Here is a 288358-nt window from a genome sequence, read left to right on the forward strand (position 1 = left end):
TGTAGGTAAAATTCTTGAAGATTGTCACATCATTCCTTCAGTTTTACAGTGGACTGTGGTATACCAATTCAACAAAAGGTAATTATAAGGGTCTTTTACATATTGTAAAACTGGATGTAATTGACTTGTGAATAGGCACTATTTATTCCATTTCCTGACGCTAACAACATTAAGGTTTTAAAATAAAATAATTGGGAAAGAAGGTAGATCAGGTATTATTCTGTGAACAGAGATATACCTAACCAACAGATTTGTATTGTCCTTTGACATAATTGAAATGTAACACATGTACTTTGTGTGTCTTCTCTTAATTTAAGGCAGGGCTAAAGGAGTGTTTTCTCTTGTTATCGTGTATGTAATTCTATATTGCTTAGGATATTAAAGTAGAACACTCAAGTGTGAGTTTTGGTGTATTGAGGATTTGTTTGGATTTCAAATTATGGTTGTATACTGGATGTTACAGACTTATAACAGCATAATGAACGGTAAGACTAGTGCAAAACATTTATTTTTGAAAATTAAAGGCCATTATTGCTGCCAAATCAATGTGATTGTTTTAACTTTAAACAAAGTGTCATTAGTGATCAGTTAGCTGTCTTCTGCTTTTCATTTTTCAAGTGGATTGTTCTCTTAATTTATATACAAACTTTTTGTCTAAATTTTACATAGTCTTTTTTAATAAACCATTCTCCTGTATGAAATTTGGGATAGTGTTAAAATACAACTAATGTGGACTTAAATGCAGACTTCACAATTTTCTAATCTTCACCCTGTGGTGAAATAACACAAACCATTTGAATTTTAACATTAATTATTTATTTGTGTAATGGCTTTACATGTGAATATTAGTAGTGTAAACATACCACATATAACCACCAAGATATCTTAATTAGAATTTATAGGACTAGAATGATAGGACTAGATTCATATGGCTTAATTACATTTTTAACAATTTCTGAAAAAACTTTGCCAAGAAAATATTACTCATTAAAAAATTAGCAAATTGAGTCTAACAATGTTCAAGTGGGATTTATCTCAGGTATGCAAGGTTGGTTCAACACTTGAAAATCAATTAATGTAACTCATCACAACAGATAAAAGGGGAAAAATCATAAGATCATATCAATAGATGCAAAAAAAAGTGATAAAATCTATCATCAATTCATGATAAAAGCTCTTAGCAAATGAGGAATAAGGGGGAACATCTACAACTTGATAAAGAACAGCTATAAGCCAGGTGTGGTGGTGTGTGCTTGTAGTCCCACCCACTCGGGATCAATTGAGCCTGGGAGGTGGAGGTTGCTGTGAGCAGAGATCATACCACTGCTCTCTAATGTGGGTGACAGAGTGAGACCCTTGTCTCAAACACACACACACACACACACACACACCACAGCTACAAAAAACTTATAGCTAACAACATACTTATGGTGAGAAACTTATTGTCAAAGGATAGACAAAGAGATCATGGGCAAGAATAGAAAGCCCAGAAATAGACCCACATAAATATAGTCAAAAGGAGCAAAGGCAAGACAATGGAGCTGTTAGGATTATTAGTTTAATATCCTAAATTAAATATCCTATAATACAATATAAAGACAGTCTTTATAAGAAATGATGCTGGAGCAACTGGACACCTACATGGATAAAAATTAATCTAGACCGAGATTTTATATCCTTTACAAAAATTAACTCAAGATGGATAATTTAAAGTGCAAAACTATAAAACTCCTAGAAGATAACATAGGAGAAAATTTAGATGACCTTTGGTATGACACTGACTTTTTAGATTCAACCAAAGACATGACCCATTAAAGAAGTAATTGATAAGGTGAATTTCATTAAAATTAAAAACTCTTTCAAGAGATAATGTCAAGAGAATAAGAAGCCCAGGAGAAAATATTTGCAAAAGACACATCTGATTAAAAAAAACCCACTATTGTCCAAAATATACAAAGAACTCTTAAAACTCAACAATAAGCAAATGAACAACCCAATTAAAAAATGGGCAGAAGCCCTATACAGATACCTGTCCAAAGGAGATGTACAGAGATGGCAAGTAAGCATATGAAAAGATGTTCAATATCATGTTATCAGGAAAATGCAAATGAAAATGACACTGAGTCCAGGCACAGTGGCTCATGTCTGCAATCCTAGCAATTTAGGAGGCCAGAGCAGGTGGATTGCTTGAGCCCAGGAGTTTGAGACCAGCCTGGGAAACATGGTGGAACCCTGTCTCTACAAAAAATACAAAAATTAGCCAGGTGTGGTGACATGTGCCCGTAGTCCCAGCTACTAGGGAGGCTGAGGTGGGAGGATTGCTTGAGCCTGGGAGGTCGAGGCTGCAGTGAGCTGTGATTGTGCCACTGCACTCCAGCCTGGGTGACAGAGTAAGATGCTGTCTCAAAAAAGAAAAGAAAAAAAATGACAATGAGACACCACCATACTCCTATTAGAATGGCCAACATCCAAAACACTGACACCAAGTGCTGGTGAGGATGTGGAGAACAGGAACTCTGATTCATTGCTGGCGGGAATGCAAAATGGTGCAGCCACTTTGGAAGGCAGTTTGGTACTTTTTTTTTTTTTGAGACGGAGTCTTGCTCTCTTGCCCAGGCTGGAGTGCAGTGGTGCGATCTCGGCTCACTGCAAGCTCCACCTCCCGGGTTCATGCCATTCTCCTGCCTCAGCCTCCCGAGTAGCTAGGACTACAGGCGCCCGCCACCACGCCTGGCTAATTTTTTGTATATTTAGTAGAGACGGGGTTTCACCGTGTTAGCCAGGATGGTCTCCATCTTCTGACCTCGTGATCCGCCCACGTCGGCCTCCCAAAGTGCTGGGATTACAGGCATGAGCCACCACGCCCGGCTAACTTTTTGTGGTTTTAGTAGAGACGGGGTTTCACCGTGTTATCCCAGATGCTCTTGAGCTCCTGACCTCGTGATCCGCCCGCCTCGGCCTCCCAAAGTGCTGGGATTACAGGCGTGAGCCACTGCGCCTGGCCTGGTACTTTTTTATAAAACCAAACATACTCTTACCATATGATCCAGCAATCATACTCATTGATGTTTGCCCAAATAAACTGAAAACTCAGGTCCACACAAAAACCTGCACATGGATGTTTACAGCAGCTTTATTCATAATTGCCAAAATTTGAAAGCAACTGAGATATCCTCCCGTAGGTGAATGGATAAACTGTGGTACATCCAGACAATGGAATATTACTCAATGCTTTAAAAAATAAAAAGAACCATGAAAAGACACGAAGGAAATGCATAAATGCATAATACTGAGTGAAAGAAGCCAGTATGAAAAGGCTACATACTGTATGATTCCGACTATATGACATTTTGGAAGAACGTAAAAACTATGAGACAAAACTACAGAGACAGTGAAAAAGATCAGTGGTTTTCAGGGGCTATGGGGAGGGAGGGATGAACAGGCAAAGCACAGAGGATTTTTAGGGCAGTGAAACTATTCTGTATGATACTACAATGGTGAGTTCATGTCATTAAAAATTTGTCAAAACTCAAAGAATGAACAAACCAAGAGTGAACCCTGATGTAAACTATGGACTTTAGTGATAATGATGTATCAATGTAGGTTCATTAATTTTAACAAGTGTACTACTCTGGTATGGGATGTTGGTAGTGGAGATTGGGTCGGGGATGGGGGGGTGTATGGGAATTCTTCTGCACTTTCACTCAGTTTTGCTGTGATCCTAAAACTCCTCTGAAAAATGAAGTTTTTTTTTTTAATCCTATACTTTATTTTAGTGAAAAGCCAGGGTAGATACATGCCATCTTTGCCAGTTAGTTTCCCTGGCCAGGCTACATGGCTCTCAGAGAAATTCTTGGAACCACACTGGTACCTGACCTTATTTGACTTGGATACCATATCAGATGTCTAAGGTAGCATCTTCATGCTTTATTGAGGAATGCAGAAAATGAAAAAATATCTTTCTTGCTAAAACAAATAAATAATGCACCCAGCATTTACTCTTATCAACTTAACATAGAACAGTTGTTCCAACAATTCAACTTCTAATAATTTAGTATGATAAAATAAGCATTTAAAGATGTTGAGTACAGCATTATTTATAATAGTAAAAACAGGAGTCAATTTAAATATTAACCAGTAGGGAATCAGCTATATAAAACAAAGTGAATATATACTACTCGACAAAGAAAAATGTTGAAGCGGATCATATTTATTGGCATATAAAGCTGTCCACACCACGCTATTGCAGGAAAATAACAGGTTAAAAACCATATTGATAACTGTGTGTGTTCATAAGTAGTATCTCTAGGTGGTAAGATTTGGAGCGTGTGCCAGTTATCAATGTATTGCCTCTCAGCTCCCAATTCATCCTTCATTACTTGCTCTCCAAAAATGGAGCTGATCTCTTTCTACATTTTCCCTTTGCCAGCTGGCACATATGTTAAGATTTGTCAGTACGGGGAGCTGGAGTTGGGAGCCAGAGTTACCTTGCAGAAGGACTGGGTTTTCCTCCCTGGTTCCAGTGTGCCATCTTGGCAAGGCTCCTATGGCCAGACATTTCTCAAACACCCTGACCTGTCAGTTGGTTTTGTAGCAGGATGTCTCTGGTGAGTCACCTGCCAGTGAACAGTGTTCCCTAGCATCCTAGAGAACAGATTTTAAGCAAGTTTTAACATCACAGCAGCACAGCAGCACAGTAGCATGGTAACTTCCCTGCCAGCTACTAAACCACAGCTGTACCATCTCCAACATCTAGATCTGAGCTCTGAGAGGGCTTCTTCCTGGGTAATTGATCTCAGACGTAGGGGTTGTGGCTGCTCATACCTGCCATTCTCAGATTCTTTGGCATTCTGTTTACTTTTAACTAGCCAACTCCTTGTTTCTCTGTTGCCCTGTTACAGTCAATAATTCTTTACATTAAACTTTTCCTGCTCAAAAAGAAAAAAATATATAGATAAAATTACCTATAATCCTACTCTCCTTGTGATAACCACTATTTACATCTTGGTTTATATGCTTTAAGTCTTTTTTTTTTTTTTTTGAGACAGGGTCTTGCTCTGTCACCCAGGCTGGAATGTAGTGGCGCCATCTCAGCTCACTGCAACTTCCGCCTCCTAGGTTCAAGTGATTCTCCTGCCTCAGCCTCCCCGGTAGCTGAGATTTTGGATGTGCGCCACCATGCCTGGCTCATTTTTTGTATTTTTAGTAGAGTTGGAGTTTCTCCATGTTGGTCAGGCTGGTCTCAAACTCCTGACCTCAGCCCACCTTGGCCTCCCAAAGTTCTGGGATTACAGGCATGAGCCACCGTGCCTGGCCGTACTTTAAGTCTTTTTTTCTTATGAATGTGTGTGCATTTATTGTGTATGTATGTAAATACATAGAAAAACACATATCTATATACATACATACTATTTTAAGAAAAGGTAAATCACATTATACAGTTTTGTGAGCTTTTCTGCATCAATATTTGGAATGGTTGCATAGCACTTCACTTGGTATATATACCTTAAATTGTTTATATTTCCTTCTAGTTTGGGATTATTTCCAATGTTATGTTATTATAAACAGTGCTCCATGAACATCTTTATGCCAGATCTCTCTTGTTCATTCCTCCATATCCACTTTCTACCCTTTTCCTTCTTTCTCTCGGCTCTACTCTTCTTCAGGGATTACATTAACTGGTTCCTTTGCCCTCTGACTTCCGGTCAGCTTCAGGCAATACCTCTCCCCAGCAGGAGATTGGAGGGAGGAGGGCGAGATCAGAGTGTCAGTCCCCTGGTTCTTTCCTTATGAGGGCTCCTAGAGCTGGCTGTACTCCTCGACTGAAGAGCACTCTTCTCAAGGTGGCCACCTCCATACAATACTTCCTTCCCAGTTCTCAGAACCCATCCCTTTCTTTTGGGCCTAAGGGTGGCAATAGCTTTGCTGCTGCTGCTAGCCCTGGGCACCTGCACTATCCCTTGCAGTTTTTCTACAACTCCTCCACATCTTTATGAATGAACACCACTCTAATTATCTTGGTTTGAATGTGCTAGTTATTTTCTGACTGATACAACCATTGCACCTAAATGTTTATGTATGTCTTTAATTATCTTCTTCAAGTAAATTTCTAGATGGAGAATTTGCTTGAACATTGGGTACACTTGTTTTTAAGATGTGTAACACATGCATTGGCATTCATTTTAGATGGACTGTCTATAGTCTTGGTGATACAGAGAGTCACCCTTAAAAAATGTGCCTGGGCTGGGGGCAGTGGCTCATGTCTGTAATCCCAGCACTTTGGGAGGCTGAGGCGGGCAGATCACGAGGTCAGGAGATCAAGACCATCCTGGCTAACACGGTGAAACCCCGTCTCTGCTAAAAATACAAAAACAAAATTAGCTGGGCGTGGTGGTGGGCACCTGTAGTCCCAGCTACTGGGGAGGCTGAGGCAAGAGAATGGCGTGAACCCGGGAAGGGGAGCTTACAGTGAGCCAAGATTGCACCACTGCACTCCAGCCTGGGTGACAGAGCGAGACTGTTTCAAGAAAAAAAAAAAGTAACTGTTCTCTGTAGCCAACCAGATGAGACTATACCTAAACATTTAGTGAGGATGAAGAAATTGGCAGGAATGCAGCCTACCATTTACTTTGATCCTTGAAAATTTCTGGAAAGCTCTAATATTGCTGAGCTTTTTAATAAACCTATTTTGTGACGGAGTATTACTGGGATTCAGTTAGAAATTGGACTAAAGAAAGGAAATCTAATCAGTTGATGTTGGTTTATAGGGTGAATAAGTAAGACTTCCACATGTCAGTTGTTATCTAGGCTTCAGAGCTATCATTCATCAAATTTCTAACACAGGTAGCCATGTTCCCAAATTTGTCTTTAGTTTTCAATTTAAGGAGAGAAAGTCTTGATGAAGATTTCTTATATTTGAGCTTTTCTAAGACAGTGAAAAATTTAAAGCAGGTGTGGCAACTATGAATGTTTTCTGCGAACTTGGGAGGTACATGAAATATTGCACCTTTTATAGGTTGAACAACATCAATTTGATGTTTTTGCATGTCAAAAATTGTCAGATATCAGCAATTTTATATGCTTTACCCTAGTGATTTTCTCTAAATCAATTTAATTCCATTTTGAACTTTTATCTTACCATATTGGCATAAAGTTAAGCTTAGTCATTTGCAAGATTTCTCCATACCTCCACCTTCTTCTGTCCCTATTCTCCCTTCAACCTCCCCCTTGCGTGGAAATACCTCAAAGTTCCAGATAGAAGAGGATTAGGGGAAGGGGCCAACATCTGCTTGAATTCACACTGTCTCTTTCACTGACCCCTGTCTGCCTCTGTTCTTTCTGTGCTGTTCTGGGAGCATGGGAGCCTCAAGACAGGCTGCCTAAGGATCAGCACTGGTCAGTGGTTTCTTCTCTGGGGTCTTACTGCCTCCATAATAAGTACAACCAAGAGTGCAAAAGGATTTCCAGATGACCATGCCAAAGCTTACCGTAAAGCAAATGGATCACTGTACATAATGCCCAGAATATCATAGGCACTCAGTAAGTATTGATTAAAGGAATAAATAAATGATCTGAAGTGGTCAATCTAAGCACAATAAGCAGTGAGTGGAAAAATAGCAATAGCAAACACTCATAGGGCTTTTAATGTGACAGGCATTGTTCTACATGCTTTACATACATTAACTCATGCAGTCCCCAAAATGACTCTTGGAGGTATGAAACAGAGCAGAGCTAAAGTAACTTCTCAGGTTGCTGGAAGGCCCCTGTAGTCTGACTCAAGAGCCTGTATTATATTTAAGCACTAGTTCATATGGCAGCTCAGACATAGACTCAAGGATGATTTCTAACTTCGTAGACAAAGAGCTGGGCCTTAGATGTCCTTAGATATTGCAAGTTGACTTCACACAAGGTTTCACCAGCGGCATTTATCCATGGTGCTTAAGAGCACTAACAAATTCCAGGCAACATCCTGGCATGCAGCCAGCCCACTGGCATTCCTGTCTGGCACACTTTGCAGGACTGGTCATGTGAGAAAGACAGCTAACAGCAACAATTGCTGGGTGATGAATAGCCAGAAGGAGGGCAGCTTGAAGCATGACAGGGACAAGGAATGCAATCAGGAAAGGCTGACCTGGAACTTGGAGCGGGGGTAAGTTAGGCTGTGATGGATGGAAGGCAGCAGCTGCATGTACAGCATGCTGGCAGGCACAGTCTGAGAAACACTGCTTAATTTGAATCGAATGGGCAGCTTAAGAGGCAGAGAGGCAAGCAGTGACCAAAGCCACAAACCGAAACACAAACCTTTCATTAATCTTTCCAACCATACTCACACTCTTGGCAACACAACTTTTCAATGAGTTGAACATAACTCATTGTTGTTCCGCATCATTTTTAATTAATTATTTTATTTATTTATTTTTGAGACAGAGTCTCGCTCTGTCGCCCAGGCTAGAGTGTAGTGGCATGATCTCGGCTCACTGCAACCTCTGCCTCCCAGGTTCAAGCAATTCTTCTGCCTCAGCCTCCTGAGTAGCTGGGACTACAGGCGTTCGCCACCACGCCTGGCTAATTTTTGTATTTTTTTTTAGTAGAGATGGGGTTTCATCATGTTGGCCAGGCTGGTCTTGAACTCCTGACCTCAAATGATCCACCCGCCTTGGCTTCCCAAAGTGCTGGGATTACAGGCATGAGCCACCATGCCCGGCCTGCATCATTTTTCCATATGATACAGGGCTGTGGGTCCAGGACCATGCCTTATGAGACTTACTATAAAAACAGGGAGGAACTGGCAGAAGAGGCTTCAAGCTAAGATCTAATGAGAACATCTGAGCCAATCTCTGGACAAAGGTTCCTATTTAACTTTTTGAAATGAAAGTTCTGGAGTACACCGAGGTGCTCATGAGTAGGCACAGAGTATTGTTGGTTCTCCTTTATTTCACATCTCAAAGTCATGGGCTCCTTCTCTTATTTTCCTCTCTCCCCACTGTGCTTGTGGCTTTTGCATCTCAGCCTGGGTGAGAGCTCTGGGATTCTGGTGGCCAGGAGACTCAACCCGGCAGAAACAGATCTGTAACCGTCAGTGTGATGCTGGGTTTTATGTTGTTGTGGATCCATTTGCCCATCTTGCAAGAGGAAGACACTTTGTGGGTCAGTGACTTTTGATTCCAGTGACTTTTGATTCTCCACAAATGAGATGTAAAAGTGATGATTAAAGGTAAGAAGAAGAATCTTATTCAACTTTAAAACTTCCTAAGGATCTTCATAAAGTCAATCTCTGAAACAAAAGTGTAATTCAACTCATAGTAGCTTCACATTTACAAAAGCAATTCCAGATCCAAGTGTAAAAGATTTGTAATTTCCTTTCTAAATAAGGTCATATGAGCTCTTAGATGATTTACTATGGGTCTAGTAATTTATATAATCATACCACTGTAGACCTGGAAGAAATTTCAGAGATGATCTAGTAAAATCCTTTGGTTTAGAAAAGATGATAATGGATAGAGGGATTAATGGACTCATCCAACGTCACGCATCTGAGGAGCGGAAAAAACCAGTGATGCGGGAACATCTTTCCCCAGTTCCTAGTTGCAGCTGACCATACTCCTGGTCCCTTTCTGTCCCTGGGGTGTCAAAGTGACTTGCCCTGGCTTGCTTGCTTCAGCTTTATCTCCTTCCTCTTCCCCTCCAGGGACTCTGCCTCTAAGGATGATGTCTGCCTTGGCCTGCCATGCCTGGAATTCCAATTCATCTTTACTGGTTCTAAAGGTGATACTTTGGCCTCAGTGTGCTTCACATTTGCTTTTTATTTCTCAAATTGTTCAGAATCCAGGCTGGGAAGAGGAATGCTATAATGAGGTTCCCCTAGAGACTTCAATACCTCACGGAGTCTTTACTCCCAAATCTCCTTTCATTACAATTCACTGCTCTCTGCAAAGCTTCAGAAGGAAAATAGCAGAGGTCGTCCTATCAGAGTATAAGCAGAATTTGTCTTCTTTCTTCTTCATATTCCCTTCAGTGTCACATGAAGCTAAGTGCATAGTTGTAACTCAATCTACTTATTGAATGGAACAAGCCCAGTTCTGGAAAACTTTCTTTAAAATGCAAGTTTTTTGGCTGAGCACAGTGGCTCACACCTGTAATCCCAGCACTTTGGGAGGCTGAGGCTGGCGGATTACTTGAGGTCAGGAGTTCAAGACCAGCCTGGCTAACATGGTGAAACTCCATCTCTACTAAGATTACAAAAATTAGCTGGGCGTGGTGGCATGTGCCTGTAATCCCAGCTACTCGGGAGGCTGAGGCATGAGAATTGCTTGAACCCAGAAAGCGGAGGTTGCAGTGAGCTGAGATCACACCATAGCACTTCAGCCTGGCAACAGAGCGAGACTCTTTCTAGAAAAAAAAGCAAGTTTTAAAAGTAGAGAACAATGAAGAGAAGATGTTTTGTGAGCATTAACCACATGATTATGATAGCTGCATTCTCTCGTAAATCTATTTCACTTACTCTTTGCAATAGCCCTGAGTGGTAACTTTCATTCCCCTCCTTTTTACATATGAGGAACTTGAGTTCCAGAGATGTCAGCAAAGCGGCCCAAGGTTGTACAACAATTGGGCTCAGAGCTTGGTTTTGAGCCCTGGTAGGTCAGATTCCTGTGCATTTTATACAGCACCTGGCTGATTCCAGTAAAGGAGAGCCCAGGCTCTGTTATGAAGATGAGATGCATTTCACTCAGCTGCTTGCTACAGTGCTCGTCTGTACTTGATGGCGGCCTGGTGTCTGTTCTCTCTTTCTCTGGTAACATTACTCCAGTTTTCCTTTGGGCAATAACCTCTTTCCCACTTTTAGTCCATATGACACAGAAGGGAGCTGACCCCATCACTGGCTTCAGGAGTACGTATGTAGTTGGAGCCTCAGAAACTGACATAGTCCTTCCTCCTAAAACCACAGTGGTTTTTCAGAGGTCGGCATGTGACCAAAGCTCAACCAAATTCAAATCAACCCCAGACTTTTGCTAGAACTATTGGAAAGAGATCTCCCCCTTTAGCTAGGGTTACTAATCTCATAGGGTGAAAGCCTAAATCTATTGGTGGAAACTCCCAAAGAAAGCCTTCCAGAGAATGACGCTGACAGAGGAAAGCAGGGCCATGGGTGGGAGCAAGAGTGAGGGATTCCTGAGTCTCTGGATCTTGCTGTGCCTGAAGCCAAACTCTCCTTGGACTTTTCTGTGACATCAAGCAATAAATTAGTCCCTTCTTTGTTCAAGGAATTTGAGTTTTGTTTCTGTCATCGCTGAGACAGTCCTTCCTTGGTTCTACTGTAAATGGACATTTGACTAATATTAAGTGGCATAGTTATTCACTCTAAGCTTTACTTTTGTTTATTCTGTTAGTCAAGAATACACTACCTAAGGTCTCCTTTTTAATTACACAATATGGGTTGAAAATTTGTTTGACCTGGGGGAGTAAATTCTAGTCAATTAAACTATTTACTGAACACTCACTATGTTCAAGAAACTACTAAGTCATGGAGAGAAAAAAAGATGAACATGACTGTTTTAGGGCACAGGTAGGTCATTGAGCCCAATCGGATGACCATGAATTAATACTGCAGCAGCTGATTCCAATTAAGTAGTAGACTCCCCCACCCACCAAGCTCTGTTCCGAAGGTGAGATGCAGTTTATTTAGTTGCATGCTGTGGTACTCACCTGTTGTTCTGGGAAGGCTTGCATCCATTTCCTCTTCTTTTGGTGATGGTGCCCCAGGCATAAATCAATTTGTCTCTATAGGCAAATCAATAGAGACAGAAAGTAGATTAGTCATTTCCAAGTAAGGAGACTGGGGTAAAATGAGGATTGACTGCTAATAGGTATGAGATTTCTTTTTGTGATGATAAAAATATTCATAAATTGTGGTGATGGTTGCACAACTCATACTAAAATCATTGGATTGTACACTTCAAAAGGGGTGAATTGTATGGTTTGTGAATTATATCTCAATTAAGCACACATGTGTGTAGTAGTCTCATTGTCTGTGGAGGATACAATTCAAGACTTCCAGTGGACACCTGAAACTGCAAATAGTATTAAACCCTATATATACAGCTGACCCTTCAACAATGTGAAGGGTAGAGGTGCCCATTCCCCTGCACAGTCAAAAATCCACATATGGTCAGGCACGGTGGCTCACACCTGTAATCCTAGCACTTTGGGAGGCCAAGGCAGGTGGATCACCTGAGGTCAGGAGTTCGAGACCAGCCTGACCAAGATGAAACCCCATTTCTACTAAAAATACAAAAATTAACTGGGCGTGGTGGTGTGTGCCTACTGTAATCCTAGCTATTTGGAAGGCTGAGGCAGGAGAATCGCTTGAACCCAGGAGGCGGAGGTTGTAGTGAGCCGAGATTGCACCACTACACTCCAGCCTGGGTGACAGAGCGAGACTCTGTCTCAAAAAAAAAAAAAAAAATATATATATATATATATATATACACACACACACACACATATAACTTGACTCCTCTAAAATTTAACTTACTGATAACATGAACTACCTATTAAGATGCATTGTTTTAGGTTTATATATATATATTATATACTGTATTCTTAGTAAGTTAGAGAAAAAATGTTATTAAGAAAATCACAAAAACTGGAAAATATATTTACTATTCATTAAGTGGTAATGGATCATAAAAGAAGTCTTCACCCTCACCTTCTTCATATTGAGTAGGCTAAGGAGGAAGGGGAGGAGGATGAGAAGGGGTTGGTCTTGCTGTCTGAGGGGTGTGGGAGGCAGAAGAAAATCCACGTGTAAGTGGACCCATACATTTCAAACCCATGTTGTTCGAGGGTCAACCAAACTATGTTTTTTCAATCTATTAACCAAGATAGCTACTAAGTGACGAACAGGTGAGGAGTGTATGTGGTGTGGATATGCTGGACAAAGAGATGATTCACATCTTGGGTGAGATGAAGCTGGATGGCATGAGATTTCATAATGCTACTTAGAATGGGGCATGCAATTTAAAACTTATGAATTGTTCATTTCTGGAATTTTCCATTAATATTTCCCAACTGCACATAACTGAAAATGTGGAAAGTGAAACCATGGATAAGGAGGGACTACTGTATATGGAATTATCAGTAAAGGAATAATAATAATATATTAATTTTTAAAAATTTTGTTTTATCCTAAAACATATCAATGTGATTTATTCTCCAAAGGTATGATGTAGGGCCAAGATTTCTTTGGGCATAGGTTTGCTGATTGTAGTTCTACATTTGTCTTTCTGGCATAAACCTGCTTATAAAGCATTATCTATGATTTTCTTTATATTTTCTTTTTTGCTTCCCATACCCCACAGACCCAATGTTATTCTTTACATTTTCTTAAGAGAGGGATGAGAAATTAAAGATATTTGCGAAGTCACTGCAAAGTCTTCTGGATTTTTTGAAAGTTTTTGCAATCTTTTGTAGTTATCTCACCCACAACTAATTTTTTATAACAGCTTTATTAAGATAAAACTCACATACCATAAAATCCACTCCTTTAAACTATACAGTTGAGTGATTTTCATATATTCAGAGTTATATACACACCAAATTTGACATGAAAGTTTCTAGCTATTTGCTTTTACCAACTCTTTGCAAAGTAATTCATATAGTTTTAATGAACAGTTCTTTTTTTGTACTCAGTATTTGACCAAATTATGAAAATACAGTAACAGATATCTGACATGAACAGGTTTATGAGGAATATCACTGATCTTTGGGAAGCCCACTCAATTGTAGGCATAGAAGTGCCTGGGGTACTAGTGTAGCCTATACTTAAAAGTGTTTTGTGTTCCATGTACAAAGTCAGTATGGAGCAGAGAGGAGACAGCCATTTCATTTGGAGAATTAGTTAAGTGGAGGCTAGTTAAGAGAGTTTCTCCTGATGAAGTAAAATGCTTTGGAAGTTCAAAAGAAGAAGAGAGAAAATCTTTCAGCTTTATGGAAAAAGTGGCTTTGAAATGGGCTTATTAGAATGGATAAAAGGGGTTTTTTTAAAAATGGAAATAATTTTTAAATGAGAAAATACAATGAGCCTCCATATACCTATCACCCAACTTCAACATTTACCAACACATGACCAACCTAGTTTCACTTATACCCTTATCTACTTTCCCCACTCTGCCCCTTGGAAAGATGGGTACAATTTTGTTTTTATTTATTACTTTATTTCCAAATTGAAGTATAACTTTGCTATAGCAAAGCACACAAATCTTAGCCATACAGCTCAATAAAATTTTACATATGTATATTCCAGTATATAGTACCACCTAGATCAATATATAGAACATTCCCAGCTTATTAGAGGGCTCCTTCATGTCCCCTCCTAGTCAATGCTGCCCCACTTCTAAAGGTAACTACTATTCTGAACCTCTATCACCACCAATTAGTTTCATCTGTTCTTGAACTTTATCTAAATGGAATGATACAGTATGTGTCCAGCTTCTTTTGCTCAATGTCATGTCCATGAGATTCATCCATGCTGCTTCATGTAACAGTAGTTTGGTTTTTTTTATTGCTGTATAGTATTTCATTATATGAATACACAATATCATTTTTTCATCCATTTTACTGTTGATGAACATACAAGTTGCTTTTAGTTTTTTGCTATGAACCTACCTGTATATGCCTTTTGGTGGATATACACACTAATTTCTGCTGGGTGTAAATACTGAAGTGGAATTTCTGGTTCATAGAGTAAACATGTATTTATCTTTAAGTTACTGCAGGTTTCCTCAATTGTTTTTTTTTTTTTTTGAGATGGAGTCTCGCTCTGTCACCCAGGCTGGAGTGCAGTGGCGAGATCTTGGCTCACTGCAACCTCCGCCTCCCAGCGTCAAGCAGTTCTCTGCCTCAGCCTCCTGAGTAGCTAGGGTTACAGGCGCCCGGCACTACGCCTGGCTTATTTTTGTATTTTTAGTAGAGACGGGGGTTTTGCCATCTCGGCCAGGCTGGTCTTGAACTCCTGGCCTCCAGATCCACCTGCCTCGGCCTCCCAAAGTGCTGAGATTACACCTGTAATCTCACACCTGTAATCGGCAGGTGTGAGCCACTGCGCCGGGCTCCTCAATTGTTTATACCAATATACACTCCCACCAGTAATGGAAGGCAGTTTAGTTGCTCTACATCCTTACCAACATTTAGGGTTGCCAGCCTTTTAGCTGGCACTTTATCATGGAGATAAAGTGGTAATCACTACTCTTTTTGTTTTTCATTTTTATTTATTTTAATCAGACACTTATATTTATTATGTAAGTTCATGATGTCATGAACAGAGACCTAATTTTTTAAAGTCAAGTTTTTTGAGGTGTGTGATGGTTAGTTTTATGTGTCAGCATGACTTGGCTATAGCACTGTTATTTAATTAAATACTAACCTAGGTGTTGTTGTGGAAGTATTTTGTAGATGTGGTTAACATTATCATTCAGCTGACTACAGGTAAAAGAGATTACCCTTAATAACGTGAGTAAGCGTCATCCAGTCAGGTGAAAGGCCTTAGAGCCAAAACTGGTTTCTCAGAGAAGAAACAATTCTGCCTCAAGACTATAGCAGCAACTCCTGCCTGAGTTTCTAGTCTGCTGGTCTGCCCCAAGATTGGCTTTTCTTGGGGCCCCTGGGGTCTTGATAGGGATTGAATTAAACCTGTAAATCCCACTGGGGAGAGTTGCCATCTTAACAATATTAAATTTTCCAATCTGTGAACACAGGATGTGTTTCCATTTATTTAGGTCTTTACTTTCTTTCAGCAAATTTCACAGTTTTCAGTGTACAAGTCTGACATGGTTTGTCTGTGTCCCCACCCAAATCTCATCTCAAATTGTAGCTCCCATAATTCCCGCATGTTGCGGGAGGGACTCTGTGGGAGATAATTGAATCATGGGGGTGGTTTCCCCCATACTATTCTTGTGGTAGAGAATAAATCACACGAGTTCTGATGGTTTTGTAAGGGGAAACCCCTTTCACTTGGCGCTCATTCTCTCGTCTGCTGCTGTGTACGACATGCCTTTTGTCTTCTGCCATGATTGTGAGCCCTCCCAGCCATGTGGAACTGTAAGTCCATTAAACCTTTTTTATTTTATAAGTTACGCAGTCTCGGGTATGTCTTTACTAGCAGTGTGTCAACAGACTAATATAAAATCTTTCATCTACTTTGATAAATTTATTCCTAAGTATTTTATTCTTTTGATGCTATCATAAATACATTTTCTTTTTGGATTGTTCATTGCTAGTGTGTAGAAATATATCTGATTTTTGTACGTTGATTTTGCATCCTGCAAATTTACTGAATTCATTTATTATTTCTAATAATTTTTTGTAGATCCCATAGGACTTTCTATATATAAGTTCATGTTACTTGTGAATACTAGTTTTGCTTCCTCCTTTCCAATTTGGACTGCTGTCTTCAAGACCACTGCTGAGCTGCAGAGGGGTAGAGAGCAAGGGTAAGAAAAATGCCACCAAGCTCTTCTACTGTGTTTCTGTGGCCCTTCTCCTATCTGAGCATTCCCCTTGGACTATCTTCCAGTGTTCTGATTAAAGTTGATTTTGGAAGCTCTTTTGGTGTTTCTGTGGAGGGACAGGTTCTCAGAGTTTTCTACTTTGCCATTCTTGCTGAGAACATGCCAGCACAATGTCTGTGGGATTCATCATGTTGTTTGTTTCAGAAATTCATTCTTTTTTTATTGCTGACTGGTATTCTACTGTATTGATGCACTACGATGTATCTGATTGACAGTTATGGGTGTTCATTGTTTCCAAATTTTGACTATTATGAATAAAGAAGCCCTAAACATTCACCTATAGGTCTCTGTGTGGATATATCCTGTCATTTATCTTTCATTTGCCTAGCAGTGAGATTGCTGGTTGTATGGTTTTATGAATTGTGTCTCCTTCAAATTCCTAGATTGAAGCCTAACCCCTAGTACCCCAAAATGTGGCTATATTTGGAGATAAGGGCTTTAAAGAGGCACTTCAGTTCAAATGGAGTTGTTACGATGGACCCTAATTCAATATATCTGGTGTAGTTATAGGAAAAGATGAGGATACACAGAGAGACACCAGGGCTGTGCATGCACAGAGGAAAGACCACAAGCACACAGCAAGAAGGGGGCTCTCTGAAAATCACGGAAGAAACCAAACCTGGCGGTACCTTGAGATAGCCTCCAGAACTGTGATGATTTGTGTTTTTTTTTTTTTTTGAGACAGACTAGGGTGCAGTGGTACAATCTCAGCTCACTCTAACCTCCTCCTCCCGGGTTCAAGTGATTCTCTTGCCTCAGTCTCCTGAGTAGCTGGTACTACAGGCACATACCACCATGCCCGGCTAATTTTTGTATTTTTAGTAGAGATGGGGTTTCACCATATTGGCTAGCCTGGTCTCGAACTCTTGACTTCTCGTGATCTGCCTGCCTGGGCCTCCCAAAGTGCTAGGATTACAGGGGTGAGCCACTATACCCAGCTGTGTTAAAGGTATTTTTAAATGACAGCCATAGCAAACTACAGGTTGAGTATCCTTTACCTAAAATACTTGGGACCAGAAGTGTTTTGGATTTTGAATTTTTTAAGATTTTGGAGTATTTGCACTATACTTACCAGTTTTCCGTATCAGAAAATCTGAAATCTGAGCATCATCTCAGCACTCTAAAAGTTTCCAATTTTGAAGCATTTCAGATTTTTAATTTTCAGATTAGGGCTGTTCAACCTGTTATATATATATGTGTGTAAATATATATGTGTGTGTGTGTATATATATAGTGTGTGTGTGTGTATTTAGTTTTATAAGAAATTGTCAAGCTATTTTCTAAAGTGGCTGTGACATTTTGCAGTCTCACCAGTAATATATGAGCGTTCCAGTTGCTCTGCATCCTTGTCAGCACTTGGTACTGTCACAATTTTTAATTTTAGTCATTCCAGTAGGTACAGTCATTGTTCAGTGTTCATAGGGAATTGACTTCAAGACCCCCTGCAGATACCAAAATCCGCAGATGTTCAAGTCCCTTATGTAAAATGATGTAGTATTTGTGTAAAACTACACACATCCTTATACTTTAAATCATCTTTAGATTACGTATAGCACCTAATACAATGTAAATGCTAGTAAATAGTTGTTATACTATATTGTTCTTAAATTTGTATTATTTTTATTGTCTTTGTTATTTTATTTATTTTTCAAATATTTTCAATCCAAGGTTGGTTGAATCCACAGATATGGAGAGCTGATTATATGCTGTAGGACTTAAATGTGTTTTAAATTTGTATTTCCCTAATGACTTAATAATATTGAGCATCTTGTATTCTTCTTATTTGCCACTCAATATGGTTTTAATTTGCAATTTTCTGATGATTAGTGATACTGGACACATACTTATTGGCCATTTGTAAGGTGCCTGCTCAAGTCTTTTACCCATTTAAAAAATAAGATGTCAGTCTTTTTCTTTTAGAGTTGTAGCTGTTCTTTACATGTTCTGGATACAAGTACTTTGTTGTGTATCTGTATTGCAAATGTCTTCTTCCAGGATTTAGCTTGCATGTCACTCTCTTAATGGTGTCTTTTCATAAAAAGAATTTTAATGAAGTATTATTTTCAATGTATAGTGTTATGCTTATTTTTAAATCTATGACAAATTTTTGTCTATGTCAAGATTTTAAAGGTATTCTCCTATGTTTTCTTCTAAAACTATTATTTTATTCTTCATACTTAGGTCTATGTCCATTTCAAATTAATTTTTTGTGCATGTATATATGAGATAGGCAGCATATTCCCTTGTCCAATTGATTCACCACTATTTACTAAAAAAAATGCACAAAATTTAACTATGGATAATATTTGCAGAATGGAAGGCAGTGGTATTCCAACATGAGAAAATGGAAGGCATTACCAATGAAATAATATATTTAGGAATGGGTAAGTAGGTCTGTTTGAGGTGGACGTCAATTTATCTTTTTTCTTTTTTTTTTTTTTTGACAGGGTCTTGCTCCGTTGCCCAGACAGGAGTGCAGTGATGCAATCATAGCTCACTGTAGCCTCGAACTCCTGCGCTCAAGCGATCTTTCTGCCTCAGCCTCTTGAGTCGCTGGGACTACAAGGGTATGCAACCATGCCCAGCTAGGATGTCAAATTTTAACGTCTATACGTATTATCTATTATAAATGTTGATTCCTGGATATGCCTCCATTCTTTTCTCTCCCTCCCTACCCCTGCAACATTCAGACCAAGAGGTCTGGTGTGGATCACAATTTGTGAGTTACACTTTGAAAAATGCTGGTAAAATCAGGGTAGGTGCTGTCCTGTCTCTCTTTCTCAGATCAAGCTTATATAATTACCTTAAAAACTCTGTGGACTTCCTGAGTGTCAGTTTATAATCCACCCACCATATAAAAGCCAAGCCCACAAACCTCTTGATATAAGTATCTTCCTGGACTCTCTGAAGTTGTTGTGGGACAATGACCTTACATTCCTGGAGGCCCTGCTGTTTAAACAGAGAAAGTCTGCAAGATAAACTCTTAAAATCCCCAGAAGGCCTTCTTCTGTCTGTCTGCTAGGACCTAGGAGATGCCACCTTAAATTTCCCTGACTTCTTAATAAAAGATCTCACAGCTCTATGCTAGATTTGGTTTTGCTCTGAAGCTATTTGATAATAGTTTCCTGCCTAACATAGACTCCTACCACTGATGGGACAAGAGTAACTAAAAGATTTGTGAAAAGACACTGGAAAAAAAAACTTTAGAAATCATTCAACCTGAAGCTTTGTGTAATGCTTTGGCTGTTAATTTGAACTCCTCCTTCTAATAAAAACTTTCTTTGCAAAATACTTATTTTCTTTTCTCAATAATAAATGACTTTTGACAAAACTATTTAAAGAACTTAGTGGAGCATTGATGCTTGGGTCTGGTCTTTTTAGCACTCTTAATATTATATCCTCTATTGTCAGGCTAGAAGCTGAAAGGTGTTTGTTGCTGCTAATCTTGGTGCTTCTGTAATCTTGGTTTCTTTTCAAACCCCTGAACGAGTGGGAATTGAGATCTCCCATAACGGTCCAAATACACTCAATAGAAGAAAATTAAGTTATAAAATAATAAATTTTAAACCCAAAGAAGGAAAACAGTGGTAAAAAATATTTTTCTTTAGAAATCCCCTTTCTTTCCTGGCAATTTTACAGGAGGTAGACTCTGACAAACTGGAGTGAGTTTCTAAGCATAACGAATATCTCTTGGTTACAATTTAAATGGCGTCACAAATTCTGTTCTTCTTTATTGTTAACCTCAAAAAATTAGAGGACTGATTCATAAGAGCAAAATACAAGACCAGTAGTCAATTTACCCCATTATTTGACTGAGATTAGCACCAGTGGAGGATTTGTGGGATGGTATTGTTTTATCTCAGTTGTTTCTTATATGAAATGAAATAAATCTTAATCTTGGTTTTTGAGTTCTACTCTGTGGTTGGTGCTGTAAGCCAGGTCCATATGGAAGCAGATCTTTTGACAATCACAGACGTTATTACCAAGACACAATAGAAAATGGGACTTAGCAGACCAAGGTCCCTCATCAACAAGCTCTCATTGAGTAGTGATTTTTGATGAGATGCTAGAGAACACTGAGGTTTTGAAACTCAGAATTCACGATCATTATACAAGCAAAAATAAATTACTCACTACATCAAATGTGCAAGTGTAATTTTTGGTCAATTGAGGAAATAAATGCCTGGTGAACATGACAAATCATAAGCTAAAACAAAAATAATGAAGTTCTAATATTAGGGCAGTTGCAGATGAACATGAAATATTTGGGTTTGGGTTAGATGATTTCTATGATCCCTTCTTGAACATAAATTTTCCATGGTGCTGGAAAAATTAGATTGATGAGAGAATTCATTTAAAAAACTAAATATCAAGTAGTACATCATTCTGGGAAAATATGAGTAAAGAACAAAAATGAGCTCAAGTATATGACATGCAGGGTTTTCCCTTCAGCTTGCCAGGGAAGCACTACTCCATCCTCAAAGGCATAGGAGCCACTGAGGATGATGTCTGTGGATAGAAGTAAGCCAGTGAAGGAGCAAGCCAATGCTATCTGCAAACATTTCTCCCTGGGATGCCAAATAAGTTTGCGTGTCATCAAGGATCTACTTTGGGAGGATTGGGATGGATTCTGCTTGGCATAAACAAGATCCACTCTAAAGCAAATGTATTGAGTGTCTACGATGTCCTAGGGAAGTTAGCTGGGTAACCAATTGTCCCAAGCTGCCTAGGACTAAGGGATTTTCCAGCATGTGAGACTTTGAGTGATATAACTGAAAAAGTCTCAGACAAACTGGTATGAGATGGTTAATGCAGTTACAAGAAAATCAAGCAGGGGTCAGATCCCCTTGGTAGTATGGATCCATGATTCCAGTAAGAATAGCATATCCCTTCTCTGTCTGTTCGGTGGCTGGAAAAACACATAAACGACCACCTGGAAGCCTCAACTGTCAGATCAAATAGGATATATTTATCTCCTGATAGAAGTCTTCCTCCCCTGGCATCCAAGACCTCTAAATATGCAGAGATTAATAGGTATAATAATAAGAGCTGGCGGGGCACGGTGGCTCATGCCTGTAATCCCAGCACTTTGGGAGGCTGAGGTGGGCAGATCACCTGAAGTGAGGAGTTCAAAACCAGCCTGGCCAACATGGCGAAACCCTGTCTCTACTAAAAATACAAAAATTATCCCAGTGTGCCGGCACACGCCTATAATCCCAGCTACTCGGAAGGCTGAATCAGGAGAATCACTTGAACCCGGGAGGCTGAGGTTGCAGTGAGTTGAGATTGAGCCACTGCACACCAGCCTGGGAGACAGAGCAAGACTCCACCTCAAAAAAAAAAAAAAAGAAAAAAAAATTAAGAGCCATTCTCACTTCTTCCTTTTGGTTTCTGCACCTATATATTTTGTCTACAGATTTTTTAAAAAGTCATACAGATTTGTAGCTGATTTGGAGCACACATATTGCATCTGGTAGAACAGCACTCTAATGCCTCGGTCTCTGTCTCTCATTTGTCACCAAAGCTGTTTTTTTGATAGCCATTCCAACCATTCTGTAATGTTAGCTGCTGCTTGTGAATTCTTTGCCCATTGTCTCACTCTGCTGTGATTATCAGTTTGTCAGAAGCAATGGTGTGTGGTGTGTCAGAAGAGCCATGTGGATGAGGTTTCGACTGAAGTCAAGGAAAGAGAAGCATTTCAAGAAGTGATCAGTGCTGTCATATGTAACAGAGAGGTTTTACCAGATGAAGACTGAGATGCTTCACTAGAGTTAGCAGCAAGAATGTCATTGGTGACTTTGGTGAGAAGTGTTTCAGAATCTAGTTGTGGGTACAGAAGCATAATATGAGGAGTGAATGTGAGTGAAAATACTCAGTCAAGTAAGTGACTCCTTTTGTTTTTTTTTGAGACGAGGTCTCACTCTATCACCCAGGCTGGAGTGCAGTGGTGTGATCTCAGCTTACTGCAACCTCCACCTCGCGGGCTCAAGTGATCCTTCCACCTCAGACTCTGGAGTAGCTGGCACCACAGGCACACACCACCATACCAAGCTAATTTTTGTATTTTTTGGTAGAGATGGGGTTTTACCATGTTGCCCAGGCTGGTCTCAAACTCCTGAGCTCAAGTGATCCACTCACCTCAGCTTCCCAAAGTGCCGGGATCACAGGTGTGAACCATCACACCCATCCTAAGTAAGTGACTCTTAATTAACCAGTCAGCCAACCAACCAACCAACCAACCAACCAAAAACCTGGCTTTGCAAGAAATGAGGTAGATGGGGTGATCTGGAGTTGGAAGTAACTTTTTTTTTCCCATTTAAGTGGAGAGAGCTCTCAATGCACTAATGACTGACAGAGAGGGAGAGGTTGGAAATACAGACAGAAAGGGCATTGCTGATGGAGTGAGGTCCCTGAGGGGGCTGAAAAGGCTGACATCCAGAGCTCTGTGTCATGAGACTTGGCATCTAGAGAAATTATTCTACAGCCTTCATGGAATAATGATTTGTAACAGAGCTTGGAATCTATTTGCTTTTTCTCATAAATAGAAAATTTCCAAAACAATATACAGAAGTACCAAAAGGTGGCTTTAAAAAAATTGTTGACTCAGAAGAAATTGGTATACTGGAGATGTGGTCAAAAATAAATGGAACAAAGCCTATGAAGGTTAACAGAGCTGTCATGCTACAGGGGGAAAAACACTGGGTAAGGGCTGGCTGGGGTCCAAGTGTTATCACAAAGGAACTGAATAGGAGTCAGTAAACAGGAGCGAGGGTTAAAATGTGAGCACCACTTCAGAGGACAAAAATTTTTGAATGCATGTTTTACATTCAAACACCTAACAGGATGCTATGCACGTTATAAATATTTGCTGACTTGATTTGATTTGTTGCTACTGATCTGCCCTCGCCTGGTCATATTAAGAGTTATTTGGACAGCAGTGGTGATGGTTTATGCTGACATATCGACATTCTCTAGCCTGATTCCTCAGGCCAGGTTTATCCCTGCAACATAGTTGGTCAGGATGAAGGTTGTGCAGGCAGTGAAAGAGAACTTTTTTGTTTTTCTTTTATATGACACATATATGACAGCCTGCTGCCTGTATGTTGACCAAATTTTTTATTTAGGCCTTGTTGAAGAGCTAATACTGATCACCTAAAACTGATCTAACTTTCCAAGCAAATAAAACTTGTCAAGTGAGGACTAAAGAACTACAAAGTAACCTTCCATTACTGGGAGCATTCTTTAGGGATCTTACTAGCAAAAGTGTAGCATTCATTATTAAAGAGAGCCATGGAAAATCTTCCAGAGACTTCCCCAACCACACCCCAACCCCCCAGAGAGGAGGAGAGCACTAGCAGCATAAGATGCATGGGTAATTAGATTAGAGGATAAAGACTGCAAGGCTGATTTTTAATAAACACTTTAAAGTATTTACAAAAAAAGTGACCATCACAAAAGATACAAGGAAAGGTTGCAAACCACTGGGTTTTGCTTTTACATTTTTTTTTCTGCAAATTTTCTACAACAGCCATAGTTTTCTTTTCTTTTCTTTTTTTTTTTGAGACGGAGTCTGGCTCTGTCACCCAGGCTGGAGTGCAGTGGCGCCATCTCAGCTCACTGCAAGCTCCGCCTCCCGGGTTCACACCATTCTCCTGCCTCAGCCTCCCGAGTAGCTGGAACCACGGGCGCCCGCCACCGCGCCCGGCTAATTTTTTGTATCTTTAGTAGAGACGGGGTTTCACCGAGTTGTTAGTCAGGATGGTCTCGACCTCCTGATCTCGTGATCCGCCCTTCTCAGCCTCCCAAACTGCTGGGGTAACAGACGTGAGCCACTGCGCCTGGCCTCAATAGCCATAGTTTTCTTTTGGATTTTTCCCTCAGTATTTTATTGTGAAAATTGGGAAGCATGCAGAAATGTTGAAAAACAGTGCAATGTACACCTGCACACCTACCACTTAGACCGAACAACTGTTGACATTTTTCCATGTTATCTATATATATATTTACTAAATCATTTGAAATGAAAGTAAGTTAGACATCATTAATTTACTCCTAAGTACTTAAATGGGTGTTTCTGAAACACAAGGATATTGTACATAATTCTGTAGTATAAGCACATATATAATCATTCCCAATAAAATTAACAAGTCCTCTAATATTCAATATTCAGTCCATATTCAAATACCTCCCATTTGTACCAAAAACATCTTTTATAACTTTGTTTTTTGTATGAGGATCCAATCAAGGGTAACTTACCATGTTTCTTTGATCCGTCTCTTTGGTCTTTTAAAATATATAATAGTCTTCCCAAATTTATTTGTTAATTTTAAAGTCAGAAAGAAATAGATGTTAAAAAAAACAACAACCCAGGATATTATTTAAAAGTTTTGCATGTGTTACTTCATTTAGTATTTACTAAAACAATTACAATAAAAGTATGCTGGTATTTAAAAAGAAATAAAAATGTTAGGGTTATCTCTAGATATAAAACTATAGGTGATTTTTCAAAACTTCTTTTTATTTTTTTCACAATGAACATGCAATTTAAAACGTTTATAAGATTGAAGCCAGGTGCGGTGGCTCACGCCTGTAATCCCAGCAGTTTGAGAAACCGAGGAGGGTGGATCACTTGAGGTCAGGAGTTGAAGACCAGCCTGGCTAGCATGGTGAAACCCCGTCTCTACTAAAAATACAAAAAATTAGCCGCGTGCAGTGGCAGGCGCCTGTAATCCCAGCTACTCGGGAGGCTGAGGCAGGAGAATCGTTTGAACCCGGGAGGCAGAGGTTGCGGTGAGCCGAGATTGCGCCACTGCATTCCAGCCTGGGCAACGAGAGCAAAACTCCGTCTCAAAAAGAAAAAAAAAGGTTCTAAGATTGAGTTCAGAGTGATAGAAGAATTACATAACTGTGAAGAACATTAAACCTTTAAACACTGGGTAAGTAGCTGCTGAGAAAGGGTGTTGAATTATATGTAAAGCTTTTAAAAATAAAGGTTGGGAACTGTGGCTCGCGCCTGTAATCCCAGCCCATTGGGAGGTTGAGGCGAACAGATCACTTGAGCCCAGGAGTTCGAGACCACCCTGGGCAAAATGGCGAAACCCTGTCTCTACAAAAAATAAAAAATTTAGCCTAGTGTGGTGGCGTGTGCCTGTAGTCCCAGCTATTTGAGGGGGCTGACGTAGGTAGACTGCTTGAGCCCCAGAGGTCAAGGCTGCAGTGAGCTGACATTGCGCCACTGCACTCCAGCCTGGGCATCAGGAGTGAGACATTGTCCTTCCGCCCCTGCAAAAAAGGATTCCCACCTATGTGGTGAGGCTAAGAGTGGTTTGGGCTAAAAGTGAGAAGAAAGAGATCAAATCTCCCTTTTCTCCTGCTGTTCAAGCAGGTTGTAAACTAGCCTGTTGGCATGTAGGGAATAGTTTGGTAGAGAGGAAGGAGCTTGAACTTTAGAGTTTCAGTCCCAGCTCTGCCACTTAGTAGCCATTTGACCTTAGGCAAGTTATTTTATTCATTCTTTCTATTTTTTCCTCCTTTTGCACACTTCTTTGCTGTGAATTATTTCCTTTCCTAAGCCTGCTTTCTCATCTGTAAAGTGAGCATAATTACATCCCATGAGGTTGTTATAATTGGCAATTATATATAGTATATGAAAAGTAGCTACTAGGGTGGTTATTATTATTCAGATACATTATAGGTTAAATAATGCCTATTTATATTTAGACCCTATGAGGTGGTTACTCTGTTATATAGTTATATGCTATTTTGTAGTTTAAAAATATTTTAAAATACATTATCTCATTTATTAATAATTCTCACACTCTTAGAGCTAACTCTTGGCCTCCACTAACTAGTGAGGAAACTAAAGCTCTGGGAAGTGAAGTGACTTGTCCAATGTCTCATTACTAGAAAGGGACAGAACCGGGAGGAAAATCAGGTTTTGTAGTTGCAAATTCAATACCTAAAAAAAATTCTTATAAGGAAGTGTATAAAAAAAAATCACAAAATCAAGCATCCAAGTGGCTTGGATTTTTTCTTTCAATTGCCAGGTGTACTTGGACAAAAATGTACACATTTCAATGCTACATTCTTTCTGTTAGAAAAATTTACATGAAACTGGTTGATAGCCAGTATAATATTGCTGATTTAAAGTTACATATCTATTATTATGCAAGTGACAAAAAACATATCATAAGCAAAAATTGCGTATAAATGAAAATTCACATTTTAATAGTTTGTATACCTGAAGATTTACACCTTGGGAGTCAACATGGTATTGGGGCACGTACATGGGAATCGGAGTCAAAGAGCTCTAGGGTCAAGTAGCAGTTTGTGAGCCTTGTGTCTTTGCACTAGTTAGTTACCCGTGTGAGCCTGATACTACAATATGGGGTTGTTTCGAAGACCACATGAGCTAAGATACGTTAAATACCTGGCACAGTGCATATGCACAAATACTAGTTTCTCTGTCCTCATTTAATCCATTAATTTCCAATTCACTGGCAGCCTTTGAGGATGGGAGACATTAAGGTGGTTTTAATCATGTTAAGTAATGTTACATAATAGCTTTACCTCTCTACCTACTTCTGCCCAAATTTCCCTTGAAAGGCTCCAGGGATGTCTTGAGACTGTATGAACAAAGTAGAAACTTCCTTCTGCTTGAATAAGATTTCTTGCAGCTATTTAAAAGACTGGAAGAAGGCTGTTCCATTTATCTATTACATGACGAATTATAAAAAATTACAAAAATTATTTTATTTGTATGGGGTCAGAATTCTGTGGGGTCAGAAACTCAGGCAGTGCTTGGTTAAGTGATATTTTTGCTCCACATGGTATTAACTGGGGTCGCTTGGTGGCATTTAGCTTGTAGCATGGATGGTCTGGAGTTCAAGAAGGCTTCATTTATATTTCTGTCATCTTGATGGGGACAGTTGGAAGATGGTGCAGCTGAGCCCCTCTCCCACCCAATGTAGTCTCAGGGCCTCTCTACATGGTTTTTCCAGCAGGGTAGATGAACTTTTTACATGGATCTAAGAGACAGTGAGTGGAACTGCCTGTCTCGTATAGCCTGGACCCAGAAGTTGGCAAAGCGTCACTTCTGCCATATTCATTGGTCACAGCAGTCACAGAACCCTCCCAAATTCAAGAGGGAGGTCTACAGATCCCACCTTTCACGCAATGAGTGGCAGATAATTTTCAGTCATCTTTAATCTGTTATGACAGCACATGCTTGAAGACACAGGTCAAAAGAGCACAGTGCAGACCTTTATGAAGCACCTTTCTGTGACAGATACTTTGCTAGAATAGCTAATGACTTCTAGATCTGCAGCTGAAGAAGTTTCGATGAACCTTCCGTCTCCATTACTTGGGTGAAAGTGGACCTGGAATCCTCCAGCTGCTTCCATTATACTTTCATTTCTGCTATCCCTGATCTTGTGGAGTCAAGAGATATAATCTGTTACTCACGCATTACTCAAATCTCTACACAAGTCACCACTTATGGGAAAACTACCCTAGTCAAAACAGGAATAGCCAGCTTGTTCTCCATCTGCAGGGCAGGCATGTATTATTTGTCTTTAAAACTTTCCCCAAACTCAGAAAAAAGAGTTGTTACACGCAAAAAATTCAGAAGACAGTCTTCAGTAAATTGCAATTTTGTTAAATTAAAAAAAAATAGGATGTGTGCTCTTTAGGTAACAGTGTTTAGACTTTATAGTTTTCAATAAAATTTAATTTCTTAGTTGTTGCAACTAGAGGTACCTCAGATGCTGGGTGTGTTGCTAATCCTTTTTAACAAGTTAGTTGTTGGTTTCAGTGACACTGGAGGGTAGTAAATAGCAGCCAAAGTTAATTATATCGTAGGTTAATTATATGTGTTAACTATAGCTAATTATATTATACTACACTTTAAAACCTAGAGGGTTGGTGTTAATTCATAATAGGGCTTGCCTATTATGCATAACACTAGAGAAGCATAGCATTTCTAGTGAATCTTTTTTTTTTTTAAGACAGAGTCTTGCTCTGTTGCCCAGGCTGGAGTGCAGTGGCACCATCTTGGCTCACTGCAACCTCTGCCTCCTGGGTTCAAGCGATCCTCCTGCTCAGCCTCCCCAGTAGCTGGGATTATAGGCACCTGCCACCATGCCCAGCTAAGTTTTGTATTTTTAGTAGAGCTGGGGTTTCACCATGTTGGCCATGGTGGTCTCGAACTCCCGACCTCAGGTGATCCACCCAGCTCGGCCTCCCAAAGTGCTGGGATTACAGGTGTCAGCCACTGCGCCCGGCCTCTAGTAAATCTTTTTGTTTTGATGTGAATAAATAGAAAGCTTATAAAAAATAAAGCATTCAACCACTTCCCTTTCTATAGTCAAAGTTCAAACGCCAGAAAAGCCGAAATAGGTGATACAAAGTCATCCTTTAGTATAAGCAGTAGTATGTTTTGAGAAAATCCTAAACTCCACTCATTGTCTTACTTACAAGTGCACCGAAATATTATTGCCTGTAAATGACATTGCGGTTTTACTGGTCAGGAAAATGAATGATATAAATTTTTAATTCTAACCTAAAACCTGCGTTAGTACTAACCTGAGGAAATAACATGGTTGTTTGTAAGCTAATCAAGAGCCCTTAAACTCCATTACATAAATGATACACTTACCCTTTGTATTAAGGGACTAACGGCTTCGCTTTTCAACAAAGCTGGATCTTCTGGCACACGCTCAGAAGATAGCCAGTACTTCAGAGACAGATTGCTTTGAGGGCACTGGAACCGCTGAGGGGCAGAGTAATCCTAATGAGAAAGAAAAAAGAGGACGCCTCTGGAGTTAAAATAAGACAATGCATCTGTGGAGAACACGGTGACTGAAGACTGGCAGAATTCTCAATATCTCAGGCCACTATACACTGCGCAGTTTTCATTTGTATTTTGGAGGTGCTCTAGAAAACTTAGAAATGATTAGAATAAAAAGTATGGATACTTTTAACCAGCCCATGTACAGGAAATTCTGTTGGTGTAGAAACGGTTCTGCTGTTCATTCCTTAACTGCTTCTGTTCCCACTTTGTCAGATGTAGGGCGAGGTGGTGGTGGTGAGTCCTAATTTTTTCTATCTCTATCCACAGTCTGGAATCGTTAGGATTATTTTAAGCCTTCATAACATTTGCGGACAGCTTGGAGTGTTTTGTACATGTAGTGGGGCAGTGCCTGGCCTCCTGTGAGAGATTGATCATCGGTAAACAATCCACACGAAACTCACTTGCCAGTGGACGGGGAGGATCGCTGCCATCCTTTCAGCAAAGAGCAAACGAATAAGGAGAGATCCGGGCCCATCCCTCCTCGCGCAGCAGTTTCTAGATTTTTACCCCGGCTTCATAAATGGCTACCAGCTGGCAGTCACAACACTTTCATAATGTTTGCACACAACTCATTTGGGTCGCTTTCTTTTCTTTCCTTTTTTTTTTTTTTTTTTTGAGAGAAACGGAGAGTCTTACTCTCTCGCCCAGGCTGGAGTGCAGTGGCGAGATCTCGGCTCACTGCAACCTCCGCCTCCTAGATTCCTGCGATTCTCCTGTCTCAGCTTCCCAAGTAGCTGGGGCTACAGGCGTGCGCCACTATGCCCAGCTAATTTTTTGTACTTTTTTTGGCAGAGACGGGTTTTACTATATGTTGGCCAGGCTGGTCTCGAACTCCTGACCTCAGGTGATCCGCCTGCCTTGGCCTCCCAAAGTACTGGGGTTACAGGCGTGAACCACCGCGCCCGACCATTATTTGGGTCGCTTTCTAATTTCTTTCTCCGTTTGTAGCTAGCGTTGCCCGAAGGAGATTTCAGAGAGATCCCCTGGAGAAAGGGACGGGGGATGTCGTTTTCCAGTAATTTCTGGGGGAAATCTGGGATAGTCAGGGGGTAAATCTAGTGCCGTTTGCTGAAGTTAAAAGGCGTGGGGAGCCAGGTGGTGCCCTGGAGGGAGGGCCGCGCGAGACGAGACCAACCTTCGGGACAGGGGAGAGCGGGGCTACTGAACGCAGGGGATTCCGCTGAGCCTCCAGCCCCTGAGCGTCCACCTTCGGCCCAGCTGGGGGACGCGGTCTCGGGAAGAAAGCCCGGAATCCCGAGCCGGCCAGCCGCGAGCAGCGAGTACCGGAGCGCGTGGGCAGGCGCGCGGAGGCAGAGGCGGGCCGGCGGCTGTCCCTTTAAGGGGCCGGTCTCCCGGCGCCGCCGGCCCAGACGCCAGGACGTGCCGGGTCCGCCCCGCCCCGCCCCGAAGCCGCCCGTTTCCTGCCGAGCGGCGCGACGGCACCTGAGCGACTGCGGCGGCGGCGGCGGCGGCGGCGGCGCCTCGGAGCGGGCGGCCCGGGCTGTAGTGCCGGCGCCGCCGCGTCTTCCCGGTCTCCTTTCCCGGCCGCACAGGGTGAGGGAGAGCAGGCCGCACCGGGACGGGCGCCGGCGGCGGGGAGCGCGGGGGGAGGCGGCGCCGGCCGCGGGGTCCTGGGGCAGGCGGGAGGGCCGCGCCGGGCGGGGGGGCGCGGCCGCGGGGCCCGGACGCCGCCCGCTGGGTAGGCCTCGGGCATCCGGTTGCCGCCGCGGGGCTCTTGTTGGGGCCGGGACGCCGCAGGGGGCGGGCTCGGAGGGACCTCCTCGGCCTCGCGGGGCCGCTCTGGGCCCGACCCCGGCTCTGTCGCGGCACCCGGGGCGCGGCCGAGGGACACCCCCCACCCTCCCCAAGGACGACTCTCCCGAAGGCGAGGTCGACCCGAGCGGGCCCTGGGGTGACCGAGGCACCTATTTTTAGCCAAGCCTGAGGGCCCCCGGGAGGGAAGGCGGATTACCGCCTCCTCGGCCGGTGGACGGAGGCAGCGCGTCTCCGGCGGCGTCCCCGGGCCGGAGCTGGGCCACACTTACGCCATGCTGGAGTTCCAGTCCTCGCCGCTGCCTCCGGCGGTCTGGGCGCTCGCCCCCTTCCCCGGCGCCCCTCCCGCTGCCCTTTGCGAGTCCCCAGGTCAGGGCGGGAGGCGGTTGGGCACGGAAAGCAGCATGAGGGGGGACTTTGGAAAAATCCATGGACCACTCTCGACACCGGCGAAGTTATCCCTTCCTGTCCCCGAGGGGTGTGTCCTAGCGATTCGGCCTGACCCCTTCAGTTTCCAAAAGTGAGATTTTTGGCCTTGGGGACCTCGCCGGAAAACTACGCGGGAAGTCTAGAGAAGTCGTCTGGCTCTCAGCCATACGTCTGGTGTGGGATGTGCAGCCCCGCATGCTGGCGGTGAAGGCGCTGGGTGCACTAGATGTGGGCAGCCCCGGACGCGGGCAGCGGCGTCCCAGCCGGCCCCAGTTGCACCTTGACTAGGTTAGGTTGAAAGTAAGCTGTTCAGTGTTGGCCCTTCTTTCCTGTGGGAGGAAGGAGGAATCTAAATTCAGAACTGTGTTGGCAAACGGATTCCTTAGCCGCTATTTAAGTTAGTAGTGCTTAAAGAGCTACGGTTGAAGTTAACTGTTAAGGTGTGTGTGTGTGTGTGAGTGTGTGTGTGTGATGACTTTGTGGAAAGCCTTGAGTAAAGAGCTACGGTTGAAGTTAACTGTTAAGGTGTGTGTGTGTGTGATGACTTTGTGGAAAGCCTTGAGAAATGTAGACACTCATGGCCAGCCCAGCTAAAGATAAGCATCTTCGGTGAACTAAAGGTTCTGAATTGTATAGGAGTTGACTTAAAGTTAGAATTTTTGCTAAATTAGGTTGCATTTGTTTTCCTTAGCTTACCTAGCAGGCTAATGGCAACAGTGTCTCCAGTTTGGTCCGAAGCAATTGCTGGTGAGACTTGGGATAATGATCCCAAGCTGGTGAGACTTGGGATAATGATCCCAAGAATAACACTAAATTACTCTTGAGTATTTTGGGTAGACATGCCTTGCAGTAGACTTTCATATTTGATGTGCTGCCTGATAAAAAAGGCTCTTTTTTTTTTTCCTTTTTCCTTTTTTTTTAGTTTAAGGATCTAACCTGAAATAGCTGGGTCTGTTCATGAGTTTCCCTCCCACCCCAACATTGAGTTTCAAATGTCTCTTCTAATTTTGTAGCCTTCATCAGACATAACAATACCTTATCAAGTGAGCTTAGAGAATAAGGTGTTCTACTTGATTTACTTGAGGCTGATAATGAATTTGAAAATATAACAAGATCTATTGAAAAATTTTCTTAATACTTGAAAATTATAAAGAATATCAAGTATTTAACTCTTAATGATTCAGCGTCAGCATTATGAAGAGACATTTACGATTTTGTTTCCAATTTAGATCTTTCTGTATTCTTTTAATACCAGTAGTCTCTTCTGTTTGATGTTGTGTTTGTCCCTAAAAATGCCTCACTTCAGTCTCCCTTCTAGTTTATAGGCTTTAATCTGCTTTTGGTAGGGAGATCGTTTTAATAATTATATTTTTAATATCAGTCAATATGGCTTTTTAAAAGAGCCTAAGACGTGAAAACCTTTTTGAGACTTCTAAAGAACCCATATTAAGATTGTCACTGTTCTTAAGTTCTTAACTTGAATGTTAAGTTATGGTTAAAAGTTCTTAATCAGCCTGTCATGGTTAAGATGACACGTAGAATACTGAATCATAATTGTTTTTTTAAAAGTTGAATGTGTCTTATACATTTCCTATGTGTAAGTTAATTTCTTAACTTGAATGGAACATGTGTTTTTAATTGTATGCCTATAATTTTTATAGCAAATGAAGTTTTAACCTGAAAGATCTCCAATACTTTGTTAAAATATTAAATTGTTAATGAACTTAAGTGGTTCTAGGAAGGTTTTGGTTCTCTTGGGAATCTGACCTAATATGTAATAAGGAAATGAGAAAAATCGTGCTTTGCAAGATCGTTCATATATTTGAGAATACACCTTATGACCTGCTTGTTCTCTGTACTGTTTTTAGTGACTTTGAAGGTAAATCCAGAGTATACTTAGAGGATACAAGCAAGTAACTATTTCTCTAGAAGTGACATTGGTGATCACTCATGCTCAAAGAGAATTGCATTTCATTGCTTCCTCTTTCAGTTCCTGTGAACATGACTTTGTCCCAATCAAAAAATGTAATTTATTTTCAAATCACTGGGAAAATATTGGTCTAGATGAGAATATAAGCCTTTTTCCCTCCTCTATAAATAGAAAATTAAACATTAAGGGGAAGAACCTTATGTGCTGTGAACTAAGGGGTTTAATTTAACCTTCTGTATCTGAGGTCTAGAGAAAGAGAAATAATGACAGTTTACAACTGTGTGCCGAGCTGTTGTGCTTAAATGTGTTTTTGACAGAGGTGGCAGTGAAAACTAGGCTATTTTTCTTTTTTAAAAAATGGTACAAGCTTTTAATTGGTTTTATGTAAAAGAAAATAGGCAAGATATACTTTTAATTCTAACAATAGTTTTAGTAGATACTCTGATAGGAAATATAATATTCCTCGGAAATGTAGAAGACATACCCTAAAAAAAGTTATGATTTAGTATTTTACGAATCGTCCTAGCTACTACAGGGAGATTAAGAACTCTTCCGTAACTTAAATCTGGTTTCAGCAAAGTGATTTGTACACTAAATGTAATTTGTTTGCACTCTTCTTCCAGGACATTCTGCTTTTTGGGCTTTCTCCTTCCTAATTGCTTTGTTCATTCTATCTTACATCTTCTACTCTTAAACTTGACATGCTCAGTCCTTGTTTCACTTTTCTTTTTATATTCCTCTGACAATCTTATCCAGTGTCATGGTTTTAAATACCTATATGCTGATGGCTCCCATATTTATATCTCCAACCCAGACTTTCCACATGTGCTGTTAGGCCTATCCACTTGGATGTGCAGTAGTCAACTCCAACTAAATTTCCGTATTTTTCCTCAAACATGTTTGATGTTTGATGTTTCCATCAAACATTCAGGTAAAAAAACGTTGGAGTCATCCCTGACTTATTTCTTTCACACTTGGCATTCTGTGCTCTGTCTTATCTTGAAAATATAACCAGAATCCAATCAGTACTTACTGCTTCCACTGCTCACCAGCCTGGTGCAAGCCATTCTTATCTCTTACCTAGATTTCTGCAATTAGCCTCCTAACTGATCTCCCTGCCTCTGCCCTAACTCCCTGCAGTCTTTCCAACACAACAACTGGATCATATTACTTATCTTCTCAGAATGCTACAGTGACTTTCTCTATGCACAGTGAAAGCTGAAGTTCTTATGTCCTTAAGGCCATGCAGAATCTGGACACTTCCACTCTCCTCATTCCCCCTTACCTCTAAGGTTAGCTACTATCATCCCTCTGCTTACTTCTCTCTGGCTCCAATGGTTTTCCTAAGGGCAGCTACATATCAGACACTGCCCTAAACGCTTAGGCTCCATCAATAAACAAAACAGACGAAAAGCTCTGCCCTGATAGAAGTTGTGTAATAGTGTATGTTTGAGGGCAAGGGGAAGAGATAATAAACACAATCAATGAGGAAATTATATACTGTTTACTTCTCCTGGCAAGAAGGTGACAAGTGCCATGGAGGAAACAGAGCTGTTTTTTACACTGGCTGTTACCCTGTAGATACATGCATGGCTTGTTGTCTCCGTCCAGTCTTTGCTTTTTAAATGTCAGTTTCTTAAAAAGATGTGCCTATTTTATTTAAAACTGCACTCCCCTACGTCTGATTCTTGTACCTTGCTCCGTTTTCTTTATAGCATTTGTCACCTTCTGTCATACTATATAATTTCCTGGTTGTGTTTATTGTCTCTTCCACATAACCCTCAAACACAGTATTACATAGCTTCTATGAGGGTAGGCTTTTTGTCTGTTTTATTGATGACTCTTTAAGAGTTCAGAGCAGTGTCTAGCACATAGCAGGTCCTCAATAAGAATTTGTTGAACACAATAATTAAATCCTGGCTGGGTGTGATGACCCACATCTGTAATGCCAGCACTTTGGGAGGCCAAGGTGTGTGGATTGCTTGAGCCCAGCAGTTTGGGACCAGCCTGGGCAACGTGGCAAAACCCCATCTTTAAAAAGAATATAAAAATAGCCAGGCATGGTAGCGTGTGCCTGTGGTCCCGGCTTCTTGGGAGGCTGAGGTGGGAGGATTGCTTGAGCCAGGGAGGTGGAGGTTGCAGTGAGCTGAGATGGTGCGACTGCACTCCAGCCTGGGTGACAGAGTGAGACTGTGTCTCAAAAAAAAAAAAAAAAAAAAAAAAATCTCACATTCCTTCCTTTGATGGATAACTCATTATTGGATACATGTAGTTTTCAGTTTGCTCCTTTCCTCTTTCAGGGATGGTCAGAGAGTGGAAGAAAGTGGCATGGAGCCTTTGGGAGCTGCTTGGTGGAAGGAATGATGTTAGAGTGTGGTGGAGACCCTCTTACATACTCCACATGATTAGGACCATTTGTTAGTTAATTCAAAAAGTTGGTTAAAGCAAGGAATCAAAATATATGTGCACCTTAAATGTTTTCACTTAAAATATTTGATTTTACTTTTATTTGCCTTTTTATTTTTACTGATTTCTTTTCTTAAAATAAAGGTTATCCTGATTTTCCTTTCATAGATTGTACTCTAAAAGCATTATCTATGATTTCTAGTATTGGTTTCTTTAAAGTGGAATGAAAAGATAGGCACTGGGAAACTCTCCAAGTACAAAATCTTTATAGATTTTTCCAGTTATTCATCAAGGCCTTCCAAAGGATTTAATGTCATTTTTATAGAAATAACACCTTTTGACTCTATTTTCATGTTTGATAGATATATAGAAATAAGTGAGTAGGAGAGTAATTGCTAGCCAGAAACAGCTTTCTGAAGACACCAGCCCATGTATTTTTACAAAGGAGGAGAATGTCAGTTAATCCAGTGAGAGATCCTGTAAGACAGCTTCCACTTTGAATAGGTTCCATAGGGGCCGTAGGATCATAGCAGCCTATAATTACTAGAAGAGAATGTTATTTACCCTTATTTCTTTATTTTGACTCTGAGTAACATCTACAATTAGTTTTCAGAACTTATGTGAATTCAAGTAAGTGTACATTGTCTATCAGGAGACATGATGTTACACTGCATTTTCGCTGGAAAATGTGGGACAATTATTATTCTTATGCATGAGTCATTGAGTTGTTAAGGAAACAATCTGGTCTGGTATAATAAGCTGGAAGTCACTAGTTAGGAGACCTACAGGTCTTAGACCTTATTAACTCTAAGGTTTTATGCAAGTTCTTTATTGTCCAGTTCTTTAATTACATAATGTTCTGTGGGGTAGTGGAAACAGCTTGGGCACTAGGGAGCCTGAAGACCTTGGGCTTGAATTTAGTTTTGCTAGTCAGTACCACTTACTGCATGTGTGATCTTAACCTATATTAACCTGCCTAAGGCTCATTAAGGAATTATCTTACCTCAGTAGTTGCCTCATAAGTGATAGCTAACATTGGAGTACATATTTGCTGTCAAACTCTAAATGCTTTAGGTGCATTATCATATCATATCATATTTAATCTTCTCAACAACCTTATGAGGTAGGTACTATTTGGTGAAAACTAGGGAGACAAATAATTTGTTCAAAGACACAAATATCTTTAGGAGGAGCCTGAATTTTAACTGAGGCATTCTGACTTAGAGCCCATTCTTACCCGTTGAGCTGTTTTATAAGAATGCTTTCTGAAGAAAACAAAACGCTGTCCATGTGCAGCTGTCTAATGTTAGGCATTACAAAGCTAAATTAAGGTTATAAGGATCCCCCTCCCCCCCATAGGAATTAGAAGATTAATTCTTAAAACTAGTGATTTAAATTTAAAGACTTGAAGTTTTTCAAGTGGAGAAAACAGTAAAAGCTACTTAAACCACATGCTATAAAATGTTTTAGTTATATGGAAAGCAGTAGATAGAATGTCGTCCTTTTGTTTCCAAGAAACTTTTCTGTTTCATTTCCTGCATATGTTCATTATAAGTTACTCTTGTGTGATCTTATAGACATTTCTTAATGGTTACCTCGAAAACGCCAACTCTGACCCTACCTAAAAATGCATACCCTCCCTATTCTTTGTCACAGCCTTATTTTTATTCATTGCATTATCAGTCACAACCTGATGTTATAATACGCTTATTTCTTTCTTGGTATCTGCCTCACCTACAAGAATATAAATAATGTGAGGCAGGGACTGTCTTGTTCATCGCTGTGAACTATATGTCTGACACCTAGCTAGTGCTCAATTTGAATGAATGGATGGTCTGATGCTTGAAAATGATTGGGACTCATTGAGTCTTTTGCTTTACTTGCCATCCTTTATTAGCATGGCTAACTGAGTGGTATTTGGTATGCCATATAAAGTGAAACTCTAAGAATAAGGGTTTTAGGTTTACTCTTGGGAGAGTGGAATGGAAAACAATTTGAAACATGAATTTCAGCAAAATGGGTGTGCTTAGTCCCAGTTAATCTTGTTCATCAGTAATGTAAGTGTTCTGAGTGGAATCTGTACATAAATAATTTAGTGAATGCTTGTGTTTAGATCTAATTACCTTTTGAAATAAATTTGGACAAGCTAAGCTGTGCACTGAAAACTCCCTAGTGTTCTGAATGCTATGTTGCAGAACGTTGAAGATGTTGCCTTAAATCTGTAATATCCACACAGGTTGAATTCACTTACGTGCCACCAACCTGTACTTGCCTACTTTATTGGGAAGTCATGTTCATTTGAAATGTTTCCGTAATTACTTTACGTAGTTTTCATAATCTGGGTCTCTTGAGGTTGGCTGAATGTCATGATTTCTGTAAAGGGAATTCCTCAAGCTTGTATTTAGTGCTCTTATTTCTGGGTACAGTTTCAGGTGCTGTGCTGGATAATCTTTGTGCTTGGTACTCTATTGCTGGAGAATCATTTCTTAAATAGCTTCCAGTTTGACTAGATGTTTGCTGTAATTTTAAGTTTAAATTGAATCCTTTTGTAAAAGTGGCTTAATTCTTTCACTCTTTTTTTTCTTTTAGTCTAAATAATTGGATTTAGTTTTAACTTGAAGTATTTCTGAGCTTGAAAATTCTGGAGCACTTTTCAAGTAAAAAATACAGCTGACCTTTGGACAATGTGGGAATTAGGGGCACTAGCACCCTGTACAGTCAGAAATGTTTGTATAACTTTTGACTCTCCAGAAACTTAACTACTAGTACCCTACTTTTGACTGGAAACCTTACCAATTACATAAATAGTCAATTAACATGTATATTGTACGTTATATGTATTATATACTGTATTCTTATAATAAAGCTAAAGAAAAGAAAATGCTACTAAGAAAATCATAAGAGACTGTGTATTTACAATACTGTACTGTTTATTGATACCATAAGTTTATATCATCTGTAAGATGAATCATCTGTCTGAAACAGTGAGCAACTGTAACTGCAGACCTCAGTCTAAGTACATATCAAGTAATTCAACTTTTCCTTGTCATGACTTTTCTCTGCTTCTCGGGAGCACTTCCAGCATTACTAGTGGCACTTGGCATGGGTCTCATGGTGTTATTCAGGGTTTACAGTGTTGTGCTAAAAATGATGAAAAATATGCGAGAACTATGATCACTTTTTACTGTGATACTGTTACTGGAAGGACAGAATGCTCATGTGGAGATAATTAGAGTCATGGATAGGAGTCAGGGATACTTCAGACACTTGAGCTCACAGTAATACCAACAGGAGGTGGCCACAAAATTATTACAGTGGTACAGTATGTACTGCAGTTAATTTTATGCAGTTGTGATTTGGTACTGTATCTTGACCTTTGTTTACATTTCCATCTATTGCAAATGGCACCATGTACAGTAACCATATAGGGTCTGGTTTGTGTAAGTTTTGATAAATTTTAACTTTATTATTTGTGTATATTTTATGGTAGTAAATTATGAAATAGACTGGGATCTACATATATTTTATGCATTCATGACATTTTTCTTAATTTTTTTCAATATTTCTAGGCTGTGGTTTCCCTGTGAGTTTTTTTCATATTGTTGCAGTCTCCAAAAAATTTTCCAATATAGTTACCGAAAAAAAAATCTGCATGAAGTGGACCCACACAGTTTAAACCCATAGTGTTCAAAGGTCAGTTATACATTCAAGATTAGCCTTGGAATTATACATAAAATACAGCCGAGGCATTTACCTTGTCTGAGGTTTTGGGGAGAAAAGAAGTAATTCATAAATATAAGTTAGTTGTAAAGTGATGAAAGCCGAATTTTTGTCTGCTCTTTTAGGATTAATTACCTGGCATAAATTGGTAGTTATATTTCATATCCTTTCAGTGTTATGTAACCTTCATTTAAGCAGAAAGTCCTGGCAGCATTCAAAATAACATACTACTTTTGGTATAAAGAGATTCTTTTTTTTGAAACGGCGTCTCGCTCTGTCACCCAGGCTGGAGTGCAGTGGTACAATCTTGGCTCACTGCAACCTCTGACTCACTGCAACCTCTGCCTCCTGGGCTCAAGCGATTCTACTGCCTCCTGAGTAGCTGGGATTACAGGCACCTGCCACCAAATCTCGCTAATATTTGTATTTTTAGTAGAGATGGGGTTTCATCTTGTTGGCCAAGCTGGTCTCGAACTCCTGAAATCAAGTGATCCACCTGCCTTAGCCTCCCAAAGTGCTGAGATTACAGGCATGAGCCACCATGCTGGGCCAGAGATTCTTTAATTATTATTCTTGGTTACTATATTCATCTGATTTCTTTTTTTTTTTTTTTTTTTTGAGATGGAGTGTCTCTCTGTCGCCCAGGCTGGAGTGCAGTGGCACGATCTCTGCTCACTGCAACCTCCGCCTCCCAGGTTCAAGTGATTCTCCTGCCTCAACCTCTTGAGTAGCTGGGACTACAGGCATGCATCACCACGCCCAGCTAATTTTTGTATTTTTAGTAGAAACGGGGTTTCACCATGTTGGCCAGGATGGTCTCGATCTCTTGACCTTGTGATCTGCCCACCTCAGCCTCCTAAAGTGCTGGGATTACAGGTGTGAGCCACTGCACCCAGCCTTATTTATCTGATTTCTTAAGGTAGCTTTGTAATAAGTAAAAACAAAACAAAACAAAAAAAACCACACATACAAACCTAGATATTTTCTGTAAACATTTTTAATAGATTTCTTATTTTAAAGGACTTTTCTTTTTGGGGAAAATTTCTTCCAAAGTAGGAATAACTTTCTACAATTATTCAGTGCTTTTATTGTAATTGTATAAGTTAAGAAGCAGGGAAGCTTATGCCTGTTTGCTTGTTTGTTTTGATTTACATTTATCTCTTCCTACTTGTCTTTTTATTGTTTTATTGAAAGTTGAAACCACTATTAAATGATTCAGACATATAAGAATGTATAATGTATATGTACAGTTTAAAGATTAAATATAAAATGAACATCTGTGTACTGAACACCTGTGTACCTTTCTCTCAGCTTTAAATTTTTTCTTTTAAAATAAAATACGTATGAGATAATATTTTAAGAGTACGTGTAAGATATAAAGACATAATGAACAGCCTTGTATCTAATACCCAGTTTGAGAACATAATCCTTTTTATTTCTTTATGTCCCTTCCCACACTCTAACCACTACCTTTCTTACCTTTGCTTTTCTTTTAGTTTTGCCAGATCTAGTTGTATCCCTATTTTGTTGTTTTGTTGGTTTTTGAACTCTAAATGGAATCCTTCTGTATGAGTTTATTTGTAACTTCCTGTTTCCCCTCAACCTTGTTATCAGGATATTCTTTTTTTTTTTTTTGAGATGGAGTCTCGCTCTGTTGCCCAGGCTGGAGTGCAGTGGCGCGATCTTGGCTGACTGCAACCGCTGCCTCCTAGGTTCAAGCGATTTTCCTGCATCAGCCTCTTGAGTAGCTGGGATTACAGGCATGCACCACCACGTCCAGCTAATTTTTATATTTTTAGTAGAGACGGGGTTTCACCATGTTGGCAAGGCTGGTCTCGATCTCCTGACCTTGTGATCCACCCGCCTTGGCCTCCCAAAGTGCTGGGATTACAGGCATGAGCCACCATGCCCGGCCCAGGATATTCTTTCACCATGTTGTATGTAGCTCTAACTCATTTGGCTACTTCATGTATGAATATTTTACAACCTGTTTCCTGTTGGACATTGGGTTTCTAGGTATTTTTGTTGTTAGTATACACAGTGCTGCTATGAACACCTTGAATAGCATAGGTCTATTTGTTGCACTTGTGTCTCTAGGATAGTGTTTTTTTTCAAACTTTTTGTTACCACTCACAATAAGAAACACATTTTAAATTATGACTCAGTATATTATCAGGTATACTATTCCATGCTGTTCTGTTTCATTAAAACTAAAAACGCTAGTCAAGACCTAAGTTTTATGCTAATCGCTAGTGAGTTGAGACTAGAGTGTAGATAGTTTTGGGGCTTATGACTAGCTAGAAATAGAATTGCTGGATTGTAGGAGACAAGACATTTTCAACTTTACTAGTTAGTGTAAATTGTTTTCTTTCCAATATAAATGTGCCAGTTTATTCCTGTCACCAGTGTATATGTGTGATGGCTCCACATTCTTCCCTATACATGATAATGGCAAAAACCAGTTAGCCTATTGTGTGTGAATTGATACATTGTATGTCTTGCATTTCTTTCTTTCTCTCTTTCTTTTTTTTTTTTTTTTTTTTTTTTGAGACGGAATTTTGCTCTTGTCGCCCAGGCTGGAGTGCAATGATGCGATCTCTGCTCACTGCAACCTCTGCCTCCCAGGTTCAAGCGATTCTCCTGCCTCAGCTGGGATTACAGGCATGCACCACCACACCTGGCTAATTTTGTATTTTTAGTAGAGATAGGGTTTCTCCATGTTGCTCAGGCTGGTCTCGGACTCCCGACCTCAGGTGATCCGCCCGCCTCGGCCACCCAAAATGCTGTGATTACAGGCGTGAGCCACTGCACCTGGCCTTGCATTTCTGATTAATGAGAGAAAACATATTTTCAGAGTTTGCTGGGCACTAGTTTCCTTTTCTCTGAAATGACTGTTCATTTTTCTGTTGGGTTTATCTTTTTGGGTGGCAAGATTTCTTCATATGTTCTGAATACTAATTATTTGCCAATTATGTGTTATAAATGTCTTCCTACTTTGTGGCTTGTCTTCTGACTTTCTTATGGTGTCTCTATTAAAAGTTAAAAATTTTAATGTAGTTGAATTTATCAGTGTTTTCCTTTTATAATTTGTACTTTGTGTCTAGTTTAAGAAATTCTTCTCTACCTCACGGTTATGAAGATGTTCTTGCATGTTGTCTTAAAAAGTTTTATGTTGTCTCACAGTTCTTTCCCTGGAATTGATTTTTGTTTCTTCCCCTTTATGCTGTTTTCTTTTTTCCAAGATTTCCACTGCTTACCATTTCAGTTTTTAAGGGCTAAAATGTGTTTATTTATAGATGCTTTGAAATAATACTTTGACAGTATGGAGTTGTTTCGAGGATTGCATCTACAACTTACTTTTAGAGTCATAAGAAAATAATTGCAGTTGACCCTTGAACAACATGGGTTTGAACTGCACGGGTCCACTTATACATGGAGCAGGATGGTGAAACCTGAGTAGATGGGCTATGGGACTTGACTATGGGAGATTTTGGTGTACCTGTGTGTGTCCTTAAACCAATTTTTGGCGCATACTGAGGGATGACTGTATGTAGGAGTGTTTTGAAAAAGAAACTTTGGATAGTTATTCAATAAACTTTGAAGTCCCTCCTCCAGTCCCTATTTGACATCCTAAGTGTTTTGTAAATATTTCACAGTGATGCCAGTGTTTGCATGTGGTTTTCTTAAATTGTTTTGCACATATATTGTGAAGTAGATCTTTGTGCTTGGTATTTTGAATATGTATGGACAAACTTCTATGTATACAGCTTGTACTTAGAGTATACTTACAGTATGAGGAATCAAATCTTTAATTTTGAAAAATTCTCACCTCTTTAAATATTGCTTCTTTTATTTTCACTTTTCTCTTTTGCTAGACCTGTCTTGGAGGCTAAGTTTATCCCGTGTTTTTAATTGTTCTATCATTTTTTTCTCTTTTCTGTGCTTCATACTAGGTGAATTCATTACTGTCTAGCAATTTACCATTTTATTTTTCTATTTTGTCTAGAGTGTATTGTATCTGTTGAGTCTATATGCCAGTATCTATAATTTTCATATTTTAAATTTGGAATTGCTTTTTCATAATCACCTGTTTCAATTCTCTTTGTTTGGCAACCCTTTTGCTACTTAGAAAACCTCTATCTCCTTCTTTAACATGTTCAAATTTAAAAATCTTTGTCAGACCATTTCATAAAACATCTGGTGTGAATTCGTGTTTTTATATGATTGTTTTTTCTCATTAAATTTCTTGCTATGTTTTGGATTAAAAAAACTGGTTTTAATGTTGGACAGACTCATTATTTTGACAACTCTTGCATTCAAATCAAAACTCTGAAATTTAATCTTATTTTTGAATTTACTAATTGATCAGAAATAGACACCCCCCCCCCAAAAAAAAAAAAAGAAAACTTGTTAAACACTGTGAGGGTACTATCAACAAAATTCACACTGGGAAACGCGCTAGGACTAGCTGCTTGGTTTTTTTTCCCTTCCCAACTAAAAGTTCTAAGAATTGTAAGAAACTGAAAAATAAAGAGATAGGTATAGTACGTGAAAGGAGACAAGAAATATACCAGTCAAGGAATAACAAAATACTTGCAAAGCACTTGGGGAACGTGAACGAACACTAGCTTTGCATTAAGGAATTACTAATTTTTAATTTGCTATGACATTGGATGTTTTGTTGTCTTTTTTTTTTCTCCAGGCTTGGAGCTTCTGTAAAGTTATAGCTCTGGATTTGCAGTGTCATTGTTTTTCTCCCCTCTCCTCCCCTCTCTTTTTTTACCTTTTTATTTTTTTGAAACCTCTCTTTTTACAAGCTGTGCAAATCTTGACCCCTTGGTGTCAGGCGATGAACCTTGTTCTGTTTTGTTGCTGTTACCTTTAGGAACTGAACTATCCAGCCATCTTCCTGGTTCCTTCTTCCCTCTACTGCACTTAAGATATGGGTTACTGTTTTGAATTTTTATTGCATTTCTCACCCAGTACGATGTTTATCTTAGTTTTGAGTTTAGCCATATCTTTTAAATTTCCTTTTATATTCGTGCAAAAGGTTGGTGCAAAAGTAATATTTCACACTATTACTAAGTATTTGGAGGAGGATCCTTATTGGAAGTCGTTATCTTCATTTCTACCTATCTTAGGCTTACTTGTTTTTTGAATCCCAGCTTATGTATCCTGAGTAGTATTCACAGTGTATCCTGAGTGCTCTAGTTCAGTGATCTGTTCCCTTCCTTTGCACAAATCTTTTAATCTTGTTGAATATTATTCAGCTCTACAGAACACATCTGATATTAGCATCACACTAATTTATGATTATATAATAATTAGTTAGACTCTTTAAGCATTGAAATGTGATTCTTGCTTTTGCTGCTTGATCTCACTCATCCTGTGTTTCTTCGTTCTGTTTTGGAGTTGCTGTTCCCACTCAAGCAGAGTAGAGTTTTTTTTTTTTTTTTTTCATTTTTGAGTTTGGACTGGTATCCATTGTTGTGTGAAATATTTTTGCTTGTTGTCTCCAACTTGAAAATCAAATATCCAATGTTTTGAATTCATTCTTGAAAACCCTGCTGCTAATTTAAAAGCTATTAAATGAAAGCCTATTTCCATTAATTTTAGTAGGGAATTATGATGCGGTATTTCATCCCAAACAGTTTTCACACGTAGGTAAATATTAATCTAACAATGAAGACAAATTTGTGTAGGTATAAACAAGTTGAAAGTAAATACACTTTATACATAAAATATAATGTAGTATAATGAAGGCTAATTGTATTTGCCAAAGGAGAAAGAAGATTTGATAGTGGATGGTAGTGTAGTTGGTAGAGTGTCACTTTTTGGGAAGTCTGTTTCTTCTGTACTGTGTTTTTTCACCAATTCAAGCTTTCTGGAGTTCAGAGTTACCTTGCATTCAGTCTGCACTTAAGTTGTCTGCACAGAAAAGCACCACTAGGGCAATAACAAACACAAGTTGTTCACAACACGGGAAATAGAACACATGCAGAAAAGACGGAGTTGTAGGAGCTGGAAGCTCATTGACTTTCTTGCTCTGCATATGTACACGAAGCATATCTAGGTTCATCCAGTGTACTGTATGTACAGTATAGATCTGTTCCATATGATTTACGCTGATGGGAAATAATTACGTTGAATAAAACATTGAGTCTGAAATCATAAATGTTGAAATTTCACTCTATAGAATATTTTGTGTGTGCTTAGGTAAACAGTCACTAATACCAAAAAAGGTCATTGCTTGAAAAGTGGTAATTTTCAAGAGCCATTTTGATGAAAACCAGTTAAATGAACAGCTCATTATGTGGTTAAGTCTGTAGTAGACTTAGTAATGTGGTGTTCCAGCTTATCTGAACTAGTTGTCAGAATTTCTGCTATTCTAACCAGGTAACTCAGAGTAACACAGGATAATACAAATCTTACGTTCTGAAACCTTTAATTGGTTTGCCCTTTGTTCTCATCCTCATATTCAACACATTTGTAAACTGGCAAGATTATCTTTAATTGATTAAAATGTTAGTAAGGTCAGGCTTAGTTTTTTGGTACATTGTTAAGATACTTTCTAAACCATTAATTGTCAACTTTGGGATATTATTGTTTAACCTTTTAAATATTCTTCAATTTATGCCAGTATTCAGCCATGTTCAGGATTTATCAATCTTGTCTCCAAGGATAGCTTGTTTACTTTATTGACTGTTCTGACAAAATCAGACATTCCATAATGTGTATTGGGTTTTCCTGATTTAGTAACCCTTTTATTTAAAAAGGTATCGGAGTGATTTTTTTTAATAGTGACTGGTTTGGCGGCTGGGCGCGGTGGCTCACGCCTGTAATCCCAATACTTTGGGAGGCCGAGGTGGGCGGATCATGAGGTCAGGAGATCAAGACCATCCTGGCTAACATGGTGAAACCCCGTCTCTACCAAAAATACAAAAAAATTAGCTGGGTGTGGTGGCAGGCGCCTGTAGTCCCAGCTACTCAGGAGGCTGAAGCAGGAGAATGGTGTGAACCTGGGAGGCGGAGCTTACAGTGAGCTGAGATCGTGCCACTGCACTCCAGCATGGGCGACAGAGCAAGACTCAATAGCAAAAAAAAAAAAAAAAAAAGTAAAAATAAAATAAATAAATGGTTTATAGTGGATGGCTTTTGATGTGCCTATATTTTTTAGTAACATTGTCTGGATTTACCTAAAATAAATTCATCAATTTTAATTTGACTACTTTCTATTTTTAGTACATGATATTTAATAGCTTTTACTTTTTTCCCCCTAACTCTTAGGCATTTTCTAATAGTGAGGAAAGCAGAAGCCTTTCATGGAACTTGAAATGTAGGATCATGGCAGCTGTGTCTGTTGAAGGCAACATCTGTCTTTGCATGGCTGTTGAGGTGATTGTGTTGTAAACATGGATTCTAAGGATGACCATAGGATAGGAGCCTCTACTTGTGGCTATATTTTAGGTTCTGATAACTGATCATCTTTCATCCTCTTACCTCATATTTCTGTTGTCTGGAAGGCAGTCTTTGCAATCACAAATTTTGAAGGTTCATGGTGTGCTGTGTTTTAATTATGTTAATTACATAATTGACATACTTAAACCAACTTTCAGTTGGTGAAATCACAAGGACTACTTTTTCTTGGCGTTAGCTCCCTAAGGTTCTTAGTAAGATCGGGTCTCTCACTAATTTTTTGCTTAGGTTTCCTATTATTGCGAGTGATGTCAAAAGAATAGAACCTTTTTTTTTTTTTGACAAAGTTTTTTTTGCCACTGTAGACTTAAACTTTGTTAATATATCAAAGCTACACTTATTTCCAATTCAAGGTAATTATATCTGTACTTTTTGATGTTTTTTCTGTCATAGACTCTTTTTGCAGCTTCAAGAATAGAACGTTATGGTGAAGTCCATATCATGATAAAACATCCTTGATTTTGTGTTTCAGAGTACCAGTGAACACAAATAGGATTAGTATATACTGTATATATGAAGGATTATTTTGAAAAAAAAAATCCAAAGGGAAGAACTCACAAGGACCACCTATATAAAGTTATTTATGTTCAGAGAAGTAAATATTTGACAACATTGTGCGTTGGACTCTGTGTTGGGCTCCCAGATAGATGGGAGAACATGTATTTGAAAAGGGGAGTTACTCATTTGGCTTACACTTTTTGAGTAGTATAAGCTAAACTTTGTGTAATAAGTGAGTAAAAGTCTTCAGGGAATGTTTTCTTAAGCCATAGTTCTTAAGGTACAATTTCAGAGAATGATAAACACATAAGATTGTGAATGTATTAAAGCAAATGCCTCTTAATTTCAGTGAATCAGAATGAACATTTCTTAAGTTTATCGGATTCTTCATTTGTACTTGTTTTTAGATTGTGTGTAAGATTTTGCTGTTTATTCACAATTTTGCTGTTTGCGTAGATGTCGAATCTCTTTGCTGTTTCTTAAATAGCAATGATAGGAATTTCCCTGTGGAATATGAACATTAAAATTGAAATGTAGAAGGGCTGGCATGGTGGTTCATACCTGTAATCCCAGCACTTTGGGAGGCCGAGGCGGGCAGATCACTTGAGGTCAGGAGTTTGAGAACAGCCTGGCCGACATGGTGAAACCCCATCTCTACTAAAAATACAAAAATTAACAAGGCATGGTGGCGGGCACCTGTAATCTCAGCTACTTGGGAGGCTGAGGCCAGAGAATCATTTGAGCCCGGGAGGGGGAGGATGCAGTGAGCTGAGATCGTGCCACTGCATTCCAGTCTAGGCGACAGTCAGACCCTATCTCAAAAAAAAAAAGTAGAAATGTAGGTTGTAGGAATGTAGAAATTAAAATGTAGACTACAGAATAGATTGTAAGGTTTAGAAAAAAAAATTCAGGCTTTCACCATTTAATTGGTGTACTTAACTATCTGTGAAAATTTGTCCTAATTTCATATGGCTTTGTATACGGAAGCTTGGAGTAATTGAGGGGCCAGAGAGGGAAAACTCTTTGCTAGCACTCTTCTTTGTGCATTCCTGAAAAGTTTATTAGAGAAAAGCAAAGGTCAGCTGTAATCCCTAGTGAAATAATAAGAATATTGCTTTCTCGGCAGGGCGCGGTGGCTCACGCCTGTAATCCCAGCACTTTGGGAGGCCGAAGCGGGCGGATCACGAGGTCAGGAGATTGAGACCATCCTGGCTAACATGGTGAAACCCCGTCTCTACTAAATATACAAAAAATTAGCCGGGCGTGTTGGCGGGCGCCTGTAGTCCCAGCTACTCTGGAGGCAGAGGCAGGAGAATGGCGGGAGCCCAGGAGGCGGAGCTTGCAGTGAGCCGAGAACCCGCCACTGCACTCCAGCCTCGGCGACAGAGCGAGACTCCATCTCAAAAAAAAAAAAAAAAAGAATATTGGTTCCTCAATCAGTCATACTCTGGTTGGAAAGAGGTACTGTTCATTAAAAAAAAAAATTACATTCTGGATTAGTAAATTTCATATAAAGTCTGAATTAATTTTTACTAATTATTTACTAATGTTGATCAGTTTTGTTTGTTGCAGAGCTGACAGACTTATTGCTTCTAAAAACTAATATTCCAGTGTTCAGCAGGGTCTAGAATTCTGTGGCAATTAATGGTCATTGTTTCTATGGAGATTTTATTACATTATTCTTTGGCTTCTATTGCTAAGTACTATGTAAGTCTAAATTTTTCGGTACTCTTTTCTGTATTGGTTTCAAGACTTGTTTGAGTTACACAACGTTACAACAAATGTTTAAATATCTTTTATTCTGTTCAAATTTTGTTGCCTTTCCTGAATTGGAAGATCCATAGCTTTCAACAGTTTTTGAAAATTCTCAGCCACTGTGTTTCTTTGTTCTTTCCTCTCCTTGAATTCCCATTGGATTTATTGGACATTCTCATGTATCCTTTATGTCTGTTAATTTTTCTTTCATATTTTCCCTTATGTATAATTTTTTGTGGTACATTGTCAGTTTTTTAATCGTCTGTCTTGTTTGATAATTCAACTTTATATAGTTATCAGGCCATTTAGCTTTTAATTGCTGGGTGTTTGTATGTCTGTGTACATATGTATGTACACATAATTTATAAAATTCAAGTTCTAATTTTTCTGTTTTTTTATGAGTGTTTTCTGTGTTTCTGATTTCTTTTATAACTCTCATGGCTGAAATTTTTGTTTTAATAGTCTTTCACATTCTGTTATCAGTTTTTTGGGATCTACTCCCTGTTTGTATGTGCTACTCTTGTTTATTTTGACTGGAAGTTCACCTCTGGCAGGAGTATATCTGCAAATACTATACTGTACGGACTAGATTGGACAGAGGTAGTTTTTTTCCAGAGAGATTTTTCCTTCCCAAGAGTTTTTCCTGAGTCCCAGGGCTTTTGTGGCCATTGAGCCATTTTTTTTTTCTTTTTTTTGAGACAGAGTCTCGTTCTGTTGCCCAGGGCGGAGTGCAGTGGCGCAATCTTGGCTCACTGCCAACCTCTGCCGCACAGAAGCACAGATTCAAAGCGATTCTCCTGCCTCAGCCTCCGGAGTAGCTGGGATTAACAGGCTCCCGCCACCACGCTCGGCTAATTTTTTGTAGTTTTAGTAGAGACGGGGTTTCGCCATGTTGGCCAGGTGGTTCTCGGAACTCCTGACCTCAGGTGATCCGTGAGCCATTTTTATGTCAATATTTGTGGTAGGAAGGGGGCAGTAGGGGGAATTGGCAGAAACTGTAGATGAGAATTTAAGGTTGTACAATCTTAATGGAGACTTCTGGCCTTTGGAAAAGCAAACAAGCTTTCTCTTGTGTCTTTTTCTCTTTTGTGTCAATACTACTTATTAAATCTATTTTTTTAACTTAGTGATTTGAAATGGCACTGTGATAATATACCAAACTTTTTGTGTGTATATGGGCTATTTTGCCTTTAATTGGGTGTTCTTGGACAAGAATTAAAAATTCTTATTTACATAAGCAAAACTTTTTCAGTAGTCATTTTTGATAGTATTTGATGTTCTAATTTACATTTCATGTTCAGTTTGTGAGATGTTTTAGGTATTATGTCTCTTCTGGGGATAAGCAAGAATATCCCCAGAAGAGACATAATACCTAAAACATCTGATCATTTTAGTACTTCCATTGTTGAGTGACCTAAGGTGATACACCTAAGAGTTATTTTATTAATATTTTATTAATTAACCCATTATGTTCAACTTTAATACCCTAGCTAAACTTTTCCAAAGGATGATAAATTTTTGTGAATGATAAATTTTGAAGTAAGTTTTTCTATTTGCTGCTAAATTTAATTTCATTAAGTTTAAGCATCAGTTATTAAGACTACCCTGTGGTAGTGGGATTGGACAGATTTGTTATGGTTAGGGTAGAGCTAGGACCACTGGGAGAAGTTATAGGATGATGTGATTTTGGATCAAAACTAAAAAGAACTTGTCTTTCCAAAGAATAAAAGGGGTTTATGGGAGGTATTCATCCCTGCTTTTCAAACATAGGCTGGCTGCCTGTTGAGCTGGGTCTAATCTCTGAGTGGCTAGTTGGATTAGATGGCCCTTTCTTACTCAGAAATCTTATGAAAGGAAAAGCAGGTCAAGATGGTAGATTTTAAGGGGAGGAAAGCTTCTGTACATGGTGTAGCTGTTTTACGGTATGAATTTCATGTTGTAGTGTTAATTTTTGAACAGTTTTGATGACATGTTCTTTTGTCTTCAAAAACTGATTTTATGTGATTTGAAAACTGATTTGAAAGACTATTTTAAAAAGTTATTACTTTTTTGGTATTAAAGCTTTCAGTTTGTCTAATTATAAATTAGATTTTTTTTTTTACCGAATAAACTTTTAACCAGATTATTTCCCATGGAAGTGTTTTTAAATGAGCAGTGCCTTTTCCTGAGAAAATGGGCTGGTTTGGGCATGATGAGTAAGCAAAAGTCTAAAAGATACTTTCAGCAGCTATGACCTCTGCAATTCCTTTTCAGTTTCTTGGGAAAGCTGTTCAAATGGATTGATCTATTCTCATATTAAAGGGAAAAAAGTTTGATTAAAAAATAGAAGTCTCATTTGTTGTGACATGATACCTAATGGAGAAATTAAATTTCATTACTCATTTCTGGCATTAGTTGTATTCATTTCACATTGGGTTAGCAGTACTTTAGAATGGATATTGCTGAAGTAAGTGGTGTGTTAATAAGATGTGAGTCATAGAAATAACTGTGTTGCAGTTTAAAAGGAGAAATTGTACCATAGCTTTGAAATTTTAGTGTGGTCTATAAAGTTAATCTTAGAAAAGATACTGTAAATGGGATTCCCATGTTGGGGAATTCCAATGTTTGGATTTCCTGGATTGTTTTGTCTTTTGCTTGCTTTGAATGTTTTTCCTCTTATTTTAAAAGATAATTGTATAATTGCGTTGTGCACTCCGGGGCCATTATACTTTTGGTGTAGTGACTGAGTAGGACAATAGGAATTTAGATGAGTTTTTGCGTTTTGATGGCCGTTTCAGGAAATGGTTAATGCTTTGTCTATTTTTCTCATTGAATTTTTTGTTTTTTCAAAATGATTTGTAGAGTCATTTATTTTTAAAAATTCTTACTGCAAATGGAATATACTTACAAACATTTAAACATATAGAACTATGTAAAATGAGCCTATTTTCTTGTGTTTTGAAGTGCTTTATATTTTTTCTTTTTTTCAGGTAGATTTTCGTTCCGTCACCCAGGCTGGAGTGCAGTGGTGTGACCTTGGCTTGCTGCAACCCTTTGCCTCCTGGGTTCAAGTGATTCTCATTGCCTCAGCCTCCTAAGTAGCTGGGATTACAGGTGCGTGCCACCGCACCCAGCTAAGTTTTGTATTTCGGTAGAGACAGGGTTTTATCATGTTGGCCAGGCTGGTCTTAAACTCCTGCCTCAAGTGATCCACCCGCTGTGGCCTCTGAAGGTGCTGGGAGTACAGGTGTGAGCCACCACGCCCGGCCCTCAAGTGCTTTATATTTTTTCTTATGTTTGAAACTTTATTTGGATGTTTTTAGTTGATTTGAATGATACAGCCTTCTACTGATTAGAAATAACTTAGAGCAAACTAAATTTTTGTATGTATTTAGATTTGTTTTAGATTTTGAGTTCAATTTTATTTTCTTTATCACACTGCAGTATGTTGCTGCCTTGCTATATTAGTTGAAACCATTTACTGTCTCATAGAATTATATGCATGTCTGTGTAAATAGAGAATAAGTGCTCTGGAACTTTAGGAGGAGAACTAGCTGTAGACATGGTACTTGAGCTGGAAGAGTAGAACCATATGGAGGCTCAAGTTAGGATTTTTGCTCTAGTTAGGTTTGTAGATACTATATACTTCCTTTCGCAGTGAGATTATAAATTCATTTAAAGTCGGCAAATTTATTTGTGAACACTGTCAAATACCCTGCATTCAAAAACTTCAGTGGAAGATTAAAGTGAGTGCAACTTACAAAGAATGAAAACTACAGCAATAATTAAAATGTGTTTTATAAGACCTTCAACACTGTCTTTTTTTTTTTTTTGAGAGAGGGTCTCCCTCTGTCGCCCATGTTAGAGTGCAGAGGTGAAATCATGGCTTACTATAGCCTTGAGCTTCTGTGCTCAAGCGATCTTTCTGCCTTATTCTTCCAAGCAGCTGGGACTACAGGTGCATGCCACCACGTCTAGCTAATTTTTTATTGTTTGTAGAGACAGGGTTCTGCTATGTTGCCCAGGATGGTCTTGAACTCTGGGCTCAAGCAGTCCTTTCTCCTTGGCCTCCCAGAGTGCTAGGATTACAGGCATGAGCCACCGTGCCTGGCCACCATCTTTTTTCCACTTATTCTCTGCTTATGACTTTGCTTCTCATTTCGTAAAGAGAATAGTAGCATTAGGAACAGAATTTTCACAAATGTCTATACCGTCTACCTCCTTTCCTGTCCTGGGTCTGTGCTTTTATATTCTTCCTTTATGTTTCTACAGATGAACTGGCTGTGCTACCATCTAAGGCCAGTCACTCTATCTACTTGTCCAAATTCTGTCTTTTCTTGCTATTTGAAAACATTGCCTCTCACTCCTGCATCATTGTTCTTTCCCTTTTTACTGGATCATTTTTTTTTTTGTCAGCATATTATCATGCTGTAATTTCTCCCATCTTTAAAAACCAAACTGTTAACCTCATATTCTCCTCCAAGTTCCATCTTATTTCTCTGCATCCTTTCATAGGAAAGCTGCTTCAAAGAGTTGTCCACACTTGCTAGAGTTCTTCTAACTTTTAAATTCATTTCAATCAGGTTTTGATCACCACTACTCTACTGCTTTGGTCAAAGTCACCAGTAACGTCTGTGTTGCTAAATTCAGAAGTCAATTACTAGTTTTCATTGTATTTTACTTACCAACCCCATTTGACAAAATTGGTCCGTCTCTCCTCCTTAATAGACTTTATTCATCTGGCGTCCGGGACAGCAAACTCCTAGTTTTCTTTATAGCTCTCCTCAGTCTCCCTTGAGAGTTCTTCATTTTCCTGTTGTTGAATTTCAGTGCTTCAGTCTTGAGACCTGGTCTCTATTTATACCCATTTGTTTGGGATTTTATCCAAGTTTATGGCTTTAAATATAGTCCATTTGCTGAATACTTCCAAATTTATATCTCCAGCCTTCACTTGTCATGTGACAACTCTTATTTAGCTGTCTCCTGGACATCTCCACTTACCTAAAACCTAACTCCTTATCTCCAGCCTTAACCATGTCCCTGCCACTTTTCCCCTATCTCAGTAAAGGGCAGCTCCTTTGTTTTTGGCCTAGTCTAAAAGCTTTGGAATTGCCTTTGGCTTTGTTTATTCTCTCGTACCCCACATCCAGTCCATCAACAAATCATCTTGGCTCTACCTTTATAAAGTATCAAAAATTTGACCATCTCACCTGCTACCATCATCTCTAAATTATTTCAGTTGTCACCTAACAGTTCTCCCTGATTTCACTTTCTCCCTACACCCTTCCCTAGTCAGACCCCTCCAGTAGTTTTCCCATATTACTGAGAGTGTTAGCCACAATCCTTTTCCTGTAAGAAACTACATGAATTGTTAACCACATCCCCTCTCCCTTTCAAATTCTCTTTGACCTCATCAGTTTATCCTTTTGTTCATTCTACCCGAACCACGTTGTCCTTACTGCTCTTGCTCATATATAGCAGGTATGTTACTGTCTCATGATCTTTGTGCTTGCTCTTCCCTCATTCACTGTATTTTGCTCTTCACTTAGATATGGATAGCACCATGGCTCTATCTTTAACTTACTTCAGGTCTTTATTGAGATGTCATTTTTTAAAAATGAGATAATCTCTGATCATTCTACTCTAAATTTTAACCATTAGGAGTTTGAGACCAGCCTGGGCAACATGGCAAAACCCTGTCTCTATATTAAATAATTAAAAAAAATTAAATAAAATTTAATGACTGTCCACATCTTCCTGTGCTCCCTATTTCTCTTCCCTCCTTATCACTATTCTTGCTACTTGTTACCCTTTCATATACTGCATACTAATTGTTGGTCTGTCTTACCACTTAGTAGAATGTTAGCTCTGTGAGTGCAGGGTTTGTGGCCCTTTTACTGCTGTTTACTCAGAATGTCCTAGAGCAGTCCTGACATATGGTCAGTGCTAAATAACAAATGAATAATAAAGACTATTGTGGAAGAGAGTTGAAATTACATATTCATAGGTTTGATTTAAGCTGGGTTTTGAAGGATAGGTGGAGATTTCATACAAAGGACATGGCAAAGATTTTTAGATTTGATTGCAGGGATAAGGTGAAGTGCTTTAAATGGAACTTTAGAAGGTGTTTCCTTTGGTTGCCTGATTTAGAATCCATAGTAGCCTCTTACTGCTGATTTTTCCCACTTGGTTGACTGCTGATCTTTTCTAGCTGGTCGTCCCATATTTTCTTCAAAATCTGATCTAGAACTCCCAGATAGGAACCTATTCCTATATTCTTAATCTTGTCAAGGGGTTTCCTCATTTATGGAACCTTCCAGGCATGACATGTTGGAATTGTCTTATTAGTGTCCTCACTCACTTTCAGATAGTTGCGTTTTCTTATTAGTTGTTCCACCCAAGTATTTCTGTGTTGAAATTGATTTATTGTCATTAGATCTACTTAAACTACTGAAAGTCATTTTAATTGGTCTCCTTGCAACTATTTTTAACCTATCCATTTGGTTTTATTTATTTAGTTAGTTATTTGAGACGGAGTATTGCTCTGTCGCCCAGGCTGGAGTGCAGTTGGAGATCTAATTCTTTAGCTCGTTTCTGCTGCCTCTTGTTCATGATGGCTTATCACGTGTTCTGTTATTTTGCGTTGTGGGCTTATATCTGGATAATAATTTTTAAAAACCTTAAGGAGCCTGGCTTGGGGAAGGAGTCCACCAAAGAGGTTATGCATTTGTTTCTGCCACGGGTACTCTGGGCACCACCAGCTGGGGGCCACTTAAATTTTTTGGCTGACATATCCAAGATCATGCAAGTAGTTTGGGCCCTAAAGCCATGTGAGAAGAAACTCATGGATAAAAATTTTTAAGTAAGACTCTGAGTGAAGGCCAAATTGGGACTAAAAGCCAAGACTCTTGCCTTCCATTTTACTGCCTCATTATATTGCTATTCACTAATCTTAAAATAATTTACTTTTGCTCAGGATATATCTGCAATATAACACGCATACTGTATTTGAAGGTTATCAACTACATGATGGCTAATATTTACTTTTAGCAGGAGGAGTTCATTGTATCTAAACCTTTTGCAGAATGGAAATCTAATTAAATGATACTTGGCTACCAATAGTAAACTTTTTATCACTGTAGAGTACTTACCATAAATCATTTTTCTTAAAAAAAGATTAACTTGTCTGTTTAAAAAAAAATAAGATAGTAATGTGGGTTTAAAGAAAGGTAAACATGGTATGAAGAGTGTGGCACGTTTGGAATGCCAAGTATTTAGATTCAGTGTGATCAGATTACAGATAGTTTTTTTTGTTGTTTTTTGTTTTTTTTAACCTATGAACATTATTTTTACAAATAACCTATAATAATAGCTTTCAGCTTAGGCCTCACAGCTACTTCTGTAATATTTTAACTGTATTCAAATAATGAAATAAAGCTCTTATAGGCTACTCTGGAAGCCTGTATATCTTAAAGGTGTATTCATTTAGTTGTCCAGACATTGATTTATACTGGAATTTTTATGAAATTATGCATTCCTGTGTTGAAAATTACCTTTCCCTCAACTTACTGTTTTTGTTTTTTTCAAATGTGTCTGCTTGCTTAGTATGTTTTGTGGTGGAAAAAGATTTTCACTGTGTTCAGATTTCAGTCTTGAATTTTGATTTGTTAAGTTTTTGCTAATGGTTTTTTTGAGCCACCCCAGCTGATAAAATTGTGTCAGTTGAAGGACAGAAATATTGATAAAATTAGTTTTTTTGTGTCATTTGTTTTCATTGTTTTTAATGTGAAGAAAAGGATAGCAGAAGCAAGAGCAACTGAAACACTATAGTAAAAAATATAATTCAAAATTGTTGTATTACTTGAAATTTAATAGTATACTTATCAAACTGCCTCAGTTTTTTCTCATAATGTTAACAATTCTTATGTTTATGTATTTAAGCTTTTAAAAGTTTAGTACTGTGCATTCAGTTTGGTTACTTAAATTATTGTTTCAATGTGCAATTTTAAAAGTTGAACAATTAACCAAACAGTAAAATGTTTGTAATAATCTCCCTTCAAAAAATGTAATGATTCTCATTTTTTAGGTATCATCTATGAGTGTATATAATACTCAACACAAAACTTTTAGTCTTTCTGCTGTGTAATGTATTTTGCTGCATTACAATCTTAATTATTTTAAATGGTTGTGTGATGTGTCTTCACATGTCCCACACTGAAACAGTTTCATTGTTTTATTATATAGACAGTGTGGTGTGTCTTGTATATACATAAATATATTATCCTTTTTGGTTAAGCAGCTCTATTGAAATTCTAATAATTGCCGCCAGATTTTTATATCACTTAAAATTTTAGGTTTCACTTCTTTGTTATATTAATATAAATTGGGTCATTGTGCCTTCTGAGAAGTTTGTAAAATTTAACTCAGTGATGTGTCTCAGGTTTTGTATGAACAAATGTAAGTTATAGGAGAGCGAGTAAATAGAATTTTAAAACTATTTGATTAGTATTTGTAATACGTACTCTGACGAAACACGACTTACATATTATGCGTGTTAACTTATTATAATTTTTTTTTAGTTCTTTTAAGATAGGGCAGGAATGAAAACTCTCAATATAGAGCAGGATTTTAAACCTGGGGCCCGTGCATATTCTTCAGGGAATCCAGAAACCTGGAGATTATATGTAAAACTTAGTGAGTGTGGATACTTTTTTTCTTTGAGAAAGCGGGTCAGTATCTTTATCAGTTTCTTGAAAGATTTATGTCCGAGTGAAAGATAAAAGACAATGGTGTGGAATGTGGTTTTAAAATAGTTTGGACTTGCTTTCCTATTGTTCCATGGATATTTCTCTCCTGGTTCTCTTGACAGAGAAATCCTATTTGCCACCACTGGCTGTTTATTGCATTCAGATTGGAATCTATTATGACTTATGTGTGATGAGGTTAAAGAGGTAACTAATATTAGAAAGGGTAAGCCAGGCTAGGTGGTACATGCCTGTAGTGTAGTTCCAGCCACTTGGGAGGCTGAAGTGGGAAGACCTCTGGAGTTTGATGCTGCAATGCGCTATCATAGGGATTGTGAATAGCCAATGTGGTCCAGCCTGAGCAGTGTATATATAGAGACCCCATTTCTTAAATGTGTAAAAATACTACACATTTTTTGTGAAAACTCGGGTTGTGAGTTAGCAAAAATCACCAGTGTTATTTCTTCCATGTGTGAAAGAACAACATGAGCGTCTACATGTCTCCATGTTTTTCAACTCAACAAACATGTATTGAATTGTATACTGTGGACTTAGAAAATTTTAATGACCTGGTTCTTATTACCCAGAGCTAAATTAACTTTGTCTCAACCTCTTTACTTTTATTTTTCAGTTTTGCCTCCCTGCTTTTAAAACTTTGTCTTTGTTCTTCCCTGAATTTTCCTGTTTCATTCTCAGTTCCTTTTTGTCTCCTCTTTTTTCCTCCTCATGTAATTCTGATGCTCATGGGTAAAATGTGAATTTGAGGTATATTTATTGGTATTGTAGTATTTATTCAATAAACACTCATGTTTTGCCTTTTTAAAATAATATTTTATGAATTTATCATAAACAAAGTTTAAAACTAGAGTATTAAGGCAAATGAGACTGTCCCCATGATTCTGGCACAACTCCTTAGTACTGAACTTGCATACATAAAATGTTTTGATCATATAATTACATATGATTTTGACTTTTTAGCAGCATTGAATTGAATTTAACAAAGTTTTAGTGTTCATGGTTTTAATACCTATACTTTGAGTTGATATTTGCTGATTGAAATCATTCTGATTTTGAATGTTTTATTTCTTAGTTTTTATGTAATATTGCTGTGAACTTTTTTTTTTTTTTTTTGAGACAGAGTCTCGCCCTGTTGCCCAGGCTGGAGTGCAGTGGCGCGATCTCAGCTTACTGTCACTGCAACCTCTGCCTCCTGGGTTCAAGTGATTCTTTTGCATCAGCCTCCTGAGTAGCTGGGATTACAGGCGCGTACCACCACGCCCGGCTGATTTTTGAATTTTTAGTAGAGACGGGGTTTCACCATGTTGATCAGACTGCTCTCGAATTCCTGACCTCAAGTGATCCGCCTGCCTCGGCCTCCCAAAGTGCTGGGATTACAGGCATGAGCCACCATGCCCAGCCTGTGAACATCTTTCTATATGTTTTTTTCTTGCAAATAAATTCCTAGGGATAAAGAATTGGGATTGTTGGGTTAAAGGAATGCAAACATTTTCTTCTTTTTTATTCTTCTAAAAAAAAAAAAACAGGATACATGTGGAGAACGTGCAGGTTTATTACATAGGTATATGTGTGTCATGGTGGTTTGCTGCACCTACTGACCCATCCTGTACGTTCCCTCCTCTCAGCCCCCACCCGCAACAGGCCCTGGTGTGTGTTGTTCCCCTCTCTGTGTCCATATGTTCTCAGTGTTCCACTCCGACTTATGAGTGAGAACATGTGGTGTTTGGTGTTCTGTTCCTGTGGTAGTTTGCTGAGGATGATGGCTTCCACCTTCATCCATGTCCCTGCCGAGGACATGATCTCATTCCTTTTTATGGCTGCAGCAAACATTTTCTTGATTCTTCATCTCTTGGTGTCTAGTTAGGTTCCTCTAAATGCATAGTGAGACTCAGGTGAGCTCAAGTGAAGGTGAATTGAATTGTGTGAAGAGAGACTCCCGTGAAAATCCAGAGACAGAAAGCTTGATTCCTTCACGCCTATATATGGGACCTGGGAAAGGAAACTAGAAAATCATTAAAACATTTGAAGAATCAGTGTTTCAGAATTCTTGTGGTCTCATACCCTCTCTTCTTGAACATTTGCTACTTTTTCTTTCTATACAGGTGAATTTGCTGTGCTTGATCATAATTTCTGCTTTCCTAAAACCTAGGTTTGTACAGGGCTGCAGCTTATTCATTAGGCCTTTTTGACTTTTACCCCTTTTTTCAGCTTCTATTACTGCTGCTAAGTGCCTTAGCGTCTCTTCTTCACCAAAGCAAAAACTCGAAGCATTCCAACTCATTGTTTTGTGTTTTTTCTCCCTCGACTGCCCAGCTTTTGTTGAATAGGCTGTGTATTCTATGGATGCTATGTTTAAAAAAAAATTCTGGGCTCTTTTAAAGCATTCCTGGTTGACGAATCACACTTAATGGAGGCACAGTGAAATGTGTCTAATTTTAAAACCTGGATAGTTCATGTTAATTTGAATTATCAGGGAAACAATTCTGTATGGAGTTTCTTTTAGTATTTTGTTAGCACATGATTCCTTTTCCCCCTTAACTTGTTAAAACCTTGTCTTAGTAAATCTAGGGTATAACTAATACTATTAAAAAATTGCTTATGGAAGTATGAAATGTTACTTCAGTCATATAGATTAATAGCATGCCTGTTGAACAAACGACAGTCATTCCTTGGTATATGCAGGAGATTGGCTTCAGGACCCCTGTGTATACCTAAATCTAAGCATGCTGGAAGTCCTGGAGTACTGTGGAACCTGAGTATACAAAGTTGACCCTCCATATACTTGGGTTTCACGTCCAGCAAATACGTATTTTCAGTAACAATTGGTTAAAAAAAAAATTCATGTGTAAGTGTACCTGTGCAGTTCAAACCCGTGTTGTTACAGTTCTGGCAAAGTCTTATATTCAATAAACTCACATTTATCCAATTTAAAATCAGGTATTTTCTTAGGTGTAAAATAATTCTTAGAATAAGTTACCCGTTTAGGTAGAATTTGGTTTCTTTATCTAATCATGACATATCAAGACTCTCCAAATTGATAATTTAAAAACTTAAAAAATTCTCAGATTTATTTTTACATTAAAAGTGTAGCAATTAACTTTAATTTGCTTTATCCTAAACATGTCCTGATGTTTAATTATATCTGTATTATATACCTTGTCTTTTTCTACAACACATTTGAGATGAATAAGAATACAAGTCACTTTTATGTGGCTTATGCATGTTTGTAAGGAGCATCAATATCTAGAATCTCAACATCAGAATCATTTATACTTTGAGATTTAATTTTAGCAGAAACTACCCTTCACGTAAGTGATATGTATATTCAAGGCAGATGTTGGTAGTCAAATTACATCGCCACCCGCCCCCTTCCCGCCCCGGGCGTACTTACTGAGTCCATCTAAAAGTAGGGCTGATGTTCTGTTGATGAGGCAAAGCCTTTTATTTAGCAATTTCGGTAGGATGTTGATGGCAGCCTCGCTTTTGCTGTATAACTTGTTTTGTGCAGTATGGGGTGCCTTTAAAAAACTGAGATAAGTTCCTAACTTGTAATTTATTTCACTATTTTATTTTTTTGAGACAGAGACTTGCTCTGTTGCCCAGGCTTGGAGTGCAGTGGCAGAGTCACAGGTCACTGAAGCCTCGACTTCAAAGGCTCAGGTGATCCTCTCACCTCAGCCTGCAAGTAGCTGGGACTACAGGCTCACTTAACTACGCCCAGCTAATTTTCTTGTCTTTTTTTTTTTTTTTTTTTGTAAAGGCAGGGTTTCGCCATGTTGCCCAGGGTAGACTGGAACTCCTAGGCTCAAGTGATCCGTCTGCCTCAGCCTCCTAAAGTGGTGGGATTCAGGCATGAGCCACTGCGCTTGGTCTGTAATTTATTTTAATGCAAAATGCCACATCCTAACATTTCAATTTTAATTTTATTAGATTTTTATATCCTTGATAGATCCCACTGCATCATGAGGCTGATAGTCACTGGTGTAAAGATGCAAGCAGTTGGTGACTGGTCTTAATCTGTAAATAAACCACCTCTTTTTGCGTGTGTGTGCATTTCAGAATATGACACTTTTAATGAATGTCCATTGAGTTGGTAATAGTACCTCCTTATTTTCACGTGTAGTAGTTATCAACACTGTACAATAAACAAAAAAGTTAACTACTAATAAAGTACCAAAAGTGGATATTTCGGGAAAAGAAAGTAATGAATATTTAAATTTTTTCTCTTCAATTAGGATATTTTCACATGATTTAGAAATGGAAGGATGTTTTCTACTCCTTCTAGTTACCACTTGTCTTATTTTTCATAGTATATATGAATTGTAGTTGGCAAATAAATCAAGAATGTGATTTAAAGAACTAACCTGTTTAGATTTGTAGGTCAGGTTAGATTTGAAATGCCACTTGAAAGAGCAGCAGTTTTGACTTTAATTTTTATGAGACTGACAGGTTCTTTTTTTTTTTTTGTCCCCACCTTCTTCCCTATTTAGGTTTTATAGGATCACATTGACAAAAGTACCATGGAGTTTTATGAGTCAGCATATTTTATTGTTCTTATTCCTTCAATAGTTATTACAGTAATTTTCCTCTTCTTCTGGCTTTTCATGAAAGAAACATTATATGATGAAGTTCTTGCAAAACAGAAAAGAGAACAAAAGCTTATTCCTACCAAAACAGATAAAAAGAAAGCAGAAAAGAAAAAGAATAAAAAGAAAGAAATCCAGAATGGAAACCTCCATGAATCCGACTCTGAGAGTGTACCTCGAGACTTTAAATTATCAGATGCTTTGGCAGTAGAAGATGATCAAGTTGCACCTGTTCCATTGAATGTCGTTGAAACTTCAAGTAGTGTTAGGGAAAGAAAAAAGAAGGAAAAGAAACAAAAGCCTGTGCTTGAAGAGCAGGTCATCAAAGAAAGTGACGCATCAAAGATTCCTGGCAAAAAAGTAGAACCTGTCCCAGTTACTAAACAGCCCACCCCTCCCTCTGAAGCAGCTGCCTCGAAGAAGAAACCAGGGCAGAAGAAGTCTAAAAATGGAAGCGGTATTGTAATCTATTTAATCTATTTAATTTTATTGTATGATTTGGAGCTTGGAATTGAGATATTCTGTTAGGTACATACACAGAATGTTTAATATTGAATTTGAAACCATGATTATTCATTTCATTATGTGTTTGCTTCATTAACATTAATTGCTGGTAGAAATTAGTATTGATCATAAAATAGCACTTTAAACTTCAGGGCCTGATGCAGTGGCTCATGCCTGTAATCCTAGCACATTGGGAGGCTGAAGTGGGAGGACCCCTTGAGCCCAGGTGTTTGAGACCAGCCTGGGCAACAAAGTGAGACCTCATCTCTACAAGAAATTAAAAGAAAAAAAAAAAACCCCATACATCTTATAAATATCCAACTTTGGCTATTTTACTTAAAACCACTTAGGACCTGTAAATATCAGCAGTTACGAACTTTCTAAATGATATGGTAAGAATTAAAGGTGAAAAGCTAAAATCAGATATCATTTCTCACCCTTGATTGCTTCATTTTGCTAACATTTATCATATATCTGTTTTATGCTAGGCATTATGCTAGGTATTAGGGCTACAGAGATGAATAGTGCGTTTTCGAGGTAGTCGTGTGCTAGCTGTAGACACAGATAGGTCATTATGAAAGATTTAGTGTAATGGTCTAGATATGTCTAAACCAGTGTAGGAATTCTAAGGTAGACCACTTAAAGCAAGTAATGCCAGAAATTTTTAAAGTTTGGTTAAGTACTAGTTAGGTTTTTTGGGTGGATGGGGAGGGGAGGGAGATTCCAGGGAAAGGGGGTTGATAGGTACAATGGAAAAGCCTTGAAAATTGGCGTGGCGATGTGTGAAACTGTAAACAGTTTGTTTTATTTGAAAGGACTTGTATGTACCATTAAGTCATTTGTGTGTCTTAACTTGTAGGAGGTTATATTTGATTTTTTTTTTTTTTTTTTTGAGATGGGAGTCTCACACTCTCACCCAGGCTGGAGTGCAGTGGTGCGATCTTGGCTCAGTGTGTCCTCTGCTGCCCAAGTTCAAGTGATTCTCCTGCCTCAGCCTCCCGAGTAGCTGGAATTATAGGCGTGTATTTTTAGTAGAGATGGGGTTTCACAATATTGGCCAGAGTGGTCTCGAACTCCTGACCTCAAATGATCCGCCTGCCTTGGCCTCACAAAGTGCTGAAATTACAGGCGTGAGCCACCACGCTTGACCCGGTTGTATTGGATTTTAAATATTTGCATGTCAGCTAGGATCAAGGCATAGTAAGAACTACATGTTTTAGTTGGGGAAAAGGACACGTAAGCCAGTAAAAAAAATGTGGTTTATGTAGGAGATAGAGAAAGTATAGAGGAAATATAGAAGCTAAAGCAACTACTGCTTATGCTGGGCTGAAAGGCTTTACAGGGGAGGCAGTTCCTGAGCATTGAATCGCTTCATCAAGCAGATAGTGGGGTCTCATTACTCATTGGCAGAATATCATGTAAAGGCACAGAGCTGCAAGAGTACAGTGTATTATTGAGCCATACAACGTGAGGTATAGAGAGTGGTAGGGAACAGAGCTGAAAAGATAGCAGTGGCTAGATCATGGTGGTTTTTGGATACTGTGCCAGGGAGCTAGGACTTCTTAGGTTAGCCATTGTTGAAGATTTTCAAGCAGTTTAGTTACATGGTCATATTTCTGTTTTAGAAAGATTTTTTTGGCAGAGCTAGCAAGAACAGATTTCATGGGGCAGTATTTGATGCCGGCAGACTAGTTAAGAGGTTATTTTAGTTTTCTAAAATTAAGATGTAGGCCTGAACTATGGTAGTGACAGAAGAAACAAAGTTGAGAAGTATGCAAAGTAAGAATGACACGAATAACCTCACTATATAGAGGTGTGGCAGATAAAGGAGAAGATAGGATTAAAGCTGATCTCCCAAGTTCTGAGTTAGGTTGGGGTTGGCAAACTGCAACCTGTGAGCCGCATGTAGCCCACTTCCTTTTTTTATGCCCATGAACCAAGAACACTTTTTGCATTTTAAATGGTTGGGAAATAGAATAATATTTTGAGAAATGTAAAAATGTAAAAAAAAGTCAAAATCTCAGTACTCATAAAGTGTTTTTATATGCAGCTACATTCATTCACTCATTCATAATATGTTTATGACTGGCTTTCATGCTGCAGTGGCAGACTTGAATAGTTGTACCAGAGACCATATGTCCTATAAGGTCTAAAGTTTTTACTACGTGGCCCTTTGCAGAAAAAGTTTGCCAACTTGTGCTTGGCAGATGGTTGGTAGCACTAAAATAGGTAATACTGGAGAGAGACTAGATGTGAATTGAGAAGAGAACACTTCCAGTTTGTGTTTCCAATGCCTGTGGGGCCATCTACGTAGAGCAACTCAGGATGCAGTAGGGTATGTAAATGTAGAAAAGTAGATTCAGAAGCCTTAAGCGTGAAGGTAGTAGAAGGCATGGGAGTAGATAGCTCATCCAAGGGAAGTATTTTAATTGAAGCCCCAACCCTGAGAACAAGCAGTATTCAGTAGAAGCAGTTCCCAAAGGATACCGCAAAGGAATATTTCAAGTGTAAGAAGAGAATTATCATGGGAACTGATAGGAGATAATTTATTTTATTTATTTTTATTGTGGCAAATTACAGCATGAAATTTACTATTTTAACAACTTTTAAGTGTGTAGTTTTGTGGTGGTAAGTACATTCACATTCTTATATAATCATCACCACTAGCCAAGTCCAGAACTCTTTCATCTTTTCCAAATGAAACTCTGTACGCATTATACACTAATTCCCCATTCTGCCTGCCTCCCCCTTTTCCCCCGTCCCTCCCCCTTCCCCCATATCTTGACAATTACCCTTCTACTTTCTGTCTTTATGAATTTGACTACTCTGGGAATGTCATATAAGTGAAATTATACGATATTTATCTTTTTGTCACTGCCATATTTTACTTAGCATAATGGAGAGGAGATAATTTTAAGAAAGGGGTAGAGACCAAAAGTATAAAATGCCAAAGAGTAGTCAAATAAGGAGTAATGAGTATTTGTAGAATATGGCATTTGGGACACTGGGGGATCTGAGTTAATCCTTTCGTGGAATGAAAGAGATAAAAATCAGGTTGCAATTAGCTGAGGAATGATTGGTAGAAAAGGAACTAAGAGTATTTTGTCAATATGTAAGGAAATGGATGTGGGATGCTGGGAATTATGGTGATGGGGAAGGGTTTTCTCTTCCTTCCCTTCCCTTCCTTCTTTTCCTTCCTTTCCTTCCCTTCCCTTCCTTCTTTTCCTTCCTTTCCTTCCCTTTCTTTCTTCCTTTTCTTCTTTCTTTCTCTCTTTCTCTCTCTCTTTTCTTTCTTCTTTCTTTCCTTTTTCTTTCGACAGGGTCTTGCTCTGTTGCTGAGGCTCGAGTGAATGGTGTGATCTTGGCTCACTGCACCTTCGACCTCCGGGGCTCAAGCTATCCTCCCACCTCAGCCCCAGAGTAGCTGGAACTACAGGTGTGCGCCACCACACCTGGCTAATTTTTTTTATTTTTTTCGTAGAGATGGAGTTTTGTAGAGATGAGGTTTCACCACTTTGCCCAGGTTGGTCTGGAACTCCTGGGTTCAAGTGATACTCCTGGGTTCAAGTGATCCACCTGCCTCAGCCTCCCAAAGTGCTGGGATTACAGGTGTGAGCAGCTGCACCTTGCTGTTTATTTTTTAAGATGATAGAGACTTGATCATGCCTATAGGCTCAGTAGGGTTGAAAATAGCTGAGGAATGGGAAAGGAGGAGTAAGTACATTGAAGAGCTGGTGTAGTGGAGTAAGAAAGCTAGAAAAAGTTATTGGTGAGAGCGTTATATGTCAGACTTTAAATTTTTAGTGGTAAAACATTCTGGGAATTACTCAGTGATTGCATCTTTTCCGTTATGTTCATTGTTTGCCACAATTATTTTTTTTGTTTGTGTTTAATAAAGATGACCAGGATAAAAAGGTGGAAACTCTCATGGTACCATCAAAAAGGCAAGAAGCATTGCCCCTCCACCAAGAGACTAAACAAGAAAGTGGATCAGGGAAGAAGAAAGCTTCATCAAAGAAACAAAAGACAGAAAATGGTGAGATGTTTAGATATGTATTTTTATAATGCTAATTCTAGAGAAGTACACCAGCACAAGGACCCTGGAATCTCACACGCTCTTTAGCTCCCAGTTTAATGTGTGCTAATGACAACTGTAATACTAATGCAGGTCTAAAATTATCTTTAGCCTTATGACTTTATAGCGCTTTGACAGATGGGCAGGGTGTACATTTGAGATGAAAAAGTTTATATACCATTTACAAAGGGCAAAGCATTTATAAATATTCTTAACTCAGTTTTGAAAAAATAAATAGCATACAGACCATAGAAGAAAAACATTCTTGAAATTTTGTGCTTTTTAATATCACTTAAAGGTAATGCTTAAGGACATTAGCTAGATCTGGCATTAGCTTACATTTCCAATTAATTCCTAAACAGAACTCACATGTGTATATGGCAAGCATCAGATTATAAGAGATGGAGCAATCTTATTTGTTCACAGTTTTCCAGGGAAAGCTTGGCTGTGAAATTTGTGAAGACTAAACAACTTAAAATTATGACATATCAATTAGGTATGAGAGAAATATTACCTGAATATATTTGTTAAAATTAAATGTTAAACAATTTTAAATAAAAGAAGAGACATATATAAGTAAAGAAGCTCTTTTTGAAAGGTAGGAATGAAAAGAAAAGAGATTTTCATCTGGGTGTGGAAGTTTGTATCTCTAACCAGCAGACATTAGGCTTGATGTTCAAACTCTTCAAATTCTTCCCATTAAAATTAGGAACAAAATAAAGAGGCTTCCTTCTTCCACTTTTAATGTATTTTGGAAGTTTTAGCAAGTGTAGATGTGCCATGGAAATTAGAGGCATAACTCTTCAGAAATGAGAAGCTATCTGCAAGGAGCACTGTGGTTTTTGCACTTAGCAAGTACAAAGAACTTGTTTAAAAATTATCAACTACAGTAAGTTGGTAAAGTACCAACATAAATAAAAACTAATAGTTTTCCTTGAGCACTAATTAAGTGGAAATAATTCTTATATTAAAACAAAAATTAAAGGAGACTTAAGGATGCATAAAAAGTTTTTAGATACCATTAGAGGAGATATGCTATACACTTTTAGATGATTTAAATGATTTACTATAAAATAAGACTGTTGAGCTGGTACGGCTTCATTAGAATGAGTGTTTTGACTTGTTAAATGACGAAATAGGAATTTAAAACCAATTTGAGCTACCAGTAAATGTTTCAAAAGAACTGCATTTATCATTAAATTATGCTTGCATGTCATTTACTCTGTTTTGTAAAAATTCTAATTATGATTTTGTTGAACTTAAATTGCAGTCTTCGTAGATGAACCCCTTATTCATGCAACTACTTATATTCCTTTGATGGATAATGCTGACTCAAGTCCTGTGGTAGATAAGAGAGAGGTTATTGATTTGCTTAAACCTGACCAAGTAGAAGGGATCCAGAAATCTGGGACTAAAAAACTGAAGACCGAAACTGACAAAGGTAATATATGGGATTTATAGTCTTTGTTGTACTATAAAAACACATTTCTGAGTTCTGATGGAGTCATAGATTTCATTTTCTCATAGAAACAATGCATTTCAAAAGAATCAAATCCTTGTGGTAGAAGACTTATTGGTAGTCTTTTAGTCCAGCCTCCTCAGTTTTGTAGATCTGGAACTTGAATTTGACTTTTTAAAGGTCCTACAGCTATTTTGCTATCTGATGATTATTTCCCAGCTACTACTGTCTCCTGTGAGGTTTCTTGGCTAATTCATAACTGTTGTTTTTTTTTAATAGACTGTTTTTTTTAGAGTAGTTTTAGGTTCACAGCAAAATTCATTGGAAAGTTCAGAGTTCCCACATATCCCCTGTTTCCACATAAGTACACAACTACCTTTTAAAACTTATAATTTAGCTGAAGTATTAAAAGCCCGAGGCTCCTTTGAGTCTGATGGGTGGCAGCTCTTTTTAAGAAGAGGTTGTTAATGCCTAATACGAGAACCTTGGGAAAATAAGGGTGGGTGGGTCAGGAGGTGCTTGATGCATGGATTTTTAAAATGTCAGGATGGTTTGCATATATTTGATCTTCATAGAATCAGATTTCCTTTTTACAATTATCTTAGAACTTATTTTCTCATGTGTGGAATTTGGCTTAATATCTCTCAGGATTATTTTGTTTTTCACAGTTGGTTGTCAGTGTGCAAGGATTATTAAAGTTCATTGAGATTATTGTGAATATAATAGTGCAGATATTAGCACATACTAGACACCTAAGTGATTTTTTTTTAAAGTGAGGGTATATTGGCATTTTAGTATTTTGCAGTTTGAGCAAACTTTTAGCTAATGTAATTATTCCGTATTATAGATGATAAACCCTTTTTTTCCTCTTGACTGGAGTATTTGTTTTATTTAACCTGAAGTATATATCTGTTTTCTTTCGGTTATTGACTTTCTGGGCCGTGAATTCTTCATGCTTACCTTTGCTGAAGTTATTATTTGTGTTTTTTAAATGCCAACTCTTTGTTTGTTTGTTTTTTTCAAATTAAGAAAATGCTGAAGTGAAGTTTAAAGATTTTCTTCTGTCCTTGAAGACTATGATGTTTTCTGAAGATGAGGCTCTTTGTGTTGTAGACTTGCTAAAGGAGAAGTCTGGTGTAATACAAGATGCTTTAAAGAAGGTAAGCGTGTTTTTTGATTATGGGCATATTCATGACCAGTCATTAGAAGTTCACCAAACAAGACTTTAGCCAGAGCAATTAATATCTACTCCCATCCTTAACATCTCAGAACATACATCTGGAATGCCTTCAGAAATTACTTTATATATCGTATTAGTCTGTTTTCATGCCGCTGATAAAGAGATACCCGAGACTGGGTAATTTATAAAGAAAAAGAGTTTAAATGGCTCACAGTTCTACGTGGCTGGGGAGGCCTCACAATCATAGTGGAAGGTGAAAGGCACGTCTTATATGGTGGCAGGGAAGAGGGAATGAGAATCAAGCGAAAGGGGTTTCCTCTTATAAAACCATCAGACCTTGTAAGGCTTATTTACTACCACAAGAATAATATGGGGGAAATTGCCCCCATGATTCAATTATGTCCCACCAGGTCCCTCCCACAACACATGGGAATTATGGGAGCTACAATTCAGGATGAGATTTGGGTGGGGACACAGCCAAACCATAACATTCCACTCCAGACCCTCCCAAATCTCATGTCCTCACATTTCAAAACCAATCATGCCCTCCTACTGGTCCCCCAAAGTCTTAACTAATTTCATCATTAATTCAAAAGTCCACAGTCCAAAGTCTCATCCGAGACAAGGCAAGTCCCTTCCGCCTATGAGCCTGTAAAATCAGAAGCAACTTAGTTACCTCCTAGATACAGTGGTAGGCATTGGGTAAATACAGCCACTCCAAATGGGAGAAATTGGCCAAAATAAAAGGGCTACAGGCCCCATACAAATCTGAAATCCAGTGGGGCAGTCAAATCTTAAAGCTCCAATATGATCTCCTTTGACTCCATGTCTCACATCCACGTCATGCTGTTTCAAGAGGTGGATTCCCATGGTCTTGGGCAGCTCCGCCCCTGTGGCTTTACAGGGTACAGCCTCCTTTCTGGCTGCTTTCATGGGCTGGCGTTGAGGGTCTGTGGCTTTTCCAGGCTCACAGTACAAGCTGTCAGTGGCTCTACCATTCTGGGATCTGGAGGATGGTGGCCCTCTTCTCACAGCTCCACTGGGCAGTGCTTCAGTGGGGACTTAGTGTGTAGGTTTCAACCTCACATTTCCCTTCCTCACTACCCTAGCAGAGGTTCTCCATGAGGGCCCCACCCCTGTGGCAAACTTCTGCCTGGACATCCAGGTGTTTCCATACATCCTCTGAAATCTAGGCAGAGGTTTCCCAAAACTCAAATCTTGACTTCTGTGCACCCACAGGTTCAACACTACGTTGAAGCTGCTAAGGCTTGGGGCTTGTACCCTCTGAAGCCATGGCCCATGCTGTACCTTGGTTTCTTTTATCCATGCCTAGAGTGGCTGGGTTGCAGGACACCAAGTCCCTAGGCTACATACAGCAGGGGGGCCCTGGGCCCTGCTCAGGAAACCATTTTTTCTTCCTAGGTCTCCAGCCCATGATAGGAGGGCCCTTCTGCAAAGGTCTTTGACATGCTCTGGAGACATTTTCTCCATTGTTTTGGTGATTTACATTTGGTTCCTCATTACTTATGCAAATTTCTGCAGCTGGCTTGAATTTCTCCTCAGAAAGTGGGATTTTCTTTTCTATGGCATCATCAGGCTGCAAATTTTCCAAACTTTATTCTCTGTTTCCCTCTTAAAACTGAATGCTGTTAATAGCACCCAGGTCACCTCTTGAATGCTTTGCTGCTTAGAAATTTCTTCCGCCAGAGACCCTAAATCATCTCCCTCAAGTCTCCCTCAGATCTCTAGGACAGGTGCATAATGCCACCAGTCTCTTTGCTAAAACATAGCAAGAGTCGCCTTTACTCCATTTCCCAACATGTTCCTCATCTCCATCTGAGATGACCTCATCCTGGATTTCATTGCTGGTATCATCATCAGCATTTTGGTCAAAGCTATTCAGCAAGTCTCTAGGAAGTTCTAAACTTTCCCACATCTTCCTGTCTTCTTCTGAGCCCTCCAAACTGTTCCAGCTCTGCCTGTTACCCAGTTGTAAAGTCACATCCACATTTTCGGGTATCTTTACAGCAGTTCCTCACTCCTGGTACCAATTTAGTGTATTAGTCTATTTTCACGTTGCTGATAAAGACATACCTGAGACTGGTAATTTATAAAGAAAAAGGGGTTTAATGGACTCACAGTTTCATGTGGCTGGCCTCACAATCATGGTAGAAGGTGAAAGGCATGTCTTACATGGCAGCAGGGAAGAGGGAATGAGAACCAAATGAAAGGGATTTTCCCTTTTAAAACCCTCAGATCTTGTGAGACTTATTCACGACCAGGAAAACAGTATGGGGGAAACTGCCTTCATGATTCAATTATCTCCCACCGAGCCTCTCCCACGGCACGTGGGAATTATAGGAGCTACAATTCAAGATGAGATTTGGGTGGGTACACAGCCAAACCATATCATATATTCACACTAATCAATTCACTTATTTAAAATGTCATCTGTTGTCATCTGATCCTTTGACAGAGCCAATTGCTTAAAATAAGTAAGATGATTTATATTACTTTTTTTTTTTTTTTTTTTTGAGACAGAGTCTTGCTCTGTTGCCCAGGCTGGAGTGCAGTGGCGTGATCTCGGCTCACTGCAACCTCTGCCTCCTGGGTTGAAGTGATTCTGCTGCCTCAGCTTCCAGAGTAGCTGGGATTACAGGCATGCACCACCATGCCTGGCTAATTTTTGTATTTTTAGTAGAGATGGGGTTTCACCGTGTTAGCCAGGATGGTCTCGATCTCCTGACCTCATGATCCGCCTGCCTCGGCCTCCCAAAGTGCTGGGATTACAGGTGTGAGCCACCGTGCCCGGCCAGATTTATATTACTTTTAAAGTCATTTGGCCCTTGGCTAAACTGTACCGTGCTTTGCTCTGACTAGAAGTGCTAAAGTCAAAGTCAGGTGATTTCTGGATAGCATGTATGAACGGTTTTTGTGACTGAAGATCACACCGTTCAAAGAACCTCAGGACTATTGTTGTGGGGGGGATGTGTGTGTTGTGTTTGTAATAGTACTCTTCTAAAAGAAATGATTTGAATGGCATAATCACTGCTATGGCTGATGTTTTAAAAAAATTGTAAAATAAAAACCCCATGCAGCCAACATCTATATTCTTATGGGTCATATTCACTATAATATCATATGTACTATGTCATACTGGGAAAGGTGACAAATTTTCAAGGGTTACCTATGTAAAATAAAGTGATATGTTGTCTGCTATTCAATATTAGATGGTGCATTTAACTGTCTTTATTCTAAAAACACACACATGCACACCTTTCCCCATAACCTCTTGCCTACTTTCAAACCTTCAGTGGTTTAATTTTTTCTTATACTAGTCTAGACCATGACCTTTCACCTGATTACCTACAGTAGTCTCCAGATTGATGTTTCTGCTTTTCCTCTTAGTCCTCTAATTTTGTTTTTTTCCCACATAACTGTAAAGTGACCTTTAAGAGATAAATTGTTATATTACTGCTTTAAAAACCCTTTGGTGTTTTTCTCTTTTGTAGTTAAAACATAAATCCAGATTCCTTAACAGGTCTATGTCCTGCCTCTCTCTGCAGCCTCATCTAATGACATTTTTTCTTATTCCCTCACCAAATTTCACCCATATGGAGTCTTCTCTGGTTCTTCTGTCATACCAGACTTGTTTCTTCTGTCTGTCCTATCTCCCCTTTCCTCCCAAACCCTCCCTTCCAATTTCTTTCTATGCCCACTTCCTCCTTCAAGTCTCCACTTAAATGTCATTTTCTCATATAAGGCTAACCTGAATTCACAGTCTAAATTGTTTGCCCTGCTATTCTTTCTTACAACCGTCTGGATGTTTTTGCCACAGCATTTATCATAGCACTATAAGTCTGTCATACTTCTGTTGACAGTGCATTTTATAAATCTGTGGCAATTTTACAATGTAGTATGCTTGTTAGTTTCCGTGTGATGCCAGCAATGGCCCAGAGTAAAAAGGTAATCAGTAAATATGATAAATGTGACTTTAAATACAAAGACAGATGCTTTATTGCAAGGAACTTTCTTGATTATTTTTATTTTTGTTTTTATTTTTTTGAGATGGGGTCTGGCCCTGTCACCCAGGCTGGAGTGCTGTGGCGCAATCTCTGCTCACCGTAGCCTTCAACTCTCGGGCTCAAGCGATCCCTCCATCTCACCCTCCTGAGGAACTGGGACCACAGGCAATGCCTGGCTAGTTTTTGTATTTTTTGTAGAGATGGGGTTTCACTGTGTTGCCTATGCTGGTTTCAAGGTCCTGAGCTCAATCAGTCGTCCTGCCTTGGCCTCCCAAAGTGCTAGGATTACAGGTGTGAGCCACGGCTCCTAGCCTTGATATTGATTAAAGAATTTGTCCTTCGGTTTATTTTATTGTAATTGGGTGAGTAAATACTTAAAAAAGTTGTTAGTTATATGTGGGGATTGGGAAAAGCTCCTAGCAGGGAAGAACCTTGCTGAAGTTACTATGTTACTATATTGCTGTTTAGAGTTAATGCTTTTTAAGATTAAAAGTAATTGCTTTAAGTGTCTCTCTTCTAATGAAAGATGTTGCTGGTAGCTTATGGGGGCAAGAGTAATCATTTTATTGTCTGAGACAGCTTTCAACTCTAGAGTCTGGGTGGTAAATCAGACTACCCTTTATCTATTTTAGGCAGGCCTTGGAAGAAGTTGGAAACTATTAAAGATAGCATGGAGCAAGTGTTTTGAAACTGTTCACATTTTTCCCCTTTTCCTTGGAGCCATTTGGTTTTAGATTAAAATCTTATTGTTCTTGGTTTCTCATGGGGCGGTTCTGTTCTCTACTGAAGGAACTCTGCCTTTGTAGGTCTCCTGAATCTGAGTAAGACTAGGTAAGTTGAATTTCTCCTTTTTCCTGCCAGAACTGAGTTGGTCAGAGCTTTTCACAGACTGTTCGAAGTCGCAGAGGTAATTGAATCCTTGTGCTGAATAAAGACGACTTTAGAGCAAGGGGGAAGATAAATACAGGGCACTGGCATAGGATAGGATTTTTTGAGCAGTTGTATGTAGTGGCTAAAGAAGAGTCCATGGTGACTGCTTGTTTTCTTTCTTGAGTAACTGGATAGATTGTGGTGACAGTGGTTTTTGTGAACACTTTGTAGAGAGTAGAGGATTGAGAAATTTCAGAAAGCTGTTTTAGGCATCCCTTGTGCCATTTAAGTGGATATAGTCATTTTACAATTAACATATTTCTCTGGAGTAGAAGAAAGGCTACAATGGGAGTGATTGAGGAAGATAATCCACTATCAACAGTACATATGGTAGATGTATATTAGATCAGGGAGGATGTGAGAGGTGATAGAAGGCTCAAGAATGAACCCCAGGAAACACCAACAATGAAAGGGCAAGGAAAATCACCATGAAAGATACTGAAGAGGAGCGAAGTGGTGGGAGGAACACCAGGAGGTAGTGGAATCACAGAAACTTTGAGTTTGGGAAGTAGGGAGCTTGGGGGAATGATCAACAGTAACATGCTTTAGAGATGTCAAGGAGGATTAAGATTGTAAAACTGGGTTTGATATCCTTAGTAAAAGCAGTTTCATTGCAGTACAAGACTATAAATAAGTACCAAATGAATGGGAAAAGTGACAGCGAGTGTCCGCTACGAGTAAGCTTAGGTGGGAAGGGGAAAACAGCAAAAGCTAGAAGGGTTGGAGCAGGGATGTTATGTTGTGTGAGTGCACACATGCCCTTGTATTCGAGTTATGAGGCACTTGAGAGTGTGGTTAAGATCCTGAGCTCTGGAGTCAGACTTCCCAAATTCCAGTCTGGACTCTGCCACTTGCAGCTTTGTGGCCTTAGATAAGTTACTTAGCTTCAGTGACTCAGTTTTCCCATGGCTAAAATGGGAATGATCAAGTTTTGAGAATTAAATGCTAGTGCATGTTAGGTGCTATAAATAGCATATAATAACTGCTGAAAAGTGTAAACTATTATTGTAATTATTAGTAAGAAAATGTTTAATTATTAATTTTTTATCATTGACCTTTAAATATACTTGCTTCAGTTATATTTTAAACTTTAAATTATTAACAATTTGGGCCCCATGCTGTGTAGCAGGAGGAACTACTGTTATACCACTTAAATTTTTTTCCTAGCTTCTTTCTTCCACCAGTCTCAACTTTCATTAATAATAGTTTTTCTGTTTGTCAGATACTTGTAATATTTAACATCTTTTCTGTGATTATAATTTTCATGTTTTAGTTTTAATTTTATAGTTTAATGGTGGGTCCAGATCTCAATGTTAGTACTTTTGTCATAGCTTCTTTATTCATCTCTTGGTTAGCTGAAGTTGTTTTTCCTGGGATTTTGTCAAAAAATTTTCGAAATTTTGGCAAGTTAACATGCTTTTCTTGTATTTGTACTCAAATAATAGTTTGGTGGGGTATAACATTCCAGAATTTCATTTTTTTTTCCTTGAAACATTTTATGCATTTGTTGTTTCACTGTTCTCTTTATTCATATTGCTGGTAGAGGTCTGACGCCAGCCTGCATTTTGCACCCTTTTCATGTATTTTTGTTAAACTGCACTCTCACAATAAAACATTCTTTGAATAATCAATCACGTGTTTATTATTTACTGGATTTTTTTCAGTGTCTGACCTACTCTACACACATCAAGGGATTCAATTTCTTTGGCATTCAGTAATTGTACTATAATATGGCTTGACATTGACTGCTCTGTTAAACTTCCCTTGGACACAGTATGCCTTTTCAGTCATTAGATTCAAGTTAGCTTTTATTACTGGGAAGTTATATATAATGTTCTTGAAATAAGTAAAATAATGGAGATCAGTTAAATACATATGGGCTCTCCACTGCCTACCTTCGTTGTCTTTTCATATCTTTAACAAAAAAAAAAACCCTAACACATAACCAAAGAAAACTTTATTTCTACTTTTTATTTATTTCTCTTCACCATTGTCTCTATGGCTCTTACTGTGTTTACAGCGGCATGTGCTTTTCTGTTTGCTGCTTCCAACTGTAGTATTATTTCTGGGATGGTGTTGCTTTTGCTTCCACTTTAGTTTTGCCAGCTCACGTTTCATCTCGTTTTGTGTTATCTTTTCTCTGAGCTCTTTTATTTTCCAGAGATGATTACTATATTAGATTTTTAACCACAGTTTTTTCCTGCTGTGTGATAACCTTTTTCTGGTGATTTTTCTTCACTTGTTATTTGTGTTTTTCTTATTTTCATTTTTTGGTATCGTGTATAGATCCTGTTTTGTTTTGTTTTGTTTTGTTTCATTTTATTTACTACTACTGTTCTTCCAATGAGGGGTGTTTTTCTTGGATCATCTTTGTGCTAGAGCTTGGTGTTGTTGAAGGGTCAGGGATGGCTGGTGTTCTCCTTGGGGACTGTGTATGTAAAATGATTTTTTTAGCCTTTGCTGCTTTTCAGATAAGAGGCTTAGGGTCTCCCTGTAGAGAATCTTTTGACTGCCTCACTGGCTAGTTGCTCCCTTTGAGTGATGTTTTTCCTCTTGAGATGTGGGATTTTATCTGCAACTTTTTTTTTCTTTTCCTTCTTGAGACCTTCTTCCAAGAAAGTTCCTGCTTGCAATCTTTGCACTTGTTTGTTGTTTCCCATGTCAAGTTGGGGATGGCTGGTTTTACCTTTCAGGATGTGCCTGTTAATTTCAGAGAACTACACATCTATGGCACCTCTGTAGCCATGGGTATATTCTGACAGGGTCGTGGAGCATCTGAATTTGATCTTTACTATATTTGGTGGTCTTTCCTTATATGCTTTGAGATTACAGGTTACTGTCATTCATAGCAGCTTACATTTTGGTTTCATATTCTCTCTTTTGATCTAGCAGGAGAAGGAGGAAATTACTGTCTTGACTCTGAGTTTAAAACTGGAATTCCTGTAGTTCTTCGTAAAAATCTGTTCCTTGGTTGATATGTATCTAGTTGGAAATTTCAGGATACACAACATTAAAGAGATTTTTCTGAATATTTCACTGATCAGTATTTGGCAGTTATTTTACTTTTTATGTAGTACAGAACTCTGCATTGACCCAAGAACACTTGATGTTAGATACTTCATTTTCATAATTTTTTTTTAATCTTAGCACCTTTTATTTTTTATTTTATTTATTTATTTTTCTTATACTTTAAGTTCTGGGATACATGTGCAGAACGTGCAGGTTTGTTACATAGGTATACACATGCCGTGGTGGTTTGCTGCACCCATCAACCTGTCATCTACATTAGGTATTTCTCCTAATGCTATCCCTCCCCTATTCCCCCACGCCCCGACAGGCATGTTGCCCTTCCTGTGTCCATGTTCCCCTTCCTGTGTCCATGTGTTCTCATTGTTCAACTCCCACTTATGAGTGAGAACATGCAGTGTTTGGTTTTCTGTTCTGGTGTTCGTTTGCTGAGAATGATGGTTTCCAGCTTCATCCACGTCCCTGCAAAGGACATGAACTCATTCTTTTTTATGGCTGCATAGTATTCCATGGTGTATATGTGCCACATTTCATTTTCATAATTTTTATTAGCCCATGGTAACTATTACTAATTCTGCATTGCTTTCTCAATTGCAGTCAAGTAAGGGAGAATTGACTACGCTTATACATCAGCTTCAAGAAAAGGACAAGTTACTCGCTGCTGTGAAGGAAGATGCTGCTGCTACAAAGGATCGGTGTAAGCAGTTAACCCAGGTGAAGACATTCTTATGTACGAGGGATATACTTCCCAAATCAGAAGCAACAAAAGATTTTAGAAATTGTCCATAATCAGTAGTTTAATTATTTGTAATTTATGTCCAACAAAAGTAACTTTCCTTTAGAGTTTTGGGAGGGTAGATAGAGCTGTCTCTCTCTTTTGTGATATTATAGCCTATAGTTGAATTATTTAAAATAAGAGTACTTACAGATATCCTAGCTTCAGAATAACAAAAGCACTCTGTACAGAAGCATGGGAATTTGTTTTAATTGGATCTGACCTAGATCTGTTCTCAATAGAAACACAGAATTTGGTGTGATCTTGTTTAAGTCTGATTAATGGAATAAGTGTGAAACTCTTAACATAGGTAATTTATTTATGGAGCTTCTTGTGATAAGTATAATTTTTTGTCAAGTTCTTCACATCTCAGAAATTTTACTTTGAGAGGTTAATAGTAAAAAATACCAGAAAAGCCAATCTTTAAAACATCATGAAACTGAGAGAACAGAATTGAAACTATAGAAAATATGGTTTAATTATTCCTGAAGTGCTTGTTTCTCTTTCTAGGGATTAAATGCAGTAGAATACATGATGTTTATTTATGAGTCATTCACCTAGCCACTTGATGACATTGTAAGAGTGAATGGCTTTGTTTGAATATAAATCCTTTATGTGAATTTGAAGTAAATAAAAAAAGTCAATGGAAAAAGTTGGCAAGATTAATTAAAGTTGTTAATAAAATTAGAAACTTTAACATAGTTTTTTGTGACTATATGACTATATAAAAAATTAAAAATTAGGATAACTAATTTGATAATTCATTGAGCCGCATACTTATGATGTGTATACTTCTAAGTATGTTATACAGGAGTATAACAATTTGTAAAGATGAATGAACAAACTCAGGCAGCCATAAATTATGTAATATCTCAAATTTTGTCATACAATTGCTTTAGAGCAGGAACATGATTAGTCCTAATGATACCTGCAGCTAACTTTAAAATTGCTTGGCTTTCATGTACTTTGATAATTAATATTTGTTCTAGGAGTTCATAGTACCGGCAAAACAAAATGAAATCCCTCATTTAAGATTTGACTTAGTGGCCGGGCGCAGTGGCTCATGCCTGTAATCCCAGCACTTTGGGAGGCTGAGGCGGGTGAATCATGAGGTCAGGAGATCGAGACCATCTTGGCTAACAGGGTGAAACCCCGTCTCTAATAAAAATACAAAAAAAATTAGCCGGGCATGGTGGTGGGTGCCTGTAGTCTCAACTACTCGGGAGGCTGAGGCAGGAGAATGGTGTGAATCTGGGAGGCGGAGCTTGTAGTGAGCCGAGATCACGCCACTGCTCTCCAGCCTGGGCGATGGAGTGAGACTCCGTCTCAAAAAAAAAAAAAAAAAAAAAAAGATTTGACTTAGGAAGATGATAAAACTTTGCTTTCTGAATTTGCTTTCCCTTGTTTCAAACTTTGACTCTGCTATAGACATCTTATCCCTATTTTTTTCCCTTAGGAAAGAGAATTATTTCCTTCTAGGCCTTTTTTCCCTGAAAGAGAACGTGTACCTGGGAATGATAGAGAATGAACTGTTGTGCTTTAAAATGTTCTTTCGTGTAATCAAGTTAGAATGTAGGATTTATTCTAGGTTCATAGTCTTTAACTCATAATAAACTAGAAAGTGCATTTGAATTAAGAGTAAACAACAGTGGCAAAGTGTTTATGAAGGGAATTGGCGTGAAGAGCAGATGAGATGCAGAAGACTGTTTTTAAAATCTTTTGACCTTGCTTTTTTTAAGCAAGTACTTAATGTTTTATCATTCATGATTATTTTACTGATGTTAAATAACATCATTGTTTATCATTGTTGCAGGCTTATGATACTTATTAAATAACAAGTTTTTAAATTTCTGGGATATTCTTTTAGGAAATGATGACAGAGAAAGAAAGAAGCAATGTGGTTATAACAAGGATGAAAGATCGAATTGGAACATTAGAAAAGGAACATAATGTATTTCAAAACAAAATACATGTCAGTTATCAAGAGACTCAACAGATGCAGATGAAGGTATATTTTCATTCTTTGGAAACAAGATGAAATGGTTGCATTCACTTTATTAGCAAACTTTTAAGTGGCTAGTATGTACAAGGCCCTTTCTTGGGCCATCAACATACAGTGGCTAGTGAAGTTCACTCTGCGTCCTAAGTAAAACAACTTTTCTAGGTGGGGATGAGGTAGGGAGGCCGGATGCAGATAAATATGATGATAGAGATAAGTATTGGCGACTTTAGAGCAATGGTGATGGGAGGTAAGGAAGAAAAGGATTTGATAGGGAAGACTTTTTAGAAGTGATATGCAGACTGTGTTAAATCTTTTAAATCAATTAGGCATTATCAAGTAAGAGAGTAAAGAAATGGGCACTGAGGATAAGAGTTACTTGGTGTGATTTCTTAGTCCATCTCTGGAGGTGATAGTTCAGTGGGTATATTTTGGGACCCAGGACTGAGCTTTTTAATGAGTGCACTCCAGGTGTTACCAGTACAGATTGTCTAGAGTAACTGCTCTATGAGAAATACAGTAAGAGTTGTGGTATTTGGTAATGAGGGCTGGAATGAAGAAGGGATATTGAGAAGTAGATAGAGGCCCCATCTTAAAGGGCCTTGTATACCTGAAGACTGGGGAGCCAGTGAAGGAGTTTAAGCAACGCAGCAGTCGCTGGAATTATACTACTATTTTAAATTTTCACCTTGGTAGCAGTGGGGAAAGTGGAGCAAGGGATAGTTGGAACACTTTGCTAGAATTCAAGTCAAAGAACAAGGGCCTGAAATTAGATGTTGACAATGAGAGAATGAGTTTGAGTATACAAAGAGTTAGTTAGATAGGGCTTGGTGTTAGTGTGAAGGGGAGAGGTGATAGTGAAGAATGACTTCCAAGGTTTTGGCCTGAGTGATTTTGTCTGTTGTTGCTTCCTACCCTTTCACCTGTCTTCTGTCAGAAGGCTCAGTTTTTACAGTCTGTCTTTTGTATATATTTTCCATTTTCATGATTCTAGTTAGGACTAGACCAGTGAATTTTTTTTTTCTTATTTTTGAAAAGATTGAAATATCTTTATTACTGCTAAAGAGGTTATTGAAGAATATGGCTTGAGTCTGCTTGCTTGGTGGTCATGTAATACCTTCCTTAATTTAACTTTCTTGACCAGTGACTTTTTGAAATTGTTACTTCCATCTGCTGGCTGATCCTTCAATTTGGAAGGTCTGTCATTACCTCAGATTTAATATATGTCTAAAACTCACCTATTGATAAGGTTGATATATATATATATATATATATATATATGTATTTTTTTTCAGGCCAATCATGAGCAATGATGTTTTTAATATTTTGAGGCATTATTATCTTTATGCTTGAATCCTGTGACTTTTCTCTGCCTGGCTTAGGCTACAATTTGTTCTGAAATCTTAAAGACACTTTATTTCTATGGCTAGGTGCCGTGGCTCATGTCTGTAATCCCAGCCGAGGTGGGAGGATCACTTGAACCCAGGAATTTGAGAACAGCCTGGGCAACATAGTGGGACCCCATTCTATAAAAAAATTAAAAAGTTTGCCAGGCATGGTGGCATGCCCATGGTCCCAATTACTCAGGAGGCTGAGGTGGGAGGCTTGAGCCTGGAAGGATGAGGTTGCAGTGAGCCATGATCACACTATTGCACTGCAGCCTGGGTGACAGGGTGAGACCCTGTCTCAAAAAACAAAAAACTCCAAACCTCTTTATTTCTAGTTACTCTTGCATTCAATTCTTAGACATGTCTTTAGTTTATTATTACATACTGGGATAATTATGGCTGATATTAATAGGTTTGTCATTTTCATTCCGTCTTGTATTTGGTACCAGATTTTTTTTTGGTAAAATATTGCTTTGATAATATCGCTAGTCTGCTAAAAATTTTAAAATATTCTTTGCTGCTTTCAGAGTCCCAGTGTTTTCCTCTGAAATGCCACTAATAGCAAAAAAGAAGTGAATGATGCTGTTTTCATGTTCTTACCCTATCCACTGCTTTTAGCATTTGTTTAACTCATTCCTTCATCTTCTCATCCCCCAGCAATTTGAGTTAGTGAAGAACTGATTTTCCTAGCCTCAAGTGATCTTTTCTTCTTAATTCCTAATTCCTGTTAATTTGAAAATTAGGCAGATACTTGTAGCAGCATCTTTTGTTGAAGGTGAAAGGTATTTAAGTGATTCATCCTGTTTTACTTGATTACTTACAGAGGTCAGGATATAGATTCCATATGATAACTTCTGTGAAAAATAGAAATGTATACCTTAATTTCCCTTAATAAGCAACAGTTTCTTTTGAAAGAATTATTAATAAGATTATTTCATACAAAAACATGTTCTTATGAGAATATAAGAGTCAGTGTGCCTTTATCTTTAGATTCTTTAATCCAAAATTTAAAAATTAGAAGAAGAAAGTTAGAGTGGTGGTCGCCAGGGGCTGCAGGGAGAGGAATGGGAGTTATTCGTTAAAAGGTGTAGAAGGTGTTTTACACAATGAAGAGAGTTATGGAGAGATGAATGGTGGTCATGATTACACAGCATTATGGATATATTTAATACCAGTGAACTGTATACTTGAAAATGGTTAGAATGGTACGTTTTATGTTATATGTATTTTATAATGTAAAAACTTGGAAAAAAAATTAAGAGGTCAGAATATTTTAGCAAGCAGGTTTTTGTGTTATCTATATGATTATGGCCCAATTTGTAACTTAATATAAAGTGTACCAAACATATTTTCAGTTTTTAAACTTTGGCTTACTAAAGACTTTAAGAATATTGCTAATGTATAATTGACATAAGATCAGGACAAGCTTAATTTTGTATGAATCTATTCGGTAGGAAAGAAATCCTAAATCATATTTAGTTCTGAAACATCATCTCTAAGCATGTTTATCTTGTATTTCAAATATGATAGCAGCTAGCATCTACTTGTATTCTTGAATGTGGTGACAGTTTGTATTTGATTTGCATTCATCACTAACAAAATATAATTCTTTTAAATTTGTTTATATTTATTTGAGAAGAATGATTCAAACTTCATTCTATTGATGTTTTTTATATTCTCATTTTAATAAAGTTTATTTTAAAAGTTAGCTTTGACAGTCTTTGTTTTCTAAGTTTTATGTGTGTAAAATAATTTTAGTTTCAGCAAGTTCGTGAGCAGATGGAGGCAGAGATAGCTCACTTGAAGCAGGAAAATGGTATACTGAGAGATGCAGTCAGCAACACTACAAATCAACTGGAAAGCAAGTATGTTTCCAAATACCTTATTTTTTAATTGAATGGCAGAGTATTTTCTTGAATCATCAAAATATTAATAGCGTTTGATAGTAATTGGTTAGACTTTTGTGTTTTTACATTTGTTTCTAAAATGAGTTACTTTTAAAAACAATTCTCTTTTGCTTTGTGAAGAACTTCTTCAGTTATACATATGTAAACTATGTTATATTAATGTCATACTATTATATACTTATACAAATACATTAATATATATCATATATTACATATTTATATAAACATGTATGTGTATATTGTATATAAACTATGTAATAAATACTAGTACCACCAATGGAATGGTCTACAAGCTTATGAGTTTATAAGTTTTAAACCATCTGTCCCCTTTCACAGTAGCTCCCAAACTTCAGTGTTCTGAAGAACACCTGGCATTCTAATTAAAAGGTGTATTCTTGAGTCCTCCCCTTAAAAGATTATGATTCACTGACTCTGAGGTAGAGCCCAGGAGTCTACATATTAAGACACTTTCGGGCCGGGTGTGGTGGTTCATGCCTGTAATCCTGGCACTTTGGGAGGCCGAGGCAGGCGGATCACCTGAGGTCAGGAGTTCGAGACCAGCCTGGCCAACGTGGTGAAACCCCTGTCTCTACTAAAAATACAAAAATTAGCTGGGCTTGGTGGCACACACCTGTAATCTCAGCTACTCGGGAGACAGGAGAATCGCTTGAACCTGGGAGGTAGAGGTTGCAGTGAGCCCAGATTGTGCCACTGTACTCCAGCCTGGGTGACAGAGTCACACTCCGTCTCAAAAAAAAAAGACACTTTCCTTGTGATAGTGATTGGCTCTGAGGCCATACTTTGAGAAATAGTACCTTAGAGAGACTAGTAATACCGGTACACAGTACCCTGACTGGCTGATTTTTAATACGTTTTCAGAAGACCAGTTTGAAGGTGACACTATTTATGGTCATCCATTTTTCTTGATATTTTACAGTGATTTTAGAATTTGAATAACTCATTAGAATTATATAGGAATTATACAACTAAACTTTATTGTTAGTAGTCACTTGTGTTCTGTTTCAGTTGGGCTGTAAATGGAACTACTAGCTCAGCTCAGCAAAACTAACAAAGTATGTTTTGTTTATTTCTTATATATATTTGTAATAACGGAAGGCTCCTAATCCAGTTACTGTTTTCAGGCAGTCTGCAGAACTAAATAAACTACGCCAGGATTATGCTAGGTTGGTGAATGAGCTGACTGAGAAAACAGGAAAGCTACAGCAAGAGGAAGTCCAAAAGAAGAATGCTGAGCAAGCAGCTACTCAGTTGAAGGTGATATATTCTCACCTTTATTTGTCATTTCATGAATAATATAGGCGTATTAGTTCGTTTTCATACTGGTATGAAGAACTGCCCGAGACTGGGTAAATTTTTAAGGAAAGAGGTTTAATTGACTCACGGTTCAACATGGCTGGGGAGGCCTCAGGAAACTTACAATCATGGCAGAAGGTGAAGAAGCAGCAAAGCATCTTCTTCACGAAGCAGCAGGAAGGAGAAATGCCGAGCGAGGGGGAAGACTCCCTTATAAAACCATTAGATCTTGTGAGATCTCACTATTACAAGAACAGCATGGGGGAAACCATGCCTATGATTCAGTTACCTCCACGTGGTCTCTCCCTTGACACGTGGAGATTATGGGGATTACAATTCGAGATGAGGTTTGGGTGGGGACACAATGCCTAACCATATCAGTAGGTATTTAATTTGATGACTTAAATGTGTATATAGGTTTGAAAAATATAGTTTGAAGCTTAATGGGACCTGTAGTCTAAATGCTATGCCCTGATGAAAGAAAAAGAAGCATGTGCCCTATTGAAAGAATTGAATATAGGCTTGAATTTGAAGTTAAAGACCGTTTGAAGATATGGTAAATGATGTTAGCTGATTGACAGATATAAATTGTAGAATTTTATCATATATATGGGGGTTAGGGTCTACAGTATAGGGCAGAAATCATGTAGTTAAAAATTACCCTTAATACCACTTTATCACCCATAGCTTGGATTTTTCAGTAGGTCCAGCAGAACCTAGTTTTCTTTCAGCACTGGAATAGGTAGTTTTTCCTTTGCTTCAGCACAAGACTAAGTAGTGTTCCAGTGGCTTGCACTCGACCCATGATGTACAAAAAGTCACATACTGTATCTTTAGACGCCAGAGTGTCACTTGGTCCAGTGAGATGCTTATACTATGAAGAGATGCATGGCTTTGCTCAGGCTGACTGAGGGAGGAGCAGATTCATTTATCTCATTTTATATGCATTCTGAAGCATATGTACATTGAATAGAATGATGAGTATAATTCTCTATTCCTGCTTTTATTGAAGAGGAAATTTGTTGAAAGTATAGTTCAATTTGTGTAAGTTAAATGCTACCTCATTATAATAGATTCCTACCTAGGTCATTGATAGAATTGTACTTTGATACCAGTTCCAGAGTAGGAGTTAAAAAGGCTTCAAGAGTAATTGAGTATGGAAAATAGTGTTTTTCTTAAGTCTTGTTGGGAGATTGATATAAGTATCCTTTCTTTTATTTAATATTGATCTTGCTGGTGGGTTTACTACTGGCATAGATACGGAAGTCTGTTCTCTGTGGATATGGATAAATAAATGACATTAAAGATTATAGTCATGATTGGAGTGTTGTGTTATAAAAATACCTCAAAATAAGAATTTTTAGCTACTTAGATTTAGCAATAAAGACACCATCCTGTCCTTCGGAAGCTTATCAGCTAAAGGAAGGTTAGTGGGAAACAGGTTATTGCTAAGTGGATCAGATGTATATAGTAGTAGCTATCTTGATAGAAACTCAGCACAAATATTGAGTCTGAAATAATCTCCAAACTGTAAACCCTGTAATGTTGGAGGATAGGATGGCTATGGCTGATAAATAAATGGCTTTTAGACTGTGTGTATCTGCTTGTCTTATTGAAATGTAGGAGACTAGTTGCAATAAGCAGTTTTATGATACAACAGTAAAGGTAGAGGATGCTTTTTTTCCCTCTTTTTCAAAGTAGAAATTCTGTGTTTGTGCTAATTTATCCTTTCTCCCTTTTAAAATACCAAGGTTCAACTACAAGAAGCTGAGAGAAGGTGGGAAGAAGTTCAGAGCTACATCAGGAAGAGAACAGCGGAACATGAGGCAGCACAGCAAGGTAAGGGGAAGAAGTATTCATGTAAACTTTGTATATAATTTTGGGTAAAATTTCCTCTCTCTTCCATCTGTGAAGAAAGTATAATTTGGCATTTTGGTTATAGCTCAATAAAAATAGCTTTTATACTTTCAGAATATCTTTCTTTCTTTGACATTTGTTAGGGTTTTAAAATAAGTTACCTACTAGCTTTGCCTGAAGCATTAAAGTTGCAGGCAAAATTATAGTACATGATAGGTTAATGGGATCCTGGCTGTGTGTGTTTCTTTTCTGTAGTTATTCTCTTTGGTTCTTTGGTTAATTCTTTTTTTTTTTTCCCAAGAAAATACTCACTTCTTATTTTGAAGAGAAAAACAGAGCATTACCATCCCAGGTAGTTTACTTAAAACTGCCCATTTAATACATGCTAACGTTTACTCATTTACTCTTAATTTGATGGATCCATCTGGGAGATAATGGAGTACGTGTTATGTGTATTGTTTATTTCTCTACTACTCCCTTTCTCCCATGAAACGCAAGTATAGCCTGCTACAGGAGCATGCAAGAATGGAAGCAGGAGAGATTCAAAGAAGGTTTTCTAGAGGAGAGAATGCCTACACGAAAGATGAGTATGAGTAACTAGGCAAAGAAAGAGACCTCTGTAAAATGTAATGTTTTATTACAGATTTACAGAGTAAATTTGTGGCCAAAGAAAATGAAGTACAGAGTCTGCATAGTAAGCTTACAGATACCTTGGTATCAAAACAACAGTTGGAGCAAAGACTAATGCAGTTAATGGAATCAGAGCAGAAAAGGGTGAACAAAGAAGAGTCTCTACAAATGCAGGTTCAGGTATTTTTTCTTCTTTTTTTTTTTTTAAAAAAATACAGGTGGTCACTTATTAGATCTGTGTGTCTAGAAGAGAGACTAAAGTCTACCTTATCCTAATTCTGAAATGATGATGAATAATTATAACTTTGTCTTTTGAGCACTTGTCACAATATGGTGTGTTTGAAGGTGTGCTCACCCACAGTCTTAGGCTCTTTGTGTTAGATTAGGAATAGCACAAACATATCTTTAACTTCTGTCTTATAAGCTAACTCAGATTGTCTAATCATTGTTTAAAATAATGCCTTTTGGAATCTAAGAATGCCTTAAAAAAAAAAAAGAAAAAGATAAACAAATGTACCTATAATACATTGTGTTCATATACATGGGGTTATTTATTAGCATGCTTTTTCTCTTTTTGGTTGCTATTTATGAAAGGATATTTTGGAGCAGAATGAGGCTTTGAAAGCTCAAATTCAGCAGTTCCATTCCCAGATAGCAGCCCAGGTAATGATGCTTTCTTATTGCTTATGATTAATAACTTGCAGCCATTTAAACACTCACCTGAATGTCTGTTGAGTGCCAATTACTGGATTAATAGCTGGGAGACTAGTCAATGAATCAACAAATGATGATCCTGAGTGCTAAACACTTGCTAATTATGTACGGTGCTGAGGGAAAACACTAAGAAAGAAATCCATACCAACTAATTGGATGAGGGGAAGGTTAGAGAGCTTTTATTATACAAAAATGTCCCCAATCCTGTCACAAAACAAGGAGAGAGAATTGGCCAAATCCTATCTAGAATAGTGGCTTATGTATTACAGATGTTCATTAAATATCAGCTAGCTCTGGAAAATCCTAATATATCAGCAGGGGGAACAGTATGGTAACCATAGATCACAGATTATATTTGCAAAATGATCAATTGAAAATTTGTACCTCAGTTTAGTGACTCAGCCTTCCAAAGTTTTCAAGTGATAGTGTAAGACCTGTTATTCTTTGATGTGACATACATGTCTTTATAAATAATATAAAGAAAATCAAATAAAAACAAGTATTGTGAATTTTGAGCTTCAGTTTTTCAACTTGAAAATTCTGAGAGTTATTTGTAGCAAAAAGTATTGGCTTAGAAGTCTGACATTTCTGTATAAAAAGTGGTTTTTAACATTAAAATTTTGTTTTTAAGGTTCGGAGAAGTTCAGACTCCCAAAGCTTTGACCATATAAATATATTTTTCCCAGTTGCTTTATCTGTAGAAATTATAGTCTAAAGTAATTGAGGAAGAATTAATGCAGGAAAGGGTGCTGGTGTGGATGTGTATGTATATGTGAATTACCAACTCAGATTGAATTGTGATCTTTAGTTATCAGCTGAGAAGTAGCTCTAAAAAATTTATCAGGAGTTAAATACATAGAGAATGCTGTAAGAATCTTTTAAATAGTAAACATGAACATGGGTATTACTAAACTATATTAGTCATGGAATGGATAATTTTATTATTAAAAGTTGTTACTAAGGAGAAGAAACACAGGATGACAAATGGCCTTTCTGGCTGTTTTTCCTACTCATTTGTTGCTTGTCAATTATTTAGTTTCCAGGCCTGTCAACTTGTTTTATTCTAAATGTCTTGTGATATGTAATTCGTGACTACTGGCTGTTGGTGATCAAACTTGCTTTCAGAATGATAGTTACTCTTTATTGAACACTTACCATGGGCCAGATACTTTCATAACAATTTATATACATTAACTTCTCTTAAAATTTAAAGCTGTTATGATTATTGTATAGCTATAAAGCTTTCTCTTAAATACTTTTATGTTGACACTATTTTTCTTTCTTAGACCTCCGCTTCAGTTCTAGCAGAAGAATTACATAAAGTGTAAGCCTACCTTTTCACACTCTTATAATTGTGTAGTCACCACTAACTGATACTTGTTAGATGCGACACTTATGATTAACTTTATACCTCTGACGACCTGTTCAGAAAATACTCTGAACTAGATTTGGAGCAACTTTTGCTTTTTTTTTTTTTTTTTCCTTTTTCCCATTAGTGAGTTGGGTCCCTAAACATTATATATTCTGCTTTTATTTATGTTTTTATTATAACAAGAGTTGGGGAGACTTTCATTTGAGTGTTAGCAATTATGTGGAAGAGGTAATTGTTTAGAAAGTAGTGGAAGTAAATTAGTTTTTGTGTCTTATAAGTAGTTGTAGTTCTTCTGTGTCCAGCTCTGTGGTAGTATACCCAAAACAAAGTTATATGCTTTTTTTGTGCCGTATAATTTTGCATGGACACTGATCACTTGAGTTCGGAAGATCTGAAATCTGGTTTTGACATAGCTAGCTTTAACAAATTAACCTCTTTTATCTCGAGTTTTAAAACAGGGTTATGTATTTTAAGGAGTTATAGTAATGTGTGTGACAGTTGTTAGTAAACTGAAAGGGGCTATAGAAATGGAAGGTATATGAGAACTACTGAAGTAAGGATGATGCTTTTTAAGGCTTTAAATCCTTTTGATTTGTGACTTCTGAATGTTTATTGAATGTACAAATGTCTTTCCTTCTAAAGGATTGCAGAAAAGGATAAGCAGATAAAACAGACTGAAGATTCTTTAGCAAGTGAACGTGATCGTTTAACAAGTAAAGAAGAGGAACTTAAGGTATAGTAATTTGTATAAATGGCTGCAATATTTTACAGAACTGAAATTTAAATTACTTTGATGCACATAATCAGTAAGTGTATATGAAAAATGGAAAATAGTCTAGAATTCATTTGAAATAACTGTTTTTCTAAACTACAAAATTCTCTAGCTCTCTACGAGGAAAAATTCAAAGGGCTTCTCTCATGTGATATAATTTACAATAATTTGATAGGAATATGCTAAATAACAGGAATTGGTGGTTTCTCTTGATTATTTGGGAAATTTTGTAAGTTGAGACATTTGCTTAACTCTTTTGTAGAAAAGATGCTTTACAAACTTTAAAATCAGTTGTATTAAGTATTTTAAATGCTATTTTTCCTTGTTCTAGGATATACAGAATATGAATTTCTTATTAAAAGCTGAAGTGCAGAAATTACAGGCCCTGGCAAATGAGCAGGTAGATCTTTATTGCTTTTGAGCATTGATCTCAGAATTTCAATTTGCGTATTCTTATTTTCATTGATATTGTGAGCCCCAATTTGATTGTGTAAGTAAAAAATATAATGGTTTATCATCTTTGGCTGCATGATTTGATGTTACTGTTTTTATGTTGAAATAAATGTTTGATCCAGTGAATTAATCACTTCAAGATATCACAGGAGGCAGTTAAAATTATCTTACTATGCTGGTTTGTTTGAGTCTTTTATTTGAGCCATTTAATTCAAAAAGGATATACCTTTTTGTTAGTGTATATGAAGAATGGAAAATAGTCTAGAATAAAAGAAGTAAAAAATATCGAACAGCAAAACATGTTACAGAAATATACAGTATTGCTGTAACTTCAAATATATGGAAATACAGCTTTTTAATATGTAAAAATTAGTGAAAAAAATAGTTTTGAGCACTTCCTGTGAAGTGATATCATTTTCTTCTCATTCCACACACAGGCTGCTGCTGCACATGAATTGGAGAAGATGCAACAAAGGTGACTAAAGTATTGTACATCTAGTCGTTCATACATTTATGTTTAATTATAATTGTTGCAGAAAATATTGCTGCTTATAACTGATAGTTGTGCCCATAATTCTTGTAGATTTTCTGAATGTATGAAGTATTTTAATTTTTTTTTTCACCCTCATAGTGTTTATGTTAAAGATGATAAAATAAGATTGCTGGAAGAGCAACTACAACATGAAATTTCAAACAAAATGGAAGAATTTAAGGTGTGTGATTAAGCTTGTACACTCAGGTTTCTTAGAACAACCTTGTATACTTTTCAGTTGAGTGATTCCAGAAATACTACGTTTTGTATGAAGTCACTCTGAAACAGTGTTTCTGTAGTTTATTAGGGGACTTATGCAAACCATGAATTTTATCATAGACTTTCCCCCTAGATTATCTGTTCTTTTAGTGGAGCTTGGAGATTTATTTTTGGCCCCCAATCTTTTCTCAGCTGATAGTTTCTATTTGGGACTGTCTTATTTGTCTCCACTGTTGCTGTAGTTCTAGTTTCTGGTCATGGCCAACCAAGTGCTAGGGTGCATCTCTGTGTCCAGTGAAATTTGAATTATGTCAGTGTATAATTCACCTGTCACTTTGAGGACTGAAAGCTGAGATAAAGGTTTGATTGTTCAAAAACCCATTCAAATGATTGCTTTATTACCTTTTTTCTTAATAAAACAGTAAATTGAGACTCTTTCTTCCAGATTCTAAATGACCAAAACAAAGCATTAAAATCAGAAGTTCAGAAGCTACAGACTCTTGTTTCTGAACAGGTAAGGCTTTTCCTAAATTACAAAGTAGAAATACTTGTTATATAACAAGATCTGGTTCTTCTTATTTAGGTACCAAATTACTAATTGAGAAATTTTGCTTAAGCTTAGATATGGCTGTTATTGCCTTTCTATTCATCCTGTATCTAAATTCAGGAAATTTTTTCTCCCTGAGGTGAAGCTAATGCCAATCTGCTCAAAAGCACATTCCAGAAAAATAAAAATGTGTAATAGGATGCATAAAAATAATTTAAGCCATTTTGATACATTTGACTTTCAGAATAAATGTCCTGCCTTAGACTTGGAGCCTCAGCTTTTTCTTTTAGGGAGCATGGTGTCTTTAAAGGTTGAAACTTATTACTAGCACTTAAAAGCAGTGTGATGTTGATCAAATAGCTTAACCTTTGTGACACCTCTCATTCCAAGCCTTTCACATGGAGATTATATTATATTTACACCATAAAGTTGTTAGATTTGAAAGGAGAAGCTTATGTATGGTGCCTAGTCTAGTGCTTTGTTTATGACAGGTATCTAAACCTTAATTCTTTTCCCTTAGAGTATTTATTTTATCCATCTCATCTCCATCCCCTGCCACCATCACTATTCATTTTATATTTATAGCAAGACATCAAAACTATATCAGCTTTGAATAAGCATGGTTCCATAAATTAGAGCCCAGTGGTATCTGTTCTCTGCCTATTCCTCAGTGCTGCCTTCGTACTCTTCTTCTACGCAGCTCTTACAATTACAATTTATTAATAAAACACAAACTCTTGATGACACATTAGAATAGGAAGTTTGCGTTTGTTCCTAATATTAAGTTTTTGAATTGTACTTTTATTGGAAGCCGAAATGTAAAGCCATTGCAAATGATAGCACTTCTTTAGCAAATGCATGCGTTCTTTCATTTATTTTAAAATTCACATTTATGCAGATATTGAGCTGGTGTAAGTAGCTGTGCCTCTGGAAGTATTTTGTTAACTTGTCAAGAAATAATCCATTTATTCTACCTCCCCGTATGATATTAAGTGCATTATTACATAGTCTTACTACTTACTTTGTATTTGCTTTACCCTTGTAAACTAAAGGTAATAGAGGAGACAGTGCTGAAGGGATGATATTTAGTTTAAATGGCATTTAAGGCTTATTCTTTTTTTTTTTTTTCTTCTTGAGACAGAGTCTTCCTCTGTTGCCCAGGCTGGAGTTCAGTAGCACTATCTTGGCTCACTGTATCCTCCACCTCCCAGGTTAAAGCCATTCTCGTGCCTCAGTCTCCTGAGTAGCTGGGACTACAGGCATATGCCACCATGCTCCGCTGATTTTTGTATTTTTAGCAGAGACGGGGTTTTGCAATATTAGCCAGGCTGGTCTTGAACTCCTGGCCTTAAGTGATCTGCCTGCCTCGGCCTCCCAAAGTGCTGGGATTACAGATGTGAGCCACTGTGCCCAGCTAAGGCTTATTTTTGTCTTATTTCCTTTTCTGGTATAGCTTACAAAAAAGATATGATACCAATTATAAGATTTCTCTCCCCCCACCCTCCCTTACCATCTCTGAAATAAGAATGTATCTTGTAGTCTCTGGTTACAGTTTAGTTGTTTAGTTGGCAACATTTTTAATTTTTACTGTTAAATAGCAGTGGTGAGATATAACATTGGTGACTTGGATTAGATAAAATGTAATAGATTTTTGTGTGTGTGTTCTTACTTGGAAAAGCAGAGTATAGTTTCTGTGTGTTAGTTACCAGAGATTTTTGAAATGCTGATAACCAGTGTATGAAGTTTTAAACTTTAAAATTAACTTCATGGAGGTAAAACAAATGCTTAGAAACTTCTGAAACTGTCCTAGAATTCTTATATTCTAGTAGTATCCAGGTGCTGGCGACTCTTATTTAAACAGAAAACTTCTGTTCTTTGCTAAAAATGGTATTTTCCATCATTAGATAAAAGTAAAACCACCAGCCTTAAATTTTTCTTTTCCTTTAAAATCATGTAATACCTTGAGAAATGCCATTGTAATACCTTATGTAAAATTCCCAATCATATTTATGAAAGTTAATATTATTGCTATCTTATTAAGTCAGCCTTTTATTATAATGTTTCTACGTACTTTTAGATGTTTTGTTAAAGTGACAACTTTTAGTATGAGATGTGCTTTTGTTATGAAGAATAATTCACAGGATAAAATTTTATAGCCACATTTTTTGATTTATTTAAAAGAATTATTTGATAAGGGGGAAACTCATTTTGTGATACTAATTTAAGATCTGTTGGGTAATTCTTAGAATTGTTCTTCTGACTCTGAAAGCTTTTTATTAATAGTCTAGAAAGCATATGACTGAGGTTTTGGTTATAGTTGAGACTTCTTTCATCTTGGCAGACAAAGAATCATTTCTGTGGCTTTTCCTCTAGTCGTTTTTATTGTTGCTGCTAGTGAAAGAAGAGAAAAGATTGGTATAATCTTAATTTCTGTCATTTCCACTTTTCTTTAACCCCTTTCTATCCCACAGTCAGAATTCCAAGTGACAGTTGAGAGATTGAACAGTTTAGTTATGTAAAAATTTCAGTCCTTTTACCCCATGGATTTTTATTCTGGAGGAAAAGATTGAGCGTATAAAAGCAGAAACCAATAATGGTGCCAAGTTGTTGTTTCTTCAGGTGTAGGAAGCAGAAAGACAACAGGTACCAAGTAAGTTAACCTGTTGATACCCTAAAGGAGGGAAGGCTGCATTTGGATTTAGGCTTGCAGATGGTCAGATAATGCAAATAAATCATTTACTAATATTTCATTTACTCAGAATAAGACTTTTTTTTTTTTTTTTTTTGCTGTGGGGGAGCACATTTTGACTTTTAGTGAAGGAGCAGCATGACATTCTTATTCCAGTAGATTTTTAAGATTCAGTGATCAAGATTATTAAGTGAAAACTATAAGAAGTTTCTTCTTTTTGCCCTACTGCCTTGTTAAATTGTATTGCAGAATATATTGTATATGGTTTAGTTTTGGAAATCATCTAGGGGAGGAAACAGTAGGATTGGATTAAACCAATAAAGTATGAAGTAAAGTAAAAATGTTGGAGGAGATGCAAACTAAGCTGAGTCAGGTTTATGCAATAGAGTATTTGATGAGCTGCAGACCAAGAATACTTTCTAAACTGGAACTTCATTAAAAAAAATTCATCAAATACTTATTTACTAGTTGAGTATATGCTAGTTGCTTACCTACATGCTGAGGTTGCAGAGATGAATGAGACTTGATTCTTGCCCTCCTAATATGGAGATAGATATGTTAAACAGAAAGTTATGGTGAATGAAGTTTCTGAACTCTATACAGGTTTAGAGGAAGAGATAATGCATTCTATTAATATTTGAAGGAGGTGGGGAGGTAACACAGGGAACAACTAAACCTCGTTTTGAAAAATGAGCATGAATTTGCCAAAGAGCTAAGAGACAGTCCAGGCTGAGGGAATACAATGTTCAAAGACATGACAGTGTGGCAAGATTGGCATATTCAGAGTATTGGTATATTGCAGAAGTACAAAATACAGGAAGGATGTAAGGAGTAGAGAAAGATTTGCTAAGACCTAATTATGAAGGGCTTTGTATGCTGTGTCAGGACCATGAACCTGATGCAGCATGTGGGTAAGCCACTAAAGAGTGTTGCAAGGATAAATGAGCATTTAGCCTAACATTTTAGAAAGAATACTCTGGTAGGTAGGAGTAACTAAAGGTACAATACAGTAAATGGTTAAGGTGCAGGTAACTTAGACTTAATAGTGTTATGTCTTTTTGTGAGATGGCATTCATTGAAAATATAGATGGACAAAAGCCATCTTCATGAATGATTTAAAGGCTTAATGCATGATTTGTTTTTCATAGTATAAACCTGATTTAATGTACTTTTGACAACTCCTATTTCCCTTCTCATGTTTGGATTATTTTTTCCCATTGGGAAGTTTTTTCCTGTGCCTCCTACAAAACAATTCTTATGAACTAGAAGCAGAGAGAAGAATTAGGGTATTATGATATTTGAGATGAGTAAGCTGAGGGCCAAAACTTAGGCATTAAAGAGAAGGGTTTAATTTCATAAATATGTACAGAGTGGAATTTTAGGACTTGGATAGGGCAGTGGAAAAATTAATATCATTTGTAAAAAATGATTGTAATAAGATTGGGAAAAACAAAAAAATGGGAAAAAAGTAAGAAACTAGCAAGATTGGGAAAGAGGTGCACAGAAGAGAATGTTCTAGGAGAAAGACCCTAAATCTTTTTGGTCAGGCTGCTTGGCTGTCTGAAGATAAGGGAAGATAAGGGAATACTGAGGGAGAAATCCCACTTTGGACATAAGATAAATTTTAACATTGGGGACTTGTGTGTGTACCAGAGGATGCCAGGAGAAGTTTCAAAGGGGACTCATCTTACATGTCATGTTCTAATGCTTTATAAATAGAATGTATTCCTGTTGCTTTTGCAATTTACAATCAGTTTTAAAACATTTTATATCTTGATCTGGTTGGTAGTTACATAATATCTATCTACCAAAATTCACTGAGCTGTGAACAGGATTTATGCACTTGTCTACGTAAATGTTACACCTTAGTATAGAAAAAAAATCAATTAAAAGAGCCCATGTTTGTCTGTCTTTCTTTCTTTCTTCCTTTTTTTCCTTTCTTTCCTTCCTTTCCTTTCCTTTTCCTTTTCCTTTTCCTTTTCCTTTCCTTTCCTTTCCTTTCCTTTCCTTTCCTTTCCTTTCCTTTCCTTTCCTTTCCTTTCCTTTCCTTTCCTTTCCTTTCCTTCTCTCTTTCTCTCTCTTTCTCTTTCTCTTTCCTTCTCTTTTCTTCTTTTCTTTCTTTTTTTTTGGACTTGCGAGGTCTTAGAGTCTGGATTCTTTGTATTTGAAGAATTGAATTAATGTAAAGGAAGTGAGGCAGATTGTCTTAAGGTTATCTTTTCTAGTGATTAAGATTTTTTTCATAAGATACTAATTCATTTTGCCAGCCCATTTTACACTGCTACTTTTTCTGTGTCTCTTGTGTAGATGTATCTCTTTGTTTTGTGTTTTCTGAATTTTTTAATTATCAAGTCTTCAGATAAGTTATTGTCCTAAATTTTGTATCTATTTAATAACCCTAAACAATTTTCACAAAATTACATTTCTCATCTGGTTTTACTTCATGCAAATTTGGTAAAGTTAAACTTTTTTTGGTGATTTTTATTTTAGCCTAATAAGGATGTTGTGGAACAAATGGAAAAATGGTAAGAGTTTAGTTTTCTTTTTATATTTTGATGAGTTACTTCTACCAAATTAACTACATTAATTAGAGTTTTAAAATTCTCTTTAAACTTTGTAATGGAAGAAATGTAGTATGCTGTTGATTTGGGATTACATTACCGTTTGTGGGTTTCACGTGTGGCAGTAATTTTACTTGTTGAGGCTAGCATATAAGAATGAATTACTTGAGTACATTTTACTTGTAAAGAGGAAGTATCCTCAGACCATGATCAAAGATCCCTAGAAGCCTTTCTAGAATTAAAAGTTTATAAGAAATGATGGACAAAAGAGTTGATCCATTTAAAATGATTAGAAATAATATCATTAACTGCTGGGCGTGGTGGCTCACACCTGTAATCCCAGCACTTTGGGAGGCTGAGGCGGGTGGATCACCTGAGGTCAGGGGTTTGAAACCAGCCTGGCCAACATGGCAAACCCTGTCTGTACCAAATGTACAAAATTAGCCAGGCATGGTGGTGCATGCCTGTAATCCCAGCTACTTGGGAGGCTGAGGCAGGAGAATCACTTGAACCTGGGAGGCAGAGGTTGCAGTGAGCCGAAATCATGCCATTGCACTCCAGCCTGGGCGACAAGAGTGAAACTCTGCCTCAAAAAAAAAAAAAAAAAAAAAAAAAAAGAGCCAGGCATGGTGGCTGATGCTGGTAATCCCCAGCACTTTGGGAGGCCAAGGCGGGTGGATCATGAGGTCAGGAGATCGAGACCATCCTGGCTAACATGGTGAAACCCCATCTCTACTAAAAATACAAAAAATTAGCCAGGCGTGGTGGCGGGCGCCTGTAGTCCCAGCTACTCGGGAGGGTGAGGCAGGAGAATGGCATGAACCCGGGAGGCGGAGCTTGCAGTGAGCTGAGATTGCACCACTGCACTCCAGCCTGGGCGACAGAGCGAGTCTCTGTCTCAAAAAAAAATAATAATTATAATAATAATATCATTAACTTTGAAAAATAGTTAATACATGTGTTACAAATTTATAATTTCAGCATTCAAGAAAAAGATGAGAAGTTAAAGACTGTGGAAGAATTACTTGAAACTGGACTTATTCAGGTGGCAACTAAAGAAGAGGAGCTGAATGTAAAGCATTTTGTAGTTTTGTTTTCCTTGTGATTATTCAGTGACATAAAAGGATTTCTCTGTAATTTGTGTAAGGTTTTTCCCATAGATCTTAAACTTAATAGTACCTCTCACATTTATAAATTTATATAATGCTTTTTTAATTAAAGTTTTTTTAGAAGTTAAAAATGCATAACATTGACTGCCTTAATGAGGTAGATACTATTGTTATAGTTTGTCAGTTTCCCCACTTGCACCAAAATTATAACCAAATGATAACTAGCAGACTTAATTCATGAAATAGTACTGGAGGCCAGAGAAGAGATTGCCATTCTATTTTATGGTTGTCATTAGCTTTACCTAACTTGATTGGGAAAAGGTTGCGGGAAGAAGTAAGTTAAAAGATGTATTTGAATGTAGGGAGAGGAGTAGCTTAACTAACAAGTTGTATACTGTATATTTTTGAGGTTGTCCAGACATGAGTGGAAATATATGTGGATGTAATTGAATTAAAAATTTGTTTGGATAGCTATAGAAGTTACAGAATTATAGACATTACAGAATTATAGACATGGAAAAAAGTGAGAGTTTTGGGCCTTCCAGAGTAGAAAAGAAGCAGCTAAAGAAATGAGAAACTAATGTATTTTGAAGCTAGCTATATTTTTCAGAGAGTAAAATCATGTTTTGCTTATGTGTCTTTGAAAAAGGCAATAAGAACAGAAAATTCATCTCTGACAAAAGAAGTTCAAGACTTAAAAGCTAAGCAAAATGATCAGGTAATGTAAATTTTTACAACTGTTCTTTGTCTCTGTGTTTTTTGTTTGTTTGTTTGTTGTTTTTAAATTAAAAGAAACGGGGTCTTGCTCTTTTGCCCAGGCTGGAGTGCAGTGGTACAATCATAACTCACCGTAACCTCGAACTCCTGGGCTCAACCGATAACTCCTCCCTCAGTCTTCTAAGTAGCTAAGACTGTAGGCTCATGCCACAATGCTCGGCTTTTATTTTATTTTTTTGTAGAGATAGGGTCTCGACATGTTGTCCAGACTGGTCACAAACTCCTGGCCTCAAGTGGTGCTCCCACCTTAGCTTCCTAAAGTGTTGGAATTATAGGCATGAGGCACTGTGCCCAGCCCATTCTCTTTTAAACAGTGGGCAAACTGTTGCATAAAAACAAGTCTGTTGTTTCTCTTCCTCCAGGTTGGAATATGTCAATTATAGTTTTAATTTATGAATGATAATCAGTAATAGAGGCTGCAATTTAATACTGATTGCCAGGTACTGTGACAAATACTCCAGATAGGGTGCCATTGCCTCTTACTAGAGTGATAAAAAGGTTCTAAGTATACAAATATAAAGTAAGACTCTAGTAAAAGAGGCCGCCTGAAATTAGGCAGTTTCTTAGTTGTGTTTTCTCTATGGTTGGAATTATTGATTAAATAATTTTAACATTTATCTAATGATTTTTTCTTTTGGCATATTTATAAGTGACCTTAAAGCTACCTATGTTCAAAATGCTATTTGTTGTCATTATTATGACATTAAAAAAGTCTCGAAAGAATGCCTGGGCTTTTCCCATTTGGATTTTGATTGTATTGGAAAATCTAAGGATAATGTGCATTTCTATTTCTGACCCATTTCTATTTTGAACAAATTACTAAGTAGGATACTTTCCTATTTCCAGGTTTCTTTTGCCTCTCTAGTTGAAGAACTTAAGAAAGTGTAAGTGATAACATTATTATAAACTGGTTTTTCTTCTTTGGTCCATTTTTTTTTTGTGTGTGCTTAGAAATCTAGTTTTATTGTGCAGTTGGGACAGCTGATGTATGTTTAACTTTCACTCTATAATTTTTCTTAATGGAATAAGAGAACTTAGCTGTGCTTTCCCAAATTCAGTATAATTAAAAAAAAAAAAACAAAAAAAAACTATTTCCAGAGGATGGGAGTCAGTATAGTTGAATGGAACTTGATTCTCCTCTGTATTCCTCAGGGTACAAATCTTATATTTCTGATGTACTTCTGAAGCACTTAACTGACTTCTTGTGTGCATAGGCTTCAGCTGTCTGTTAGGAGGAGCTTTATGTTCACCCTGGCCATTCTACAAAGACATGTTGCTATTTTATTTAAAATGGGAAAGGGTTGATTTGGAGAGCCATTTCATTATTTGGTGCTATTTTTATATCTTGGTGGGTCTTGGTGATTTCTAATCAAATTATACTGCATTTCTTTATTGAAGGATCCATGAGAAAGATGGAAAGATCAAGTCTGTAGAAGAGCTTCTGGAGGCAGAACTTCTCAAAGTTGCTAACAAGGAGAAAACTGTTCAGGTATTGGGAGACAGAGAACTGTGTTTTATGTTTTTGTTTATCAACTTTAGTTAATATCATTTAATTTCGTGTGTTTTTGTCTGTGCATTGCATTTTATGTCAATTTCTGTGTTTCCATTGTCCAATCTTGTCTGTTTTGTCATTGTCAAGGATTTGAAACAGGAAATAAAGGCTCTAAAAGAAGAAATAGGAAATGTCCAGCTTGAAAAGGCTCAACAGGTAAAAATCCCAGAGCCATAGCATGACAGATTTATTAGTTGTGTTATTTATGAGCTATTTGATTTTTTTTCTTGTTACTCAGAAAAAACTTAGTATGCTGTAGGTATATTGGGTTATGTGCTTTTAATTTTATTTTTTGCCTGATTTGAGAAAGTATTCTTGATATTTTAATCTGTATATCTTAAAAATTTTAACTGTTAATGGTTATTTTCTAGAACATTTTTTGTGTTAATGTTTCATTTTAGTTTGCCAATTACAAATGAAACACGAAACAGTTTGGCAATTTTTTTAATCCCCCTGCCCCCTTCTAAAAGAAAACTGCATGGACCAAAATGTTATTTGAATATACATTGCTCTATCTCTGCCTTAGAACAAAGTACAAGTTTCATTGGGATTTCAGACATAGATGTGATTACTGGAAATTGATGAGTTTTGCTGATTTTAATCTGATAAGGCTTTCTTGAAAAAATAGTGAGATTTCATTGAAGAGATGATTCATTCATCTCATAGATTCATTCAGCAATATTTATTGTCAAAGCAGTACTTGTCAAAGCACTGTACTCGTGATTGGTGGATCACTAGCTAGTGATTGGAGATAATGTGTTGAATGAAACAGGTAGGATGAAAAGATCATACTTTTCTAATATAGATTGAGAGTTCAGGAAAGTCTTCTCCTGAGGAACTGACATCTAAGCCAAGAATCTGAAGGGCCTGTGAGAAGAGAGTGGAGGATAAAAGGTATTATCAGACTGTGTATGATTAAGAAAAAATTAAAAAAGGACATCATAGAGTACTGTTGAGTAGTTGGCCTTGAAAACTGGGATGGAGAAGAGCTCTGATACAGTAGGGAGGTGTGTGGAGAGTTAATATTCTAATTTTCAGTACTGTAGAAGTATGACTGGTCTGAGTGCAGTGGTGTTTACAACTGATTGATCACAACCAGTTACAGATTTCTTTATTCCTTCTCCATCCCACTGCTTCACTTGACTAGCCTAAAGAAAAAAAGCATCACATTAGTTAGACTTATTATTCATAACTATTTTCCTTGTCCCTCCCCCTTATTATTTTTAGTTTATTAATTTTCCTGTTATTGGAGTCAAGAGGAGGTAAACTCAAAACACATCTCATTTTGTCATGAAAAATTCAGCTAGTTTCTTTGTAATTTGAAGTGTACACATTATAAAGACTTATAAAGCTTAATAAGTTAAATTGAAAGGATTATTAATTGATTTTTCTGTCCTTTGTATTTCAGTTATCTATCACTTCCAAAGTTCAGGAGCTTCAGAACTTGTAAGTACCATTTATCTCATTTCCTTTTACTATTTCTTTTTCATGAGTTAAATAGAAGTATAATGAAAATTATAGCTTCTTGATTTCAAGTGGTGTTTTAGAAAATACGAAAATACTGATTATCTCAAAACTCCTAAGGGCCCTAAGTTTCTTATTTGGCTTTAACCTATTAAGTTTTTTTGTGGGAAGGAGGTAGGAAGTCTTTTCATGATTTATAATCTGAATATAACCTCAAATTGAGATGTTGCTCTTTGCCTATTTTAATAGCCATGTGAAATTGGTATCTTCCACATCCAGATCAATTGTAGTAAGTTTTCCAAATTTGTTTGTATTGACTTAAACAAGGTGATACAGGGTAGAGGTACAGCTAAACTAACTTACTCATGTCTGGATATTCAGTGATAGAATGGTTTTCCTTAATCATCCTATGCTTCCTGATTTGATTGTCTCCAAAATCTTAAATGCCTTTTTTTTTTTTTTTTTTTTTTTGAGATGGAATCTCGCTCTGTCGCCCAGGCTGGAGTGCAGTGGCATGATCTCGGCTCACTGCAACCTCCACCTCCCGGGTTCAAGTGATTGTCTTGCCTCAGCCTCCCGAGTAGCTGGGACTACAGGCGCGTACCACCACGCCCGGCTAATTTTTTTGTATTTTTAGTAGAGACGGGGTTTCACCGTGTTAGCCAGGATGGTCTTGATCTCCTGACCTTGTGATCCGCCCGCCTTGGCCTCCCAAAGTGTTGGGATTACAGGCGTGAGCCACTGCGCCTGGCCTTGTATGCCTTTATACTTGATAAGTTTTAGTTTAGTTCAATCAGCTGGTCTGTGAGTACTACCCAAAATATACTTTTTTCAGTGTCTAAGATTTTTGCTTTTTATGGTCATGTAACATTTTCATTTAGAGTTCTGATTAATTTATTATCAGATTAAAAGGAAAAGAGGAACAGATGAATACCATGAAGGCTGTTTTGGAAGAGAAAGAGAAAGACCTAGCCAATACAGGGAAGTGGTTACAGGTGAGAAATTAAAAACAATAAAAAATAGCCTTTTTATACTTGACTATCAATTTAATTTACACCTATTCTTTTTAAGGATCTTCAAGAAGAAAATGAATCTTTAAAAGCACATGTTCAGGAAGTAGCACAACATAACTTGAAAGAGGTATAGTATAAACAAATTACCAACATGTTACATAAGGAATGATAAATCTTTGTTTAAGGCATTAGAAAGTAAAGATGTTAATATGTTCTGAGTTTCTTTGCCAGAAAAATTATGTTGTACCATAGTTTTGTTGTTGTTTAAATAAGTTAGCTTTTATTTCTGGCAAGTCATACTTAACTGCTTAATCTGTCAACCTGAGCCTACAAGCATTTCCTTATCTCTACCTTTTCAAATAGACTCTTAGTTCATCCTTAACTATCTGTTTAAAGTATTAGTCTTTAATCTTTTAATAAGTATGAAAAATTGTTTAATAAAACTCATTCTGTCCTTGCTTTATAAATGACCCAATCTTAAATTTACTGCATATAATTATGTTTTTGTTTTTATTGGTGGGTGATTCCATATATATGTTTTAGCACCTACAACATAACATTTAATGCTAACAGCATTAAAAATATGATTCTGTTTCTCAGGCCTCTTCTGCATCACAGTTTGAAGAACTTGAGATTGTGTAAGTATGCTTTAAGACCACATTTTGAAGAGAAACAAACGTCTCATTATTTTCCAGGGTGTGCTTGAATATAATGATGAGTTTCCTGTACATCATTAACTTTATTGTTAAGTGGAAATTATAATTCCAGACGCAAATAGGCTAAGTCTCTGTTGGGTAAAATAAAGGTTATTTAAATGCTTTCAGATACCTGGAGACTTTATCCTTTCCAAATCCATCAAACCCATTTTTTCAATTATTCTTTCTGCAAATATAGGCTGGTTTTAAGTTATTTTTTAAAACAAAATATGCAATTATTATAGAGATTAAACTTATTTCAAATGAAAATTAGTATTTGAATTAGATGTTAGTAACATCTCTGAATTAACCAAAAGATAATCTTAGCCATAATCTTGATAATGAATTTTAAACCTTTCTGTAATTTTAATTTATTTATAGGGAAAATGGAACTTGTCATATTATCCTGTGCTGAATAGGAAAACTGAATCTAGTCAGCATAAGAGGTGTCAGTTTCTGTAGATATTAATCTTAGAAAATGTTTTATTCTAGAGAGTCTGTTGTCTTAAGGTACAGCAGGTTACAATGGTGGGAAAGGGTATCTGGACCTGATCTTTTTGGCCCCCTTTAAAATTGCTTTTAACAAATTTTTCTTGGTGATACCATTACTCTTTATTGATATTTGTTTTAAAGAAGTGCCCCGTTTTAAACTGTCAAGATATTGAGGATATTTATTAGGTTATTATCTTTCTAAAAGGGAGATTACTCTGTTCTTGGAAGATTACTCATTTGTACAATTATTGTTTGTCTTTTGGCTATGGTGTAACTGTCGAGGTGCTTATCTCTTATTTGCTTGGAAAGCTTAGGGCCTCATTTCTGGCCTGTTTATAGTAGAGATATGTAGACCATTAAAGTAGGTAATTTTAGGTATATTTCTGCCTTACATTTTTTTTTTTTTTGCCATTTTCTTTTTTAAATTAATAGATTTTATTTTTTGTGGTGGAGAACTTTTTATATTTATAGGAAAAAGAGAAATACCAATTCTCCCTATTAACATCTTGCATTAGCATGGTACATTTGTTACAAGTGATGAGCCAATAGCAGTACATTGTTATCGTTGTTATTAACTGAAGTTCATAGTTTCCATTAGGAAACTATGTGGGTTTTAACATGTATAATGACATGTATCTATCATTACAGTATCATACAAAACAGTTTTACTGCCTTAAAAATCTCCTGTGTTCTACCTGTGTATCCCTCCCTCCCTTCCTCCACATCCCGGCAGCACCCCCCGGCAACCAATGATCTTACTGTCTTCAGAGTTTTACCTTTTCCAGAATATCGTAGTTGAAATCATACAGTATATGGCTTTTCTGGTTTGGCTCTTTTCTTTTCTTTTTTTTTGGGACAGAGTCTTTCTCTGTGGCCCAGGCTGGAGTACATGGAGTGCAGGGCTGTGATCATGGCTCACTGCAGCCAGGACATCCTGGGCTCAAGCGATCCTCCCACCTCAGCCTTTCGAGTAGCTGGGACTACAGGCACATGCCACCATGCCTGGCTAATTTTTTAGAAACAGAGTCTCCCTGTGTTGCCCAGGCTGGTCTTGATCTCCTGGGCTTGAGTGATCCTCCCACCTTGGCCTCCCAAAATGCTGGGATTACAGGCATGAGCCACCATGCTCACCCTTGGATTGCCTTCTTTTACTTAGCAATATGCATTTGAGTTTTTCCCTTTTTATACATTTATCTCACTCTTCATGTATGCTGTTTTGTCATTTTTTTCATATAGATTTATAAGCATCTTGAAATTCTGGATCAAGGTGTGGTAAAAATAAGTGTTCAGCTCAACGAATACTTGAGACTCTATTATGTGCTTTCTGGCATTGGGGATACCGAAATGGATAAGATTTCCTATCCTGAGGAAACAGTTAAACACATCATTTTGATGGTGGTGTTATGCTAGCGGTCTATTGCTTAGGATGACCAGGGCAATTGAGATTCACTTGGGCTAGATAGAGTAAGATTTACGTCAGCATTGGGTAAGGGAAAAACAGATTAAATTATCCATAGCATCTCTTCAGTACAAAGGTTAGACATATTTTGTAATTTCCAGGGTCAACAAATTATGACTAAGATTCTTGGGGGCAAAACTCCTTGCTTTTGAAGTGGTAATTTTTGCAACAATTTGATAAAATATAGTTTTGTTCTTAGTTTTTGTTTTAGAGTTTCTTCCTAGATAAAGCCACATTTGCTTAAGAAATGTTAAGTATGACTGAGTAGAATGATCCTAGAAATATCTTTTTAAACAAACTTCTAAGTTGGTATAATATGGGGGAAAAAAAGCTGGTATGTATTGTTTCTGCCATCTTTTTTCTTAGGGGTGATATTGGAGTCTGGTTTTCCTTTTTTATGTACTTTAGTTAATGCAGATCTTTGTAAAAAATTCTAGGTTGAAAGAAAAGGAAAATGAATTGAAGAGGTTAGAAGCCATGCTAAAAGAGAGGGAGAGTGATCTTTCTAGCAAAACACAGCTGTTACAGGTGAATATGGTGACTTAAAATTAATTATTTTGTAAATTATTGTCTTTGCATGCTTTAAAATAATTTTTAACTGCTGCCAAAAAATAGAGTACAGAATGAGTCTCCCTCCCACCCAGATACTAGGTGTCATTATTGGCATGTTTTTTGAGTAAGTACCCATGCATAAAATGTGTGTATGTATGTATACTTGTTTATTAAATACTCTGTTGAACTATACTAACTTGTATATTTTGCTTTCTTCACAATTAACAGTGTTTTCAAGATCTTTCCATATAAAGCACATTTCTGCCTTAACTTTTAATAGTTTTATGATATTGGATGGTTATATCATTTATTTTATTTTTATTTTTGAGACAGAGTCTTGCTGTGTTGCTCAGGCTGGAGTACAGTGGCGTGATCTCGGCTCGCTGCAACCTCCTCCTCCTGGGTTCAAGCCATTCTCCTTGCCTTAGCCTCTAGAGTAGCTGGGACTACAGGCATGCACCACTATGCCCAGCTAATTTTTGTATTTTTTAGTAGAGATGGGGTTTCAGCATGTTGGCCAGACTGGTCTCGAACTCCTGACCTCAGGTGATCCTCCCACCTCGGCCTCCCAAAGTGCTGAGATTATAGGTGTGAGCCACCGCAGCCAGCATATATCATTTATATAACCAATTCCAGTTGATGGATACCTAGATTATTTAGGGCTGTTTTTTCTGCACAAACAGTGCAGCAGTGAATATCCTTGCACATGTTTTGAATACTTTTACTAGTGTTATCTGTATCCTAGAAGTGAAATTCTGGATCAAGGCTTATGTAGCTTTTTTGTTTGTTAAAAGAGATAGTTAAATAGAAAATCAATATCTTACCTTCATGCAGTTAGTATTCAACTTACTTACAGAAGATTGATTTGAAGTCATAGCAAATGTGTAGATGCCTACATTGTCTTGGATTAATCTTGCTCACATTACATGCTTCAAGGTTTGAGTCTACCACATTCCTTCTCCCTCTCATGTAGGTTCATTTTAAATTTTGTTAGACAATGCTAGATAGACCTGCAAAAGTGTTTTCACTAATTGACACTCTCACCAACTAAGGGCCATTTCACCTTCTTCCTTTCCAACATTGACAAGGATAAAAATTTTTGATATTATACTTGAAAGATGGTAAGATTATTTTTAATTTGCATTTGACTGCGAGAGAAGTTAAGCATTTTTCGTATGTTCAAGCCATTTTTATATGAATTGTCCTTTAATTTTTCCCACACTTTTTCCACTGAGTTGACGTTTTTTTTTTTTTTACTAATTTGTAAGATCCTTTTTATGTAATAAGGGAAATTAAATAACCTTTTGTTATTATATGAGGTGATTTATTTTCCCCATTTTTTCTTCTGACTTCATTTGTGTTTTTCCCCTTTTTGGGAAATTTGAAACTTTTATGTACTCAAATATAAGTAATTTCTAGAGTTTTAAGTCTCTGGAAGAAAGGTATCTCTCTACGATCATAAAAATGTATTCGGCTGGGTGTGGTAGTTCACAGTAGTAATCCCAGCACTTTGGGAGGCTGAGACAGGTGGATCTCTTGAGGTCAGGGGTTCGAGACCAAACATGGCCAACGTGGTGAAACCCCGACTCTACTAAAAAAATACAAAAATTAGCCGGGCATGGTGGCAGGTGCCTGTAGTCCCAGATACTCGGGAAGCTGAGACAGGAGAATCACTTGAACCCGGGAGGCAGAGGCTGCAGTGAGTTAAGATCACACCACTGCACTCCAGCCTGGGTAACACAGCAAGACTGCCATCTTTAAAAAAAAAAAATTACATTTTCTTCTAATGTGTTTATAATTCTTTTTGTTTGTTTGTTTGTTTAGCTTATTTAGTGTAACTTATTTCAGTAAGCTGTAACAATAACATTGTAACCATTAAAAAGAGAAGGCTAGCCACATTATTAAATAATCCATCATAACAGTAGTAATTCCGTTCCCCAGGGGGACATTTGTCAATATCTGAAGACATTTTTGGTTGTCACAGCTGGGGCAGGCGGGCTGGGGCATCTAGTGGATGGGTGCCATGGATGCTTCTAAATGTCCAGCAGTGCATAGGATAAAACCCCCACAACAAAGAAAAATATGAAACCCAAAATGTTACTAGAGTTGAGGTTGATTTGAAATGTCACTTCATACTAAATTCTTAGAGCTATTTCGGTATATTTCTGGATTCTATTTTGTTCCATTGAGACATGCAAACTCCGCAGCTAGTACTAATATAAATACTCTAATTTCATCATATGTTTTAATAAAGAGCTTATTACACCCTTTAAAATTATTGCTATTTTGGAATTTTTCTAGCTTGTATGATCTGTTTCTAGCTTGTATGATCTAAGTTTATGTGGAAAAAATCTGTTTAGATACTGATGTTTAATTTTTATTTAATTAGGATGTACAAGATGAAAACAAATTGTTTAAGTCCCAAATTGAGCAGCTTAAACAACAAAACTACCAACAGGTAGGTATTATTAGATGTCTTGCCTTTCACTTACGTGGCAAAAAAATTATATAACCAGTGACATATGAGTATTTTTGCCATTTCTGCATTTTCATTGAGAATGAAGTATGTTTTATTTATGTTTATCAAATTTTATATAAAAGAAAGCAACTTGCTATGTCATATCCAAAGTAAAACAAATCTATAAAGTATACACAAATAATATTATTGCCGGTATTCCAGCTCTGTTTTGTATTCATGTGTGTTTTCTGATCCTAGAATTCTTAGCAAGTCAGTTTAAATACTGTAGAGGTTGGGTTAAAGATATGTGTACACACTCTTATCTCCCCTCTTCCCAAATGAAACATTAGTAACTGGAGAGAAACTAACAAATGTATCATAAGCAATAGTCTACTACTATTTAAAAGAGGTTTTCAAGTTATAATTCTGCTTGGTAAATCAAAAGTGTGTTTTTATAAAAGATGCTACCCAAAATAGCCTGTAAATTAATTTATGCATGTATATGGATAGACTTGATAGTATTTTGAGAAACAAATGAATTGGAGTCCTTGCAAACAAGAAGCTTGAGAGATTATTGTCACCAAGGAATAAATACCATATATGAAGGGCTGTGTACCTTTGCATGTTGATGTATAAATAACTTTGTTAAACGTGAGGAAACATAACTTGTCCTAGTTTTGCTTTTGATTTCTGTTTTTTTTTTTTTTTTTTAACTTGGAAGCTTAACAGTTTTATGTAGTCAAATTTGAATTGTGCAGTTTGAAAATGTAAGGTGTGCTTCCATGCACATAGTGGGAAATTGATAAATACTTATTAAATGAAGAGTTCAAGTACGTTGCGACAGTAGAGATTGGATTTAGCATTCCATACATTTTACAGATTTGTACATGTTTTTATTAAAATCACTTGATTAAAGTCAGGGTTACTGGCATATGAAATATATACTATTTTTACTTTTGTTGTTTTCTTAATTTATATTTGAGAAAAGCTTCAATGTTTTTAAGTCTCCTGAAAAGTTTTGTTCTGAAATAACATTTAACTCTTTTGATAGGCATCTTCTTTTCCCCCTCATGAAGAATTATTAAAAGTGTAAGTAATAAGTTTGAGTCACAGTTTATAAAGTCGTAACTATTTTTATGTGGTAAACCATTCTCAAATAAGCAATTTAGTGTAACTGCAAATGGCACCTGATTTTTACAGTTCTATTTGGATATCTTGAATTGCAGTTTAGAGTTGAGTAGTACCTTTGGCTAAGATGCTTTTTTTATGGTATTTGGATTTGAATATTTTGTTGAGGGAGATGTTTGTTTTTGTTTTTTTAGGCATTCAGAAAACATCAAATCAAGTTAAACTATACTTTGCAGGGTTTTCTAAATCACCTTCTATTATGTCAGTTATCTTACTGGGTCTTCTTTCTTCTAGATGTGATTGTGTAATTGAATGATGCAAATTTTGTCTTAGCTTCATTTTTTAAAGAAATTTTAGGATAGATGTGGTAGCTCACGCCTGTAATCCCAGCAGCTGGGGAGACTGAGACGGGAGGATCACTGAGCTCAGGGGTTTGAGATCAGCCTGGGCAACATAGTCAGACCTCGTCTCTACGAAAAGTTTAGAAATTCCGGGTGTGATGGCATGCACCTGTGGTCCCAGCTACTCGGGAGGCTGAAGTGGGAGGATCTTTTTAGCCCAGGAAGTTCGCACCATTGCACTCCAGCCTGGCACCAAGAAAAAAAAAATACATACATATAGTCTTTATGATTGTCTTTCTTAAGGAGTTTTTTTTTTTTTTTTTTTTTACTGATACCTTTTTCTTGTTGGCCTGTAATTTTCTCTGTGAGGCTACATTTAAGGTCATTTCACATAAGTTAGTGTGTTTCAACATGTTAAAATGTCAACCACATTAAGTATATTAATAGATGATGTAAGTGATCTATCATTGGGAATATTGTTAATTTTTTTTCTTTTAATCTAAATGTTTTTCCATCTTGGTTGGTTTACAGAGTTGCTTGTGTACTAGGTTAGAATTATTGACTATTAAATCGAGTCTTGAGTTTGACTATATAGAGAAAAGGTTGGCAAATATTTTCTGTAAAGGCCCTGATAGCATTTTAGGCCTGTGGGACCCATAGGTCTGTTTTATACATGTGTATATATATGTGTATATGTGTGTACATGTATAAATAAAACAACACTTTAAAAATGTAAAAACAGCTCTTAGTTTGAGGACCTACAAAAACAGACTGTGGAGTGGGCCCATAGCCCTAGTTTGCCAGCCTCTTATATGGACACTGATTCTCAGGGAAGAGCTATTTGTTATTTAACTTTCTACTCCAGCCACTCTCAACTATAACAGAATCAAATTATGAATCTTTGCCATTGCCTTCTGCGTTTCTGGGAAACAGTAGCAGAAAAAAACATGAATGTTGAGATTGGTATGAAAATGGCAGGAAAACACTGAGCTCATTTTAATATTATACTTTTGTTGTGGGTTAGCCATTTAAAGTTATAACTGATTCATTGCCCTCTGGAAAAAAAAATATATTTAAGGGACTGCTTCTACATCAGTTTTAACTCCTCTAAAAATAGCTACTGTGTACTGACCCAGGTAAAACTATAAATAGCTACAACAGTTCATATCTTCATAATATGTTTCTTAGGGGATGAGATTTCTCTTTAGCACAAGCCTGAGCATACCATATTAGGCATAAAAACTTATATTAGAAATCATTTCTGAAATTCATAGGATGGGCTTTGTATGGTCAACAGTAGGTAGACTCTTTAATGTACTTTTCAAGGTGCTATCTCTTGATATTTTTATTTTGTAATAGCAAATGTTGATAGGTAGGGATCTAAGTTGTATTACTGTTTACCTAAAATCTTGCTACATGTATTCATGTTCTGGTTTAGAATTTCAGAAAGAGAGAAAGAAATAAGTGGTCTCTGGAATGAGTTAGATTCTTTGAAGGATGCAGTTGAACACCAGAGGAAGAAAAACAATGTAAGTAGATCTTTATCAGAATGAAGCTTTTCTTTTTATTACTTTAACACTGAAATATGGTTCAGGAATTTTTTTTAAATCTACTTTTACTTTAGATTTCTTAATCTTTGTAAGAAAGTACTATTTTCTGTGTGTAGTTTTTTCGGGGGGCGGGGCATTATTGGAGAACAGTTTTTTTTAAATAAGTGAAAAGATGAATTCTTATTCTTATAAATATTTAAATGTTGAAGCTATAATTATTATACCTTTAGTTATTTTAAAAAGCTAAAAATGCAATTGACTTTTTGTTGAACTTTTATTTGGAAAAACATGTTTTTCAGCTTGGTATTTTAAAATCAAAGATATTTCCTCTTAGATTGGGCTGGCCTTTTTGTAAACTAAAAGTAATGCCAGTATTCAAACCCAGTATACTCAGTAATGGGGTCTTTTGAAAGCCTTCTGGAACCTCCTCCTGCCCTTTTTTTTTTTTTTTTTTTAAGACAGGGTCTCGCTCTGTTGCCCAGGCTGGAGGTGGCTTGAACTTGGCTCACTGCAAACTCGGCCTCCTGGGTTCAGGCGATTCTCCTGCCTCACCCTCCTGAGTAGCTGGAACTACAGGCGTGCACCACCATACTCAGCTAATGTTTTTTGTATTTTTAGTAGAGGTGGGGTTTTACCATGTAGGCCAGGCTGGTCTCGAACTCCTGATCTCAAGTGATCCACCTGCCTCGGCCTCGCAAAGTGCTGGGATTATAGGTGTGAGCCACGGCACCTGGCCAGAACCTCCCATTTTTAACTGAGAGGTGGTTCAAATTTTGGTAATTAAGTGTGTTAGAGGCTTTAGAACCTGACTACATTTATACTAGAAAGGGAAGGGATAGTGCTTTCAGAAATATGAACCCTAATAACTTACTGAATAGACAAACAATTTAGTGGAATTTCTTAACTTTTCTCATACCAGAGGGCAACACCTGTAAGTAGAGTCCAAGCATTCTTGCTAGAGAAGAAATTTTTGTACACTGTAGTGTGATTGCTAAGACTTGAGCAAGGATAAAATGTTACTGAAATCTAAGGGAGTATTGCTAGTAAATGGATGTGTGTTTTCTGTTTTTCAAAGTTTGTGTTAAATTGTTAATTTAACAAGTTGACATTTTCTTGTACCCCTGAGTTTGTCAAAATTAGGTACATGAATTGCCACTTCTGTGTTGGTATAACAGTACTAACAGCATTGCTTAGCCACAAAACTTGAGGTGAACTTGCCGATATACTGCTAACATCTTAACTGTGTTTTATTATTGGACTTCTGAGATAAGGAGGGCATGGTAATGCAGCAGCAGCAGCAGCGCTGGAGACATTGAACCCGTGTGAAAAGAGCCAGGACACTGGAGGCCAGCAGATAGCAGTGTCAGTCTTTCCTTCTAGTTTTGCCACTTCGTTTTCTGTGTATACTTGGCTCAGTTTCCTAACTTACTTGAGCTGTGGTTTCCCTATCTATAGAATGGGAATAAATACCTCATGGGGTTGTTGTAACGGTGAGAATTTGTGAACTGCCAAGTACAGTGGTTGGCATATATTAAGTAATAAATGGTGATTATTGGCTTTTTATTTTTCGTTGTTGGTTTTTATCTGTTTAGATTTCTCATTCTGAAAAAAAAGACTGAAATATAGCAGATTATATTTGTGAATGAAATGCTGTTAAAATCCAGATCTCTCAATTTTTAATAACCTCTTTCGCCTCCAAGAGAATCTATTTTATAGCCTTCCAGCCTTCCCCTTTGCTTTGATCAACTAGCTCATACAATTCATGTAAGGTTGTTTTGTGGCATGAATGTTTGGCCATGCCAAGAAAGACATAGGACACAGTGGGTTACTATGGGATTCCTAGGTAGATTTGAAACATGTTAATTGTATTAAACCATAGAGAAAAAACGTTACACTGCAGTGGAAAGTCCTATGAGTGTTATTGGGCCTCGTTTAAACATCACATGAAAAGCTTTTTATAATACTTCTATATTTGCTCTGTCTTTAATCTTCTAATGTTCAATGTACCTGAAATCATGTATGTATTCTTGGTTTGTGTCTTTACTTTTGAATGCTTTCTTCTTTGTCACATGTGCATAGTAATTATTTTAAAAGCTGGCCTATTTGATATATATACTAAAACATGGAAAGTGGGCGTCTTTATTTTCTCATTCAAACTTCTAAACATTGCTTTTTATTTTTTTGCTAATATGCATATTTTCCCATTGAAATAATTTTGCAGTAACCAGCATTTAAATGCAGTGCAAAATACTGATGAAGTAAAAAAGCAAAAATCTTTCAATAATGGATAAACTGAAATCATTCTTTCTAAAAATGATTAGGACCTTCGGGAGAAAAACTGGGAAGCAATGGAAGCATTGGCATCAACTGAAAAAATGCTGCAGGACAAAGTGAACAAGACTTCCAAGGTTGTAATGCTAACTCCTAGAAACAATCCACTGAACAGAGAAAATCTGCAGCTTGTCTTAAAATCAGACTAAAGCATTTACTTTTACTGCAATTTAAATATAAAATCTCCTTATCCATATTTATCATCTCTATCATCTCTGCTTTTTTCATCTACTCCTTGAAGCTTTAATTTTGGGCATGCTGATTTGTTGTGATTACCTGATTGTTTGGGCTTTGTTGAGCACAACTTTAAGCTGAAGAGTCTCAGAAGACCGATGTTAACCTCTTGTCAGACAATATGCGCCTTTTGGGTTGGTTAAGATAACTTTCATGAAAACTTTGAACCAAAGAAATCTAGGTGAATTAACAAACACATTTGAATATGTAGGATGTGCCATAAACTACGTGTTTTGGAGGGCACACCAAGATGTCTCAGATAAGGTAGAGAAATGATCAAAGTCTTAAATACAGGAAAGGCATCAACTTTGGGTGTGTTGCTTGGAATGGTTCCTTAGAGGTGGTGGACTGAAACTTCATGTATTACTGGCTAGCAATGACACATGGCATGTTTAGATGAAATATTACTATCAAGGGATAATTCTCTTGACCAGAGTATGTAAAGTACTCCTGAAATATATAGCCCCCTCTGTCTTCAGAACAATGGAGGACATTCTCCTTGAGCTCAAGTTGTACCATTGGGTGTGAAGATTTCTAATGAATTGTAATAGAGAAGTTGTTTTTAAAGATTGAGAAAATTGAATCTGCCAGTCCAGTTAAGTATTTTGAAAATTCCTGTCAAGTGTAAATGTGAAACAGGGGTATTGAATTTTGCAGACAGGTAAAAGAAAGAACCTACATGATTAATTTTAGCACTATGAAAATATTTTGTGTGCCATGGTACTCTATTGAATCTTTAATATAAGTCTTAGTGACACCTGAAGGAATGTTTAAGCATAAAATAGTTCTGTAAATTTTTTTTTTTTTTAGCAAGTATACGTTTGTAGTTACATTTCCTGTAGCTTAGTGGATTTGTATTTAACTATATCCCTATTTATCTAGCCATAATTTTCAGTAAAGGTTAAATTCGAGATAGCTGAGAGGTATATTGGGACCAGAGAGTAGGAAAATCTAGGTCAGATAGGACATTTCATTATTATTTCACTGGGAGTAGTTGCAATTGTACAGTCATTTCTGTCAGCGATGAGGGTTTTAGTGTGGTTTCTGGTTGTTTATATTACTTTGTTTTTGATGGTTAAGAGCCACCTTTTTGGTTTTATTTTTTTAGTGGGACTGGGTATGTGGGTGCTAATCACACCATTCCTACAAGAAGTTACATGCTACTTGCCATAGGCATTTTTGCATTTTATGATTCTAAAAGAAAGAATTTTTGTGCATAATGCCTTCTTGCATAGCTAAAGATCTACAGAGAATAGAATTGAAAGTCTTCTATATTTCAATGGAATTTAGACAGTCCTTAGATAGCATACGTGTAAAGGGATGTTGATTGACCCAGTGCCATAAATTATGTTGTGATGAAAAGGAACTATGTGAAACACTTTTAGTATTTTAACTAGAAATAAGTTACGGTCAGCTTACCTAAAATGTAAAGAGGATGATATATGCTGTCTTTACAGGATTATTTTTAAAGGCTAAATACTCTTGAGGAGCTACTGAAAGAAACTCTTATACATTTCACTTAAAGATGGTATGCAAATTATAGTTCAGTTTTCAATATTAGATCTTTCCCAGATGTTAAAGTGGAATGGAAATTGCTGTCTATAACCAAACTACTGTGTCAGATGAAAACTACTTAGCTAAAATTGTTAATACCAAATAAAAGTAACTTCCCATGTTTGTGGCTCTTGGTTATGTTAGATACTTTGTTCTTTTAGTTAGTCTTTTTTTTTCCTTGGAAAGTTTTCAAAAAGCTGTTCCTCAGTGTCTCTTTTCCTAACCGGTTTTCTTTAAAGATTAGTACTTTGGTCAAATGATAAGAATTACCTCTTAATGTCCTTGAAATAGCATTAATTATTTTCCTTATTTTATGCAGTTAGGTGTATTCCTGAAAATTAGTGGACTTCATTGAATTATTGAAAATATCCTATTAAAACACCTATTGTAAAAATACTGCTGCTGATCTTTAACAGCTTTTTGTGTGTATGGAAAATGGCAAAATCTGTAGCTGTTGTGTAAATTTTCATGTGATTAGATTTTCTAAAATTGAAGTGTGTAGACCTTGAATCAGTGATAGATTTCAAATTTCACATATAAATGTTGGGGGAAAGATATGGTTGAGATGTTTCTAGCTTGCTTGCCTTCTTGTCACCTGTTGAACTTTGTGACTGTTGTTTTTAGATGATTTTCTTGGCTTGGTTTAGATGTGCATTTTTATAGGGGTCTTTTTTTTCAAGTCTTGTGGAGGTAGTTGAAATGTTACATTTTTGTTTTTGGTGCGTGATAAGTCATTACCCTAATTTTGACAAACCATGGTTTTGAGTTTATAATTGATATCCATTAGACTTGGATTTAATATCAGCACATTTAGACTTAGACATTTGTAATATTTGTAAATTTATAGCAGAGTCCATATACAAGTGTCAGAACTAGTTTTTATGATGTGTGGCATTAGTGAAGTAATATGCCATCAGTTGCTCCTTGTTCTTTCTTTTTCCCATTTATGTCATCCATCAGATTTTGATGGTCCTCCTTGTTTAGCATAAATACTTCACATGACCTTGAAGTTGGAAATAAGAGAGTTACCATTTTAATGCCATGATGTTATATAGTCCATCAGTGATGCATTTTTTAATAGAGATATACCAGCCAATAAAGCTCAGTTGTGTTCCTCCAATGTGTATTTTCTACTATAGGTAGTTTATAAAGTTTTAGCTATAAGAAATGCTTTTTGTGTGTCTGATTTTGAATTGTTCCTGGACAGGCAAATCACTTGATTTCTAAATGCCAGGGAAAATGTCCATATTGTCAGATATTGCTAAGGCATTATTTGATATTTAGGATGCTTTAGAGATTTTGCAGATTTTTTCTTATGGGAGCATTTTAATATCTTAAAGTGGGAAATTTTAATATTTGTTAGTATTAAAAATTTTTTTTAAACTTTTTCTTCCCGTAGAATTATAAAACACTATAGTTTTTTTCTTTTCTTTTTTTAAAAACATTCTGTGATCTTGTAAGTTTGATTTGGCTCATCTTCTGCTTTAGGAAAGGCAGCAACAGGTGGAAGCTGTTGAGTTGGAGGCTAAAGAAGTTCTCAAAAAATTATTTCCAAAGGTGTCTGTCCCTTCTAATTTGGTAAGACTAATTTATTATTTTTTTAACATGATGACATTATTCAAGAAAGGTGTGAATAAGCAACATCATTTGCACTCCACTTGGTTTCAGTAGAGTGCTGATTTCTTGATCTTTCCTATTGTTAAGCTGGTGCTTTTCAGTAAAGATTAATAACTTGGTTCAAAACTCATTTCTATTTACCTGATACTATTGTTTCTATAAAATTTTATATATGAGACATTAGAGGATTAAAAACATCATATTTGGGAAAGAAATGTTTTTTAATGCTAATAAAACCAATATGGTAACATTCTTAATGGCTTTATTTAAAACTTAATTTTAAGTGATTGCTTCTTAGTTTTAGCAACACTTCCTTAATGTACTTGATACTATGAACTAGGCTCTTTACATTTTAAAACTCAAGATTTTTGGTCATCTATTACCTTCTTCAAGCAGAAATCTTACAGATAATATAGAACAACTTGGTTTACTTGAGGTAGTACATGTTCTCCTTTGTTCAGAGAATTAATAATTATTTGAGGGCAGAGAAAGTCAGTGAATGTGCATGTGAGTTTCCTAAAATAGAGTGTAGGGTCTTTTTTTTTTTTTCTTATTTAATGGAAAACTGTTCAACAGTAGAGAGACGAGCATAATGAGGCCTGATGTACCCAACATCTCTCCATAGCACTTATCAGTACATGGCACGCATATAAGCAATCTTCTTTTACCTCCCACCTTGCATTCCCTAGATTATTTTGAAGGAACTCAAACATCAGAGCATTTCTTCTGTAAATATTTCAGTACACATTTCTAAAACATAAGCATTTCTTTTTAAAAAGTGTGATATTACACTTAAAAATACATTCTTAATTTTGTATAGTATGCATTTCTCCAGTTGTCATAAATTGTCTGTTTTATTAAATAATAACTTACTGTAGTTTGTTTTAATCAGGATCCGAATAAGGTCAGTATGTAACTGGTTTGAGACATCTCTTAGATATTTTTTAATCCTCGGGTTCCCCGACTCTTTCTCAGCAACACCCCACCTCCTTTAAAAAAAAAACAAAAACAAAACTTAGTGGTTTCCTATGAAGTTTCCCACAGTTTGGATTTAGTTGACTGCATCCCTGTGGTGTTAGCATGTTCCTCTTTTCTTTATGTATCTTTTATGTATCAAATCTGTAATCAGGAATCTGATTCCTGGTCAGATTAAGGCTCAGTATTTTGGGGGTAGGGTAGAGTAGGGGCAAGACCACTTCATGGGCGGTGGTGTGCACTTTCATGAGGAGATTCGTAATGTCTGCTTGTCTTCCTTTGGCCCATTGGAACTTATTTAGGTTTGTTACCAAGTCGTTTTGACACAATGCTGCTAAACTTTGATAGCTTCTATGCTTTGTGGTATGATAAGGTGCTCCTGATTTATCATATACATTTCCTGCCCCAAACATAGAATCAACTATTTCTCCAAGGAGCTCTGTGGGTGCTAGGGGTGGGGTAAGTAAACTTAATGGCTTGTTCTATTTGTAGTCTGAGTTAAGTATAGCCTACATTTATTTCAAGTAAGGAGAGAAAACTCCTTTGTTTCCATTGTAACTATCGAGGATATGTTCCGATCTGATCAGTTTAGGAGATCTCTACCACTTTTGAGTTGAACTGATGAAATACCTAGCACTGAGTAAACGTATAGATACACTATCAGTTCTAGTGCTGTTGTTAAATTGAACCTAAGAGAAAGGGTTGCTATTAATATATTCAATTTTTTTTTCTTTGTGGCATAACCTGTTTTTGTTTCTACTTTATATTTATGGAAATAATACTGGGGGATGTATTTTTTGGCAGTACTTTATGAGCCAAGAGAATTAATGATTGATAATTTCTGTTCTTCAAAGATTGTATAAGATCACCAGCAGTAAAAATTTTCTTTTCTAACAGCAATACTACCCACTCTCAGTAACCAGATCTTTTTGACACTAGAAATATTTATAAGTCATCATAATAAATGGATGATACTGTTTGGCTTTTGTTCATATACTTGTCAAAAGTTGAATATTTCTGCATATAGTCTACAAGAAATGTACTAAACTTTCTATGTGCTAACATTAGAGTCTGGCATTTTAGGTTTGTAAAGATTTGAAGGACAATAAACTATTTATGTTATAAAATAATAAAGCAATAAGCTTCATTAATATTAAGATAAGTCAAGATAATTAGTAGATATAAAAATATATAAATTTTTTTACTGTTTCCTCTTGCTGTTTTGCTGAGCAGTCAACATAGGAGAGATCTAAATTATATGACCTAGAAGGAAATTTACAAACTTTAAGCAACAAAACTAGTTTTTTATCTTATTTTAATTTATGTTGGGTACCAATAGTTGAAACTGTTAAGTAGGATTCTGATAGTGTACATTTAGTCTTGGTTCAGATTTATAATGTGAGAATGTTAAATAGTGTTTTAAAACTAATTTGATATTAAAGGTATTGTACTATGGAGTGACTCAGCATCTACTTTTGTTTTTTGTTATTTGATAGTTTCCAGAGAATCCTGATTCTGCTGCATATGTAACAGTTTATATTATAGCAGTTAATAAAAATTTCATGAGTTTTTTTCTTAAATTTAATCCAAAGACTTAAAAGAAGGAATAAGAGGAAATTTGATTTAAAGTATGTAACACACAGATACACTTTATCAAAGTGTAAAATTCAGATAAGCATCAATAATTTAGAGTAATTTATTCTAAAATTTAGAATAAATGCCAAAACTGTAATACATGCATATTTACATCAGCTAACCTGTCAGCACAAATTGAGTTTTTGTTGGATTTAAACAAGTGAATGTGTATGCATATCACTTCTCATTAGGATTTTTAAAATACTGAATAATATTTCCTAATTTGAATGAAATAATTTTAGAGTCCTTGGAGCATTTTCACAGAATTTGAAATCCTCCAAATGGAACATCTTTATGAACTCAAAATACTTCACTTTCACTTTATGAACTCAAAATACTTCATTTTTGAGAACTGATTTACCTGGAAACAGTTTTGAAAAATTAGTCTGGGTTTTTTGTGTTTTAAAGATTATTTGTCCTGGTGCTAGTAAGTGGTAGAGGCCAGATTTGAACCCAGGTTTTTCTACATGCAACTGCAGAATTCAGTTGAAAATACTCTTGGTTAGGTATATAATATTTTATTTTGATGGTAGGTACATAGGTCTGTTTTTAGTGCTTGTTTTTCAAAGTGGGTTATGTCCAACTTATGCAGTAGTTACATTCCTCTTTGAAATTTGTAGCAATGTCCTGTTTGTCTGTGTAGGTTTCTTTTATAATTATCTAATTTGGTTATTTTAAATGTTTCACCTGTTTTATTTGGATTTTTTTTTTCTTTGGAAATTAATGATTTTAACTTTTCTCGTCCACAGAGTTATGGTGAATGGTTGCATGGATTTGAAAAAAAGGCAAAAGAATGTATGGCTGGAACTTCAGGGTCAGAGGAGGTTAAGGTTAGTTCAGCAAATGAACTGTTTGTAATTTAAACATAGAAAAAAGAAGCAAATAAGATTTTGTCTTCATAAGCTTGGAAAAGATAAAAGATAATCGAATAAGGCTCTTTTGAGAAAGTGTAAGAAGGTGATTTCATTTTGTTTAAATTTTAGTTGAAATACAGTAAGTTGTCTTTGCATTTGATTTGTTTACAAAGCTAGTGTTTGCCATTCCTTTAACTCTGTATTTTAATTGTTTCTAAAATTGAATATTTATCCCTTACTATCTTTTTAGCCTAGGTTTAAAAAGTAAAGATTAGTCGAGATAGGTAGAATCTCACTGGTTTGCTGAAGCATCCCCAAATACGTCATTAGAGGTATTTAGAAACTGGATTGGTTTTTATCCTTGGCTACTGAAATTGGGGGGGATTTATTATTATTGTTTTCTTGTATCTCAAGTGGCATGAATAAAATCCTCTTTCCCATGTGTGTAGCATAGGCATTGTGACCATACTTCACATGTGGGTCTGCTTTGATCTTACCACCTGACTAAAGACTTTAGTACCAAGACTATTTATTATAACATTGTTTAATAAAAATGACCAAAAGGGTTATTGAATGAACTTCATCGCTACTTAGAAAGGTTGAAATGTAGTGTTTCCTTATAAAACACTTTGAAACCATTTATCATAATACAGTATTAAGTACTAAAACAAACTTGAAGCATAAAACTTTCTGGTAGAATTATGGAGTTTTTCTTTATTTCGTTCTTTGCAGGTTCTAGAGCACAAGTTGAAAGAAGCTGATGAAATGCACACATTGTTACAGCTAGAGTGTGAAAAATACAAATCCGTCCTTGCAGAAACAGTAGGAAATGATTTTTAATCTACATTTTGATTTTACTTTAAATCATTACCTTCTTCCTTCATGGCCTAAATAGTTTTATCTTGGCATTAGAACATGAATTTTTCAAAACAACTATGCTTTTGTCTGTAGGAAGGAATTTTACAGAAGCTACAGAGAAGTGTTGAGCAAGAAGAAAATAAATGGAAAGTTAAGGTCGATGAATCACACAAGACTATTAAACAGGTATTTACAAAAGAAAAGCTTAGAGCAGTGGTTCTCGATGTGTGGGGCTTGAACCAGCAGCATCAGCATCACCATGCACATTCTTGGGCCCCAACCCAGCTACCAAATCCAAAACATGTATGTGGGGTGGCAGCAGTCTGTGTTTTCATGAGCCCTCCAGAATAGTCTAATGCCCACCCAAGTTTGAAAATCACTGGTTTTAAAGTATGACTAAAGGGTAATCATATAGAATGTAGAATGCTAGTTACAGAACTATTGTGTGATAAGGTAAAGAATACTGGGTTCAAAATCAGTTTTAAAGTATTTAACCCATAATATAGAATTCAAGAAAAAGTCATTCTTCTATTCCTGGGACCTGAATGTTATTTTGCAACCTTAATTTTTCTCCCTTTTACTTCAGCGTGATAAAGAGTACCATTACTCACTTATTTTTTGGGGCCAATGTGCAGAATTTACAGTTGCTGATGGTACTCTAATGCACTTGCAGAATAAATACAGCTGAATATCAGTTAATACTAATAAAAAATTAATCACTTTTAGCCGAGCCTAATATACAAATGGAGTAGGTTTGGACCACAATTTAAATCAAGTTCAATGTGACTCATTTTTAAGGTCTTTTAAAATTCATCTCTTTTAAATGAGATGCATTTCAAAACCTTGGAAGTGTCTTTTAATTGATCAGAATTCTACAGGATAGAAACTGCTATATCCTTGGTGGTTTTACTTGGCCATGTAATTGTTTCACATTTCAGATGCAGTCATCATTTACATCTTCAGAACAAGAGCTAGAGCGATTAAGAAGCGAAAATAAGGATATTGAAAATGTATGTTATTTGATTGTTTTACTTGTAACCTATGGATTTGTTTTTAGCATTAACGGTTGTCTGAAGATCTATAGTTTAAGATTACTTTATAGTTATGCTCTTAATATCTTGGGTAGTGTTTGAGTTGATATAGTTTTATATTCATAAGTGTCATAATTTTGTCTTGTGGGGAAATATTATGAAAGGAAATTTTAAGTGTGTTAACTTTTCCTTTGTTGCATTGCTAGCTGAGAAGAGAACGAGAACATTTGGAAATGGAACTAGAAAAGGCAGAGATGGAACGATCTACCTATGTTACAGAAGTCAGAGAGGTACTTACAACAGAATCTTTTCAAACTTGCTTCTCAATTCAGATTAAGTTTATAACAGTGATATTTCAGTATAAGTTGTTTGTGGCAGAGCTTCCGAGTAGCATACAAAACATGGGCTATCATAAGGAGATCAATCTTAAACTCTAAACTTCATTGCAGCTGAAAGATCTGTTGACTGAATTGCAGAAAAAACTTGATGATTCATATTCTGAAGCAGTAAGACAGAATGAAGAGCTAAATTTGGTAAGAAGCTTGTCCTCCACTGGGTATCAAGTAGGCACTGAAAACACTTTATTGACATGTGGAGAAACCATCCAGGCTTTTTTTTCTTTGCTAACATCTTTAGCTTGGCCTTTTTGTAAGTCTAAGATAATCTTCATATTCCGATGATTCCTAAGATTATCTTTCTTTTCTTGACTCCTAAAATGATCCTTCTTTTCTTAGCTCCTAACAATGGCATGTTTGGCTTCCAACTCTTTTTCAAAATTTTCCATGTTTTATAAATCCTATTTTCTCAAACAGCAGTCTTTTCTGTGAATAAAGAAATGAAATAAAGATTGGCTGAGTTACGAAGATTTTCTTCTCAGACTATCATAGTTAATGGGGCCTTTTATTTTCTAACCTGGGAGAAGATTATATTGAAAGTCAAAGACACATATTCTTCATTCAAGGGCAGTAATCTAATCCAGTTTCTAATTTTAACCTAGTCTCTCTATATATTACAAATATTAAAAAGCGTATAAGAGTCTTTATTATCAACATATTATTTAGAGTATAGTAATCCTAAAAGCATAGGCTTTGAGATAAAGTTAGCTAAATGTCTTAAAACATATAATACCCTGTATTCCTATTCTCAAGTTTTCTAAAAACTGTACTGATTGTGACAGACTTAGCTATTAGACAAATATGGCTGTCTTGCTCTCTGTTTCAAACAGCAATTGTTATGTCTTCCTTGTGAGTTAAAAATTGTTACAGCACAGGGATTAGATTTTTTTTTTTTAAGTACCTTAATAAACTCTCAGAAGATTACAGTAGTAAGTTTTTTCCTTACCCAAAGTTCACCCTGCCCAGTTTGGAATTTTCTTGTTAGCATTACTCCATGTACCAAGAAAACTTTAACTCATTCATTTGTGGTTGGTATCCTATGTTATGGCAAACATTTATGGGAATCAATTTTTAGAGTAGAGCGGTATGAAATACAGGTTGCGTATTCTTTATCTGGAATGCTTGGAACCAGCAATTTTGGGGGGGGATTTTGGATTATTTGTATTATATGCTTGCTCTGTATGTGTCCCTTATCTGAAAATCCGAAATCTGAAATGCTCCAGTGAACATTTCCTTTGAGTGTCATGTCAGTGCTTAAAAAGTTTAGGATTTTGGAGCATTTCAAAGTTCAGATTTTCAGATTAGGGATGTTCATACACACAGAGCCCTACACACACAGAGCCCTACACCTCTAATTTTTAAATCTTTGTTTTATGTACCAATGTTTTACTTTAACTGAACTCATTCACCCTGCATTGTGAGACTGGTTCTATGCTATGCATTGCACAGATTAGGACTGTGATATGTCATGGCTATAAGTCCTCACTCTATGTTTTTAAAAAATCATTTCTAACTAGTTGTTAGAGTTTTACTTATTAACTTTGGTGCTTAGTGGCTGACTCAACAGTTACATGGTTACATCTCCACTTGGCTTAATGCTTTATTTTGATTTTTTATCCCTCTACTTCTGTCAGGAGATCATTTTTAGTGGTTGATACTTACTTTTTTTCCCTAGTCTTGAGTTTGGGATCTTTATTTTAATGTTTGTTTGCTCAGAATAACTGCTGCTACTTTTTATGATAAAATAGCTTTGTTTGCCTGTACGTGCTTTGTGTATTCTTGGGCCAAAAGATTAATTTCTCTGATGGAGAATATTAAAACTCAAAGTTGTGTAAAGGACCAGAATTTATTTGGGTACTTACATAGAATTCCTCAGATAAAATTTCCAAGTGGAATTTCCCTCCGCCCCACTGCCACCCCTTTTTAATTCTCCCTCCAATTTTAAATGTCACTGCCTTGTCTTTCCCCCTTTGGGCCTCTAGAACTGTTTCAAAAGTGCCCATGGGTGGGAAGCAAAAACAATTACCTTATGAGAATAAGAAGAAAGTTTTTTGGGAGCAGTATAGTTCATTTTCCTTGCTCATATTTAATTGGAAAATCAGAGAAGCGGCATTATATATTCGCATTGGAGTTACAGAACTTTCTGTTTTGACAGATTGGGTTATTCATAGGTATATCGTAAAGCATTTCTTGATGGTATAATACAGGCCAGTGTGGTCTTGTACTACCCCTTAGTGAAGCCTTAAACGATGGTCAGTATTTTGGGAGTTTTAATTTGACTGGATTTGTAGTCTTCTATTCAGTGTTTTTAAAAATATTGTATAATTGACTCTTTAATTGAACTGTATAGATTAAGAAAGCCTTTAAAAACTAACGGGTAAAGTATCTATTTGGCTTTTAATTTGAAATAATTTCAGTGACTGTTATAAATAGTGATATCTTTAAAAGGTACTTTACTGGAATTTGATGGTTTTGTTTTTGCATTTGCAGTTTTCTACTCTAAACTGTAGTTCATTTCTGTGGCTTTTCTTATGTTTAGCTTTACAGATGGGAACCTCTACTGCTTAGCCTTTCTATACATCTGGTGCAGCATATTGGCTAATCCACTGTACATAATAACTGTTAGCAGTCCCATTCATTCTTCAGTCCTAGAGGTATCAGCATAATCAAAGAATGATGCAAATTAAGTTAATTGTGGTGTTCCTTTATTTTTACAGTTGAAGGCACAGTTAAATGAAACACTCACAAAACTTAGAACTGAACAAAATGAAAGACAGAAGGTAGCTGGTGATTTGCATAAGGTAGGCACTGTTCGTCCTAGAGATGTAGTATCATGAGCCTGTGTTGTGTGTTCAATCTTAAGCAAACTTATGCTGCTAATTCTGGATTTGTTGTTTTGCATCATAATATTAACCTTTTATAAATTTAAGCTGCTTGTTATTAGTTAGTATTTTGGAATGAAACGTTTTGGCTTGTTTTTCCAGGATTCTTAATTCACCTCATTATTTCCTCACATTTCTATAATTAATTGCTTTATAAAGTACAGAGTAAAATTTAGTTGGAGTTATTAAAATTTGGCTGCATCCATATATTTTTTAAAATTGGGATTTGGCTGTGTATTCATTTACAAAGTATGTTTCTCTTGGTCTTTTGGATAAAACAAAGATATAAATTTCTATTTTTTTTAGATGTTTTTCCTTCATTTATTTCTTCATACAAATATATTTTTCCTAATCTCAATGCAAATGAATGATTTTTAGGACTGCATTTCTTTGCATTGGTTTGACAGGTTATTTGTAATTCTGTTTTGAGATCTATTTTTAATAGTAGAATTCACATATTCTTATATCAAAGCTGTTTTAGAGCTATGATAGTGTTTATGGATATATCATCATTAGCAAAACAAGTGTCACTTTTTGGAATTGCAAGAACAAGAGGTACGCACTTAAATTTTGATAGTATAAAATGGAATCCCAGAAACCCAACAGTAGTAATTTATACTCCTCTCAACATGGTATGAGAACATGTATTTCCCTATACCCTCACCAATATTAGATACTGTCTAACATTTAAATATTTGATATTCTAATAGATTTTAAAAGTTATCTCATTTTAAAAAATAATACTCCTTTTAAAGAGTTGAAAGAAATTTTTTTTTGATTCTATATGCTTATAGTTTATAATTGTTATGTAAAAGTCTAGGAATCCACAAGTGTTGTCAGGTTATTTTAGTGTAGACAGAATGTGAATTTGGGTCTGTTTTAGAGGACAAACTTTGATGCTTAATACACTGTTGTGGTTGAGCAGTCAGTTTACTTTGATACGTGATTTTAATTTTTGACCTCTGGATCAAAATATAAACATGGAATTTAGCCTAGCAATGTAGTTTCTTAGAAAGTACTTTAAAAATACCAAACTGGTGCTCAAAGTTATATAATAGATATACCATCTTATTTACAGTAGCTAAGATGGCAATGATAGGTGACAGTTAACTGCCCCATACCTATACAGTAGAAATATTGTGCAACATTTGATTGGAAAAGCACATAAATATTTGACTAAAAAAAGTTTATAACGGCTGGGCATGGTGGCTCACGCCTGTAATCCCAGTACTTTGGGAGGCCAAGGTGGGCGGATCACCTGAGGTCAGGAGTTCAAGACCAGCCTGGCCAACATGGTGAAACCCCCGTCTCTACTAAAAATACAAAAATTAGCCGGGTGTGGTGGTGCGCACCTGCAGTCTCAGCTACTCAGGAGGCTGAGGCAGAAGAATTGCTTGAATCCGGGAGGCAGAGGTTGCAGTGAGCCGAGATTACGCTACTGCACTCTAGCCTGGGTGACAGAGAAAGACTGTCTAAAAAAAAAAAAAAAAAAAAAAGTTAATAACATACTTTGTAAAATAGGTAAGTATAAAGCAGTATGTATGTTAAAGCTCACTTATGTAATATTTTCTATAAGCACATAATATGTAGAGAGGGATCTAAACTAGGGGTGGACAAATCCCAAAGCTTTTTTAGGGTTTGTGGGTCACATATGATCTCTTTAGAATATTTTTGTCTCCTTTTTAACATAACCCTTTATTTTATTATATATTTTTTGAGATGGAGTTTTGCTCTTATTGCCCAGGCTGGAGTGCAATGGCACCATCTTGGCTCACTGCAACCTCCGCCTCCCAGGTTCAGTTGATTCTCCTTCCTCAGCCTCCCTAGTAGCTGGGATTACAGGCATGTGCCACCACACCTGGCTAATTTTGTATTTTTAGTAGAGATGGGGTTTCTCCATGTTGGTCAGGCTGGTCTCGAACTCCCGACCTCAGGTGATCCGCCCGCCTTGGCCTCCCAAAGTGCTAGGATTACAGGCGTGAGCCACCGCGCCCAGCAACATGGCCCTTTAAAAAGTAAAAAATATTCTTAGCTTGTATTCTGTACAAAAACAGGCTTTGGGCCAGATTTGACTAACCTGTAATCTAGACTAATACTAACCTAAATATCAACTATGGTTATTTCTGTTTTTAAATTTCTTTGTATAGTTTCTGCATTACTTAAGCTTTTAAAAACAGTGAACATATGTTCTTATAATCTGGTGGGGGGTGAAGCTATTTTCATTTTGGAGGGAAAAACCTGTGTCGTCTTTTGAGAGGAGCTTTTATCTTCTACAAAATGAATAAAATTATTCATTTTTTATGTATTTATCAACTGTATTACTTAGTAGCTACCATATTGTTTTCCTTATAGGCTCAACAGTCACTGGAGCTTATCCAGTCAAAAATAGTAAAAGCTGCTGGAGACACTACTGTTATTGAAAATAGTGATGTTTCCCCAGAAACGGTATGTATTTTCTTCATCCCCAGATCTCTGAGCTAGTTACCTTGTGACCTGTGTAAAGAACAAAAATGTATAAGGTCCATCTCCGAAAGTCATCTTTCTTGAAAATATCCTGTCCCTAAAATGTAGTGTTTTCATTGATGTTTGATCTCATTTTTGCTTATTGAGGTATGTTAATTTTAAGGGTTGTGTTGAGAGGTATGGAGCGGGGGTCCCCAATTCCTGGACTGTGGACAGGTACCAGTCAATGGCTTTTTAGGAACCAGGCCACACAGCAGGAGATGAGTGGTGGGTGAATGACCATTGCCGCCTGAGCTCTGCCTCCTGTCAGATCAGTGGCAGCATTAGATTCTCATAGGAGTGCAAACCCTATTGTGAACTGCATGCTCCTTATGAGAATCTAATGCCTGATGATCTGAGGTGGAACAGTTTCATCCTGAAACCATCCCCGCACTCACCCATCTGTGGAAAAATTGTCTTCCACAAAACTGGTCCCTGGTGCCAAAACGGTTGGGTATTGCTGGCCTAGAGTATAGACTCTGGAGCTAGACTGCCTATGTTTGAATCCTGGCTCTGCCACTTAGTAGCCATGTGAATTTGGGCAGATCTTTAGCCACTTTGTGCTTTAGTTGCCCCATCTGTAAAAGGCAATGATAATAGTACCTATCCTGTAGGGTTTTTGAAAGAAGTAAATGAGTTAATACATAAAACACTTAAAATAGTAGGTGGTACTTACAACAGTGCCTGGCACTTACTTACTAAGAGCTCAGTATATGTTAACTTTTTTTACTGTTTGGAATGTACTTTCTTTTGCGGGGCAAATTTTCTTTTTCTGAAAGAAAAAATGGATATATTTCTGATATTCATAGATTCTAGATTTTTTTTCCTTTTGTGTCCAAGTGACAACATTTATAACATAGTTTTCTTTGGTGCCAACTAGTTTGCACCACTAGTTAGCAAACAGTATTTCTCTATGTGGTTTTTGTTATTGTTGATTTTCATGTCATTGTTCAGATTTTTTAATGTTTGTGTTTAAATCAGCAATATAACATTTTCTGTTGTTTGGTTTTACATTTCTTTTCCTTGTGTATGGAGTTTATCATCACTTCCATCTTCTTTTTAGGAGTCTTCTGAGAAGGAGACAATGTCTGTAAGTCTAAATCAGACTGTAACACAGTTACAGCAGTTGCTTCAGGCGGTAAACCAACAGCTCACAAAGGAGAAAGAGCACTACCAGGTGTTAGGTAAGGACAACTGAAATATTGCTGTCTATGGGTAATTGATGTTATGTGTCTGTGTAATGTGTATTTACATAAATAAACTCACTTCACTAGAGGAAATATTCCTTCTTTATCTCTCAGAACTTCCAGATGACAGCCTTAAGCTTTCTTGGAGCTTTAGTTCTATTTTGTGCATATCTTGAAGGTCTTGTAGCTTGGAGGGGTTATCTGTGCCTCCTTTGACCTTTGTATCAAACAGACTCTCTTGTAACTTGGCTGCCTGGGTTTTTGTGTGTTGCCTTAATACCTGCAACGGCTTCGTTAATTTATTCTGTTCTTAGTTTAGAGTAAGTATCTGTGACCTTTTCTCCCCCCTCCCTTCCTTCCTCCTTTCCTCCCTCCCAAAATAAAATGACCATAACATTTTAACTGAGGTAAGGTTGCTAAACTGGAAGTAAGGTCATCACAGTGTCTTAAAATTGAAAGCTGGTTTTTATTCAAGTTTGCTTTTGTTAGGTAATCTAAGAAATTCGTTCATTAGCTCCTGAAGTGAGATTTTTACTTGAGGATAGCTAAACCCATAATTAACCAAGTCATGTTATGAGCTTTTATTGTCTATATTACCTTGGAAGGCTCAGATTTGGTAGCATTTTAAAATGACTTGTATTCCAGCCGGTGAATGCAGTTTTTGTTTTTCTGGTTGTAGGGTTTTTTTTTTTTTTTCTGTTGCTACCTGGATTTTACCTGTTTTATGAATAACTTAAGTCACACTGCCTAGAGTGTAATTAGAGTATTCAGATATGCACTGAATACTTCAGATATTCTTCTTTTGAAGATATTTTCTCTAAAACAATCATGATATCCTGGAGACCCTGAGGGGCAACTCATCACTGAATTATCCCTTTCAGAACCCCTGATAATACTGTGTTGGGCTATACAAGGCCTCAGGGAGAGCTTAGGTATCCTGGAAAAGTTGGGATGGACTTCCATTTTGATCTTACAGGAGCGTTTTGTCTCACTTTAGAGTGATCATCCTCTGGCCTACCTTGACACATGCTCTCCTTCAAAATGCTAATTCAGGTCAGTTATCTCTAACATGACTTTCCATATAATAAGCCCAGCTCATTCTTCAACATATCAACAAAAGTAATTAAGCCTCAGCTCAAATCTTTTATCCTTGGTAAGCTGACTTCTCCAGTTTCCCAATGTAAAAATTCTGCCACATTTCCTCGCTTTTCCAAATTAGGAAATAACCTTGCTTCCTAGGGAAACTTCCATCGCTTCTTCCCAGGACTTCAGCCTTATTCTTTCCACTGGCTCCCTCTGTTCAGTCTTGAAAACATGCTCAGATGGCTTATTTTAACCTTGTACTTCCTTCAGGTTACCACCCTTATTTTTTTACTTTTTTACTATTTAGTATTCTTAAGAAAATACTCTCTATCTACTTATTTATTGTTATTGATTACTTTATACACTCTAGAATGGCTTTTCTTCCTGCTATTTCAATGAAATCATTTTTGCAAAAATCATTAATGATCCCTAATTGCTAGATCCAATATAGGCCCTTCTTTTGCATGTGATCAGATACTGAAAGTACTTAATGAAATATGTCAAAAATGCTGACATTAGACCTTTGTCTTATAAGGGAAGGGTTTCATTTCTAGAGAGCTTAAACAATTAAAAGATTGCCTATTACCCCTTGCCTTTCGACCTAAGCGATATTCTCTCTTTAGCATCTCATAGATGTTCTTTAATATTTTCCTTTTCTTCCTAAATACATAGTCTGCTCATTTTAAGTCTTGTGAACTATTTTTGGCTTGTCCATTGCCACATTTGTTTTAATTGTATTACACTTGAGACATATGAATCATTGATAATAACACTTTTTCTTTTTGATTTGCAGAATTATAGTAATTTATTAAAATATGTCTGTATACCCTCACAACGCAGTTGGCAGGCAGCTCCCCTCCTAACTGATAGCACAACATTCTTTTGTCAGCTGATAAACATAAGTCCAAGTTTGGCAAGTGGGTGGTTGACAGTATTATATCATGAATGATAGGCTGGATTGTTATGAAAATAGAGGCCCACCAGGCACTCTCGAACTTCTTCATTCCTTAGGCTCTACCTGGCATTGACATTGATAATTCTTCCTTGTGTACTTATGTTTTGGTTCCCGTAGCTCTTCTTTATACCCGTTAAATGTTTGTGTTACCCTCAGGTTTTTATCCTTAGCTATCATTTTTGCTACATATATTCTCCCTCCTGTATACTCTATTTAAACTGACACGAGATGATTACATTGAAAATACACATTTCTCAATCATTAGAATGTAGGTAATAGCTTAATATATCTAATGTCAAGAAACCTTTAAAAATATACACAAGTACTTATGAATTGTTTATGATAATGCTGCACATATTCAATAAAGGGAGAGTTGTTTTTAAAAACAAATATGCAAGAAATAATATGCATTGATGTAGTTTTTCTAAATCCTGATACATAGTACTTAGCGTTTCTTAGAGCTGTAGGGGTAGGTGTATTTAACTGATATCTTTAATTTGTGAAAACTTTTCTTTTGGAAATTTTTTTCCCCATTACCTATTTTTCCTCCCCCCATCAAAAAAAGAAAAGGGTACCATCCTCCGCTTTCCATTTGTGGGGAGTGGGAGATTGATTAAGATGCCTTTTATATGAATTGACAGTATTGGCATTTTATAATATACTTTTTTGTTCCCAGATATCTACTCTTTATGTTTCACATTTGCCTGGTTTCTAAGTTTTCTAGGTGTATTTCTAACCAAATCAGAAAACTTTATTATCCCAGGTTACCTTATCTTGGAACCAGTTTATAGAATCCTGTTGAGGGAGGATGATAATTTAAATAGCTGATACTTCATGAGTATGCCTGTTAGCATAAGCATGCTTCCAACATGTGGCAACTCCTTTAATCTTCACAACCACCCTGTGTGTTAGGTAGGTAGGTATTATTATTACCATGTTACAACAGACCCAAAGAGATTCTATAACTTGTCCAAGGTCATACGGCTAATAAATGGGCGAGCTGGGGTTTAAATCAAGGTAATTTGGGTACAGGGCTTGTGTTCTTAATCAGTGCTTTTCTTCTCCCTAATTCAGGCACTGTGTTCACTGATCCCTTTTGTCACTGTTTTCTTTTCTCCTCATTTTGTCTTTTTATTTTTTTTTGGCCAGCCTCTTAGAAGTTTTGTCAATCAATTCTGACTTTTTCCTAAAGTTGATATTTGGTTTGTCAGTAGCGTATTGGAGAGGCTTACAGTAGTATCCAGAAGAAATGGAGGTGAAGCTCTGTGTGTACTCTCTGTACTCCCTTTAACAAATAGATTCTTAAGTGTTTCTGAAAGAAAAAGTCCTTTTGTAGGGCTCCTGAAGTACAAGAGTTAATGCTCTGGAGAAAAACTTATCTTATTTCTACACTGAACCTTAGCTATCATATGGATCAGGTTTTCATTTTCTGTGTTTACATAGCACTTTAGAGTTTAATGTACTAGTGATCTTTTTAGACTTTCCGATCAACTGTTAATAGCCAGTGATAACTTTGCTTTTTAATTTTCCAATTGCTTCTTTCCTCTAAACTTTTTATTTCAACACATAAAGTTGAAAGAATAGTACAACACCCGTAAACCCTCCACCTGCTTCATCTCTTTCTATATGTCTACATATTTTGTTGTTAAACTAATTGAAAGTAACTTTTAGTCATTATGACATTTTATCTCTAAGTACTTTAGCACACATCTCCGAAAACAAGACATTGTTTTACCAATCAGTGGTACCATTATTACAACCAAAAAGACAAAATAGTAGTTATGTACTATCCAATATTAAACGTTTATTCACATTTTGTCAATTGTACCCAAAATAGCTTTTTAACTATTTTCCCCAAACCAGAATCCAAGGCAAAATTTAACATGTTGTGTTTTGTTAAGTCCTCTTAGTCTCTCTAATGGCTTTTGAAGTTTAATTTCTTTAGTCATCTTATCTGACTTAGAAAACTTCATATGACCTAAAAAAAAAAAAAAAAATCTATTTCTGCTCTTTTAAATTATTTATTCACTGGGGTAAGGTTGTATTCAACCCCTTTTCAGTGCTACTCACTCACTTTAGCTTTACATTCTCTTGAGTAGGACTAATAAAAATGGATTACCAGTGTTGTTGTTTTAAATGTTTTCTAACAGAATTTGGCTCACATTTAAAAGTATCTACCTAAAAGCTTGTTTCCTTTGAATCCTGAGATTTTTCTCAGTTTGATTACCATTAGTGTGAATTGCTTTGAGTCTATTTGAAAGGGCCATGCTAGATCAAATGGAATATGTACTTTTGGTGTTTGACAAATGTCTTCTGATTGCCTTCTGTTGCTTTGTTTTAAAGTGAAATTCATTCTTTCTGATCTTTTACAGAGTGAAGTAATTGGGAAACTGTTCATTTGAGGATAAAAAAGGCATTGTATTATATTTTGCCAAATTAAAGCCTTATTTATGTTTTCACCCTTTCTACTTTGTCAGAAACACTGAACAGAGTTTTGTCTTTTCTAATCCTTGTTAGACTACTGATTTAAAGAAGGAAAAAAAAAAGCCAACTCTGTAGACACCTTCAGAGTTTAGTTTTATAATAAAAACTGTTTGAATAATTAGACCTTTACATTCCTGAAGATAAACATGTAATCTTTTATCTTATTTTGCTCAATAAAATTGTTCAGAAGATCAAAGTGGTAAAGACAATGTAAAATTTAACATTTTAATACTGATGTTGTACACTGTTTTACTTAACATTTTGGGAAGTAACTGCCTCTGACTTCAACTCAAGAAAACACTTTTTTGTTGCTAATGTAATCGGTTTTTGTAATGGCGTCAGCAAATAAAAGGATGCTTATTATTCAAACTTGACTTGTTCTAATTTTTATTGAGCTTTAACAGATTTCATTAGTAGTACAGATCATTGTAATTTAGAATACAGCTATTAATTGGCAACCATTCAACAAGATAGGTTTATGTAGCCTCTGTAACCTTTCTAACTGATGCTCTGGGTCCTCTTCAGTTTGGTCCAATGTAAAGTGCCCCAGGAGTGCTGGGGTTTCAGAAAGGACAGAGCAAGCATTTAGGATTTCAGACTAAACACCCACACTTCAGGTAGAGGAGCTCTATTTTTACCATTACTATTTTTTTTTGAAGTAATAATAATTAACTGTTAGTTTTCTTTTTCAGGCACGGTTACACAGTTTACATGTGTTATCTTTTTTGTTGTTGTTGTTGTTGTTACTGTTTTTTTGATACAGAGTCTCACTCTGTTGTCCACGCAGGAGTGCATTGGCACTATCTGGGCTTACTGCAACCTCCACCTCCCGGTTCAAGCAATTCTCATGTAGCTGGGATTACAGGCGCCTGCCGCCATGCCTGGCTAATTTTTGTATTTTTAGTAGAAAGAGTTTTTCACCTTGTTGGCCAGGCTGGTCTCGAACTGCTGACCTCAAGTGATCCACCCATCCCAAAGTGCTCGGATTACCGGTGTGAGCCACTGTGCCCAGCCAATGAAAGTTTTTTTAATAATTTGTTAAAAACACTTCAGATGCTAAATAACCACTGAGAAATATCTTGTGCCATTGAGTACTAAAGTACCCATTAGGCTGCACTGTGGTCATCTTGTTATTTTTGTGCACATAACAGTCATGCTTCTGTCATGGGGCCTCTGCATTTTCTGTTCTCTGGGCTTGGAACTCTCCTCTGGTGTGTCAGCTTTGGCTTGCTCCTTCACTATGTTGAAATCTGCTTAAATGTCACCCTTCTAATTAAGTCTTTCCTGACTGTCCGCTATCCTTCTGCCCTCCCTATTCTGCCTTATTGTCTGTCATACTTGATTTCTACTCTCCTTGTTCCCACCAGTAAGTAAGCTCCACAAGGACAAGAAACATCTCTTTGGTTCTTTGCTGTATCTGTAGCCTGAGACAGTGCCTGATACTTCATTGTGCTCAACTATTTAAATGAGTGAATGGATAAAATTCATTTTTGGAGGTTGAAGATTATCTAAAGTGGTGCTTCCTTACCTTTTCACTTCACTGCACATATAGTATTTCTAAGGCATATAGAAATCAACTGAAGTGACTTCTTATGGCCAGTGAGGACTGGTGTGGGGATTCAAGCTACCTTTTTCTACCTTTGCTGCTTTCAGCAAATCCTTGGGAAATTGATCTGAAGGCCAGATACTACATCATCAGCCTCTTTCCTTTGTCCTTTCCCATTGCCTAAAGGTGCTCATGTTGCTGCCACCTGTAACGAACAAATTCTGCCTTCCAAGTTACAGTGTCTTCTTGCTACTCTTTCTCTCTTCAGAGCTAAGTTCCTCAGAATAATTGTGTAATTCTATTATTTTTTCAACCTTTCTGTATGTTTGAATTAAAAAAAATAAATTTCAAAGGACTCTGGGGACACAGTCCAGTCTCCTGTCAGTTTGTATCCCTTCCCTCAACATCTCAACCTTACAGTCATTCATCTTTTGCCTCTGAAGTAGCAGGAAGTTCATAACATTGCCTTTTCTAACTTGACAGCTGTAACTGTTAATGGTTCTTCTATGACATTATTAAAAGTTGTGTCCCTGATACTTGCATCAATCTGTCCTTTCTCACTACAGAATCACATAGGAAAATCTTATCACACTCTCAGTGATTGTTCAGATATGCAAAGATAATTCTGTGCTCTACGTTCATTCCCCTTACAGTTAAATATTCGCAGCTCCTTAGTTGCACTGAGTGATTAAAGGCCAAACTAGCCTCCTTGCCTCAATCCCCGACTGTCCACCTTCTCCCAGTATATTACAAACCTATCTCCAGGAGAGGAAGGGAGCATCAGAAGAGAAGGAATTCTGTGTCATCAAACTCAAATGGCTCTCCTTGCCACCATCACAGTCAACTGAGGCAGAAAGCCCCAAGAAAATTACACATTGAAGGAAGCTTACAGGAAGAGAATAAAGAATAGTCAGGGGCAGACTTCTTGATCCCCCAAAAGAGAAGAGAGAGACGTGGAAGGGAGGAGTGGGGATGCCTGTGAAGCCGGCCATACCCTTGGGTTTGGCGTAGGAAAACTAATTCATTTCCTGGAGGTAGTGATATTGTGTAAAGCATCGAGGCTTGAGCTGCCTTGCATGCGTTTCACTCTAGCTGCAAGAGGCTATGTGGTGTATAGCTGTGGGCAATAGCTGTGTTGCTCACAGAGTTAGAGCTAGATTTTTCATGTGTCTTGCATCCCGGGACAGAGACTGCATATGGGCACCTGCCACTTGTGGAATCTGCCCAGGATGAGATGTAGGGAGAAGCAGTTACCACCAGAAGGAGGCTGCAGTTATACCCTCGTTTGTTAAGACACGTTTGTCCCTTGACCTCATTCATTTGGGTCCCCAGAAAAGGAAGGGCAAAGGAAGAATGAAAGAAAAGACGATTCCTTGTTGACATTATTAAAGCCAGGGGGCAGATGGGAGATGGGTTATTACACTGGGTTGGACTGGACTTGTATTAACCGAAGTTACAGAACAGCTTTTGGGTCTGCTTAGGATGTGCAGAAGAGGGAGACTCCGCAAAGCAGAGTTGAAGACTATGGTTGGGAAAGGACACTAACTTGTTAGGCTGTTCTGCAACCTGGGTGGTAGATTTTTTTTTCTTGACTACATTTTTGTCATTTTTATTTTCCTAGAAAATCTGGCCATTTCATATTTGTTGGCAGAGTTCTACAAGGCAGCCAACATACCACTTGTACAACCTATCACATGCCAGATGTTTTTTAAGCAGTTACGTTAGTTCATTTAATCTTCCCTAGAATTTAACTGGCCAGGGGGTTGTGCTTTCATCATCTTCATTTTATAGATAAGGAAACTGAGGCACAGGGAGGATAATTAAATTAAGGTCTCACAGCTACTAAGTAGAGGAACCAGGTTTCCAACCTCCAACCTAAGCTGTCTGGCTTGATTGCCTTATTTATACTCATAAAAAAAATTTTTTTTATATATGTATGCATTTATAAATGTGAGTGTAATTATATAAATTACTGGAGTAATTTTTAAAATTAGACTATACATAGTCTGATAATTTTTAAATTTACTCATTTTTTTCCCTCCATTTGTTCCTGTTGTTAAGGTGCCTTCTCTCATTTTGTCTTGATTCTACTTTGCAAGGGATTGCCTACCTTTGTGGTTCTCAAAAGTATGGTTTGCAGTCCACTGGGAATCTCCAAGACCCTTTCTAGGAGTTTGCAAGGTCAAACTTAATTTTCATAATAAGACGTTATTTGCCTTTTTCACCATATTGAATCTGCGCTGAATGGTACCTCAGCAAGTGTTAAAAGCAGTGGCTTCCAATTGTTTGTTTGTTACTGTATTTACACCACTACTCATCCCAGTAAAAGTCCTACTACAATATCAAAGTCACCTAAGAATGTCTTCTGATGAGATCAGTAGTGATGGTAATGAATGTGATTTTGTGATATGTGTAATGAAGTGTGTAAACATTTGGAAGATCTGTATAACTCAGTGAACCAGTATTTTCCAAATTATCAATGCACAGTGTTACAAAGTCATGCATGGGTGAAAAATCCCTTCAAAAAGCAAGACAGGGCTGGGCGTGGTGGCAGGCGCCTGTAATCCCAGCTACTCGGGAGGCTGAGGTGAGAGAATCACTTGAACCGGGGAGGCGGAGGTTGCAGTGAGCTGAGATTGTGCCACTGCACTCCAGCCTAGGCAACAAGAGAGAAACTCCATCTCAAAAAAAAAAAAAAAAAAAAAAAAGGGCAAGACAAACCAATGGATTTTAATGTAACAGTGCAAAAAGTTCATTGATATCATTTCAGACTCCATATTGTGGTTAATCTTTAATAAATTACCACTTGAGTTTGGCTGTAGCATTAAAGAACATCCACAGTTGTCTGAAATGGCTGCCTTTTTTCCAAGGATATGTCTGTGTGAGGCCAGATTTTTTTCATATACTTCAACTAAAACAACATATCACAACAGATTGAATTCAGAAGCAGTTGCCTTCTATTAGGCCAGGAATTAAAGAGATTTACAAGGCCGGGTGCAGTGGCTCATGACTCATTACAGCACTATGGAAGGCCGGAGTGGGAGGATCCCTTGAGGAGGCCAGGAGTTCAAGAGCAGCCTAGGCAACATAGGGAGACCCCTTCCCTACAAAAAAGATTTGCAAATATGTAAAGTCATGCCACTCTTCTCATTATATCTTTTGAGTTTTGGAAAATGAAGTTATAGTTCATGAAAATATGTTCATTATATTGTTATTTTAAATTAGTAAACTTCCAATTTTCTTGGTTTTAATTTCTAGTACGTTGAATATTGATAGAAATAAGATTTTAAGTCTAAAGCAGTTCTGAGATCAAAAACGAGTCACTGGTCTGGCATGTTGGTTTATTTTTCCAACAGTTTTAAATTATATTGGACAACTTAGCACATGTTTTATGTATTTTGTTTTATATTCAATTCATTTATGTTTTTATACTTTTTTTATTTTCTTTGCCAACTTACCTGTAAATTTTAATTCATTTATTTTCAGTTCCTGTTTTCTAATAATTTAGGCTATACATTTTCCTCTGGACTTCTTTACCTGCACCTCAGATTTTGATATATAGGTATTTTGTTAGTCTTCCAGTTTTTAATTTTTTTAAATTGTGAATATTTCAAACATATAGAAAAGCATAGAAAATAAGAGAAAAAGTCTGTGTTCCTCCACCTTCTGTTCGCTTGAATTTTTTAAATAAAAGAAAACATTAGCTACAGTTGAAACATCTTGTATAACCCCCATCAAATTTCCCTGCATTTTCAGAGGTAGCCACTGCACTGAAGCTGAGATTTATCATTTAATTTCATGTTATTATCAATACCATAGGTAGGTATCCATAACTAATGTAATACTATTTTGCATGTTTTCAAAATTTATACAAATCATTCTGCCATTTGCGTTATTCATTCAATATTAACTTTAAAATTTATTCATTTTGAACTAAGAATATGCCACAATTTATACATTCCCACTTTCAGCTGGGCTTTCTTTAAGCTTTTTTATTTTTTTTGGAGTGTGTTATATATTTTTCACATGTGTAGATTTTTAAAGGATCCTTTTCTAATATTGCATTTTTGTCAGTGAATATGACCTATATGACACCAATTTCCTGAATTTGTGGAGAGTTCAGAAAGAAATTATAAACCAAAAAAGAAATTTATTTAGTCTTGGTTTAGAATAAGAATGTGTCAACAAGAATGTGAAGCTTTGGCAGGAAATGATTTCATTATCTGAAAGTTTGAGTTTTCAGGTTACTATACCAGACTGGTTGTTACCCTCTTCAGTTAAAAAATAAGAGGGAGTTGGGGAATATTTATTTTCCAGTGACCTCAGAACATAGGAAACAGAATCAAACAGGTGGGGAAAGGTCTTATTTAGATTTGCATTTCTGCGTTGTCTCTTGCTTTTGCTATGAAGAATCTAGCAGTTACGAGTTTATGAGTCAATAGCAGGTTCTTCCTGAGCTATTCAATACAGAGTTCTTGGGATTTCATCCAGTGCCAAACACAAAGTTCCTATTTAGTGAATGCAGTATTCATTTCAAAATATATAAAATATGTTACTGTTGAGTTAATCCACAGACTATAGTTACAGGAAATGGAAATTTGCTTACTTATGTTGATGAATTGTGTTGGTAAGTTCCATTGCCACCTAAATTGTGCAGGCTTATCAAACCTCTGCATCTAGTTTTTCTCCTTGCTAGCTATGTAAATAAAATTAAAATGTGACCGTGTTAGTCATTTCTTGCATTGCTAAAAAGAAATACCCATGGCAGGGTAATGTATAAGGAAAAGCTTAATTGGCTCATGGTTCTGCAGGCTGTACAGAAAGCAGGGTGCTGGCATCTGCTTCTGATGAGACTTCAGGAAGCCTGTAATCATGGCAGAAAGCAAAGGGGGAGCCGGAGTATTGCATGGCAAGCAGGAGCAAGAGAGAAGGGGAAGGGACTGTGCACTTTTAACAACCAGATCTCGTGTCAACTAACTGAGCAAGAACTCACTCATCATGCTAACTAAGCAAATCATGAGGGATCTGCCCCAGTGATCTGAATACCTCCTGCTAGGTAATGTAATCCCTCCACTGGGGATTACATTTCAACATGGATTTGGAGGGGACAAACATCCAAACTGTATCAGTGACTAGCAAATTCTAACCCAAATGCAATAATTGTTAGAGTTTTCTCTAACAATTCCTTTGTTGCCAATTATATAGTCAATATCTGTAAATGTTCCAAACTATTGAAAGTATGCTTTATACTTGTTAAAATCAAATTTATTAATTGATAACATTCTCAGTTCCCAAACTGTGTTTCTGGTTCAGTGGGTGTGGGTTAGGGTTCAAGAATTTGCATTTCAAACAAATTCCCGGCAGCTAATGCTGCTGGTTTGGGGAACACACTGAAAGTCATGCATATGGTTTTCAATTTGCCTTTCTTCTTTTGCAATTTCTTCACAGTTTCTTATTAAATGAGTGTTCTTGTTTTCAAGGTTTTAAAATATTTACTAAGTATTTTTATACCACTTCTATAAATTCTACAAATTTGGAGAGGAACAGAGACTGCAACATGTGTTTGGCTCCAGTTGGTGGTTCTCTTGGTGTTTCTTGATATTTTCTCATCATGTCACACAGAGAATATTTTTTTCAGAAATAAGTCAAATTGAAGCTTTTTTCCTCTTCAGTGAATTTCTTTGTTATCCACCCTGACAAAGTCTGAATATGCATGAATGCTGTTCTCCAATTGACCAATATTATGATTTTTATCCCCTCGAAGAAGGAATTGCTTGGAATAATGTAAGATGAGACAAGTGTAAGTTTTTCCCACTTTTGGTAACAAGGACAGGGTGGTTTACTCACCTAATACTATGAGGACAATATAGGAACCCAGGTATAAAAGTTTTTATGGAATCTTAGCCCTAATGTTCTGTTAGGTAACAGTCTCTATAGACTTAGTCTTCTGTTAGAACAGATAAATATGTCCAGTCAGATGAAACAGGTTTTTTTCCTGACAACTAATCCTGGTAACTTTCTGCCTGTATCTGGACACCTATTTTGAATAAACTAGCTTGCATTTCCTACCCACATTTGCATGGAGAATACAGAACTTTTGCATATGTGCTGAGCACCTGGTTTTAATATCATGAGTAGCTTTAACACATAATTGCCCCAGTTTCTGTTCACTCTCACAATGATCTAGGAGTTAACTTTACAATTTTTAACTGGATTGTGGCTGATGCCTCTATAAAGCAGTTAGCATGTATTATTAGTAATAATTACAACAACAAAATAATGGCAGTTATAATAATTGCAAACATTTATTGAGTGCTGTTTTCCAGGTACCATGCTTAGTGTTTTAAATCCATGTTTCATTTTGCTACTGGTACGTTGGAAAGTTATCTAGAAAGTTGTATTGTTGTAGGAGTTTATTCTTTGGAGTCTTTATAGAGCTTTACAGTGCCTAAGTTGAATATTTGGTAATAACTGTTTCTTAAAATTACTTTTATTTATTATTGATTTGATTGAGAATGACAGTTGTAAAATACCTGTGAGGTATAAATAATAAGAATGCAATGAGCACTTGGTTACCTGCTATCCTATTTAAAAGAGATAATGTTACCGTTACTTTGAGTTTCCTTGGATATCCTTTCCCAATCCCATCCAACTCTGACCACTCACAGATATAATCACAATTCCAAATTCGTGTATGTTACTCCTTTGTTTTTTGTAAGTAGTGTTTTTGTATAGGTTTACACATCCAATAGTACATTATTTAGTTTTATATGCTTTTGACCTTTACTAAGATGGATGATTAATGTCTTCTGTGATGTGCCTTTTTTGCTCAACATTATTTTATGAGAGTCATAAATATGGTTGCATATAGCTTGAGTTTCTCCTTCTTTTCCCTTTCTCTGTCCCCTCTCTTTTTTCCTCTTCCCCCTTCATCTTCCTATATAATGTTTAATTGAGGGAATATACCAAAATGTCCTTATCCATCTGTTCTAAATGGACAGTAACAGGGTCCATTTTTTAGAATATGAGCTATTGTGAATAATGGTACTATGTATATTCTGGTACGTATGTTCCTGTGTCTGAGGATAGGAGCTTTTCTAGGGCATATACCTAGGGATGGAACTTTGGCTTATGGAATATATTTTTACTAGGAACCACAAGCCTGTTTTCTATAGTGGTGGTTTTAATTTACATTTCCATAAAAAGTATGTGGGAGTTTCTATTGCTCTATAACTTCACAACACTTGGTATTATTCTACAAATCATTTTTCTTTTGCCAATATAGTGGGAGTTAACTGAGATCTCATGGGTTGTTTTTAAACCGTTTTATTAAAATATAATAGATGTAGAATAAATCACACATGTGTACAGTTGGATAAATTTTGCAATATGAACCACAATCAAGATAATGAATTATAAACATTACTCACAAAAGATTTCTTGTGTACCTTTGTAACTTGTCTTCTCCCCCACTTTCCTGTCTCCAAGCAACTCCTGATAATGCTTTCTCTCTATGGTAATATGCATTTTCTAGAATCATACAGTAGGTACTTATTTTTTGTCTGACATCTTTCACTCAGCATAATAAGAATCAATAGTCCCTTTTATTTCTGAGTACATGGCATTGTATGTATATACTACAATTGATTTATTCATTTATAGATGAATGTTTGTATTTTTCTAGTTTTTGCCTATTATAAATAAAGCTGCTATCAACATGTATATACAAGACTTGTACATAAGTGTTTTAAAAACATAAACCAAAATACCAAGCTATAATTGAACATTAAGAGACGTCCACCAGGATAATCTGTATCAGTCTCTTGCACAGATCATCCTGTTAGTAAGCAGGGCTACTCCAGCCATCAAATCATGGAAAAGGAAGATTATGAGGCAGTGATAATTCGGGATATGGTGGGCAGGAGGGAGTCAAGGGACAGCATCCCTGCATTGCCCATCAGTCTCTCCCCTTCAGAAGTCACTCTTTGACTTCATTTCCCTAGCTCCCTCCTGCCAAGCCACTGTGTCTGGAGCTGATCCACCTTCCTATTGATATTCTTTGTGATCATTGTGTTTTTTTGCTACAGCGATAATAACAATAGTTAACATATGTCGAGTTTTCCATGTGCTACCACCCTTCTCCCTAATGGTTTATCCTCACCCCATTTTACCCTCACAGCAACTCCAGGAAGTCAATAACGTTTCTCATTCCCCCTGCCTCATAGGGCTGCTATAAGGATGAGGTAAGAGAATGCTCATAAAGCACTCAGGCTAGTGTCTGGAACATAAACTTAATGTATGTTAGCTGTTACTATTGTTTTTAAAATGGTTGCCTGGATACTAAACCTCTCTCTGTGACCATTATACACGCTTTATCTGGCCCCTGGCCTCTGAGGGCTTTGGGCACCAGTTCGTGTTTTCCAAAAAATCTTTTCCAGAATTGCAAAGGGCTGGGAGAGGCCAGGAGTGAAATAGAGAATCCCATACAGTCAGGCTTCCAACTTTGCATTAAAGAAAGCGTATTGAATAAATTTTTCTCTTCTCCCTCCGAAGATCTCACTAAAATGATAATAGAAGAATTATAAAAAGGTATAAACTTGAGACATTTTCAGATAAATGAAAGCTGAGAGAATTTATCACCCATACACCAGCACTATAAGAAACGCTAAACGCAGTTCCCTGTAGCTGGAGGTAAAGGTAATGACACCAGATGAAAACTTGAATGCACAGGAAGAAATGAAGAGTTCCAAAAAGGCAAAATATGTGAAAATATAAAGACTATCTTTTTATTTTTAAAAAACTTATTTAAAGGGTAACTAAATTTTAAAGTAAAACTATATAGATGTAAAATACATGACAGAAGGAGCACAAAATACTTGGGACAAATGGAATTATGTTATTGTAATGTTCTTGCATACATGGGGCAGTACCACATTAATTTCAGATAGACTGATAAGGAGGCATAATGTAATCTCTAGAGCAACAAATAAAAATAATTATACAAAGGGGCACAGCTGAAAAGAAAGGGAATAAAACATAATACTAAAAAGAAGACTGGGAAAAAAAGCAACAGTAGAAAATAATGATGACAAAAACAACCAGTAACTAAAAACCTGAACAAAATACAGAATCCACCATTTTTAGACATTGGACAACAGACAACAGGACCATGGTGACTGAGAAACAGGGGACAAATGAGATGAGCCTTCACTCTCGAGAGTCTCTGCCTGGGAGCCATGTCCAAAATATAGTGTGAGGAAGGGAATGTTAAAGAGTCATGCAGCCTCACGGAGTTGAAGAGATAGAAGTTAGAGTTTGAGATAGCCAAACCAACTGTACTTTGTGGAGCAGAATACCCAAGAGGATGGAGCTATAGAGTTTCAGAAATTGAACAGGGATTCCCTTGAGTCTTTGGCTGAATACTAATCTGCTCGTGCTTAGGGCAAAGCCCCACAAAGCTAAGCCAGGATAACTTCCAGGGAGAGAATAATTACTGCTCATTAACAATTCAATTGTTTATGAAATAAATTGGCTTATTAAACAGATAATTTGATAAGTTTGGATTGGTTCTTTAGTGCCTGTTCAAACTCACAGCAAAAGATTTAAAAATCTTCATTCTGTTCCAGAAAAAGAAAAAGCACAAGATTCTGAGCCAGTAAAGACCCTATCAGAGTACATGCCACTGTCCTGAATGTCTTGCTGTCTCTACTCCCTACCCTGCATGTCTTTATTTCTATTATAATAGCAGAATTCCAAACACCAAGTTCCTTCCATGCCAGATAACAGACTTTACTAGACTATCATCGGCCTTTTATAGGTGAGGTAACCAAGACAAAGCAAGGTTGTATCTTGTTATAGATGACATATAGAAAGTCAGCTGGAAGTAGAACTTACTGCGCCAAGGTTTCAGTCTAGCTTACTTATAGGCTTAGGAGGGAAAATGCCTGCTCATGCAACTTATCCCAAGGGAAGGTTTAGAAGCAGGGGTAACTGCAGAGAAAAATTTCACAAACTGTGGCATTTTTGCCATTGGCAAAATAAGCCACCCAACTCAACGATTTAAATGATTAGAATAAGCACAATTGAGGCTTCAATGTGGGACCATTTGTCTTCCTGCCAGAAAATGAACAAATGGCAGATTCAGTTACTACCATTTTAATGACAGCCATATTGTTTCCTTTTATTTGAAGCGTTTGAATGTTTGGAGTCCCAAGCTTAAATTACCCTAATCATGATAGAGCAAATAAGCACATTTTAGTGATATTGACACTTCCCACAACCATAGCCCTCAGCAATTTCAATAGCCAGATCTGAAGAGTGAGAGCCAAACTTTAAAAACTTCATTAACTACAGAGCACAATCAAGTTGAAATTCCTAAGTGTTAAGGCTTGATATCTTTACTTCCTTGAGAGATCATTTGATTATTTCAACTGGCTTCTTGGTGTGTCCGATGAGATCATATTTTACTTGCCTTTATGGAAGTGGCTGAGGGATTCAAGGTTATAGCATTCCAAATGAAACCTGGAAGGGAATTCACCAGCTGCTGAATTATAAGGAGAGTGATAGGATTTGGGATTGAGGCTACTTTCTATGCCATAACTTAAAAAAAAAAAAAAAAATCTCCTTTCCCAAAATGGTTGTAGATTGAGGGTGGCCTAAGTAGGCCCAGGAGGGATGGAGCTGAATGAGATGACATGTCATTTGATGTCTCAGACATTATAAATGTTGAAAAGAAATATTTTGCAGTTTGCAATAAATTTTTAGGGGTTATTTATAGTCCTGGCCTTTGGCTCCCCCCAGGGCCCAGTCTATACAGGTCTTAGGGTCTCTGTACTGGCCTTCACATCTACAAGTGCGGCTGGCCACCAGCTGGCCACCATCTAATCCTCAGTTCTCTATTAACTGTACACCAGGGTTTTTCTGGAAACTAAGACCAGTAAGCTCACCAGCCTCATATTACTGCCATCCTTGGTTACCACCCCAAATTTAAGGGCCCCCTGAGCCAGTTATAAATTTATTGCTTCTCAGCTGCAAACCTACTTTTCATTGTCTGCCCTAAAATGGAGCTGGGTCCTTTAAACATTTCTCCTTTGGAGCAGGTACACTGTTAAGCTTTGTCAGTTGAAGTTTTTGGAAGGACATGAAAGGAAAAGGACCTTCTCTTTCTGGTTCTGGTGTTTTCTATCTGCTTATTGCTCCTATGGTATGGCTGCCAAGAGCATGTGTGTGTGTGTGTGTGTGTGTATACATATATATATACACCACCATATATGTATATACCACTGCGCCCGGCCCAGGGTATTCTTTAGTGCTATTTTTACCCCATGTGTAGGTCATCTCCTGTTGTAATGAATAACTCTTTATATTAAACTTTTTCTGTTCAAGTTTTGTGGGGTTTGTCTCCAGATTGGACCTTGACTGATCCACCTTTCAATCAAATATCCTCCCCTAGATTCTTATCCCCACACTGCCTCATGCTTCCTCACCACTGACCCAACATCTTGTTCTCTTTTCACCTGGGTCATCCACTCCTCCTTTTGATAACCCTTTCCCTTGGAAAACTGATACCCCTCCCCTATTCTTTAAAATAAAATTCTGCTCCCCTGAGCCTCACGCTATCTAGAAACATTGCTCTCCTCTTTGCTGTCACCCATTCACCCCCTGGTCACTTCTCCCCCATGGGTTAGAAACTGGCATCCGCCTTCCAGCTTCCTCTCCAGTGCAAATTCCACAGCCGTCACAGGTGATTTGAACTTACTGTGGATCTCACCCAGCGATCTAGGCTCACAATTCTTAGACCTTGACTCATGTATAGTTTCTCACAACTGATGAAGCAAATTACCACTAGTAGCTTAAACTAGTGGCTTAAAGCAACAAAAATTTATTCTTTTACAGTTCTGGAAGCCAAAGTCCAAAGTAAGTCTTAAGGGCTAAAGTCAAGATGTCGTCAGGATTGGTTCCTCTGGCAGCTCCAGCAGGGAGTCTCTTCCCTGACATTCTCTAGCTTCTGGAGGCCCCCTGCATTCCTGGGTTTGTCAGCCCTTCCTCACAACACTCCAACCTCTTGCTTTGACATCACATTCCTCTTGACCTTTGTATTCGTCTGGATTCTCCAGAGAAACAGAAGCAATAGGAAAGACATCTATGTATAAAGGGATTTAATATAAGGAATAGGCTCACATGCTTATGAAGGCTGAGAAGCCGCATGGTCTGTGTTTGGCAAGCTGGAGACCCAGGACAGCCGACAGTATAGTTTCAGTCTGAGTACAAAGGCCTGAGAACCAGGAGAGCTGATGGTATAATTTTCAGCCAGAGTATTAGCCTGAAAGCAGGAGAAAGTCGATGTCCCAGCTTGAAGACAGGCAGAGTGAATTCTCCATTACTGAGACTTTTGATCTATTCAGGCCTTCAATGGATTGGGTGAGGCCAGCTCGCATTGGGGAGGGCAATCTGCTTTACTCAGTCTACAGATTCTTATGTTAATCTCATCTAGAAACAGCCTCACAGACACACCCAGAATAATGTTTAACCAAATGGGTTAACTGGGTACTCCATAGCCCAGTCAGGTTGACTCATAAACATGATCTTGACCTATTGCATTAAACATAAAAGGCTTCTTACCTCCCTCTTAAGAGGACCCTTGCGATTACATTTAGGGCCTATCGGGTAATCCAGGCTAATTGTCCCTTCTCAAAGTCCTTAATCACATTTCCCCTTGCCTTGTAACATAACACATTCACAGGTTCTGGGGATTAGGATGTGGCTATCTCTTGGGGAGCCATTATTCAGACTATTGCAACTCGAAAGACCTTCTTCTCTTTCATGCTTAAGACCACAGCTTGAACCTTGCTATTGTTCTCCAGTATTCTACCCTCTGATACACTCTGTCACCATTCCAGATTTCTTAGCTGCTAAATTCCATTGTTTCTGTCATTTGCCCTCATGGAGGTGTTAGCCCCTTGACAGCTCTAAAAAATTTTTTAAATAATATATATTTCTTTCTCTGTGATTCATTATATACATGTCTTTTGTCAATATATTAAATTCTTTTACCCTCTTGTCCCTCACACATGCTTTGCAAAGGGCTCCAAATCTGTATATTAATATATCAAAGTGGAAGCTCACATGTATAGAGACGAAATCGCAAAGTGGGGTGTGATTCTGAAACATGCAGTACTCTGAAAATGGAAGATGGGGAAATGGTGTTGCTACTCCTAATTCCTGCATCTATGATCACATAAATGAGAGTTAGAAATTAGGAGAGAAGGGAATTTTTCAGAGATTGCTGTTGCTGTTATTGTACTGTGAGTCCCACCTCCGTCAAGGGTCAGGGATGGGGGAACCCTTCATCTAAAGAGGGAGGGCCTTCCACGAGACCAACTTGGCAGTTTGTTATGCATCCTCTGCATCTGGAAAACAGAGTAGACGGGTCTGACTCCATCCCAGAAAATACAAAGGTCAAGAAATGGCTACTTTGTTTGATGGCAAAATAAGGGAGTGGTGGCTATGCTGGATGGCCTGCATTTCCCAAATTTTTCAGAACAAAGGGTATGTAGATGTCTGCCATGGACCAGACATGAGTCATGTTAGGGAGAAAGCCAGTGGCATTGTCTTGGCATCTATCCAGTTGGGCCATCTGGAGGAGGAAGAGACCTCATCAGACAAAAGGCAAAGAAACCATTAGATACCTACGAATTGAGGAAGAAGTAAGCGACTAGTTGGAATAGCATGTTCTTGCTCTCAAGGGAATTGCAGGTGAGAGATCATTAAGAATGGAAATGAAGGACTCGAAGTTGGCGGAGTCACACCAGGGAGCTTAGGTCCCAGAGTCACTGCCTGGAGGAAAGCTGTGCAGGGCAGGGCCCACAGCACACTTTGCATGGGTGAGAAATGATCTTCTATTGTGTTTAGCCACTGGGGCTTATTAGTTAACACATCATATTATAGCCTTGTTGCATGTTCCTACAAACAGCATACCCATTCTACCTTAGAGGGTTGTGAGAAAAATGGGATGGCCTGTGGAGGGCCTGGTGTGTGTTGGGCCCTCAGCAAGTGTTCGTCTCCCTCCCTCCCTGTGAGCACATGCCAAGGGCCAGCCTGTGTTCTGAGGCGTGTCTGTAGCAGGGAGCTGGCTCTTGTTACCAGAAAGCCAGTTTAGGTCCTTTGAGCACCATCTCCTGATTGTTGGTTTGTCTTTCTTATTCTTTCTAATTTGGGTTCCAATTTTGGGATTATGTACAGATGTCAATAGAAAGTAGCACCTTGGTTGATATTGAGCCCTATCTGAATTAAGCCAGTTCCTTCTCGGCTTCACTTCTAGGGTGGTTTTTGTTTGTTTGCTTTCTTGCTTGCTTTTTGGCTAGGAAGAAAGGCACTTGCCTAAAAATATGGGGATGCTACTGTATATCTATGGAGGATTTGTGATTTTTGTTCATTCAACAAGTTTTTATTGTACATCTTCCAGGAACCAAGCAGAAGTTCTGGGGCTAGAACCACAGCAAATAACAATAGAGACATAGTGGTGCTTCCATAAAGCTCGGGGCAGCCGTGGGGATGACAAAGACAGAAAACCAAGCAGGAGGGGCACTGAGCCTAGGCTAGGGAGGGCTCCTAGAAGGACACAATGTCTAAGCCAAGGCCTGAAGCAGTACAGGCAAAGAAGGGAATGCAGGCTGCTGGGGAGCAGAGGGGGAGCAGGGGATAGAGCAGGAGGTACAGGAGAGGACAATGGAATAACGTTACGTGTGTTTCCATCTTTGTCCAAATAGTTCTGCCTTCCTATTGTTGAACAGGTATGTGGTAATGATAATATGAAAATTCTATACATAGAATTCACTGTCAAAGCATTTCTGAATGAGAACTAGCACACTGATCATGGCACTCATTTATGGGTTACGATATGGTTTGGTTGTGTCCCCACCCAATCTCAACTTGAATTGTATCTCCCAGAATTCCCACGTGTTGTAGGAGGGATCCAGGGGGAGGTAATTAAATCATGGGGGCCGGTCTTTCCTGTGCTATTCTCATGATAGTGAACAAGTCTCATGAAATCTGATGGGTTTATCAGGGGTTTCCACTTTTGCTTCTTGCTCATTTTCTCTTTCTGCCGCCATGTAAGGAGTGCCTTTCACCTCCTGCCATGATTCTGAGGCCTCCCCAGCTATGTGGAACTGTAAGTCCAATTATACCTTTTTTTGTTCCCAGTTTCAGGTATGTCTTTATCAGCAGCATGAACCCGAACTAATACAGGCTATGAATTAGAAATCAAGATTTGGCTTAAGCATCACCTCTGCTTTGAAACTTTCCTGCCCATGTGTGGTCTGGCTATCTAAATGTCACATCAAACCTCCTTCTCCCTTACTGCCTCTCTACTAGAGGGGCTGAAAACCAAATATTCACTTTTCCAACTTCCCTTGCAGCTAAAAGTGGCCATGTAAACTAGATCTGGGCTGTGACCCCTAAATAAATGTCTGCAGGGGAGGCTTCTGGAAAAGCAAAAGTTCTCTTGATTTTTTTTTTTTTAAAAGAAGAACACACGAGCTGATCCAGCCCTTTTGCCTTTTCTCCTTTTCTTGCCTTGAACATAGACACGATGGTTGGTGATGCAGCAGCCATCTTGTGACCAAGAAGAAAGGCCAAAAGAATTGCAGGAGAATTGGCCCTAAAATCAATGAAACTCTCACCCACCCCTTTAACCTCTTGTCTCCAGACTTCTGGGTATGTAAAAACACAACACAACAAAACAAACAAACAGAACAACAACAACAACAAAAACAAAATAAAAACCTAAGACCAAATACCATTGATTTTGTTTAAATTGCTCTAGTGAACTGTAGGCAAAATAAGTCCTGCTACATCAAACTGGGCAGAATCTGGTAGTCCTTCCTCTGAGTTCCCATCTCACATGTTGCTTAGGTCTACGTTCAATTACCATTGAGTATTTGTTATTTTTGCCTGTCTGACTTTCCTGATACTGTGAGTTCCCTGGAGTCAGGGATGACTATGTTATCCACTTTGGTGACCCCAAATCTACTACTATGCCTGGCAATGTTAGCTGCTTACTAATGCTTTGTGAAACTTATTAGTAATGCTTAGTGAACAAGTTAATGGCTGACTGAATGTGGTTATGTGGAGGGTGATGTGGGGGAGGACTCATTTGGGGGAGGAGTCATTAGTGGCAGTGAGAACAATGAAGAGATTTTAGCAGTGAGAATCCAGGGAAGAGGTGATGAGAGCCCAAACTACAAAAAGCAGGACCATCTCAGGAGAGATAAAGGGATGGGTTCAGGAGTTACTTAGGAGGCAGAAGAGATAGGATCTGGTAGGGGTGAGGGTAAGAGTGAAAGAGAAGAGGAGCTCAAGGATGGCTGGAAGATCCTTAATGTGTGGTGGATTTGGGCATGCACTAGTCCTGTGATCTTGGGCAAGCTCTTCAAACATGTTGGTGCCTTTGTCACCTCATCTGAAAAACAAGGATAACAGTAATGTGCACTTCTTAGGTTTGTTGTGGGAAGTAAATGACTTAGTGTGTGTAAATTGCTCATATCGGTGCCTGGCACAGAGTAAGTGTTCAGGCTATGTTTTCAGTTACCATCATCATCATCACCGACTTTGGGGCAGGATAGCAGGAAAGTGAGGAGACTGTTGAGAAAGGAGGGTGACAGTGAGCAGGAAGGGGCAACTCAGGAGGAATGAAGAGGAAGAGGTAGGTTGGTAGCAGTGACTTTAGGATGCTAAACACTTCCTCTCTCTTCCTTGGAAACAAAGATTTCATTTAAAGTGGGACTGCAGGTCATTTAATGAGCTCAAAAGGAATGGGATTAGGGACAGCCCGCTTTTATTCAAGGCTTGTGTCAACGGGTTATGCTGCTTTGATTATTGTTTTAAACATGTCCCAGGAGGCTTGGGGCGAGAAAAGAAGTGCTGAGGATGCTCATTTGTAATGTGAAGAATTGTAAGCTATTCTGGGGCGCAGTAGGAGTCTCAAGAGGGTTGTACCTAACAGATTTCTGCAACAATTAATGAAGCCCAACAGCAAGAATATCATAAGAGGCACAGTATGAGGGCCATTAGCTTCAAGGCAGTGGAGGATCCTGCATGATTAGGCAGGATGAAATGGTAGGGCAGAAACCACACTCAAACTACGGCAACCGGGGGCCATGTACCAGCTTCCACGGGAACAGTGAGCTCCCACTTATGACATGCCTAAGAGGGTCCAGTATTTTACACGTTACTTTCATCCTCTCGATTTCCCTGCAAGAGTGGGCTATTATTATGCCCATTTTAAGAATGAGGAAACCGAGGATTGAATAGATTAAGCAACATTTCCAAGATGCACAAACCCAGAAGAGGTAGGACTAGGATTCGAGTCAGGCCTGGCTACCAAAATGTGGCTATTTCCTTCTCACTGTGTTGAGCCGCAGGACACTGACATGCAGGAAATTTTATTTGGTGAATTTTTTTCTCTGTATTACAGGAGGTGTTTTTCAGCTCATACTCAGTCTGGAAGTTTACTTGCTGCTGGCAAGAGCAGAGTATAAACACTAAATCACAGGCTGAGGATGGATAAACACTTCATCATCGCTAAATCACAGGCTGAGGATGGAGGGCCCAGCGGGAGACATGGCTGCAATGCAGGGAGGAAAACCTCACACTGCATGTGATGGTTACTTTTTTTTTTTTTTTTTTTTTTTGAGATGGAGTCTTGCTTGGTTGCCCAGGCTGGAGTGCAGTGGTGCTATCTCCATGCACTGCAAGCTCCGCCTTCCAGGTTCACACCATTCTCCTGCCTCGGCCTCCTGAGTACCTGGGACTACAGGCACCCACCACCATGCCCGGTTAATTTTTTGTACTTTTAGTAGAGACGGGGTTTCACCATGTTGGCCAGGATGGTCTTGATCTCCTGACCTCGTGATCCACTCGCCTCGGCCTCCCAAAGTTCTGGGATTACAGGCGTAAGCCACTGCGCCTGGCCATCATGGTTAATTTCATGTGTCAACCTGGTGCCCAGATACTTGGTCAGACATTATTCTGGGTGTTTCTGTGAGGGTACTTTGGGATGAGATTAACATCGAAATCTGTAGACTGAGTAAAGCAGATTGCCTTCCCTAGTGTCGATGGGCCTCATTCAATCAGCTGAAGGCCTGAATGGAACAAATACTCTGACCCTCCCCTGAGTCTTTCTGAAGGAAGTCAGACCCTCCTGCCTGATTTCCTTCAAACTAGGATAGTTGCTTTTTCCTGCCTGCAAGACTTAAACAGAAACATTGGCTCTTCCTGGGTCTCCAGCTTGCCGACTCTCCCTGCAGACCTTGGGACTTAACCAGCTTCTGTAATTGCATGAGCCAAGTCCTTATAATAAATCTCTTATAATAGAATCTGTCTACCCTATTGGTTCTATTTCTCTGGGGAACCCTGATGATACACTGCTGTATCTTATGTGTATATGCCAACAAGTGGTGGTAAAGCAAGAAAGTGCCTTTCCCTTCAAAATGGAAACTTTCTATAGAAATATGTGGACTTGGAGCAGATATTAGTTATTCCTTGCATTTAGGGTATGGACCCTGGTTCAAGGAAATGAACAAGTCAGGGGGCAAGGCATTGATGAACAGGGCAGTTGATAGCTCTTTTGCTCAGGCCCCAGAACTACTACCACCAGACTTCTATCACAGTCCCTGTGAATGCTCTGTTGACCACGCTGGTGTCTGATGATCAGTCTGGAAGCTCTCCCTCCCTCCTGGCCCCAGGATGAAGACAGATGGGGAAAGGGCACACGTTGCATGGAACAGAATCTGCAGAAAATGCAAAACCAAAGAAAAGAAAGACATTTCCTTTAGCCATATCTGGCTAAAGTTGTTCAATTCCAGCAAGGAGAATTTGGAAATTAATGTGAGTCCACCCTAGTACAGATTATTTATCTTTTATTGTATATAATTATGATTGATAACTGTAATGATAGGAATATAGTAATAACAGTGGTGACCATGAATTGAATAATTGCAATGTTTCAGCTGCTGTGCTAAGTACTTTCAGGATATCATCTCATTAAACCTTCCACTAAATGAAGTAGATTCCATTTTTATCCCATTGTACAGATGAGAAAACTGAGACCCAGAGAGATTCATTGACTTGCCCAAGATCATACAGCTACTAAGTGGCTTAATCAAGGCGTCACCCAGGTAATGTGACACTAGAACCTCTATGCTCTTAACCTCATTCCCTAGAGTGAATGTGGTCATTCTTATCTGGTTCTTTGTGCTGGCTTCATAAAGTTAAAGAACCCTCTTCAGTTCTTGAATAAGGTAGCCCTCAACGGACAACTGCAGTCAAGATTTGGGTGTCCAGACTGGACTGAGGAGGTGCACAGCTTGCCTATTAAATGCTGCCTTAGCTAAGCTTGTCCCAGCCAGGTGAGCCATCTTTTCAGGTTCCCACTCACAGTAACATTTGCTGCTTCTTAGGATGTCAGCATTGTAATCACACCACCTTTAAGTAGACAGCCTTTGGTTCCAAATTCTTGTTCTGTTCCTCAAGCTGTGTAGCCATCAGCGAGTGGCCTAAACTTTTACAGCCCCAATCTTTGTACCTGTCCAGCAAGGATTCTAACACCTTCTCATAGATCATTGTGAGGACTATAGGATAAATGTGGGTCAAGCATCTTACACTGCCTGGCACGTAGACAGTACTCAATGAATGTTCATCTCCCAGCGCAAGAGCTGTATCTTCTTGGTCCTGTACATTTCACCCACCATCACCTAAGACTTGGAGACATCATTTTTTTCAATGTGCATGAATAGAATCCTTCAATCAGATATTGTTGAGTGCAAATATGGTGGTGCAAATACGATGCTAAGCACAGTGAATTAGGCCTCTGGTTCCCAAGTGTCCCTGGCTCCTGAGGTGGGGTCAGCATGGCAGGTCCCTGGTTTGTTACAGTTTTGTCCACCCTTGGTGTGGGCTCACAGGGAAGGCTGGAAGCTTTGAAGAAACTGACACTTGGATGGAGTCTGCTGTGTGCACTTTAGGGACTGGAGTATGAGTTCTCCAAGCTCATTGCAGAGAGGCATGCACGGGCTTGATTGTGTGGGCTGGTATCTCACATCCCAGGGCATAACTATTGAGAAAGACCTTCCTAGTATGCAGGAAAAAGAATTATAGACTTCTGCCACTTGGAGGTGGCAAGGATGGTGTTTTCTTCAGCAGTAGGAAGGAAGCATCAGGATAAAGAAGTTTCTGTAGTTCCTGAATACCATTTTACTTTCTCTCCTACTTATTATTTCATAAGGCCTAATGGGATGTGGCAGACTCTTGACTCCTCCATGAAGTGGAGACAGGCCAGCACCTGCGATGAGGGCTGCCTGGGTGACTTGTGGTTGTGTCAAAAGTGTTTGCTCAAGAATAAGCTGTTTGCTTTTCATCCTGACGTCTGCTAAGCCCAGGTGCTGGAGCTATTTTTGGTAGCTGACTTCAGGAATTACTTTTCGCTATCCCCAGGCAGATCTCATAAGCCCATAATTGCTGTGAACCTCTGTGTGTGTGTGTGTGCGCATGCACTCAGGTGCATGTGTGCTTCATAAGCTTGCTCACTGATAATAAGCCAGATTTAGAGTCTTAAAAAGCTCCCTATCTGATTTTTCCACACTTTCTTATGACCACTAGTTCCTCTTTAACCACCAGGGATAAAGTCTTTGAGGAAGAGAATTGTTCTGAGCAACGCCTGGTCTAATGTGCTCTTCTGATTGCACTTAGCTCCCAGGGTTCCTAGGCTGGACAGGCAGACTTTATAGCATCTGAAGGAGCATCTGGAAAGGACACCCTGCAATTTTGCACTTCTTGTCAGGCCAAGGTTCTTCTGCTTTAGAAATGAACCCTAAGACAGGTCATAAGCCAGGCCAAGGAGGGAAAAATAACTGGAAAATAAGGAAAATTGAGAAAGAGAAGTAGATTTTTTTTTTTTTTTTCTGAGACAGGGTCTTGCTCTGTCACCCAGGCTGTAGTGCAGTGGTGTGATCATGGTTCACTGCAGACTTGAACTCCTGGCCTTAAGCGATCCTCCTGCCTCAGCCTCCCAAAGCACTGGGATTACAGGCACAAGCTCCTGCATCTGGTTGAAAGTAGATTTAAGTAAAGTACATGTTTTTCAGTTAGATACAAGGAAGAATTGTCTCCCAGCAGGCTCAGAAATCATAAATGTGATCCTGAGGAAGTGAAAGACCACTCCTAAAAGATGCCATTAACAAGCAGCAGCAGCAGCAGCAGCAACAACAACCACCACCATGACATTTTAAAAGGTCTTACCTCACACCAGGCACAGTGCTCAAGCCAGTACTGAATGATTCATATAGTGGTTATTGTATCTCTATGATATATACAGTCTCAACCCCTTTTACACATATGGAAATGGAGGCTCATGGTTTAAGCCACTGGCTCGAAATCACAAAGGGGTGCATGGTGGCACCAGGCTACAAATGTAGGTCTGACTCCAAATCCCTAGGTAGTTTTCTGTCTCGGATTTTGATTAATAGGCTCCAAAGCAATGTCAGTGTGAGATGATTTGGAAGTGGAATCCATATTGTCTATTTTACAAAGTAGTTATCCAGATACATGAAATTACCTGTGTGAAAGCACTTTGAGGAGCATGCAGTACTGTTCAAGTATAAAAAGGCATCATCATCATCATCATCGTCATTGTCATCACCATCATCGCGGTCACTTAATTTCTCCAGCTCTGCCAATAGATTCTTATGGCATTTCACATATCCAATCACTAGGGGGAGGCAATAGACAATGCATATAAGCAAACTTAGTTTTGGAAGGAAAGTTTATTTTTCCTGTAAGTGATGCTCAGAGATTTAAAATAAATAAGCAAAGGTTTGTATTAGGGACTGGCAGCCATTCCCGTCAAGGTTTGATCTTGTGCTTTTGTTGAAGTGTTTCCCTGAGGGCATCTTCGTCTATCACAAATACTTATGAATAGTGGGTATTGCCCAACAAAGGCCTGACATCGACTTTTGTTTCATTGTTCCTGCTTCTTGCCTTCTTTCCCCACTGTGATTCTGCCTGTGATCATTTCTGCTTTCGTTGAGGTGCAGTTTTTCCTTTATTCTCCCCATTCCATTTGACTATGGACCGTGTTTGTTGGTCATCTGAGGCAGAGCCAGTAGGGCATGTTCCTGATCTCTCCTGTCCCTTAACGGTGCTGCCCTGGGGTACCTTTGGCTTCCATGGAATCTCTTCCTCAGTCTTGGGGTTCCTGAGGTGACCTTCTTGGCTCTCGTATGCAGACCATTCTGACTCTTCCTACATCATTCTCATCCACACTTTTCTTACTGTGGCGATGTTGACTTCTCTTTCCATCCTTCTGGAATTCCACATCTGCCTTCATTTCCTTTCTGCTAGGTGGAGAGGATGTTGGACTAGGAGTTCAGGTCCTGTGAGTACTACTTACTAGCTAGTTGGCCTTGAGACACAGGAGGACCCCACTGAGCCTTTGTTTCAGGGATCATTATAACTTCCATGTCTACTTCCCAGGCAAAGGACTATTTATTTTGTAGCCTAAATTAATCGGCCTAGGCTGTTCATGTAGAGTTATCTAAATAGTTCATCTTCTTTTCCATTTCATGTATTTCTGTGGGTCAGTCCCAAGGTTCTCATAAAGAAGCCCTCTCTGGTAGTGTCTGCACTGTTCCACCAGGTGCAAGTGATCTGCCAGCCAAAGTAGATTCTGCTGTGGCTTCCCTGGAAACCAAAGCTGTATGGGGTTGTGTCTTAGCTCATTAGGGCTGCTATAACTAATTACCATAGACTAGATGGTTTATAAACAACAGAAGTGTATTTCTCGCAGCTCGGAGGTCTAGAAGTCTGAGGTCAGGGTGCAGCATGGCCAGGTTCTGGCAAGGCCAGGCCCTCTCCTGGGTTGCAGGCTGCTCACTTCTCTTTGGGTCTTCACATGGGAGGAAGAGAGCAAGAGCGAGAGCGAGGACGAGAGGGACAACTCTCTGGATCCCTTTTATAAGGGCATTAATCCCATTCGTGATGGCTCCACCCACATGACCTATTTACCACCCAAAGGCCCCACCTCCTAATACCATCACATTGGGGATTAGGATTTCAGTGTATGAATTTTAGGGACACAAACATTCATTCCATAACAAGCTGTGCTGCCAAGGGGAAGTGCAGCTGTCTCCCCGGTGTGTTGCCTTCTGCTAGAAGGGTTCCAAAGCAGTGTTGCTTGAACCTCCATGAGCTAGAGTTCCCATTCCTCTCAGTTACCTCTCTCTCACCTACAGGGCTGGCTGGAGGTGGATTCCTGTAGTATCCCCCATACTTTCATTTTTAATAACTTCTATTCTCCTTTAACAACCAAGGACCAATCCATTGTGCCCAACTGTCTCTTTCCTTAGGATGAGTCCTACCTTCCTTCACCCTTCTGAAAATAGACTATTTGCCAGGCATGCCTTAATACTTTAAAGTCCATCAGGTGAAAAATCTTGAGTTCTTCCCAGGAGACTTTCCATGTATGTTTCCTGTTGTCAGGCCTGTCCCTGTGGCTCCTGAATATATCTAAGTCCCAGCGGTGGACAACAGAGAGCTCTGGCTGAAGACAAGAGTTCTGTTTTAGTTAAAAAGAGTTTCATTGTCATCAGAACTATCTTTCTCTTGTCTTGTCCTTTGTGGCTCTTCTTCCTTCTTCAGCATTTCAACCTTGATTTCTTTCTTTCATTTTAAATACCACCATAAGGTGTTTAAAACTGAAGGTGTGTCAAAATGACACAGGATTTGCTTCAAGGGGCTCCCCTGGACAAATTTCGGACAACCTGAGAATCAAAATTAGTAATAACAGTTATGAGTAATAACTCATTGCATTAAAAAAGAACCTATCCATCTATATTTATACTAAATAAAAGGGGAGGGGAGAAGGGAAAGCCTTTCTTTGTAGAAGAATGCCAATTAATAAATACAAATGATAGAATTACAAAAGCACCATTTTCAACCACTATGGTGGTTGAAATAATTATTATTGTAATATTATTACAATTATTTTTATTAATTTTTATATTATTTTAATTATTACATAGTAATAATTCAGGCAAGAATTATTAATGGTTTCTAAAACCATTGGCTGAAATGTTGTTGGGGAAGAGGATGTTCACAGTCTCAAAGTATCGTCCCATAGATTACTTACTAATTACAAAGGGAAAAGGGAACTTTTATGGTGGAGAAATTTGGCAGATACTGCTATAACTAAGTGATCAAACTTAACATCAATAATAGACAAATCATCATTATGGCCTCTGATGTGACATATGAGGACACAACACCACCTGCACAGAATTCCTGCCAAAAATATTGAATTTGAATCTAATCAAGAATAAACAACCAAATCAACCCAAATTGAAGGACATTCTGCAAAGCAACTGGCCTGGATTCTTCAAACAGTCAGTGTCATAAAAGACAAAAAGTCTGGGAACTATCCCAGATTAAAAGAAACTAACAAGACATTCAACTAACTGCTATCGATGTGTAATCGATGATTGGATTTTGGATACTGGAGGAAAATTGGACTCTAAAGAATATTATTAGCACAAGTAAGGAAATTTAAATGTAGACTACAGTAGTATACAGTTAAAAATGGTAATTTGGTTAATATAGAAAAAGTTAAAATTAAATTTAATATTCAGTATTTATGCATGTGTGTCTCAAACAAATAATTTCTGTGTTGTTTTAAAAAATCTCTATCTTATGGGCTGCCATATCTTATGGGCTGATCCTTACTCACTCCTTCTCTATTCTTCCCTCTCAATTTTCTTTCCTTTACTTTTCTGTTAGAGGGAACTAACACAGAAATAAGGGAACATAACCAAGAAATGGCCGTTTGAAGGGTACCATGATTAACTGGTGTTTCCCTTTGGGACAATTGTGGTATAGACAAAGCCTTTCATGGCCAGAGCCACTTCTATTTTTGTTGGACAAGTGCTTGCATGACACTAGCTTGAGTTATTTTTACTTCCTTTGGGCTCTGATGGTTGACTTACTTGAAAAGCACAGAATTTCCTTTCTTTGCTCTTTCTGGCTCTGTATCCAGGGCAGGAGCCTGAAATCAGGGAGGCTCCATAAAAGGGTCATGTGGATTCTGTAGCTCCTTGGATTAGACCATGGTCGGTGAAGCTGGCAGTTCCTTGCCAAGAAGAGAAAAGCTATTGTTTAAAAAAAAATTATTACTATTATTTATTATTATCTGAGTTCCAGCAGTCAAAATGCCTGAAGGAGGATAAGGTTGATTTCATAAACAATAGAATTAAAAAGAATGAATAATTATGTAAGGACAGCCTTCTTGCCAAATACAAATCTTTTTCCTGGCTTTGGAGGCGTTTCCTTGGTTTTGCTTTTTGAGTTAGTGGAGGAGATAAATTGAATTTGATGTCAGGAGTGTTTTAGAGAAAGGATCACACTGTCAGAGCCAAGCCCCTGGTTGGGGGGATGATGATAGAGACCCAGAGAGGTCTGGGTGATTCTTGAGCATAGTAACTTGCACTTCCCTGCCCATGGTGCAGCCCAAGGAGACCACATACTTCTTAGAGCTCTTCACAGGCAGCCTGGCCCCACAGCGGTGGAGAAGTCACATATGACTGGACAACAGCCAGAGGGCTCTGACGTTAGCCTCATGGAATCCTGATACCCCATCTTAATGCAAAGAGAATATCCAAAGGTCCTTATGCCTCCTGAAAGGGCAGGGTGGAGCTGAGAGAGGACTACAGTGGTAATGGGGAAGACACAGTGTGCTTGGACGTTTATTTAAACTTGGCAAGATGAAATTCACTACCATCAGCAAAATGGGGGCTCACATTCAGAAATTAAAATTAATTTCTGATTTATATAAAGCTAAATACTTTTATTTAAATATTTTTATGTAACTAAATTTGCTATTATTTAAAATTAAATAATAACAATAAAATTTCTGATTTATATAAAATTAATATTCTACTTTGACAGTTGGAGGTTGTGAAATTTGAATGGCTGTGCTTATTTTGTTGGGTTTAGCTGGAGCCTAAATGAATGAGAAGGCACTATTCTGGTGTTACCCATAGCAGACAGTATCTGAGTTTTCTTGGCTTGTTTTGGTTTGGATTACATGATTTCTCAGGACTATAAGACTGGCTATTTCAGCCCATTTCTCCTGGTTCACCTGGGATTCCTGAGACATAAAGAGGGCTACTGGTGGCTTGTGATGGGTCCTCCCCCTTTTCAGGCCTCATTACTCATCCTCAGTCTGCACCCAGTGGCCTGAGCTGTGAGAAGATGGGTGCTATGGTTTGAATGTGTCCCCCGAAGTTCATGTGTTGGAAACTTAATCCCCAACACAACAGTGTTGACAGGTGGGACCTTTAATGGATGAATGTTGTTATTGTGGGAGTAGGTTTGCTATAAAAGCAGGTTTGGCCCTCTCTTTTGTCTCTCTTGCCGTATGATATCTTCCACCATGTTATGACCCAGCAAGAAGGCCTCACTAGATGCCATCCCCTCGATCTTGGACTTTCCAGCCCCTAGAACCATGAGCCAAATAAATTTCTGTTCATTATAATTTGCCCAGTTGGTAGCATTCTGTTATAGTAGCAGAAGATGAACCAAGACAATGGGGATGGCCGTAAAGGCCCTGGGGGCAAAGGAACATGAGGGTGCCCACAGGAGAAGCTTATCCTCAGCACCTAAGAAGTAGGAGGCTCTCTTCTACCCTAGATGGCAGGGGTACCTGCTGCACATTTTCTTTCAGCCAGGCAAAGCCTACCTTACTTTCCTGGCAGGCAAGGATGCAGAGCTGCGGTGAGTATGGAGCATGGTAAGAGGCATCATCCACAGATGCGAGCTCCCCTCCTCTTCCCTATCCCCTGTCACTGGCAGTTACATAATCTCTCTTTACAGTGTGCCAGGCCGCACTGGGAGGCTGCCAGCTGTGGGTGCCCTTTGGTAGTTGTAAGGGAATCACACAGGCGAGTATGACCTTTGGAAATACAAGGAGGTTACTCGGGAGTCTGTAGCTTTAGGATCCTTGGGGAGACTGCAATTCAATCTGTATCCTGTGGCTTTGAGTTTTAAATCTCAACTAATAAACTCTCCATTACATGAAAGACTCACTGCTGCAGGAAACAGAATGCACCGTTTTGGGGAGGAGAGCGTAGGGCAGGGTGCCTCCTTCATCTCCAGAACAGTGTTGTCTGTTACTAAATGGCTTAGGACAGCAATGAGGTGAGGAGCTGGCCTTTGGCAGTTTTGGTGGTCTGATGAGTGGTTTATCTATTGTCAAAGACTCTTATTCCCTCTCCTCCTCAGTCCTCCGCTGCTCTCAGTGCTCCAGGCAGTGACAGCTGGATTCTGCCTGGCTGTGCTTGCCTTTTAATGGAGGTGTAGCCCTCTTTAGACACACACAAAGCAAGGGTCAGCTCCCAGCCCTCCAGGAATCTGGCTCTGTGGTGAGGGGCCTGCTCACCAGGCACCTACCCTACAAGGAGTGTTGGGTTCAGGGCACAGATTAGCAGCCAGTTCCTTTATCCAGAAAAATGGGAATGACATGGGGCTGGAGGAAAGCATGAAGGGAAACAAGATAAAAGGACACACACACGATAATGAGAATAAAACGGTACAGGAAATCAGGAGAATAAATGAATTTGTGAATGATGAGGGCTAATGCAATTGCACTTTACCTCCCAACTTTTTGGCAGCTACGACAAAAAATGAAGTATAATAATGGGAAAGAGAATTTCTATTAGTAATGATAGCTAAGATTTTCTGCCTTCTAGGTACCAGGCACTGTTTCGGCACTTTACTGGGATTGTCTCATTTTATTCTCACAAGAGCTCTGTGAGGAGGTACTAGTTTAATGCCTATTTTACATATGAAGAAACAGAGAGGAAGGTTACGTAACTGGTAAGTGGTGGACCGAGTTACGACATTACTCTGTCTGACTCCAAAGCCCAACCTCAAACTCTCAACCTATGCTATATATACTGCCTCAGCATATGGAAAAGGGGATGCATAGCTCTTTCTGTCTTCATCATCAAACCAAAATCTAGATTGGGGTCCCCCACTGGCCCAATGGGCCAACCTGATTTTACCCAGTCACTACTGTGTCTGTAGACAGAGAACAGAAAGCTTGTCTCAGGGAGCAGGTGCAACGAGGCAATGGGAGTCGTTGCCATTCCAGAAGGTCACTTAGAGGCAGAGGGGCAGGGAGACCTTGCTTCATTTCAGGCTTCCTGAACTTTAGATTTTTGCCTATTCCAGTGATGAATTCAGAAGTGAGGACAGCTATGTTGAAAACTAGGCATGAGGAGAAACAATTTTTTTTTTTTGAGACAGAGTCTCACTTTGTCACCCAGACTAGAGTGCAGTGGCACGATCTTGGCTCACTGCAACCTCCGCCTCCCAGGTTCAAGTGATTCTCCTGCCTCAACCTCCCGAGTAGCTGGGATTACAAGCATGCACCACCACACCCAGGTAATTTTTGTATTTTTAGTAGAGATGGGGTTTCTCCATGTTGGCCAGGCTGGTCTCAAACTCCTGGCCTCAAGTGATCGGCCCACCTCAGCCTCCCAAAGTGCTGGGATTACAGGCATCAGCCACTGTGCCTGGCCAAAACAATTTCCTTTAATTAAGTATCATGTCATTTCACCTGACACATCTCAGGTGCCCTCATTCTCTTGGCCTCACCTGTGTTCCAGACTCAGGGCTTGCTCCATCTCAGTTGCTGCAGTGACACTGGCTCTGGCAAGGCTCTGATGTGGGGCTGAGGCCCAGAGTCTTTCTGCCTCCTCCCTGCGGCACTGCTGGACGTGAATGAGCATCATGCCACAAGATGTGCCATCTGGATCCCCTGGGGGCAATAGGTCTTTTAATTTAACTCCGAAATTCAAAGTGTGACTGTGGGTCACATTCTACCAATGAGAATGAAGTTAGGTAAACAAATTCCCTGTCCATTCTTCTCTTTGATGGACATTTTTTCTCTATATAGCTTGGCCAGAGATGTCTTGTGTGGTCAAGAAGGTACACGAGTTGGGGATTGAATGCATCTCTTGAAACTTGTTGAGGAGCAGTGGACAGCATTTACTCTCCATCCTTCCCTGACTTGCTTTCCTTTTTCCTCAGGTGCAATGCCCTGGCACTGTACTTCCTAAAGCATTAGCCCTTAATCCTTGTCTCAGGACATGTTTTCAAGGAATTCAGGCTGAGAGTGCTCTAACATGGGTTTTAGAGTAAAAAGTGAAATTTCTTCTGAACTTTTCCTCTAGATTACTGTCCTGTCCCATTCAGTTTTAAGGGAAGATGACTTTGGTTGATGGATTAGGCTGTCCAAGAAGCAAAGAGCCCTGTGGCTCTGATGTGAGAGGTATATACTTTGCTTGGGGAGGGGGGTCTGATCTCTCAACCTCAAAAGCTCGACGTTATGCTATATATATATATATATATTTTTTTTTTTTTTTTTTTTTTGAGATGGAGTCTCGCTCTGTTGCCCAGGCTGGAGTGCAGTGGTGTGATGTCGGCTCACTGCAAGCTCCTCCTCCTGGGTTCACGCTATTCTCCTGCCTCAGCCTCCCGAGTAGCTGGGACTACAGGTGCCCACCACCACGCCCAGCTAATTTTTTTGTATTTTTAGTAGAGACGGGGTTTCATCATGTTAGCCAGGATGGTCTCGATATCCTGACCTCCTGATCCGCCCGCCTCGGCCTCCCAAAGTGCTGGGATTACAGGCGTGAGCCACCGCTCCCGGCCACAGTATATGTATTTTAAGCACCAGTTTGTTGTTTACCAGACGAACATGAGAACAGCACAGACCCACTTCCCTCCAGACGTCCAAATGGCTGTGTATGTTTCAGGGACAACCAAGATGAGACAGACTGACGCATTTGGAGTCAAAGACTGCTCAATGGGTTCTTTTGGGACAGAGGTATATCTAGTCTCTCCATGGTAAGTTTGATTGGGATGAACAGTTCATTTCTTTGCTGCTTACCTGGTCCTGCCTTGACGGCCCCATCTCTTCTCTTTTGTCTGTGCCCTCTGCCTTCACACACGATTGTAGTGAGATGATCCAAATTCCTCTGGCTGAGCCTTGTGTCTCTCCTTCCTAAAAAGCTAAGTGGTGGTTCAGCCACGGAGGACTGAAAATCTGTTGTGAATTGGTGATATTAGAAAGTTGCGGCCACAACTTTCCATTTTAATCACTTAGAATGAGTTCCCTTGCTCTGATGTCACTGCCAAATTCCTGTGGGACTCTTCACAGATGAATTCCAGATAGCTGAGCATCTTGTTGTCAAACAGAAAAATAAGAACTGGAACATTTTTCCCCACTGGGTTAAGAAAATGCTGCAAGTGAGATGTCCTGGTTTCCCATGACAACGCCCCCTCCTTTAGCCAATCACTTTAGCTAGTCACATCTGTTGGCCCCTGGCTATAGAGAAGTCACTGTGAGGAACCGTGTGGTTGCTGGAGGCTTGTTTTACATACCCGTTTCTATGGGTTCTCACACAACAGTGACACAACCTAAGATTTCATGAGCTAATGGATCTCTGAAAAGCCAATTTAAATTTCCAGGGTTTATGAAATGTTCCTAAGTGGTTCTGTAGCTATTACAGTGAAAATACCAGAGCAAAGCCACCCTAGAGCAAAGCTGTTGAACCTCCATTCCAAGCCTAATTGTGAGAGGCTGCTTAGGTAATATCAGTATGAAAGAAGCTGCTTTATGTGTGGGAGAGAAAGGATCAATCCATGACTTCAGAGTGCCCTAGGCTGGGTCAGATTGGAGGTAGGATGGAAAAAGGTCTTTGAGGATCAGAGAAAGCAACCCAGCAGAACCCACACCACTCCGTGCACAACCCACACAGCTCTGTCCTTTTCCACTTCAAAATCTTCCGGCAGACAGCACAGAGGCACAGCATGGAAGCTATGCCCCCCAAACCAAGATTGGAGCTTCCCCTGGAGTCCCTGTTTAGAGGAAAAGTCACTGAAACAGACTTTCCCGGGGGTCTTCAAAGAAGTCCCATTTTGGTGTATGGTATTTTGGGACTATGGCCTCAGAAGCAGTGGCTATCCAGGCCCCACTGTGAAAGGAGCACAGCGGTACAAAAGGTTTAGGGGTGATGAAAGGTGGAAGACTTGGGTAAAGGCAGGCAGGAGGCACCTCCGGGTGTGTGAAGTTGAAGCATTAGTTTTCGCATGGAAGGGCTGCTCTGGTCCAGGAGCTGGAAGCAGACAGAGTTGTGAGCCCCCGATGCCCAAGCCTGGGATTTCTTCCTCCACTCACCATCAACTCCAATCCCATTCTCCACTGTGGCTTGTGAGACTCCCTACCTTGTCTGGTCCCCAGGAGCAGAATAGATTTGGTGGCCTCATGGACAGAAGGATCCTCACACAGTGGCTGCTTCTAGGATCAACATGACCCCCTTAGATCCTGGAATCTGGATTCTTCTGGGAAGAGCTTCCCGCTTCCCCATTTTAAGCACCAATTTGTTGTTTACTGGATGAACATCAGAATAGCACAGGCCCCTTTCCTTTCAGATGTCCAAGCGGCCACATATGTAGCAGGGACCATCAGGAAGGAAACAGACTGATGCATTTGGAGTCCAAGACCTTTTACTAAATGAGTTCTTTTGGGATCACAGACGGATAAACAGATATATGTTCTCAGCGTTTTCTTGTTCATATCTTTGGTGCCAGGGTGTCTGAGTGCTCTTTTGTTGAGAGCTGCATACAAAATTCACTACAGACTACTCAGCCTGGGGTCTAGTTTCTCTCTCTCTCTGTAGATTCAGCAGGACTGTGAGTTGACCATAGCCCTTCCAAAAGCAGACATGGCCTCTACTCAGCTAATTTTGTCTCCCAACTTTTCTTTTTTCTGTGTGAACCTTTTAATAGCTGGGCCAGACCATTCCTATGGAGACGGTTAAGTAAATTCCCGCGGAGCAAGGTAACATGATAGCATTTCCTTGGTGGTGTATTTCTACCATTTTTTCTACTTCTTGTTTTGCTCATCTCTCTTCTCCTTCCCTTAATGGCGTTTTTTTTTGGTTAATAGAGTAAGGGCCCTGTCAGGCTGTTGAGGCACCCAGAGTTGCTGGTTCTTCCTGGAGTGCTGAATTAATATTCAGTGTAGAGAAAGAAAAATACCTTACTCTGGAAATTCAGGACATTTCCTTCCTTCCTTCCTTCCTTCCTTCCTTCCTTCCTTCCTTCCTTCCTTCCTTCCTTCCCTCCCCTTCCTTCTCTTTCTTTCTTTCTTTCTTTTTCTTTCTTTCTTTCTTTCTTTCTTCCTTCCTTCCTTCCTTCCTTCCTTCCTTCCTTCCTTCCTTTCTTTCTTTCCTTCTTTCTTTCCTTCCTTCCTTCCTTCCTTCCTTCCTTCCTTCCTTCTTTCTTTCTTTCTTTCTTTCTTTCTTTCTTTCTTTTCTTTCTCTCTTTCTTTCTCTCTTTCTTCTTTCTTTTAGATGGAGTCTTGCTCTGTCGCCCAGGCTGGAGTGCAGTGGAGTGATCTCAGCTCACTACAACCTCTGCCTCCTGGGTTCAAGCAATTCTGTCTCAGCCTCCCTGAGGGGTAGCTGGAACCACAGGTGCATGCCACCATGCCTGGCTAATTTTTGTATTTTTAGTAGAGATGCGGTTGCACCAGTTGGTCAGGCTGGTCTCAAACTCCTGACCTCAGGTGATCCACCTGCCTCAGCCTCCCAAAGTGCTGGGATTACAGGTGTGAGCCACCATGCCCAGCCAGGACATTTCTATACAAAAAGTTGCTTCTCTGTGCTGAGGCACACTAAATACAAATCTTACTTTTCTGACAAACTGGAGACCTTCTAGAACAATGATTTCCAAATTTTTTAAAGAATCAAACTCCTCCTCAAGTGATGTATTAGACAGATTGTGCAGCAGCCCTGGCTGTGGAGTGGGATAGATGCCCCACCCTTTTGGGCTTCTTTCCCTCTCCCTCCCTTGGCAGCCATCCATGCGCCCCTCCATTGAGCTGTGACTCTGCAGAACAGGGAGAAACTATGCTGGTGGAAAGTGTGAGCTGGTATGTCTAGGTATTTATTGACAAAATCATGATACTGCCAAAGACTATATATGTTGCTGGTTTGACAAAAGTATGTTTGTATATCTATGGCACAGGTGAGCTATGGCCTCTATAGAGAGCCATTTGACAGTTAGGTATAGTTCCTGCCTAGAGGGAAGTAACAACTTAGGTCCTGTAACAGGCACACAGATATGTGTATGGTGGTGGGTGCTGGGTATCTACGTTTCCAGGTCATTTCCACCATGACCTAGCCCAGATAAACATGAAGATATGAGGAAGGCTTCTTGGGAGCCACAAGTCTGCTTAGGGACCAAACAGGAGAGATTCTTCCATCATTTTTGAATCAACATTCCGTGACAGTCAAAAAGCCATAGGGTTCCCCTCTGGGTTTCCTTAATCCTATGTTGGTTCAGTGAAGCTCATCTATTCCAGTTGACTTGAAGGTCATTGATAACAAATTGATGATTTGGTGACTGTTACATAACTGTTTCGATTATGAATTTTGATTGACCTCTGCCTCCCCCACAAGTTATCAGCACCCATGTTTCCTATCCCCATTGCTGGCGGGTACCATGAACCATTCACTACTTGTGCTTGGGCTGAGTCTTTCTCAACAAGCACAGCCTAGGAAGCAAGAACAGCAGGTGGAATTGTGTGCTCTGAAGGCTGTTGACTGACAAGGCCCGGTATGTGGTATTAACCTACCCTGGCCAGCTCCTGTTACCTCTGCAGCCCACAACCAGCAATAGTGACCATTCTCTGTGATCACAGAAATTGTTCATTGCAGTCCATTTTGTCATGTGAAAGAAAAAATGGGCTTTGTCTCATAAATTACATCCCATTAAATTCCAAGTATTTCTGAGAATTCAGGAAGAGGAACAGAGTAAGTTCTGTTTGTTCATGACTGAATAATTGCTAATTGGTTATTCATTTTAAAACACACAGAGAATTACATTTAATGCTGTTGTCTTCATCTGGAAAGAGATTTGTTTTGTTTGATAGAGCATAAGCTGTGACATCTTGGGGAAGTACAAATGACTTGGTCCTACCTGAAATTCACAGATTTGAAATTTTACAATTTCCTTTAGGTGAGAAATCAAATAATAGGTACTAAATTACCTTTCTAATTTATTGGTCCCATAACATTGCAAAAGTACCTCTCAGGCCTGATGGAGCCCTCCTGTTCCATCCACGGGGACTTTTTTCTCTCCCTGAAGACGGGCAGGAGTTCCTTCTCTTTCCTCCACCCTATGACACTTCCTAAAAACACTCTGTTCCATAAACTGTCTTTCTTGGTTTATTAAAAAAAAAAATCGGTGGTACAATGAGGTTCAATATGCAGAATCTGGCATGCGTAGCTTGTGTTGAAGGGCTGACACAGTTGAAATAATGAATTTCATTTATAAAAGGAATGCAGTTGACTACTAATAGTTTGAGTTTTCTTCAATTAGTGATGATGAATTTCCCATTCACTCATTCAGTAAATATCAGTTGATCATATTCTCTATGTTCCAATCTTACCCTATCCTTCTGATCTTTCTTTATCTGCTCAAGAACTTTCCTGCTGTTTAATTATCTGCTGCTAGGGAGATGGTGAGTGTAATCATGGATGAGAATAAAACAATATGAATGAACCTCTGGTTCTTAGCACAGTCCTTTAACCTATAGAGCAATTGTATTAGCCATCATTTCCTTTTTCTGGTAAGTGAGATTTCAAAATAATAACTGTATATTATAGCCATCCTGAGGAGTTTAAGAACATGGCCTCCAAAATACAATATCCTGAGATTGAATCCTAACTCTGCCACTTACTGTACAGGAGACCTTGGGCAAGACACTTCACCTCAGGGTGTCTCAGTTCTCTCACCTGCGAAATGGGATAATAATGTAACCCACCTTTTAGGGTTAGTGTGAGGATTAAATGAGATAATCCTAAAAAGTTCATAAAATAGGAAGTGGCACAGGGTAAATTCTCAGTAAATGTGAGCCATAATTATAATTGTAATCATTTTTTGATCTCTTTAATTTTTCTTAGTTATCATAGAAAATACAGCTGTGAAGAGTGATCATTGCATATAAATAATGACAATAACCTTTGGACTTACCTGATTCTTGTCTAAAAGCCTGCTGTGAAAGATGTTGTCCTGGGGCATAGTATACTGTTCTTCCTTCTCTCCCACATGCGGGAAAGGAAGCGCATAGCAATGAGATGGTAGATTACAGTGGAAGTCAGGAGACACAAAGTTGGGTGTTACACCTTCTTGATTATGGAACAACTCTGGGTGAATTCTTCAGTTACTTGCAGGTTACCTTTTCCTACATACAAAATTAAACTGTCAGAAACTACAGTTTGTGGCAGTGAGAGCCTTGAGACATGTACGTATCGTGGCTTATTATATATTTTCAAGAATTTTGTGTATAATGTGGTGCAAGTGAGCAAAAGCACACATCCTTGTGAGCCCACTGGGTTCCATGGAAGTCTTTTCTTTAACATGTTAAAAAAAACCCCAAAATACTGTCATTTATTGAGCCTCTAGTATGTGGTTCTATATATTTATTATCTCATTTATCCTTCAGGGCAATTTGATGACTAACTTGTATTGTTCTCATTTTTCAGATAAGGAATCTGAGCCTCCAAGAGTTGTAGTGACATGTTCAAGCCACATGGTTAGTGAGAAGCAGAGAAAGGACCTAAGGTCAGAGCAATCTTAAGCAGGTCCTCTGTGGTCATGGTTAGTGTGGTTTGCTTCCAGGCCAGACCATTTCCTTGCTGATGCAAGATTCTCCAGAGCTCTCCTTTTCCCCCGGGAAGTGGTGATTGGCTGCTCCATCAGCCTGTGTCCTTGAGTGACTGTGCTGGGCAGAATGCCCTGCCAGCCTGAGAGGGACCTGTGGTGTAGAACATGAAATAAAAACCTTTGTGGTTTTCAGTTATTGAGATCTGGGGGTTCTTTGTTACTGCACCATAACCTGGCAGATCTTAAACACAAAATCTTAATGATCTGTACACAGATTGAATACTTGGTGCCCATTTCAAACATTTTTAGAATAGGAAGGAAAACCCAGAATCCAAGAAAGCAAAGTCTTGAATTCTAAATTCTCGTGTCTTTATTGACAGTTTGGTAAAACAAGCAAACAAACAAAAACACACATTAAAAAAAAACAAAAACAAAAATTAGTCTTAAGGAGTTGTCTTTCAACCATGCAAATAATCATAAGAATCGTTGTCTTAGTTTTCACAGCTTATCAGAGGACTCTTCACCTTCATTTCTCTTGGTACTGTATCTATGTGGCCTGAGGAGGAATCATGGCTATAACGTGGTTTCTGCCTGTGCAAGCAGATTGAATTTATTTCTGTCTGAGCCCATCCCTATCTGTCATCCAATTATCATCAATAAATATTTAAATGTCAGGCCAGCAGCCCCAGAAGGGAGCCCTGGGTATTAGGCCTTTGCGAGTCCCAGCTGATCGTTATTAATTCAATGAATGTAGTTGTAAATTGGCTAAGAATACACAATGGAAGCGATTACAAGTGCTCTTGTCAGTGTGGGCTCATTCCATTGAAAGATGGTTCAGATTTGCTTTTGCCTCATTCCAAGGAAATATGAGATGCAATTTGCTTCAAACTAAATGCTCGCTTAGTTTCTTGCCCAAATGTTAAACAAGAATAAGGCAGGTTGGAAGGACCATCTCTGGAATGTATTGTTCTGAATGACTTAGAGGTTTGCAGGGCCACTTTTTGAGCTAATGTAAATTGGCAGGAAAATGCTTTCCATTGAGATGAATTATGTGCTCAGGGTTACCTGTTTTTTTATCTGAGTTAGAGAAGTCAGAGTAGATAAAAATGAAATGACCCATTATCAAATAATCAATGAAAAAGCTACACTCCTGCAATGTTTCTGGATCAATATACAAGTTACCTTTCAGATAGATGAATTGTCCTTGTGTTGTTCAGAGCAGAACAAAGCCCGCCTCCAGCCAGTCTCCCCAAATGCACTCTGTGTGAAAACATAAAGCATTAAACCATCAGGGACAAAAAAGTGGGGTGCTGTCCACATGGCAGCCCTTCCCAAACGGTGCTCAATGAGACTATTCTTGGGAATGTGTTTGGTACACACGGATCTGAGGCACAGCTGTTGCAGGTTAAGGGCGAGGTGTAGAAGAGGTTCTGGGGACACAGCATGTTCATTCCCCAAGGGCAGGAGCATCAATCAGCAAGAACTTCCCGAAAGATATATTTCACATGATCTATCAAAATTTAAATTGCTCTACACTTTGTCCTAGCAATCCAATTTTAAGAATTCATCCTGCAAATTGTAGCTACACATGTATGCCAAGATCTTTGTGAGAGGATGTTTCTTGTTTGTGATGGTAAAAACATAATCACAAGTTGAAAATGTCCATCACAATGGGAATGGTTAGGTAAACTGTAATATATCAACACTGTCAAGTACTATCAGCTGTTAAAAGGTAGATATGTATATGCTAACATGTGATCTTGGGAACTTATTTAATCTCTCATGAATAACTCATGACTCCCACCGCCTTCTTCCATTCTAAGACCATTCCATGTCTTATTCAGCCCTGAATATTCAATATCTAACATAGGGCCTGACTCCATAATGCTAATTACATTTGATTAAATATTTGCTAAAAAAATTGAGGGTGCTGACAGAGATCCCCCTTGCCTTATGTTTTACTTATCCAATTTGTAAAATAGGGATAATAATAGTATTTAATAAGTATTAGCTGAGTGACAGATAAAATGAAAGGGGTGTGTGTGTGTGTGTGTGCATGTACGTATATATACAATGTTTTATTTTTGGAGAGACTAAACTCTAGAAAAGTAAGTGAAAAACTCATAGACAGAGCTAAGCAAAGAATCCCAAGATCCTCACCTGGGAGTGTGAGATGGGAAGATGAAAGAGGAGGAAAAGTAGCCTGTCCTGCACGTGCAGACTACTGTGTGCAGAGCTATCTGTTATATGCTTTTCACAGTTGTTTCATTTAAAACTCACCATCATTTGAAGTATTATCATTCCCATTTACAGATGAGAAAAATAAAGCTCAGAAAACTTACCCAAGATCACTCAGTTGAAGTAGCAGAACTACGCTTCCAATCTAGGTCTAGTGTTAAAGCCCATGGCTCCCACCACTTCCTTCCATTCTGAGACCACATTTTACTCATCCCTGAGTATTCAATGTCTAGCATAGGGCCTGACTCCATAATACTTCTTACATTTGATTAAATATTTGCTAAAAAAAATTGAGGATGCTGAGTGAGATCCCCTTTGCTTTCTGTTCCTTAACACGTGTGTCAGTGCTCCCTTCCCCAAACAACCTAGATTTTCTTGAATGTTTAAGGTCTTTTTTTGTATGTATCTTACCCACCTGTATCAGTCAGCATAGCCTAAGTTACACTGCAGTGGCAAACAACTCTAAGCGTGTCAGTGAATTACTCCTTTGTTAATGTACCTCACGGACTGACTGCCAGTCTGCTCCATTGAGATGAATTATGTGCTCAGGGTTACCTGGTTTTCATTTTGGGACCCAGGCGGAAGAAGCAGCTCCTTCCTGAGACATGGTGGGTCTCACTGGAGAGAAGAGGGATGCAGGAATCATATAATGTCCCTGAAAACTTCTGCACAGAAGTAGCACATGTCACTTCCACTCACATTTCATTGGCCACAGTGAGTCTGATGGCAGACATGAACACTACGAAATGGAAAGAGCGTGATCTTCTTGTAGGAGGGGTGTCTGCAGACAGAGGCCAGTAAGAAGAAACTGGGAAGAAAGGCAGCAACTATTTTGAACAGTAATGCAATATACATCACCACATTACTGCAAAATAAATTATAAGCTGCTTAAAGTGACACTGTTTTCTGTATCCGTTTAGCTTTGTATCTCCAATGGAACTTTAACTTTTCCAATGCTAGTGCCTGCCTTCTTCTCTACATAGTAAACATTACCTTTGATGGGAGTCAGTCTTATTCAAAATCAGCAGTTCTCAAAATGTGTTGGGGGAACCCCAGTGTTTCTGAGACTTTCTCAGTATCTTTGTGAGGTCAAAACTATCTTAATAATAATTCTACAAAGACGTTATTTGCCTTTTTCACTTGCATCCTCCCATGAGTGGACAGAGGGGTTCTCCAGATGCTCTGTGACATGTGATATCAGAACAGGTTGAATATAGAAGCAGATATGAGAGTCTAGCTATCTTTAAAGAAGCCAGGCATGAAAGAGATGTGCAAAAATATAAAGCAAAGCCAATCTCTTACTAATGTTTTTGTTTTGGAAAATATAGTTGTATTTTGTGAAAATATTAACATGTAGTAGGTTAATTCTTTTAAGATTAACAAATTCATATTTAAAATTCTTTTCAGTTTTAATTTCTAATGGCAAAAATCAATACTTGTAATACATTTACACTAAAGCTCTTTCAGGTCCTTAATCATCTTTCAAGAGTATAAAGGGTTTCTGAGAACAAAATGTTTGAGAACTTCTGTCTTAACATGATTGTGGCAGGCCCTGCCTGTTTCAATGACAATGTTAGCTGGAAAGATCATTAAACACAGTTAAAGTTTCCTTAGCTATACTGAAGATAGCATTGAGCCCAGTGGGTTCTTATAAATACTGTTATTTTTCATAATCATCACCAGTGTTCCATATCTGGTACTTCCTAAAGGGGGAGAGATGATTAGTTTGTTAAAGAAGATTGGTTGCATGAATTATTTCCAGCCTTGCAGAAGTTCACAGCTTGATATTGCATCAGTAATGAATAAGAAAAATGGTGGTATATAACCCTGAAAAGAAAAATGCTGCTTTCTAATAAGAGGCACTAGTAATTGAACGTTGTCTTGGAGCTTTATGATCATGTCTCGCTAGCTTCAACACAGAAGAACTGAAAACAAGCCATGCTTTTACAGTGGTGAATAATAATAATGATGACTTTGTATGGAGCCTTGATTCAGGCACTGTGGCGTTTTTCACGTACAAATCAATTAAGTCTCCATTCACATTTGTGACCAAACTTCGCTAGTTTATTTATTTTTTGAAATCTACCTCCTGCTTTTGTCTTTGCACTGTGCCAGTACTCTCTTCCACAAACAAAAGGTGTCACCCGACAAAAGGGCTTGAATTTATGGGCAGGGTCCTTTTTTCTCTGTTGCGGAATTTTTATCAAATAACTTTGCATGGGATGCAGTGTGGAAAGGGAGTGAGTATGAACATTCTTCATTTCATGGTCATACTGATTGTAAGACTATGACAAGGCTGGACAGAGGGTAGGGGTCTGGAGGAAGCCCTGGTCATTTAAGAGTTTAGTTGGCATTGTGCTGGTTCCACAGAGGGATCTATCAGAGAAATCACTGGTGCTGGCAGAGAGCTTAGTAGCTGCTAAAAACTGTATTTATTCTTTTGTCTAATTGCATTAACCACCAGAATATTGCTGGACGAAAGTAGAGATGGTGGACAACTTTCCTTCTTGATTTTAACAGGATTATTTCCATGGTAATTCACCATATAAATGTTAAGCTAGCTCTTTTAAGACCTATATTTTTATCTATTTATTCTCCCTTCTTTAAATATATTTATTATGTTATAGATGTCACTACATATTCCTGTATCCATATCATCTTACCTCATTAAGGGTTTTTCTGGGGAATGAGTATTAAATTTTATTAAATTCTGTTTTAGGCATGTATTTATATGGCCACATGAGTTTTCTCCTTTAACCTATCAGTGTGGATGCTCTCATGAATAGATTTCTTAATATTAAATTACTTTTGTATTTTTGGAATAAAACTTGCCTAACCTATTACCCTTTTTTTATTATTATACTTTAAGTTCTAGGGTACATGTGCACAATGTGCAGGTTTGTTACATATGTATACATGTGCCATGTTGGTTTGCTGCATCCATTAACTCATCATTTACATTAGGTATTTCTCCTAATGCTATCCCTCCCCCAGCCCCCGACCCTACAACAGGCGCGGTGTGTGATGTTCCCTGCCCTGTGTCCAAGTGTTTTCATTGTTCAGTTTCCACCTATGAGTGAGAACATGCGGTGTTTGGTTTTCTGTTCTTGTGATAGTTTGCTTAGAATGATGGTTTCCAGCTTCATCCATGTCTCTGCAAAGGACATGAACTCATCCCTTTTTATGGCTGCATAGTATTCCATGGTGTATATGTGCCACATTTTCTTAATCCAGTCTATCATTGGTGGACATTTGGGTTGGTTCCAAGTCTTTGCTATTGTGAATAGTGCTGCAATAAACATACGTGTCCATGTGTCTTTATAGTAGCATGATTTATAATCCTTTGGGTATATACCCAGTAATGGGATCACTGGGTCAAATGGTATTTCTAGTTCTAGATCCTTGAGGAATCGCCACAGTGTCTTCCACAATGGTGGAACTAATTGACACTCCCACCAACAGTGTAAAAGTGTTCCTATTTCTCCACATCCTCTCCAGCACCTGTTGTTTCCTGACTTTTTAATGATCGCCATTCTAACTGGTGTGAGATGGTATCTCATTGTGGTTTTGATTTGCATTTCTCTGATGGCCAGTGATGATGAGCATTTTTTCATGTGTCTGTTGGCTGCATAAATGTCTTTTTTTGAGAAGTGTCTGTTCATATCCTTTGCCCACTTTTTGATGGGGTTTTTTTTTTCTTGTAAATTTGTTTAAGTTCATTGTAGATTCTGGATATTAGCCCTTCATCAGATGGGTAGATTGCAAAAAATTTTCTCCCATTCTGTAGGTTTCCTGTTCACTCTGATGGTAGTTTCTTTTGCTGTGCAGAAGCTCTTTAGTTTAATTAGATCCCATTTGTCTATTTTGGCTTTTGTTGCCATTGCTTTTGGTGTTTTAGTCATGAAGTCCTTGCCCATGCCTATGGCCTGAATGGTATTGGTTTTCTTCTAGGGTTTTTATGGTTTTAGGTCTAACATTTGTCTTTAATCCATCTTGAATTAATTTTTGTATAAGGTGTAAGGAAAGGATCCAGTTTCAGCTTTCTACTTATGGCTAGCCAGTTTTCCCAGCACCATTTATTAAATAGGGAATCCTTTCCACATTTCTTGTCAGGTTTGTCAAAGATCAGATGGTTGTAGATGTGTGGTGTTATTTCTGAGGCCTCTGTTCTGTTCCATTGGTCTATATCTCTGTTTTGGTACCAGTATCATTCTGTTTTGGTTACTGTAGCCTTGTAGTATAGTTTGAAGTCAGGTAGCGTGATGCCTCCAGCTTTGTTCTTTTGGCTTAGGATTGTCTTGGCAATATGGGCTCTTTTTTGGTTCCATATGAACTTTAAACATATTACCCTTTTAATATATTGCTGGATTCTCTTTGTTAAGGTTTTGCTGGGTTTTAAGTCATTGGTATTTAGGTTTTCTGAAAAGAACTGGAAAGCTTTATTTCTTTCTCTATGCTCTGAAACAGGTAGCATTGGAATGATCAGTTCCTTGAAAATTTAGAAGGATTCATCCATGGATCCACTTATGTTAGGTGTTTTTTTTTTTTTTTTTTGCAGGGGCAACTATTTGCAACTTATACAATTGCTATCAAAGTTATCGATCATTCTTTTCCTATATTACTTCTTTGAATTTTGATAAATATTTCCCTAGAAAATTTTTATCTAGGCTTTCAAATTTATTAACATAGAGCTCTACACCATATTCTTTTATTATGGTTTTATACAACTTTATTTTTAATGTCTGCATAATATTCCATAGGTGGATATGCCATAATTCATAAATGTAAAAACAGTTTTACATTTTACTAGTAATTTTAAGTAGTGGTTGGCTGGTAAATGAAGGCAGTTTTTCCTTCTTGAGTTCTACTGGCAACCCTGCCCTGTGTGATCTTGTTGAGAGGAGGATAACAAAAGGATATGGCCTTTGGGTTCAAATCTTGGCTCTGCCACTTGGTACCTTGGGGGAAATAAATTAATCTCTCTATACTTTAGTTTTCTCTTCTGGAGAAAGGATAATGATAGTAATTTCTGTCTCAGCAAGGGTTTAGTACAAGAAACTAAAACTCTTCTAGGTGTTTTAGCAGAAAGGGATTTAATACAAGGAACTATATACTTACACAGTTGCTGAAAGGGCTGGAGGAGCAGTGATTCCCTATCACAGAACTGACGTACTAGGGGAGCTGTACCTCTGAAGCCAGCACGATGGGAACTGGTGAGTTTAAAAACACAGCTGAAATGTTGTATTGCTACTGGTTCTGCTTTAAATGCCCAGGAAGCTGGAGAAGGACTGCAGTCCTGCTGCAGAAAAGGATCACATCTCCACACCCTTGCTTGCCAGAATGAAATTTCTAAAAGGGGCAAGAAGTGGCCTCTGCCTCATTTTCACCTTCCCAAACTCATGCAAATACTTATAACTTATGAAACCTAATCTATATGCAAAGCCTGAGCTCCAAAGGAATTTGGGAAATAGTTTTCAGCTTTCTAGTATGGAGGATGATCAAGCCAATCCACAATATCTGCTATAATGCCTTCCATGAGATTGTTGTGAAGATGAAATAAAATAATTCATGTGAGTACCTGGTAAAGAGTGATGCAGTAAATGCTATTTATTGTCGTTTATAGAGAGCAAGGCATGTGCCAGGGACTGAGCTTATTTACTAGGGATGGAAAAATTAATAATGTTTCTTTGCTGTCCTCAAAATATTTCCAGTATAAAGAGGGTAGGAATTAAATAATTATATTACAACCAAAAAAAGTGCTATGGGAAGGCAGGGGACAGGGTAACTTGGTTGGCAGTGTGTGTTAATTCGCTTACTTATTCATGAGAAAGCATATTTGCTGGCATAACTCACTGTACTGACCAGGCCTATTGCTTGGTGCTGGGATGTAGAACTGAACCAGACAAATGTCTCTGCCTTGTGATGCCCTATGTGTTCTCAGTGGGGAGTGATGACTGGGGGGAAGTCAGAAGGAAAGGCTTCACAGAGGAGGAAACATATGGGCTGGCTCTTTAAGGATGAAGAACATTTTAGGCAGAGAAGGGAAAGAAGGCAAGTACAGACTTACAAAGAATTTTAGTTCTTGGCTTAGGGCAGCATTTCCCAAAGTGTGTTCCATAGAACACTAGTCCCCAGAGTGGCTCCTCGAAGGGATGGTTCTGCAGTAAGTCACCATCTAGGGGTCATGATGATGATTAGCTCATTAAAATGTTGACAAGACTTACAGTAAAATGCTATTAACTTTTTAACTCAATGTTTATTATATTTTTTGTCACAAAAACCTTCTTTGATGGAATATCTATTAGTATAGAATACACTCTGCAAAACATAAACCCAAGGTGATCAACCGCTTCATTCTACAGCTGGCAAAATGGGGCACAGGCAGGCTAAGGGTCACACCATTGGATTATAAGCTGAAAGAAGTCAGGGACCATGTTTCTCTCCAGCAACTTTTTTTTTTTTATTATTAAGGAATTAACCTAGTACATGGCACTAGACTGTTAGGGATGAAGAATTGATGAATTAATGAAAAACTAATCTAGAAGAGAACTCAGATATCTCAACTTTCGGGCCTATGTTTTTATTAATATATACCTTTCAGCCAATGGGAAGACATTCTCCCCACAAGGGTTATGTACAGCCTTTTCCCTTTGAGGTAGTGTTGCCTGATAAAATTTAGGGTGCACGCAATATTTGGACATATTTATACCCCAAAATTATTCATTATCTATCTGCTGTTCAAATTTAACTGGCATTCCATATTTTTATTTGCAACATTTGGCAACCCTACTCTTGGGGAAACAGTATGGAAATCTTTCTACCTGCTAATGTTACTTGTTAATCACCTTAAAAAGCCATTTATAAACAGACTTGTATTTTGCTTTCCAGTATATCACAGGGTCAATCCTTTTAAGTGGGTCTAAGAAGATAAACTGATTATGTTCACCTTAGTTTCTTTCAAGTTCCTGCTGAGAGAAAAAGCTTTTGTGTAAACAGGGAAGTGACAAAGCATTTGTTTCATCAGCCTGCACCCTAGCACATGTGAGAGGGTGCCAGTAAATTCTTCCAGCCTGGGCAGCCCTTTATAATCCACAGGAGAAGCACAGACTGAGATAGTAAGAGATATGTGAAGGAACAGGGAAGACAATTTCCTAAGTAATGAGGCTGTTTAGACCTTGCAGAGGAAGGACACTGCTATTATACACCCTAAGCCAGGTCTGTGTTTCCAAAAGGTGATACTCTTAGCCACAATTTTTTGAGTTTGGACCAGATGATTCCTTCATTTTGTGCAGTGCAGACCTGGATATAGATAATAAATTGTAATGCCCTTAAAAGCTTTCTTGTTCCCCATCCATCTTTGTCCTGCCTCACAAAGATGTACTGAGACCTCTCACAAACCATCCATTGTGACTTTGCCAGGGGATCCTGATCTTAAGACAATTAAACAATTAAAAAAGATCAGTTAAAAAAAAATCCTTCTTCTCTGCTCCTTATGCTGTTGGCTGCTTAAGCTGTTTGCTTTCATCCTCAGCTCTTGTGTGAATTATACATGTTTTTGTAAACTCAAACTTAAAACCCAGTATGTCTTTAGATAGCTTTTTGCACTGCACCCTTTAATGTGGGTTATTTTTCACATGCACTGGGGTGATTTTGCTTGTGCATAGAAGGGCGGTGGCTTGCTTCAAGTATCGGTTAATTGCACTTACATTCATTGGTTTGTTCCTGTTACAAACAGAAAAGAAAAAAGAAAAAAAACAAAACCCAACCAAACCAACCAAAGAAACACAAAACATTATGTACCAGGAACTGTGTGTAAGGCCCAGGTGAAACAGAGATACATAAAGCACAGTCCTTAAGGAATGGAAACGTTAAACAAATACTTACAATTCAATGTGATAAGTCAGTAGAGGTGACATTAGTACAGAGGTGCTGCACAGAGGGGCAGAAGGAATAACTCCACCTGTGGGAGACGGAGGGGGAATAAAGAGCTGCACAGGGATTTATGAGCTGAATCCTGAGGCATAAATAGGCATTTTCTCACTGCACAGATTGCAGATGGGAACTCATGCAAAGGCAAGGAAATATGAAGCTGTGTAATTTGTGTTCAGTGAGAGACTTCCACAGGTTAAAGATGGCCCACTGGGACCCAGAAAGAAAACAGCATAACTCCTTTTCTGTATTTATTTTTATGTAAAAAATCTTTACTAATATTTAGTATATGATTTACAGTTGGGCATATGTAATTTATCAGTTAAGTATAGCTGTGTGGTGAGTTGCATGCTCAAAAATGCTTTACCAAAAGGGGGCGCCCATGATCAAACTAATTTGGCTACTACTGCTGGAGTGGCAGAATTGGGGGTCCAATTCAGGCCGGCAACAGTGCCAAAGGAGTCCAGATAATTATGTTTCTTGTAGTCCAGGGTATCTCAAAGTATGGTCCACATATATGTACCTACAATGCTTGCTAAAGAAAAGTGAATTCCCAGGCCTATCCCACATCAATAAAATCAGTATTTCTCAGGAAGAGGGTCTGGGAATTTGTGTGTTTGACAAATTCACCAGGTGATGCTTATGGTCTTAGTCTGCTCAGGCTGCCATAACAAAGTACCACAGACTGGGTGGCATAAACAACAGACATCTATTTTTTCAGTTCTGGAAGCTGAAAGTCCAAGATCAAGGTTCCTGCAAGGCTCAGTTCCTGGTGGGGGCTCTCCTCTGGCTGGCAGATGGCCACCTTCTCGCTGTGTCCTCATATATTGGGGAGAGAAGCTCTACCCAGACTGGAGTTCAGTGGTGCAATCTCAGCTCACTGCAACCTCTGCTTCCCAGGTTCAGGCGATTCTCATGCCTCAGCCTCTGGAGTAGTTGGGATTACAGGCACATGCCACCACGCTTGGCTAATTTTTGTATTTTTTGTGGAGACAGAGTTTCACCATGTTGGCCAGGCTGGTTTCAAACTCCTGACCTCAAGTGATCTGCCTTCCTTGACCTCCCAAAGAGTTGGGATTATAGACCTGAGCCACGGCTCCTGGCCTCTTCCTCTTCTTATAAGGACACAAGTTCTATTGGATCAGGGCCCCACCCTTATGATTCATTTAACTTTAATCCCCTCCTTAAAGGCCTTATCTCCGAAACAATCACATGGGGGAATTTAGAGCATCAATATGTGAATTTGAGGGGGGCAGGGCAGGACACAATTCAGTCCATAGCACTTATGTTCACTGAAGTTTGAGGACCACTGCTCTAGTCTAACCAACAAAGAAACAGTAAAACCCGTGATAGCTTCTGATGGTAAGCTCCTTTGTTTCTGAGTCTGCACCGAGAGGATGAGCTAGAGAAACATGGGATTTCCAGCTCCCTGCCTTGCCTTTCAGACCAGCATTGTCCACTAGAAACATAATGGTAGCCACAAATGTGAGCCACATGTGTAATTTAAAGTTTTCTATCAGCCACAATGGAAAAATGTTTAATGAGACTGTGACATCAGTAAGAAACAGGTGAAATTACTTTTTAATAAGTAGTTAATCTATTATATCCAAAATATTATCATTTCAACATAAAATCAACATAAAAGATTATGAGTAAGATATTTTACATTTTTTGTATGAAATCTTTGAAATTCTGTGTCATATTTTATACTTCTATTTTAGCACAGCTTAATGTAAACTAGCGAGATCTCAAACACTTAGTGGCCACATGTGGCTACTGGCTACTGTGTTGGACAGGCAGTGCTAGACTATCCCAAGCTAGACTATTCTGCTTTGAAGAAGCAAAACAGACCAGGTGTGTTGTGTAACATGCTGTATAAGTACCGTTGTTTCTAAGAAAGGCTTTATGATTATGATTAGTCCTGAAACGTTTTTGTTAACATGACTCTCCTCTAACCAGAAGTTTAAGATGTCAAGTTTAAGCAGAGAACAGAAGCTGACGGCTCATCCTAGCAGCTGAAGAAATTGTCACCGTTCAATGTTCTCTTTACCATTTACATAAGAAATCACAAGCTGCCAGCCAGGGCTGGCTGATGCCTGAGCCATGCTGACTTGATGATGGTTTTCCCTTAAATTAAAACTGAGCTGCATTTGATTTATCACCCAGAGCTGTCACTTCTCACCTCCAGTGAACCTTTCCTAAAACCACAATAAATGTCACTTCAAAGGTTCAGAACTGGATTTCAATGGTGAAGAGCATATTCATCCTAAAACAGGCTCCTTGAAACAAAACAGGGTTTGCCATCAGTGTTGGGAATGGGGAGAGGATATGGAGACACTCCCCTGAATTTTGTATAATGAAGAAAGCATTTGGCTGATCATGAACTTTACCCATATCCACAAGATCAAGTTTGGGATCCCCAGGGGCAAAGGGTGTGTTATTGGTGCTGAGCTCCGTCTTGGGAGCCACTAGAGCCCAAGAGCTTCTAGTTACTTTTGAGACAAGAAATTCTTGTTTAGTTGGAGGAACTTGGGGGCATTTGGTTAGAGAAGAGAAAGTTTGGTGAAGAGGGCATGACACATCACCCTCATGTATTTGAGAGCTTCTTGGAAGAAGAATTAGACCCATTCTACATAGTCAACAGGGCAGAATTAGAACATATCTTTAGTTCAAGATAAATAAGACATTTTTAATGAGATTGTGACATCAGTAATAAGACACAGACATCAGATTGTGCTTCCGTATGGAAATATTTGTTGAGTACCTACTTTGGGTCAAGCACTGTTATTTATATTATTTTAATGAAATTTCATAACATTTCTGTAAGGTAGGCATTATTAGCTCTTTTTCATAGATGATGAAATTGAGGCTCAAGGATGTTAAGCACCTCCCAGAATAGGTGCTTTGAGTTGGAGGGAGGTCTCCCAGTCACTGAGCCTGTTGAAGCAGAGGGTGCAACACCATCTGTATGAGCTGGGAGGTGTCAGCCATCTTGATAAGCTAATAACTGCTACTCTTTACTTGTGCTTGTTTTGTGATAAAAGATATTACAAATTTTGATTTATGTATTAAAGTGACATGGCCAAAGAGATATTACATAGACTAGTTTTCAAACTATTAAGAAGAGAAATTCTTTTTCCTTCCTGCAGATGGAAGCTTCAGCAGCAGGAGCCAGGCCCCACACTCTCCTGCTCCCAGTTGGTCTGTGGTGGGATATGGTGAGGCTCAGCTGTTTGCTGGTCACTTCCCCTGGTGACCAGTTAGTATCCCAGAGGAATCACAGATAATAGAGTGATGTGAAATGAACTTAAAAATAAATGTTTAAAACACTCAGAGGAATAAAGGGAAAATAGAATCCATACAGCAAAACAAGACCTTATAAAAAAGAACAGGCAGATTTGAACAAGAGATAGAAATTTAGAAAACAAAAAAAAGTAATTAAAATAAAAATCTGTCTTAACATGTTTATGCTGCTATTAATAAAATACCTGAGACTGAATTTACAAGGAACAGAAATTTATTTCTCACAATTCTGGAGGCTGGGAGTTCAAGATCAAGTTGTATAGCAAGGACCTGGTGTTTGTTTCCAAGATGGCTCCTTGTGGCTTCATCCTTGGAAGGGGAGAAACACTATGTTCTCGCATGGTGAAGGATGGAAGGGCAAGAAGGTGAACTGTCTTTGCAGCCTCTTTTGTAAGGCCATTAATCCATTCATGAGGCCAGAGCCCTCTTGACTTCATCGTTTCCCTAGAAGCCCCACCTTTTAATACCACCATGATAGGGATTAAATTTCCATATGAATTTTGAAGGGGACACACATTCAAACCATAGCAGTGGTCTAGACCAGGGATCAACAAACTCTAGCCTGTGGGCCAGCTGCCTGATTTTGTAAATAAAGTTTTATTAGACCACAGCCATGCCCATTCTTTAGCATATTGTCTTAGGCTGCTGTTGAACTACAAATAGCAGAGTTGAATAGTTGAATAGAGACGATGTGGCCACACACTCTAAAGTATTTACTACCGGGCCCTTTAAGAAAACATTTGACAAAGGTTGGTCTGGACTGAATGTGAGAGAGAATTAGTGATTTGGAAGGTAGAGATAAAGAAATCACCCAGGATACAGCACCAAAAGATAGACAAATGGAATATGGGATAGGAGGTTGAGACATGGAGCACAGAATAAGCACAACACATTCATGTCACCAGTATCTGAGTTCCTCCTTTTCTACCAGGGTGCACTTCTAGACCACACAGCTTAGCTGGTTGTGGTCAGGTGGACCTTGTGATTGAGTTCTGGCCAATGAGACATGAGCAGGAAGGAGGAGCAGCACTTTCCTCTTGCCTGGACAATCTCTCCTACAATCTCTCACATACTCTCTTCCTTCATGAGAAGATGGAAGTTCTTCTGGCTTCCTGAGTGACGAATTCTCCCTTTCCTCTGCTCAGCTGCCTCAGTTTGAATATGAATTAGAAAGAAACCACTGCTAAGCCACTGACATCTTAAGGTTGTTTCTTATGGCAGTTAGCCACTGATAGGGTTTGGCTGTGTTCTCACCTAAATCTCATCTTGAATTGTAGTTCCCATAATCCCCACATGCCATGGGTGGGGCCCAGTGGGAGGTAGTTTAATCATAGAGCGGTTACCCTCATGCTGTTCTTGTGATAGTGAGTAAGTTCTCACAAGATCTGATGGTTTTATAAGGGGCTACCCCCCTCACTTGGCTCTCATTCTTCTCTCTCCTGCTGCCATGTGAAGAAAGACATGTTTGCTTCCCCTTCTTCCATGATTGTAAGTTTTCTGAGGCCTCCCCAGCCATGCTGAACTGTGAGTCTATTAAACCTCTTTCCTTTATAAATTACCCAGTCTCAGGTATGTCTTATTAGCAGGTATGTCTTATTAGCAGACTAATACATACATTTTGATTTATGTATTAAAATGATGTGGCCAAAGAGATGTTACATAGACTGAGTAATAGTTTTCAAACTATTAAGAAGATAAATTCTTTTTCCTTCCCCCAGATGGAAGCTTCAGCAGCAGGAGTCAGGCCCCACACTCTCCTGCTCCTGGTTGTTCTGTGATGGGATATGATGAGCCACCCTGACTCGTATAGATTTAATAGAAGTTCCAGAAGGAAAGAATATCAACTAGTGCTTTTCAAATTTTAATGTGCATATGGTTCACCTAGGTGTCTCATTGAGTTCTTGATTCTGATTCCATAGGTCTTGAGAGGTGCCAGCTATTTTGCATTTCTAACAAGCTTCCAGGTGGTGAAGCCACACCTGGTCCATACATCACATTTTGAGTAGAAAGAGAGAATGAGGAAGAGGCAATATTCAAAGAGAGAATGGCAGAGAAGCTCCCAGAGTTCAATATGCCAGAGTTTACTCTTTGTCTGTTTTCTTCTGTGTTCTTATTTCCTAAGTAAGTAGACACTTAACTTCAAACAGATGACTATGTTTCAACAGACTGGGGGCTTTGGCTCAATTTCATGTCCCTGCAAGTCACTTTGGCCATCTCAGTCACTCAGTCACATTTATGCACACATGCACACACACAGAAGTGATTGTGGAAGCCCAATGCACAATGATTTTTTTTGGCGCGTTTCCATATTTTATGATCCTCTTTGCAAAGATGCCCGTTCAAGTGCAACACACCATTTCATCTCCATGCCTACTCCTTTGTGGTCACAGATCTAGTGATTCTGGACCTCACTGGACTCTGTGATCCCTGGACAAAAGAACACCTAGAAAGCTTGGGTGTGGGGCTGACCCTGAGGCTCTCAGCCTAGACCACATGGAGTTAGAATGGGATTGGAACTACCCCAGCTTGGTGGGAATCCCCTGGAACTGAGAAGGCGAAGAGCTGCCCCTGTCAGCAATGCTGTGCCCACCCAGGCTCTTCTCCAAAGGTGGTGTTCCTCTGCTCTAAGACCATGGTGACAGCAAACAGGGATAAGAAAGGTATCAGCACTAGGGCTGGAACCTATGGAGTCCTCAGCTTTCCCAAGCAGATTTTATGCCGGAGGAAGTCCAGTGTAAATGTCATTTGCTTTACATGCTGGATTGGAAAATAGACAACTTGTGTGTCTTATACAGTGGAACTTGAATTTCAGAGGTGAAAGAGATGCATAAAAAACCTTTACAAAGTTGTAAAAGGTTTTTATTTAAACCGGTACTTCCCATTCTCACAAATGACGAGTGTACTATGGCAGAGTCTAAATTTTCTTCTTTAGGTGAACCTAAAAATTTTTGCTAGCCTATATAATTTGTATGTCCACAATTATCTATCTATCTATCTATCTATCTATCTATCTATCTATCTATCTATCATCTATCTCTATCTATATTTTATTTTTTATAAATAGAGACAGGGTCTCACCATATTGGCCAGGCTGGTCTCAAACTCCTGGGCTCAAGTGATCAATTGCCTTTGCCTCCCAAAGGGCTGGGATTATAGGCATAAGCCACTGTACCTGACCCAATCTTTTTTGCTAAAATATATCTTGCAGTGCCCATGAAAGAATATGTTCAGAATTCATCTCTAAAATGGATACTGGTTTTACCTTCATCCTACCAACAGAATGTATTGTGACTAGAGCTACCTCCCATCTCTTGGGGCAGCAAGTGGGGCCTAATAGCTTTATAAGATATAAACATAATTAAACATTAATGGCTAATATTATTGAGTAGTTACTGTGTGGCAGGCATTGTTGTAAGGGCTTTATGGTTTTTTTTTTTTTCTTGAGATGGAGTCTCCTTTCACCCAGGCTGGAGTGCTGTGGCGCGATCTCGGCTCACTGCAAGCTCCGCCTCCCGGGTTCATGCCATTCTCCTGCCTCACCCTCCCGAGTAGCTGGGACTACAGGTGCCCGCTACCACCCCTGGCTAATTTTGTTTTTGTATTTTTAGTAGAGACAAGGTTTCACTGTGTTAGCCAGGATGGTCTCGATCTCCTGACCTTGTGATCCGCCCGCCTCGGCCTCCCAAAGTGTTGGGATTACAGGCGTGAGCCAGCGCCCCCAGCCTTTATGGGTCTTAACTCATTTTCTCCTAATACAGTCTCCCACAGTGTAGCTACAGTTATGACTCCCATTTTCTGGAAGAGGAACCTGAGGCACAGGGTGGTTAGGTAATTTTCCCAGGGCACAAGGAGTAAGTAGTAGAGTCAGGATTTGAACCAAGCAGTCTGACTCAATAGACCATAAGCATAATGGCTATACTGTGTGTTGGCATAGCAGAGCATAACTTTTCTCCTACCTTACCAGAAAATGAGCACACTGGAAGCCTCTGTTTAAGCCTGGACTTTGGCTGTCCAATGTGGTGGCCCCATGTGGCTACTGAGCACTTGAAATGTGCCTAGTACAAATTGAGATGTGTGGTAGGAGTAAAATACATACTGGATTTTGAAGACAGCATGAGAGAAAGAATGCAAAAGATCACTTTTATAATTATTTCATATTGATTAAGTGCTGAAATGATAATATTTTAGATATGTTGAGATGAATAAACTATATCCTTATAATTAATTTCACTCTTTTTACTTTTTAAAATGTAGCTTCTAAAAAATTAAAAATTCCATGTATGACTTGTCTTTGTGGTCAGCATTTCTATTTGAACAGCGCTGGCCTTGGCAGTTTGCTCATTCATTTGTTCACTCATTCATTCAGCATGTGTTGGCAACCAATAGGTGCCAAAAGAAGCTAGACTCTGAGGATACAGCAGTTAACAAGACCAATTTGATTCTTGTTGTCAAGTAGCTCAATATTCCAGAAGGGTGGGTGGGAAAAGGAGGTCTTAAAGACCCTAAGAAATAATTATGTAAGTAGTTAATTAACATCATTATTAAGTGTTCAAAGAGGGAAGGGGGTAGCTAGGAGAGATTGTACTAAGGGCATCTAACCCCTGGGGGCCATTCAGTAAATGTTATCCATTCAATAAATATTTGTTGAGGGAATAAATGAATCTGGGGGATTAGAGGAGCTTTCCTGAGGAAATAACTTTCAGATAGAATTCTGCAGAGATGGGAGAGAGTCAGGTGAAATATTGGCAGCTTCTCCTGTGATCGCAGGCCCTGCTGTGTGGGTGGCTTTGTCTACTCTCCCTTTATATCACAGATAGTTGTCTCTGGTTGGGTTTGGGTCTGCCCATTTTGATGCGGTGGGTAGAGGCATGGGGAGTTGTGTTCCTTGGTATGAAGAAGGGTGGTCTCAGCCACTGGGGGCATCCTAGGGAGATGGGCAGGAGGGAGGTCACCTTCCCTTCCCTCCTCCAGCATCGCGCAGTGCCCAGCCCCTGGGGCCTCCCACAAGGAGGCTGTGTATTGCCTCCTTTCCCTTTCCTCCTGCTCCTACTAGGTTTGCCTCTGCAGCATTTTCCTTTGTTGCACAATCCATTTGACAGGTTTTTATTTTGTTGTTGTTTCTGCCCAGTGTAAATGAGATCTCCAGTAGGGAGAATGACTTTTAAATCTTTTGTGACCCTGGAGTACAAAATGTTCCCAATTCCTTCCCCTGAGCAATTTTTATTTCTGTGGCAAGTCACAATAGAGTGCTTATTTTTGTCAATAACAATTGGGCAGCAGGAGAGGTGGGAGAGGCTGGCCCCATGAAGCTGGGTGGCTGGAGTTTGCTGCTGGTAATGGTAACTAGCCTGAAGTGGGAGGGAGCTGGGAGCTGGAGCTGGGCTGGGGACAGAGGGCAGCTGTGGGCAGCTAGGGAGGAATGTGGGCACCCGCCCTTGGGCCCCTGTGCAGACCCCGGGGAGTTGATCTTGGATCAGCCTCCTCTGGATTTTTGCAGACACGATCCCAGGTTGCCAAGTTACCCAATGAGCCAGAAAGCAATAAAACCACCCTAACCCAGCTGGGGGTGGATTTTGCTTGGTTCAGAGCCTATCTCGCCTGGATCTTATATTGGACTTACACAAAGGGATTTACTCCAGGATGGGTAACTATTTTGGCAGGAAAATCAGGCACTGTGCCCTAAACATACTGGGACTTAATAAATATTTGTTAAGTCAGTGAATACAAATTTGCAGTAAGGAATACCATTTTCAGTTAATTCAGGGCAGTTGGGCTGCCCTGAATGAGGTCTCAGCTGGGCTGGTTGTCTCAGCAGTCTTTTCCTGATCTAAGATTCTGCAGTTCTCTGAAACTTGCCTGGTCAGGGACAGGCTTCTGACCTGGAGGTGGGTTACGGTCCAGGATTTGTGCCTACCTAGAGGTCACTGTTTCTTCCTTACAGCAGGGTGTCTCGACCTCGGCACTGTGGACATTTGGGGCTAGAGAACTCTTTGTGGCAGGGGCTGTCCTGTGCACTGTGGGAGGTTAAGCAGCATCCCCAGCCTCTACCTACGAGATCTAGTGGCACCTCCCTCCACGCTCCAAGTGGTGAGAAGCAAAGATGCCTCTCTGTCTTGCCCAGTGTGCCCTGGGAGATGGGGGCAGGGGACAAAATTGTCTGTGTCTGAGAACCACTGGTCTACAGGAGTAAAGGGAGACCGTGTGCGGATGATACCAGGAAGTACATAATTGCAGGCCGTTTCTGTGCGATATATATCATATGGCATGGAGGGTGTGTGGATTTATCTTCCCAAGCACTGTATTTAGCACACATTAAAACTGCCTGCTCTGTCTTAGTGCCCACTTGTTGGGGTGGGAGGCCTGGGGGAAGGAGGAGGGCTCCTGCAGCACAGCAAGGCCCAGGAGGTGGTTCACTGCACACGGACAATGCCCAGCACACTGCATCGTCCTCTGTCCACAGCTCCCTCCTCTATTCCTTGGGGATGGCAGCAGTTCTAGACACTGTATGTCCACTGAAATCACCTGGGAGGCTTTTCAGGACTTCGGTTTAATTGGTAGCAGCTAGCACCTGAGCATCTCTCCCTCTTTCTTTTTTCTTTTCCTTCCTTCCTTCCTTCCTTCCTTCCTTCCTTCCTTCCTTCCTTCCTTCCCTCCCTCCCTCCCTCCCTCCTTCCTTCCCTCCCTCCCTCCTTCCTTCCTTCTCTCTCTTTCTCTCCTTCTTTCTTTCTCTTCCTTTCTTTTTTTTTTTTTTTTTGACTGAATCTCACTCTGTCGCCCAGGTTGGACTGCATCTCAGCTCACTGCAACCTCCACCTCCTGGGTTTAAATGATTGTCCTGCCTCAGCCTCCTGAGTAGTTGAGACTACAGGTGTGCACCACCACGTCCCGCTAATTTTTGTATTTTTTGGTAGGGACAGGGTTTCACCATGTTGGCCAGGCTGGTCTCAAACTCCTGACCTCAAGTGATCCGCCTGCCTTGGGCTCCCAAAGTGTTGGGATTACAGGCGTGAGCCATCGCACCCGACCGCATCTATATTTTTTCTGAAGCCGCTCAGGTGACCCATCTGTGCAGCTGTCCCGCTGAGAGTCCCTGGTGTGACAAAGAGCCTGGGCTTTGCGATCGGGCACCCCTGGCTATAGTCCCAGCTGGCCAAACTTCTCTGAGGTTACTTGTTGATGAAACTGGGAATAATAATTGCTCCCTCCCAAGCTGTAGTGATAGGTGAAGGAGGTAATGTTTCAAGGAAGCTCTTATTGTGAGGTGCCTAATAAGTGCTTATTAATGCCCTTCTCCTTTCAGGCCGTCCTTCCCGTAGCCACATCCTTCCCTCCTGGTCTCATTCCCTCTGGCTCCGAGCTGGGTCTCCAGGCGCTCTTTTGGGATCTCCATGTGGCTGATGTGGGGTTGTCTCTCTTGACTCCCTGTGGAGCCTCTTCTGTTTTCTGCACCTGGAAAGAACCAGTTTCTGCACACTTTTGAGGCCCTAGGCCACAGCAGGGCTCAGAGGGATTTTCCAGGTACTTCTAGCAAAGCTGACCTGAGGGGCCAGCAGTGAGTGCCAGGGCAACACAGGAAACACATTCCTGGCTAGGGGTATGTCTCCATTTGTCCTACTATTTGTGTGTGTGTGTGTGTGTGTGTGTGTGTGTGAATAGGGAGTGTGTAGGTGGGGCAAAGTAAGCCTGGGTCACACTTAGTAAGCCTGGGTCACAGGGGTCAGCTGAAGGTGACACGAAGAGGAGAGGTTCTGTTCATTCTGTCACTCACTTATCCTTTTATTTTTTTTTTAAATGGCCCACTGCAGATGCAGGCCCCCGGAGTTAGAACAATGCTTTGGTTATGTTGAGTTAGGGAGTGATAAATATCCTTGAGAAGAATGCTCTTGTGTAGGCCTGTAGGTCTTGGGGCTACTGACCCAACACAGTGTTTAACCAGGGGCAACGGGTTCCTGTGGACATCTGGCCTGAGCCCGCAGTTAAACCTACCCCCTCACCACTTTATTGAGCAGAAATTCGTAGTCATGGGTGTATTCACATGGAGCCGAAGTAGCCCTGTAAATTAGCACAGAAGTTAAAACCTCACCCAATTATTTCCCTAGTTCATTCTCTTCCCTTGGATTGCAGTGCTTGTCAAATATAGGAAGTGAATGTTCTTCCATGGTTTACCGGAAAAAGTCATCCTGGCAGGCAATTTTTTTAAACTGGAAACTCTGGGTAGATTCTTGGACTTTGCCTAATACTAATAAGAAACCTAGTATGAACATTTTATTTGACCAGTGTTCTGAACCAGGGGTGATTTTTGCCTTCCAGAGGACATTTGGCAACGCCTGGGAACACTTTTGGTTGTCACAACTAGGGGAGGATGCTACTGGTTTCTTAGAGAGTAGAGGCCAGGATTGCTGCTAAACACCCCATAATGCACAGGACAGCTCCCCACAATGAAAAATTAGCCCAAAATGTCAATAGGGTTGAGGTTGAAAAATCCTGTTAGAGAAGCAAGTGTCCAGTGCTGGCACTGGGATGTGAATTCCAGGCGCTTCTGTCCAGCTAAACCCCAGCTCTCCCCTGCTGGAACAGCTCGCTTGGCTTGGTGATGGTAATGGTTGGGTCTGGGCACACTCAGCCAAATGATGACGATAACTGTGTTCATGATTGTATTTCATTAGTACCTATTCGTGCTGAGTCCAGAGCTGGGCCCCCTACAGATATTATCTCGCTGAATATGCCAGCATCACAGCCCTGAATGATGTAGATGAGGGAGTAGCACCTCAGGCAAGTGAAATTGCCTGGCTGCGGCCACACAGCCAGTAAGCTAAGGAATCCAGGTTGGTACCCACACCCCTTCCCTCTAGAGCATAGGTTGCCTATTATCCACATAACCAAGGGAAAAGGCAGTGGCTAAGCAGCTGCGTTATTTATTAATTTTTTCATTTTTAATTTTTTTGAGACAGAGTCTTGCTCTGTCACCCAGGCTGGAGTGCAGTGGCACAATCATGGCTTGCTGCAGCCTCAAACTCCTGGGCTCAAGCAATCCTCCCATCTCAGCCTCTTGAGTAGCTGGGACTACGGGCGTGCACCACCACACCTGGCTCACTGCAGCCTCCATCTCCCGGGTTAAAGGGATTCTTGTGCCTCACCCTCCCAAGTAGCTGGGATCACAGGCATGCACTATCACGCCCAGCTAATTTTTGTATTTTTAGTAGAGACAGGGTTTTGCCAGGTTGGCCAGGCTGGTCTCAAACTCTTGACCTCAAGTGATCTGCCTGCCACAGCCTCCCAAAGTGCTGGGATTACAGGCGTGAGCCACCACGCCCAACCTTGTAGCTGCATTCTTTCATTCAGCTTTGGGACAGATGTTTTTCAGGAGTTGGTTGTTCCCTCCTTTAGGTAATCTGCTGTTGGATCCAGTCTTCACCTTTGTCACTTTTTTAGATGCAGGGTCTCACTCTGTCACCCAGGCTGGAATGCAGTGGTGTGATTGTAGTTCACTGCAGCCTTAAACTCCTGAGCTGAAGCGATCCTCCCACCTCAGCGTCCTGAGTAGCTGGGACTACAGGAATGTGCCACCACACCTGGTGATGTTTCAAAAAAAATTTTTTTTAAAGAGATAAGGCTCTCACTATGTTGCCCAGGCTAGTCGTGAACTCTTGGCCTCAAGTGATCTGCCTTGGCCTCCCAAAATGCTGAGATTACAGGTATGAGCCATCCCACCCAGCCATCTTTGTAACTTATAACCCTATCTTGATGCATTTTTTATGAATAGTGATTTTGGCCAGCACCCTTTCAGAGGTGACGGTAATATCATTTCACACCACAGGCAGGGTAACTTGCTTGAGTTTCTCAAATTGCCGGCTAGCTAAGGAAAGTGGGTGGCAGCCCCTGGCTTTCTCTGTTTACCTCCAGGTGTTCCCCACCAGCCAGAATGCTACTGCTCCCATTCACAGAGGCTGTGGGGATATGGAAGTTTGGGGACCCTCCAGGCTGCCCATGTGTGGTGTCTGGGAAGACTCCTGTCACTTACATGCTGTCACCCACCAGCTGTGACTCAGAGGCTCCCTCTGGGCAGCTATGGAGAGGTCCCAGGGCACACTGGGTAGCTAGGCCAGAGACTTGATTCTAACACAAGTTCCCACAAACAGGCTTGTCGCATGGCTTCTTTGGGTCTCGGATTCTGCATCTGAAAATTAGAAGATGTGCTAATTTACAACTCTTTTCCCTTTTTGTGTCTATAATTCTGTGACTCAAGACAGAGAAACATTTGACTTCCAGTCTAAGGAGTGTAAGGGGAAAGGGAAAGCTCAGAGAGATTCTCATCAGCCAAGTCAGAAGGGAGACTGGCTCTTCAGACTTTCAGAAGCTTCTGTGGCCTTTGCAATGTCCCACCTTTGTTATTTTGTTTCCTTGTGATTAGCAGTAAAACCCTGCATGTGGGGTGTCAATGAGGAGGAAGGAGGCAAACTGATTCTGGGGCCTTCACAAACACTGTCCTTGGCCGGGTGCAGTGGCTCACACCTATAATCCCAGCACTCTGGGAGGCCGAGGCGGGGGGATCACATGAGGTCAGGAGTTCAAGACCAGCCTGGCCAACATGGTGAAAACCTGTCTCTACTAAAAATACAAAAATTAGGTGGGCGTGGTGGTGCGTGCCTGTAATCCCAACTCCTCTGGAGGCTGAGGCAGGAGAATTACTTGAACCTGGGAGGTGGAGGCTGCAGTGAGCCGAGATTGCACCACCACACTCCAGCCTGGGTGACAGAGTGAGACTGTCTCAAAAACAACAACAACAACAAAACCACAAAACACTATCCCTTAGATCTCACTCCATGTTCGGCACTCCCAGACCATCTCTGTCTTAGAGAGGGCCAGGGGACTATCTCTCCACTTCTGGCAAAATACTCCTGAGTAAATTCTCGGTCTCTCTCTTTTGCCCTCTCCCAGATACACTCTGAGCTGGCTTCCCCTCTCCCCACCCCTGTAGGGTGAGACTCTGCCTGTACTCAGAGGCCCTTTCATGTAGGCAAACACAACATGACCTCACACTGCCTAAACTCCGCTATTCTGCACCTAAGGGGGTTCCTTATTCGCAGACTGGCCAGAGGGCAAGCTCCGTCAGATTCCATCTCTGGGGAATGTTCCAGTTAGAAGTCCCAGGAAGTTGCTTGTAAGCAGAAACACTAAGGCCGAAAGATCCTGATGAGACGGGCATCAGGTGAAGCTGAGGAGAAAGCTGTGGACACTGGCCTGTGAGGACAAGTGGTCTCGAGGCCCCTGAGAGAAGGAGGGGTTGGCTGTAGTGCCCAGCAGCCTTCCTGTCCCAGATGGCACATGATGTGCTGTTGTGGAGTCCCAGGGTCCTCCAGGGTCCTTGCAGTGAAGCCACCATGCATCCAGGCTGAAATATGGGTTCCTGTGACTGGAGGGACCTGAAGTAGAGGACTCTGTGCTTCCCCTGTGATCTGAGGAGCAAAAGAGATGCCACTTTATCAACTAAGAGGGACCCTAGGGTTAAGGAAACAAAAGTTACCTGTGGGTAGAGGGTTCAGTGCTTGACTGGCATGCCAACTTCCTAAATTCCTACGGCTATAGGAAAAACCACGCTCTTGGAAAACTCCCTAACAAGAGGAACTATCAGGTAAATTGTCAGACCCCTCCTAAACCTGGTCTACATCCCAGACCACTACAACTCTGACTGGACAGAGGACCAGCCTTGCAGACATTCTTTTCTGATAAGTCACTGCAGACCTTAAACCAGTTTCAGCCAGCTGATAGAGGCTGCACACAAACTGACTTTATGTCTTATAGTTCATCTTTCAGCATAAAGAGCCAAAGTCCACCTTGTGTTAATGATAAAACCCCACTCCAAAGTGAACATGGGATGTATGCTATGTATATGTTTACCCATTATGCATCTGTTTGGCTCCCCTCATAAATATGTGAAGCTTTCCCTCCAAACCTACTGAATATGTATGATACAGACCCTGTGAGGCATAAAACCCAACCTGTTCTTTCCCTCTTCGAAGAGAAAGGACCTTTGCTCTGCACTGGAGACTTTCTCTTCCTAGTTTGCAAACTGTATTGCCAATCAAGCTCTCCTTTCTACCATGTAGCCATCCTGGGGCCTTTTGGATGACACTCTTTAGCTGAGAGCACCAAGAGCAGTATTCTTCCTCATCTGATTCTTCCTTGAAGAAGGAGGTATTTCTCACTTGGCGGCACTAGGAAACCAAGGTCACAGCCCATTTTCCAGGTGAGGAACTTGAAAGGTGAAAGATACTCATTGAGGGTCAAGATTTGCATTTGTGATGGAACCTGGGCAAGTCTGGATAGGCCATTTCCCGCCCTGAGCATCTGCTGCACTCAGGATCGGCCGCTTCGGGGTAGACAAAACAAGTTAGACAAGGCCTCTGCCCTCTCTAATGTGCACCAAGAGACACAGCAATTAGAAGAGGCTCTAACAGGATTTGTTTTCTGACTTGCCCTTTGCTTAAAAGTCTCTTAGTACAAGTGGGACTTTGGATTTCATGACGAATAGTGCAAGTATAAAATCTATTCTTTAAAGCCCAGCTTGGATCAGGCCCTAGGCAAAATTGTGATCTCTGTGAAGTTGGCTTCTAGCTCCACGAGGCCCTTGTTTCTGCCTGTCTTGCCTTCTTTCTTCATTCTTCCATCTATTCTCGCAGCTCCACAGCCACCTTTCCCTTTTACAAAATTTCCCTCTCTAGTAAAGTAAAAAAATGACTGTTAAGACAGTGTTACTTATACTCCTGGAGAATTTTACCTTTTGAGGACAAGCAGCCTTAAACCAAAGCACAGTTGCATTTGTACAGTAGAAAGAAAAGCCCACTGCAATAAAAATACTTAGCATTTCTTCAGCACCTTCTGAGCACCTGGCAACTGCGGTCTACATTGTTGCTTCTCTATCTAGCAGCTGTTCCATGCCAACCTTCCTTCTCCCTGGTTTTGTGTTTCGGGAAGGTGACTGTATCCCAGTGTTAGGAGGAGCACATTGCCTTGGTCTAATTCAACCATGCTCCCTGGATTTCTGTGGTGGGGAATTGACTTAGCATGGAGATGTAATGTAACCTTGCCAATGACACATAAGGGGCTTCTAGCCAAGGTTTTCCTCCTCGGTGTAAGCAGCATCTCGGGACAATCTGCCCTCCTGCTCTCCTGCTGGTTGTTGCTCCATGGGGTTGTGCTGCTTGGAGCATCTTCTGCTATCTTGTATCCATTCAGAAGCTGCGTTGAAGATGGCACAGCAGAATGATGGTGAGTATCTGAGTCCTTAATGACATTAAAAGACACTGCTCAACAGCTTTGGAACTTCTCATTCTGGGAGATAATAAGTTCCTTATAGATATTTTTCATGATACTTTTAGTTGGGTCTTCTGTTATTTAGAGCCGAAAGCATCCTAATGAATGCCCTGTTGAATGTTTTATGTAGATCGTCTCACTCGATCCTCACAACTTTATGTTGATGAGAAAGCGAGGGCTTGGACAACTCAAATGACTTCCCAAATCACACAAGCAGCAAGTGGGGCCTCAAACACACATACTTGCCTTCGAAGTGCTTTGCCATCAACCATTATGGCCCCAAATCTGGCTCTTGCCTCTACCTACTTCTGTGACCTTAAATAAGTCCCTTAACCTTTTTGGGCCTCAATTTTCTCATCCATGAAGAAAGGAACTATACTGGGTGACCTCAAATGTCCTTTTCAACTCTAAAACTATAAGAATAAAATTTCAGCTCTAAAATTCCCCATAGAGGACCAAGTCCAGGTACCATTATGCAAGAATGGAGGTCTCGATTTTGTTAACTCCTTGGATGCAGATAAGATAATCCAACTCTGCGTAATGTAAGTAGAAACAAATGTATTGTAACAGATCAGGTGGATTACAGTCAGAGTAATGCCTAGGAATGACCTGGTGAGGAGCTTATACCCCGTGGCGGCCCACTGAATTCTGCAGCTGATGCCAGTGCTACCACCATACTGGGCACTGGAGGCCCTTGCTGGTGGCCTTAGAATGACTTCTAGACTGTTTTTTAATTCTTTACTTGCTCCAGGGTGAAAGTCTCAGATAGAAGCATTTAGGTCCTATGGACTTAAGCTGTAGGCCCTGGTTGCCAGGATCTGGGAGATCAAGTACCTTAGCGTGGGTTTCCCCTGGAGCAACCCTGAAACAAGGAATTGAGTGTGAGTGGCTTATTTGGGAGGTAATTCAAGGAAACACTGGTAGGGGAGTGGGGAAGTCAGATAGGGAAGGGAGTGAAACAATAAAGGGTTTGTTATCAAGCAAGTTCCCCTGGGAGCAACTCCAGCTTAATCCTGCCTGGGATTCTGAAAGACAGGGTAGGCCATGTGCCTCAGGTTTATCCCACTGAGAGGCATGGTGGGGGGTCTAGGCTATTTACCCATCAACTCTTGGCAGTCATTGGCTGAGGGTCTGCTGGGTAGGGAGGTAAAGTGTACATCCCTGGCATTCTCTGCTTGTCCTGCAAAGTGGGCTCTGCAGGCCAGAGCAAGCCCTCAGGCATTGAGTAAGAGGAGTTGGCAATTGGAGTCTGACATTGCACAAGCACCTGGTGTTTACTGCCTCTCACCAGCATTCTTACAAACATGGGAAGAAAGTAAAGATGCCAGGCAGCCCCAAATGATCAATACCCATCACAGGTGTCTTGTGAAATCTTGTCAAGCAGACAGCAACACTGTGGGGGAGGCTGCAGCCCACACAGACCTGGGGTGCTTGCAGCAACTGACTCGCTTTTAGGAAATGCAGCTGTGCAGGCCCCATGGTGTCTTGTGGCTTCCTATGTATCCTCTCATCTCTTATGGGACCATAATCTTCTCAAAGGCAGAAAGCACCTTCAACATTTTAAATTCCCTTACCTCTTACCAACTGCACTCTTTACAATGCTCGGCACATAGCAGTCACTAATACTTTAAAAATTAAGTTCAGTGTTTTCATAAATACCATAATTTTTACTTCATAGAGGTTGATGAAAAACTAGAATTGTTCATATTTAGAAGGACCCCGTAAGTCAAGCAGAGCACACCGTGTCCACGCCAAATCCCCTTTGATAGCATCCTTGTTGTGACCGGTGGTCACAGGTATTGTCCAAGGACTTCCAGGGGGCAGTGTGGTGTCATGGTGAAGAGTGGGGCTCGGTGGGTGGCCTGCCTGCCTTTGAATCCTGGCTGAGCAATTTATGCATAGTCTCGGGCAAGGTGTGCAATGTTCTTTAGCCTTAGTATTTTTCTCCACAAAATGGGGATAATTGCAGTGTCTGCTTACATAAGGCCGTAAGCGTTAAATAGAAAAAACAGATATAAACATAAGTCCATATACAAATAATATGCATACATATATATTTATATATCTATACCCGCATCTATATAAATACAGATATTTAGCACAGAGCAAATAACAAACATTCCGTCCCCAAGGTGGCTGTTATTATTCCAGAGACAAGTTATTCCATCCTCCTGAAGGTGGACTTTCTTATTTGGGAATAGCTGCTATTGTTAGCAAGTGCATCAATATATCAAGCCCAGATCTTTCAATATATCAAGCCCAGATCTTTTGTCCACACAAGGGTTCAATCTTCAAACTGTGTTTTAAATTTCACTCTCCCAAAGAAATAATTTTTAGTTTTATTTCATTTTTAATTGACAAATAATATTGTATACATTTATGAGTATAAAGTAATATTTCCATACATGAATACATTGTGGAATGATCAAATCAGAGTAACTAGCATATCCATTACCTCAAATATTTATCATTTCTTTGTGTTGAGAACATTTGAAATCCTCTCTTCTAGCTATTTTGAAATATACAAGACATTATTATTAACTGTAGTCACCGTGACATGCAGTAGATCACCAGTACTTATTCTGCTTGTCTGAAACTTTGTACCCATTGACTGATGTCTCCCCTTTCCCTGTTCAGCCCCCCTCCCACCCCAGCCTCTGGCAACCACCATTCTCCTCTCTACTTCTATGAGTCTGACTTCTTACGATTCCACATTTAAGTGAGATAATGCAAGATTTGTCTCTCTGTGCCTGGCTTATTTCACTTAACATAATGTCCTCTAGTTTCATCCATATTGTTGTAAATGACAGAATTCCCTGTTTTTTTTTTTTAAAGCTAAATAGTATTCTACTGTGTCTCTCTACCACACTGAATAATCCATTCATCTGTGGAGAGACTCTTAGGTTTGTTTCCACACCTTGGCTGTTGTGAATAGTGCTGCAGTGAACATGGGCGTGCAGATGTCCCTTTGGCATATTGATTTGTTTCCCAAAGGAATAATTTTTAAACATGTGTTGATCTTGTTTTGCCTTCTGAAACTACAGAGGATAATTCTTTTTCATTTGCATGATTTTCTTTTTCTTCTTCTTTTTTTTTTTTTTTGAGACAGTGTCTCGCTGCAATGTGATGCCCAGGCCGGAGTGCAATGGCGTGATCTTGGCTCACTGCAACCTCTGCTTCCCAGGTTCAAGCAATTCTCTTGCTTCAGCCTCCTAAGTAGCTGGGATTACAGGCACCTGCCACACGCCCTACTAATTTTTGTATTTTTAGTAGAGATGGGGTTTCACCATATTGGCCAGGCTGATCTCAAACTCCTGACCTCAAGTGATCCACCTCCCTCGGCCTCCCAAAGCGCTGGGATTACAGGCGTAAGCCTTGCGCCCAGCCATGATTTGGATTCTAATAAGAAAAGTGTGTTGTCACTCCTAAGTGTGTTTCCCAAAGTGTCTTCTGAAAATGCTACACTCCAGAGGATAAAAGTCACAATACCCACTTGTACCTTAAGGGCTCTGAGGAGTCCTGCAATAAATTGTTCCTAAAACTATCTTGAAGAATGTGACATCTTTTAATATCCCTGCAGTTCCTTGGCATGGATTTTGATTTGTTTGCTCTCTTTTCACCAACGTTCTTGATGTTGGCCACAAATACTACAGACATTGAAAATAAGTGTTTTTCTTTTTCACAAAAACATAATTTAATACTTTTTTTTTGGAAAGAAGTTAAAAAACTTCTTTTTCCACATCTTCCTCTTGCTCTTTTCAGAAGGGCATTTTCTACTGTCTGCACAATTGGAAAGAAACAAGAAGGGGACACAAAAAAAGCCTGCTCTCTCTGCACCTTTTTCTGCCCCTCATGTGGAAAACTCAGGTTTCTTAAATACCAGCTGCTCCCACCCCCAGCAGCTAGAGGTCATGGAGGAATTCCACATAGTACTAAGCTTGCTGCTCTTTCCCCATTACCACTGCCCTTGGAGAGTGGTTTTCCCACATTGTGAGCATAAAAAATTAAAACTCAAAAAGGCGGGCATCTTTTCACCAGAACCTTTTCCTCTGCACCCTCTTCTCAGTGCTCCTAAATCATCAGCTCTGGAGAGGAGTATCTGCTCCTTTCATAAAAGGAGCAACTGGGCTCCTCACCCAAGCCAGTAGTTTCATAAATACCATAAATTCAGTGTTTTCGTAAATACCATAATTTTTACTTTATATAGGTTGATGAAAAACTAGAATCGTTCATATTTAGAAGGACCCCATAAGTCAAGCAGGGCACAACTTGTCCATGCCAAACCCCCTTTGATAGCATTCTTGTCGTAACTGGTGGTCACAGCTATTGTCCAAGGACTTCCAGGGGGGAGTGTGGTGTCTGATGTTTTCACAGCAGAGCATGGCGGCTGGGTTCCAAGAGGGAATGTTCTAAACGTACCTTGAGAGAAAGCTCAGTTCCAGGATTTGAATGACAATGGCTGCTCCTCATTGTTTCTGCCCTGATCAAGGCGCTCCTTTTACAGGCAAACCATGTAATTAGGTTTGAGGGACAGTGCCTTGGGGAAGCACAGAGCCACAGGACCTCAGTGCTGGAAGGAGACCTGGAGATCACCAAGCCTAGACTTTCCCTTTTACAAATGAAACAGCTGCAGCCCAGAGAGGTGACGTGCTTTGACCCAAGCTGCAAAGCAGAGATGGCTTCTTCCTCTTGCTCCAAAGATATGATTCTTTACTTTCCTTTCTGCTGTTCTGTGGGTGGGGGTTATGGGGAGGAGGGGAGGGCATATGGTTTCACAAGTCTGATTTTTACCTTTCCCCCACTTGCAGCCAAGAAATGTATTGCTGTGCTTAAGATCTCTTTCATTCATTCGATAAACATTTATTAAGTGCTTACTGGGTGTCAGGCATTGTGCCAGGGCATTCTTTCACTGCGTTTGTTAAACAAACATGATTTATTTCTCTCTGAAGCTGGTACAATGAGGCCTCAGGCTAGTTGCTATATGCACAAAAGCATACCAGTTTGTATATTCTGCTTCCTGGCACCAGACACTTTGGCCCCAGTCACCAAAGAACCCCACTGGTGTTTCCAGCTCCTTGGTATCTCTTGAACCCAGACAGTCCATGTCTGAGGCCTCTGAATTAAAGCTTTACAGAGATGACCCACAGAATCTTTGTGTACCTGTCTCCTTGCAGAGGATAAGAGGTGGCCTCTTCCTTGAACACCCTGGTGGTAGTGTGGCCCAAGGGTGGCACACTTGTGCCAGCCCCCCCCTCCACAGTGCACGAGGCTTGGCTAAGCTAATTGGGGCTGTCTCTCAAATTCTTAAATTTGGCTTAAATTTGGTTGGGCGCGGCTCACACCTGTAATCCCAGCCCTTTGGGAGGCTGAGGTGGGTGAATTACTTGAACCGGGGAGTTTGAGACCAGCCTGGGCAACATGGCAAACCCCATCTCTACAAAAAATACAAAAACTAGCCAGGCGTAGTGGTGTGTGCCTGTGGTCCCAGCTACTAGGGAGGCTGAAGTGGGAGAATGGTTTAAGCCTGTGAGGCAGAGGTTGCAATAAGCTGAGAGTTTGCCACTGCACTCCAGCCGGGGTGAAAAATACATAAATAAATAAATCATACTTAAATTCAATAATTATTCACTAAGCACCTTCTATATGCCATTCTCAGGTCTAGGTACTTGTAGGTATCATTGAACAGAACAGGCCAAAATCTCTGCCCTTGTGGAATGCACCTAAGAACTGGCTGGCACCTCCCTGTGGATTCACTGGTAACTAAATCCAGAGAATAAATGACACATAAGACAGGCCCCAGAGGCTACTTACCAGGATGGAGTAAGGAAGTGATAATGAGGGCTTCCAGAGGAATAAACTTTTTCCACCGCCCAGGCTTTCTGGGCCCTGACTTTGCTGTGCTCTCAAGCAGCTATTGCCCATGTCTTTCCTTATAATTGAGAGCTCTGATCTCTGGACACTCCTGCAGCTATGGGCAGTGGAGGCTGTGCGAGGACCCTTACCTCCATCATTCAACCTGCAGAGAAGAGGGCTCTGTGGTGACTGGGGACAAGGTATCCAACTTATTTCTGCCATTGACCTGGTGGACAGAGTCTAGAAGGATGTTCCACTAACACTGTGGAACTCAGAAGTATTAAAACTCAGTATTTCCCTGCCCCATCAAGTCAGAAGACTGAAGAAGCAGCTGTTCCATTACAGCCAAGGTTTTCAAAGTGTGGTCCTTGGACCAGCAGCCTCAGCATCAACTGGTGTGTGTTACGTATTCTTGCTTAACAAGTTACTCTAAAACTTAGTGACTTAAACAACAAACATTTCTTCTCTCACAGTTTCTGTGGCTCAGGAATCTGGGCATGGCTTAGCTGGGAGCCTCAGGCTCAAGATGTCTCATGAGGTTGCTGTCAAGCTATCGGCAGGGGTGGAGATCTCATCTGAAGGCTTGACTCAGTTTGGGGAGGAGATCCACTTCCAAGTTCATGCATGTGGTTGTTGTTGGGCCTCAGTTTCTCATGGCATGAGCCTCTACATATGTCTGTCTTATAGCATGGCTTCCCACAGGGCAAGCGTTCAGAGAGGGTGAGAAAGCACATGAGATGGAAGCTACAGTCTTTGGAGAACATATGCTTAGAACTGACATTCCATTACTTCTGCCATATTCTATGCGTTAGAAGTAAGTAAGTTCAGTCTGCATCAGGGAAGGCTGATGTAGGAGTGCGGATGATTGCGTGCCTTATGCAAGAGGCTTATTTTAGAGCTGCCTACCATACCTGGAAACTTATTAGACATACAAATTGTTGGACCCCATTCCAGACCTACTGAATCAGAAACTCTGAGAGTGGGGCCCGGGAATGTGTGTTCTACACTCCTTCTGGGTGATTCTGATGCATGCTTAAGTTTGATAGCCATTGGCTTAGAGTAGGGGATTGGTGAACTTCATTTTAGGCACCAGGGGCCCCTACTATCTCTGCCTCAGCTACTCAGCTCTGCCACATAGAGGAAAAGTAGTTATGGACCATATGTAAATATTGGATATGGCTATGTTCTAATACGACTTTACAAAAAGAGGCAGTGGATGGGATTTGGGCCCCCAGGCTATAGTTTGTCCACCCATGCTTGAGAGTAGCAGGGACTTTTTATGTGATCAGCATTAGATGGTGTTACCTCCGTATTTTTTTTTCTTTTTAAATCAGGCAAAGCTGTTTTCTCTGTTTCCTTCCAGAATAGTCTGAGATAATTCTGACTCCCCAGCTCCTGAGAGATTACCAAGACTCAGAAAAAAGGATTGTGCATATGCTTGAGTTTTCTGACGTGTTTTTTTGTGGCTGCCAGTAAATCGCAAGCTCTTTGAGATAGTGTATGATGGAGGCTACGAATATGGGCTTTGGAGATAGACAGATGTGAGTTTGAAATCTGGTTCTACCGGCACTGTGAACATGGTGACTTAGCCTCTTTGTGCCTCAGTCTCGTCATCTGTAAAATAGAGCTGATGCTAGCCTGCACCCCACACAGTTATAAGCAGTTGTTCTAATTACCTACTGTCAGGTGACCAATCACCAAATTTAGTGGCTTAAAGCAACAACAGTTGGGCAGGTCTTCCGCTCCAGTGGTGTCATCGGTGGCTGCAGTCATCTGTAGGCTGGGTGGCGGTACATCCAAGGCAGTGTCCTTTGTCACTCACATGGCTGCCAGTTGGTGCTGGCTGTCAGGAGCACCTTGCTGTCTTCCACATGGCCTCTCTCTGTGGCTTGATGTTTTCACAGCAGAGCATGTGCACCTCTTGGGTTCCAAGAGGGAATGTTCTAAGCACAGACAAGTCTTGGGAGCTGCACAGGATCACTTCTGCAGCCACTGTCAGGACTAGTTCAGATCCCAGGAAAAAAAAAAATTGCTGCCATCTTTAAGCCACTCCAGGAGTAAATGAAAGTAACCACAAGAAGTGCTTGTCTCATGCCTGGGCTACAACAGAAAATAAATGCTAAGTACTTACATTAGGAAGCAGAAACTCTCTTGCCTGGTTCTTTGTGTCCTGTCCATGAGGGCTTATTGCTATTCAGTCAACAAGTGTTTCTTCAGGGCCTGCTGGATATCTCTGGAAGGTCACCAGTAGGATTCCTCTCCTCTCTACACTCTTTAATGATGTAGTCAGTTTCCTACACGGGTTATCATGACACTTTGGTTTCCTGAGAGCCCTGTAGGCCTAGCACTCTCCATTCAGAAGCTACCTGCCCTTCAACAAGCCCAGGGAGAAAAGAGGTGGGTTGGACTAGAGGGACGCTCTGAGATGATTTGATTGGAACAAGGGTCTTGTCCCCTCTCAGCTGCTGAGATAAGGATTCTCAGCCACAGAAAAGGACAGTCTGTGGGTAGACAGAGGGTCAAAGAGGACTGTCAAAGAGAGGAAATGCCCTCTTATGCTAATTCTCCATAATGGAGACTCCTTTGAAATCCGCCCCTTTGTTAGAAGCCCTTGGGGAGGGGAAGTGCTGACTACTTAATTCCCACTAGGACACATCTTTTGGACAATAAGCAGCCCCCAAATTTCACAGCATAAGAAAATGAAGCTTGTATTTGGAAAGTTTATTCTAACTGGGTGTGAAGGCCTATCTCAAGCTAGAATAAAGTAATAGTTGCCAAAAAAAAAAAAAAAAAAAAAAGCAGGTAACATGAGTTAAGGGGCTGGGTGTCCCATAGTAGGGACTGGTGAGGACTAGGGAAAATGGAGAGTGAGGCCCCATTACAGGGGTAGTTGCTGTCTATCTCCACTTGTGCTCTATGGGCAGTTGTGGCTGGATCTTCACATTTTTAAAGAAAAGTCTGAAATCTAGACTTTTAATTGGAATTTTCCACTTACAAAATGTTGGCAAATAATATAAAAATTTTAAACTACTATGTTGACCCATTACACACACACACACACACACACACACACACACACACACACACACACATCAGTGGTCAAAGTACTCCTGGCAGGTGTCCTGCAAGTTGACCTGCAAGAGATACAGGCAGGAGGCCGGGCGCGGTGGCTCACGCCTGTAATCCCAGCACTTTGGGAGGCCGAGGCAGGCAGATCATGAGGTCAGGAGATCGAGACCATCCTGGCTAACACGGTGAAACCCAGTCTCTACTAAAAATATAAAAAATTAGCCGGGCATGGTGGCGGGTGCCTGTAGTCCCAGCTACTCGGGAGGCGGAGGCAGGAGAATGGCATGAACCTGGGAGGCGGAGCTTGCAGTGAGCTGAGATAGTGCCACTGCACTCCAGCCTGGGCGACAGAACGAGGACTCCATCTCAAAAAAAAAAAAAAGAGATACAGGCAGGAGATTGGACCCTTTTCCTGAGCAACATTTCTCCTTATTGTTTTAGCTTGAGGGCCATATCACAGAAGAAAAAGAACAAGGGCAAGGAGACATTGGGTATTTATGGAATATTTTGGGGGTAAAATAGTTCTGAAAAAACAATACAACCTTTTATCTTTACTTATTTAGTCACCAGAATGATGTCACTGTGCATGAGTGCTGATCTCTAGAATATCAGCAAATGATTAAGTTTTGATAAGGTTCACATAAAAGAGCAAAGAAATGTCCATGTCTACCCCACTGACTGTTTGAGGGCTTGTGGTGTCTTCCTATTTTAGAGGAGGAAATAGAGATTCACTGAGGTTCTTTTAGGAACTGACTAGAAATCCCAAGGAAATCCTATTCTTGAACTGAAATACTAAGAATATCTACGCTTGTATCCAGGTAAAACTACATGTGTTGAAGAGAACTAATTATGACTAATATTAACTTGTGAAGATGGGAAAGCAGGAGAGATTTAGGTTAAATATAGGAAGTATTTAGAGATTAGAAGGGCTAAACAATGGAAGAAAGCGGAAGGCTTTTTTTTTTCCTTTTAACATGGAGTTTCTAAAAGAAAGAATGAAAAGCTTTCTTCCTGATGTACTGTGCAAGCAATTCTGCTCAGAAGGGGGTGGGTGAAGGAGGCACCCTATGGATACTTTTCCATCCTGTGAGTTTTTTCTTGGGCCCAGCAAACAAAGGCCCCCCAATTTACTAACTTACCAAAATGATTTACCAGCTGTCTCTTCCCCCAGGAGTTAAACAGGCAATAAAATAAATGAAATTCCTATTCTTTAGTACTTGATCCCCATAAATCATCACCCACCCAGGGTGAGCATTTATCTCTAAGGCGTCACAAAATATTTTAAATGCTATCTCCTTTATTTTGAATGAATTAGCAAAGAATCCAATGATGATAAATCTAAGTGTAATATAATTCTGCAAGCAGTAACTGATGAATTTCAGAAAATGGAGACTCTGTGTGTGTGTGTGTGTGTGTGTGTGTGTGTGTGTGTGTGTTTGTTTTGCAGGGAGTAAAAATTTTGGGGGGCTTCTCAGTTTCTTTTATTCTGTGCCAAACGTTTCCTAGGATTAGATCACTTTTGGAACTTCAGGTCCTCACAGAGCAGTTGATAGATAAGATCATATGGGATATTACTTTCCACATTTGGTTACTTATGCAGTCTATCTTGAACTAAAAGCTATTGTCCCAAATAGGGGGCTTTTGTGTGGTGCTGGTGAACACAGGGGTGCTATCCTGTCACCATGACAGCAAGCATTTGCATTAAGAGCAGGCTCCTCAGGCCACATTACAGTCATGTGGTCTAGAGGGACCCCTTTGAAGCTCCTGTAATCTTTTCCGAGCTGATTGTTAACATCTGAACATAATCATTAACCATGTTCTGTAACAGATAATTACCTCCTAGAGTTGGCATGTTCTATCCCTGAGTGGTCTGTGACATTCTTATAGGGTAAGACCTATTTCAGTGTTACTTTACCTAACCAATCAAAATAAAGCAATTTGATTTCTTAAAATCTGAGTAAGTTTCCCTTTTACAGAAAAATATTGTGTTGACCCTGACATCATGTGTATCTGTCATCCTGTGCCCCAGGGCTGTTCTTTGCCCCTGTATTTGAATACCTACCACTGGAAGCTTCCGAAACGCCACAGGCTCCTTTCTTCCTTCTGTATCTCCTCGTTTTCCCATGATGTCTGCATACTTATTGAACTTCTACTGCCAGTTTTTTGTTTCAGATTTATTGCATTCACTTACAATAAATATTACTGGCATATAGGCATACTTTTCTTTTTTTTTTTTTAACAAGTTTTCCCTCTGGATTTCTCCTTATTGCCTAACATCATTCCCTAAGACTCCCCAGGCTTGCGCCGTGACCAGGAAAATTCATGTTTCTCTCTTTGCTCTTGTACAAGGGAAAGCCTCCTGTTTCAAATTCCCTAATCTCAGCTTAGCTTTGAGGGGTACATTCAAAATTTCAGGAGAGCTAGATGAAATGGATGATAAAAAGAGTGCATGAGAGAAAAAAGGAAAGAAAAAAGAAAACTCCAAATCCGAAGCCATACTAGAGATTGATCTTCCTAACATCTAAGGATATGATTAAAGCACTGCACTATAATATCCTGTTGTTATACAAATAGGATGCAGAATCATTACGATAATAAAGAGTGCTTAGGTGTTTTAAATGTCACCTGGCTGGGGTACCCAGAATCTAGAGGTCAAGCATTTGATTGTGATACCCCAAGATACCTGTTGAGGGGTTGGCGTGGGGCCAGGAGGAAGGAGACTGTGAATCATACATGTCTACTCCCCACCCTGCTCATCTTTCTTTGCCAGTAAAATTTGACCAAAATGAGCACCCAAGCTATAAAAGTGCCATATTTTCTGAAATCCAAATTAGGACCCATGGCAAAGCCATCATGCTTGTGTTGGTGATAGAATCAATGTCTCCAAACTCATACTACTGAAGGAAGTAGTCAAACCTCTGCTGTGAAAGAGCAAATGGCCCAGGAGAAGAGGCAAAAAGTCTACCTGCTGGATGAGGGGTGTGGGGTTCCCTTGGGGAGGAGCTGCTCTGTGCTGAATACATACATACATACATATATATAATGGTGTCTGTATGTATATGTATGTCTAATATATGTATATATGCATGTATATTATGTGTATATATAATTTTTAAACGAGCCACTCTGGTCTTTAAAACAGCAGCTGGCTGGGCCACCTCTATCTACTCGATTTGCTTCTGGCTCCAGGTGACTGATTCCTACAGCATTACAGCTCCTCTTCCTCCACCTCCTGCTCAAAAAGCCCGGAAAATAGGGCCAACTCCCTATTTGTGCTGTACTCCAGGCAAAACTTCTATCATAATCAGCTCCCTTGTGATGCAGAAACCAATGAACTTGTGCTATGAATGCCCAATAGTGAACCGAATGATACATTTCCTTTTCCCAATTGAGCATTGTTTTATTTAATAAGCTCATACCTTTCCAATGGTGGGTATAAAATTGTCATGTGTCTGGGAAAAACAAATTGAGTTCTGATAGTTTGTGTGTGCACATGTGTGGAAACCTCTTTGATTAACACTAGCATGAGTGAGTCCTTCTGTGGTGAGGTGTTAAGATTGGGGGCACGGAGACCCCATGCGGCCATGTTTCTGAAGGCCTAAAGCAGAGGAAATTCTTGAGGTACAGAATATAATTATCCCAAATGGAAGGCAGCTGAGGTTCTGGAGTTAAGATTTCCTGCGCTTACACACAGTCGGGTATTTCAAGAATCTTGTCATAACCGATTGGACACACTTTTCAGGGATGAACGGCAATGTGCTGGGGCAGGAAGGCAGCAGCTGGCTGTTTGGCCAATCCATTGTTCTGCATTAATTTGACTTTATTTATTTATTTATTTTGGTCAGAGACCCAGTGGTGATGAGCTCATTTTGAATCTCTCTGCCTGCCACGTGTCAGTTCCAGAAATATTCCAACGCAACGTGGCATTTGTTATGTGTCGTGGGATCCAGGCTGATCAATTGGATCCAATCAACGTAGATGAGCTTTATTCACTAACAAAATTAATAAACATACGTTGTGACCTGAGCCAGTCAGAAGACAGCTTATTCATAACATAATAGCTCAGTGCCTCTGGGATGAACTGATCCAGTTCTTGATTCATCTCAGCCAGGGGGTCCGCAGAGGCACTGTCAGAGAGCTGCACTGATATCCCTCAGACAAACCGATTAAATCTGCACTAATCAGAGTGCCCAGTGCAAGTGCTGTCAGTGCCCTTGAATATTGCCAGGAGGATCAATTGCTTTGGCTTGGAAAAATAGATGTGTTTCTATCATTGATGGAAGTTATTATCTGGTGACAATGTTCTAGTACCTTGGTAACGTCTTTTAATTAAAACTGAGGAATAAATTCTGACCATGACCACATGTGTATGCTATTCAGGGAGCAGGTAGAAAGAGAGATTGAATTTTTCTATTTCTTACATGGAATAACACACAAACTCCATTCAATGGCTTACAAGAGTCAGCATTACTGACTTCAGTCTGCCATCTGATCATTCCCTGTCCCTCTCTCTTTGTGTGCTATTCTCCCCAGATGCTGGCTTGTGTTCCTGCCTTAGGACTGTGCTTGACAGCCTCTGCCTGGAATGGTTTGTCCTCCAGATGTTTGCATGACTGGCTCTCTCTTGTCACTTACATCTCAGCTTAAATGCCACCTCCCCATGGAGACCTTCCCTCATCACCACATAGTAAGTCCCCATTCCCTCACTCCCTATTACATCATCCTGGTTTATTTCCTTTCTAGCACTTAGTGCCCCCTGAAAGTCTCCTGCTGAACAGGTTATTTGTCAGTAGCGTAGCTCTCCTGAGTTCTCCACTGTGTCCCCAGTTGCTGGCACTGAGTCTGGCACGCAGTGGTGCTTAATCAACCTTGCTGAATGACTGAATTTCTCTGGCTCCTATATCTGCTTTTGGACAAGTCAGTGGATGTAGGGTTTAGAGGGCAGAACATTTCACCGAAGGGGTTAGATGCTGCTAGACTGGATGCTACCTCTAACTTACAGGGTGACCTTGGATAAGTCACTCAACCTTTTTGAGCTAATTGACCACTTCCTCAGCTCTAAGACAGTGTTTCCAAATGCTGGTTTTGGTTGAGACAGGAGCAAGTTGGATAATAGGTATTTTCTGTTTTAATCATTCGAGTTTTAATCTTGAAGGGGATGGGAATAGGCTATGGAATTTTATCCCAGATGAGATGGGAGAGAGGTACCTACTAAGGGGCCAGTATGAAAATCATTGAATAGCTTCCACACTATTTAACAAATATCCAGTCGGCGTACCATCTGGGAGAGTGGTTTTCTTTCGTGACCTGTAGCCAATGAATATTTACAGACCAGTAAAATTAGATTATTAGTAAATGAAAAAACTAACACTCACCTTAGAATAGTTTCTGCCTAGATCCCCAAGGTCCAGTTCCTCTCACACAGCTTGTGAAGAAGGCTTAAGCAAAGCTCCAAGCAGAAGCTGAGTTGTGAGTAGTAAGAAAAGGGTCCCTGTGCTCCCCTCCCCATGGGGCCCCAGGCTGCTCTTTTATCCTGTGCTGAGGACAACCCCATCCTTCATTCTTACTCAACACCTTCAGGTTCAGGAAGCCTGAAAAGCAGATTCGTGAGGGGGGTGGCTATATCCTTCCCAGCTTTAAAAGGCACTGCACCATAATGTGTTTTAAAAAGACCACAGCAGGTTGAAAAACGGCGAAATGCAAATGACAGAGTGCTTGTGTGAAAGTGGAGATACTACTCCCAAGGGTGGGGACTGAATGCTGTCTTCTAAGAAAAACAGAAAATGATGCTGTTAACTAAAAACAAGAACAGGAAAATCAACTACGCATATATTCTTCAAAGAAAACGAGGGGATTTTCACTAGAGGTTTTGGAGCAGTAGTTTTGTTTCAATAGATATGAGTGGAACTGATGTGATTTTCTGATATTATTACTTGTTTCTTGCATAGCAACCATCCAGCCTGCCCCACTACATTCATACACTAAGTGGAATACTTTTTATTTTCCTCCTGAAAACCAAAAGAGGAAAAAAGATAACTTTTCAGAGAAGCTTTCTATTGAAAGAAAACTCTCTGCTGCCAGTGAATAATTTTCCTGTGCTCTACACAAAACGTAGTTATTTTATATCCAATCAGCTTATGTTCACCCAGAAGTTATTATTTTTTATTATTATTAGTTTTTTGAGATGGAGTCTTGCTTTTGTCGCCCAGGCTGAAGTGCAATGGTGCAATCTTGGCTCACTGCAACCTCTGCTTCCCAGGTTCAAGTGATTCTCCTGCCTCAGCGTCCCAAGTAGCTAGGATTACACATGCCCGCCACCACGCCTGGCTAATTTTTGTATTTTTAGTAGAGACAGGGCTTCACCACGTTGTCCAGGCTGCTCTCGAATTCCTGACCTCAAGTGATCCACCCGCCTCGACCTCCCAAAGTGCTGGGATCACAGGCATGAGCCACTGAGCCCGGCTGCCGAAGTTATTTTATTGGAGGGAAAACATGATACTTTTTATTAAAAACTATTTTGTTTCTAAAAATTGACTATTTCATACACATTTATTAGGTTTCTGGCTATGATAATTCTATCGCTATAGCAGACCATTGGCTCTGCCAGGAGCACCTAGAAAATCTGGGTAAGGTACAAAATAAATGTATGTTTAAAAGCATCAGAAAGATACCACGCCTGGTATAACCTGAAGGGCCAGATTCTGGAAAAAAGAAAGGCTCATTGACATAAGCCATTTTTAAAACATGCTACTTTCTCCTTGGCACATTTTATGAGTTTAGGCCTGGGACAAGAAGCTGAGAATTCAGGCAGAGGATTGATTCCCAAGATCCAGGGCAGACTTCTGAGTTTTAAACAATCTCATGAAACTGCAGAGACAAAATCTAGAGTCCATATTTGCAGGGCAACCAGGAGTAAGGGTCCAAGATTCTAGAAAGAAGTGGAACAGAAGCACTAGTTTTCTCTTCAAGTCATTTACTGATTAATATCTGATTATCTGATTAATACTAAGGCAAAAAAAACGCAACTAGAAAGCCGATGAAACAGAATGGAATCAAAGGCAGTTTTGAAGAGACAAAAATTTCATTTCAGGGCCCATCAAGAAGGAATAGCCACAGGAAACATACTAGATTCTACGTTGGGAACCATGGATCTTGACTGGGCTGAGGAGATGAGCCTCCATAAAATGCTTGGCAGAGAATAGGGTGCACCTCCTCTGAGGGGCTATTATATAATGTAGAGCTTCTACAGCTTTTCATGTACAATATTCAGCATTCAATTAAAAATTATGAATTATACCAAGAGAAAAAAGTAAACTGGAAAAACAGATCAAGAAATGACCCAGACACCGGAAAGATCAGACATTGGTATTAAAATAACTGGGATTAATTATTCAAGAGAATACATGACAAAATGAAGAATTTAACTGAGAATAAGAATTTATATTTAAAAAGAACCAAATTCAAATTCTGGAAATAAAAAACACTACACCTGAAATTTAGAGCTGAGTAGATGAGTTTAACAGCAAATAAGACACAGGTAAAAAGAGTATTAGTGAGTTGTACAATAGGTGACTAGAAATATTCATAGTGAAGCATGGAGAAAAAAAGATAGAAAAATACATGAATAAGTATGAGACGTGCAGAACATGGTGAATAGGTCTAACATTTGAATTTGCATTTAACAAGGGAATGCATTTAACAATGGGGTAGAAGAATATTTGCAGAGATAGTCAAGAATTTTCCAAAACTGATGAAAGACATCAAGCCATAGATACAGAAACTCACTGTGAACCCCATGCAGAATAAATACAATGAAAACCATGCCTAGACACATTATAATAAAACTGATGAAAACCAAAAACAAAGAAAAAAATCTTAAGAAAAGTCAGAGGAAATAAAAAGATATGTTACTTTTAAAGGAACTACAATAAGACAGAAAGCTAATTTCATAACAGAAACAATAAGATCCAGAAGGCAGTGGCAAGATATCTATAAAGTGCTGAAAGAAAATAATCTTAGCCAGGTGTGGAGGTGCATGCCTATAGTTCCAGCTACTTGGGAGGCTGAAGTGGGAGGATTGCTTGAGCCTGGGAGGTGGAGATTGCAGTGAGCTGAGATTGCACCACTGCACTCTAGCCTGGGTGACAGAGCCAGACCCTGTCTCAAAAATAAAATAAAATAAAATAAAATAAGAAAATCATCATCAAGCTAGAATTTTACATTAAAAAATTGTTCAAAAGTTTAGCCTAGAAAGAGACATTCCAGGCAAATAAAGAACTATATTTCAATGGCAGAAAGATAAATAAATATTTTAAAGAATGGGCAAAAGGCATAAACAAGTATTTCCTAGAAGAAATAGAAATGGTAGATTAACATAAAAAAAGGAAAAGAGAGTAAAGAATCAAAATAAAACTGTTCTAAGTTCCAAAGCATATTTTGTAATTCATTAGATCTTTTGGCTGGATGAAATAATAATAGACACTATACCAACCTTGAATAATGAAGCCAGGAAGACAGAGCTTTATCTTTTCATTTTACAGAACACATTTTATCTCATCTGCTTTACAGGGAGGAAACACAGAGGCAAAGAGGTCAAGATACTTGCCCAAATTTATGAAGGAAGAGGTAGTAGTAGGACTCATATTTTACTGTCCCTGTAGTCTTAGCTCTTCTTAGACCCTTCGACTGTTAGTGGAAAAAGGCAGTTCAACACTGGTGCCTGTCCTCTTGGGACTTACATTCTAAGGGTAGGAGACAGACATCAAACAAATGATAAGGACTTTGAGGAAAAATGAAGCAGGTAAGAGGATAGGAGGCATAAAATAACCTTTTCGGAGAAATAGATCGGGGGCCTTCTGTCAGAGGAGGTAGTGTTTGAGCAGTTATCTAAATAAAGTGAAGGAGCCTCTCCCAGGCGGCTGCGGAAGATGGCAGAGGTGCAGGTCCTGGTGCTCGATGGTCAAGGCCATCTCCTGGGCCGCCTGGCGGCCATCGTGGCTAAGTAGTTACTGCTGGGCCGGAAGGTGGTAGTCGTACGCTGCGAGGGCATCAACATCTCTGGCAATTTCTACAGAAACAAGTTGAAGAATCTGGCTTTCCTCGGCAAGCGGATGAACACCAACCCTTTTCGAAGCGCCTACCACTTCCGGGCCCCCAGCCGCATCTTCTGGCCGACAGTGCGAGGCATACATGCTGCGCCACAAGACCAAGCGAGGCCATGCCTCCCTGGACTGCCTCAAGGTGTTTGACGGCATCCCACCGCCCTACGATAAGAAAAAGCGGATGGTGGTTCCTGCTGCCCTCAAGGTCGTGCGTCTGAAGCCTACAAGAAAGTTTGCCCTTCTGGGGCGACAGGCTCAAGAGGTTAGGTGGAAGTACCAGGCAGTGACAGCCACCCTGGAGGAGAAGAGGAAGGAGAAAGCCAAGATCCACTACTGGAAGAAGAAACAGCTCATGAGGCTACGGAAACAGGCCGAGAAGAACGTGAAGAAAAACTGACAAATACACAGAGGTCCTCAAGACCCACGGACTCCTGGTCTGAGCCCAGTAAAGACTGTTAATTTCTCATGCTTGGCCTGGCCTGCCCTTCCTCCGTCGTCGCCCTGGAATGTGCGGGACCCAGGGGCAGCAGCAGTCCAGGTGCCACAGGCAGCCTGGGACATAGGAAAGGGTCTTAGTTACTGCCTTCTGACGTTACTTGAAAGCGCTCGGAGAATTGTGCAGGTGTAATTTATTTATGACCAATAGGAAGAGAAACCAGTTACTATTAGCACAAGGGAGCCGGAAGACTAATTGGAGGGGCCCTCCCTTGTGAGTGGAGCTCCTGTTTAACTTTCTACCTGGTCATATACTATACTCTGCAGCTGTTAGAATGTGCAAGCGCTTGGAGACAGCATGAGCTTGCTGTTGTACACAGGGTATTTATAGCAGCATAGACTGGGAAGATGGGCAACAAAGGGGATACAGGCATTGCCTATGCTCCTCACCTGTATTTTGTAATCAGGATCAAATTACTTTTAAAGAAAAAAAAAACAAAGTGAAGGAGCAACTCATGTAAATGTTTGGGAGAAGAGCTTTCTAGGCTTCAAGCAAAAAGACCAGTATGACTAGAGCAGAAAGAGTGAAGGGCAGAGCGAAGTTGGGACAAATAGCTTTATGAAGCTATGGTGAAGACTTCAAGTTTTACTTTCAGTATTGTGTAGTCATTGGAAGACTTTGAGCAGAGAAATAACAGGATCTGACCTAAGTTTTGAAACAATGACCCTGACTGCTATGTGGAGAATAAAGGGCACTGACGATAGACTCAGAGTTTTATATTAGTCCAGAGGGTATTATATTAGCCCAGGCAAGAACTGATTGATAGAGGCCTGGACTAGGATGATAGTGGTGAATTAATGATAAATAGTTGTATTTGGAATATATATGCTAAATAAAGCCAATAAAGTGGGAAAGTAAATTAGTACAGCCATTATGGAAAATTGTATGAAGGTTTTTCAAAAAACTAAAAATAGAGTGACCATATAATCTAGCAATCCCATTTCTGCTTTGATATGATTAGGCTTTGTGTCCCCACCTACATCTCATCTTGAATGGTCATCTCCATAATCCCCGTGTTTCAAGGGAGATACCAGGTGAAGGTACTTGAATCATGGAGGTGGTTTTCCCCATGCTGTTCTCGTGACAGTGAGTGAGTTCTCACGAGATCTGATGGTTTTATAAGGGGCTCTTCCCACTTCGCTAGGCATTTCTCCTTGTTCCCTTGTGAGGAAGGTGTCTTGCTTCCCCTTCACCTTCTGCCATGATTGGAAGTTTCCTGAAGCCTCCCCAGCCATGCTGAACTGTGAGTCAATTAAACCTCTTTCCTTTGTGAATTACCTAGTCTCGGGCAGTTGTTTATAGCAGTATGAAGATAGACTGATACATGCGTATATGTCCAAAGAATCTGAAAACAGTATGTCAGAGAGATATCTGCACTCCCATGTTTATTGTGGCATTATTCACAATAGCCAAAATAGGGAATCAACCTAAGTTTCTATTGACAGATGAATAAAGAACATGTAGCATATATACCCAATGGAATACTATTCAGTCTTGAAAAAGAAGGAAATTCTATCATGTGGGACAGCATGGACATTATGCTAAATGAAATAAGCCAAGCACAGAAGGACAAATACCACGTGATCTCATTTATATGTAGACTCTAAAACAATTGAATGAAGAGAAGAATGGTGGTTATCAGAGACTTAGGGGTGGGGGAAATAGGGAGTTGTTCGTCAAAGGGTATAAAGTTTCAGTTAGACAGGAGAAATACATTTTTTTGGAATTTATTGCACAGCATGGTGACTGTGATTAAGAATAATATGTTGCTGTGGGAGGATTGCTTGAGGCCAGGAGTTGGAGACCAGCCTGGTCAACATAGTGAGACCCCATCTCTATTAAAAAATAATGAAGAAAAGAAAAAAAAAAGGCTGGCGCAGTGGCTCACGCCTGTAATTCCAGCACTTCGGGAGGCCAAGGCAGGTGGGTCATTTGAGGTCAGGAGTTTGAGACCAGCATGGTCAACATGATAAAACCCAGTCTCTACTAAAAATACAAACATTAGCTGGGTGTGGTGGCAGGTGTCTGTAATCCTAGCTACTCAGGAGGCTGAGGCAGGAGAATTGCTTGAACCTGGGAGGTGGAAGTTGCAGTGAGCCGAGATTGTGCCACTGCACTCCAGCCTGGGGGACAGAGTAAGACTCCATCTCAAAATAATAATAATAATAATGTATTACATATTTCAAACTTAGTAAGACATGGAATTTAAATATTCTTACCACAAAAGTATTTGAGGTGATGGATATGACAATTAGCTTGATTTAACAATTCAACATGTAAATATATAGCATCACTTTATACCCCATAAATGTGTACAATTATAATTTGTCAATTTGCAATAAACACAACAGAAAATAAAATAAAGCCCACAAGATTTACTACAGGATTATTTTTGTGGGATGAGGAAAAGAAAGGAGCTAAAGATGATCCCAAAGTCCTTAGGAACTGAGGGAATAGAGGAAACATTTTGCATTCGCAATACACCAGGACAAATACCGCTAGAAGTAAGAATAATGGGTGTATCAGCTAAGGCACCTAACATGAGCATGAGGTGGAGTGTGGCTAGGAGAGCTTTACTGTGCTCCCTTTATCTTCTAGTTTCCATTGTCTTTCTGATTTTGTAAGTTTTAATTTTAGTTCCCTTCTTGGAATGGTCATTGCCTGATCCTGGTCCACTGATCTTAAGACTACATCCAGGCATTACTACCAAACTGAACCCCCAAAACAGAGCTCCCTGGTCACCAGGATGGGCTCTGGCTCTTTGCCTTGAGCTCTGCACGGTCATCTGTGGAACCTGCAGCAGAGATCTAGCTATTAGGGGCAGAGTTATAGTAACTCACCAAAGAAGACACCTCCCTCCTCTCATTGGAACTGCAGGATGACATACCCAGCAGTGACCTCAGCCAGTCTAAGGGTACTCTATGGGTCTGTGGCTTAAGCTAGTCAAGGTTCACCCATGGAACTGAGAGTAGGGTCAGTTTTTCCCAGTGCACACAGTGGAGGTAGACATATGAAGGAAAATTAAACTTCCTTTTTAAAGAACTGGAGAAAATGCATGCTGAGTGGTCCAAATGGAAAATACCCATTCCATGAGGGAAGAGCATGCTCAGGAGATGGGTAGACAGAAAAGCACTTGGGAACATATGTGGTGCATGAACAATGACCCACCCAAGAATAATTATTGGGAGAACGTGATGTAGATAATCTATTCTGAGCTCATTTATAGATAAGCATCTCTGAGGACACACACTTAAGTTGAACCCCATCCCGCCTTTAGGCGTTATAAGGAAATGATAATGTGTGTGTCTAAGTCAGAGCTAGTCCTACCAAAGCACAGAAGCTTCTAAAAAATAATGCTCATGTGGACCCTTTTTCAGTCATCTTAGAAACCAGCCATTCCTCTCTCAGATTGAAGGCAGTACTAGTCCTGCCTCTGGTTTAGAGAAGAGTTCAGAGATGGAAGATGGCTGGTCTCACCAGATGCTGCATCACAGGTCATGCTGTGCTGGAGCTGAAAGGGATCTCAGAGGCTATTCAGTCCAATTCTTCAATTAGATGAGGAGAGGAAAAGCTTAGAGTTCTAGACACAAAATTACATATATATTTGAAGACTTACTTAACCTCTATGCATATTATATGGCCATTGTGCTCATAATTAGCTATTTCTGCTGGGTTCATGTCTGAAGGAAGGGAAACCAGACTGTTATGCTATATACCCTTTGTCTGTTCCTGTTAGTCATTCGTTGATTAGAAAAATGCTCACTGAGTATCTATCACATATCTGAAACTGTTTTCAGCTGAGAATACAGCAGTGAACTAGACAGACACAGATCTTGCCATTAGGGTCTAGAGGGAAAAAACAGAAAATGGTCAAATAGGTTGGGTGCGGCTGCTCATGCCTGTAATCTCAGCACTTTGGGAGGCCAGGGCAGGTGGATCACCTGAGGTCAGGAGTTCAAGACCAGTCTGGCCAATGCGATGAAACCCCATCTCTACTAAAAATACAAAAATTAGCTGGGTGTGGTGGTGTGTAGCTGTAATCCTAGCTGCTAGGGAGGCTGAAGTGGGAGAATCGCTTGAACCTGGGAGGCGGAGGTTGCAGTGAGCCGAGATCATGCCATTGCACTATAGTCAGATTATTTAGAAATTGTGGTATTATAAAGGAAATAAAACAAGGGTTGTGTAAACTAGTGAAAAACAAGGGAGAGCTACTTTAGATAAGGTGGTCAAGGCAGAATTCTCAAAATAGAGTAATTCAAAGAATTTAACTAAATATAATCTGAGAAAATTTCAGCAGGCCTTGTTCAGCTCCAGACCCCAATGACAACTGAAGTTTGGACATTTGAGGTGACCCTTGAGCTACTCTTCTGTCTGATCCCTCAGGTTAAGATGCCCTAAGTTGCTGGGAGCTTCACCAACTTGGCATGGTCCAATTCATGGAGACCATAGCCAAGAATGGCCTGAGAACCAGTGAAACTCCACACTGGTGGTCTGGAGAGAGGGAGCATCAGGACATTCAAGTTTTGTGAACTTTAGCCCTGTATGTTTCCAAACAGAGTCAGCAGTGCAGAACTTGGAATCCAAAAGTCTTGAGGGCCTCTTAATTAGTTCTTTGTTCCAGGAAAGAAGTCTGGAAACTTCATGCTGTTGAGAAAACTTCCAAAACAATGAACAACTTGGAATGCTCACAGATCATCAGAGCCACTCTCCTTCTTTCAACCTGGTGATAATATGTATTTATTCACATGCCCTTTGACCACTTCCCCCTCTTCTGTCACTCTAAGCTCCCTGAGAAGAGGATCTTCAATTCATTTATGCCTCCCGGAGCTCCTGGAACAGCACTGCCTTACAGATAGCAGGTACTCTATGACTGTTTATTCTATCAGTGAACCTGGCAATTTGCAGAGCTTATGTATCATGAGTCTGAGCTTTTTCAGCTGGGGCCTCCCAGAAAGGCTTGGCTCCTGGTCCTCCAGCAGAATAATTCCATCCTTGGGAGTTGAGAACCATCTGGAGTGGAGGCTCCCAGTGGGGAAGATGGAAAATCCAGCATTGAAATCAGGCTAGGCTAAAGACAGAACGCCCTCAGAACTCACATTCCAGTGAGGTCCTGAAGGTCTCTGCCTCAGCTGGAGTCATGGACCAGAATGGGGGCTTCTTGAGACTCCTCTTTGTACTCAGGGCAGAGGGCTGAGCATCTCACCTGCTTTACCATCCAGAATGCCAGGATTCGATCCTAGAATTTGTATTCAGATGGAAACCCTACTTTCCAGTGCTTTTCATTTTTGGCTTTGAATCAAAAGGAAAGTCATTCTAAATGAAGAACATACTTAATGACCTTTCCCGAATGGAAGGCAAGATGCCCATAGCCCACGATGTTAGTCTGAATCAATTCCTTTCCTAGCATGAAAAACAACAATAACTTCCGAGGAAGGGGAATGCCAGAGGGGGACCTGAAAGGCTCTGGGGGTACTTTAGACACTCAGTAGTTGATTGTTTCCAAAGATAAACCGATACTTTTACCTTGCTGGCTTCTGAGCAATTTGTGGGGGTATGTGTACCAGGCTTCAACAAAATACCATTGTGAGGCTGAGCACCAAGTGCTTTGTGTGAAGGCCAGATCTGTGTTGGTGTGTGATGTGCAACCACGTATGGGCAGATGCCTGCTGTTTGGAAAGAATTGCAGGGCAATTAAAAGACTTTTTGAGAGTTGGCAATATTGTTAATTCCTTTGCCATTTTATATGAGCAGGAGGATTAATTAGTGTTGGCTTTATGGAGTTATATCTAAATGTATATGTTTTGGGTTAGATATTTCTTTTTACTAGATTAGTCAGACTTGTTCCCAACTGTGCAGGCCACCTCATGGGATTCATTTATGCTTGCCTGAATGCTTCTTGTTTGCTGGAGTGTGTTATCCAGGGCTGACACCAGAACCATTTACAGCAAGGCTGCCTCTGTCCTCACAATATTACTTTTGAGGAAGAAATCAGAAGAAAAATGGGTAGGTATTTAGAATACAAGGGCAGACTCAGTCACAGAATTTCTTTTGTTTTTGTCAATTTCTGCAAATGACTTTTTAAAACAGTCTTATTTTCCCAATTGTATTTCTTTGATATTTCTTTGTTTTGTTTCTTTTACAGAAGACAAAAAGAGACAGAACTCTTTGCAGTAGGGGCATCTTTTTAAGGAAGCTCAGAATAGCCCTCCAGAACCATTTACCCAGACCTCTTCAATGTTCAAACATGAGCCTGTGAAGCTCCCAGTTCCTCCTTTTCTCAATTAAGCTATAATTAGCAGAATAGTTGTTCTTAGATACTTTGGTGACCTTGGAAATATAAGATATTCCAGAAATAGATGTATTCATGATTCTCTTATTGCCCATGGTAATGGGGGTGGTTTGTCTTATTCATTTCCCAGCACTGGTTCTAGCACATGGGAGTGTATAGTCAATGTTTATTCAATGAATGTTTGGCCCAGGGCTTGGGCCATCATCTGGGGAAGGGGTTCTCCATGTAGCTTGTATGAGGTTTACTGAGATGGATTGTTAGCAGAGTTATTCTAGGCTCCAGCATCCTGAGTTAGGATTCAGTAGATCAGAGGGAGGGTCCAGGAATCTGTATTGTTAACAAATGCCCTGATGCATTTGGATACACATGCCCTTTGGACCGCACACACTGCAGGGAAAACTGCTCTGGGGAAGATGGCATTTTAGAACTTCAGAGGAAAAGTTTCTCCCACCCAGTTTAGGCTCCTTCCCATTTTGGTTCATGCCCAGGTTCTTCTCTGAGGATCCCCCATGATGACTCCCTCCTTCTTGGGTTGTTGCTTGGGAAATGTCTCCAGGTGCCACCCCTCATCCACCTTCTGCTTTCAGACCACTGTGGAGTCTACTTTGCTCCAGATCAGATTCCTGCTGTTCCTCCGGAGCCACCTGAGACTAGCATGACTGGATGGGACCCTCTGGTTTTGCTCTGGAGTTGCACACAGTTACTGAGTGACCAGGGTGCCTGGTTTAGGTGACCTTTCCAGGCAGCTGTGCTGTGTGTTTGACACAAGACAATGAGTGATATTCATTATGTGAGCTTAGGTGTATGAGTGAGATGATATATCTAAACTTGGCACAGTGCAGGATTCAGAACATAGGCTCCCTATGATATAGATGTTTCTCTCTCAGTGGATGGAAACCCCTTGAAGGCTAGAACTAGGTCTGATTTGGAAGAGCTCCTGAACTAAACTAGACCTGGGATAGTTAATTAATTACCTGTCAACTTGACACATAACACTGGTTCACTGGGAGCCCAGATGTTTGGTGAAACATTATCCTGGGTGTGTCTGTGAGAGTGTTTCCAGAAGGGAATAGAATGTATGATAGGATAGCTTGCTCTCCCCAGTGTGAGTGGCCCCTATATAATCCACTGAGGGCCTAAATAGAACAAAAAGGTGGAGGAAGGGAGACTTCACCTCTGTCTGCTTAAGTTGGGACACCTGTCTTTTCTTGTCCTCATTCCAGGACTTACATCATTGGCTCTCTGGCTCTCAGGCCTTTGAACTTGGACCAGAATTACATCACTGGCTTTACTAGGTCTCCAGCTTAAGAATGACAGATAGTGGGACTTCTTCGCCTCTATTATTACATGAGCCAATACCTTATAATAATTCTCTTTATATCTCACTGGTTGTGTTTCTCTGGAGAATCTTGACTAATATAAGGCCTCCTGAGCACTGGAGCTAGAGCTGGCATTCACCTGAACATTAGATATCAGTCTAATATACTCACAAAATAAACTAAATAGCAAATAAAATAACTAAATAGCAAAACCCCAGGGATGCATCAGGTGGGCAGTCTTTAGCAACAGCTAAACACTGAAGGGGATGTTGACAAAGTGATATAGGAGGTAACTATGCACAAGGCCTTCCGAGCAGACCTGGTCAGTAGCACATGGCAGGAAAACATCTTCACATTCAGAAGCTGGGAATACTTAACACCACCCCTCCTCATCCTCTCCCCACTGCTGAAGGAGCAGAGAAAACATTTTGGAGCAGGCAGATCTTGGTGTGTCTGCATTACATAAGAGTTGTACTTCTATAATAGCATAAATGTGTGCAGTAGCTAACAAAGAGGAATGGCTGTCTGGTAAGAAGCTGTATTAGTTTGCGAGGGCTGCTGTAACAAAGTACCACAAGCTAGGTGGCTCATACAATAGGAACTTATTGTCTTGCAGTGCTGGAGGGTGGAAATTTGAATCGAGGTGTCAGCATGGTTGGTTCCTTCTAAGGATTGTGAGAGTCTGTTCCAGCTGGGCATGGTGGCTCACGCCTGTAATCCCAGTACTTTGAGAAGCCGAGTACTTTGGGAGGCCCAGTACTTTGGGTGGATCACCTGAGATCAGGAGTTCGAGACCAGCCTGGTCAACATGGTGAAACCCTGTCTCTACTAAAATACAAAAAAAATGAACTGGGTGTGGTGGGGCACACCGGAAATCCCAGCTACTTGGGAGGCTGAGGCAAGAGAATCACTTGAACCCGAGAGTCAGAGGTTGCAGTGAGCCAAGATCACGCCACTGCGCTCCAGCCTGGCCAACAGAGTGGGACTCTGTCTCAAAAAAAAAGTCTGTTCCATGCCCGCCCCCATCTTCTGGCGTTTTGCTGGCAGTCTTTGGCATGTAGGAATGTCACATTGATCTCTGCCTTTTATCATCACATAGTATTTTCCCCGTGTGCATAGCTATGTCCAAATTTCCCCCTATTGTAAGGATACCAGTCATAGTGGATTAGAGGCCCTACCTACTCCAGTATGACCTCATCTTAAATAATTACATCTGCCATGACCTTATTTCCAAATAAGGGCACATTTTGAGGAGCTGAGGGCTCCTTGTTTGCTTGTGTGTTTGCTTTGTTTGCTTGTTTGCTTGTTTGTTTGTTTAGAGATGGGATATTGCTAGGTTGACCAGGCTGGTCTCGAACTCCTGGTCTCAAGCGATCCTCCCATCTCAGCCTCCCAACGTGGTGGGATTACAGGTGCGAGCCACTTCATCTGGCCCAATTTCAACATATGAGTTTTTGAGGGACACGATTCAACCCATAGCAGTGTCAACCCATAACAGCAGTCAACTGTCTGCCACATGAGGTAAAGCAACACGATTAACTTTACCATGACAATCTCAGCTGTTCTACTTTCTTATTTGCATGTATTGTTTAATTCAGTCTAAAGGTAACTTGTGCTCTTTAAATGTTAGATGATAATAAAAACGATAAAATCAATTGGAAAAGGATAAGGTCTAGGAACTTCAGAGAACATAAAAAATTAAAAATATCATTACTGTCATTATCATCATCAATCCAGCCATTTTTGCATCTACCTACTTCCTTGCTATAATAGCCATAAAAAAACCCCACAGCCACTCTACTGGCAAATAATATTAAAGCCCTCAGATAGAAATCTAAGAAGCAATAACACTGTGTAGTTACTAAACTCCACACTCATGGGAATTGTTAAGTAACTCTAATCATTTATGAAATTTAGTCTACTGGAGTCATAAAATTGATTTTTCAAACATTTATATTCATTATTTAAACACTCGTTCCCAGACTTGGCCATAGAGAACACATAGAAAAGTCAGTTTATTCATTTCAGACATTTTGGGACTACGTACATGTCAAAATTTATAAATATTTTAAAAACCTTTTAGAGCTATAAAGTTATTATGTAATGTTCTCTTAAAGTAGCTGAATCTATTTATTCCAACTTTTTATTTCAATGGAAAGCATAGTTCCAAGAAAATAAGAGCATGATATTTTCTACTTAAAATCTTTTTTTATAAAGCTTATTAAGAGGCATCAAATAAAGACAATAAAGAACCTTGAAACAGAATTATTTTTAACTTTTAAAAATAATTTTTCAGTCCTTGCTGCTGTTCCCTGGAACTTTCTGATGAGTGCTCATCAGTGGGGCAGACAGGTGCCAATCTGTGTTGGCAATTTGTAGGAAGGAGGCACCTGACTGGTGGACCGTGTCTGACCCAGTAAGAGAAGATGCAGGCCGGGCCTGGTGGCTTATGCATGCCATTCCGGCACTTTGGGAGGTTAAAGTGGGCGAATTGCTTTAGTCCAGGAGTTTGAGGCCAGCCAGGGTGACATGGTAAAACCCTGCCTCTATTAAAAAAAAAAAACAAAAACCCAAAATTAGCCAGGTGTGGTGGCACACACCTGCTGTCCCTGCTACTTGGGAGGCTGAAGCAGGAGGATGACTTGAGCTTGGGAGGTGGAGGCTGCAGTGAGCTGGAGTGCTACTGCACTCCAGAGTGAGACTCTGTCTCAAAAAAAAAAAAAAAAAAATGTGTGGGCTCGGGGGAGGCTGGCTTCACTGAGTCATGTGCTATGTGTATGGGAAAAGACCCTACCCAAGAATGGCTGTGCCCCCCACATCATGAATTTGGAAGGGGCTGAGATTCATCTGAAGCTGCTCCATCCTGTGCATGGCCTTTTCTGTTCTTTTCCTGTCCTTTTTCTTTTCCTTTCCTTTTCCTTTTCCTTTCCCCTTTCCTTTGAGATTCATCTGAAGCTGCTCCATCCTGTGCATGTCCTACCTGCCTTTTCCTTTTTTCCTTCTTTTCTTTCTCTCTTCTTTTCTCTTTCAAGTTTCACTCTTGTCACCCAGGCTGGAGTGCAATGGCATGATCTCGGCTCACTGCTAACTCTACCTCCGAGTTTCAAGTGATTCTCCTGCCTCAGCCTCCCAAGTAGTTGAGATTACAGGCGTGTGCCACCATGCCTGGCTAACTTTTTATTTTTAGTAGGACGCAGTTTCACCATGTTGGCCAGGCTGGTCTCAAACTCTTGACCTCAGGTGATCCAGCCGCCTCAGCCTCCCAAAGTGCTGGGATTACAAGTGGGAGCCACCATGCCTGGTCCTGCATGGTCTTTCTCTTTCTCACACGATGTTATGCAAAAAAGGTCTCTGTCTAGTGAAGATGTCCTAGGTGACTACCATGCCAGGGCCACCACTTCTTTGGCTGGGCCATGGAAGAAGTATCTATGCCAAGAAACGGCCTGGGCCTTGGAAAAAATGTTTTCCTCATGCCCTCACACAGCAAGGGCAGACCAGCTAGGACTCTTTTCATGGGATATACACAGGGCCCTCTTCTGAACTGCAGAGCCTGGAAAATTTGTACGAAGCTTGTTCCTTCCCAGCAGCCCTGCCCTTTGATAAACTTCGATGTCACCAGCTGCTTTATTGCTCCTGCTTTATTGATGCCGCTCTCATCTCCTCTACCAGCCACACAAACATGGGGCACTCACTGGAGTGTTGCTATGTCTTTAAGTGAAATTCACATAACATACCATTAACCATTTTTAAGTTTACAATTCAGAGGCATTTATACATTCACAGTGTTTTGCAAACATCACCTTTACCTAATTGCAAAACATTTTCATCACCCCAAACGTGAACTCCACACCCATTAAACAGTCCCTCCCCCTTTGCCCCCACCTGCCCTAGCTCCTGGCAACCAGTGATGCAGTTTCTGTCTCTATGGTTTTACCTATTCTGGATATTTCATATAAATGGGATCATACAATTTATGGCTCTCAATGTTTGGCTTCTTACAGTTGCCAGGATTTTTTTCAAGGTTCGTCCATGTCGTAACATGTGTAAGGACTTAGTTCATTTTCATGGATGAATAATATTCCATTGGATGGATGTATCATTTTTTGTTTATCCATTCATTGATGAACGTTTGGGTTTATTGCTATTGCTATGCCCTCTGTTTTCTTTGTTTACTTCCTTTTTTGGGCAGAGAACCCTAGGCTAAAGTCGTTGACTATGGGCTCGTGGGCGTCTTGAAAAGGTGACATACACAGTGTGTAGACTCTGGGGGACTGAGCTTTACCATTCCAGAAAGTGTTTGTGTCTCTCTTTCTGAAAGGACTTTCTGACTTGATCAGCCACCAGCTTGGGACTAACAGCCCTTCCTGCAAGGGTGTTCTTCCTCAAATGGGTAGCACTTGCACTTTCCATGGAAAGAGCTGGTTTCATCTTCCTTTCCTGGGAACTCAGCATCACTCTTGCAGGTTGTCTTTCCTGTCTCATAAGCTTGCTTTTTGCTTACTTTTATTGCTCTCACATTTCTCCAAAGACTCATAACTTCTCATACTCCAAGCACAGAGGTAGGGCTTGGAGGTTGTGATATAAACCCAGCAAGTGGCTAGCTCTTTTCAGTGTTCATGTTTTCCCTACTTGAATGTGGGGCCTATGGAAATGTTAAGTTGCCTTGCAGTTTCAGAAATGCCAAGTGCTAAAAACATTATGTGTTTAATGGAAGGCCTAGGTGATTTTAAAAAACCTCAGCTATCAGGCTCCTTGTGGCTAATGGCAATAACACTGCTGCCCAGGTAGGCTTTGAAGGACAGGCCATAATTCTTACTTGGGGCTCTGCTCACTCCACAAGTCATTCCAGCTCCATCTTCAGTTTTGTAATGTTACCAGGGTGCCCATTGGTATTAAAGCCCACGGCGGCCCAAGAATTCTCCTGTCAGTTGTATCAAGTGTGTCCCTATAAGCTCTACCATGTACCTACAGTCCTAGGGCTAGAGCTGGTTTTGGCTTACTTTCCTCATTGAGACAGTTTAGGTTCACCCAGAGGTGACTCTACACTTGTAAAATCCCCAGTCTGCTGGCATGATTAAGTGATAGCTCTTTATTTTTATTTTTATTTTTTTTTACTATATGGAGTCTTACTCTGTCACCTAGGCTAGAGTGCAGTGGAACGATCTCGGCTCACTGGAACCTCCACCTCCCAGGTTCAAGTGATTCTCCTGCCTCAGCCTCCAGAGTACCTGGGATTACGGGTGTGCCCACACCTGGCTAATTTTATTTTTATTTTTATTTTTTTGTAGTTTTGGTAGAGAAGGGGTTTTGCCATGTTGGCCAGGCTGGTCTCGAACTCCTGACCTCAAGTGATACACCTGCCTCGACCTCCCAAAGTTCTGGGGTTACAGGCATGAGCCACTGTGCCTGGCCGACAGCTCTTTAAATGTGCAGAGTGTTCTCTACCATGAAGCCCAGGTGGGCCCTTATGACATATGGGGAAACCACTTCTAGCTGCATAGCATGTCGGGGGGCCTTGCTGGGCCCTTCTGGCCCACACCACTGATGCCTCCTTTAGTTTGTACTTTTAAATTACAAGAGTGAGAGGATCACATCACAAAGCCAAAGATTTCAGTTCTATTCTGGATGAAAGAAAAATTTATCCTAGCCCTCTCCGTGAATGTGTGCCTAATGAGTTAGAAACAAAAACCCATAAAGTTTTCCTGTTACTGTGAGGCTTGATTCACCTGTTTATTCAGGCTTTTCCTGGAGTTGGGGTGACTGACGGGTTGCGTGTGGTGGAAGGGCCTCCTGGAGACCCATGAATGACATCTGGGCCACTGTGTTTTTGGACGATGTTCATTAGGTCAGAACTGTGGACAGGGAGGAATGTTTTCATTACAAGGCTTGGTGCAGCTTCATGAGAAAAGGAATCTAGGGAAAGCTTCCAACACCCAAATTATGCTGCAGGCACAGGACCAATGGTGGCACTCTCTCTCCTCCACTCCCTCCTGCCTGACCCTCCCCTGTCAACACTGTCTCAATTTAGTTATAAGCAAGACCAAGCAGAAGTTCTCCCTTACCGCCTCTCTCCATGTCATTACACAAGCACCTTCCAGAAAGAACACAAGGGCCAGCTCTGAGAAATCTAGGGTAATCCGCTTCGTGACCTGCAGTGGAAGGAATTTGGGCCTTGTGCCAACATGCTGATGCCACGAAGGTTAACTAGTATTAAAAACAGGGTGGAGAACCCCATCAATAAATAAGAGGAAGTAAGATTTGGGACTGCTTCTGCAGCCTGATTAAATAGGGAGTTTTATCAGGGGAAATTCTGCACCCATATGGGGGCTCACCCTGGGTCCTCAGTGCTCACACTGCCCTCTCCTCCTACTCTCTCCTGCCATGTGCCTGTCTCCTGGGAACAGTCCCCCCAATATTGTCCGAAAAGCTCACACCTCCATGGTCTATTCTGGATAAATGCAATCAGTGAGGAATGTTTCTCTGTGAAATGGGACCTGAGGCTTGAGGTCCTTAGGTTTGGCATGAAAGGAGACAGGGGAGGTGGGACAGCCCCAGCCCCAGGGAGTCTCTCACTGCCTGCTCCAGGCCCTCAGCTGGGCACATTATGCAGGCTGACTTGATGTATACTCCCTGTGATCCTGTAAAGTACAAATGATTATATTCCAGATGAAGAAACATGGTCTCAGAGAAGTTAAGTTTATTTTGCTCCTTGCTGTTCTCGAAAGATTTGAGGTATTTAACAAAAGTGCTTATGATTCAAAAGGAAAACAATACAGGCTTGATGGGGAGAAGGAAGATAAAGGCAATGCTTGGAAGGCGTGATAAGCTACCCAGAAATGTACACCATGCTGGGCTGGTCGAGTGGTCAGAGGTGGCCATACGTTTGGCTCGGGGTTTCCTAGAAGCCAAAACAGAAGGAACACAATTTATATTTAGAAAAGTGAAGCAACTGACACAGGAAGTAGAGTAGCCAGGATTTGAACCCAGGTTTTTCCAATGCCAAAGCTCATTCATTCCCTCATTTGTTTGTAAGTTGGGACTTGTGTTACGGTCTTCAATGGAGGCTGAGGTCCAAGTCACAAGAAGTCCAAGGCACAAGAAGCTCAACTGCAAGTCCTGCCACACAGTGACAACAGCCACCAATGTGCTGTCAAGATTTGGATCAAACACTCCATGCCAGGCTCATCAAGAAGCAGCTAGATGGGGTCTGCCCCCTACACATTCCCCTCCCAGTGGCCCCTCCCTAGCCCGTATGGGTCCTCCTAGCACCCAGGCCATGTGTGGTGAGGGGCTGACATCTCATCAAGGGAGAGGGGATACTTTCCCTTCTTGGATGCCACATGTAAAGACTGGGGAACCATATGAAGGGAAACTACTTGGCTGGAGGTTTGCTGAGCTGTAGAATCCACAGGCTCACCCTATGCTGTCACCAAAATTCAGCATGATGAGAGAGCTCTTGGACAGGTCAACCTGGGTCCTCGAGGGAGAGGGAACATGGATGTAAAGACTGGTGCCCACACAGGCCTATACAGTTCTGAAGGCAGAGGCCCCCTGGAGTCGTTGGTACCAGTCAGACTTGATGGGATTGTGGGGCAGTGTCTCTGGGAAGAGGAGAGGGCAGCTCCAACCCTATCAGATTCTCCACAGCCCTTGGAGGGCAGGAAAAGTATCTTAGAAGGTTGTCTTCTTCTTGGCTCATTCTTAGAAGAGTTACCAGGGCAGGTAAAAACAAAAACCAGAACCCCAAAATCCTTTAAGGTAGAGACTTTGAACAAATTGTTGAAATCTATTAAGTCCTTAGTTTGTTCATCTATGAAATGGGCATAGGACCCTTTCCTCTACCCCCCTAAATTTTGTGAGGCTTCACTGAAACTGGTGTAGTATGTGTCTCATGGGCCTGACTCACATAGGTCACTTGAAACATGGTTGTGGAATCTGGTTTCATGTTATCTTTGTTTTTGTCTTCTTCTTTTTTTTTTTTTTTTGAGTCTGTTCTGTTCTGAGGAATCACCAGGATATACTGTTCTTGTGAATTGCAGTCCTGTCTTCTTACTTGTACTGCATTAAAATCTTCTGGAGAATTTTAAAAACACATATTCCTGAGCCCAGTCAAGTTTCTGTCTCCATCTGCCAGAGGGAAACACTAGAATCAGAAGGTTAAAAGCTCCCCAGGTGATTCTGTAGTGAAGTATGAGTACTTCTGCATCCGGCTATGCTTGGAAATCCTGAGTGGATTGTAGGTGTTATCCGCCCCTTGCTCAAATAGCACTCCTCTGCTTCTATAAAATTTGTGAAATTCCCACGAGGCTCTCACCTTGGCCTGAAAAGCAAAGTTATTTAAAAAGAGTGCAGAGAGCCATTGTTAACTACTACTATTCCAGCTCTGATGGCTTATTGGATCAGCTCATCAACCTCAGATGTCCCTGAAGGAGCAGGGCTTCTAGATAGATGCCCTTTGATGAGTGAGTCGCTGAGAATTATTCCAAGCCATAGAATCTTGCTTGGGCAGCCAGTGAGAGGTGGTACCTTGAAGAGGAAAGAAAGGGGAATAGAAAAGGAAGCTAGTCTCTCTCATTTAATTAGCCTTTGTATCATGAATAATTTTTTCACTTTTTATTTGAAATAATTTCATTCTGTAAAGTAAATAGATTAAAAACATTTCTGGCATATAAAGTTATAAAAATAGTACAAGGACTTTCTTATATATGTTGCTCAGCTTCTTCAAATATTAACCTCTCAGAAACCAATTCTATGATCAAAACCAGAAAACTAACATTGATAGGAAAGAACTTTACAATGAGAATTACAAACCATTGCTCAAAGAAATCAGAGATGATTCAAACAAAGGGAAAAACATCCCATGCTCATGGATAGGAAGAGTCAATATTAAAGTGGCCATACTTCCCAAAGCAATTTACAGATTCAATGCTATTCCTATCAAACTGCTAATGACATTCTTCACAGAACTAGTAAGAAAACTATTTTAAAATTCACTTGGAACCAAAAAACTCGAATAGCCTAGGCAATCCTAAGCAAAAAAACAAAGCTGGAGACATCACATTACCCAACTTCAAACTATACTGCAGGGCTACAGTAACCAAAACAGCATGATACTGGTACCAAAACAGGTACATAGACCAATGGAACAGAACAGAGAGCCCAGAAATAATGCCACACATCTATGATCATCTGATCTTTGACAAAGCTGACAAAAACAAGTCATGGGGAAAAGGCTGTCTATTCAATAAATGGTGCAAGGATAACTGGCTAGCCATATGTAGAAGATCAAAACTGGATCCCTTCCTTACACCATATACAAAAATCTACTCAAGATGAATTAAATACTTAAATGTAAAACCGCAAACTATAAAAATCCTGGAAGTCGACCTAAGCAATACCATCCTGGACATAGGAATGGACAAAGATTTCATGATGACATCAAAAGCAAAAATTGACAAATGGGATCTAATTAAACTTAAGAGCTGCACAGTGAAGGAAACTATCAACAGATTAAACAGCCTACAGAATGGGAGAAAATGTTTGCAAATTATGTATCTGACAAAGGTCTAATATCCAGAAACTATAAGGAACTTAAAAACAAATTTACAAGAGAAAAACAACCCCATTAAAAAGTGGGCAAAGGATAAGAACAGATACTTTTCCAAAGAAGACACATATGCAGCCAACAAGCATATGAAAAAACTCAATATCACTGATCATTAGAAAAATGCAAATCAAAATAAAAAAGAGATACCATCTCACACCAATCAGAATGGCTACGAAAAAGTAAAAAAATAACAGATGCTGGCAAAGTTGCAGAGAAAAGGGAACACTTAGACACTTGGCAGGAGTGTAAATTAGTTCAACCATTGTGGAAAGCAGTATGATGATTCCTCAAAAAGCTAAAAACAGAACTACCATTTGACCCAGCAATCCCATTACAGGGTATATACCCAGAGAAATACAAATCTTTCCACCATATTGACATGTGCATGCATATGTTCACTGCAGCACTATTCACAATAGCAAAGACATGGAATCAACATAAATGCCCATCAATGACAGATTGGGTAAAGAAAATATGGTACATATACACCATGCAATACTATGCAGCCAGAAAAAATGAGGTCATGTCTTTTGCGGGAACATGGATGGAGCTGGAGGCCATTGTCCTTAGCAAACTAATGCAGGAACAGTAAACCAAATACCATGTGTTCTCACTTACAAGTGGGAGCTAAATGATGAGAACTTATGAACACAAAGAAGGGAACAACAGACACTGGGCTCTACTTAAGGTTGGAGAGGAGCAGAAAAAATAACTATTGGGTACTAGGCTTAGTACAAAGGTGGTGAAATAATCTGTACAATAAATGTCTGTGATACGAGTTTACCTATATAACAAACCTGCACATGTACCTCCGAACCTAAAATAAAAGTAAAAAACCCAGCTCAGTGATCAAAACCAGAAAATTAACATTAACATGAAACAAATTACAGATTAATTCTGTGGAATTCAATTAAAATTTGATTTCAAATTTAATCATTCAAATTTCTTCAGTTATCCCACAGATATCCTTTTTTCTGGTTCAGGATCCCATCCGGGATCCCATATTACATTTAGTTGCCATATTTTTTTCCCAGCATCCTTTAACCTGGAACAGCCCCTCTGTGTTGTTTTTTTAAGACTGATGCTTTTGAAGAGTACTAACTGGCTGTTTTGTAGGATGAACGCCAGTTTGGGTTTGTCTGATGTCTCCTCTTGATTCAATTTAGGTTATTCATTTTTGGCAGGAATACCACAAGAGATGATGTTGTTCCCTACTAAGGACATTACAGGAGGTGGCACAAGATTAAATGTTTGCACTTTTAGAAGAACATCTTAGAAGGGCCTATACTTATTTTTACAATGAATACACAGTTTTTAGCAATAATGAAGAACAGGTGAAGCTGCATCCTGAACCTGCTCTATAAGCTCTCCTTCTCTGCCCTCCTGCACCACGTCTTAACCTTAGCGCTTGGCCTTTCTTTCCACATGCTTCCTTCGCTAAGCGTGTCTGCCTAGAATATAAGGACTCCTCTTAGAGGGGCGAAGTACTTTGGGAAAGATTTGTACAATTGCTCATGAAAAGAAGCCCAAAGAGTAATAAAAATGTAGTAACTGCCTCTAGTTAAGCACATTTTTTTTTTTTGGAAAGAAAATTGGATATAATAAAAGTTGAATGTGGTTGAAGAAACAAAGACGTTTATGCATCTGTGTGTGTGCAAGATTTGCCAATAAGGGAAAAACTTAAACAAACTGCAGAAAATATAGTTGTTAGTACAAAATTAGCTCATGTTTCAAGTGGGTAGGAGTGAAATACTTCAAAATAGTAGAGAAAGAGAGGAGCTGAATGGAACTGTGAATGAGAAAGTAAGAGCCAGGACATTTTTGCCTGCCCTGCACAGTTAGAGGTCACATAATTTTAGGATAAATTTTGCCAGAGTGACAGCATCCAGAATGTGCTTGTGTTGCATGGATGGATCGTTTGCCTCGCTTGGGTCCTTTAGGAATAGATTAAAAGCTTTATCATAGGAAAAGTATTAAAAGCACCAAAGACGAACTTCAGTTTTATAATTGTTCATCCATTTGATGATGTTGGCTGAGGTCAAGAAAAAAATAACCAGAGAATAAGAGGGCTTTATTTTTAGAGTTGAATGCCAATGACCTTATTTTTGGAGAAAATCATATTATACTCAACTTAAAAGAGGAAAACAAAAGAGAAAAGGACAAAATACACAGAAAAAAGAAAATACACAGAAAAACATTTCCTGGATCAAACACTTAAACATTTTGGCATCCTTTAAGATCTCTTTTTATCCATATACCCACAGAGAGGTTTGCCATCTTATAATGAGACTGCACATGCTGGTTTCTATCCTGTTCTCTTTTTAGTCCTTCTCTTTTTCTGCTTAAAAGTAACAACTGCTTATTGTAAAGAAAAAAAATCAAACGTTTTAGATCATATGTTTCATCCAAACGTTATGATGCAGAATATGAAAATCTCCCCTAGTGATAAACATTTAAATAGTTTGATGTATTTTACTTGATTTTCTCTATATCGTCTTGGAGCTTAGTTTTTTCACATAATGTATCTTAGGCCTAACACCTGTCTAATGGATATAGAGGGGGTCACTTGACCTTTTTGGCATTCGAAGTTTCTTTTCTTTGGAATATGGTGGTATGAAATGTGCATTGATCACCTGCCTCTTAGGAATTTCTCTCATTTCTTATTCTATATTTTGGGAGCATCTGTCTCCATTTGCTACCTCATCTCTGTTCAAAATTCTCCTGCATTGACTTCACGACACTGCTTCCCATCTCACCACCCTCTCCTTCCTCCCTGCTCTCCTCAAACCAAGGGCTCATTGCTGTTTCCTGATCCCTTGTCCAGTGTCCAGCCTGGTTTTTCATCTTGTTTCTCACACATGGCTCTTTCTCCCCCAACTCTGGCTTGGATCCCCCCACCCCACGGGTCTTCTTCCAGGGAGACTGCGTACCTCCTACAGCTTCAGCTCTTAAGTGGGACCCTAACTGGGAATCTATATTCATTTCCTAAGGCTGCTGTAACAGAGTACCACAAACTGGGAGGCTCACAACAACAGAAATGTTTTCTCTACAGTTCTGAATGCTAGAAGTCTGAAATCAAGGTGTTGGCCAGCTATGGTCCCTCTGAGGGCTCTGGGGGAAGATCTTTCCTTGCCTAAAATTCTAGCTTCTGCTGGTTGCCTGCGATTCTTGGCACTCTGGTTTGTAGATGCATCACTCTGTTGACCAAAAGAGTCAAACTCTGTAAAATGGTAGAAGAGATGTATTCTGAGCCAAATACAAGAGACAAATGGCTCATAACACAGCCCTCAAGAGATCCTGAGAACATGTGTCCAAGGTGGTCAAGGTACAGCTTGGTTTTATACATTTTAGGGAGACATGAGACATCAAATACACTTAAGATATACATTGGTTTTGTCCAGAAAGGGGGGACAAATGGAAGCTTCCAGGTCATAGGTGGATTCAAAGATTTTCTGATTGATGATTGGTTGAAAGAGTTAAGTTATTGTTTAAAGACTTAGGAATGTCTGGGTTAAGATGATGGGTTGCGAGACCAAGGTTTTGTCATGCAAGTAAGGCCTCCAGGTAGCAGGCTTCAGGGAGAGTAGATGGTAAATGCTTCTTATCAGATGTATAAGTTTGATAAGTCCATTTCCAAGTAAGATCACTTTCTGAGGTGCCAGGTACATATCCATTTTGGGGGGACCTTATTCAACCCAGTACACTGCTGTAGGTTATATTACCACTTTCCTTTTAGACATTTTTTGTTTGTTTGTTTTTTGTGATGGAGTCTCACTCTGTTGCCCAGGCTGGAGTGCAGTGGTGTGATCTTGGCTCACTGCAAGCTCCGCCTCCCGGGTTCACGCCATTCTCCTGCCTCAGCCTCCTGAGTAGCTGGGACTACAGGCACCCACCACCATGCCTGGTTAATTAATTTTTTTTTTTGTATTTTTAGTAGGGACAGGGTTTCACTGTGTTAGCCAAGATGGTTTCGATCTCCTGACCTCATGATCCTCCTGCCTCGGCCTCCCAAAGTGCTGGGATTACAGGCTTTAAGGCATTTCTTTGTTCATGTTCCGCAGATGTTTTCAACTCAATATGTCAAATAATAACCTTATTTTCACACCAATCCTCTAAGCAGAACCTGCTCCTTCTGAAGGGATTAATGGAGTCACTTTCCTTCCAGTAACAGGCTGGGGATCTTGGCATTTTCATTTCTTTTCATCTCAACAATCACTTGCCAGGCTCTCTGACTCCTCCATCAGCTATTTTCACATCCAGCCCTTCCTTTAACCATCACAGCCACTGTCCTTGTGTAGAGCTTTGACTCTGATGCCTGGAGAGGCCAGAGAACAAATATAATGATGAAAAGGGGGTGTGACACAGTAGGGAGGGACATGGACTCTGGTGGGCTGAGAAGCTGGCCTCCTCTGGAAGTATTCAAATCTAATTCCACCTCCTCCTCCAAAACTCTGGAGCTCTCAGTCTTCCTGTGTGCAACCCAGGTTCCACTCCTTGTGTCTCCAGCCTGGGTTAAAGTAATCATTTCTTTCTTTCTTTTTTTTTTTTTTTTAAGACGGAGTCTGGCTCTGTCGCCAGGCTGGAGTGCAGTGGCGCAATCTCGGCTCACTGCAAGCTCTGCCTCCCGGGTTTACGCCATTCTCCTGCCTCAGCCTCCCAAGTAGCTGGGAATACAGGTGCCTACCACCACGCCCAGCTAATTTTTTGTATTTTTAGTAGAGACGGGGCTTCACCGTGTTAGCTAGGATGGTCTTGATCTCCTGACCTCATGATCCACCCGCCTCGTTCTCCCAAAGTGCTGGGATTACAGGTGTGAGCCACTGCGCCCAGCCTAAAGTGATCATTTCTTAAATACATTACCCATGGTAGCCCCAGTCCATCCATGACAGAGAGACTTTCCTGAAATACAGATTGGAAGCTGCTGTTTTCTCTATTAAATTGTACCAGGGCTTTCCATTCTCTATGCTGGTGACTGGCTTCCAGTATGCAGACACACACATTAGGTAGTCTGCAAGAGGTGGACAGGAGGGAAATTTTGGAACTATGTATATTCCGATGTTAAAAAAGATGGAGGCCGGGTGCAGTGACTCACAGCTGCAGTCCCAGCACTTTGGGAGGCTGAGGCAGAAGGGTGGTTTGAGCTCAGGAGTTCCAGACCAGCCTGGGCAACATAGCGAGACCTCATCTCTACTAAAGATAAAAGAAATCAGCTGGGCATGGTGGCCTATGCCTGTAGTCCCAGCTACTTTGCAGGCTGAGGGGAGAGGATTACTTGAGCCCAGAAGGTCAGGCCTGCAGTGAGCTATTGCACTGCAGCTTAGGCGACAGAGCACAGCCTGCAGAGGAGCCAAAGCTTCACCAAAGTGCAAAGAGGGTGCCAGTGGAATTCATCCTTATGCCGCAATGGACATGAGCCCAGGGATAAGTTTTTAGTATCTAGTTTTAACTAAACTCTAGTAAAATGGACAAGGGGCTTAAAATTGCTTCAAGGACTGAAGAAGATACTAGTGTTGAAGTGCAAACAAACAAGAAGCTAAGTCTGGTTCAAGCCCTTGGTCAGCTGGTTTATGAGGTAACAGCAATGACAATCTATGGAGCCCTGCCAAGCAGTTGGCTAAACAAATTCAAAGTTGTGAAGAAGACTGTTTGAAATGCAGATGTTAAATAAAAGTTTTGCTAGGTAAATGTACATTGTGCTTTGAGGATGTGCCTCTGCCAATATGAGGCCATCGCAACCAGCAAGGCATTTAAACTTAAAATCCTCCTTTTAAGTTAATATATATTTTTATCTTTCATAAGATAGTATGACACATTAATGTAGTGAATCAGATATATAATTTCTAAGTAAATAAACACAAATACCCATATTAGCGTTATGTACTTAGAGATTTTTTAAATGAATGGAGTGTGTGATCACAAGTTTGGAAAACAGTGGTCTACAGAGTCAGGTTCATGCTCCTTAGCACTGCATGTCAGGCCGGTAGTCACAGCGCCTAACCTTTTTAACCTCGCCTCCACTCTCTCTCTCTCCATGGGCGAAATCTACGGCTTATGTGTCCTGCTATGGTTTGACTGTATCCCCCAAAAAGTGCATGTTGGAAACTTAACTGCCGACGCAGCAGTGTTGGGTGGTGTGGCCTAATGAGATGTGATTCGGCCATGAGGGCAGAGTGAATGGGTGAATGCCATTGTCACAGGAGTGGATTCATTACTGTGGGAGAGTGGGTTTGTAATAAAACAGGGAGTTTGGCTCCTTTTCCTCATAACTTCTACCACGTTTTGAGGCAGAAAGAAGGCCCCTGCCAGAGGGCAGCCCCTTGTTCTTGGACTTCCCAGCCTCTAGCATTGTGAGAAATAAATTTCTGTTCATTATAAATTACCCAGTCTGTGGTAGTCTGCTATAACAGCACAAAACAGACTAAAGCCAATTTGCACACTTGGTTCCTTGGCTTCGGTTGTTTTCTCTGCCTGTCAAAGCTCCAGTCTCCTCCTCTTGTAACGTTTCTCTCCTCTCCAAGGTGGGATCACACGCCACCTCCCCTGAGTCTGTCCTTATTCTCAGTCACTCTTTCATTCCTGTCTGCTCTTGCTCACATGGTTTCTCACACCTCTGTTCAGCTTCTACGCTTGGGCAGGTGCTGCTGGCTTGTGTGTGTGTGTGTGTGTGTGTGTGTGTGTGTGTGTGTGTGTGTTGACCCTGTGCTGCGTGACTGGAAGCTCCCTGAGGAGGAGCCTGACTATTCCTCATTCTTTGTCACCCCTCCTCTTCCCTTCTGTACTCCAACAAGGTACTTACCCATTCAATGCATTTTTTACAGAATTGACCTTTTTTTTTTTAAATGTTCTCATATTAATGACCTTTTATACTTGAGCACAGTCTACATTTCCTGTACAAAGAATGAGGATCATTAGTAATTGAGGAAATGATGAAATCCAGCCATTCTGACACTGTTCCTTATCTAGGATCTCTCGCTTTCTCCCCAAAGCTGCTTATTAGGGAAGTTTTTACAGTGATAGAACATGGCGAAAGAGCAGAGGACAAATCTCAGAAGGACAATGAGATAAAAATGGGAGATTTTCCTTCTGGTTCTTTTGTTACAAAAGCCTTGTTTTATAAACAAATTTATCTACCTGCCAATAGCAGAAGTCACTTCTTGGCTAGAAAAGCATTTTCTTTTCCTTTTTCAGTTCTGTAAAACTTATGTTGTATCCATTTTTAGGCAAAACAAAAACTTTTTTTTTTTTTAAACCTGGGTATGAATAAGTTATAAATATTAAATGCAAAAGAAGGGAGCTTTTATAGTCAGTATTACCTATGTTGTTACTAACCTCAGAAAGGGCTACTGAAGGGAGCTGTATGTGGCAAGATGCTGCCAGTTCTGTGACTTTCTTGTTTGCCTGCTGCATTACTTTGGACAGCTGCCTAGAATGACCTTTATTGTTTATGGTGGAGCTGCACATGTAACAGTGAAGAGAAATCTAACATAGTTGACTCCATCTTGCTTCTAACCTCACAAGCTAACTGCCTTTTCTCATTTCTGCATGCAGGCCGAGGTAACTCTGGTAGAAATTTAGTTTATAGTTTAATTTAAAGCAAAGGTGATAACAGTCCCTTCCCAAAACTAACCCCTGAGGAGATAAGGAGGGTATACACACTAATAACCATGTTGTATTAAAAATGTACAGGAGCCTTGTGACCTGACCAAGGACAAGATGTTTTGCAACCCTTTGGACTCCTGCTGATGCCTGGATGTCTGTGGTCACTTGTTACTGCCTGACCTCAACCCCTAACCTCCTCCTTGTTTCCCTTTCCCCAATATAAAAACAAGCTTGAGATTCATGCCTTTATTTTCATTTTTTCAAGATGGAGTCTTGCTCTGTTGCCCAGGCTGGAGTGCAGTGGCACGATCTCGGCTCACTACAACCTCCACCTCCTAGGTTAAGCAATTCTCCTGCCTCAGCCTCCTGAGTAGCTGGGATTGCAGGCATGTGCCACCATGCCCAGCTAATTTTTGTATTTTTAGTAGAGATGGGGTTTCACCATATTGACCAGGCTGCTGTCAAACTCCTGACCTCATGATTCCCCCGCCTTGGGCTCCCAAAATGCTGGGATTACAGGTGTGAGCCACTGCGCCTGGCCGAGATTCATGCCTTTAAAGATGGTTCTTTACAACACTAGTCTGCCATCTTCTTGGTTTGTTGGCCATTGAAATAGTCGTTTTGCTTCCCCCAGCACCTTGTCTCTTGACTTACTAGCTATTGTGCCGTGAGTGGTATGAGTTTTGTACCTGACAACACACATATAAACCAAACAAAAAAGTAATTTTCAATTATAAATCTCTTATAGTGTGTTTAAGCAAGCATAAGAACATGCATGTGTTGTAAGAATGATAAAAAGATAATATCTAGTTTTGGCTAAGTGGTGGGGCAAAGCACTTCTTGTCTCCTGTTGGCAGGAGTTTGAACTGGCATAATTTTTCTGAAAGAAAATTTGGAAAAATTCTTTAAACACTAAAAGTGCGTATTTTTTGATGTAACAATGCCATTTCTAGCAATGTATTCTAAAGATATAATTACAGTTTTGAACAGAGATTTAGCTATAAGGATGTTCATTGTAGCATTGTTTACAATAACAATGAAAATTAGAAATGACTTACATGTCCAATAATAGAATATTGGTAAAATAAATTATAGTTTTTCCATACAACAGAATAATTAGCAGCCAGTACAAACTGAGTTGTAGCAGAATTTTTAATGATACAATATATTGTTAAGTCAGTTAAGCAGGCCATAAATAGTACATTCAGCCTGACTGTAATTTGTTACAAAAAACAAGCATGTGCAACTTTGATTTTCTAGCTTCCTCTAGCAACAAGAGGCTACACTTGTTTTTAGTATTCATATCCTGTGGCTCTATTCCCCATCTAGTTTGATTGCATGATATTCTTTCTTCTAGAAGATTCCCCTTCCCTGTGTCTCATTACCTTAGCCTGGAGCTTCATCTCTTTGCAGGGCACCTCTTGTTCCCTTAATATCTCTCTTCATGAGGCTTTGCAGAAACATGGACAATGGGTTAATTCTCCAAATGCAGGTTAGACTGAGCTGTGATGTATAATGCAACTTTGCTGAGTGCTTGGGTATAATATATGGAAATTGCGAACAAAAAAAAAACTTAAAATTGATTATGAGATACATTTGCTCCTAGAAAACTTAAGCTTGTGTCAGTTTCACCCACTGTGTCCTGTAATGGCTGCTTCTTTCCTTGTCATCCAGCCCATGGCCATTTTGCAAGGACTAACTTATTACCTCTTGCCAGAGTGTCCTTCAGCTTTTCTCTTCCCAGGAGTCCTTGCCACCAATCTCTCTGAGACCCCAAAGAGGGAAAAACAGCTTCCCTAAAAGGAAACACAATTTGTAGAAATGAATTCCACCCACATGAAGGATAGTTACATTTACATTAATTGTGCTGAGTGATTTAACCTAGTGTGTGAAACCTCCTCGTTTCAGAATGGGATTTCAGAAAAGGCCATGAAAGAGATCTTTTTCTTGCCACACCTCTTACTCCCCCAAACAAAAGGACAACCTGACTCAAAAAGAAATATCAGCTATCATTCTGGAATGCAAAACTTCTTGTGATAATAAAGGAAAATACTATATCGTTCCCCTATGCTTTTGCTTTTTACCAATAGTGTTAATAACAACAAAAAAGAAATTCAGTGTCAACTAGAACACTTATTCTACCTATAGATGGGTGTAGAAAACCCTTGAGATGTGCCCTAAGATATAAGCAATAATGACCTCTAGGTGAAGAGTTTATTAGTTAACTATTCCTGTGTAAGAAATTATCCTAGAATTTAGCAGCTTAACACAACAAACATTTATTATTTCACAGTTTGTGTGGGGCAGGAATGTGAGTGTGGCTTAGTTGTCTTGGGGCCTCTCACAAGGCTGCAGTCAAGGTGGTCAAGACCCTTGATCTGGGTCTTAGCTTAAGGCTTAACTGGGAAAGGCTGTGCTTCTACACTTCGGTAGCTCAGGTACTGGCTGTTGGCTATGGGCAAGAGATGTTAGTTCCTTGCCATGTGAGCCTGTCAATAAGGCTACTTCCAACATGGCAGCAAGTTCTGTGTGTGTATGTGAGAGAAAAAGTGGTGGGGAGAGAGAGAGGGAAAGGTCATAGGCTTTTTAGTAGTCTAATGTGTTGGGGGTCCACAACACTCACCCCCTGGCTTTGATGATTCAGTAGGAGGACTCACAGGACTCAGCACATAGTCATACTCATGGCTGTGATTTATTACCGAGAAAAGATAAAGCAAAATCAGCAAAGGAAAAAGGTGCATGAGGTAAAGACCAGAGGGAACCAGGCACAAGCTTCCAAGTCCTCTGACAGTGCAGTCACACAGGACAAACTTTACTCCCCTAGCAGTGAGCTGAAACACGTATGAGATGTTTGTCACTAGACAACCTCATGGAAGACCCAATTCCCAGGGTTTTTATTGTGGGTTAGTCACATTGACACCTGATGTCTAGCACATACCCATATTCTAGATTTCCAGAAGGAAGGCTGATGTTCAACATAACTATTGTTGGCACAAATAGCTTAGGCAGAAAGTGAGTCCTTCTTATCAGGGCATGGGGGGAACCCTTTCTCATGAAATGCAAAGGCCAGTCTTGAAAGCAGGACTGTCTAAGGAGAACAGTCTCAGGCCTGCTATGTTAACTCTTTTCTGCACACCTAATCTTAGAAATGACACCCATTGCTTTTTGTGTATTGTGTTCCTTAGAAGTGAGTCACTAGGTCCAGCCCCAGGCAAGGGGAGGAGCTTACAGAAGGACATAAATGCTGGGAAAGAAGTGTCACTGGGGGCTGTCTTAGTGACTATCCACTACACGGGGTGATTTTACTTTTTCTCATTTGTATTTTCTGTTTTTCTCTCTAATGATACGTAGTACTTTTATAGTAAGAAAAAGCCAGAAAAACATAATTATGTATACAACTTTGGTGGAAGAAAATTGGGCTTCCTGTTGGTACCATCTGCACACGTAGGTGTGGGTTTTTATGGTGTAATAATTCTCGATGGTGTTAGAGATGGTGAAGTTACCTATGAGGAAACATTGGAATGTTTCTAGTTATAAGGATAAGTGCTGGATTTAAAAAAAGTTTGGTGTTTTTAACAGCAGCAACAGTGGTAGAGGAGCTGAAGTTGACAATAATTTGCGAAATGGCAGGATGTGGAGGCTAAGGGAAACTCACCAGGCTCCAGGAAGCTTCAGACCAAGGCAAATATTGTGCCTTGACATGTTTGTCAAGAAACCCTGCAGGTCATTGTTTAATGTATGTCAATGTGGGGACAGCTGCAGGGACAGAATGAGGAGGTGTGTAGAGGGTGGAGGATGGAGCAGAGCACTTCTACCCTGGGCTGTGTGTAGGGGGCGAGTGGCAGGGTAGCAATTTCACTGCTGCTCTGAAGGGAAAGAAGAGATCTGGGAGAGAAGGATGAGGTACCTCTTCCCTCTCTGCTTTTCAGCTCAGAATTTCAGAGAGGAAGGGACTCTGGCCTGGGAGAGGAAGATGAACCTATCATATAATGACTGAGAGCTGTTGCCTGCTGGTCTAGTGTTATGGTAGTAAAGATGCCACTAAACTTCAGAGGTAGACAATGGCACAGGGACTCAGGAGTACCCTTGCTGTCAGGCATCAGAATCATGGACATTTTATGAGAGAGAGGTGGGGGGCAGGGGAGGAGAAGAGCAATGCATTCAGAAGGTCTCCTCTAGCATCCACAACACCCCACACTTGTTTCATCTTTCTTCCTCACAGTCATTAAAACCTTCTAATGCGCTATTATTATTTGATTATGTTTGTTTTTTGTCTTTTCTCTCCACCTTGATATAAGTTTTATGAGGACAGGGATTTTGTCTGTTTTGTGTCTGTTGTATAAACAGGCACTCAACAAACATTGTAAAATTGAATTAAAAAACACATATGCTAGTACTTCCCATTCATTGCCTTGCTCTGTTGCTTATTGGTATTTAAATAAAACTGCATGTGTTTGCCTTTTAACTTTGTGAATTCATCTGTAGAGCTCCATGAACTTTAAAACAGATTTGTCAATATTATAAGTAAAATAAGCTAGACACAAAAGGCCACATATTGTATGATTCCATTTATATGAGATGTCCAGAATACACCAATTCATAGAGACAGAAAGTAGATTAGTGGTTGCCACAGGCTGCGGGGCAGAGGGAGTAGAGAGTGACTGCTAATGGGTATGGGTTTCTTTTCTGGTATAATAAAAATGTTCTAGAATTAGATAGTGATAATGGTTGCACCACTCTGTAACTATACTAAAACCCACTGTAGGAGAGAAAAGTAATATACTTTCCTCATCTATTGCAAGGTTCATGACTGACACTCCTATAACAAAAGACAGATTAACAAGAGAAAAGGGTAACACATTTGTATTAGTTCTCATGCTGCTAATAAAGATATACCCAAGACTGGGTAATTTATAAAGAAAAAGAGGTCTAATGGACTCACAGTTCCACATGGCTGTGGAGGCCTCACAATCATGGCAGAAGGTGAAGGAGGAGCACAGTCATATCTTACATGGCAGAAGGCAAGAGAGCTTGTGTGGGGGAACTGCCCTTTATAAAACCATCAGATCTCTTGAGACTTAGTCACTGTCACGAGAACAGCATGGGAAAAACTCGCCCCATGATTCAGTTCCTTTCCATTCAGTCCCTCCCATGACATGCGGAGATTATGGGAGCTACAATTCAAGATGAGATTTGGGTGGGAACACAGCCAAACCATATCAGCATTTATTCAACCAAAGTTTTATAGGACATGAAAGACTTCAGAAATGAAGAACCCAAGACTCAGGGAAAAGTGTCTATTTTTGTGCTTAGGTTTGATGAAGAATGGATAGTCATGTAGAAGTATAATTGGTCAAAAAGAAGGTGTGGCCTAATGGTAATAAACTGAGGGGAACATAGCAAGGCCTGTTTGTTCTTTCCTCTGGGCATAGGGCAGGACACCTGTTACATGAGGGTCTTATGACCTACTTTCAGGGAAAGCAGGTCAAAGAATTCTCTTATGGCCAGCTGTCACACAGAAAGGAAGGAGAAGGTCTGAAAATGGCCTTCTTGTTTCTGTTTTCTTCCCAATTTCCGAGGCATTGTATTTTGCAGTAACATGTCCTGAATCCTGATGCCACTGAATTGTGTACTTGAAAAGGATGAATTTTGTGGTATGTGAATTATATCTCAATAAGATTGTTACTAATGACCCACAGATTTGTCATTAATTTCCCATGAGGTAAAGGCAGTTGTTTCTTTCCACAGATAAAACCTAATAATATCTTTCTGCAGATATATCAGGTAGCTTGTTGGCCACCTGATTTTTAACTCCTTACCATCAGGTGATATTAGGCAAGTTACTGGCTTGACTCCTGGGGCCTTATTACTCTCCTTTGAATAATTAGCACACTAATACCTACAACTAAGGGCCATGTGGGAGGTCAAATGCATTGGCCCATGCGTGAAGCCTACCACTGAGCTTAACAGATGGACAATGAGCTCAGTCCCTATCCTTTCCTCCTCCTACCTTAGAAGACCTGTAAAGCACCTGGGCCAGTGGCAAAGCAAGTTATTAGAATCTGATCACTGAGGTAGGATCCATTTCCTGGCATCTGAAATAACACATCACCTCTTGAAGCCTGTTTCTCTGCAGCAGTTCAGCATGCTTACGTTCATTAGTTGTCACAGAAAGTCCTTGTCACTTGCTCTTCGTTCTCATTAAAATCCAGAGCACAGGCTTTATGACTATTACTGAGTGCAGACAGACTCCTCCATGGCTTCCTGTTGGCCGGGTGGCTCTGCAGCCTTTCCCTCACACACAGCAGTGCACTGGCAGATGCTTCACCGCCAGTTCTCTGGGGGATATATATATTCCTGATTTGTAGCATGTGCCAATTTTCATGGTGTAAATACTCCCACCATGGCTAATTTCAAGCTACCAATGTGATATTACCGAACACAGAGTAGGGAGGAGATGGGCACAGCCAGCTCTCTCTCAAGATGTGCAAATGTGCCCCAGCATACCGCTGCCTTTGTGGGATAATTAAACCATCACTGCTTAGCAGAGCTTGTAGGCAGCTACTAGACACAACTGCTTAGAAAGAAAGGGGTTTCCTCACATGAATTTTCACAGCATGGCACCTCTGCTGGGGCTTCTGATTTCTGAGAGCTCAGCATGTAACACACAAAATTATGAGCTTGAAGCTAGGGTTGAAAATCTGCACAGGGATTTAGGGAGGAGGTGAAGAGGTGGTTAAGATCCCACAGTAAGCCTGTTTTGGAGCCGTATGTATTTTCACCATGTGTGCACTGGTGTTGGAGACAGCACATTCAGGTCATTCAGAAAGCATCAGACATTATGACTTGCAGCCTGGAAGAACTGAGTTTATGCATATTTGACAAGGTCAGAATCACATAACTAAGGTCCAAGGATTACAGGATGCATGATAAAGAGGAAGGCAAAGGTGTTTGGTGAGTTGGCAGCCTCGTACACAGAAGCTATGTAAACCCAAACTAAGGAAGCCCGCAGTCCTCTGTTGGGCTGGCCCATCCCCTTTGGGGTGGCAGGTTAAAGATGGAATGAGTTTCTGAGAGCAAAAACAAATACTGATTGAGGTGATTATGGAAATGATTTTGAATGCTGAGGCTGTTTAGAGACTGTAGGATGGAATGTGGAGGTGGACGTGTGCTGTTGTTTGCTTTGAGAATCATCTGGTTAAGGACAGTGGGTTGGTTAGAGCAACCTACCTTCTATAACGAACAAACCCCGGTGATTTCATACAAACACTGTCTTTCTCACATAACAGTCAAATGCAGGAGTTTCTTGTCTGGCTGGAAGCGAGGCAGCTCTACTTCAGGTAATCATTCAGAGATCCAGGTTGACAGTGCTGTCTTCAACGTATGACTTTCAATATTTCACTGTCAACAATATCAGCCAGCAAATAGGGGAGCAGCAAGGAAGGAGAGAAGGCATACCTACTTTTAAAAAGTATTTAATTAATTATTTATTTATTTTTAGAGACAGAGTCTCGCTTTGTTGCCCAGGCTGGAGTGCAATGGTGCAATCATGGCTCACTGCAGTCTTGAATTCCTGGGCTCAAGCAATCCTTTTGCCTTAGCCTCCTGAGTAGTCAGGGCAACAGGTGTGTACCACCTAGCTTGGCCCATTTTTTATTTTATGTTTTGTAGGGACTGGGTCTCCCTATGTTGCTGAGGCTGGTTTCAAACTCGTGGCTTCAAGCAATCCTCCCGCCTCCGCCTCCCACAGCACTGGGTGTCACCAAGCCTGGCCTCCTATCTACGTTTTAACCACATCTGTTCCATTCACATTTCTCTATGGGCTCCCTTTTGCAACAGGAGCAATTCTTGAACTGAGTGAGCATTAATTGAAGACTCTGTGCCTTTATGACAAGTTCTGTGACTTTTCAATCATTGAGTAGACTCTGGCTGGGCAGCCGCTTCCCAAGAAAAGACCTGCATTACAGAGGGGAACAAAATCTTTGGTGGGCAGTAAGCTCTGTCTGCCATAGATAGGAGCAAAATGTGCCCAAAACGGTGCTAACCAAGAGTTTTCTTTTGTTAAGACTATCTGTACTTAAACAAGCTGGACAAGTTAGCATTTTATCTCATATGTTTCCTTTCAGAGGAAACTTCACATTAGTCAAGACAGTGTGGTTCTATGTTAAACTGATAGGGCCTGGTGAATTGCCCTGGGTCTCTCCCCAGCAGGGCGGTTCTTGAGGGTGTGGCCTTTCAGCACTGGGGGAGCTATTAACTGAAGGCCCCCTGCCCTTCCTTCCATAACAACTCCTCTGATTCTTAGTTCCTGAGGCTCTTGTTAAATCCACTAATTTACTAACTCACTGCCCTTGGGATTTTAATTGAAACCAGCATGAGTAACATGCTTTGGCAATTATTGGGACAAATAAAGTTTCATCCTTTACCCCCAACTAAAGTCACTTGCTAAGGATTCAAACCTATTCCATTTCTTTTCATGCCCAGAGATTTCTAGATTTATTTCCTCAGACTCAAGCCTGGAAGACAATGAACAGTAGATTAACATATTGAAAACTGATGTTTTGGCCAGAGAAAATATCTGTTCCTCAGTGTTTTGCATATGTAGGGGCACAGTGATCCACTTCATTTGTTCTCCTCATACAGAAAAGCAGACAGTTAATTTAGCTTATGGCAATCAGTGTAGATGTCAGGCAAGTGACCGGGCAAGACTGTGGTGCTGATTGCAACAAACAATGGGAGAGAAGGGCCCGGCCATGGCTTTGAAACTGCCTTTGCAAAATTATGATGGTGAGAGAAATCTGACATGGCTCATTCCATCTTGTTTCTAGCCTTACAGGGTGGTTGTCTTTGCTCATTCCTGGGTGTGGGCCAAGCTGACTTTGGGAGAAATTTATAGTTTAAATGATAATAGCCCTTCCACAGAACTAAACTGTTCTTGTAAAACTAATGAAAGGGCCACCAAGTTAGGGGGATGAAAAGGGCTAGAATTACCAGCCATTATCCTGCAGCTCATAAGATTTGCAACTTCCCCAATTACTCTTGCAGATAACATCACTATTGTAGAACCTAGGACTGGCCTTTTGAGATGTCTTTTCAGGTTTTTGCATTTCTAACAATGGGACGGCCCCACCTGGACCTGCCAACCAGTCCTGTGGCCCCCACCCAGGAACTGACTCAGCCACAATAGGACAGCTTCAGTTCTTATGATTTCCTCTCTGACCCAGCCAATCAGCATGCCCCCTACCCTAGCCCCTTGCACACCAAATTATCTTTGAAAAAAACCCTAACCTATGAGCACTTGGGGAGATTGATTTGAGTAATAACTGTCTCCTCATGTCAATTGAACTCTTTCTTTACTGCAATGCCATGGTCTTGGTAAGTTGATTTTGTTTGTGCAGCAGGCAGGAAGAACCCATCGGGTGGTTATAGCTTGCTTAGGTGAGCACTGTGCAGAGGAGCATGAGTCATCAGCTATCCCCAAGATATTCACAGCTCTGTTCAAATGTGAAGATTGGCAACTTCATACTTTTCTTTTGATGATGTTCCAAAAGCCATTTGGTGGGCTTTAATATTTGTGCCCAAGATAGTCATTCAGATGAAACCTCCTTTGCAAAAATTGTAACAGTGAGAAAATTAAGACAGTGAAAGAGACCTGACCTAACTGACTCCATCTTGCCTTTAAACTCCAAGCTGCCTTTGTTTATTCCCGGGGTAGGCCAAGCTAACTTTGAAAGGAATTTAGTTTATAGTTTAACTTTGAAACAAAGATGATAACAGCCTCTCCCCAAACAAACTCTCTCCTTGCTTGGTGTATTAGTCTGTTTTCACAATGCTATAAAGATACTACCTGAGACTGGGTAATTTATAAAGGAAAGCAGTTTAATTGACTCACAGTTCTGCATGGCTGGAGAGGCCTCAGGAAACTTACAATCATGGCAAAAGGGGAAAGCAGGCATGTCTTACATGGCGGCAGGTGGGAGAGTGAAAAGCCCAGGGGAAACTGCAATTTATAAAACCATGAGATCTTGTGAGAACTCCCTGTCATGAGAACAGCAAAGAGGAAACCACCCCCATGATCCAATTACCTCCCACCAGGTCTCTCCCTCAACACCTGGGGATTACAATACAAGATGAGATTTGGGTGGGGACTCGAAGCCTAACCATATCACTTGGAGACCAGGTTGCCTTTGTAAAACCAACAATTAGTGACAAGATTAGAGATTATGGTTCAGGAGTCTTGTAGCTACAGGCCACAAGATCACTAATCACCCCAGTTGCTCCTATAGATGGCATCACTATCATAAAGATTGGTGTTTGAGATATTTTTCAGACTCTGTATTCTGATGGATCAGCTGGTGCCACCCAGACCAGTAAACTGGCTCATCTCATGGTCCCCACCTGGGAACAAACTCAGTGCAAGAGGACAGCTTTGACTCCCTGTGATTCCATCCCTGACCTGACCAATCAGTATTCCCCATTCCCTAGGCCCCTGCCTGCCAAACTATCTTTTAAAAATCCTAGCCTCTAAATTTTCATGGAGGCTGAATAAAACTGCAATCTTCTGTTCAGCCAGCTCTGTATGAATTAAACTCTTTCTCTTTAGCAATTCCCCTGTCTTGATAAATTCACTCTGTCTAATCAGAAGCAAGATGAACCCATCAAGCTGTTACACAGCCTTCCACAAAAGACAATGGATTAATGCTACCAACTATTTCCAGGCAGCTCAGCCAGTGAGGGCTAAAAACATTGAAGATTTCTGTGTTGAAAATCCCCTCTTCCTATCTCACTCTCTATTGCCTCTCTGTAGCTTCTTTTTCCTTTTATTGTTGTCCTTGATATTTCACCAATGTGAACTTGGTAGGGAGTATGGCCCTCAGATGACAAACCAGATCCCAGACATTAGACCCTCCTAGAGTTAACACTGACCAGAGGTGTCTAATTGCCAGGATGGGGATATGCCTTGGAGCCAATTTTCTTCTACATGATTGGGGTGAGAAATTGAATGGCTCCCACAGGGCTCTAGGAATGTGGGTTTGGCTGCAAGAACTCCAAGTAGCCTGATATTATGGAGTCTTCACTGAACAAATGCATTTTCTGCACTAGTCAGGATGAAAAAATATCGATTCTTATGCAGACAAACAAGATCGAAATATTCAATTGTGTTTATTTTCTCTGAGTGACAATCCATCTATCTTTTAGTATTTCCCTTACTAGGAAAGTTTAATGTGGAAAAATACTAGAGCTCATTCAGGAACGGCAAATAGATAACATTTCACATGTGATCTCTAATAGATTGGTTGTGCCTGTCTGGAGAGTTATGCTAAGCAGAATTCTGACACTGCATCTACTTTTTGCATGAAAAACAGTCACAGTTGATTAGTAATGTCTGCCCTGGGTGCAGGAGTCAGAGCAGTAGACATGTTTACCACATTCACTCATTCATTCAGTCACCAAATATTGAGTGCCTATATTGCATGCAAGGGACTCTTCTAGGGGCTATGGCACAGTTGTAGTTGCTGAGGTTCTGTTCTAGGTAGAGGGCAGTGTTCTAAAAGCTGACTGTATTTACTATTCCTAAGTGACTCATCAATTTACAAGTCTTGATAGGTCAAATGATTCATCCAAGGCCACAAAATCAGTAAGAGTCAACAGGAACACAGGACTCTGACTTCCTTGTTGTCTACCTTGTGACCCTCTCACCATCACCTGGGTGAACTGTTTATCAGCAATTTTTATTCTAAAGCTGTAGTTGCAGAAAACTTCTTGACCTACTCCCATCTTTTTGTTCAATGGTGGACCTTCAATGTGGGCTGTAGCCTGGGAATAAGGAGACGTTTCTTCCTTCTTGGAACCTTCCATGCAGAATCACCTGCCGTTTTCAAGAATGTAACAGAGGCAGCAAAGCATGTGGAAAATTCCTCTTTGTTGGCAAAGACCAATGTGACATTTAGTTGAATGAGGATATTATTGAAAGGCCCTATAGGGGTTAACAGTGCCTGCGGGGAGTGGGAGCTTCATGGATCAAGGTATCACATGGTAGTTGGGTGAGTTTTTCCATGTCTGAATTCCAGGAAATTTTCCCTGATATGGTTCTGTTGTTCAAAGTAAGCCTGTTCTGCCCAGGGCTTTTGAAAGTAGGCGTGTCTAGATGGGTGGTGGAAGGGCACCTGGGGGGAGAGATTATATTTTCTCAGTAGAATCCAGTTTATTCCACCAGTTCCTGAGCTCCCCACTGCACACCCATACTTTGGGGAAGGGTGTGTGTGCCTCCCTGCTGGGCTTTTCATCTGAACTTCAAAGCACTGCAAAACAGACTACTCTGTCTCTTTTCCTGCCTGGTCTCCATGGAAAAATGGTGAGATCTGACCTCCTCCCAGTGTCTGAACTTCCTACTCAAAGCTTTGGAGGCCCTGGATTAAGATTCCAGGAAGGGCAAAACCCAAGCCACAAGTGGGGAAGGCTTTGTTTCATGCACATGAATCATTCTTTCAAAGAAATCATGAAGAGGCTCATTTATGTAACTGTGTCTATTTAAGGATTTTTCGAGAGGGTTTCTAGGAAGTTAACAAAAATCTGAGATATTCTAAAACACCTCTACCCATGGGGCACTGTTCTAACAAGCTCACTATCTGTCATTAGATGTAGCAGGAGTTGTTGGCGCCCGGCCCAAGTCCCCTTAGTCTATGGTGGACATCATTCATAGACAGCTCCTGTACAGGCACAATGGCTTCCTCGGCTCCCTGGATGAGAATATTCTCTGGCTGTGCTTCCTGGGAACAGACTTGAAGTGCTGGGGAATCAATACTCCAGGAGCCTCGCTCAGCCAATAAGGGACACAGTGATCAATTCTGAGATGTGTGCTGCACAGTCCCTAAGAGGGTCCCAGTAGGACTGAGTCCTGGCTGTCTGCAATTGCAAGTTTCTCATTTATACTCCTTAATTGGCTCGCTTCCCTTCCCTATCTCAACTTCCAGCTCAGTCATTGTGCATTCTGGTCACCTCCACAGAAACACTTGCACCTAAATCCTGGTCTCAGGGTTGGTTTATGGAGGAACCTAAACTAAGACCTGACAAACCTCTATGTCTTCTGCAGGGCCAAGCTGCCAAGAACTTCTTGAGGTCTGCAGTCTTCTCCTCTCTCTCTTGTTAGGTAGATGGATGTTTGCCCAGCCGGGATTTACCTTTTCCAGGGCAGGAGGCATCACAATGTGGACAAAGTAAGATCCACAACTTGATGGAGATACCAGACTGACCCAGAGAGACTGCATCATTACTAAGCCCAGCACCTGCCTGGGTGGTAATAAAGAGGGAGAGCTCAGTGTCAGTGGCCGTGAGATGACCCCCACCTGGTCATTGACACACCAGGTGGTGAGTGTGGATCAGCGTTTAAGAACATCCACATGATCCTGATGGGGGGCTAAAAGCAACTGGCTGGTTTGGGAAGACGAGTAGCTGGCAGTGCCCACTCTGTTGGGGACTGTGGGCAGAGGGAAGGTATGATCAAGAGATAGTCTCTGCTCTAGAGGAGCACAGGGTCTCTTTTCCTTGTGAAAATCAGTCTCTTTATTCCCTTTGAGTAGCTACATAAACCATCTCCTAGTGAATGCCAAATCCTCAGGCAAAATGGCCTTGTGTGCCTGGTGCAGGACATATTAACCATGTCATGGGTTTGAATCCATATTGGACCATGGTTACAACCAAAGCCAACTGACCTTCCTCCTCTTCCTGTCATAGCTGAGGTTGAATCATGTGACTTATCGGACATCTTTGTCTGCCCTACTTTTAGGTGACACAGCTAGGAAGAACAGTCACTCGTCCCCAGCCCAGCTGGAGGGCTGAGCCACGTGTCTATAGAGTATCAGTGACCTTCAGCCCCTGCTGCTTGTAACAAGTGTAGGGCCAGGTTCAGTTGTGTGGTATTGGCAGGGAAGGGGGAGAAGGAAAAGGGGGAAAGAAATAACCCTTTTGAAAGGAGTAGTCCTTATTTGAGAAATAGGAGGCATTCATTTTTGGTGCATTTCTTTCTTCCACACTTCCCTGTGGTGCCTTCAAAGGCCTGGCCTTGCCCGTGCTCTGGGCTCCTCTCCACTCCTTCAGGACCAGCTAAGCTGGAAACTAGTGAGCACTGGGAGGTGACCAAGTGCAAATGGGTTAACATGTTGCTAATGATAATAGCTAATACTTGTTGAGCGCTCACTTTGTATAGGCACTCTGCTAAGGACGGCACAAGAATTACTTTGTCTAATTATCTCAACAATCCCAGGAATTAGGCACTATAATTAGTTCTATTTTTAAGATAAGAAGCTGAGACACAAATGTTAACTTTCCCAAGATCACACTAGTAAGGAGTCGGGCCAGTATGTTTTTAACAAATGTTAATTCGGTACCTTCTATGTGGTATGAACCCCAAATATCAGAGAGAGGTCTCAGTTAATTTAGGAAGTTTATTTTGCCAAAGGACGCATGCCCATGACACAGCCTCAGGAGGTCCTAATGACATGTGCTCAAGGTGGTTGGGGCACAGCTTGGTTTTATACATTTTAGGGAGATGTAAGACATCAATCGATATATGTAAGAAGTACATTGGTTCTGTCCAGAAAGGTGAGACAACTCAAAGCGGGGAGGGGGCTTCCAGGACATAGGTAGGTAAGAGACAAATGGTTGCATTCTTTTGAGGTTCTGATTAGCCTCTTGAAAGGAGGCAGTCAGATTTGCATTTATCTTGGTGAGAAGAGGAATGACTTTGAGTTCTGTCTGTCCTTTGTACACAAGGAAATTCCTTGTGAGGAAGGTATGTAGGTTTTTTTAAAAAATTATTTTATTTTGTTTTATTTTATTATTATTTTTTAATTTAGTAGCTTTTTCAGGAACAGAATGTGAGGTAGGTTTGCCCTAAGCAGTTCCCAGCTTGACTTTTCCCTTTGGCTTAGTGGTTTTGGAATCCCAAGATTTATTGTCCTTTCACAGTGCAAGGCATTTATTCTAGGTGAACAAGACAGGCTCCCCCTCTAGCAGGTAAGGTCAGGTAAAAATCCAAGAGGCAAACCTAGGAGCAAACTCTAAGATTGTGATTAGTACCATGCAGATAATTAAAGGACTGAAGTGCTGGAGCTGCTCAGTGGCCCTTTTCACCTAGGGGATCAGAGAAGGAAGGCTTTTTAGGAAAGGTGACATTGACACTGCAGTCTTAGGTCAAGAAGCCAGCCTCTGAAGATGCTGGGGAAGAGAATTTCTGCAAACAGTTGCTGCAGACAACATAGCTGAGGCAAGGACAGAAAGGAGAGGGAGAGACTCCATGAGAAGAGGGAAGGGAGACGGGGCCCTTCCAGTGACTCCCATGTCACATTTTTCATGTGCCTTTCAAAACTGAAAGGGGCCCTGAGGCTCTCCTGTAGAAATTAGGACAGGCGGGTAGGTCTTGTGGTTAACAATGTGACGAGGACCAGGGCTCCCAGGGTGGGACCTGGTTCACACCCAGCCTGCTCCTGGGCTTGGCACTCTGAGCTCATCTGGGAGGCCAGGCTGTGCTTCAGCGTAGGAGTTACCCAGAGGTGTGGTCAGAGGGCTTTGTATCAGGCCCACGTTATCTCCACTCTTGGCAGGACAAGGTCTGCACAGCCGTCTCTGGGCTTGGTGCCAGCATCTCTCATTGAAAAACAGTGGCACTGATTGTAATGATGTTTTGCAAAGGAAACAAGAGAGAGAACGTGACGTGGGCTGAGATGATAGCTCACCACATTTCAGGCCCGGGCGAGTTCCGGTAGCAAAGGTTCGAACTCCTCCCTGAGAGTGTTTCCAGGAAACCCCAGGGTGTGAAACTATAGTGCCAGATGTTCTAGTAAAACGAAAACTTCCCAGAACAAATAATAACAATAACAGAAGGGTAAATTAGTCTCGTAGATATGAGAGAGAGTGAGCGAGCTCCAACACTGTAACTAGCAGGCACCTGAGTGGTTCTGGACAAATTCCATATGCCACATGTCTTGTTTCCTTCTATCCTCTAACCCTTCTCCTCTCTGTGATTTATGGGACCAGCCCGTCTGAACTGCTGAGAAAGCGATCTCAAAGAGGCAAGCAGCTGGCAAAAGGGGATGTGCAGCCTCCCACAAACAACACATTTCACACATTAAAAAAGACACTCCTGATGGCATGTGTAGACCACATGGTCAAGGCAAAGCTCGCCATCTAGGTCCTGAGCTATAGCTCTGTGCTATGGAAGGTGGCGTATGTGGCACACTATGCCAGCAATATCCCAAGGTGCTTGAATGGAACAGCTCTCCCAAACAGACAGAGTTGTGTGAGTTGCTTTGCAGAACAAATGCCTGAGAAAAGGGGGATACATGTGAGGGCTGAGGACTGTGAAGAGCTGTTAAGCAAACATCATCTACGTTAGGTGCTTTAAAAGTAGGTCAGGAAATTTTCATGTTCATGCCAATTCCACTGTAAACCTGGATTTCCTTAATGCCTAAGTCTTAAGATGTTCTGATAAAATCATTGCAATCTGGGCAAAGGTGAGGGTTTCACTGGGATGGACTCTCCTAGTTTCCTTGTGTTTGGTGATGGGAAGAACAATGAATGTGTCACAGATGTGCATGGGATCAAGTAGGGACTCTGTGCACAATGGTGTGTGTTGTTCCCTGCACAAAGATGTTTGGCCAAGGGGATGAAAGTGGGACTGAAACCCCTAGCCAGCATCCTTGGCAAAGTTATTTTCTCTGGTATGGGTCTGTCAGTCCAAGGAAGGGACACATTTTAAAAATTGGTTCTTCTAGCAGGATACTGTTTCTAATTCCCACAAAGATGATATTTTATGAATTCTTTTCATGAAGAAAAATACTTTCCATACCACTTTTCTATGATATGAATCTCTTCCTTCACTCCCCACCAGTTTTTTTTTTTAATTATTATACTTTAAGTTCTAGGGTACATGTGCACAATGTAAAGGTTTGTTACATATGTATGCATGTGCCATGTTGGTGTGTTGCACCCATTAACTTGTCATTTACATTAGGAATGTCTCCTAATGCTATCCCTCCCCCCTCCCCCCACTCCACAACAGGCCCCAGTGTGTGATGTTCCCCACCCTGTGTCCAAGTGTTTTCATTGTTCAATTCCCACCTGTGACTGAGAACATGTGGTGTTTGGTTTTCTATCCTTGTGATAGTTTGCTCAGAATGATGGTTTCCAGCTTCACCTATGTCCCTACAAAGGACATGAACTCATCCTTTTTTATGGCTGCATAGTATTCCATGGTGTATATGTGCCACATTTTCTTAATCCAGCCTATCATTGTTGGACATTTGGGTTGGTTCCAAGTCTTTGCTATTGTGAATAGTGCTGCAATAAACATACGTGTTCATGTGTCTTTATAGCAGCATGATTTATAATTCTTTGGGTATACACCCAGTAATGGGATGACTGGGTCAAATGGTATTTCTAGTTCTAGATCCTTGAGGAATTGCCACACTGTCTTCCACAATGGTTGAATTAGTTTACAGTCCCACCAACAGTGTAAAAGTGTTCCTATTTCTCCACATCCTCTCCAGCACCTGTTGTTTCCTGACTTTTTAATGATTGCCATTCTAACTGGTGTGAGATAGTATCTCATTGTGGTTTTGATTTGCATTTCTCTGATGACCAGTGATGATAAGCATTTTTTCATGTGTCTGTTGGCTGCATAAATGTCTTCTTTTGAGAAGTATCTGTCCATATCCTTCGCCCACTTTTTGATGGGGTTGTTTGATTTTTTCTTGTAAATTTGTTTAAGTTCTTTGTAGATTCTGGATATTAGCCCTTTGTCAGATGGATAGATTGTAAAAATTTTCTCCCATTCTGTAGGTTGCCTGTTCACTCTGATGGTAGTTTCTTTTGCTGTGCAGAAGCTCTTTAGTTTAATTAGGTCCCATTTGTTAATTTTGGCTTTTGTTGACATTGCCTTTGGTGTTTTAGTCATGAAGTCTTTGCCCATGCCTATGTCCTGAATGGTATTGCCTAGGTTTTCTTCTAGGGTTTTTATGGTTTTAGGTCTAACATTTAAGTCTTTAATCCATCTTGAATTAATTTTTGTATAAGGTGTAAGGAAGGGATCCAGTTTCAGCTTTCTACATACGGCTAGACAGTTTTCCCAGCACCGTTTATTAAATAGGGAATCCTTTCCCCATTGCTTGTTTTTGTTAGGTTCATCAAAGATCAGATGGTTGTAGACGTGTGGTGTTATTTCTGAGGGCTCTGTTCTGTTCCATTGGTCTATATCTCTGTTTTGGTACAAGTACCATGCTGTTTTGGTTACTGTAGCCTTGTAGTATAGCTTGAATTCAGGTAGCGTGATGCCTCCAGCTTTGTTCTTTTGGCTTAGGATTGTCTTGGCAATGTGGGCTCTTTTTTGGTTCCATATGAACTTTAAAGTAGTTTTTCTCCAAATCTGTGAAGAAAGTCACTGGTAGCTTGATGGGGTTGGTACTGAATCTATAAATTACTTTGGGCTGTATGGTCATTTTCACAATATTGATTCTTCCTATCCATGAGCATGGAATGTTCTTCCATTTGTTTGTGTCTTCTTTTATTTTGTTGAGCAGTGGTTTGTAGTTCTCCTTGAAGAGGTCGTTCACATCCCTTGTAAGTTGGATTCCTAGGTATTTTATTCTCTTTGAAGCAATTGTGAATGGGAGTTCACTCATGATTTGGCTCTCTGTTTGTCTGTTATTGGTGTACAGGAATGCTTGTGATTTTTGCACATCGATTTTGTATCCTGAGACTTTGCTGAAGTTGCTTATCAGCTTAGGGAGATTTTGGGCTGAGATGATGGGGTTTTCCAAATATACAATCATGTCATCTGCAAACAGGGACAATTTGACTTCCTCTTTTCCTAATTGAATACCCTTTATTTCTTTCTCCTCCCTGATTGCCTTGGCCGGAAGTTCCAACAGTATGTTGAATAGGAGTGGTGAGAGAGGGCATCCCTATCTTGTGCCAGTTTTCAAAGGGAATGCTTCCAGTTTTTGCCCATTCAGTATGATATTGGCTGTGGGTTTGTCATAAATAGCTCTTATTATTTTGAGATATGTCCCATCAATACCTAGTTTATTGAGAGTTTTCAGCATGAAGCACTGTTTAATTTTGTCAAAGGCCTTTTCTGCATCTATTGAGATAATCAATAGTTTGGTTCTGTTGATATGATGGGTTACGTTTATTGATTTGCATATGTTGAACCAGCCTTGCATCCCAGGGATGAAGCCAACTTGATCATGGTGGATAAGCTTTTTGATGTACTGCTGGATTTGGTTTGACAGTATTTTATTGAGGATTTTTGCATCGATGTGAGTTGAGAGAAGAAGGCTTCAGACGATCGATAATAACAAACTTCTCCAAGTTAAATGAGGATGTTTGACCCCATCGCAAAGCAGCTAAAAACCTTGAAAAAAGATTAGATGAATGGCTAACTAGAATAAACAGCATAGAGAAGACCTTAAATTACCTGATGGAGATGAAAACCATGGCACGAGAACTACATGACACATGCGCAAGCTTCAGTAGCTGATTCGATCAAGTGGAAGAAAGGGTATCAGTGATTGAAGATCAAATGAATGAAATGAAGTGAGAAGAGAAGTTTAGAGAAAAAAGAGTAAAGAGAAACAAAGCTTCCAAGAAACATGGGATTATGTGAAAAGACCAAATCTATGTCTGATTGGTTTACCTGAAGGTGATTGGAAGAATGGAACCAAGTTGGAAAACGCACTTCAGGATATTATCCAGGAGAACTTCCCCAACCTAGCAAGGCAGGAGAATTTCCCCAACCTAGCAAGGCAGGCCAACATTCAAATTCAAGAAATACAGAGAATGCCCCAAAGATACTCCTCAAGAAGAGCAACTCTAAGGCATGTAATTGTCAGATTCACCAAAGTTGAAATGAAGGAAAAAATGTTAAAGGCAGCCAGAGGGAAAGGTTGGGTTACTCACAAAGGGAAGTCCATTAGACTAACAGCAGATCTCTCAGCAGAAACTCTACAAACCAGATGAAAGTGGGGGCCAATATTCAATATTCTTAAAAGAATTTTCAACCCAGAATTTCATATCCAGCCAAACTAAGCTTCATAAGTGAGGGAGAAATAAAATCCTTTACAGACAAACAAATGCTGAGAGATTTTGTCACCACCAGGCCTGCCTTTCAAGAGCTCCTGAAGGAAGCACTAAACATGGAAAGGAACAACTGGTACCAGCCACAGCAAAAACATGCCAAATTGTAAAGACCATCGATGCTAGGAAGAAACTGCATAAACTAACAAGCAAAATAACCAGCTAACATCATAATGACAGGATCAAATTCACACATAACAATATTAGCCTTAGATGTAAATGGGCTAAATGCTCCAATTAAAAGACACAGACTGGCAAATTGGATAAAGAGTCAAGACCCATCAGTGTGCTGTATTCAGGAGACCCATCTCATGTGCAGAGACACACATAGGCTCAAAATAAAGGGATGGAGGAAGATCTACCAAGCAAATGGAAAACAAAAAAAAGCAGGGATCGCAATCCTGGTCTTTGATAAAACAGACTTTAAACCAACAAAGCTCAAAAGAGACAAAGAAAGCCATTACATAATGGTGAAGGAATGAATTCAACAAGAAGAGCTAACTATCCTAAATATATATGCACCCAATACAGAAGGACCCAGATTAATAAGGGGAGACTTTAACACCCCACTCTCAACATTAGACAGATCGATGAGACAGAAAGTTAACAAGGATATCCAGGAATTGAACTCAGCTCTGCACCAAGTGGACCTAATAGACATCTGCAGAACTCTCCACCCCAAATCAACAGAATATACATTTTTCTCAGCACCACATCACACTTACTCCAAAATTGACCATATAGTTGGAAGTAAAGCACCCCTCAGCAAATGTGAAAGAACAGAAATTATAACATACTGTCTCTCAGACCACAGTGCAATCAAATTAGAACTCAGGATTAAGAAACTCACTCAAAACCACTCAACTACATGGAAACTGAACAACCTGCTCCTGAATGACTACTGGGTATGTAATGAAATGAAGGCAGAAATAAAGATGTTCTTTGAAACCAATGAGAACAAAGACACAACATACCAGAATTTCTGTGACACATTTAAAGCAGTGTGTAGAGGGAAATTTATAGCACTAAATGCCCACAAGAGAAAGCAAGAAAGATCTAAAATTGACACCCTAACATCACAATTAAAAGAACTAGAGAAGCAAGAGCAAACACATTCAAAAGCTAGAAGAAGGTAAGAAATAACTAAGGTCAGAGCAGAACTGAAGGAGATAGAGATACACAAAACCCTTCAAAAAAATCAATGAATCCAGGAGCTGGTTTTTTGAAAAGATCAACAAAATTGATAGACCACTAGCAAGACTAATAAGAAAAGAGAGAAGAATCAAATAGATGCAATAAAAAATGATAAAGGGGATATCACCACCAATCCCACAGAAATACAAACTACCATCAGAGAATACTATAAACACCTCTATGCAAATAAACTAGAAAATGTAGAAGAAATGGATAAATTCCTGGGCACATACACCCTCCTGAGACTAAACCAGGAAGAAGTTGAATCCCTAGATAGACCAATAACAGGCTATGAAATTGAGGCAATAATTAATAGCCTACCAACCAAAAAAAGTCCAGGACCAGACAGATTCACAGCTGAATTCTACCAGAGGTGCAAAGAGGGGCTGGTACCATTCCTTCTGAAACTATTCCAATCAATAGAAAAAGAGGGAATCCTCCCTAACTCATTTTATGAGGCCAGCATCATCCTGATACAAAAACCTGGCAGAGATACAAAAAAAGAGAATTTTAGACCAATACTCCCCAACAGTTTTTTTTTTTAAACACTTCCAGAAATGTCTTCTGGGATCTTAATAAGTGACATACAAAACAAAGATTCAGTGGTAAAATAAATTTTAGAAATGCTGGGTTAACCACAAAAATATTTCTTTTAATTGCAGGATTTCTCAGAGCATTTATTATATGACCTGCATTATAAATTTCCCAGTGGTGGTTGCAGTGAGTAGAATTTCCCAAACATAGGTAACTGCGGTAATATGAAGGGTGGTTCCCCTCCAAAATTCATGCTGAAACTTAATTTCCATTACAACAGCGTTAAGAAGTGTGGCCTTTCTGAATTAAGTCATGAAGGCTCTGCCCTCATGAGTGGGATTAGAACCCTCACAAAAGAGTTTGAGGTTGAATGGAGTGTCCTTTTTGCCTTTCTGCCATGTGAGGACACAGTGTTTGTCCCCTCCTCAGGATGCAGCAAGAGTGCCATCTTGGAAGCAAGAGAGCAGACCTCACCAGACACCAAACCTACCATTACCTTGAGCTTGGACTTCCCAGCCTTCAGAACTGTGAGAAATAAATTTCTATTATTTATAAATTACCCAGTCTGTGGTATTTTGTTATAGCAGCACAAACAGAATGATACAATGACTGGGGAAGCATCTTAGAGGACTTGTGTTCTGTAAATACTTATAACACTGTTTTAAATTATCAGTGCTTCATTTCTTGGATTTCCAACTGGGAGAAGATTGCCCTGGGAGCAAGTCATTGTTTGTTTTATCAAATGAGAGTGAGTCAGCACAAATTTCAACCAAGTGCCTTGACTTCCTAGTAGAGTCACAGCTTCCTTCGTGGAACAGATATCATGCCTTTACAAAAGCACTGAAGGAATATTTGAGGGTTCACAAAGCCTTTAGCACATGGGAGGGCTTCTCTTTGGATGGATGCTGTGGTTTAACAGCCACTGGACAGGATCTCCATCATAGACAAGATTTTCCAAGCATCAACGACCAATGTGATTCCTTGGAAACTAAGAGGTTTGGACAATATCTAAGAAAGAGAATAGGAAGAGGTAGCAGAATTAAGAAAAAAAAAAATTTAAACTTGCTGGCAATAAAGAACCATCCAGAAAATGTCTGACGACTTCTCTGACATGAATCTTTCAAATATGAAAAAACATCTGTGACATCACCACCCCACTCCCCCACAAAAAAACAAACAAGAAACCAAAAAGGTCAGGATGTTCTATGTCCTTCTACTTCTTTCCCATGTACTTCACTAGAGTCGCTGTAGGATTGAGGGAAGTTTATGAAGGGCTAGAGTTTCTAACCAGACCTACGGACCACAGCTCTCCTTATAGCCCTGAAGACTTATAACCCAGAAGGGTAAAAAAGGCCTGACTGCCAGGTGGGTACACAAGCTCTCTGCTCCACTGACCACAGGTAGTGAGGGGGCCAGCCTGAACTCCAGCACAGAGTGGAATTTGAGAACATGTTCTGTAGCTAGTTACTGCTCCTGGAAAGCCAAATAACAACAACTTCTCAAGGCCTCTCAGGGTTGGGAAGCTGAGAAAGGAAGTCAAGGCACTTGGTTGAAATTTGTGCTGACTCACTCTCAGCTTCCCACTTCTCAGCTTCTCTGTGTGTTTGTAAGCCACATAATAAAGAATTTGGTGAGTTTTAAAAGTAATTTCCCTTTTTGTACACTGAGCTATCTCCATGAAAGAAGTTCTACAGATGTTTGAGAAGAATGACCATATGTTTTGGTTTGCGCAGACAGTCCTGGTTAGTGCTTACTGATTGATTAGCGATTGTTAATTATTTTTAGCTCCTCATTTCACTCCCCTAAGTGTCCTGCTTGGGTGATGAATTACACGATCTCCCTACTTACAAGTGGGAGAAGTGAATAGGTGGAAGAAATGCCATCATTGCCAAATTTCTAACTATAAATGGATGTTTCTCAAAGGAATGACAGGCTATCAGCTGTATCTATATCAGCTATATGTAAGAGTGTAATTAGGGACATAATGAAGATCCATTTGCAGACAACCCAAAGGGAATGATAGGAATTTTAGGACAAATGAAGGAAAACACCACCTATGTGACGTGAGCAGGTTGCAGAGAGAGAATTGGAGTTGGCTGTGATGACTGTGCAGCTATGGCTGCACCAGAGGCTGCAGCGTGGCAAAACTCATGATCAAGTGTCTTGTAATTCTTATATTTTGTTGCCCATCAAATTCTATACATAGAAATAATACCAAGAAAGGTCCAGGAGGGAGGAAGCAGTGGGCTGTCTATGCCACCCTGCCATTATAGGGAGTCTGTTCTCTGTTGCTCCTGATTTGAAGTTCAAAATACTCTCTCAGATTCCCTCATCACCCTCACAGGCAAACACTTTCTCTGGGAGCTGAGCAGGGCTATTTGTAGGCGACTGTACTCTGATCACCATTCCATCTCTTCCAATCTGACTTGCCTCTGCCATGAAAGCCACGTTAATTATCAATATATAGGCCTTACAGTCCCCAATTCACCCTGCAACTTTCAATGTCTACCATACGTGCTGTAATGGATGGAATTCCTGTATTCATTTCTTTACAATGAGTACTATTAGGCTTTCTTATTAGAGGGCACTGGAGGACACTGTAGAAGAAAGAATCTCCTGGCCACTTTCTGCTGCTGCACAGTTGATGATGGGGTGGGTGCAATGACATCTAATGGTGCTTTGTCTTAGACATCAGCCCAGAACCCATGGCCCTTTGGCAATCTTGTGACCTGGCCTACCTTGGGGATCACCTTCCCACAGCCCTCCCAACATGGACATTGTGTACTCCAGGCCTCCTACTCACAGTGGTTCCCCAGCTCCCTCTGTGAGCCCTCCACCAGCTGGCCTTGCTTGCTCTCTAAAAGAGCTGTTTCCTGCCTGCCTGGTGACTGTGGACCAGCTCTGGTACAGGCAACCCAGCAAACTGCTCTGCCATTCACTGGTCTGCAGTTGTATCTTCATTGTGGTCTGAGCCTCAGCCTCTTCCAGTATTACTCTTTCTTGGTACTGTCCCTTAACCCTAGTATGTCTTTTAAAGTTCTTATTATATCTTACAATTCTCCTATCATGGCTTAATTCTTCATGGTAAACATTTCACTTTTAAAAGAGATTTATTAAGAATTTATTGTTTGAACCAAAAGCTTTATTAAAAACCTAAAAAAGTATAATATATACTCATGCTGAAAAATGCAAATAATATAGAAGGGTATACATTGAAAATTGAAGATCTCATTCTTCTCCACTCTCCCCACTTTTGTTTTATAATCATTTCTATGTCCCAACTATAAAAATCATTTATAACTTTTAATGTACTTTTCTACAAACTTTCTGTGCATCAATAAACATACACATAGATGTTAACTTTCCTGTTATGCTCTTAACACAGTTTTGAACCCTACTTTTTTCTTTAGTTAATATATATTGGGCAGCTTTCCATATCAACACATTTTATTTTTAAAATATTTATTTGTTCATTTAGTTATTTATTTTCCAAGAAATACAAATACATACTTATGAATATCAAACATCAAAGAGGTATAAAAAGAAAAGTGGGCCAGGCATGGTGACTCATGCCTGTAATCTCAGTACTTTGGGAGGCTGAGGTGGGCAGATCACGAGGTCAGGAGTTCGAGACCAACCTGGCCAACATGGTGAAACTCGGTCTCTACTAAAAATACGAAAATTAGCTGGGCGTGGTGGTGTGCACATGTAATCCCAGCCACTCAGGAGGCTGAGGCAGGAGAATCACTTGAACCTGGGAGGCAGAGGTTGCAGTGAGCTAAGATTGTGCCACTGTACTCCAGCCTGGGTGACACAGCAAGACTGTCTCAGGAAAATAAAATAAAATAAAAGTTTCCTGAATTACCACTACCTCTTTTAATCATTTTGGCTACCACCATAATTTTAAAAATACACACACATTTATATGCAGGTATACATTTATTTGAGTCATCAACTTTAGACAGTATTTATTAATTTTCCCATTTAGAAAAAAGAAGTGCAGCTCGCCACCAGCACTCATTTAATTTTACATAAACACGCTCTTCAAGGTCAAGCAAATCTGACTGATTTTCAGTGTGAAAATAAAATATCAACACTGTTCTTGGAGTTATTTCTAAATAGAACCAATATCAGAATCTTCCGAATAATCAGAATCATCTATATCGGAAAAGTCAATCTCATCAAATGAATCTTCAAGGGCCAACAAGTGTTCGAGAATTCTAGCATTTGACATTTTCAGCGATCGAGAATTACTGTATTTTGTTAATATTAATGGAAATACCACCACTAAAAACAGAATGCTATCAATAGAGTGATGTCTTTTGTTTGCAAAGTCAATATACTAGAGCAATTTGAAAATGTGAAAATAATAATAAAAATGAGATATTGCATAGCAAAGTTATCTCAGGGTAAATGTGTGGCTACAATTCCAACCGCCGAGTATTCTCAGGGCAAATGGGAAAAGGGTTAATTCCTTAATGTGTAAAATAAGAAATGTAGGATGTCCTGGCTTCTTCCACTTCTATCACCCTTGTTCCCTCTGAGCTTTGGTCAGTCATTGTATTTTTTCATATCCTCAAGATTTACATTTGTTGGTTCCATGTACATTTGCACATTTGCAATCAGACTTTCTACTTTGTATGTAGATTCTAAAGGTTGAATTTGTGGCTCATTTCTGTAATCCCAGCACTTTGGGAAGCTGAGGTGAGAGGATTGCTTGAGCCCAGGAGTTTGAGACCAGCCTGGGCAACACAGTGAGATCCTGTCTCTACAAAAACTACAAAAATTATCTGGGTGTGGTAGCACATGCGTGTGGTCCCACCTACTTGAGAGGCTGAGGTGAGGGGATTGCTTGAGTGTGGGAGTTCGAGTCTGCAGTAAGCTATGATCATGCCACTGCCCTTCACCCTGGGCAATGGAGTGAGACCCTGTCTCAAAAAAAAAAAAAAAAGTTGAAATGCAATAAATACCATTTATAATATAATTAGGTAACTATTAATCCTAGTAAAACCAACTAGCAGGAATGAAGATTTAGAGAAGGAAATGGCATTCTATGCCACAAACTAAAGACTGTCTCAAGTCAAATGTATTAGTTTTTCTTTACATTGTTGTTACCAACCATGGGTTCTTGGGCTCTCAATGTAATAGAGATTGACATGAGGCCAAAAGAGTTTTCCTAAACAAGGCTTTATGGGAGCTTATGCTCAGACAAAGGGAGACAGCTCAAAAGAGAGATAATTCCCTGGCTCACTCTCCAAAAAGACATGGTATGGCTTTTTTGATTAGGCAAAGCTCCAGAATTGACATGGGGGTGGAATATGCAGGCTGGGCTGGGCAAAGCACATGAGGGGTAGGGTATGCAGGTCAGCATTATCTGGTTGCAGATGGTTATCTTGAGTCATGGGTCTCATGGGCCACCTGGTGGTCTGCCCTTTCCCAAAAAGGCTGTGAATCAGTTGCTCAGTCTGCCTTCCCAAGGTGGGACACTGCAAACTTCGTTGTCTCCTAATGCCAGTTCCTGGAATTTTTTATGTAAAAGGACTATCAGTGAGGTAGTGGTGTGGGCTTTGTGATCAGTGGGAATGCACGAAAGAAGGCTCTAATGGGGGTGAGCTGAAGCCAAACCCTGTCTCTACTCTGTCTCAATGTGATAATTACTCAATTTTTTTTCACAATTTAGTTTATATTATATATGAAGTGATTTTTCTGTACAGTTTTTTTTCCTGGAGTTTCTAATTATCTTTCTTTTTTTATTGTTGTTTGACCAAAGAAACATGTCTTTAAGAGCTTCCAGTTTCTTAATCGTAAATAAAGCCATCTTGTTTTTGAAGACCTTCACAGAACCTGGTGATCTTTTGTTTTAATTTGGATCAATTGCTTCCTAAGTTGCTTTGTAAGACTGCAAAAATTGTTGTGCTAAATTTTCTTTTCACTGGGTTCTTCTAGTTACTTCCTTTTTCCCCAGAAAACATGTATTATTTTTTCTTGCATTATTTTTTGTTGTTGTTGTTTAAGGCTATGGAGAAATGTAGCAGGAGAAGTTGTAGACAAAATCCCTCAGACACCAGATTGTGGAAGGAAAGAGTTTTATTCAGCTGGGAGCACTGGCAGACTCACGTCCTGGTAACCGAGCTCCCTGAATAAGTAATTCCTGTCCCTTACAAGGCTCTCAACTCTAAAGGGGCCGCGTGAAGGGCGGGGGGCGGGAGGTTGTGATTGATTGAGCAAATGAGGGTTACATGACTGGAGGCTGCATGTACCAGTAATCAGAATGAAACAGAACAGAACAGGGAGTTTCACAATGCTTCCTCATACAATGTCTAGAATCTAAAGATAACACAAGTGGTGAGGTCAGGGGTTGAATTTTAACTACCAGGCCCAAAATGTGGCGTGGGGCTGCCTATGAATTTCACTTCTGCCTATTCTTTTAACTTCTACTTTTTCAGCAAACAAGAAATTAAGTATAAGACAATATGAGAAGTGGTCTCCTCTCTCATTTCCCCCTTTGAGACCCTCACTCTCTAGTGGGAGTTCTCACTTTCATCCTCACTACCTATGTCTTCCTGCAAGACAGATCGATAGTGATTCATATAGTACACTTGTGCTGAAGCATTTTGGTGACTAAGGTAGCAACAAAGCTTTTTATCATTTGGAGGAGTACAGGTAGCACACAAGGGAGTAGGTAGGTTCCTATTACTACTATAATTCCTATTATAAGAGTTTTAAATCCTCTTATCACTGGGAACCATTTTCTAAACATGGCCCCAGGATCAAACCCATGCCACACTTGCACAGGCACATGTGCCAGCTTTGTTATGTCTCTAACTATGTCTTCGACTACTTGCCCTCGATCATCTATGTGTAGGCAGCAATTAGTAAGGTTAAATTTTCCACAGGCCCCTCCTTCAGCTGCTAGTAAGTAGTCAAGAGCCAATCTATTTTCATAGATAACATTTCTCATCTGAGTTTCTTGTCAGGCCGGTAAAGTCAAGGCTTGGCCGGTTTTATTAGTGATGATTTCTAAGACGGCTTGCAACCGTATGATTCGGTTGAGCATGTAAATGGGGGTCCGTTATCCCCACAAGCCATCTTGTGTCCAAGTAGCAGGCCCATAGTATTGTATAATTCTTTCAGGGGGCCATTCGTCATCTTTCCAATTACCTATGGCCATGCTTCTCCTTTCGTGGGAAGCATAGACAGGGAAGCCTAGAAGTTCACCTGTTTTTATGGGCAGTAGGAAGAAAGATGGTTTAATAGTGCCAATAACACAACTACCTGTCCATTGGTCAGGCAGCTTAGCATAGGCTCTATGCCCACATATCCAGTATGTGGATTCAGTGGCAGCCATCCAGTCCCGATGGGACTCCAGGTGGGTCCACACAGTCAGCAACTTTGGAAATTTACTAAATGGATTCTTTTCAGTGTAGTTTGAACTCCACCAAATGGCTGTTTTGGTAGTTGTCCACGACAACTGAGCCATCCTACAGGGTGGGTAAATTCTTTTCCTTCTCTAGCTATGCAATACTGCCCAATAATTGAGGCTTTTAGGACCCAGAAGTTATCAGGATGATTCTTTTGGGCTGGGAATTCACAGGGAACGGGGTCTGTAGGCACTAATTCTCAGGCTTCCCATGGCCACTGATCTCCCATTATGGTTCCTCCACAAACATAACATGAAGTGACATTAAGAGACCAGCTACATGCTCAGCTAATTGCAAAAACAAGTTTCTAGTTTTTCCTGGAATTTCTGGTACCAGCACATTTAGTTCATTATAGAAAGTTTGAAACACTGGTTGGGGAAAGCATTTTTGGACTTCTCCTCATATCAAGATATGGACTCTGGGATCAAGACCGGTCCCATCAATTCCTAGGGTTACATATTCCCCTGTTTTCCAGTGGGGATCTAGTGGGTTAGCAATTATTAGTTCTAATGGGTTGTAATTTCCACTAATGCCAGAAGAGTTACTTTTTCCTTTCTGGAGACTGACGGGGTCTTTGTCATCTTTTTTAAGTAGCCCAAATGATGCAAGACCAGTATAAGCAACCTCCACAATTTCCTAGTTCATGACATACATACTTATTTTCTATGGTCAAATAATTACTGGAAATTATAGAATAACTTTCTGCATTGTTAGATTTCTGAAAATGCCTTTATTTTGCTCTCATACATGATTCATATTTATCTGGACCCCTAAAGTCTAGTGTATCAGTCTGGTCCAATCAGGAGACAGAAATTACAGAGTAATTTGAACAGGAAAAGTAATATAAAGAATTATAAACTTTAACAGAGAATTGGAGTAATGAGGAATTATTAAGTAAAAAGGAAAGAGAACTCTAAAAAATATAGGAATGACAGATACAAGGAGCCATTCTACCCCTGGGCTGAGACAGAGCACCCAGAAAGAGCTCCCCTCCTCCTCTCCTCCTGTTCCCAGAGCTGAGATCCAGGTCTTGTTGGAAAGGACATAGCCATGGCTCACTGCATAGCAGGGGAGTCACTGTGGTACCACGCCAGTTGGAAATTGATCTTCTAAGGTGCTATGGAAAGCTGGTCATGGGGTGGTGTCTCACCAGATGCACTGCACTACAAAACTGCTCAGAGGATGATTCCAGGGGAACAGACTTCCAGCCTGCTGCTGCCAGCCTTGTGCTACAGGACTTGGCTACTGGAGAAGCTTTGTAACTGCCCAACCAGTTCATTTTGCTCACTGCCTAAACAGAGCCAACTTATAAAGACAGGGGAATTGCAATAGAGAAAAAGTTTAATTTACACAGAGCATGCTGTATGGGAGACCAGGTATCAGGGGTTTTTAAGGATAATTTGGGGGGTAGGGGACCCAGTGAGTCAGGAGTGCTGATTTGTTGTGTCAGAGTTGAAATCACAGGGAGTTGAAGCTGTCCTCTTGTGCTGAGTCAGTTCTTGAGTTGTGAGCCATAAGACCAGATGAACTAGTTTATCTATCTAGGGTGGTGCCAGCAGATCGATTAGGGTCTATAAAATATCTCAAGCAGTCATCTTAGATTTTATAATAGTGATGGTATCCCCAGGAGCAGAACCTTGCAGCCTCTAGCTTCATAACTCCTAAGCCATCATTTCTAATCTTGTGACTAATTTGTTAGTCCTGCAAAGACAGTCTAGTCCCCAGGCAGAAAGGGAGTTTGTTTTGGGAAAGGACTGTTAAAGTCTTTGTTTCAAACTATAAAATAAGTTTCTCTTAAAGTTAGTTCAGCCTATGCCCAGGAATGAACAAGGGTAGATTGGAGGTTAGAAACAAGATGGAGTCGGTTAGGTCAGATCTCTCTCACTGTCATAATTTTCTCAGTTATAATTTTTGCAAAGGCAGTTGCAGCTTGATGCTGAAGAAGCTGCTCGTGCTATAGGAGCCCACCAAGGGAACATTCCAGAACCAGCAAGCAAATCAATCTCTTTTCCCCAGGGATGTCTCTTCAGGGCTCTCTACTGGCAGTGTTTCAGTGATACCAGGTAAGGGAAAATACTTAAAGGATCCAGATCCATTTTCACAGAGCAAGCAAAAAGGGAGAATTTGGAGCCAAGAGGCCATAAATCAATAACTGGCATGTGTAGGTACAGAATGACTCGTGTCATTAGAATGTTAAAGAATTTGCTCGATTGTCTTCTGATAGCTTGTAATGCAGATGAGAAGTCTGATGCCATCTTAGTACTTCTTCATGGGTGACTTGTTTTTCCCTCTCTGAGAGGTGTTAGAATATTCATCTTTGGAGTTCTGAAATCTCATAAGAAGGTGTATAAATGTCACTTTTCCCGCAGTTCACCTGCTTGGGAGCCTGTAGACCTATCCCAATCTAAAGACTTGAATCTTTAGCTCAAAAAATTCTTATGTTTGTTTATCCTATTACTATTTCCTCATGCAAATTTCTCTTCTCTCTCTTTTGAACCAGTTTGTCTCTTGTCTCTCTTGTCTCTCTTTTGAACTCCTACTAAACAGATGTTGGACCCCCTGGATTGGTCTTTGTCTTTTTCAACTTTCTTTTCAAACTGTAACCAAGTACTCCCATTTTTCTAAGAGGTGGTTTAATTAATTTTTCCCTCTCTCTCTTCTTTTATTTCTTTTCTTCTTTTTTCCCCGGTTCCCCCACCTCTTAGCCCTTTAGAAATGCAAATATAACCTTCACCTCCCCGTCACCAGACATTCCCTACAGGGCAAGTTCATCTGTCTGCTCCAAGACAGACCTCTCCTTGAGAGTTGACAGTTGATTTGCAGACCAACGCATGCTCCCACAGAACTCTCACCTCCAGGGGCTTGCCTCAGGTAGGTATGTTAAAAGCATGCCCATTTGGCCACTTTACAACTTGGAAAGCACCAACTCAACTGCCCAGTAGATAAGGAGCCCCTGCCCTTGCTCATTTTCTCCCCTACCTTATAAAAGTGTCTACTTTCTGTTCCAAAAGTGGAGCACTAAGGCAGGACATCTGTGCCTCTTCCCCAAGCTAGCTTCAGAGTAAATATACTTGCTTCATATCAGACTTCGCTCTTTTTAATTGGACTCTCTGCATGCAGTGAGCAACTAACCCACATTTCAATTACAAAACTTTCTCTTTGTCACTTAGTTTGAAGCTCTTTGAGATTTCCTTGGCTTTGTTTTGCAGATACCAATTCAGCCTTGGCCACGTCTATGTTAATATTCCACCTCTCTGTTGAATAATTTCATTTTGTCAATTATATTTTAAATATCCACGTACTCTTCCTTTATTCCTGATGCTTTCTTTTCATAGGAGCATTCATATTTTGTGAAAGCAAAATCCTCTTGAATCTTTCTGAGGATACTCATTTAGAATTTTTAAGTTTTCTTCTATTCCTTGAATTTTCTGGTTCCTGGGAGGGTTTAGTTGTTTTATTTGGTCTTTCCCTTTCATATTTCTGATTTCCTTCAAAAATCTAGCTTCTTTGAGATTCCTTTTATTTATGAATGAAGGACTTAGGCTGACTGGTACAGAGGGCTGAAGTAGGTTTCTTCTGTAGTTTTGTAGGAAGGTTTTCCCAACAGATTCTTTAATGGGATGGCTGATTTTTGGTGTTGGGTAAGTAGGTGAGTTGTCCCAGAAACCAGTCCACTTTGATCCCCAGCTGCGGGGTATACAAATTGAGTCCTCTGATGTAAGGGGCAAGTGGTGTCCACCTCAAACATTAATAGGACATGAACCTCAGCATATCAAAGGCTGTTTTCTGAAATACTTTGACTGAGATTTTCAATTTTATACCCCTTTTATAGTCTCAATGTGCATGAAGGATTTATGAATTGATTAACTTTTTATCAGCCACCTATCTTGAAAATTGTTATCTCTTGTTTAGTATCTTATTTCGGAAAGCAGCATCTTCTTGAATCTTGTTTTCTCTGCCCAATTTTTCATTTTAATTTTATGAGATATTTATGACATTTTTGAGATATTTATGAAATATACACATAGGAAAAATTCCTAAGAGTGTGTGAAAGTGTGTTCAGTCTTAACTTTGAGAATCACTGGGTTAGGTGATGGAAGTGGTTGTGGCTGACTCAATTATTAGCCATCTCAGGGTTTTTCAAACAATTGATGTTATTGCCTTTTCCCCACCTACACCTCCTCAAGTCACTGCACAGAAGCAGCAGCCAGAGGACAGAGGAAGGGGAGAAAACCCTGCGGGTAAGATGGGTCTTGTGCCACCATCAGCTTCACCCCTGATTTACTATGTGACCCTAGGTAATAACCATAATTGCTCCTATTGGCTGAGGGCTTCCTATAGGTCAGGCACTGTGCCAAGTCTTCTACATGCATATTTCCAATCATTTCTCACAACAATTCCATGACAGCAACCCCATAATCACCCCAGGCTTACTGAGGCTCAGAGGGAATACTACGATGGTTACGTAACTCTGTGAATATATGAAAACCCACTGTGCTATATGCTTTAAATGGGGGAATTTTATGGTATATGAATTGTATGTCAATAAAGCTGTTATTAAGTGGTGTATTTTTTCCAATCTGAAGTGGAAGTGATTAAAATTATGAATAAGATTAAGCATCTTTTCTTATGTTTAATGGTAATTTTTTTCTTTACATAACTTTTATTCCCTTAAAAAACTTGGGTTGTTGGCCTTTTACTTACTGATTCATAAGAGCTCAAGATTGTTCTACCGCATGTTACAAATATTTTCCTATGTTGCGATTTGATTTTTTTTGCTTTATTCATGTTCTTTTTGCCCATGAGAAAATACCAATTTTTATTGAGGTAAATTCATTCAACTTTTCTTTATGTATTTAGGGATTTGCATCATGGTTATTAAGGTCTTCTTAACCCCAACATCAGCCTCAGGGTGATTAAAAAAAATCCATGCTTTCTTCTAGTACATTTATGGTTTCTTTTTAAAATGTTTAATGCTTTATCCATCTGGAATGGGAGTAATGTGTAGAAACCTAGCCTATTTTTTTTCCAGATGGTTGGCCAGCTGTCCCAACATAATTTAATAATTAATATATCTTAGCTTCATCCATCAGAAATGTCATGTCTACCATGTATTAAACTCCCATATGTGTTTGGTTCTACGTTTATACCCTTTATTCTATTTCAATGATGTTTCTGTCAATTCCTCCATCAGTACCAAACTCTTTTATTGGTGAAGGTTTATAATTAATTTAAAACATGGTGAAGTTCTTGCTTCTTTTGCTTCTGTCTGGGAATTTTCATGGCTTATCTCTTATGCTTAATTTTTTTTTTTTAAAGGATGACTTTAGTTTAAATGATCAAGTTCCAATAAAAGTTTTGTTGGGTTTTTTATTTGATAGTGTAGAATTTATACATTTAATTAGAGACTATTCCCTGCATGATTAAAGATGCTCTCCTTCCTGGTTTCCTCCAACCTTTTGATTTCCCAGCCCTGTCTCTTTCACTCTTTGATGGTCCCCAGAGTTAGGTCGTTGGTAAGAGGACCGTATAATTTATGGTCAAACCTGGGACACCTGAGATTAAACAGTTGCTATTAATAGTGATGCTGGGACAACAGGTGTAAACTAGGACTATCCCGGGCAAACCTGGATGTATGCACCCACCAGTCACTGGCCCCATTCCAATGTACAATTCTTTTCCTTTGTGATCTTAACCATTGCCATGGCATCAATGACAACCCATGTGCTAATTATACTAAAGTTTGCATCAGACTTTTCTCTTGAGCTCCTGATCCCATATTTCTAACATTACACCAAGTATCTCACCCACATGCCCCTCAGCCACCTCAAACTCAAGTTGGATTCAGCATCCCTTCAAAGTGGGCTCCCTTCCTGCCTCTCAGTGAACTCAGCCATCCTGTCGTTAGAGCTGGATACCTTGCCAGGACCTGGAACTCATCCAGCTCCCTCGTTGCCCCTGCCAGTCTCCAAATCCTTTCAATTCTATCACTGACATAGCTTCTGGATCCACCCCCACTTCTTATCATTGTCCTTGCCTTACTTAGGGTCTCATTACCTCCTCTCTGGATCATTACAACAGCTTCCTTTCTGCTCTTCTTGCTCTAGGTTTCTCTCACTTCAGTTCAGTCTCCTATCAGAGTGAAAATGTTTAAATGTGATTGAGTCACTCACCTGCTTAAAGATTTGTGCTGGCTCCACCTTGCCAATTCCTTGTTATGGTGTGTAAGAACACAATCTAGTTCTGGCCTCCAATTTCAGTTCTCACATCTCCTGACCCAAATGTACTTTGCTAACACTGAAAGTCACCCCATTGCCCAAATACACCCTATCCTGTCCACAATTCTGTTTCCGCATAAGCTGAGCTCACTAAAATGCCCTCCCTGTTCTTCTCTACCAAAAGAAACCTCCTCAAAAAGATAAAACCTTGTCTTCTTTGTGAAGCTTTCCCCAATTCTCCCAGGCAGTGATCTCTCTTTCTAGCACTCCTGAAACTCCTCTTCCTACCTTCCATCCACCCGTTACACTGTGACCCCGCTGTCTGTTAGATGTCTCCCTCATGTACCAAACTGGCTGCTCATTAAGGGCATAGATGTGTTTCCCCAGAACATGGTATTTGAGTGCTTGATAGATTTTTGTTAAATAAATGTATAAATGATCATATGAATGGTTTGTGACTACCTATGAATTCCATTAGGTAGTCACAAACCATTCACATTATCAAGAGCAATATCCAAGGGCAACCTTATAATAAATTCAAATTATTAATAGTAGGAGTTATATAGGAGGATCTACTTTAGGTATTATTTTAGGCCTTTCAGAGATATTGTCTCTTTTAGTCTTCAAAATAGCCTGACAAGATAGGGTTATTTTTTTTTTCTTACCCGTTTTACTGTTAAGGAGTAAACAACACAGGTTGAAGGAGATTGAGTAGCTTTTTTAAAGGAGCAATAGCTAGTAAGTGGGATTGGAACCAGTTCTACTTGACTCCAGAATCCACTCTTTTCTCCCTTTCTAAGTTCACTTGGAGACAACTTTTCCCTCCCAACATTGCCAAACCTGGGACACCTGAGATTAAACAGGTTGCTATTAATAATGATTTTTTGGGATCACATCTGTTTCTCACCATCCTTGACATCTCTTTTTCTCTTCCCTCCTTATCTCTTCACCCAGAAGCTGGTTCAAGGGCCTATGGTCTCTGGCTTATGACCCCCAGGTTGTTCCCAGCACCCTCAGGCCATCGAGGGGTCATCTATTACTGCTGTCCAAGGTGAGAATGAACTGATGTGAGAAGCAAATCTGCTTCTGTGTACCAATGGGGAGGGCCAGACAAGGCTCGTGGGTCTCCTTCTTTCCTCCAAAAAACACATAATCCTTTAACAGGGGTCCCCTGGAGACACTGCCTTGTTTGTTGTTCAACACAGAGTGGGTGAGATGAATGGTGGGAAATAAGGCCGAGAAGGAAAGACCTCGTGGAAGCTGCTGCTCAGGCAGATGTTTCAGGATGCAGGAGGCTCAGGCCACAGCATTAGAGGCTGCCTGCCTGGCCTGTGGGCAGAGCAGTTTCAGTTCATAATCTTATTTAAACATTATTACAATGAACAATACATGCTTATTGTAGCCAACTTAGATAATTCAGCAATCACAAGGAAAAAAATCACTCATAATCTGGCTATAATGTGTAAACTTTAAAACATTTTTTTCTATCCCCCCTTTTCCTCAAGGAAATAGTGTTCTTACTGTGAATACATTTGGATGTATATATTTCATGGTTATTGAACAGTCTTCCTCCACACCATTTTGCATGTGTTCATGGCAGTCAGGTAGATACACTTCAGCCACTGTCTTGGCGTGGCCTCCTGTGGTTTAGGAATGAGGGAGCTGGGACAATTGAGGAGGCAAATGGCAGCATCAAAGTCAGATGACTGACCCAAGGCCACCTCACAATTCTATAACATTTGGCTTAGACACTGTAAGTTAGGACAAGAAGGAGCTTTGGAAATGACCTTGCTGGGCATCTCTTTATGTTTGAAGACACTGAACTGAGAGGAGGCGGCTCTTGCCGTAGGCCCCTGAGGCCATCACTGGCAAGTAGGACCTGGAACCCAGGAATCCTGATTCTTTGTCCAGAGCTTTTTCTGCTCTTTCACAAAACACCATCTTGCCTTCTTAGAAGAGTGTGAAGAATTTGGAGAGATTTCACTGATCGTGGTGACACAGAGGTTAGAAGGTAAGCGCTATGAGGGAAGAAAAAAGCAGAAATTATGTGGAAAAGAGAAAGACAAAGTATGAATGATCATGATCTTTATTAAAGTTTGAGGTAACTGTAATTAAAATGCGGATGGACTGTTAGGGATTCTGATAGATTATAAAGAAGAATTGGAGAGAAGGATGTATTTTTTGATTGTCAGTAGAGTGGGTTATAAAGGGTCACAGCTGATATTTACAATAGGTAACCATGGTGTCAGGAAGGTGGCTTGAAGTAGACCTTCAAGGAAAGTGATAGTATACCCTTTGAAAGTAACTTGCTCAGGTCACAGAGCTATAATTGGCCACTCTGAGCCAGATAGAACCTGCGTGCTCTATCTCACAGGACTATCTGAAATACCTCTCAGAACTGTCCATCTGGGGAAAGAAAAAAGGGAACATCTATCTGTTGGTTTATTTGCCCTATGGTCAAGTGTTGCTCTGCAAAGTGTTAATTCCCCTGCGCTTCTGGGTTGCTCTTATCTGAATCCATCCTTCCTGGCTAGTCCCAGGGTGGGACATGAAAAGCTTGTAGAGGAGAGGTGCTATCAGGTCATGCCTGCTTGAGCTGGTCAAAACCTAGACAGAACTGGTCACTGAGGATGGATAAGAGGTGAGGCAGGGAAGATTAGGAGTTGTGTACAAGAAATATTCTATATATTTGAACTAGAATGCAAATCTGGCTGGTTCCAGACAGAACATCCTGTGCAGCTGAGACTTCTTTTATTTCTAAAGACTTTTCAATGTATATTTCCTCCAAAGCTTATATTCTTTTCATCATAGCCCACGGGGTAGGCTGCCATGATTGTTCCTGCTTGAGTCACATGATACCTCTAGAACAATCACTGTGGCCAGGGAGGCATGTTCTATAAAATGACCGCTGCTCTCTTTAAAATCATGTTTGGAGCTTAGCGAAAGGTACATTTCTCAGAAGACAAAACAGTGGATGTCTCTTGTGATAGCAAATAATAATAATAGTTATCAAAACCTCTGATTCAAAGGCTCATGGTGCTTTCAGTTTTACTTAAAGCTCAGTTTTCATAGGAACTCGGTGAGATAGGTAGAAAATATTTCATACAAGAGATAAAGAAGATCGGTGCCTCTTTGGAAAAAAGCCTCTAAAATATTTGTGGGATCTCCCTGGTCTCTCCCCTCTACTAAGTGCACAGAGAAAGAACACCTTGAGTATTGCATCCAGAAGGCTAGGCAGAGTTGGTATTATTTGAAGCAAATTGGAAAGGAATTTCAGAGATAAAGACTTAAGAATAGTTTTAATGGCTTTATTCCACAACAGCCTTCCAACATAGATTCAATTCAGTGTTGCCCAGTGGATTACAAATTTGAATGAAACTCAAAGGAATCATTCCACTAAATGGATTGAGACATTCTAGCCAAAGGATGTGGGCTTATTGCAGAGTCCCCTTGCCATGGGTGGAATGGCAGAGCATGCCATTTCTGAGCTTTCTCTACCTGGCACCTTTGTTCATCACACTTAGAACTTCTTTGGTTGGTGAGATGTGGACACTCAAAATCCTCTGGCCTGTTTTAATTGGACCTTTAATTTCATTCTTTGTCCTGGTTAATTTTGCTAAATAAACCAAGGCAAGCAGGTGGCTTCATGTGGTTACTATTGTTACTATTAAAAGCTATGATTAAGACAGCTCTGCACACCTAGTTTTAAACTCAGGCCTGACTATCCTACTTTCCTAACTCCATCCCAAATCCTTTGTAAGACTTATTTATTTATTTTTATTTATGTATTTTTTTTTTGTAAAACAAACAGGATGGACAGCTGCACTCAAATTTGTATTTTGGATAGATTCACATCATTTTCTCAAGTAAAAAGCACATGCTTTCAGTACATTTTCTTTTTTTCTCCCTTTTTTCCCCCTGGTGCTGGAGTTCATAGAATTCTAATTCACATAAGTTTTAATATTTCACCCAGCTGGACTGTGTGTTAGGGGCTAAGTTTTCCTTTCCCCTCATCTCAACATTTGTCTTTGACTCCTCCATTTGCATCTCTGTCTCTCTGGATTTTTCTTTCTCTATTCAGGCCTTTCTCCATAAATTTTCCTGTAGAACATAAAGGAAAAGACAAATTCCTGATTTGACTTTCGGTGCTGGGGTATTGTCAGAGACATTTGAACCAGAGTGATTGCATCCTGAATAGGGGTAAAATGAGTCTGAGACCTACTGGGCTGCATTCCCAGGAGGTTGGGCATTCTGTCACAGGATGAGATAGGATATTGGCACAAGGTACAGGTCTCAAAGACCTTGCTGATGAAACAGAGTGGGGTAAAGAAGTCGGCCAAAATCCACCAAAACCAAGATGGTGATGAAAGTGACCTCTGGTCATCCTCTTTGATCATTATATGCTAATTACAATGCCTTAGCATGCTAAAAGACACTCCCACCAGTGCCATGACAGTTTACAAATGCCATGGCAACGTCAGGAATTGACCCTATATGGTCTAAAAAGGGGAGTAATCCTCAGTTCTGGGATTTGCCCAACCTTTTCCCAGAAAACTCATGAATAATCCACTCCTTGTTTGACATATAATCAAGGAAAAAGCATAAAAATAGCCAATCAGCAGCCCTCAGGGCTGCTCCATGGAGTATCCATTCTTTTATTCCTTTACTTTCCTCATAAACTAACTCTCACTTTACTGTATGGATTCAACCTGAATTCTTTGTTGCATGAGATTCAAGAACCCTCTCTTGGGGTCTGGATTGGGACCTCTTTCCAGTAACAGTATGAAGGTGGGGGAAAAAGGCCCCATCTCAGAATAAAGAAATAATAAATAAGGGATAGATGGTAAGAAATTCTGGAATTCTGGGGGTAGGTTTTGGAAATTTTTTCCCTAGAAGAGGGTAAGGATCAGCATGTTGAAGCCAGCTCCAACTCCAAGTTCAGTAATGTCATTTTGATAACTTGAAATTGGCCATAGTGAAAGTACACCACCCAAATTGACATACATTACAGGTCTCTCTGGAATGCTGATTGTTAAACATTTACTAATGAATCATAGGCATTTCCATAGAGTGTGTTTGCGTTATTACAGCTAGGAGGCCTGGGTTATGTTTTCCTAGTAGACTTTATGTAAAAAGCCCATTTGTTCCATTGCCCCTCCCCATATCAGGTTCATTGGGTGAGGTGCCAAAGGCTTTGTACCAGGTGTCTGGAAGGTAGTGTTCCGATCCAAGCTGCTCTTCTGCCTGGAACTGTCTTCCTCAGGTAACAGCTTGGCTCTCATTGCTTCCTCCTTCTCTTCCAGTCTTTATCAAAAGCCACCATCTCAGTGAGGTCTTTCCTGACCACCCATTTGTCCCTGCAACATGTTCATCACTGCACATCCTGTCCCACTTTCTCTGGGCTTTTCCACGTCCTCTATCATTTTCTAACTATATACTTCATACTATATACTATATTATGTTTATTTTGCATCTCTCCTTCTGGAATTAAGCTCCTCAGCCTCAGAAATCTTTGTTTGCCCACTGGTATATCCCAAGCACCTAGAACAGTGTTCAGCACACAGTACATTCTGAATAAATATTTGTTGAATGAATCAAATAAATAATCCTATCTCTAAACAAACTGGTATTACAATTTGGTGAAAGGTATAGAATGGCAACTCTAGTCTTCTAATCTGCAAAATAATGATGTATTTTGTTTTATTTAAGGGGATTTTTTTTTTTTTTGCTAGAATCAAGTGAGATAATATACAGGAAAGCAGTACTTTAAAATACAAAGAACTTTGTCAAAGTAAAAGGCGTTTGTACTGAATGTAATTGGTTTCTCATAAAAAATAGCCACATTATCTGAACTCTAATTTGATGTTCCTTCAGAGGGTATTACCTCCAGAAGGAAGAAAGGGAGGAAGAAAGGAAGGAAGTGGGAAAGAAAGGAAAGTTAAAGAATAGCAAGAAACAGAATAGGCTGCCCCAGACTGAGCCTGCTCTTGTTAATGTACTACTATTAGGACGATACTATTTTTAAAATGAGGGTTGAAACTGCCCCTCATGCTTGGCTAATGACATGGTTACATCATAAAAAAGTCATTCTTCTCTGGCAATAAAATGCTACTCTTTTAAAATCAAGGGATTCTTATAGAGTAAGAAAAAAATCAGTTGCTTACTGATACCTGGAAAATTAAATTCATTTCACATGGGAGGAAACTTTGCCTTCCAAAGAGCTATTTCTGCATTAGAAGAGAGACTGATTGTGGAGTTCTATGTATTTATGAGATACCTGTGGCACAAAACACTCAGTTGTAATGTGGTTTCATAGAAAAATTATGAAGTAAGTTGCCAAGGAGAACCAAAATCCATCCATCCATCCATCCATCCATCCATCCATCCATCCATCCATCCATCATGGCTAATGTCATGGACTCTAATTCAGAATTTTGGATGTGAATTTTACCTCCATTACTTAATAGCTGTATGATCTTGGGCATGTCTTCTTCACGTAATTTCCTCATCCATAAAATTGGAATAATATTAGTTCTCACCTCATAGGATTGGTCTGTGGATTAAATGAGCTAATATACATAAAGCTCTTAAATAGAGCCTGATATATAATAAGGACTATGTAGGCATTAACTATAACTAATTTAGCCAATATTTATAGAAACCCCACTAGGCGCTTGGTAAAATGAGGCTGAGACTTACTTGGCTGCATTCTCAGATGGTTGAGGCATTCTAAATCACAGGGTGAGACAGGATGTCAGCACAAGATACAAGTCATAAAGACCTTGCTGATAAAACAAGTTGCAGTAAAAAAGCCAGCCAAAACCCACCCAAACCAAGATGACGAGACTGACCTCTGGTTGTCCTAATGACTATACTCCCACCAGCTCCATGACAGTTTACAAATGCCATAGCAACGTCAGGAAGTTACCCTATATGTTCTAAAAAGTGGACCCATGAATAATCCATGTGTTTTTTAGCATATAATCAAGAAATAACCCTAAAAATGGGCAAACAGTAGTCCTCAGGGCTTGTCTATGGAGTAGCCATTCTTTTATTCTTCTACTTTCTTAATAAACTTGCTTTCACTTTACTCTGTGGACTTGCCCTGAATTCTTTCTTGCACAAGATCCAAGAACCCTCTTGGAGTCTGAATTAGGACTCCTTTCCTGTAACAAAGCTATTACTTATAAGTGGCATTTGAAGTGCAGGGCAGTCTTGTGGGGTGGATCCCTCAACCTGCTACTCCAGATAGATAGATAGTGCCAGGTTTGAACTGAATTAGATGACACCCAGCTGGTGTCTGCTGAATTGGTTGGTGTTTGTGGAAAAATCTCACACATGTCGTATCAAAAGTATTGTGTTGAGTGGTGTGTGAGAGTAGGACGTTTTGGTTTTTCCTATCTTTTAACCATCTGAGAATGCAGCCCAGTAGGTTTCAGCCTCATTTTACACAGCTCCTATTCAAGATGGACTTGCTCTGATTCAGACACCTCTGACAGCTTGTCATCTAGTCTCTTGACCTACCAGTTATATATCAGGGTTTCCACAACTGCCTCCTTGGTTTCAATTAATTAGAGCAGCTCACAGAAGTCAGGGAAACACTTGCATTTACCCATTTATTACAAAGGATATTTTGAAGGATACAGATGAACAGCCAGATGGAAGAGATGCATAGGGCAAAGCATATGGGATGGGATTCAGAGCTTCCATACCCTCTGTGGCAGGCTACCCTCAAGGAACTTCCATGTGTTCAGTTATCTAGAAGTCACCAACCTAGTCTTTTTGGGTTTTTATGGGGGCTTCATTATATAGGCATGGTTGATTACATCATTTGACATTGGTGATCAACTTAACCTTCAACCCCTCTCCCTTTCCTTGAGGTTGGTGGGGTGGAGATGAAAGTCCCAACCCTCCAATCCTGTCTTGGTCTTTCCCATGGCCAACTCCCACCCTGAAGCTATCTAGGGGCTGCCAGGTGCCAGTCATCTCTTTAACATACAAAAGATACTCTTATTACACTGAAGATTCCAAGGGTTTTAGAAGCTGTGTGCCAGTATATATGTGTGTGTGTGTATATACACACACACACTATATATATATATATATACACACATATATGTGTGTGTGTGTATATACACACACACTATATATATATATATATATATATACACATATATATATATCTTATCATAAATCACAGTGTCATAGTACTAGGCACACCTTTCCCTATCATTATTCATTTGTGAGAACAATTTTAATAGTTGCATAAGTATTCTGCAAAATATATATGGATATACCTTAGTGCAGTGCTTCTCAAATTAGTCTGCATTAGAATCACTTGGACGCTTGTTAAAGCAGATTGCTGGAAGTTTCTGATTGAGTAGACCTGAGACACTTCCTAAGGATTTGTGGGGTTTTTTTTTGTTTGTTTGGTTTTTTTTTTTTTTTTTGAGATGGAGTCTCACTCTCTCACCCAGGCTGGAGTGCAATGGCGTGATCTCGGCTCACTACAACCTCCACCTCCCAGGTTCAAGCGATTCTCCTTCCTCAGCCTACTGAGTAGAGGGGATTACAGGTGCGCAGCACCATACATGGCTAATTTTTGTATTTTATTTTAGTAGAGATGGGGTTTCTCCAAGTCGACCAGGCTGGTCTCAAATTCCTGGCCTCAGGTGATCTGCCTGCCTCGGCCTCCCAATGTGCTGGAATTATAGGTGTGAGCCACCTCACCTGTTCAGAATTTGCATTTCTAACAAATTCCTGAATGCTGCTGATATTTTCCTTTGGGGGCCATACTTTGAAAACCACATCTTAGTCTATTTAACCAATTTAGTATATTTAACTGTTTTTTGAATAGTTTGTTTACGAGGTGTAACTCTGCCTAGGAAACCTCTGGGCAATCAGAATTCTTATCAGTCACTGACAGGTAAGTGTGAGTGAGTTTATTAGCTTAATGAGGACTATAAATCAATCTCCGAGATTCCTATATCAGATACACCTCAGGCAGCGCTGTAGAACCTTATAGCCTCACCTGTACCTTATTTTGTCCCCTATCCTGGGGATTAGTAGTCATCAGGGAGAGGTCAGACCAGCTTCATGCAGGTGCAAGGAGCCCAGCCATGATTCACCTCAGGCCCTCACTCCTACATCTCTGAACACCCACCACAGAGCTTCTCTCTTGATGCCTCAGTGTGGGATTCCTTGGGTATCCACTAGGCTTTCAGGTTGTACCATTCAGGGCAGTTAATGCCCCACCCCTCATGTTGGCAAACTCCACAGTGCATCCCTCCTTGTTTTATCCTCCCTCCATCCATCTGCCTAGAATCACACTTCCCAACAAAGTGTTCTCTTTTAAGTCTTGGTCTCAGGCTCTGCTTTCTAGGACACTGGGTTGGTTAACCCCTTTCAGTGCAAAATGTACATGCTATGCCACTTTCTTCCATGTTTTCTTAGTGAGGGAAAGGCAGAAAGCAAGAGTTCTTAAGTTGGGATAGGTGAATCAGGCTTCAGGAAGTCTGTGAACTCTCTAAAATCATACACGAAATTGTGTGTTTGCATGTATTTTTCATTTTTTTCTGGGAGAATCCACTGCATTCAATAGGTCATCAAAGCAAATAACCAAGAAGTGATAGAAAAGGGAGAAGAAACAAAAGGAAAAATTTAAGATCTAAGGCAATGTTTGAGAAGACAGATAGAAATGGGATACCACATGTAATCTGCTGAGTAGCTGGGGTGATGGCACCAGGGAGGTGGTGGTGTCGGGAAGTGATGGTACCAGGAAGGTGATGGTACCAGGAGGGTGATGGCACCAGGGAAAGGAAAAGTATAGAAAAAAAGTAGGAAAGTATAGAAAAACAGTAGGGGTGAAAAGTCATGATAACTTTTTCCCACCCATCATAAGGGTCATGGCCAACACTCCAACCAAATGCAGGTTAACAGGAGAAAAGCATAACAAATTTATTTAATTAGGATCTATGTGACACAGGAGGCTTCAGAAATGAAGACCCAAAAGCCCAGGGAAAACTGTCTATTTTTATGCTTAGATTCAATGAAGCTGTGTAGAAATGTGATTGGACAAAAAGAGGATGATCTAATGGGAATAGACTAAGGGGGAAATCCATTAAGCCCTATCTGTTCAGATCCTTCTCAGACTCTCTGTGTAGCATTCCTTCCTCCTGGGTATGGGACAGGACCCCTCTGAATGGGGGTCTTCAAGGGAGAAGAGAGAGAGTGATCTTTCTAGGTTTTATGGTTTGCTTTGTGGGAGAGGAGTTTTAGTTTCTATGACCTGCCCTGGAGGACAGCAGTTTTGGTTTCTATGATTTGCTTTCAGAGAGAAAGAAGGGCAGGAGACGGGAGCATGGGAGGTCAGAAAGATCCAGTTTCTGAGGTTCTTCCAAACTCCATTAGTTCAAAGTACTCCACATGCCAAGATGGTATACTTTGGGGTATTATGTTCTGAGCTCCAGCAAATAGATGAAAAACATGTTTCTCTGATGTTCAGTTGGACCTAGGTCAGCAGCTGGCATTCTAGGAATGCTCAGATAGCCCATGGTGAACATCCACATTGGAACTTTCCCCTC

General features: G+C 39.7%; 1 protein-coding gene, 3 long non-coding RNA genes and 2 pseudogenes across 48 annotated transcripts, besides 12 other annotated features; 4 read left to right on the forward strand and 2 right to left on the reverse strand.

Annotated features, from left to right (window-relative positions):
• ABI1P1 (abl interactor 1 pseudogene 1) overlaps nucleotides 1–978 on the forward strand; it is a 3805-nt pseudogene extending 2827 nt beyond the window's left edge.
• Nucleotides 26772–30707, reverse strand: KTN1-AS1 (KTN1 antisense RNA 1). Its single transcript, NR_027123.1, has 3 exons — nucleotides 30551–30707; nucleotides 29221–29352; nucleotides 26772–27994 (listed from the first exon to the last, which is right to left on the reverse strand). It is a non-coding gene; the product is annotated as a KTN1 antisense RNA 1 (long non-coding RNA).
• Nucleotides 30047–30166: an enhancer, noted in NCBI's record as "active region_8434". NCBI's record gives its function as "activates an Ori minimal core promoter by ATAC-STARR-seq in GM12878 lymphoblastoid cells {active_cell/tissue: GM12878}" and the evidence as "EXISTENCE:reporter gene assay evidence [ECO:0000049][PMID:35858748]".
• Nucleotides 30177–30266: an enhancer, noted in NCBI's record as "active region_8435". NCBI's record gives its function as "activates an Ori minimal core promoter by ATAC-STARR-seq in GM12878 lymphoblastoid cells {active_cell/tissue: GM12878}" and the evidence as "EXISTENCE:reporter gene assay evidence [ECO:0000049][PMID:35858748]".
• Nucleotides 30707–30966: a silencer, noted in NCBI's record as "silent region_5785". NCBI's record gives its function as "represses an Ori minimal core promoter by ATAC-STARR-seq in GM12878 lymphoblastoid cells {active_cell/tissue: GM12878}" and the evidence as "EXISTENCE:reporter gene assay evidence [ECO:0000049][PMID:35858748]".
• Nucleotides 30822–135199, forward strand: KTN1 (kinectin 1). 43 transcript variants are annotated; one of them, NR_073129.2, is made up of 46 exons: nucleotides 30822–30969; nucleotides 52372–52495; nucleotides 62634–63186; nucleotides 67132–67269; nucleotides 68579–68749; nucleotides 69797–69927; nucleotides 78527–78643; nucleotides 80572–80712; nucleotides 83850–83956; nucleotides 85141–85273; nucleotides 87064–87151; nucleotides 87813–87979; nucleotides 88394–88462; nucleotides 89800–89837; nucleotides 90528–90618; nucleotides 90989–91057; nucleotides 91548–91585; nucleotides 91742–91823; nucleotides 92307–92375; nucleotides 97588–97622; nucleotides 98640–98730; nucleotides 99417–99485; nucleotides 100391–100428; nucleotides 100943–101033; nucleotides 101184–101252; nucleotides 102505–102542; nucleotides 103465–103555; nucleotides 103632–103700; nucleotides 104174–104211; nucleotides 106657–106747; nucleotides 109161–109229; nucleotides 110281–110318; nucleotides 112137–112227; nucleotides 114570–114656; nucleotides 117856–117945; nucleotides 121344–121424; nucleotides 122181–122270; nucleotides 122400–122492; nucleotides 123245–123316; nucleotides 123544–123627; nucleotides 123787–123870; nucleotides 126450–126533; nucleotides 128967–129059; nucleotides 130180–130300; nucleotides 131301–131356; nucleotides 134714–135194. NR_073129.2 is itself a non-coding variant. In NM_001402682.1 (45 exons), exons 3-45 carry the CDS (start codon nucleotides 62664–62666, stop codon nucleotides 134716–134718), a joined length of 4074 nt encoding a protein of 1357 aa, NP_001389611.1. In that variant the 5' UTR covers nucleotides 30822–30969; nucleotides 52372–52495; nucleotides 62634–62663; the 3' UTR covers nucleotides 134719–135194. The 43 variants fall into 43 exon arrangements, 33 of the variants coding, with proteins under 33 accessions (NP_001389611.1, NP_001389615.1, NP_001389613.1 ...); NR_175289.1 differs by lacking the exons at nucleotides 52372–52495; nucleotides 131301–131356 and adding an exon at nucleotides 101902–101990; NR_175287.1 differs by lacking the exon at nucleotides 52372–52495.
• Nucleotides 31027–31666: a silencer, noted in NCBI's record as "silent region_5786". NCBI's record gives its function as "represses an Ori minimal core promoter by ATAC-STARR-seq in GM12878 lymphoblastoid cells {active_cell/tissue: GM12878}" and the evidence as "EXISTENCE:reporter gene assay evidence [ECO:0000049][PMID:35858748]".
• Nucleotides 31846–32140: a silencer, noted in NCBI's record as "tiled region #13870; K562 Repressive non-DNase unmatched - State 1:Tss". NCBI's record gives its function as "represses a minimal TATA promoter and a strong SV40 promoter by Sharpr-MPRA in K562 cells {active_cell/tissue: K562}" and the evidence as "EXISTENCE:reporter gene assay evidence [ECO:0000049][PMID:27701403]".
• Nucleotides 150288–150888: an enhancer, noted in NCBI's record as "H3K27ac-H3K4me1 hESC enhancer chr14:56166391-56166991 (GRCh37/hg19 assembly coordinates)". NCBI's record gives its function as "activates a minimal SCP1, AML or CMV promoter by ChIP-STARR-seq in primed H9 embryonic stem cells {active_cell/tissue: H9 hESC(primed)}" and the evidence as "EXISTENCE:reporter gene assay evidence [ECO:0000049][PMID:30033119]".
• On the forward strand, nucleotides 166116–172350 carry LOC124903320 (uncharacterized). The gene is made up of 2 exons (XR_007064179.1): nucleotides 166116–166329; nucleotides 172038–172350. It is a non-coding gene; the product is annotated as an uncharacterized LOC124903320 (long non-coding RNA).
• Nucleotides 203086–203701: an enhancer, noted in NCBI's record as "OCT4-NANOG hESC enhancer chr14:56219189-56219804 (GRCh37/hg19 assembly coordinates)". NCBI's record gives its function as "activates a minimal SCP1, AML or CMV promoter by ChIP-STARR-seq in naive H9 embryonic stem cells {active_cell/tissue: H9 hESC(naive)}" and the evidence as "EXISTENCE:reporter gene assay evidence [ECO:0000049][PMID:30033119]".
• Nucleotides 203703–204254: an enhancer, noted in NCBI's record as "H3K27ac-H3K4me1 hESC enhancer chr14:56219806-56220357 (GRCh37/hg19 assembly coordinates)". NCBI's record gives its function as "activates a minimal SCP1, AML or CMV promoter by ChIP-STARR-seq in naive H9 embryonic stem cells {active_cell/tissue: H9 hESC(naive)}" and the evidence as "EXISTENCE:reporter gene assay evidence [ECO:0000049][PMID:30033119]".
• Nucleotides 204255–204805: an enhancer, noted in NCBI's record as "H3K27ac-H3K4me1 hESC enhancer chr14:56220358-56220908 (GRCh37/hg19 assembly coordinates)". NCBI's record gives its function as "activates a minimal SCP1, AML or CMV promoter by ChIP-STARR-seq in naive H9 embryonic stem cells {active_cell/tissue: H9 hESC(naive)}" and the evidence as "EXISTENCE:reporter gene assay evidence [ECO:0000049][PMID:30033119]".
• RPL13AP3 (ribosomal protein L13a pseudogene 3) lies at nucleotides 216776–218332 on the forward strand (annotated as a pseudogene). The gene has a single exon (NR_004844.2). The product of NR_004844.2 is annotated as a ribosomal protein L13a pseudogene 3 (transcript).
• A 13417-nt stretch (nucleotides 218333–231749) lies between these two features.
• Nucleotides 231750–247289, reverse strand: LINC00520 (long intergenic non-protein coding RNA 520). Of its 2 annotated transcripts, NR_026796.1 has the most exons (4): nucleotides 247218–247289; nucleotides 244899–244960; nucleotides 243983–244071; nucleotides 231750–233595 (listed from the first exon to the last, which is right to left on the reverse strand). It is a non-coding gene; the product is annotated as a long intergenic non-protein coding RNA 520 (long non-coding RNA). The 2 variants fall into 2 exon arrangements; NR_026797.1 differs by lacking the exon at nucleotides 244899–244960.
• Nucleotides 254070–255269: an enhancer, noted in NCBI's record as "CDK7 strongly-dependent group 2 enhancer chr14:56270173-56271372 (GRCh37/hg19 assembly coordinates)". NCBI's record gives its function as "activates an origin of replication core promoter dependent on BRD2, BRD4, P300/CBP, MED14 and CDK7 cofactors, with strong dependence on CDK7, by STARR-seq in HCT116 cells {active_cell/tissue: HCT116}" and the evidence as "EXISTENCE:reporter gene assay evidence [ECO:0000049][PMID:35650434]".
• Nucleotides 264295–265494: an enhancer, noted in NCBI's record as "MED14-independent group 3 enhancer chr14:56280398-56281597 (GRCh37/hg19 assembly coordinates)". NCBI's record gives its function as "activates an origin of replication core promoter dependent on BRD2, BRD4, P300/CBP and CDK7 cofactors, and independent of MED14, by STARR-seq in HCT116 cells {active_cell/tissue: HCT116}" and the evidence as "EXISTENCE:reporter gene assay evidence [ECO:0000049][PMID:35650434]".
• Nucleotides 282666–282960: an enhancer, noted in NCBI's record as "tiled region #10894; HepG2 Activating DNase matched - State 8:EnhW". NCBI's record gives its function as "activates a minimal TATA promoter and a strong SV40 promoter by Sharpr-MPRA in HepG2 cells {active_cell/tissue: HepG2}" and the evidence as "EXISTENCE:reporter gene assay evidence [ECO:0000049][PMID:27701403]".

The sequence above is a fragment of the Homo sapiens genome, chromosome 14 (genome assembly GCF_000001405.40).
Source record: "Homo sapiens chromosome 14, GRCh38.p14 Primary Assembly".
Classification (NCBI taxonomy): domain Eukaryota; kingdom Metazoa; phylum Chordata; class Mammalia; order Primates; family Hominidae; genus Homo; species Homo sapiens.

What these genes read in the sequence shown, in the direction of transcription:
- KTN1 (NM_001402682.1), top strand. Translation starts at nt 62,664, where the DNA reads ATGGAGTTTTATGAGTCAGCATATTTTATTGTTCTTATTCCTTCAATA. An exon ending in CAGGGTCAGAGGAGGTTAAG is followed by an intron (nt 121,425 to 122,180) that starts GTTAGTTCAGCA and finishes CGTTCTTTGCAG; the next exon opens with GTTCTAGAGCACAAGTTGAA. An exon ending in AGAATGAAGAGCTAAATTTG is followed by an intron (nt 123,871 to 126,449) that starts GTAAGAAGCTTG and finishes TTATTTTTACAG; the next exon opens with TTGAAGGCACAGTTAAATGA.